Raw genomic sequence first — 248,259 nt, 5'->3', positions numbered from 1 at the left:
ACAGAATATCAATACAACAGTAGAAAGAAAAAGAAATACAACACAAAAAGTAAAACAATTTCACATGAATTTAATTTAATATGTATACATATTTACACTAGCACTCTCTTTGCTGTTCCTTACTGTCAAAGGTTACCTGCTAAGAGATTGCTTGCAGCAACAAGGCTGCCTTTGATTGCCTAAATTTTTTTTAATGTATATTTTGATGTTTGTGTGCAATAAAGTATTTCCTCAGCTAGATAATTTCGTCATGATCGGCATAGGTTCTTAATCGAAACCTTGATTATAATTTACTAATCGTGATGATACTTTCTGATACTTCAGAAAGAAAGTCAAAACATAATATCATAGTGGTTTAAAGAGACTTGTTTATCAAAAGTTTATACACTGAATTATTTACTGTTTGGCGTCTTATTTGGACAGCTTTGTTTACCATACAGTCTTACTAGACAAACATTACATTACATTATTTTAATTTACGACCATTGTGTAATGTGAACAACACGCGTGCAGAAGTTTTAATCAAACATGCCTACAAGATGTAAAGTATCATATAACTTTGCAATATAATCCATTAGTTTTAAAAATAAATAAATAAGTCAACTACTTCAATACACACATCGCCATCTAGCCCCAAAGTAAGGGTACCTTGTGATATGGGAACTAAGATATTTTTTTTTATGGATACAATATACATAAATACGTATCACATACAGATAAATATCCAGACACTGAAAAACCTTAATTTTCATCACACAAACATTTTCCAGTTATGGGAATCGAACCCACGGCCTTGGCTTCAGAAAGCAGGTTCGTCGACCACTGCGCCATTTGGCAGTCAAAATATTTGTTTAAAACTAGATTAAGACTTTTTAGAAATAAACCCAGCGAATCACAGAACTGCCTCGTTAGACCACGTGTGTTACCACGGTGTGGTGGGTCTGTAATACCGTTTACTCTATAACGGATTGATTATAGGCTGAACAATATTATGACTTATTGCATTTGTAACATTACCAATCACTACAAAGTCTCCTTCCAGAATGAGAAAGGCTTAGGCCGTGGTCCACAAAGGTGTTCATTGGTGGACTTCACACGCCTTTAACAGCATTATGGAGAACTTTCTGGTATGCAGGTTTCCTCACGATTTTTACCTTCACAATTAAATCAATTAGTTATATTAAATTGCTTAAAAGTGATTTAAAATATCACTTGCTTCAACGGTTAAGGAAAAAGATTGAGTAAACCTGCATGCATTAGAGTTCTCCATAATGTTCTCAAAGGCGTGTTAAGCTCACCAATCCGCACTTGACCAGCGTGGTGGACTGAGCCCCAAACCTATCTCATTGTGGGAGTCCTATAGTGGAACGGTAATAGGTCGATATGCTATAGTGATGAAGCTTCGAAGAGTTAGAGTTGAGGCCGGGTATAGAACTCGTTCCCCCCGAAAGGCGAAGTCCTATCTACTAGGCTATCATAACTTAGCATGTAGCTATGTATCAAAAGCATAATGAAAGATGAATAGAAGAAGAGGTTATCAAATTATATTAAACTATTGCCGTGTGATGACGGATCGGTGATTAGAACTCACCACCCCTCCTCTGCCCACTGGAGTTGTACGAGGAAACTGAGGGAATATATATAACAGCGTCCTCCGTGCTAACACTACCATCTTCTGCAATCACGACCCATCTGCCCAGCGTTGAGTGTGGGCAAATATTGAGGAAATAATAAACTTATGCCCGTTTTAAATAAATAAGTGACGCCTAAATTAAGAAGATTCCGAGGTGTACCTCAACCGTTCACCATTAGTTATCACCTAAGAGTTGGTGAAACGTTTTTTTTTCAATAGACATCGCCTAATGCATTAGGCATTCGATTTAAGCGATGCCTTGGTTTAGTGAAAACAGACATTACACACACACTATTAAAATACTGAGTCATTTCCAATCCTTAAACATTATATACCTACAGATATCTAGAAATCGTGACATTTCCGTATATGGCGGATTTTCTCGCACTTAAATCTTGGAATTCAACCCAAGTTGTTTTTTTTCATTAGAGTCGATCGCTTCTTGCAATAAAGTATAATGTTGTATTGTAATATTTCAATGTTGTGTTCATGATTCAACGAACCGATAGTAAAATACCTAAGTTTATTTGTGATTTAATGTTTTAGCAACTGCAGGTTATTTCTTTACTTATATCTCACCTGATCAATTTCACTTCCAATTTATTCAGCATAATAACACATAATGTTACATTTATAATACAATATTTAAAATAAATCAAAATTTTATAATGTAACGTATGTACACCCAGATTGGGCGCAGCCATTTTTTTTTTATGAATTTTAATAACAGAATTTTATGAATTTTAATGACATATAAGTCGTATAGTAGGGAAACCTGCTCTATGAGGTAATTTTTTAATATTTTATTAAATTTATTGTCATTTTCAGTGTTCCTAATAAAATCTGATGTCAATGTCAAAGTCAAAGTTTAAATATTTCTTTACACAAATAGGCACATATATGGCACTTTTGATGCGTTAATTACATACAAAATGTTTGCATAGCATGGTACATAGATGGTTAGTGATGATCAGTCTAAGATGGTAGCGGGCTAACCTGTTAGCGTGTGACAATTATATTAAACCTCGACCGGTTTCTACGCGGCATTGTACCGGAGTGCTAATTCAGTCAGTGTCAGAAGGGTAACTAGCCGCGTCAATCACTCCGTCGAACCAGACCAGAGTCTATTCAGAAATTATTCCACTCTTCACTCACAAATTTTATTAAACTAATCTCGGCCACCACTCCTAGGCTAAGTAGATTGTATAATGAATTTAGTGCTAAAAGTGAGTGTATTGATTTGTTAAACGATACATTAGGAAAATTTAAAACTAAAATTATTAAAACGTTTGGCACTCCGCTAGAAGGTGACTCGTAATTTGATGATCAGGTACCCCAACTTTGTTTTCTAATTTCCTTAAATATTAAAATTGGTAATGTAAGTTTCTATTTCTGTTTAAATTTAATTATTAAGTACTTGACGGCCGATTGGCACAGTGGGCAGCAACCCTGCTTTCTGAGTCCAAGGCCGTGGGTTCGATTCCCACAACTGGAAAATGTTTGTGTGAAGAACATGAATCTTTTTCAGTGTCTGGGTGTTTATATGTATATTATAAGTATTTATGTATATTATTCATAAAAATATTCATCATTACCCGTAACACAAGCTACGCTTACTTTGGGACTAGATGGCGGTGTGTGTACTGTCGTAGTATATTTTTGTTTATTATTTATATATACATATCTTTTAATAATGCTTGTATAAAATTGAGTTATCGTACATACTAACCAGTGCATGCTGTGACTACCTATAAGTGAAATTATGTGTCATTAGTAACCTAAGGCTAGCTTTATTCATAACTATAATACATGTAATTTTGTTGGTAGTCCTAATAAAAATAAATAAAATAAATAAATAAATAAATTATAAATTCCCAAATTGCTCCTTCTGAGGATCGAATCCCAGAAAACATTCCACTTATGAGCTCACCATTGCGCCAGAGAGGTCGACATACTCCTTTTTCCAGAGTTATAATATGTCAGTTTATTATAATATGGATTATAACTTTTTTACAACGCATCGTACTGGATCGCTAAATCTTTGATTGTAGGTAACTAACCACGCCGAAGCTTACCACCAAGCCTGGCCAGAGAAAATACTCGCGCTGGGCATTGAACCCGAGACCTCCATCTTATAACGCCACAGCGATCGCCATTACACCGATACCGCCGATTACGCCAAGTCAAAGAAACTTAACTACTTGATATTATATGATCTTGATATGATCTTGAAACACATATTTTGTGTTATACTTTTTTACCATTCTATTTAATCTACACTCAATAAAAACTAATAAGTATTAGAAATTCGAAAGTGTGTTTGTTCGTTTGTCCTTGCTTTACGCTCTAACTAAGCTACGAATCAAGTTAATTTTTGGCATAGACTTAGCTGAAAGGACGGAGTTACCTACGATTATTTTTGTTCCAGGATAACAATAATATATACATAAGCAGTTATGCTCTGGAACAATCTGCCTGCTGAAATCCGTGGAAGTAGTTCCCTTCCGATATTTAAGAGTCGTCTGAAGGACTACTACCTCTCTTTGAGTGATGAGATTTGAAGTAGATTCTTTATATTCTTTTTTTTTTTAACTGTGTGTTAAAATCTACTTATATATATTATGTTTGTTATATATTTATATATATTATGTATATTTTCTATTTATATATCATGTAGGTATATTTTATATATTACGTATATTTATTTAAATTATATATGTATTTGTATCTTTACATTTTGGTATTTATGTATATCTATCAACACTCTTGGCACTATCCCGTTCTCTTGCTGTAAGTCCTATCTACAAAGGTTGCCTGTAAGAGATTGCTTGCAGCAATAAGGCCGCCTTTGCATGTCTACATTGTGTACTGTATACTCCTTACTGTTTGTTTTCCTGTATGTTATACGTGCAATAAAGTGTTTCTTCTTCTTCTTAATATATATAAACAAATTGCTAGGTACCTAGTTAGGTTTTTTTTAATTTATTGATACATTTAGTAAAGATTTTAAGCTAAGATTCTGCCCGTGACATACAACTTGACATTTCGTACCCTGCAGTCCTGTCGTGACTACGATCTATGCAACTGGATCGAAATATCTAAGACAAATCCCATAATATTATCGTGGTATGTACCCGTTGAACTATATTTAAGAGATGTTAATAAAATTAGATGCACAATTGACCTTACTTTTAATGTCTCGCCAAACGGGAAAGGCAGTTTTTTAATTAACAAATATTAGGTTTCTCCAATAAAAGCTTTTAATGGTGAATTTCAAGTCACAATGTCAATGAAACTTGCAGTTACGTCACGGCATCGCGTAGCTGTCACGTTACAATAGCTCTATACAAATTTTAGTGCACCCAAGTTTTATCTCACCGATGACTAATAACACCTCTTTTCTCTTACTCACGAACCGCGTTCGACCTTCAGTGAATATGTAACTTACGTAGGTACATCGATTACCTAGTCACATCTATTTATGACAACAGATTCACTTTTCAGTAGGCCTTCGGTGTTTTTTTAAATCATTAACGATTTGTTTCAGGCAAATAGGTTGGCCTTTAAACATACGCATACAACTCTATCAATACAAACGTATAAATTAAAATTGTCAGTTATTAATGAGAAATAGCAGCTTTTAAAAAGTGCACTACCTTTTTATTAGAAAAAAAACAAACATTTTTTTATCGGTCTTTCTAATTGTTCTATCTAATCTCGTTAACTTCTGGATCGATTTTAACGGGACTTTCACAATTAGTTAAAAAAAAATCAAAATGAAAAATTCATTTATTTCAAGTAGGCCTAATATAGCACTTTTAAAACATCAAGTCTGTCTGTTTGTAGTGACTCTACCAACGTTTCGGAAGGCAGATTGTACCGAGAATAAGCTTGCAAGAAACTCAGCAGTTGCTCTTTTCTAACATCACTAACACGCTTATCACGATTACACAGAGAGAAAGACAGTAAGTAACATAGGCAAATTTTTATTACGAAAATCTACCTCTAAAGCATTGAAATTTAGGTGTATGCAAATTCTAAATTTTAAAGTTACTATAAATAGGAAAGAGTTGCCCTGAAATCCATCCCTAAAAGGTCGAAACGGGCTTTAAAGATTGTATCAAAGCCCTATGTTTTTAAACTTGACAAAACCATCTATGTTTTTAATCATAAAAGACAGTGGTAAACCTGAGCTTATAACTTGTCAATGAATTAAATAGCACTCAGTTATTAGCCCAAAACGAATGTTTTGGAGAAAGCGCTAAATGAAAGTGCAAACAGTATGTAAAGTGTGTTACAGTATTTCAAATACATGCAAGTAATATTGCGAGACGATTGAGCAGTAATTATGGTGTCAATATTCATATTGCGCTAAACAAAATTGTTATATTGGTATCATCATAATCATTATATCAGCACACTACAGGGCACGGAATACTTCCCACAATTGGGATTAGGTCGTAGTCCACCATGCTGGATCAGTTCCACTAAAAAATTGGTGAACTCCACACGCCTTTGCGGCCATTATGGAGAACTCTCAGGCTGGTTTCCTAACGATGTTATCCTTCAACGTCGAAGCAAGTGATATTTCTTTTTAATTGCTTAAAACGCACATAACTTTGAAAAGCTAGAGGTTGGTGTTGGGATTCCAACTCGGCCCCGAACGTGATGACGAAGCCCTAACCTATCGGCTATCACCACTTTGTATAGATAAATATATGGCTCTTCTATAAAATGCTCTTAAAATCTCTGCGTAGAGTCGAATATACCCAGAAGGTAATAAACTTTCTCGATCACGTCATGCTGAAGTGGAACATCCCGTTAATGGAACCTGTTTACCTGCCATCTTGACTTTGCATCGGTGACTAATAAAGAACAACATACCACAGGTTATTTATTTATTCCACTACAAGTTAGCCCTTGACTCCAATCTGAACTGGTCAGTGATGAGATTATAACCGGGCTATTCTATTAGTGTTTAAGTTAATATTCATTTATTTATTTATACTCTATATTTGTACACCACTCAGAAAATATTGACAAAAAAAAAGAACAAACACATGAAGAATGAAGCAGGATACAAAAGGCTTATCGCTAAGTAGCGATCTCTGCCAGGCAACCTTAGGATTAGGAAAACTAAAAAGAAAACGAATAGGTGAATATTAAACCCTATCCAAATCGTTAACGCCTACAACGCTAAATAGTCGTTAATAGTCGTAAACATCTTATCGGTAGAGTGGTAAATAGCCTCGGCCGAAGCCTCCCAGGAAACTAAATTTGTTGTTGCTCTTTAAAAATACTTAAAAACAGCTTCACAACCGGTTTTTTGGTTTTCAGATAAAATACTAAGACTCCTGACTCCTCCCTCTTCATCATCAACATCGTCATATCGACCCATTACAGGGCATGGGACTTCTCCCACAATGAGAAGGGGTTAAGGTCGTAGTCCACCACGCTGGCCCAGTGCTGTGAAATATATCTAAAAACCTGACTGTACGTCGATAATATCACTAACCGATTTCAAATCAGTTTATCATTTTAAAAACGCCGTCGATGTTACCAAAAACCTACAAACAAAAATACCGATTTTTGCGTAAGCTATTCTAAATTAACATATTCATATAATCTGATAATATAACCTCGACGGCATGTTATCAAATATCCTAAGAAAGTATGAATATTCATTAAAATATAACATGCAACATTGATTTTGTTAAAATTGGTTAGTCACATCGAACAGTCATAAATATTATATACATAAACATGAGTGTTCGGTTAATCTTTATAATCTAAGACAAACACTCATGCCTTTATCATTTTTAAATTTTTATACAAAAAACAAATTCTATACTTTGAGGTAAGTCAAGACAATTTAAAGCTTTTGGACGCAAAATTGATGGAGTTTTATAAGTGTGTGTGTGTGTGTGTGTGTGTGTGTGTGTGGCATCGTATTTTCCGAACGGATGAACAGACTATGATTTTGCTTTGGGAACGTTAATATTTAGAGAGATTTCTTAGCATTGTTTTATGAAAATCGGTCAAGATGAGCACCGCAAGAAAACATATGGTGCAAAAATGTTAAAGTTCCTGAAAACCATCCTTGGGAATTTGATGATTTTCCAGGATCAAAAGTAGTCTAGGTTTAGTACTTAGGTCTCAATCCTTTCAACAAATAACTCTATGCAAAAAATAAAGACGAATGGTCGCTAAGCAAAGACAAACAAACAAACACAATTTCACATTTATAATATTAGTATGGATTATTTATTAATCCTACTATATATTTAGTAGTTTAGCACTTATATACTTATATATACACAACAATTAGATGATGAAGATTTCCTAACTATGTATTTAAAAAAAATTAAGCTTGTTTTTATCAAATCTCTACCTACCTTAAGATTTTTTTAAAACCACTTATTTGTTTTCACTAACCGCTGTTTATATATACACAACAAGATTTCCTAACTATGTATTAAAAAAAAAATTAAGCTTCTTTTTATCAAATCTGTACCTCAAAGACTTTTTTAAAACCGCTTATTTGTTTTCACCAACCGCTTTTTTTTGTCACTCGTGTGTAAGAAAAAGAACCTGTGTGCGAAAACTTAGAGCGTCCTTACACTCCACAAATTACCAGAATCCTTAGGATTCTGGTAATTTTGGACGTTCTTTGCATCATCATCGCCTTTTAACGTCGGACTGCCGGGCACAATTGGCCTTCTCTCTCATAGAAGAGATGGCTTTTTGGAGTAGAACCACCACGTTGCTCCGCTGCTGGTTTGTGAACATTAAAGATATTTATCACTTTGCAAGTATTTATACATGTAATGTGATAATGTGCTCGCCGAGGCACGGAGGGTCGAACACCACTTATTTAGTGGTGGGAAGACCCGTGCCCTTTAGTGGGCCGTTAATGGGTTGATATGATGATGATATATTTGAATGTGAATTTGTTTTCTTGTGACGCTTTCATGCCTTAACTACTCAAGTTGTCAGAGGTGCAGAAAAATAAAATATTGCAAACTAAACTACATGTTATAAATTCTAATATTCTATTTGTTTTGTGATAATTTAAATTTTAACAAATTGTTTTTTAAACTAATTCTTTGTTTACTTACTTAATTAAATAAGTTTGATAAAAATGTGTATTTGTATGTTTTTATATATTTTTTAAAATTTATTATTATCTAATAAAGAATCATCTAAATCGGTTCAAATTAAAGGGGATAGCATACTTATACAAAAAAAAAACGCTAAAGAGCGTAAATTTTTTTTTTTTTATGTTAAAAACGTACTTTTGCAGGGACCACACATCGTAGTCCCTTTCACCCAGAAAAAAAAATACTGTTCTCAAAAGATGGGAAAAGACCCAAGCGGATTAATAATATCTACTTTAACTGGAGCGAAGCTTCGGGTAAACGCTAGAAATACATAAATGAGTGAACCATAGGTTATTACTTGCTTGTTTAATTCTCTTAATTCTTTGAAAAGATAGTTCAAAGAATTAATACCTATACACGATTGCGTAGTGACCTAACAAACGTGACGTAGGATGGTAAGTTGTGGTAATAATGTATTATTGAGAAATTCCAATTAATTCCTTATTCACTTAAATTTCCGGATTTCCTACTTAGTTGAGTATGAATTCAATGATTGAATAAACTTTTTTTTTTATATATACTAGGACAATACACACATCGCCGTCTAGTCCAAAAGCAAGCGTAGCTTGTGTTACGGGTACTAAGATAACTGATGATCAATTTTTATGAATAATATAATATATAGATAAACACCCATACACTGAAAAACATTCATGTTCATCACACAAATATTGTCCAGTTGCGGGAATCGAATCCACGGCCTTGGACTCAGAAAGCAGGGTCGCTGCCCACTGCGCCAATCGGCCGTCGTTTTATTGTATACCACTAAAATTGTATACAACTTGGCGGCCCTGTCGCTTCGCAGCGATCTATTTCATGCAACCAATGGTATAAAAGACACAGCTATAGAATTATTCGAAAGCAAAAAAACTTCAAGTAAATAAATGCTATTATTATTATTGCACACACAAAAACAAAGTTAGCTAAAGTTAGCTTTGGCGACAGTAGCTGTTATAAGGAACGGGTTGGTGCGGCAATAAAAAAATTTACCTAAATAAAAATATTGCAAAGTAAACTAAAACATGTTATAAATTGTATTATGCTATTCGTTTTGGGATAATTTAAATTGTAACTAATTGTTATTTAAACTAATTCTTTGCTTACTTACTTTAATTAAATTAGCTTGATAAAAATGTGTAATTGTATGTATTTGTATTAATGAAAATGTATTATTTGTGTGTTTTCATTTTTAATAAAATATTTAATATTAAAAAAAGAATCATCCAAATCGGTTCAAATTAAAGGGTTATATAATAGCATGTTAATTTTTTTTTTTTTAGTAAATTAAAAACGTACTTTACCCCTTTACAAGAACCACATATCGTAGTCCCTCCAAGCCATCTACGACAAGTCCCATAAGGACATTTGTCTACTCTAAAAATTTGTCTCTTGCGTCTATGGAAATCCTTCGAGTCATTAAAAACATTCTTCCCTAACAAACCTCTCGTATCTGAGGTCATTAAACTACTTTCACTGGCAACGACACTTTCGATCGAACGGATCGCGTCGTTCGAAATCGATCGCGTTTCGATCGAGCAAATTAAGCACGTGATACAAACTAGATAGAACGCCTTCATATCGACTGCACGCGGATAACACTGTGTCACAACTGAGGTGAGGGCAGCAAAGCGTGGTAATTATATGCTGCATATATCGAGTATGATTCATTCGCTTACATCGTCCATACAGCCTTTCACACTTTTTTTTAAATTCCACTACCAGTTAGCCCTTGTCTGCAATCTCCTGATGAAGATGGTGGCGGGCTTACCTGTTAGGGAGTATAGTAACCCTAAATCTGATACTATGGAATATCGTAAGACAAGCCAATCAAAAACGTTTGTACAACCGAGCCGAAGGCGATTACTATATTCCATCTCCATATGAGTTAGAATATAAGATACTAAACTTAATCTTAGGTATATGTATCATAAAATATTTTCCTGATACTAATGGAATTCCACCTAAAGTTTAATTTTCAATTTGCAATAAAATTCTGGTTTATCTATTTATGTGTTTTTGCGCAAACGCTTAAAAAAACAGTCATTTTAGCGTAGAAATATCATAAATATTATATGTTAAAAGAATTGTAAAATAAATTGCACAACAGTTACAGTTATGTTTGAGTTAAACATTGTGTTAGTGGCTATTGTTACATGAAAAGTCACGTGTTTAAATTGGTAGGTCCAATTTCGAGAAAGAGGTAAACCACCGTATCCAGCTCAAATCGGGCAGCGTTCGGGAATCTTCGTGACATCTTTTCGTCCAAAATCCCTCAGTGCCTGAATACCAGTCTTCGAACAGTGAGTTTTGCCAGTGGATCAGAGTTGTCGTCGCAAACTATGGGCCTCATAAGGTGGCTTAGAGTCACTCAGCAAGCTCGCGATGGAAAGAGCTATGTTGGGAGTATCTTCACGTGATCAAAACAGAAATGAGGAGATCCGTAGAAGAACTAATGTTACCGACATAGCTCAACGAGTCACAAAGTTGAAGTGGAAATGGGCGGGCTCATAGCTCGGAGAACCGATGGACGTTGGGTTTCCTAGGTGTTCGAGTGGTGCACAGAGGACATCAAGCGAGTCGCGGGAGGCGCTGGATACAAGCGGTCCAGAATCGTGGAGATAGGAACGCCCTAAAAAAGACCTATGTCCAGCAGTGGACGTCAATCGGTTAATGTAATGATGATCTTGATGATACATTCAATCATTCATTACAATTAAAAAGTTATCAAAATTAAGCTTAATTTGCTAAACTCCGCGAAAAGCAGGAGAATCTGCGTGGTGTAATTTATAATTTCTTCAATCCTTATACTCCACACCAAACAGATCTTTACAATGAATAATTGTTAACTGACAATTATTCATCGTCTTAACAATTATTCATTGTAAAGTCAACATCTCCTGAGGATGCTCCGGTTTCGGAGCGAAACGTGCGTAGAGGGTATATTGCCGAAGATCTGTTTGGTGTGGAGTATAAGGATTGAAGAAATTATAAATTACACCACGCAGATTCTCCTGCTTTTCGCGGAGTATAGCAAATTAAGCTTAGTTTTGATAATATATCATGGATTTCCGCAAAATAACGCCTGCTTCTATCCAATAATTAAAAAGTTGTGCATTTCATTTCAGTTTGCATAAAAGAAACATTTTTAACGGTTTTTATTTCCGTACAACCTGTCATTTCATTATCAACCCATTAACAAATGGCACATATCTTCTCACAGAATGAAAGGGTTTATGCCCTAGTCCGATTTTGCCAAGTGTGGATCGGTGCACTTTACAACCATTTGAGAACATTAAGGAGAACTCTCAGGCATGCAGCACGTTTTCTCAAAATTCTTAGATAACCATCTAATTAATAAAAAAAAATCTATAAATTAAACTGGTACTTCTGTTAGTACAAACAACCTCAAGCGTTATAATTTTCGGTGTGTACAGTGTACAAAAGAAATATCACTTTCTTCAACGGTGTAAACGGAACATCGTGAGGAATCCTGCATGCCTGAGAGTTCTCCGTAATGATCCAAGGTGTGTACCAATCCTAACTGGGCCAGCTTGGTGGACTACGGCCTTAACCCCTTCTCATAGTGAAAGGAGTCATGCCCTGTAGTGTGCCAGTAATGGGTTCATACGATGATGATAATGACATGGAAAATATCCAGTGATGCGACACTTTTTAACATGTTTAGCAATCAGCTGAGATGTGCTCAAGTTGTCACTATACCTTCATTGCCGTCGTATTTTTTAAAGTTCTACTACTAGTCAACTATTAGTGTACATGACAGTTATGTTAAATCAAAAAGTTATGATGCTACGTGACGCTCAATCGCTTAGCGGCACGTCCTTGTCGGTAGGGCGGGAACGTCAGAAGCCTTCACCAGACAAAATGACAGACACCACCAGCCGATGAATGAGTCGACCTTCTCTGAGAGCAGGAGTCGCTCCCTATCGCTTAAGGCCCCAAATATTCAAGAAGCGTGTGAGTTGAATAAATATTATGAATATTAAAAATTGTGAAGAAATACCGAACATCTGGGTTATAACCATAACCAATTACCGGCTCAGAACATGTCTCCATGTGCCCTGTACTACCTCAATCAGAATGGTTTAACCACGATGAGCCCAGTGCGGATTGCTGGACTACACACCCCTGTGGGGGATGGGACGGGATCCCGTATGGGGATCTCTTAGGCATGCAGGTTTCCTAACGATGTTTTCCTTCACAGTTGAAGCAAGTGATATTTTGACTGCTTAAACTTAGAAAAGTTGGAGGTGCTGGGATTCGAACTCGGCCCCACGAAAGTAAGGCCAAAAACCTAAACTATCGCCGCTTCATATTGCGCTGGGTAAGCAACGGTAAATGGATGAATGACCGACTTTAGAGATTTATAGAAGACTAGCTGTTGCCCGCGACCTTGTTTGCGTTTGATTTTGTTTTTTGATGTGACATTCAATTTAGTTGTAGTTCTAAAAAAATTTAAAGTATTCAGTATCGCTAAGCCTTAAATGAGAGGTTTGCTGCTGTCCGCTGAGGAGTTAAGTACTCTATCTTCAACCACATTCAGATCTACACAAAGTTTGGGAAAAATAAATAACATATTATAACCTCTATGGTACAGAAATAATTATTTAAATCGGTTATAATTTGTCGGAGTTATGGTGTAAAATCGTCAAACACTTTCATACCCCAAAGGAACCGAGCTTAATGTCGGGATAAAAAGTGTCCTATATTACTTCTAACACTTCCAAGAATATGTGTACAAAGTTTCATGAGGATCGGTTAAGTAGTTTTTGCGTGAAAACGAAACAAACAAACTTACATTGACATTTATAATATTAGTAGGGCCTATCCCTTCGATAGGGATTTAGCATCTGTCATGTCAGTCCCAGCTACTTTCATAAACAAAGAATATTTAAGCCAAGGAGTGAAAATCGCACCTTTTGTTTACTCGTACGCAGACGGTTATTCCAAGAAACCTCCTACCGTATGCATATACCATTAAGTCTTAAATTAGTGTTTTAGTGTTTTACTGTTACCTGTTTAGGAGGTAAGTTCTCTTCATGCCATAATATTCATCCGATCTTCGTGGGAAAAATAGGTTTAACTTTTAACGAATATATGGCCTAAAATCGACATAAGTTTAATTCCTGTAAATCGGTTGTTCTAGATGAACGTTATCCCAAGTGTGTGTTGTGTTATATGGACTATAAATATCATAAACTGGCTGTTTCCCGCGACTTTGTCCTCTTATAAACTAAGTTACATCACTTATTTCAACCCTCTTATACCCTTTTTTCCATCAATTGGTAACTTAGGTACTTTCCCTCGGTCTCGTCTATTTTTGTAATTTTTATTAAAATCGGTTTCAGGGGTTAGGCATGAAAGGCTGAATTTGTTCGGACTTCCAAACGAACTTTCATCCCTTATTTCATCCGTGTGCACACAGGTAAAAATTTTGGAAACGATAGAACTAGTATTTATTTCTTTCTTAACAAGTTAACGGCCGATTGGCGCAGTGGGCAGCGACCCTGCTCACTGAGTCCAAGGCCGTGAGTTCGAGTGTCTGGGTGTTTATATGTATTTTATAAGTATTTATTGATATTATTCACAAAAAAAATATGCATCAGTCATCTTAGCACCCATAACACAAGTTACGCTTAATTTGGGGCTAGATGGCGATGTGTGTATTGTCGAAAAAACAAATTAACATGGTTTTATCTTCATCAATAACGAACTTCTTAATAACTTTCATCCCTTATTTTTACCCTTTGTACCCTTTTTTCGCGATAAAAAGTAATTATGTGCTCTTTCTATGTCTAGTCTATCTCTGCACGAATTACGGTAGCGGTTTAGGAGTTGAACCGTTATAGGCACACTTTTATTTGTTTCATAATTTCTAAGTAATTTGCAAATAGATAAACTAAAATAAAATAATATACCGTTTCGGTATCTATATCAATTGACATTTTCAAAATATTTTATATTCAGAAGTCGTTAAGTTTAAGTTTTTGTTCTACCAGACTAGATTTAGATATCTAATTTGCATTTGAAGGTTACATGTCCTATAAGTTACCGATAAGTTAGTTCTAAGTGAACTCACCTGGTGCAAGCAACACATATGACACTATATTGTGATATTCTCTTATAGCACGTTGTCCCGCAACCAAATGCGCTTAATCCAGTTCTTTTGATTCTACGCAAATCCTTGAAGTCACTTGAAAAAGTAGTTCCAACGAAACCATTGGAAATACTTAAAGTGCTTATACTATTCTCACTGGCAACACTTAGACTGGGGAATATCGATCGGACTAGATCGTTCGTTATCGATCGACCGTCGACCGAACAGATTACGAACGACACACTAAGTATAAATAATGCGTTCATATTGACTACTCTCGGAACGTACTGTCGAACGACTGAGATGAGGACACTCAAGATCCGTATATATTGATAATGTGTTGTGTGATTCATTGACGATGTTGAGTTTTTTATCCCTATAACTTTAAATCCACTTGGGATTTGTTTTTAAAAATGCTAACCTCTAAATTACCGATGACTTACCTATTTATGTATTTAGGTAAATTAAAAAAAAAATAATGCTAAGAGTATATTTTATCGATATATTCAATTGAGTTTAACTCAATAGGTTTTCTATCTAGATTTAATTCAGTGCATGGTCCTCACTCCAGAGACGGTCAATAATAATCGCGACTAATCGGATGCCTATTGATTTATGCGATATCTATATGTATTTTTGTATTTATTATTCTTAAAATTATTCGCAATCATCTTAGTACCCATCACACAAGCTACGCTTACTTTAAGGCTATATGACGATGTGTGTATTGTCGTAGTAGATTTATTTATTTATAACAAAAAAAAAATTGGTTGCCTGTAAAGTCGGTATACGGGCGAAAGTTTTACGTGACAACGACTTTGAGTGGTAAAATAATTTTAATGTGAATATTCATTCGTATAGTAGGAAGAAGGATGAAATAATAGTAACAATTTAAAACATTTATTTATACATAGTATTATATTTAAAACATTAATTTATACAAAGAATCTCGCACTGAATTTCATATTAACAAAATTTTATTTTTACCTTTACACATACATACGTATTTATATACAAATATACATACAATAACTTGCAATACATTTGCGTACAATGAAACAGCGTTTACTACAAAGGGACGCGTGCCTTTCACTTTTTATGTCTGTCTCTCTCGCTCTTAGGCGGGCGCGTGCCTCTCACTCGCTCTCATTGTGAGCGCATAACGTGAGCGGAGCGTAACGCAGTTTCTTGAAGTGTCACCCGGCAAACCAATTTATAAGACGTTGTCACGTCAAAAGATTGACCAATATTGGATATTGAATAGAAGCGGGCGTTACTTTTTTATATTATGATATATTATGAATATTAAGCTTAATTTGCTATACCTACTCCGTGAAAAGCAGGATAATCTGTATGGTGTAATTTATAATTTATTCAATCCTAATCCACACCAAACAGAACTTCAGCAATGTACCCTTTACGCACGTTTCGCATAGAACCGGAGCATCATCAGGAGATGTTGACTTAACAATGATTTGTTAAGAGTTTCAGCAACTTTTGGTGAACGGTTTATATATGTTTAGGAATCACCTTAGATTAGCCGTTACCTATTTAAGCATTGCCCTGTACGTCTATAGTAAAAACTAAATGCGTACCTGAGAGTTCTCCATAATAGGGTGGAATACGGTCTAGCCTCTTCTTATTGTGGGAGGAGACACGTGCCCTGTAGTGGGCCGGTATAGCGTCGATATGATGATGACCATAACGCCAAAAAATTAGAGGTGCGTCTCGGTGATTGAACTCCTTCCCCACTAAGGGAATCCGAAGCCTTAGCCACTAGGCTATTACAGCCCCCCACAAGGCTATCCTCCCCCCCTATTATATGGGGCTGGCCGGATAAAACTCTGTGAGTATGCATTAAAGAAGGTTGAGATCCTACAACAATATAGAATTGTATGAACTATTTGAATTTCGATTTTGACTGCACAGTAATCATAAACTGAGAATTGTAAGAACGAGTCTATTTGAATTTCGATTTTGACTGCACAGTAATCATAAACTGAGAATTGTAAGAACGAGTCTATTTGAATTTCGATTTTGACTGCACAGTAATCATGAACTGAGAATTGTAAGAACGAGTCTATTTGAATTTCGATTTTGACTGCACAGTAATCATAAACTGAGAATTGTAAGAACGAGTCTATTTGAATTTCGATTTTGACTGCACAGTAATTATAAACTGAGAATTGTAAGAACGAGTCTATTTGAATTTCGATTTTGACTGCACAGTAATCATCAACTGCAGGTTTTCCCACCTCCAATTATGGTATGTAGACCTCATTCTAAATATTATATTATAATGTGATCTAATTGCGGTAAAAATCGTGAGTCAAATGAATAAAACATAATTAAAATTTAAATATCAGTTAGGTACGTCTACTTTTTTTTGGGTGTATGATATAGAAAGGAATCGAGATATTTTATTATTTATTAAATTCTTTTTTGCACACACAAAAACAAAATACAAAGAGAAACAGATTAATAAAAAAAATATAATAAAAAAACTAGTTTAGGTGTGCATATTATTATTTAATTCTTTTTTGCACACACAAAAACAATATGTATTTTCTAAGTATTTATGTATATATTATAATTCATAAAAATATTCATCAGTCATCTTAGTACCCATAACACAAGCTACGCTTACTTTGGGGCTAGGTGGCGATGTGTGTATTGTCGTAGTATATTTATTTATTTATATATTTATTTAAAAACAAAATACAAAGAGAAACAGATTAATAAATAAAAAATAACAAAAAAACTAGTATAGGTGTGCAAAGGCGGTCTTAAAGGTGGAATCGAGGTATACGAAGTTGGAGGTGGGAAGACGAAATAAAAGCAATAGCATTGAAAACATGGACTAGGAAAGCTATAAACAGAATAAAGTAGAATGGAATGGAGGAGGACTCGTGCAAACTGACTAAGTTGTGTAGACTGGTGACTCTAAGACACCAACAACTTAGTCGTTAATATAAGTTAAGTTTAAGTTAATACTTTTTTATTCGGTTCGGAGAGTTTGTGTGATGTGCATGAATGTTTTTCAGTGTCTGGGTATTTATATGTATTTTCTAAGTATTTATGTATATAATTGATAAAAATATTCATCAGGCATCTCAGTACTCATACCACAAGCTACGCTTACTTGGGGATGGCGGTGTGTGTAGAAAAGTCCTATTATAGTATAAAGGACTACGTAATCGATAAAAAAGCTTGGGTGTAAATAGTTGCTCTTCTAATAATTTAAAATGACATTGTGAGATGGTGATAACAAAAAAAAACACCCGGCTAAGTTTGTTGTGGGCTTCTTCTTAGACCAGGACGCACTTGGAACCCTCGTAGCTTTAGTTTTAAGTTTACGAATGTGGTTCTCGCCATCACCTCACTACCGTGTAATTCTTATGTACGCATCAAAAGTGCCACCTATGGGCCTATTTGAATAAAGATATTTTCGACTTTGACTTTGACTTTGTGTATTGTCGTAGTATATTTATTTATTTATTAAGAGCACACAATAAATCAGAGAACCTAAGACATCTTAAATACTTACCAACTTATAAAGTACCTGCTTATTATAATGCATATGGCCAGCGTACCTTGGAATATATGCTGCCATCGCTTATAAATAGGCTTCCAGTTAATTTGTTTGATAATATTAAAAACACTAATAACATTAAATATGTAATTAAAGAATTTTGTTGTAAAATAACTTTATCGGTGAGAATTTATGGGGTTGGGATCTGGTACACAATGCACAAGTTGTAATCATAAACTTTGCTATGTTGTGTACTGACAACTGGTAGGGTTCTGATTGCAACTTAAAAAAAAAAAAAATTATAATATATATATATATAATATATATAGGTTATTTTAGGTTCCGTTAATGATTTTTTTTATATAAAAAATATCATTCCACCTTAGGCTGTATTATCGCTTATCATCAGGTGTGATTGAAGTCAAGGGCTCGTCTATAATTCATTTTACAAAATTTTTTATTTTTTTTTGTCTTTTATTTTTTATTTTTGAAATGCAATTTGAATAAATTTATACTGTAATTTTAATTTTTAATTCGATATTGTATGTTAAGTAATACTAATCGTTGTTTTTAATGTGGGCTTTGCCTGAAATAAAGAAATTATTATTATTATTATTATTATTATCATAAAAAAGGTGTACAAATAAAGAGGAATAATAAGCTTAGGATGATTATCTGATATATTGCAGTTAGGCGTTAACTTGTTGTCGAATACAAAAAAGTATTTGGTTGGAAATCTGGTTTACCTTCGGGTCATACACCCACTTATATATGGCGCCACATATTATACCAACTGATGTCATTCATATACAGTATTTGACTCAGTAGTCGTATTAATAGGAACGAGACACACTGAGCATGTCTTGCGCGCTTACAGTAGAATATAGAAAACGAAATAATGTGCTGCACCCACTGATAATACGATAATTAACAATATTGCATATTCCGTAACAAAAAAGTTTTGAGCAGGTTACCTTATTAAAATTTGGGTCGTGACTATCGACATTCTGTAAAAGCCAAATAAAACTTATCTAGCTTGTCCTTAAGCTCTGATTCCATACTTCTATAGCAAGCGCTCTCGTGAATTTAATAAAATAGGATTATAGAATTTGAGTAACATTCGGTTAATTTTGCTTGGACGCTATAGAGTTTCGATAATCGAAAATTACTACAATTGCGAGCGTTAAAATCTTTAACTTACTGTGTACGTTTTGTTTTATGTCACGAATTTTCTTAGAAGGTCGCAGTTCTGGTCTTTCCAACTCAAATTCATATTTAAAATTTATTAAGAAAAGAAGTATAGACTTCTACTAGTTCAGAAACCAGATTCTTCCGAGAAGAAGCTGGCAAGAAACTTAGCAGTTGCTCTTTTTCAGCATCAATAATCACTCATTTCACTATCATCTAAGAGATGAACGGAGCTGCATAAAGCCAAGCAAGATTTTATTAAGGAAATTAATCAATCGTAACCCCGTGTGATAAACTGGTTTTCACGCATTGTTTAAAGTTATACATTCGCCTAGTGACCTTGAATTCAATGCCCAATTACGCATGGTAATAAATGGACTGACAAAATTACAAATCAAGAAGTAGAATAGAATAGAATTGTTTTGTTCACTGTTACACATAGAAAGGCAGTTGACAAGGCCTAGAAAAGTAAGCCTAAGATCCTAAGGTTGCCTGGAAGAGATCGCTACAAAGCGATAAGGCCGCCTTTTGTATACTTCTTCTGTCTGTGTTTTCTTTTATTCTTTTTTTGTATTTTTATTTGTGTGCAAATAAAGAGTATAAATAAATAAATAAATAAATTATTTAAAACAGTATACCCACAGCCGGGAGTACAACTATAGTATAAAACAAGAAAAAAATAAAATAGTAAAAAAATCTTGTTAAATCAATGTCAGCAAATATATAAGTATAAGATTATTAATAATTAAACAAAAGTGAAACAATCAAAAAAAGAAAAAAGAGAAAATCATTGTACAGCTAAATAAATTGTTAAGCTAAATGTTATTAAAACTAAATAGATTCTTATTTTATTTTTCTTACTTTTAAATCTCATCATGATGACTAACAATAACAGTCTTCACGTCAACTGTCATAAAAAAATCATTTAAAGAGTTGTAGATCGAGGCTATCAAATCAACCAATTTTTCAATATTTTTTTTTTAATTTGAAGTTTGGGAGATATTTTATATTATCTGGCAGCTTGTTAAAAACTCGTATCGCCATGATGTATGTACTTTTGCGGTATATATTACAGGCTATGGGTGGCACATGCAGTGCATCCTTCTGACCTGTTGGTCGCGTACGTAATTCCGAGTTTTTTTTAAATAGATGGTTGTCTATCTTAACCAAGATTCCAGCAAGTATATACCCGTAAGAGTCAAAAACGTTTTCTCTATGAATACTGCGCAGCGTTTTTGTAATATAAATGTACTTTGCGCATTGACAGAGTTTCCCCAAAAGATAATTCCGTATAGCAAGATTGAATATATTACTGCTAAAAAGTTTCCTAAAGAAAAAAAAAAAGAGAAGTATTAACAAAGCTAGAAAAATCAGATGAGGTAGAATGATCAGTAACTTAGGCATGATGAATATATCAGGAACTTAAGGGGAAATAGATGGATGGATGGATATGACCAAAAATTATTTTAAAATATTAGATAAACTTTCAAATGGAACGCTGGGGACTTAAAAAGAGGTGAAAAATAAGGTCAGAGATGGAGACCACAGATAAAAGCATTGCTCTTAAGAAGAGAAGAATGACGTAAATTACGCACAGTGAGGCCTCGCAGGAGAAATCCTAATATTAGCACGAATTATGCGCGAGCCGCGAAACGAAATACGCCTCGTTACGTTAAGTGTGTTTTGGCCCTTAGTGTGTTATCACGGAGTAATTTGTTTGTAGTGAGTGAGTCACTGTGAATGTGATTTTAAACGATTCACATCCGTGGCGACTGGCGATTGATTGATAAGAGATATCTTTAGCACGCGCTACGGAAAACTTTATTCTAGATTACCTGTCCCCCGCTGTATCATCAAAAAAATAACTCAAAATTAATTTATTTCCGGTTCTACCACCGGTTCGGAAGGCAGATTCTACCGAGAAGAAGCCGCCAAGAAACTTAGCAGTTGCTCTTTTCCAACATTTTACAATTTAACAATCTTTGTTATATCTTGTTCCAAGCAACCTTGTCATTAAGAAATTCATCAATAGTATAGTACAGTCATTTGTTATAACCCATACATGTTATTATGGAGACTAATCACAAAAAAATGGCAAAAAACAGAAGAAGAAATGTGTTTGCATTTGAATAAACTGCAATCAAATTTGACGGCCGATTGGCGCAGTGGACAGCCTGCTTTCTGAGTCCAAGGTCGTGTGTTCGAATCTTACAATTTCAAAAGGTTTGTGTGATGGACATTAATGTTTTTCAGCGTCTGGGTGTTTAAGTATATAATTTATAAAAATATTCATCAGTCATCTTAGTACCCATAACACAAGCTACGCTTACTTTGGGGCTAGATGTGTATTGTCTTAGTATACATTAATTAATTTATTTAAAATGGTTAGAGCATCGGATTTAACAGCCCTTACTAATCGTATTTGTAGTCATTTCTGATATCCCACACTTACATGTTTGTATGGGATATCTGGAAGAGATCGCTATTTAGCGATAAGGCTGCCAAATTGTCCCTTCTAAGGTAGAAGGTTTGTGCTGTTGTTTTCTGAAATTTGTATCTCTGAAAATTTTCTCTGTGGTGTACAGATGTCATTCATTCATTCATATCAATCAATCAATTCTTTGATCAATAATTAATAATTAAAATAAAGTTTGTTACAGCCTTAAAATATATAATAGATGTTTAATAAAAATTTGTTCTAAAGTATTACATTTTATTATTAGGATATCAGAAATGACTCGTAGTTAAAACACAAAAATAATTTAAAAAAATACAATCATCAAAAATGATCGAAGAAAAATGGAATGTAACGTTCGATACAATAATATTGGGCACACTTCTCTTATCGCTTTTTATCGGACTAATAAGCAGAATGGTATTTATCGAGATGACACACGGCTAACGATCGCATTTCAAGTCTTGATTTCCGGCTATAATATTAAACAATTATTTAAATAGTGTAACATTTTGAAATGTCAGTGTTTAATTATGTGGTTTTCATAAAGATGAAAGTTTGTGACGCAAAGGAACCGAAACTATACAATAATAAGTATTACACTACACAACGTTACCATGATATATAGTCTTATCTATTGTCTACACTAATATATAACAGAATAATTAAAAACAACTTGTAAATAAAAAATAACTTGCATGAGATATTAATATTAAATATACAAAATGTTACAAATTACAATTTCTGCCTACAAGCAGAAATGGAATTTAATATATAGCTTATAAATCGGAGAGTCGTATCGATTTATTAATGCTTTCAGAATGCCGTTACTGCTTACCCACCTTCTTTTCATCAAAGATGCTATTCGTTTTCTTCTGACAGCAAAAAAGTCATCGGTAGGAGCTGTCGCGAACATTTCTGATGCACTACAATAACGTGGTAAACCCAACAGCATTCTGAAACCATCATTAGGTATACTGAACTCGTAGGGCGTTTAGCGATGCCTGAGTGTGTAGCCTACGATAAAAATATCCACAATTAACATTTTAACATTGTTCAGAAGCCTCTTTCCTCCTTCCCCGTTCTACCACAGAACAGCGAGACACCGTGAGCGGTGACATCCTTATGTGGTTGATATTCCATCATAACGCACGAAACGTTTTTTATCCACTTTCTGATATCGCTAAGATGTGGAACGCCGTCCCGGCAACTGTGTTTCCTGCCACGTATAATTTGGGTACCTTCAAGACTAGAGTGAATAGGCTACTACGAGCGTGCTCCAACCTAGACCTCATGCTTTCTCACGGGCATTATTGTTGTCACGCGCTGGCTTATAGTTAAAAAAAAAAGCCTCTTCAGATAAACAACTATTCTTGGTAAGTTCTTTATAACATAAGGTCTTTCTAAGGACTTTTTTATAAGGTCCTTTAAATTAACAGTTGCTCAAGATATTATTGGGCTTCAACTGTTTGAGGTGACCTTTTTAAAGCTTACGCTCGCAATGCAATTTCCTAAGCTTTGAATTATTCATTGGCTTCTTTTGCCGCCATATAGAGATATCCAGTCACTATCGGATAGTATTGAGATACTCCAGATTTCTTATTCTGAAATGTATAATTTGGCACAAACTTCAGATCATCAATAAAATGCGCAATGTTATTTAAGATATCCTAACCAAGAACTGCAATTATTTTGACGGCTGAGTGGCGCAGTGGGCAGCGACCCTGCTTTCTGAGTCCAAGGTTGTGGGTTCGATTCTCACAAATGGAAAAGGTTTGTGTGATGAACATGAATGTTTTTCTAGATGGCAGATGGCTAGATGGCAGATGGCTAGATGGCGATGTGTGTATGGTCGTAGTATATTTATTATAATTTACAGCTTGCTTTCCATTAAACTAATAAATAAATCTGGTTATTCTTTAAGAACTACTAAACGCTAGTTTTTTTTTCTCCCACTACAAGTTAGCCCAAAACTGCAATCTCGCCTGGTGATGCAGTCTAAGATGGTAGCGGGGTAACCTGTTAGGGAGTCATAATCGGTTTCAACGCGACATCGCACCGGAACACTAAATCGCTTAGCGGCACGTCGGTACGGTAGTAACTAGCCACGGCTACACTCTCCCACCAGACGAAATTGTATATATTATTTTTATAGATTTTTGCGCAAAGGATCACCCAGGCTTTTGAGCACGGCCGCTAGCATTCTTGGCAACGTTCCACGCAGGCTAGATTTATTTTTTACAGATTATATAGCTGAGTTATCTGGACAGACGTTTAAAATGTAGGTCAATGAGGTCAGCAAAGGTCCGACATCAAACCGGACTTTAATTAACTTGTTAATCCCCTTTGATCAAATAGACCCTCAGTAAATCGCACGGGGACACAAAAAACACTGCCTTCACCGGCTTATTTGATTAAAGTTGGCCTTTTAAAACAAAACAAATTAAGTTTTGGTTTGTAGATAAAGTAGGAAGTAGGAAATTAGGAATGAAAGTTATCAGGAAGCGGTGATAGCGCAGTGGTAAGCAGCTCGGCTTCACTTTCGGGAGCCGAGTTCGAATCCCAGCACGCACATCTAACTTTTCTGAGTTATGAGCATTTTAAATATTTAAAATATCACTTGCTTCAACGGTGAAGGAAAACATCGTGAGGAAACCTGCACGCATGATAGTTCTACATAATGTTCTCAAAGGTATGTGGAGTCCACTAATCCGCACTGGGCCAGCGTGGTGGAGTGCGGCCTTAACCCCTTCTCATTGTGGGAGGAGCCCCCGCCCTATAGTTTGCCGGTAATGGGTTGACATGCTGATGTTAATGTAAGTTATCAGTTACCTTTGATGGTTTATTTGCTAAAACAGATGTTCATTCAAATATCTTAGTCCAGTGTCATATCCACTAAAGCTATCTCTTCCAGAGAACGACGGAACGGGTTGGTGCAGCAATACAAATTTTAAGACAATTTATTTACTCGTATATACAGGATGGTTTTTCACATTCTATTAGGCGGGCAAACTGTGTGCTCTGTGATTAATAATTAAAATTGGTTAAAATAAAAATTAATTACGCACTCTATTTACTAATCATATAATATTTACTTATATTATAAACTTATTTATTTACTTACGTACATTATTTACTTATATTATTGACTTACATTATATAATTATTTATTTAGTTTCGTACATTATTTACTTGCATATATTAATTACTTATTTAAATTACTAGCTGTTGCCCGCGACTTCGTCTGCGGTTGATTTTATTTTGATGAAAAAAATTTAATGACGAAAGTTTATTGTTTAAATAAAATAAAATAATACTAGCCCGCTTCGCCGGGCTGGGTACGCTAGTATATTTATATATTTTTAATAAAATCCTTAGTCATATTGTGTAATACTATATACATAGTATATATATAAATATATACATACATATTCATATAAATATATAGATAATATGAAAAGGTTTTAAACGCTTCTTGAATATATTTAGAGATTGAGTCTGACGTATGTCAGCAGGTACGGAATTCCAGAGTCATGAGTCTAAAATGTATTATTTAATAAAAATTATTATTATTATTTATGATTCCGATACTAAATTGACAAAAAATAACCCGTATAACTTTATATAACTTTGTCCGTACTGGACATCCATACAAGTGATTAATAAAATATTATAGATAAAATGTTGGTTCAACTTAAATAAGAAAAATATGTAAGGGACGTTAGTTTGTACATCAGAAGTAAACAATGCCTTTGTCACCATTTTTATGTCCCTCGTATAAGTTATTGGTATCTAATGTTCGAATCGCCTAATGTTCGTTGTTCCGGAACATAATACATATGGAATTGGTGGCAATTCCGAGGTCAGGTTCCCACAGCGCTAGGCCGGCTATTTTCCCGGACCCGAAACCGAAATCGGTATCTACGTGATAACTAGCCATGACCAAAAACAACTCGGATTCTCCTGCTTTTCGCTCAAATTATGCTTAATTGAGAAATGAGAGACACAACAAAGAATACATTACATATACGTTTAATTTTGCAATATTTGTGGATATACAATATGTTTTTTTTTTCCACTGTCTGATTCTAGTCTAGTCTTTATAAAGACTCGCGGATATGTGACTGATGCAAAAATAGATGAAAACAATCCTTGATGCGGATTATATATCATGCTAAAATTTTTGCTCGATCGGTGCAGAACTTTTAGAATTTTTGAAGCGTACACAAACCAACATAACATTTTTATATATATAGACTAGCGGACCCTCGCGACTTCTTCTGCGTATGAGTCAATCAAAAAGCTAGAACAGATCTGATAGTAACATCATAATAATCGTTAAATCATCGCATAAGTTAAATCTTCTGTTAAAATAAAGAAATTCATTATTTAAAATATTGAACACAAGGTTACTCTTACTTAAATTTAAATATTACCGAATAACTGTGATTATAACATTACTTAAACTATATTATATTCATCCTTGTATACTGTATCCTGGGGAAAGGGCCTGGTGGCTTGAGATGCAGGTTCTACCTAGTTCAAGCATCAGTTACACCCCACACCCCACATTATAAATGTGTAACAAAATAGCCCGTTAGCAACATTATATTGTACTCATAATTATAAGTAATGTGGAGAAAAAAATAAATCATTCATTCATTCATTCATTCATCGTAGCTAGCTATGTACCCTTTAATATTTTACGTGGTATATATACTGAGTTAGTAAGTTGTCATTATTTTAGTTTATACATACACCCAATCATACATCCATACTCACAAACTTACGCATTTATAATTTAGTAGGATGATGATGATACATGCATTCGTTCGTTGTCCTGTATGCCTTGCGACTTGCTGTTATTTATGAAGAGTTATGTCCTTTATCTCGAAAAATATTTATCAGATCCTTATTAAAATAAGATGTTACATGCTTGATAGTATGCACTTTTAAATAAAATAAGAATGATTAAAATCGTTTCTAATTTCAATAAATCCTAACCGTATTCGGTCACAGCGACTGTTTCGGATTCCGACTGAGAGCGCCGCTGGTGGGCTCTTAGACGACTCGCATAACCTGATTTTGTGCTAAACGTGCGGCTGCGTTTGCTACACGTCAACACACCGGCAATGTAGTTATATGATACGGCCGCTGGTGGTCGGGCCTTTAGCTCATCGCGTTTAGCATCAAGCTCCTTATTGATAAATTTGGATTTTCATCCCGTTTCTTCGAGGAAATTTATTGTTTATCGTGATAAAAAGTATCCTATATGTTGATCCGGAATACCAGCTACCACTTTGCCAAATTTTATTTAAATCTGTTCATTAGTTTTTACGTGATGCCCGGACAGACAGACAGATAGACTAAAATTTAATAAAAATCTATTTTGGACTCAGTATCGATTATAAAGCATCCCCCGATCAGAATTTTCAAAATATATTGAATGTACATAAATCGTACAGGTACAGTTTTATTATAGGTATAGATTGTGGAATTCTGCTGTCTCTGTGACTGTTTTGAAGTCGTCGGAACACCGACCTATGGTTGCTGTTGGTGATGTATCATCATATCAACTTATTACCGGCCCACTACAAGGCAAGGGTCTCCTCCTACAATGAAAAGTGTTCAGGCCGTAGTCCACCAAGCTGGCCCATTGCGGATTGGTGGACTTCACATGCCTTTGGGAACATTATGGAGAACTCTCAGGCAAGCAGGTTTCCTCACGATGTTTTCCTTCACCGTTGAAGCTAGTTATATTAGTTATATTTTAATTATCAAAAAGTACTGTATTATTTTACTTCAGACAAGTGAATAAAAGAATAAAAAGAATTAATAGTGCTTAAAATAAATGAAGATCGAGATTCCATCCAAACAGCCTGGTAATTTGGAAACCTGCACTGAAAATAAGGTTGGTTTTCCATCAAGGATGTGTTACGAGGCTAAGCGATGCGAGAGACAAAAGCTTTATTTCGAACATGTCCTTGCTGCGAAACACTGTTTATAGAGGTTGGTTTTTCACATTCTATCAGGCGGGTCAACTGTGTTATTTATGAACACAAAAAAAAGACAATAACGAATCGAACGACTTAAAAAAATCATGTTAAAATTTCCCATTGTGACTCTTTCTTCATAACATTAAATATGACAATGACCAGTGTTCCGGACTTCTTGACGAATCTGAAAATCAAGGGATGGCTTACTACATAATAAATCCGTAAAAGCCTTTATATAAGCGGAACTTAAAAAAATAAACATGCAAAATTTTCTGATTATGATAAATTAAGTTTTGATAAATCCTTTCACATCAAAAGCTAATCCAAGCTATGGAAATAAAGCGATCTTATTCGTGGAGCGCAAACCTACTCGATTTTCATCATTCCGGAAATGACAATGGTCAATGTTCCGGACATTATGACAAAATCCGAAGGTCAGGGGGTCGGTTGCTACATTGTAATAAATAATAGTATTTTTAATAGCGAAACATAAAAACGATAAAGATTCTATATAAATTTAAGCTGTGTTTCTGTGTGGGCAAATTTAGTACAGGAGATTGACCCTAGACAACATCTAGGGTTCGGTTGAAGAATTCTCAGTACTAGCCCGGAGTTAGAAATTTAGTTGTGTCAACCCCCGTGCCTCGGAAACCAGATTAAGCCCAACTTTTATTAATAATTTTCTAAAACTATCTCTTCTTCGGGTCTGTCTGTGCCAACCAGGTAATTAGTAGAGTTGCATTAGTTATGAGGACGTAAAAAGTATGACCTTAAAATTTCAAATGGTTCAGCACGAATTTATGTGCAAAAAATTTGAAATATCATCATATTCGTTTCGAAATTTAGAAGCGGTGATATGCTAGTGATAAGGACTTCAGGGACCCTCCCGAGAGTGAGTCCCGTGATCAAGGTTCGAAATTGAATCCTTTTTAAGCAATCGAAAATCAGCCTATCTTTTTTTCTATCCCAGTCGTACCCGTGTAAAGAGCAAAACGGGGTCGTGGTCTCCTCCAAACGAGAAATGTAAACATTAAAATAAGCAAACCACCCCTAATCGTGCCGTTCATTCAGTACCGTTCCTACCCTCGTGGAGGGTGGACGTTAGCCTGCCTAAACTCGGGGAAAAAGTTTATCCGAAGGCATTCGTGAACTGTGACGAAAGTTTTTTGCTCAAAATGGGTAAGTATTTATTTACTTACATTATGTCATGGTATTATTAAAGCAATAATAATTATTGAAGCTAATGATATATATACATATATAATAATAAAAGTAAAACTAGTAAGTATAACTAGTTTTATTTTTTCAATTATTAAGTCCGTTTAAAAATCGTGTAATAAATATGCATCCAAATCTTATATCTTAAAACGAGCAATTCTTCCAATTACATATATTTATAATTGGAATCTCGGAATCAGCTCCAACGATTTTCATGAAATTTCGTATACAGGGGGTTTCGGGGGCGATAAATCGATCTAGCTAAGATTAATTTTTAGAAAATATCATTCTATTCGTGAATTTCGGTAATAACCGATTTGGTGCAGACGAAGTTGCACGAGTCAGATAGTTTATTTTTAATTGTTCCACAATACTTAGGGTTTATATAAACTGTTTCGTTTTGACGCATCGTTATGATTTAAACCTCTTTTTAGATCGATAAAAAAAATTATCAACTCCAATTACTTTTGAGGACATTTTAGGAATTTTGAAAATGAAAAGTTTTATAATGAATTTTCGAAGAAAAATTGTTATGGACCTATTTACTAGCTGTTGTCCGCGACTTGTTCCAATTTGAGGATTGAAGGATAAAAAAATTAAAATTTAGAGACTCAGACCTACCGAATATTCGAAAAAATTGAATTTATTATTTGACTTATTAGGGTTTATTTCCGTTGGGTATGTACTTATAGGATTCTTGTGGCGCAGTGGCGCAGTGGCTAGTGCTGAGATCTTATAAGAGGTTCCGAGTTCGATGTCCAATTTAGTGTTCCGATACGATACGATATCAATTAGAAACCAAATGTTTATCACAATTATCAATTGTTTGTATGTATTGTACCCCCATGTTTTATTACCCCTTTTCTAGCCTTGTATAGGATATTTTTAGGGTTACATACCAAAAGGGCGAGGGGAAAACGGGACCCTAAAAATAATAAACGTAAATTTTCATCTTCATCAACATGCACAGGTCTCCCACAGTGAGAAGTGGTTAAGGCCGTAGTCCACCACGCTGGTCTAATGCGGATTGGTGGACTTCACACACCTTTGAGAAAATTATGGAGAACTCGTGGACATGCAGGTTTCCACACGATGTTTTCATCTACCGTTGATGCAAGTGATATTTTAATTGCGTGCTGCGTTTCGAACACGCCATCCCAAAAGTGAAGTTGAAGTCATCCCCACTCGGCTATCACCGCTTCTTAAATATTCAACTTAAAAAACAATATTTCCTTCGAGTGTAGCGTCGAATAAAGAAACCGAACGCGTATTTCGAAGGAAACGTGTTGTTCAAACATACAAACAAACAAAAAAACTCTTCAGCTTTATAATATTATTAGAGAACAATAGATACGTGGTCCACTTGCGATACGCCTACACTTTTTCATCTCAACTACGCACAAAGTTATGAATATTTACGAGAGATTCACAATTTATTCACAGTTCGATTGGCGAAGTTTTTTTATCCCAAGCTATTCGGATTTCAAAAGCAATATTCGTTGATAAACTGTCATTAGAGTAGGTGCTAAATCTCCATATCAAAAGGAGGGTAAATTTTTTTTTTTTGTTGTATACTATTAAGACAGTGCTTGCATTCTACGTCCGTTTTATTACAATCCCGGATGAACAATTTGCCATCCTAAAAAGTAGCCTATGCTACTCGAAGTCCTTACAACTAACTCTTTGCCAAAAATCATGTTGATTGGTTACTCAGTTACACTAGGACAGACAAACCAACAAACAAACAGTATTTAGAATAAGTTTATAATATAAAGCATGGATTAACAGCCTTCGCAGATGGCCATCTTTTTGGTTAATGAAAAACCATCTCATACAAAAATGTGAAGACGTGCTATAAAATGCCGCCCTGTGTCCATAAATTTGAGGCGTAGGTGTTAAACCTTATGTGCCTGTAATTACAGCGGCAACCACGCCCTTCGGACCGGAACACAGTAATGCTGCTAGTAATGCGGCAGAAATAAACTTGGCTAGCTTTTTGTGACTGAGCTCATCTAGGGAAGAACTAAATACTTCCCTAGATGAGCTTAGTCTCAAAAAGCTCTACTTCATCAATCATCATCATCCACTGCTGGACATAGGATTGACGTCCACTGCTGGACATAGGATAGACGTCCACTGCTGGACATAGGATAGACGTCCACTGCTGGACATAGGATAGACGTCCACTGCTGGACATAGGATAGACGTCCACTGCTGGACATAGGATAGACGTCCACTGCTGGACATAGGATAGACGTCCACTGCTGGACATAGGATAGACGTCCACTGCTGGACATAGGATAGACGTCCACTGCTGGACATAGGATAGACGTCCACTGCTGGACATAGCTCTTTTGTAGGGAGTTCCAAATTCCACGGTTTTGTGCCGCTTGAATCCAGCGGCTACCAGCGACGCGCCTAATATCGTCCGTCCACCTCGTCGACCAACGCTGCGTTTACCAGTACGGGGCTGCCATTCCAGCACCTTGGGACCCCAACGTCCATCCCTCTTCCGAACTATGTGCCCGGCCCATAGCCACTTCAGCTTCGCGACTCGTTGAGCTATGTCGGTAACTCTGGTTCTCCTTCTCTCTCGGACTCCGAGCATAGCTCTCTCCATCGCCCGCTGAGTGACTCTGAGCCTTCTCATGAGGCCCATAGTTAGCGACCATGTTTCGGAGCCATAGGTCATCACTGGCAACACGCACTTTGGTCTTCAGGCACTGAAGGATTTTGGACGAAAATATGTCACGAAGCATCCCGAACGCTGCCCATCCGAGTTGGATTCGGCGGTTCACTTCCTTCTCGAAATTGGACCTACCTAACTGGATCGTGTGTCTTAGGTATACGTATTCGTCGACAATTTTGAGTGCAGTGCTCTCAACGATTACTGGTTGAAGCGAAACATGAGCATTAGACATAACCTTCGTCTTGCTCATGTTAATTTTTATGACATTTAACTATTCCTTAAGTATAGTTCAACGGGTACATAGCACGATAATATAATAAATATCAAAATATCGACAAATCCAAAATACTATCGTGGTGTGTGATGTTGATTATCCACAAAAATTTAGTTTAAAATCTTTATTTAACTATTCGTTTAACTGCCTCGTTAGTGTAGTAGTAAGCATTTTGTACTATGGATCACGAGGTCCTGGAATTTTATCCAAGCTATATAGAGTATTTTCTATAAATCAATTTTCGGTAGGCACCTGGAGTCAGGAAGGTGGTGGTGTCAACCCCCGTACCTCGGAGAGCACGTAAAGCCTTCAGTTCCGGTTATTATTACTTAATTGTGGTAATAGTCGTTAAAGTCCACCGATCCTCCATCCATTGGAGCAGAGTTGTGGTTCAACCATACAAACAAACAAACAAGATCTTCATCTTTATAATATTAGTATAGATACCTAGTCTACTTGTGATACTAACTCAACAACGCACAAAGCTATGAATATTTATGACAGATTTACAATTTATTGTCTGTTTATTGTGGTAAGTCGTTAAAGCCCACCAATCCACATTGGAGCAGAGTGGTGGGTGTATGCTCTAAGAGAGACGAGGGCAGTGCCCATCAGTGGGACATGAATAGGCTGTGTGATAAAACTATTCGGCTCTAAAACAAATAATTTAATCTATTGTAGAATATGCAAATAAATGACTTTCCCATGACACCCCACTCAAGTGGGGTGTCATGGGAAAGGTGGGGTGTCATGGGAAAGTCAAAATAAGGTTACTAGGTCAAACTAGTGACCCCCTCGCATGGCAATCAATTAACATAGAAATTATGAATAACAGTGAATTTCCCACCACTAGTTTTGAAAGATGTACGTTCTTGCGATATAAACCAACACTGTACCGGAAATAATAAAAAAATACTGGGAATCGAACCCGTTACCTACCACCCACAAAGATTTGAACTGTTATGGCAGGTATATATTATAGTAGCTTCTGCCCGCGATTTCGCCTGCATCGACTTCAGAGTCGGGTCTAAAGCTTCGCTCGTTAACAATTTTTTAATCCTACCACGGGAGCTATTTGAGAAAACGGTATAGACTGTACAAGTCCTTTTCCATAGCATAGGTGATATGCATACCAAATTTAAAAGCTGCCTGCCCGCGGCTTAGCTTGTAAACAATTTCCAATTTACATTTGGGATCTACTTAAGGAATCGGGATAAAACGCCTAAAAAATAGCCTACGTTGTTTTCTATGTCTAGGGCTACATGCATGCCAAATTTCATCAAAATCCGTTCAGCTGTTTTTGCGTGATTGAGTAACAAACATCCAAACATTCACATTTATAATATTACTAGCTGTCCCGGCGAATTTCGTACCGCGGATTTTTTTTTAATTAATGTTTTATTTTAATACTTCTTATTCTATTCCAGTCTAAGAGGAAAGTAGCAGTCCAAAAAATCAAATATCATAAAAATTGGTGCAGCCGTTCTTGAGTTAAATGGTGTAACTCATACAACTTTCTTTTATAAATATAAACTAGGACTAGGATGTATTGATCCAAAAATCGTTTTCACGAGACATCGTGCAGCAACGTGGTTATATCGCTCGGCGGCTTGTCGTTGACAGTGTAGGGTGGTAAATAGCCACGGCCGAGGCTTTCCGCCAGACAAGACCAGAGAAAATACGAAAATTATAAATTCCCAAATTTTCCTAGCTAGTAAACAAACCCGGGCCCTCCGATTTATAAAAACACAAGTCGCCCCTGCGCCATGTAGGTAGTCGCAATCACAATAAAGACAAACTTCGGAGGAACTGATGATACAGATGAAATGATTTTCTCAGTCTATCTATTATTATGATATTCATAGCTTACATTGTAAACACTTAGCTTTTAACCGAGTTTTCGCTAAGCAGACAAGACAACAGTTATATTCGGTTTCCACATACAAAACTGTTTTCTGTTTTATTTTGGAGCGCAGTTCCATTATGCCCTAGAACTTTACTGGTAGAAATCGTCACGTAAGAAAAAAGCGTTATGCGAGACGTTTGGTTCCGTCCGGCGTAGTTCGGGTTTTATCTTCAAGCGATTGCCACTGAACTTGTTTGCCTTTATTCGATAGTCGGTCTATAGTAGGGCACAGAACATCGTGACGGTGACAGTGAGTGTACCACGCACTGAGTTGGCACAAATCAAAAGCCTGCCGAGCCACACAAACAACCCCAATAAAAAGAATTACTTACTGGATTTTAAACAGCAATATAGCTTTTTGTGGCACAGTTCGTTCTGAGAAGTTCTACCGTCATGCTTCTTTCTTTCACGACGATTCATTGTTGCAATGCTGTGTTTAACAGTCATGGCTGCCGGTGTAATTACAGGCCCATGCTGCTTAACATCTACTCCTCGGTTGATTGGCACTCGGCGGCACGTTGCAAGACGTGCGAAATATTTCTCTGTTTATATGCAATGGTTATGCTATGTATTTATTATATAATTTTTATGTATTTTGAATATATAGTATCTTTAAATTTTATTGTATAAGTATGTAGAATTTTGTTATTATTTAGATATATCGAATATCCTAAGTAGTTATTATGAAGTATATTGTACCTTTATTTGACCTATACAACAATTAAATCATCTTACTCACATCCTGGGGTAGCTGGACGAGATCTCTTAAAGAGATAAGCTTTCCTTTGTACACTTCATGTATCTTATGTTCACAATCACAATGTATGGTACATAAATAATAAATAAATAAATAAATAATGGTTTTTCGCCTTCATGTAATCATCCGGTAGGCCATCGGCTTGGTCATATTGGATAGAAGCAGGCGTTAATTTTCGGAAATTCACTATATACCTATTATAAAAATGAAGCTTAATTTCATATACTTACTTCGCGAAAAGCAGGAGAATCTGTATGGTGTAATTTATCATTTCTTCAAACCTTAAACTCCAAACCAAATAGATCTTCGGCAATGTACCCTCTACCCACGTTTCGCTCCAAAACCGGAGCATCCTCAGATGTTGACTTTACAATGAATAATGGTTAAGTGATAGTTTTTTCGAAACCTGCGTAGAGGGTACATTGTCGAAGATCTGTTTGGTGTGGAGTATAAGGATTGAAGAAATTATAAATTACATCACACAGGTTCTCCTTCTTTTCGCGGAGTATAGCAAATTAAGCTTCATTTTCATAATATACATCGGCTTGGTCAGTAAATTATAACTATAAAAATGAAATACTCCGACTATCATCCAACTGTATTTCATTAATTTAAAATAAAATGTAATGAAATCAGAAAATCATTGTAAAGAATATTGTGTGTCTGTTTAGTCGAATTGAGGCTTAACAGATGTTATAGTCAAACGAAACGTGAGCAAATTTTAGAGGAGGGTTATTATAATAAAGCCCTCTCTGATATTAACATAAACAAACACGATATTATAACCTCCCACTCAACCGCGTCCTCGTCCTCCACACCATAATTACTTATGTTATAAGTGGGAAAATATGTTTGTTTGTCCTTCCACTCCCTATTCTTTGGTCCTTGAAAACATCAAAATTCCATGGGTGTTTTACAAGAATAGTCGTATTTTTACACCAACAATTTATTATTGATAAGACCGTCTTTGCAAGCTTTTTATTTTATATTCTCTATTCTAAGTTTCTTCTGTATATGTGTTAACTTTGTATATGTGTGTGTGCAATAAACAAACAAACCAACTATCGCCCTACCATCACGTCCTAGCAAAGCAACTGATTTACCGGGAGCAAAACCGCGGGGCGCAGCTAGTGGTGTTATAAAAATTGTAAATAACATACACTATTTATATCACAACAACTAATACAGTGAACATATACCTATTATTAATCTGACAAAGATGTCGCACTCTATGACACCACTAAACCGATTCTTATAGTAAGTAAGGAAAGCTATATTATTCAGACATAACATCATATATATATATATCATTATATATCATCATAGAATCAGTATCTACGCTAGTGCATTAGGAAATTCCTGTAAACTAGTCGTAAGTTGGAAATAAATAAATAAATAAATAAATAAATCTATATCTTATTTCAATAATATATCTCAGATTACGAGTATTTGTAAACCAAGTAGATAAAATAGCTAACGTGTTCCTTTATCCGCGTGCGCTTACTAAATACGACGGAAATATTTTTCAACAATAGTTGTCACAATAACGCATTTTATATTAATGTTTAAATTATGATCTGCAATCATCATTTTTAGGCAAAGAATATTAGCCTTTATACCAAAAGACTTTTAGAATAGAATAGAATAGAAAAACTTTATTGCAACACAACACAATAGGAAAAACACAAGGAAACCAGTAATAGTACTTAGTGCGAGTGTGCAAAGGCGGCCTTACGACTAAAAGTTATCTTTTAAAGGCAACCTGAGCTCTTTTTTTCACTAACAAACAGGGGGGTCATCTGCTTGGCCCTTCAACTATTGATTTAAACCAAAAAAAAAAAAAAAAAAAATCAAACCCAAACAAATTCTGACAAGTCGCTGACAACAGCTTGTACCTAGATTATAAGTAATTCTATAGAGTAACTTATAATTCGCTTTCAGCTAATGCCGCCTCGTCCGTAAAATGCAATGTAACATTACTTGATTCATAATCTACTGTTACGTGTAATTCTTGTTAGTAAAAATATTATATTCTATTTCACCATTATAATTCACTAGCTGTTGCCCGCGACTTCGTCCACGTTTGATTTTGTTTTTTGATGTGGCATTAAATTTTGTTGTAGTTCTAAACAAAATAAAAGTATTCAGTATCGCCAAGCCTTTGCTGCTGTCCGCTGAGGAGATCTGTCCTCTATCTCCAACCACATTCATCAGATCTAAACAAAGTTTTGGCAAAATTAAACACATATTATAATTTCTATAGTACAAAAATAATTATTTAAATCGGTTATAATTTGTCCGAGTTATGGTGTAAAATCGCCAAACACTTTCATCCCCTCTCCCAAAGGAACCGAGCTTAATGTCGGGATAAAAGTATGCTATATTACTTGTAACACTTCCAAGAATATGCGTACAAAGTTTCATGAGGATCGGTTCAGTAGTTTTTGCGTGAAAGCGTAACAAACAAACTTACATTGACATTTATAATATTAGTAGGGAGGGGTAGGGATAGGGATTAACTGCCCACTAAAGAGGTCTCGTCTCAGAATAAGAAGGGGTCAGGCCGTAGTTCACCATGCTGGCCAAGTGCGGATTGGTACCTTATATTTCATTGATACCTGTTTTATTCAATATCTAAAAATTGTCCCCAGCCTCTCCAAGGCAGCTGAAGTCAGCTGACAACGCAAGCTGCAGGTCAAGGTTCCGACGCTGGTGTCGCAGCCGTCGCTGCCAGCTCTGGAGGCTACTCCTCCTACCCTTTATCCCGATCCTGGCTCTGATCGTCCAGACCACCCTCTCTTTGAGGAACAGCCTCACCAATGGCGTGGAGGTCGCAGATGTGGAAGAACAGGTACCTTTTTGAATGACATCCTGAATTACGACTCTGCTAAATGTATTCTTTAGAAGAAACCAAGAGAGTCATTAAGGGACAAATTTAAAGATGTTAAAATAATGACGGTGCATAGTCAGTACATATTTGAAAATTTAATTTATGTCCATAAAATTATAACAAAATTTAAAAGAAATCGGACTGTAACAATATAAACATTACAAGCAATAATAAATTCGTTGTGCAGTTTACTAGGCTACATAAAATTGCTAATTCATTCAAGGGCAATTATAATAATAATAATAAAAAATCCTTTATTGCCATACACTATATAATTGTATATTATTTTATAACAAATAAATGAAATCTTTGAGATGTCTCTCAATAAGTTCAAAGTTTATATAAAACGTAAGCTTACAGAAAAATCCTATTATAACGTTAAGGATTACTTAAATGATAAAAAACCGTGGGTATGAATTGCTCTAACTTTATAGCTTAATATAAATTTACTGTGAGATGGTAATAACAAAAAAAAAATTTCCCGGCTAAGTTTGATGTGGGCTCTTTTTAGACCAGGGCGCGTTTGGAACCCTCGTAGCTTTAGGTTGGCGAACGAAGTTATCACCATCCCCTTACAATTATGTAAACATATTAGACGGCCGAGTGGCGCAGTGGGCAGCGACCCTGCTTTCTGAGTCCAAGGTGGGGTCGATTCCCACAACTAGAAAATGTTTGTGTGATGAACATGAATGTTCTTCAGTGTCTGGGTGTTTATCTGTATATTATAAGTATTTATGTGATTTATATTCATAAAAATATATTCATCAGCTATCTCAGTACCCATAACAGAAGCTACGCTTACTTTGGGGCTAGATGGCTATGTGTGTATTGCCGTAGTATATTTATTTAAAAGAAAAAAAAATAAATATATGTACGCTTCATAAGTGTCTATGATAGGCCTACATGAATAAAGAAATTTTGAATTTGAATTTGAAGTAGAGCTTTTTGAGACAGAGCTCGTCCGGGGAAGTACCGCCTTGCTTATTTCTGCCGCTCAGCAGCTTTGTTGCAATACTCGATTCCTGTCTGAAGTGCGTGGTTGCCGGTGTCAACACCTACGCCTGGAGTGGGCGGCATATTGCAGGATGTGTTTCTTGCGTCACTCTGTTTATAGGCCTTAGTTACCATCCGGTGAACCATCGGCGTGGTCCGTCATTTATTTCTATAAAAAAAAAACAAAAACCTCACGCTTCATTCTCGATTTTATTTACGCATAATGACGGCACCAGCTAAATAAATACTTCAGGGCAAATACGGGATATTATTGTATGCTATTCATTACGGGGTCGGCCATTTTTAACGCATTGTTTGGCCAAATTCACCATCATCTCGCAATAAAGCATCAAATTCGTATTTGAATTCAAATATTCTTTATTCATTTAGGCCTATCACAGGCACTTATGAAGCGTTCATACATATATGTTTACATATATATATATTGTGAGGAGATAACTATTTTTGCAAACATAAACTAAAAGCTAAGAGCTAAGAGAGTTCCAAACGCGCCCTGTAGTGCCAGGATGCGCACCACGAGAGTGTTATGTCTACCTATTATCTCGTCAATCTCTATAGAAAAAACACGACTAACGGATAGAGACAAATATCTCGTAGTGCGCATGCTATCCCTCCAGAGTCTAAGAATAGCCCACAACAAACTTGGCTTGGTTTTTTATGTTATCACCATTCACTTAATATTTCTCTCAGCATCAGCCAACGGGGCATCGAAAACAAAAGGAATGTTAATGGACTTTATTGTTCTTAGATTTAAAGAGCAAATAGTCTCATAACGTCAAAAATTGCGTCCATATACAACCTCCTCTCGTGAACGTCGGTCAAAAACTTATTGGGCGTGTACCTACTCGCTCGATTGCCGTAGGGTGCAATACGAGAGGGTAAATAGATTTCCTATATGAATGCTTGACTTCGAATTTTATTAAAGAACGCCGAAGGCCTGATCCAGTACATTTTGATTTCACAGCTGCGTCCTGAATCTATTTTAAGCTGTAAATTTTCTACAACTCCATTTTCGTAAGGTTTTTTTGGGGACGAAGTTCCTGCTGCTTGCGGTAAATGGCGAAACCGTCACGTAAGGAAAAAGCGTTATGTCCCTTCATGTCTGTCGGTTCCACCCGCTGCCGCTCGAAAATTATCGTCAAGTGTTGCTTAAATTGTGTGGTAATTAAATGTGACTTTATACCGATGATTAAAGTCAAGTACAGTTCTAGACGAGGGTCCCGCGAGGGTAATCGCAAAATATATTAATAATATATTTGTTTCAAGCGGTGATAGGTATATAGCCGGGTAAGAATTCGGCTTCCCTTTCAGGGAAACGGGGTTCGATCCAGAGCACACAACACTGACTATGCGGAGTTATGTGCGTTTTAATTTAAGCAATTAAAATGCACTTGCTTTAATGTTAAAGAAAACATCATGAGGAAACCTGTATGCGTTTGAGTTCACCATAATCCAGGGTGTAAAGTCTACTAATCCGCACTTGGCCAGCGTGGTGGACTACGGCCTAAACGCACCCTTCACTTGATGATGGTGATGGTGATGGTGATGATGATCATGATACTTATTTCTATATTATTTTGTATATTACTAAAACTGCCCGTTAGTCGTGAACAATGTATCCTGTTCCCTCTTTTTGTTATGAAAAGAAGAACGATAACATAATTAGCCATCATTAGTAACTTATCACCATCCAACTACAAGGTACGGGTCTCATTTCAGAACGAGAGAGGACTGCCCACGGTAAAGTGCGTATCTATAGAATTCACAGGTCTTTGGGTACAATAAGAGCTCTAAAACTTTCAGGTTTCCTCACAAAGTTATCCTACACCTTTAAAGCAAGTGATATTTTTTAATTTCCTAAAATTAAAAACGCACTCCGAAAAATGAGAGGTACGTGGTCGCCCTCAAAGAAGAAGCCGAAGCTCTAACGTCTATAAAGTGTTTTCTGCAAGACAGACAAACTAAAGGACAGACTGTCAAAATACAAATTCACTCAAGTAAACTCAAATAAATAACTGAAATTTCTACATCCTAGTGAACACGTGGCTTAACCAACTGTCATGGCTGCCTGCTCAATAAAATTGTAATTATTTGCTGTCAAGCGTCCGGAGGTTCGACGTCCATACGACTTGGCACCATCGGACTGCAGAGTAGCTATGTAACAGAGAAACAAAAAATCATGAATTTTCCAATTTCTGTAGTTTATACAATTTGCATGGATATTAAAGCCTGGCCGTTGAAATAATGCGTAAGTGACAAGTCGTGATCGAATGGATTGTCCATTTGATAATTTTGAAGTGGCGTTGAAATTTGATAAAAATATTTAATTACTTTACCCAGCTAAGTTTGCTGTGTTGGAAAGCTAGAAAACCCTTAGTTCTAAGTTTACGAATGTAGTTATCACCATCATCTCACATTCATGTAACTCTCCACATTAATTAATTACATTTGTTAATTTGACATTGACTTTACTAGGCGACGAAGTAGTATCTTCTACCTAAACATTTGCAGCTTTTTGTTTAAAAGCACAGTCATCCGAGCCCCTAAACCCGTTCCGACAAATATTCTCCTACATTTTTTAACAACTTAACTTAGATAAAATAACAAGGGATTTGATATGGCTTCTAGTCTGTCATCAAAAATGGATAACCAATTTAAAAACTCCTATCAAGTTGATTACCACGCCAACGCCTCTGGCGCCCGTATTAGTCTGTATTTGCCGTTGTCTGTGAAAAGTTTTTCTAATATAAATTGAACGAAATAAACCTTTGATAAAGTCCTGACTGCAAAAAGGAGGATCTTAATATTTCCAACAATAGGAAGGTGTAGTTCTTATTTTTATTTTAATCAACAAATATAAAAACGGCTAATGCACACTTGGCCAGCGCGGTGGACTACGGCCTAAACCTTTGTCAATCTGAGAGCAGACCCCAGCTGATGATGGTTTTATGATGACGATGATGATGATGAAATATAAGGCTTGGTCTTGACCGACTAAAAGACTAACAAACGGCTGAACATAGAAATAAGAAATTCGGAAGCACCTCAGTGGAAGCGGTAATAGCTCAGTAGAGCTCGACTTCACTTTCGGGGGGCCGAGTTCGAATCGCAGCATGCACCTCTAACGTTTTAAAGTTATGTGCGTTTAAAGTAATTTAAATATCACTTGCTTCAAGGGTGATGGAAAACATCGTGAGGAAACCTGCATGCCTGAGAGTTCTACATAATGTTCTCATAGGTATTTGGACTCCACCAATCCGCACTGGGCCAGCGTGGCCTAAACTGTGCATTCTGAGATGAGCCTCATAAATAAATAAATATACTACGACAATACACACATCGCCATCTAGCGCCAAAGTAAGTGTAATGAGATACAATTACACAGATAGCGTGTTCTTGAGACGTAATATTAAACTATTAAATAGATAAAGGATTGACCCTTTATCTATCTGTCTGTGGTTGCACATACGTTTGTCTATATTTGCCCTTCACGACCGTCTGTGCCCTTCACGTCTCGTAGCACAATGTTTAGGCCGTCGAACTTCGTAATTTATTAATTGAGATAATCGATATTATTTTACCTCACACGCACCGAATTATAAACAATTTATTAATACAGTAGTGTTTGCACTGTGACATTATGTTATAGAAATGAAAAATGCTTTATATTTTTCGCTAAGAGTAAAATAACAAATACTTACTCGTAACGTCTAATTGTGTATCTATCTTCCTTTCTGGCCGTAATTTTTTTATTCCACTTTAATTCTAGCTTTTGCCTGTAATCAGTGGCGTGCATAGAGGATATGCACAGGGTATTCAGATGATATAAATTGAAGAAAATCTCCAGAACGAGTTATAAATAAGGGTAGCTTATAACTCTTAAAATGCCTAGCCTTAAGTATTTTATAACGCGTACTGGAGATTTTCTTCATTTTATATCATCTGCATATCATCTATGAACGCCACTGGCTGGCTATTACATGCTGTAATCGCACCTGCCGCTATAAGAGATGATGCAGTCTAAGATGGTAACAGGCTTATCTGTTAGGGGCATGGCAGGTATATTAATCCCATACCCCTAATCGATTTTGCGGAACGCTAAATTTCTGGGCAGCACGTATTTGTCGGTAGGCTAGTAACTAGCGACGGCCGAAGCTTCCCACCACACAGTATTTTTTTTCTCGATAATCTCCAGTAATAATAATAATTAATAGTTTTAAATGACAATCTGAGATGGTGACAAAAAAAAAACAACCGGCTTAGTTGGTTGTGTGTCTTCTTAAACCAGGGCGTGTTTGGAACCCACGTAGCTTTAGTTTCAAGTTCATGAACTCACTTCTATGTCATATTTAAAATGTAATGTACGCATCAAAAGTGCCATCTATGTGCCTATTTGAATAAAGAAATATTTGATTTTGACTTTGACCAATACAGCTGATCATACATTATAAGTTATTACTGTAGAATCAGAATCTTGTTAATGATCGTTAATAACTAAGACTCGAGCTGTCTCGAGCTGTCTCGAGCTTCCATTTCGAGAGGACCGAGTTCGATCCACCTTAAACTTTTCGGGGTTACGTGCGTTTTAAGCAATTCAATATCAGTTGTTTCAACGCTGAAGGAAAGCATCGTGAGGAAACCTGCATGCCGGAATGTTCTCAAGGGTGTGTGAAGTCTACCAATCCGCACTTGACCAGCGTAGTAATCCCTTCCCATTCTGAGAGGAGACCCAGGCCCTGTAGTGTGACAATCATAGGATGATGAAGAGAAAAAGGTTCATCTTAACTATTCAGTAATACGTTTCCGACGAAACATTCTGGATTACCTAATTTCAAGTATAATTTAGAAGCACTTTTGAAACGTCATCATTTATATCTGTTTTGTGGTGACTCTACTTCAGGTTCTACCGAGAAGAACTCGACAAGAAACTCAGCAGTTGCTCTTTTCCAACATCAACATTTAGGTACCCACCACAGAATTAAGAACATACAGACACCGTGTACGAAACTTATATTGAAGCATCAAAAAGAGAAACCATTCTAAAGTGGAGTGGCACTTTAGAATGGTTTCTCGAACAAACGGTTTGTCACTTCATACCATTTAGCAGATGACAGTAATTATTTTACTTCTAATGTTCTAAGCGTTCACCATAAAATGGGAAAAATGGGAGAACGTTTGTGAGGCGAACTGTGTAGCAATATGGAAAACGCGGGTGCAAAGTGAAACGTGAGCGGGGCGTTTTCACTGTTTTTTTAATCCAAAGCACTGCGTACTATAGTGGCGGAATGAGGATTCTGTATCTAAAGATTTTAAACTAAGATTTTAGTGGTTAATCAACATTTCTTAAATATTGTTCAACTGGTACGGGTACAGAATCTTACTACCTACCTGGGTGGTTAGATTCTGCCTGTGACATCCAACTTGACTTGACATCTCGTACCTCCGCAGTCCCACCGTGACCATGATCCATGCAACTGGCTCGAAATATCAAGTTATCTATAATCCCATAATATTATCGTTGTATGTACCCGTTTAACTATCTTTAATAGAGGATTCTGTATGTTATTAATTCAAAGGTACGCACATACTTTGAAAAGTTAGAAGTGCGTGTGCTGATTTGAACTCTATCCCTCCATCTTCCCTCTATTACCTAGGGTAAAGAATAGAGGGTAAGAATTGTAATTTTAATTATATTTACAATTATTTTTTTTTGGGTATGCTTATGCGTATCTTTGTTTCAGGTCAGCCGAGCTACTGAACTGGGTAAACTAGTAACTAGGCTGCAGCAAGAGAGATCTGAAGTGGCATTCTTCATATTCACCAATGGAAGTACTCTGAGGTAGGTCCAAGGGTCGAGGTTTCATTTTTGTTGACATTATAATTGACGGAACTAGCAAAAACCCATCTGCACAGCTAGATAAATATATCCCCGGGGACAGGACAAAAATTAATCATCTCCTTAATCAAATCAACTCTCACATAGCTTTTTAAATTCTTTGTCAAATTAAGTTTACGTGACGCTTTGTCAATGCTATGTGCACTTGTAATTGACGTGTATATCAGTCCATGTTTTTGTGTGTGCTATGTTTAAAAACCTGTAATATGCATGTTGTTAGCGCTCTTAATAAATAAACTCTCGAAGCTCTGGCGCACAAGTGCAAATAATATCGATATAAGATATGTGTAATATGTATTAACGGGGATAAACTTCTCTAATTCCATGTTCTCGTGCTTTCTCAGGGGGACACGTTAATTATATCCCTTGTCAGAGGATATAAACGGGGGATATAATTTTTGTCTCCTGCCTGAGGTTTACTGATAGCCTTTAAACAGAACAAAACTTCGCACCGAATGCAAAGGAACACATACAAAGTATCGCCTTGTATCCATCAATCTGAGGCAAAGGTGTTAAGCCGTAGTGCCTGCCATTACATCGACAACAACGCTTTAAACTGAACAATACTTCGCACGGAATGCAAAGGAACACATACAAAGTATCGCCTTGTATCCATCAATCTGAGGCAAAGGTGTTAAGCCGTAGTGCCTGCCATTACATCGACAACAACGCTTTAAACAGAACAAAACTTCGCACGGAATGCAAAGGAACACATACAAAGTATCGCCTTGTATCTATCAATCTGAGGCAAAGGTGTTAAGCCGTAGTGCCTGTCATTACATCGACAACAACGCTTTGAACAGAACAAAACTTCGCACGGAATGCAAAGGAACACATACAAAGTATCGCCTTGTATCCATCAATCTGAGGCAAAGGTGTTAAGCCGTAGTGCCTGCCATTACATCGACAACAACGCTTTAAACAGAACAAAACTTCGCACGGAATGCAAAGGAACACATACAAAGTATCGCCTTGTATCCATCAATCTGAGGCAAAGGTGTTAAGGCGTAGTGCCTGCCATTACATCGACAACAACGCTTTAAACAGAACAATACTTCGCACGGAATGCAAAGGAACACATACAAAGTATCGCCTTGTATCTATCAATCTGAGGCAAAGGTGTTAAGGCGTAGTGCCTGATATTACATCGACAACAACGCTTTAAACAGAACAATACTTCGCACGGAATGCAAAGGAACACATACAAAGTATCGCCTTGTATCCATCAATCTGAGGCAAAGGTGTTAAGCCGTAGTGCCTGTCATTACATCGACAACAACGCTCTTCAGACGAATAAGCATAGCGGTAGTAATTTCACGTAAGATGTATCGTAAGCTCTAAGCTACTTACTACTAAAAAATATTGCAAAGTAAAGTTCATTCCTGAGTGGGTCTTAAAGCAACAGGATAATGTCAACAAAACTTCCATTAGTCGTTGTACCTAGTAAATCACTATTCAAGGTATATAAAGGTATCAATATTCATAAAAGAGATAAGTGCCAATCGGTTCTGCTGTAAAAAGATCAAATAAAAATGGTTATGCAACGCTTTTAGTGGAGCATATATCATCATCATACGCTGCCTTTTAATGTCCCGCCACTCATCAAATGCCTACTCTCTCATAGTAGAGACGGTTTTAGAGCACAGACCCACCAAGCTACGCCTATGCATGTTCGTGGGCTTCAATAACTTTTATCACAATAACCGAGACGACGGCTGAATGAACTATAGCACGTGGTTTGACATCGCTAATTCCTAACTCTGAACTGGTGCTGAAAATTTGTTAAAAAACCCAATTTTTGCTCAGTTGTGTACAATAAAAGTCTAGTCGTTCATTATTTCATTTATTCATTCAATGCCTAACATTTTTTTGGCCTGACCCGGGATCAGAACCCAAAACCTCGTGATCTGTAGTTCAACATGCTAACCACTAGACCGACGACGTCTAGTTATGGCAGAGTGGCAGAGTATACACCCAGTTACTTCATACAACTGGAGCTAATCCAGCGTGCATGTAGCGTCTGAGTGTGTGTATGTGTGTCTGTGTTTTCAGTATATGTTGCGTGTCACGGAATAAAGAAGCACATTTTTACTAATTTATATTTAATACATTCTGAAAGTATATTAAAAGTAAGGAAGTTACATATCCTAGATTGCGCTGATACGTTGGCGGCTTCTCACTTACCGATTGCGTACCAAAAAGCGCTCTGTTATTTGTAATGAATAGGTTTTTGCGATGCTTGCGTTTGAGACTTTGGGATATTAGTCTTCAGACAATAAACATCAACGTCTGGTGACCCAAGTCTAGCAATTTAAAGGAGCTTATATTTTTGTTGGTATTATTTATGTTAGTAAATTGTTTTTTTATATATATATATATATATATATATCTCAGATATATATACATAAAAGTATGGATATGGGTGAACAAGAGGAAAGCAGCACCAATTGAAATCTAACGTATAAATAATTCATGGATGTACACTTGGCGAGATTAAACAGTCTTGGAGCTAAGTCATTGGAGTTTATAAATATACATAATAGAAAATATTTTGACTCTACTAGAAATTGACATGAAAAAGTGAAATGTGCCAAAAGCGTGTAACATAAAAAATTACAAAAGTCATAAACAATTGAAGATGAAAACAATGGCATTTCGATTTTTGGCAATATTTCATAAACTATTATTATTTAAGAAATTTAAAATACACGCTTTTGGCACATTTTTCTGGGCGTCATTCCGGATCCAATGAGCTATCGCACATAATTTTAAAAGCAATATCTCTATTTTGTACCATTTTCAACTTGTCGACTAGACTATTAGTTAGGTCAAATAAACAGTAAAATGTGCCCTAAAAATTGTGCCCAACTTTGCAGGAATTGACATATATAACATGACAAAGATTTTTGAAGAAGGCGCCAATGCGTCGCCTAAGCGTAAGTGACCTAGAAAGAAACACGCTAGATTTGCACCTGATTAGTCTTACGGAACAAATACTATAAATACAAGTGCAGCCACGTATGAATTTATGTAACTCCTACATAGCGAGAAAAGTAATCGAGTTAAGTGCGAGAATCAGTACCTCGTGTATTATAATATGAAAAACGGAGGAAACTGGGTCAATAAACAACTTTCTTTGTAAACAGTATTGCTGATAAGGATGTTAGCTCTAATATTATTGTTAAGGATCTTTAGAAATACATTTTGAATATACGGTAATTCTTTAAAATAGATTTAAAACTAAATCGTTTGATGAACAAACTTATAATTCAAATTCAAAAATGTTTTATTAGACCTATCACAGGCACTTATGAAGCTGTCATGGTGATAACTTCACTTGTTAACTAAAACTTACTCAATAATATTTAGTAGTATTTAGTAGAGTATATGTAATTTAATATGTAATTTGACATGGAAAGAACATAAGCTACTTTTTATCCCAAATGTTTGTGTATTTCCCGCGCGAAAATTTAAAATTGTTTACGAGCTAAGCCTCGGATAGATAGCTTTGAAATTTTGTATGCATGTCACCCATGCTATGGAAAAGGACATGTACTTTCTATACCAATCTCTCAAAAAGTTCTCGTGGAAGGATTAAAAATTGTAAACTTGCCAAGCTTTAGACCCGATTCTAAAGTCCACGCAGACGAAGTCGCGGGCCGAAGCTAGTTTGCCAATAAAGTAGTTTTTAATTACTCTTAGATTGAGTAACTTGGCAACAGTTGAAGGCTTTCACCACTCAGAGCGGTCCGTTAACAAATATTTAATGAATACCTATACAACTGTTTTTAAATATAAAAACAGCTGTCTATCTACAATACTGTCTACCTTTACTTCTGTAAAGGTAGACAGTATTGTAGATGGGAAGATGCTGTTAAAAAGGTGGCAGGAACGATTCGGAAGAAAAAAGCAATGGATAGATCTCTGTGGAGATTCCTTACCTATTCTTTTTTATTAATCTTATTATATTTATTACACCTATTCTGGAGGGCAAGAAAATCAAAAAACCAGTGTCTAAAATAGAACAAAGTTTTATCAAAACGGGTTTTACTTTGATAGTAGGTAGATACTAAGTAAAAATAAAATGAAATGTAATTTATAACATTGTTAATAGGCTATTATTATTATTATTAAAATCATATAAATTAATAACTTGAAAAACTACCGTATAGTATTCTACTAGTCGAGCCGTTTTATTTGATACCAATATTGAGAAATACGTGAACCGCCCTTTGGTCAACAACCAAAATACGTAGACCGATTTTCATCAAACATAGAACACTCCCGACTAATTCCCCTTTAAAACCGATAAAAAAACAATCCGTTCATCTGTTCGGGCGAAATACGATATCACAGACAGAGTACAGACAGACAGACACACACACAAACACACACATACACAAATACAAACTCATAAAACCCCGTCGTTTTTTCGTCGGGGGTTAAATCATGTCTGTTGCATGGGAGCCCCCTTAAATATTAATTTTATCCTGTTTTATTGTATTTGTTGTTATAACCGCTACCGAAATACATCATCTGTGAAAATTTCAACTATCAACATTTCAAATATCATGAGATACAGCCTGGTGACAGACTGACATACAGACGGACGGACCGTGGAGTCCTAGTAATAGGGTCCCACTTTACTCTTTGGGTACGGAATCTCATAAAATTGGACAGTAGCATGGCAAAATAAAGCATTTATTGATCCAGGTCCAACTTAACCCAGCGGTTCGCGGGCACTGACAGCGCGGTCCAGCAGATGGGAGAGCTACCCCCGCTGACCTTCAAGAACCGCCCTGAACCCGTCGACGGACAGGTCTTCCTTGACGAGCTGGCTGATCTCAGGTAAAATATCGCTCTCATCAATAAGCAATGCGGCAGAGTTTTAACCCCGGCTCGCACCTCTAACTAACTTTTCTAAGTTATGTGCGAGACTATTAAATAACACTGAAGGAAAACATCGTGTGGAAACCTGCATGCCTGTAGGGCTAGCATAAGCAGGAGATAAAAATTATATCCCCCGATTATAACAAGGGATACAATTAACGTGCCCATCTGCTAAAGCACGGGAGTACAAAATAGGAGGAGTTTACCCCCATTTATTATATGATACATATTATTGGGATATTATTTCCACTTGTGCGCCAGTGCTGTGAGAGTTAAAAAAGCTGTGGGAGAAGATACATTTTTATCCATTCCCCGAGGATACAGTTGTCTCGCCCATGCTGAGAGTTGTCCATAATGTTCTTAAAGGCGTGTGAAGTCCACCAATCCGCACTACGCCAGCGTGGTGGACTACGGCCTAAAACTTTCTCAACCTGGGAGGAGACTTGTGTTCTGTAGTGGGCCACTTTTGTATTGATTCTGATAATGCAATGCATAATTTTTAAACTAGATTATAAGAATTACTCAGATCAATATCGATAGCCTATTAATGACCCACCGCTGGGCAAATACATCATCTCATTGAGGAGAGAGTTTTAGAGCATAACCCACCATGCTACTATAGTGCAGGATGACGGGACAAACTGAATCTTGCACACACCTTCCCCAAGGCCTAATTTTGCAAAGTCCATTTTTAATACGCGTCATAAAAGTCGTGTATAAAGTTGTGTAAATTGTATTATGAGACGGCCGATTGGCGCAGTTTGCAGCGACCTTGCTCTCTGAGTCCAAGGCCGTGGGTTCGATTCCTAAAACTGGAAAATGTTTGTACCCATAACACAAGCTACGCTTACTTTGGGGCTAGATGGCGATGTGTGCATTGTCGTAGTATATTAATTAATTTATTTATTATTATATCGTATTATCTATTTCGAGGGCATTTAATATTTATATACCATAGTATATCAGATAATAAAGTAGTAGGTAAGAATTGTAAGTCTGCTTCCATAGACTCTTTCATCACTTTCAGAACCGGTCGAAAGCAAGTATTTACAATTGATCAAAATATGATAAAATAAAGTCTAAAACTTTAAAAGTTATTAGGCTAATTTAACTAATGTCTAAGGTTTTATATAAGACAAGGTGTGAAAAGTAAAAGAAAATTTCCATGATTGCAACTATAAATCAGGGCAAAGCTCAAGTAAGTACGAAATATACGTCCACAATTTACACGCGGGTCGCCGCTAGAAAATTGCAAACGCTGAGAGAAAATGGTTTTTTTTACATAATATAAATGTTCCTAATAAAACTTTGTAAATTGAAAACGTGACAATTTACTCTTACAAAAATTCGCGTTCCATTTAGATGAGTAAAAAACACTTAAGTTCGCAAATAGCTTGGATTCTTATTGATAATATCGAAATGTTTTATAGTTATCATTGTATTTCGGAATAACTGCCACTTATTTAGCTCTTTTCTATGTTTTTTCCTTTTACGCCATTGGTTGCCTGGAAGAAATCGCTATGTAGCGATAAGGCCGCCAAATTGTACTCTCTTGCTATGTATTTATATCTCTGCAACTACTTTTTTTTCTTTGGTGTACAATAAAAGTGTATTCATTCATTCATTCATACGGTTATATAAAGCTTATACAAAGGAATAGATACAACACGCAAGGTTCAAATTGTATTTCTATTTGTCAGTCCGTTTTCTCAGGTAATTTACGCGAGCTTAAATAGCTCAGTTGATTTAATATAATCATAAACAACACCCTGCCGCAATGAAAACAAGTGATAAAAAATAAATAAACCAATACATAAAAATTATGCTGCACCTACAACTTTAAAAAACATTTAAAAATGCCTTGGAAACTGCAGGGCTATTCTGTATCTCAGTTGACACTAAATTCAGCTAGCCACGTTCAGAAAGTTGCCTTAAATAATGCCCAAACCATTCATATTAATTTCGTAATTGTATCTGCCAACCGTGTCAGAAACTTGGTTTCAAAATGCAAAATATGAATTTCATAATAAAAGATTGGTGTGTGGCAGTGGCACGCTAAATTTGGTGTCAACTGAGTTTCCCAGAGCTTAACGTGCACTTTAGGGCAAGGGAATGGCAATGCCAAATTCAAATCTTTATTTGCGTGATTGCAGGTTAACAAATTTGATCTTATAATAAAACATAAAAAGTTCCGTGCTACAATCTGCCATTCTATGGCATGCAAATTATAATAACACCTTTATTATAATATGAATTTTCCATTTTATACAAAATGTCTGAGTGTTATGGTATCAAAACTGTGAAATTAAATAACAATGTCAACTTAAAATTAAATAATACAAAGTAAACCAAAATATAAACCTAGAAACAATAATAAAAACCTTAAACCTTTAATTTTAGATATTCGTCTACTGAATAAAACTGACGAAGCATAAGCCATTCAATAATTATAATCTTAAATAAAGGCATAGGTATTTTAATTCAAATACATACTCGTACTTATTCCGAGCTGGTTCTGAGGATTTCAAAAGAGAAAAAAATGTTGTAGAAAATATTTATTTATTTATATTACTAATTTTGTATTTGTCAATAAAGAAAGTCTAAAGTTTAAGGTTAGATTATCTACCCGTGTGTACCCGCCATCCTTGTAAAGATTAGCAAGGAAAAAATACACTCGAGCTAAACCAAGATTAATTACGCCAAGTACTATCTCGCAGTTTGTTTGCATCCCCGATAGATTGAAAGTTATTGCGCTTGACGTAGATTATGTTAATCTACTTCGATTTAAATGAACCTTTGATGCATTATTAATAAACGTGGCATAACGCCGGAATAATTATACTGTGTTTTTTGTTTATGAATATGAAGGAACGGCCCTAAGATGTCCTAAAGCTTGAGGGTTCCATTTTTATTTGAATTTAATAAATAAATCAAATAAATCATTTCAGGTCAGGGACCCATATACAAAGACACTTAGAGAGATATAAAAGACACTCAGATTTAAAAAATAAATAAAAAAAAACCAAAATTAATTAAATATAAAAATTAAAATAAGAATAAATTAAATTACAATTAAGATTCAACTAAATTTCTCCTACTCCTAATTAGTCCTACTTTAATATTAATTTTATATTTTCTCGGTTGAAACAACGCAGTCGTAGTCCATCCATCAAAGTCTTGCTTTTAAACAAAGTTTTCATACTTTACGTCAAATTTATATGATGTACAATATTTTCCATTAATATAATTGATAATAATAATTTATCATCCATACAGTAATTGATTTAGTTGTTATTATGATGGAAACCAATATTAATCAGACGTTTAATCCAGCTTTGCAAATACATCGCGTTTTTATAAGATATTTAATGGGAAACAAATGAAGCCCTTTTTTCATCGCTTTTTAATTTATATTTAACTATACTACTATATAAACTAGCCGCGACTTCGTTCGCGATGAAATTTAGATTTGCAATTAAATTAAAAAACTAAAAAAATCCCGAGAATCTTTCATTATATTACCCTTAAAAGGGTATCCAACAACACGTAATAGTATTTATTTTTCCTTTATGAGTACCCTTCAAAAACACACATTTTTTTAAATCACTACAAATTAGGCCCTTGAATACAATCTTACCTTTTGGTTAATAATGATTGATCTAAGGTGGTAGCAGACCAACCTGTTAGAGGTACGGTAGTCGTATTAGACATACTGCAACGCTTTACCGCACGTCATCATCGGTAGGATGGTAACAGTGGCCGTACTTCCATAGAAGCCGAAAAGCTGGGCTTGCAGTAAAGAATTAGTTTGCATGTCTTATATTTCATCGTAGTGTTTTTCAAATATAAGTTCGTCATTTGACACAACAAGAACTGCCGTTTAGTGTTATTCGATAAGTATCTTGGCTTGCTAAAATTACCTTAGGAACGCCACTACGCCACAAATAAATAAATATAAATACGACAATACACACATCGCCGTCTAGCCCCAAAGTAAGCGTAGCTTGTGTTATGGTTACTAAGATAAGCTGTTGAATATTTGTATGAATTTAATACCCATAAATACTGATAATAAACAGATAAACACCTAGCCACTGAAAACAATAATGTTCATCACACAAACATTTTCCAGTTGTGGGAATCGAACCCACGGCCTAGGACTCAGAAAGCAAGGTCGCTGCCCACTGAGTCAACCGTCAAACCACTCACTGGATGGTAACTAGCCATAGCCGAAGCCTCCTAAAACCCGAAAATTAAAAAATATAAATTGCTTAATATGAATGTCGGGGATCGAACCTGGAACCATCACTTATAAAACCATAGCGCTTACCACTGCACCTGGGAGGTCAGTTCCGTTCTCCTTATTCTTAGATACCCTTAAAACAAGAAGGATTTCCACCCGTCATGAACTGTACCCTACAGTAACCCGTTAATGGGTTGTTAATGATACAGTAATTCATTCTCACTCATTTATAGAATTGTGCAGTTGACGTGTCCTTTAAATTGAAATTACAGCCTCAATAACAACTGAGCGTTTGCACAAAACGATATAGTATATCGAATAGTAAGATTTGCTGTAAGTAATCCGTTATAAATCAGAATTATAATGTCAGAATTATATTTAATGTTTTTTCCAAATATATTATGCATTAGCATTTGTGAAATAACTTACCGGAAACTAATATCTCAAAATTATATATTTGGTCTTACTTATTGTAAACATTGTAGGCAGAAGAATTGTATAGTTGGCAATTCATTTTGTAAGAACTATTTTTAAATCTGTTTTAGTATGTAACAATAATGTGTTTGTGTGAGTGGTTATGGGTGTGTGTGTGTGTGTGTGTGTGTGTGTGTGTATGTGTGCGCGTGTGTGCGCGTGTGTGTGCGTGTGTATGTGTGTGTGTGTGTATGTGCGTGTGTGTTTGTGTGTGTGTGTGGGGCTCCTTATTTCCCGACCGGATACACCGGTTTTTATTTTGTTTTTAATGTTCGAAAGGTGAATTAATTGGGAGTGCTCTTAACTATATGTTTATTTCGTTTGTTTTTGAACAATACACTTTGTACTTTCGCCGTAGGAAAAATACCAACTGCTTGTGCTAACCTTACAAGTTTGATTACAGTAAGACCTATATAGCCCCAAAGTATGCATAGCTTGAGTACTAAGTACTAAGATGACTGAATATCTTGATGAATAAAATACATAAATACTTATAAAATACAGACGAACACCCAGACACTAAAAACATGTTTATCACACAAACATTTTTCAGTATTGGAATCGAACCCACAGCCTTTGACTCAGAAAGCAGGGTCGCTGCCCACTGCGCCAATCGATCGTCTAATTTAAGTGGATTAAAATAAGCTCCTCGAATCTAGTCCAAGAATTACCAGATCGCTGGCTAAGAATCCTTTTCACTTCAAAACGGGAAATGCAGTTTCGTTCCCATGATAACTACGAAGTAGGTAAAAGCTGTATGAAATGTAAAACCTCATTAAAATGCTATGGTGTGGAGTGGTGTACTAACGACAATACAAACATTTGCGTGACCGCACCGGGTCGTTATCCAACAAGGGTTATCAGTAAAATTCCATTAACATGTTAATAGGAAATAGACATACCGTCTTTTTTCTATGTCATGTCATTTATTGTGTATTTAGGTTAAACGCATATCAAATTAGTTTTTGCTTTTCATTTGTACATAACTACAAATCCTACGTCCTTTATTCGTGGTCCTCATGTCTGAGGGTTGTGACCATCTCCATGACTTTCCTTTTAACGATGGTGGATGGTAACGATGGTGGTTTTGTTTATAATTTCATATTTGTTAGGTGAACAATAAAGTGTATTTTCATTTCATTTCATTTACGCCATCTCTTTCTATCTCCAGCTAGTTTGGGAGCATCGTAGCCGACCTCTTTCTCAACGATCTGCTTGACATTAAACATATGTTCCTTTAACGAATTCCGCCCGCTTAAAAACTATACTAACAAAATATGAAATCAATAGTTCGTACGGCAATGCGCTATAAATCCAAGAATTGAATAGAATTTAAGAAACAGTTAGGACTTCTATTATACTTTATACTGCCTGATATCAATCTGTCTCATATAAACGTGGAGTAAAGTTCGTTAAAGGTCAATCTACTGCCTATATAATAAAGTTGGCTAGAAATAATTTGAAATAAGATAAAAAAATTAATTCCGATTATAATACGCAGTCCATTTTTAAAGCGCTCATTGGCAATCTAGACCCTAGACTTAGGCCCTTCTTGGACCGATTTTAATAACTTGGGTGTCGTTGGCTTCCTCGTAACGACCAAGGTTCGTAGTTTTTTTTATTTACTACGACAATACACACATCGCTTTCTAGCCTCAAAGTAGCGTAGCTTGTGTTTTGGGTTCTTAGATGACTCATGAATATTTTTATGAATAATATTATAAATAACCTAACAGCCGTTAATTAGACTGCATTATCGCTTAACCTCAGAGTTAGTGGTGAGGGCAAATTCATCAGAAAAAAAGTCACCTTATTTAAGGTGAATAAGGATATATATCATGAACTTTTGCGCAATAAAGTCTATATTATGAAAATTAAGCTTAATTTGCTATACTCCGCGAAAACGAGGAGAATCTGTTTGGTGTGGAGTATAAGGATTGAAGAAATTGTAAATTACACCATACAGATTCTCCTGCTTTTCGCGGTGTATGGCAAATAAAGCTTAATTTTCATAATATAGACTTTATTGCGCAAAAGTTCATGATATATACTAAGGTGAATAAGGTGACTTTTTTCACGGATTTCCGCAATGTAACGCCTGCTTCTATCCAATACAATAAAGCCTATTTTTATTCAATTAATTAAGTTTTAAGTAGCTATAAAAAAATAATATAAACAAAAAGTGGTCCTAAGTGACATTTTCACTTCAACACATTGAAGTTCACGTGTGAATGTTTAATCTGAGTCACCTTTTAACTTATGAGAAGTGTGGATGAGTGAGTCTACACGTGCGGTCAAATATTAATAAGTAGATATTACAACCGCAAGCTCTTAAAACCCTTATTAAAACTTCAGAAAAAAATCTAATAAAGTTTCATTGTTTATTACGTTATTGTTCATTTGTCCACCAATCCGCACTGGTCCAGCGTGGTGGTCTACGGCTTGTACCGCTTCTCATTTATCAATCATTTATTGTAAGATGACGAAATGATTTTTTTATCCTTTATCTTATTTACAAAAGATATGTTATCTTTAAATTAGGTGAGATAATAGTAGCAGGCGTTAAGTGAGATGTGGGCGGGGCGTTTTCAGTATTTTTGGACACAATGCACTGCATGCAATAATGGTTGAATGAGGGATCTGTATGTTCTTAATTCAGAGTTATTGTACATAATTACACACACACCCACACACACACACACGTTAGAAACGTTGCAGACAACATAAAGTCAATTTGATAACCACGTAAAGTCGGTTATTTCATTTATTCATAAGACACACTACCAATTAATTGTAACTACATTCATAAAAAAAAAAATATATGAGTTAGAATTACAAATTCTGTCTAGTGCCATTACAATAATCAACTTTAGGTGTATACAGCATTATCGTTGTTATCTACGGTCGAAATTTAAAAAAAAAAACAACTAAATAAGTTTTTAACTGAAGATAATTAAAAATAATAATATAAATATGAATTAAGCTATTATAACAGATGAAAAGTTGCCGTTGAAAAGCTCAGAATATTATATATTCATCATCACGGCCGATTGGCGCAGTTTGCAGCGACCCTGCTTTTTGAGTCCAAGGCCATGGGTTCGATTCCCACAACTGGAAAATGTTTGTGTGATGCACACAAATGTTTATCAGTGTCTGAGTGTTTATATGTATATTCTAAGTATTTATGTATATAATTCATAAAAATGTTCATCAGTCATCTTAGTACCCATAACACAAGCTACGCTTACTTTGGGGCTAGATTGCGATGTGTGTATCGTCGTAGTATAGTATATTAAATCTATATAAAAAGATAATAGGGTAGGTATAGAAAGCAAGCCCAACTACTTATTATATCACCGAATGTAAACATAACATATCTATATCTTTTGTTAACAAGATAAATAAATAATTTCATCATCTCACAATAAATCTATATATATAAAAGAAAGTTGTGTTAGTTACACCATGTATAACTCAGGAACGGCTGGACCAATTTTTATGATATTTGATGTTATGGATTCCTCTTAGACCGGAATAGGAAAATAAGTATTAAAATATAACATTCATAAAAAAAATTATCCGCGGTACGAAGTTCGCCGGGACAATGACCACCACGCTCGACCATATTTATTTTATTTATTTATTACTAGCGTACCCAGCCCGCTAATAAACTAACATCATTAAATTTTTAATTAAATCTGTATTTGACAGTTCAAAAATAGGAGTGCTCCGATCGTCACCAAACTTTACAGGATTACTCGCCAGGTCAATCCGGAGATTCCCTGAAAGTTTCATTACAATCGGTCCAGCCGTTTCGGAGCTTATACGGAACATACCCACACACTGTCTCTTTTATATGTATAGACATAGTATCATAGCATTCTACTGCTAGACTAAATGTCTCTCCGAACAGCAGGGTTTACCCATAATCACCACGCTGGGCAGACTGGTTGATGGTAGAAGTAGCACAGCGGACGTTGCTTGCTTCCAGTTCTCCGTTATATTTCCTTAGTCGCCTCGTACGACACCTGCGGGATGTGGAGGTGTGCTGCTGCCCGTCTGCGCTTGTTTTTTTTTAATATTTGGGATGCTAAATCATAAAAAAAATTGGATGGAAAAAATGGATGAACACCCTTATCATTTCGAGTTTAAAAAAAATTATAACGACCGAATTTATACGAATACCGAAACGATAATTTTATGAATTAGATCAAAGCAAAGCACGTTTTAGCCCTATAATACCGACCGGCGAGTCACAAATGCCTATTTCAATTACTTTCTTACATAAAGATGTCACATTATTCTTGAGGAAGTAGGGAACGGGAATTGTTCCCGAAAACCTTTATTCTGCTTAAATATAGGGCAAGGTGCTACTGTATAAGTTTTCCCGTTTCATAACTGTAACTGTAACCAGGTTGAGCTTATCACTAGCTTCAACTGTGAAGGAAAACATCGTGAGGAAGCCTGCACGCCTGAGAGTTTCTATGATGTTCTCAAAGTTGTGTAATATTCACCAGTCTGCACAGGGCCAGCGTGGTGGAATACGGCCTTGACCCCTTCTCATTGTGGCAGGAGACCCGTGCCCAGTTGTGGGCAGGTAATAGGTTGATATGATGATGACTAGCTGTTTCCGTTTTACGGTTTTTGACTCATCCCGTGGAAGCCGCTTGATTTACTGGGATAAAAAATAGCCTATGCTACTCTCCAACTTCTCAAATAACTATATGCCAATATTTTTATAATTTTTATTAGTGTTGTTACCTACACTTTCCAACTGCAACGTTTCCTACTAGATGACGCTACAGTCGCTATAAGACGGATGTGAAAGGCATATACTAATTTCGGCATCGATGGTAGACGAGCCGTAGCTTAATTGGTGAAAGCGCTCAGGCGATTGCCCGAGAGTCGCAGGGTCAAATCCTGTCGTTTCCGAATTTTTTTTATTTCATTTTTTATATGCATTTTAAATTTATAAAATATATGCCAATAATCAAGTTGAGTAAGGCCGTGAAGTAAGGACAAACAAAAATCATTATCATCATCATCATGTCGACCTATTATAGGCCCACTACAGGACACGGGTCTCCTCCCACATTGAGAAGGGGTTAAGGCCTTCAAAGATCAGGTAAACAAAGATATTCTATATCTGAAAATTAAGCTTAATTTGCTATACTCAGCGAAGAGTAGTAGAAACTGTACGGTGTATTTTATAATTTCTTAATTATTTATATGTGTGGAATATAAATTACAAACACATATGCGGCAATGTATACATGTTTCGCTCTGAAACAGGAGCATCCTCAGGAGATGTTGAATTTACGATGAATAATTTATAAGATAAAATCTTGACAATTATTCATTGTAAATTCAATATTTCCTGAGGATGCTCCGGTGTCGAAGCGAAACGTGCGTAGAGAATACATTGCCGAAGATCAAGAGGAGTAAAAAGATTGAAGAAATTATAAATTACACTATACCTGTATCTCCTGCCTTTCGCAGAGTTTATCAAATTAAGCTTAATTTTCATGGTATATCATGTAATTCCTACAGTAACGCCTGCTGCTATCCGACAAACAAAGATATAAACAAACATACTTTTATATTTTCAATATTATCAGGACTAGAGTTACGATATGGCGGTGAACAGAAAGACTTTAAAAAAATTATAAATTTAATTATCAAAAATTAATTAAAAATTACAGAAATTATTTAAATGAATAAAATTATCAATTAATAGTTAACGCGTGTGTAGTTGACTTCAGACTGTCGTTCTTTTCCATTGTTCCCTGCGCGGTTCAATGTGCAAGCTGGCATTCCTCTCTGGCCTATTGTTCGTAAGGCTTGCTGCATCAGCGGGATGCCGTAGTTACGGCATGGTAACTCTAGTCAGTGGCGTGCGTAGAGGGTATGCACAGGGTATGCAGAGGATATGAAATGAAGAAAATCTCCCGTACAAGCTATAAAAAACTTATGGATAGGCATTGTAAGAGTAAAAAAAATCCTACCCTCAATTATTTATAACTCATACTGGAGATTTTATTCCATTTTATATCATCTGCATACCCTGTGCATACCCTCTATGCACGCCACTGACTCTAGTAAGGACTTATTATTAATTTTTGACGACCTCCCTGGCGCAGTGGTGAGCGCTGTGAATTTTAGTAGAGGGTCCGGGGTTCGATTCCCGGCAGGGTCAATTTGGGAATTTATAATTTCTGAATTTTCTCTTGTCTGCTCTGGTGGGATGCTTTGGCCATGGCTAGTTACCACCCTACCGACAAAGATGTGCCGCTAAGCGATTTAGTGTTCCGGTGCGTTGTCGCGTGGAATTTATGGTATGACTACCATACTCCCTAACAGGCTAGCCTGCTACCATCTTAGACTGCATTGCAAGGCCAAACTTGTAGCGGAATAAAAAAAAAATTAATGTCATTTTTTTCCACAGAGCTAAAATAAACCCTGGTACATCTATGACGGAGGCGGTGGAGTGGTACACCAATGCCAACGCTGCCTTGCTTACACACCTCACCAAGGAGATCAAAGACACCGACAGCAGTACTATATGGAGGTATGTTTTGATTTTTATTTGTGTGTGTGTGTGTGTGTGTGTGTGTGTGTGTGTGTGTTTGGGCTTAATGTATCTGGGTTTATTATTTTAAATATAATCATCGAACCAGCACAGAAAATCTATTTGTGTTTTTAATGAATTAGTCAGTCAGGACACACCCTTCGATATATCGGGACATTACTTTTATAAATAAGTTACAACCATTGTTGCGTTTCATACGCAAAGCCATCCACGGGGTTTTCCTGTACACTTAGTACACAATTTAGGTGATCACAATCACGGTATTAATAGAATAAAAATAGAAATTTATGGGGTAATATACTGGACTACTTTAACCCTAATCCTAACCTAAACCTGACTTTCATCATAACAACCCATTACCGGCCTACTACAGGGCACGGGTCTCCTCCCACAATAAGAAGGGGTTAAGTGCCGATCGGTGGACCAGTGCAGATTGGTGGACTCCACACACCTTTGAGAACATTATGTAGAACTCTCAGCAATGCAGGTTGCAGCTGTTCGGCTACGGAACTCTCTCCCCTTTCAAATTAGGCGCGCGCAGTCACTACCGATTTTCAAAAGACTCCTTAAAAAACATTTTATGCTACCGTAATTAGTTATTTTTTTGCTTCTGAGTCACTTTTCCTTGTGTTGTAAGCTTGTAATTTGTATGATATAATAATTGATATATATATTTATTTTAATTTGTTAACTGCTCTGCTCTTGTGTACAACCTAACCCTTAAGTCTGTGTTTTTTTTTTTCCTTTCCTTGATTGGGTTGCCTGGCAGAGATCTCTTTTTAGCAATAAGGCCGCCCATTGTACGGAGGACGGACGAAGTTGAAAAACAAGTTTAAAAGTTTAATTCGCCATTTTGTGGTAGCGCTCATTATGGACTTGAAGTTTGTCATACTGTTTAGCATTCTTCCATTCAAGCACTTTTATTTGTTATAGAAAATCGAAATCAAAAACAGTTCACCCATTCGGACGCTACGGGGCCACAGACAGACAAACGCACATACAAACGCACACTCACACAGACGGCCTCGAAAAACTTGTAACACCCCATCGTTTTTGCTTCAGGGGTTTAAAAATAGGATAGACCAACGTTAAGTGGTACCTAAAAAAGGGAATAAGATAGTTGATGAATAAATCAAGTTAGTGAGTTGTGAGAAAACATACAGTCGAATTGAGAACCCCCTACTATTTTAAGTCGGTTGAAAAGCAAGATCTAAGCATCTATCTTAAATTTCGTGTGAGAAAAAGGTGTCATTGGTAAATATTTTTATACCTTCTGAGTCATTATTTTATGATAAACATATACATTGCCAATTTACTATACTGTATTTATTACGATGAAAAATAAATCTCACTTATTCATTTATCCTTATTGAGTCGCGCAAATACCGGTCTCTCGGTTTCTCATTTTTTTTGTCAACCTATATTCCTCAAGAATAGTGTAGTATTTTTAATAGGTTCACTACATTCACATTTTTTTATATACGGGACGTGTAACAATCATATGTAAATTCAGGCGATACTGATGCTGGAATGGTGGCTTTTTTTTATTCATCTACACCCTCGACTGCAATCTCACTTAGTGACAAATTATGATGCCGTCTATTGCAGTCTATTGGATAAATAATTGCAAAGTATTCAATTAAGAAATATTTAACTTTGCAATATCTTTATTTATGGCCGATGATGACCATATATAAAGATATGAAGACGGCCGATTGGCGCAGTTTGCAGCGATTCCCACTACTGGAAAATGTTTGTGTGATGAGCATGAATGTTTTTCAGTGTCTGGGTGTTTATATGTATATTCTAAGTATTTATGGATATAATTCATGTAAATGTGTATTGTCGTAGTGTATATATATTTATATATAATAGATATACTACGACAATACATATACATATATATATATATATATATTTATTGTGTGCGTGTGTATGTCACTGAACTCCTACTAAAAGGTTGGACTGATTTGAATGCATTTTTTGGTATGCGTTTGAGTGGCACCCTGGATGGTTTAGATTCATAAATCCGCCCGACAGATGGCGCTGGGGTTCGCTCGTTATATATTATTTTCTGTGGTTATTTTATCACTAGTTTACTAATGCACTTAATTTAAATATGACCAAGAGATATTATATTAAATTGGAAAGATTAAATAGCCAATTTGAGACAAGGTACAAATACAACAGTAGGTACAGAGTACTGTACTTATAAGCCATGTCCTAATAAGGTGACATTACAGATTTTATTACACTTTTACGCTCATCGTAAAGAGATTGCTGCGTACCAGTACACTGTTTTATTGCCAATATCGACTACATATTAAATTCCACAAATATTTTTGTGATTTTAATGGAAATACGAAGGTACCAACCGCCGATAAGAACCGATAATGATATAATATTCGTCTGGTGGGAGGTTTCGGCCTTGGCTAGTTACCACACTATGTCGCGTAGAAAGCGATTCAGGGTATGGGTAAAATTACTAGTTAAAAAGCTAAGCTTAGCATTTGCTACCTATATTGATGGAGTGAGAAAATAAAACACGTAATTCGCTATTTTGTATCGAGGCGGCCATTTAGGCGTCCATCTTTTACTGAATTTAATCAAACTTTGCTAAGAACTTCATCGTCATTATCATTCGCAGCCTTTTAATGGCCCACTGGTGGGCACAGGCCTCGTCTCTCACAGGATAGACGGTTTTACACTCTAAAAAAAAAAATTGGTTATTTCTAACAAGATAGTGATTGTTTTGATCAAGCATCTTGATTCCATACGAGCCTAACAAGAACATAGATACATCAAATAAGATGATAATGATTGTTTATCATAATTCAATGGACTGGGCAACTGTATTGCTCCTATTATTGTTACTTAACTAAGGCATATTCTTAACTGATTCAATTTACGTACTTGTTTAAGCTAAATAATTAAAAATGATCTAATCATACAAAGAAGTAAATAATAATAGAAACAACGTATTTATTTGTTAGAATCAATGAACATACCTACATTGTTAGCTCAATCTATAATGAATTTGCTGCTATAACTAATCAGCTTTTGTTGTTATGTTTATTATCATAATTGTTATAATTTATATAACGTCAACTAAGAGAAAATCTCTCTTAGTTGGCTTTCTTTTTTTAGAGTGTAGAGCATAGACCCACCACGCTGTTCCAATGCGGGCACCTTTCGAACAAATAAAAACCAAATCATCAAAATTAGTTCAGCCATTTAGGAGCTACGATGCGACGGACACACACACGTCAGATATATATAACACCCCGTCGTTTTTTGTTAAAAAAAATAAAAAAATTCTTCGATTTAAACCTTTGCATCTGTTCAAGAAAGTGGCCTTGTTTATAGTTAAATGTAAATATGCACCAACTACTGCAATTATGGGATCAATACTAGTAGAACTACAATTAATCTTATTACAAAGAAAACGGAGTAATTTAATTAAATAGAGACCGTTGATCAAAGGAAGATAATCCACTTGTCGACCCATTTTATCCGTTACGTCATGTCATAGCAACATAACTACATCTTAGTATTAATCTAAGATTACTTTACAGCTGGTATGGATGTTTGACCGAAGCAGGTGATCGTACTGTAGGTACGCTTACTTTCGTTATTTAACAGAAATGTCATATAAAGAATAAATAAAAAAAAATTGCGAGCTAAATTGACACCAATATTGAGAAAGGTGTGAAAGAAAAAAATGTAGTTCGCCATTTTGTGGCGGCAGCCATCTTGGATTTAAAATTTTTCACAGTGTCTTCTACTAGTCTAGCCCTTTCATTTGATACCAATATTGTGGGAGTTGTGAACAAATATGTAATCCGCCATTTTGTGGCGGCGGCCATCTTGGACCGATTTTCGAAAAGCTTCCAAAAAGGTCAAACAAGGACATATGTATAGGTTTAGACCAGGGCGGGCTTCCTAGCTTTAATTTTAAGTTAACGAATGTTATCACCAGCACCTAACGTTAGTGGTAACATGTTAAATGTATAAACGCTTCATAAGTGCCTGTGATAAAGTCAACATGAATAAAAAAATATTTTGAACATAGTATTTCGGTTCCCCAAGCAATTTCAAAAATGTCCAAATACCAATATGTCCAATTTTCGCAGAGGCGTCGCATATAATGCGAATTAGTAACATACCACGTAGACCACAATTTTCAGGGCAACCTTAAAGAATTGTATTCTAAAATAACTTTATCAGTGAGAATGTTGCGTAGGGTACGGATCTGGTATGTCATCTATGTAAAAGTTGTAATCATAAACTTGCTATGTTGTCTTGCTTGTACTGACTACTGGTAGGATTGTAATTGCAACTTAAATAATAAAAAACTTAAAATTAATATCACTAATACATTGTCACATTAACTCTTTGCGGTTTGGGATGAGGTGAGTTACCTAGGTGTTGTTACATGTTTTACTCTTAAGTTGACCAATAAAAAAAAAGCAACCTCGAGGAGTGAAGCATTAACGTGATTTGTTTAGCCATAGCACAAAATAGATGCCAGTCAATCGTACAGTGACAGTCGTAGTGAAGTCAGTCGTACGTATGTACGTATGTGGTAGGTACTCGTATTTATGCACAATACGTCGAACAAGGCAAAGCTTAAATAAGTAACGCCTAATCTAAGGAGCACCTAAGGCGATTCCTAGGCCTGACTTTAACCTCGCGAACAGCTAAGCTACATTGCGAAGCTCGTATGTAAACGCATTGTGAAGCTAGGATGCAGTCATGACGTAACTCTTCAGCGAAACTGGGTCATATTATATCGTGTCGAGTTATATCACAGGTAACTTGAACATTCTAACGGGATATATGTACTTATTTCGGGCTTCTGACTTATGATTTTTTTTATCCCAATGCAAGTTATCCCTTATTGTAATTTCATGTTATGGTATATTATAACAAAGCCAAGGATAACATGGCTTACCTTTTAAGGGCATGTTATATTAAACCCTTATTGGTTTTAATGCCTGTTTTGACGGCCGATTGGCAGCGACCCTTTTTTCTGAGTCCAAAGCCGTGGGTTCGATTCCCACAACTGGAAAATGTTTGTGTGATGAGCGTGATTATTTTTCAGTGTCTGATGAACATTGTCACAGCTGTTTTTCATGGTCTTTTTATCATTATCATCATCATCATCATTGTGTGCATGTCGTAGTATATTAATTTATCTATCTAAAAAAATGCGCCACCGTACCAGGACGCAAATTCGCTAGGCGGCACGTGTTGTCCCCTCTAATTTATAACCTTGGTAAGTTCAGATTCCAGCATGACGCGTATAAAATGCTACCATATCCTCCGAACTGATCCATGTTTATTAACTTTGCTTACTGCTGGTTGGTTGAAATGCAAAAGGAACTCTAGTCCAGAACCGAATCCTCGGATCCTCGAAAATATCCTCGAAATAAGAAAAACACAAGATTTTTTTGGCACTTAGACTCCATGGCCCCAGGTCTCCACGGCATACGGTACAGATATGTAACTCTATATAAGAGAGGTCGTTTTCAGCGATCTCAGCTGAGGCCGACACTTGTAGGAAATTTCATAAATATACACTATTAAAAAGGACATAAAAATTTCGGCACAATAGCTTAGAAAACTTGAAGCGGTGATAGCGCATTGGGTAGGAGCCCGACTTCCAGTTCGAATCCCAGCAAGCACCTCTAACTTTTCTAAGTTACGTGCGTTTTAAGTAATTAAAATATCACTTGCTTCAACGGTGAAGAAAAACATCGTAAGAAAACCTGCACGCCTGAGAGTTCTCCATAATGTTCTCAAAGGTGTGTGGAGTCCACAAAACCGCACTAAGCCAGCGTGGTGGACTACGGCCTTAGCCCCTTTTCATTGTGGGAGAAGACCCGTGCTCTGTAGTGGGCCTGTAATGGGTTGATGTGAATATGATGATGAAATAGCTTGGCAAGTTGGCACTGGCAATCTATAATCTTATCTGAGTGGTAGCATGCCCTGCGAGGTGTTGCTCTGTTAATAGGAGTCAAAACTCTTCTAACTGAAGCTCGATGACGACGCGTTCTTGTGGACAAGTTAGTAATATTAGGATTCTAGGTCATGCTTACAAATGATGGTAAGCTTTAAAGCAGCGATTGCAATTCACCCACCGCAAGTAATTCCTGGAAACCATTTTACAGAGCACTGCCAAATCACTTTTAAGTATTTGGCAAATTTCCAAATCTACAAAGCGGCACCTGGCTTCCTATTCCCTGCAACCGTTAATTACTTTTTCGGATAACAAATGGATGTTATAAGCCACTTATCTCTCAGTTACATAAAACATGTATCCGTACATACGTACTATCAAAAATACAACGTCCCTATGCATCATCTTACTTATCTATAATATGCACATAACCACGCAATCGAAATTTGATGGCTGATCGGCGCTTTCTGAGTCCAAGGCTGTGGGCTCGATTCCCACGATTGGAATATGGTTGTGTATGAGCATGAATACTTTTCAGTGTCTGGGTTTTTATCTAAATATCTTTAGTACTTATGTATATTATTCATGAAAATATTCATCAGTCATCTTAGTACCCATAACACAAACTCCTCTTACTTTGGGGCTAGATGGCGTTGGGCGTAATAAAATTGTCGTAGTATATTAATCTATTTATTGATTTACTAGCTATTGCCCGCGACTTCGTCTGCGTTTGATTTTGTTTTTTTTTGTGGCATTAGGTAAATTTAGTAAAAAAATTAGAGTATTCAGTATCGCTAAGCCTTAAATGAGGGGTTTGCTGCTGTCCGCTGTGGAGTTCTGTCCTCTATCTCCAAATGCATTCATCTGATCTACACAAAGATTGAGCAAAATTAAACACATATAACAACCATAATTATTTAAATCGATTATAATTTGTCGGAGTTATGGTGTAAAATCGTCAAACACTTTCATCCCCTCTCCCAAATTAACCGGGCTTAATGTCGGGATAAAAAGTATCCTATATTACTTCAATCACTTTCAAAAATATGTGTACAAAGTTTCATGAGGATCGGTTAAGTAGTTTTTGCGTGAAAGCGTAACAAACAAACTTACATTGTCATTTATAATATTAGTAGGGATTACAAAGAAATTAAAAACAAAAACGCGTACACACTCGAATGGAATTATTACAGCAATTTAATCTATTGCTCTTTTTTTTCCTTGATAACTTAACTGTTGAAATGTGAAAATAAAAAAAAAACGCACAAATTCCTACAAGTTATGCTGTAACACGGTCTAAACAACTTATCTAATTTGGAGGGTTAACAGGAATTACCTAAAGCCCAGTTTATCCTCTTAAAAGCGTATTAATACGCTTTGACGTATGTGAGCACTCTTCGTTTTAAACATGTCGGCCGATTGGCGCAGTTTGCAGCGACCCTGCTTTCTGAGTCCAAGGCCGTGGGTTCGATTCCCACAACTGGAAAATGTTTGTGTGATGAGCGTGATTATTTTTCAGTGTCTGGGTGTTTATATGTATATTCTAAGTATTTATGTATATTATTCATAAAAATATTCATCAGTCGTCTTAGTACCCATAACACAAGCTACGCTTACTTTGGGGCTAGATGACGATGTGTGTATTGTCATAGTATATTTATTTATTTATTTATGTATATAAAAGAAAACCGGAATATTACTTCACATACTTTAGAGGCAAATGCTAAAACTTTCACTGATAAGTCTTAGAGTCTAAATAATAGTCTCTAAGACTTATCTGTGTAACCGAAACACTAATAGTTTTTGAGTTAACCACTGCCATAGTTTTTGCTGAAAGAAATAAGGTACAGCCCTAACATCACATGCAAAATTAAAATTAAGTGACTCCTGTCACTTAAGTATGAACCCGTCGCGGAGCGAACGTACTATGCGCGTGTCGGTCTTTCATCTTCAAAAGGATTGTCATACTTAAATAACCTAATTGCAACCCAAAGAAACAATAAAAAAAACAAAGTCATAGTGTTAGGGCTCAAAGGCGGCTTTATCACTTAAAGTGATATATTAAATGCAACCTAAGCGTAAAAAGCTATCAGTTAAACGGACAGTGGACGATTTTTGTTTTAATTCGAGATACAAGATAATAGCGAACTAAATCTTTATTTGCGTGATTGCAGGTTAAAAATTTTGATCTTATAATAAAACATAACAAGTTCCGTGCTACAATCTGCCATTCTACACACCTTAATTATAAAATTATTTTATACAAAATTTAAATGAGACCAATATCTTAATCGGTTTGAAATATTCACGACGTCGCACCGGAACGCCTCCTAGCTGACAAGACCAAAAAATAAGAAATTTATAATTCCCGACTTTTAACACAACTGCGTCAGAGAGGTTGACAAAACCTAAGTGCAATAAACGTCCTGTGGTACAAAATATGATGCTATCTTTAGTCATGCCATCAAGGAATGGTTTCTTGATCCCGAGTGACTGACTCATAGACGGCCCGCAAATTAATTCGAACACCGTATCATGACTCAATACATTTAGTTTAACTATTCCGGGACTCGCATATCGCCTGATCCAGTGAATGATGATAGTTAGTCACACATTTCCACTCTTATTACATTAGATAACTGGTTTGTCTTCATTTATTTATACTCTTTGTTTGTACTCTCTCTCTACGTCGTGTTCCTCATTGCTGAGGGTCGTGACCCCAACTTTTTGGACGATTTTGTGCCATTTGACTCGGCTTTGAGCAACGTTTAAAGCCGTATGCACTTTGGTGTCGAGAGCAGTGCGGATTTGATCCGACCAACGAATCGGGCTACGTCCTCGAGGTCTCTTTTCTTCCACTTTGCCAGTGACTACTATCTTTTCAAGATTGTCTCCATCTATTCTGGCTTCTTCTCTTTGTTTGTACACCACATCAGAAAAACAATAAAAATAACACTTAAAGAATGTAGGATATAAAAGGCAGCCTTATCGCTCAGTAGCGATCTCTAGCAGGCAACCTTAGGATTAGGAAAATGAAAAAAAAAAAACGGAAAGGTGGGTGAAATTTATGATTGATTTATGGCGATGATTTTATATGAGTAGTAATGGTCTACTGGGTAACTTCGGTTTCTCTTTTGGGGTCTGAATTCTATTCATGGCACGCATCATAGCGATGCGTGCCACGGAAGCGGCGATAGCCTTGTGGGTGAGACCTCGGCTTACCTTTCGTGGAGACCGAGTTCGAGCCGATTTACCCGGCTAAGTTTGTTGTGTTCTCTTTTTAGACCAGGACGCGTTTGGAACCCACGTAGCTTTAGGTTTAAGTTGGCGAACGAAGTTATCACCATCCCCTTACAATTATGTAAACATATATGTATGAACGCTTCATAAGTGCCTGTGATAGGCCAACATGAATAAAGAAATTTTGAATTTCAATTTGAATTTGAACCCCGGTACGCACCAGTAAGTTTTCGGAGTTATGTGCGTTTTTAATATCTCATTCTCATAGTGGGAGGAGACCCCTGCCCTGTACTGGGCCGGTAATGAGTTGATATGGTGATGAAATATCCTGTTAACATTATAAATACGAAATTTGTAAGGATGGATGGATGTTTGTTACTCTTTCACGCAAAAACTACTGAACCAATTTGACTGAATTTTAGAATGGAGATAGATAATACCCTGGATTAACATATAGGCTGCTTTTTATCCCGGGAAAATGTACGGTTCCCGCAGGATTGGGATTGAGTAAGCTTTTATAATATGATTCTTAAGGTAATTTTGGACCTACCAATGCATAAGTTTAATGAATGTGTTAACACACATTTATTACAGCGAGGTTATTATACAATTGATGAATTTCTTAATGACAAGGTTGCTTGGAAGCATCCGGCTACGCTTTCATCTCTCACAAGATAGAAAAATGAATTTTAAGACAGTAATATGATTAATGTTTTTTCTGCAGGTACCTCGTCGGATTCAAGAACTTACTCCGGAGCATCGAATGCAAGGGTATAGCTTCGGTTCTCGGTATCAACTACTTCGCACGAGGTTATCTTCAACCAAGAGCACATGAGAAGTAAATAATTTAGAATTAAAAAAAAAACAGTGTGTGCTTAAGACCGCGCGGCAGAATTGAAAACAATAACTGTGTCTCTTATAATCTTATATGTTTATACATTTTTTTCAATATATAATTTGACGACCTCCCTGGCGCAACGGTTAACGCTGTGAATTTAAGCACGAGGTCCCGGGTTCGATTCCCGGCAGGGCAATTTGGGAATTTATAAATTTTCTGTGGTCTGGTCTGGTGGGAGGGTTTAGCCGTGGCTAGTTACCGCCCTACCGACAAAGACGTGCCATTAAGCAGTTTAGTGTTCCGGTGCGATGTCGCTTAGAAAACAATAAGGTGTATGACTCCCTCCCTAACTGTTAGCCCGATACCATCTTACTGCATCATCACATACCACCAGGTGAAATTGCAGTCATGTAGTGGATAAAAAAAAATATTAGCACGGTAAACCGCTAACTACACACACTAACCTCACAATGTAAATAAATTCATTAGTCAAACAGTTATTATTACGTACCTAAAATAATTATGGGTTCAATATAACCCTACCCCTTACTGATTAGCCCTAAGGTTACTATGTTAGACTGCATCATCGCTTTGGCAAACCACACGAGGAGAAAGAATGGAATAGAATAGAAAAACTTTAGTGCAACACAACACAATAAGAAAAACACAAGGAAAACAGCAAAAGTACTTAGTGCTAGGGTACAAAGGCGGCCTTATCACTAAAAGAGAGTGAGAAAGATGCACAGGTTTATTTTTTTATAGGTACATAAGCCACATGGTGCTCGGCAGAGATCTGCTCGACAACACACTGAACCTGGTCCCCTCGCTCATTCCTCTGCACATGGACATAAAGGAGGACAGCCCCGAATACCAAGAGCTGGAGAAAAAGTGAGTAAGATCTTTTTTCTCCCCTTCAGCGTTTCAGCCAGCAGCTATCATCATCATTATAAAGCAATTACTGGCCTACTACAGAAAACGGGCACCGAATTAAAAAGAAACAGTATCCTCATGCAGCCATTATTGCATGCAATGCATTGTGTCCAAAAACAGAGAAAATTCCCGTGCACGTCACAGTACACACCCGCGTAATGTTGCTAGGTCACAAACTTGGTCCACTTTCCCCCATTTTTATGATAAACGTACAGAAAATTACGGGTATAATAAACTCTACTGCTAAATGGAGTGAATTATTTAACTGCCTGTTCAAGAAGCATTACCAAAGTGGAGTGATTTTTGATGCTTCAATTTCGATTTTTGATGTCGTGTACACTGTTTCTACATGGATGTAGTCCACCAAGCTAACCGGATTGGTAGACTTCGCATGCCTTTGAGAACGTCATGGAGAACCCTTATGCGTGGAGATTTCGTCATGATGTTTTTCCTTCATCTCAGAAGCTAGCAATACTTAAATGGCTTTAATAGATAGACAAAGTTTACATCGGGCGTTGAAATGGTCTCAATTCAAAAAGAGCAAGTAAAATAGCATTTTTAATGAAGAAACACCTTGAATACTATTTGCAATATCTAGCTTTTAGTTGCGAAGATATATAATAATAATAAAAATATAATAAAAATTATTATTATTATTATATATCTATTATTATAACCACACTAAATAAATAAAGTACAACATTTAGTATGTATAAGAGGACAGAAAAAAAGAAAATGCTGATAATGCTGAACCATACTGTAATTATAATTTCGCAGAAAACCAACACATAAACATTGTAAATCACCTATTATTTATAACTGAAAATCATATAAAAAGTAAGGCTTAGGTCATATTTAGGCTTATGTCAAAGTTTATTAAAAAGTAAATAATACCAAATCTCAGAAAGACACATTATTTAATACATATATATATATACACACCGACAATACATACATCGCCATCTAGCCCCAAAGTAAGCGTAGCTTGTGTTATGAGTACTAAGATGACTGATGAATATTTTTATAAATAATATACATAAATACTTATCATATAAATATTAACACCCAGACACTGAAAAACATTCATGTTCATCACACAAACATTTTCCAGTCGTGGGAATCGAACCCACAGCCTTAGACTCAGAAAGCAGGGTCGCTGTCCACTGCGCCAATCGGCCGTCAAAATGAAAAGTAAAGATGACGATATCGACGTCTACTTTTTTCCTAAAAACAGGTATTTTATTGAGACCTTTAAAATGTGGGCCCGCTTTTATTCGCGGAACTACTGCTAGACTAACCTAATAGTATGAAAGCAATATCACAAACCAGAAAGTTAAAAAGACTAATGATAGTCCGATTATAATATGGTCACATAAAAGAGCAAGTTTTAAATATATAGGAAGCCTGATTACAGCAGATGAAAAATTTATACCAGGCAAAAAATCCAGAATAGCAATAGCTTAGCAAACTCTTCATACTAAAAAAACAAATGTGCATGCGCATCCATAATGTGCATGAGCATCAAAAACTGCTCATCACATCATACATCTGGAGCATAGCTTTATATGCATGCGAGACTTGGATACAGAGAGAAATTGAACTGCTGGAAGCATTGGCGCTGAAAGGAGAGAATAAGTTGGACTGAGAAAATTGGAAAGAAAGAAGTAGTAAAAGGCAAGTTCGAGTAAAGCGGACCTTTTGGGGTTATTTCATCTCACTGCACATGTCATCGCTCCGAGTCTTATTCAAATAACCTTAAGATCATAATGTTTGGGAAAACAAACACATTAATTCAAGGCACGCGAAAATAGGAGCAGTGGAATATACGAATGGACTGTTGATAACGGAATTGAATTCGTGAGCAACATTATTGGAGGTACGCCGAAAAAGGAAATTGTGATTCCGGGATTGTGTTTACCGTTAAGGAATATAAATGGTTTAACTTCCATTCAGTAAATCAAATCGATGCGGCATAGAAAGGCAGAAGTTAGTGTAGTTTTTTAAGGGTCCGCATTAAAATATTTCTATCTTGATCACAAGCCTCGTCTCTGCACGGGTATACGGGAATACGGGAATACGGTGTGGCCTAAGCCACCAGGCTATCACCGGATCATGGAATTCTGCAAAGTGACGCCTAATGTTACTTTGCGGAATTCCATGATATTTAGAAAAAGAACATTAAGCTTAATTTGCTGTATTTAATTCATGAAAAGCAGGAGAATTAGTCTATATACTAGAGAGGTCTGTTTAGTGATGAAATAATTAATTGCACCGTACAGATTTATTTCAAATTAAACACAATGTTCTTTTATTTAAATTGTCTGTCGATTTGACGTGTATTGCTTTTTTTATGAGATGAAACATTGCACTTTTAGTCATAAATACTTTTGAATACGATACTTATTTAAATCATTGTTTTATTCAAATAGAAAGTCATATTTGTATTTTTTGTTTTAAATGACCAAAACGATTTACAGAAATCAGCAAATAGTGGATAATAAACAGCAGGCAGGCAGCGTTAGCGAGGCGATAGAGTATTTCGACCAAACAGCCACGCTGCTCGGCAAGCTAAGAGCAGTCCAGAAACAACTAAGGGAATACATAAGGTAAATATAATATACATTACAATTATTTTATTAAATCCTTCGCTCAGTATCAATGAAAAGTTCGAACAAAATGCAGCAAAATTTGGTTTTGGCAGGCACTTTTAGTATCGTAATAAAAAAATATAAATATAAGTAAGTACATAACTAGTTTAAAAGTAAGCGTGGCTTGAGTTATGGCTACTGACAGTCAACTCACTATGAATATCTTTATGAATAATATATACATATAATGTACATATAAACACCCAGACACTTACAACCATTCATGTTCCAGTTCCAGTTGTGGGAATCGAACCCTCGGCCCTGGAATCAGAAAGCAGGGTCGATGCGCCGATAAATGTGAAAAACGAAATGATGATGTCCTTTACGAGAAATTTGTGAACTCATATTATGTTCTAAACAAGGTTAAAAGTCAAAGTCTTTATCCACACCTAACATATAAGATTTGCAGTCTATCAAAGCAGTCCAGTCACGTATCGAATAAAATTCCAAACTGTTAACTTTATCGCAAATGAAGTCTCAAATGGAAGTTCGAAGTGGAAAATTCAAAAGATTAGCTATCTACTTAAGTTTAAATTCTATCTCTTCTTGAAACTTCTTTAATTTTGTCTGTATTTATCTTTACTAGCTGTTGCCCGCCACTTCGTCCGCGTTTTTTTTTTGTTTTTAAAGCATGCCGTGGGAACGGTTTATTTGGAAGATGTACGGCATTTTAATTAATGTGTAGTTCTACAGATATTTTTTAGTTCTTATGGTTAAAATAAGATCAGTTTTTAAGTTTATCTTTAAAGAATAACTTCTTTTGTTCAAGTCAAGTCAAGTCAAATATTTCTTTATTCAAATAGGCACATAGATTTTTTTTTAACACTATCATTAAAGAATAAAATAATAATAATAAACCTAATGCGATAGTGTAGGTTTTTATAAAAATAATCTTAACATTCTTATGCTATATCCTATGCTATTTAATTATCTATTCTCGTAACAAATAACCCACATTGTGATCCTTGTGAATACTCAGAGCGCAACAATACAAATCTTGGCATGGCTTGGATTTTTATGCGTACATTATATTATGTAAACAATTATGAATATTATTTATGACCCCAGAACCTTGTGATACTTAGTCGGTTAGCCTAACAAATAAGGCAGTTAAGAACGATGATGACGATTTTAAAATGTCCCATTTCCATAGGGAGGGCGTTAACCACAGTTTAAAGGAGGCGCGTCGCAGCGAAGCAGTTTGCGCAGGAATCCTTATCCTGGTTTGTGTGGTGTCGCCCATCATCATAGCTCTCGTGCGGAACGCCGTCAACACTATACAGGTAAGAAAGAAATTATTAACATAGCCCTTGTGAGGAACGCCGTCAACACTATACAGGTAAGAAAGAAAGTTTTAACTACTAGCAGTCATCATAGCCCTTGTCAGGAACGCCGTCAACACTATACAGGTAAGAAAGAAAGTATTAACTACTAGCAGTCATCTGCGCTGTGTACGGTCTTTTACAGATAAAAAGTGGCCTGTGTTAATCTCCGTCTTATCAACTAACTCTAAGGCAAAAAGGTAGTTAATTATTTGCGTAGTCAGCGCGCGGTGAAAAGACAAAGAAACACACTATATTATATAATACTAGCTATTTCCCGCGACTTCGTCTGCCTTTGTTTTTTCAGACACATTTACATTAAATTTAGGTGGTAGGTACTGAAATTTTTAAGTTGTGTATTCTTATAAAAAAAAATCTATTCGCATAAACAATACCTGAAAAGAACTGTCTGTCCAATCTCAGCTCCTCCTGTCACTTACAAAAAATAGTAATCGTTATAGGACGAATCGAAATCGCATTGTTAGTTGATTTATATGCTAAAAGGTTAACGAAGAACATTTCTAACATTTTTTATATAGTCCTTGTGTAAAATCGTCAAACTTTTTCATCACCCCTCCCAAAGGAACTGAGCTTAGTTTTGGGATAAAAAGTGTTCTATATTACTTATATTACCTCCAAGAATATATTTCCAAAGTTTCATGATGATCGGTTCAGTAGTTTTTGCGTGAAAGTGTAACAAACAAACTCACATTCACATTTACAAATTTATAAATTTATATAATATTAGTAGGGATAGGGATAAGGATAAGAATAGGGATAGGGATAGGTATGAGCAAGTTACGAGTGGCTGAGCCCCGAGCTGCTTGCGGTGAATAAATTATTTGGTTTTTGGTTAAAACTGAGAGAAAGGGAGCTATTCGGTGTAAAAATACGAGTTTTCATGTAAACCTTCCTTAGGAGGGCCTTTAGTGGCCTAATTTACCTACTCTCCACCCTTCCTACTAACATCGTACAGGATGTTAGTCGGTGTTCAATTAAGGATTATGACCGCACTTCGATCGTACTCAGACTGAGCTAAAATTGAAACGTCAACAAAAAGTCTTTACATTTAACTATCGGCCTACCCTTATGCTAAATGCTAATGCTTAAAAATGTTTTCGTAGTACTAAGGTGTAATGTAAATATACTTACCTTTTAGAATAATTAACCATGCAAAACTGAGGTGGATTAACTTTTACATTAAAAAGTTGTGATGTATATTATGTGAAAAAATAAATACAATAACTCCATGCCAAAAGTCGTTTACACGCACTCATTTACACGTTGCATAATAATTATTTAAGTATGATATTACGTATACGTATACGATAAATAGTATCCTTACTACATAAACACTTTTTGCATACATACATTTTGGCCCAGATATGCTTGCCAAATTCACAATTAAGTCAATGATGTTGGCAAAAACGGGTTAAGTAAGATTTAGACCCAATGTTAGATTTATTCCTACTCACCACAACCCCCTCGGTTATCTTTCGAGGCTCTGAGATCAGCTTTCTACCATTTGCTAGATGTTCTAATATCTTAATTCCCCTCATCTATGAGAATAATTTTGCGGCTGATGATAACATAAAATAACTTAAACCCAGCGGATAAAACCACGTGCAAAAATTTATTTCGGTAAAAGGTACAACTACAATTATTAATCACTAAGCTAAACTATGTCTAATTTTACTAATTCGATTTAATGAATGAATAGGCACTTTGACCCAAATTAATTGGATCGGTGAACCTGATCCGTCGGTACGAATCCCATTATACGAATAAATAAAGTGAGTTGGAATATTAGTTAGCTAAAAACAGTTCACAGCTCAATCTAATAGGTAAAGTACGTACATCTATATGCCCACTAAAACAAATTATGTATTTTTTTAATAAAACTTCTTAGGCGCGACTAGGGAGTAACTCGGATTTTTATAAGACGTAAGCGTTACTTACGTCACACGACTGTGTAGTTTCCACTTTTTAAAAATAATAATTAGGATAGGTCGTAAGTATATGTCACTACTGTACTGTATGAAAAACATTCATGTTCATGTTTGACGATGCTGCCTATTCTCGTTTTATTCCCTAAGTCATAAGTCACGCGCGAGGGGATGAGGGGAAGTGACCGGTGTATTCTTTCCTGCCTTCACCCCAACCCCCTACCATTTTGGGTAGCAGAAAAGTAATTGAAACGCTATTTATTTATTTATTTATTAGCTTTTCAAGGGAAACAAACAGTACTATTACACGTAAAAGTAATGCCGTATTTTTATATCACATAAACCAATGAAGTTTCCACAACTTAGTTATACATATACGATAACGTTAAGCACAATTGCTAAGGAATAAGTACCTACCAAGCGAAAATTATACAAAAAAAAAAAAATTAAAACAAAAAGAAAAACAAAAACTTTAAAGGTTATATACATATTTTGCCATAGTATATTTCCCAAAAGTGCCAATTTTGACATGAAAATGTCCGTCCGACAATATTTGCTGTTGAAAGCATTGCACGCACGAGATAAAAAGTTTTTTGCCGAATACTTGTGCGACAAAAAATATTTTAATCTGAAATCTCGCGATGCTTGGCAATACCACGGTGATTGCGCCGATTGTAAATAATCATATGTTATTTACAGACTATGGTATTACTTATTATAATAAATGTCAAGGTTACCGCAATGTATATTAGCACAGGAAAATATTTATAATATTTGACAAAGCAATATTATATCTTACCATAATTATATTACCTACCTAACATACCGAGATTGTTACTTGGTAGACCAAGTATATTTTTTTTTTTATTTCAATGTAAGTTAAGTCTTTTCAATATAAGTTAAATAAATATAAATATACTACGATAATACACACATCGCCATCTAGCCCCAAAGTAAGCGAACCTTGTGTTACTAGAATAACTGATAAATATGTTTATGAATATAAACATATATATATTTTTGTACATATCTTATATTTTTGTGCATATCTTTAATATGTTATGTTTAGTATATACTATGTTTTATGTTTTTTTTTTTATTTATTTTTTATGTTAATTTAGTTTTAAGTCCTAATATTTAATTTTGTTTGTTGTACCACCTACTTATTTCTTATAACATTTTCTTGTATGCCTTTGGTTGCCTGGAAGAGATCGCTATTTAGCGATAAGGCCGCCAAATTGTACGTTCTACCTTATTGTGCTGTTGTATTTGTATCTCTGTAAATTTTCTCTGTGGTGTACAATAAAAGTGTATTCATTCATTCATTCATTCATTCAATATAAAGTCTAAGATGATAGGCGAGCTAACCTGCTAGCATCGGAACACTAAATCGCTTAGCGGCACGTCTTTGTCCGTAGGGTGGTAACTAGCCTTCCCCGGACGTCTAACAAAGCCTACAAGAGGGACATGCTAAGAGGGGGGAGTCCCGCATAACCTCTGTTCTACCCAAGGGTCGGAGGTAGCAATAAAGCTTTTCCACCACGCCAAAAAAAAGAAAAAAACTAGCCACGGCCAAAGCCCCCCACCAGAATCCACAAACTCCTTAAATTCACAGCGCTCACCGTTGCGCAAGGTCAGGTATCAAAAAAAATAATCTTTGGAATTTTATTTTATTTAGAGCTCATCTTCCTTTTGGTTGTTCATAAGATTATCCTGCATGTGTAATTGTATGACGCAACAATGAGAAAAACCCTAAACGTAAGACATGTAATATTATCCAATTTTCCGGATGCCTAGTGAATCAACATCGACGACTTTTTTATTTATTTATCAACTAGCTGACCCGCGCAACTTCTTCTGCACCAAATCGTTTTAATATCTTAAAAAAATCTTGAAACTAATTGCAGCGCTACCTACCAGGTCCAGTTTAATTTCCAAAGTACGTTATTCGCGGCCCGTCGTCGGCGTACGTGTTATTCTATACCCGTCGCAACTTCTAAGCGATAAGTTCAATAAGCATAATTCAAAAATGAATTTGCAAGTATATAATCAAACTTATATTTATATTATTTTATTCCTTTCGCATTTATAATATTAGTAGGAAGGTACGCATTTGATCGTTGTTCCATATGCCTTGCGAATTGCTGTTATCTGTGAAGAGTTATGTCCTTTATCTCTGACAATATTCATCAGGTCTCCATTAAAATTAGATAATACATGCTTGTTAGTAATACACGCTTTTCAATAAAAAAAGAATTATTAAAATCGGTTCAAATTAAACGGCGCTATGAAGTAAAATTGATAAATTTGGATTTTCATACCGTTTCGTGGAGGAAACTTATTATTTATCGGGATAACAAGTACCCCTATATGTTGAACCGGAATACCAGCTACTACTATGCCAAATTCTATTTAAGGTCGGTCGAAGGACATTGTCTGGTGTGTAGGCTTCGGCCGTGGCTATTTACCACCGACAAAGACGTGCCGCTAAGCGATTTAGCGTTCAACAAAAAATTTCGCGTATATACCGATTAAGGATATGGATTTAATATGACTGTCATAACAGGTTATCCCAATACCATCTTGGACTTCATTATCACTTACCAGTTAGGACTGCCGTCGAGGGCGAACTTGTCGTGGAAGAAAAAAAAATGATAAAATAAAATTCTAAAGATTCTTTTCTTTTGACGACCTCCCAGGCGCAACGGTGAGTGCTGTGAATTCAGGTAGAAGGCTTCGGCCGTGTCTAGTTACCACCCTACGGGCAAAGACGTGCCGCTAAGCGATTTAGCGTTTAGGTACGATGTCGCGTAGATACCGATTAAGGATATGGATTTAATATAACTTCGATAACAGGTTATCCCAATAGACTTCATCAGTTAGACTTCATCATCACTTACCAGGTAGCAGTGGCGTGCACTTCATACATGCACAAAAGCAATGCATACCATAATTTTTTTGTGTAACCCTTAAAGGGGAAGGATTTTTCAATTTTATGCCGTATTCCTTCTTTATGCATACCCTGTTCAAAAAGCACCTGTGGACGCCACTGCCAGGTATAACTGCCGTCAAGGAGGAGTAATGGAATAAAAAAAATGATTGAACGATGGCGTAAAAATCATCTGGCTATCGAAGCTAAGCAAGCCCTTAGCATTAAAAAATGTACCCGCGAGTTTTAATAACGTTAAAAAGTAAACGGTAAGCTTATAATAGTACTAAATGTATAGACACCGTAGCGATACCAGTGGCTTCGAAATGAATACCAAAACAATGAATCATTACAAAGAATGGTTCAACGTCAGTCAGGTCAAGTGCTCTGTTATGGAGCAACGTTATCATGACGCGGTGGTTACGTCACAGAGTCATTGATCCGACGGCCTTGACTCCTACGTTTCATTCCATTCATTAAACGTACGTAAAATATTTGACTAAATAAACCTTCCATATAAATATTGTTAATGCGACTTGCGTCTGTTTGTTTGTTTATAAGTTTACCTTTGTTAACCTCATATTATAGGTATACTAGCTGTTGCCCGCGACTTCGTCTGCGTTTGATTTTGTTTTTAAAGTATTCAGAATCGCTAAGCTTTAAATGAGTATAGTAGTATATATATATAACATGTGACTGCCAATTAATTATAGACAAATAATTTGCAATAAAATAAAATTGTGACTATAATTAAAGATCTAAGCTATCCTATCTCTTAAGTTGGACCAGGCCGCTCACGGTGAGCCAATTTAATTTTAAATTGGTTAAGTAGTTTAGGAGTCCATCGCGGACAAACATCGTGACAAGAGATTTATATATATTAAGATATGTTTGTACAATTTTGTAATTTTTTAATAGTGTTTTTACCTATAATTGAAGGAAAAATCCAATTTTCTAAATTTAAAAAAAAATTGATTAACAAAATTGATATTTCTGGTACATACTTATAAATTCAAAATATTGCTACTAAATAAATTCAAAATAGAAAACTCTTCATTCATGTAGGCCTATCATAGGCCCTTAAGTCAAAAGTCAAAGAAAAATTTTTCTTTTTCTTTATTTTTTCATCATTCTTTGTAGGCACATAGGTGGCACTTATAATTCAAATTCAAAAATTCAAATTAAATTCATTTATTTCAAGTAGGACTACTTTATAAGCACTTTTGAAACGTCAAGTATGTGTATTTGTAGTGACTCTACCAATATTTCATGTAAAATATGACTAAGAAGTAAGTTGATGGCGATAACTAAAGCTACAAGGGCTCCAAACGCACCCTGATCTAAGAAGAAGCCCACGACAAACTTAGCCGGTTGTTTTTTTTTTTTGTTATCACCATCTCACATTGTCATTTAAAACTTATGAAGCTTACATAAATAGGTATACATAATATTGTGAAGGAATGGTGATAACTAAGTTCGCCAACTTAAACCTAAAGCTCAGCTACTACGCTAAGCTGCTAAAAGAAGAATAGAAGGACTTTTTCTGGCAGGGTGTTTTGCTGCCAAGTAGCATTGTTTGACGGCCGACTGGCGCAGTGGGCAGCGACCCTGCTTTCTGAGTCCACAGTGGGTTCGATACCCACAACTGGAAAATAATTATGTGTTGAACATGAATGTTGAGTTTAAACAATATATTAAAACACATTTAATAAATCGTGGTTACTACACGATTGATGAATTCCTAAACGACAAGGCTGCTTGGAAGCAGGCCACTCCGCTCTAATCTCTCACAAAACAGAAAAATTCTAAAGATTGTTAAAGTTTAAAATGATGTTGGAAAAGAGCAATCTGCTGAGTTTCTTGCCGGCTCTTCTCAGTGGAATCTGCTTTCCGAACCGGTGGTAGAGTCACTACAAACAGACTTGACGTTTCATAAGTGCTTTTTAATTAGGCCTACCTGAAATAAATGAATTTTGAATTTTGAATTTGAATTTAAAATTTAAAATTTGAATTTAGTGTATATTATTCATAGAAATATTCATCAGTCATCTAGTAACCATAACACAAGCTACGCTTACTGTGGGGCTAGATGGCGATGTGTGTATTGACATAGTATATATATTTTTTTTTTATTGCTGTGTTCTAGTCTAAAGGGCGTGGTTGCCAGTGTAATGGCATTTGAGAATCCTGAAGGTGTTATTAACGGCAAAACGACTTTGTTTTTCAAAGACTAATACATCAATAATTTTGTCTTCTGTAGTCTGACGTCCTTCCTGTCGCAGTGGTGAAGGTGGTGGAGGTCCCGCGTTCGATCTAGGGCAAGGACATTTATGGAATTTTTAAACTTTCTCTGGTCAGGTCTGGGAGAAGCTTCGGCCATGGCTAGTCATCACCGTAACGTCGAAAACGTGCCGCGAAGCCATTGAAGCTTCCAGTACGATACAATTTTCAAAATTAAAAAAAAAATTGATTAACAAAATTGATATTTCTGGTACATACTTATAAATTCAAAATATTGCTACTAAATAAATTCAAAATAGAAAATTCTTCATTCATGTAGGTTTATCATAGGCCCTTAAGTAAAAAGTCAAAGTAAAATATTTCTTTTTCTTTATTTTTCATCATTCTTTGTAGGCACATAGGTGGCACTTATAATTCAAATTCAAATTCATTTATTTCAAGTAGGACTACTTAAAGTCAAAGTCAAAAATATCTTTATTCAAGTAGGCCCATAGGTGGCACTTTTGATGCGTACATAAGAATTACACGGTAGTGAGATGATGGCGATAACCACATTCGTAAACTTAAAACTAAAGCTAACGTCGAAAACGTGCCGCGAAGCCATTGAAGCTTCCAGTACGATGCCAAGTAAAAACTTTTCATGCATGTGAGCTTTATAAATAAATAATAAATAATAAATAAATATACTACGACAATACACACATCGCCATCCAGCCCCAAAGTAAGCGTTAGCTTGAGTTATGGGTACTGAGATGACTGATTAATATTTTTATTATCTAATAATATACATAAATACTTATAATATACATATAAACACCCAGAAACTGAAAAACATTCATGCTCATCACACAAACATTTTCCAGTAGTGGGAATCGAACCCACGGCCTTTGACTTAGAAAGCAGGGTCGCTGCCCACTGCGCCAATCGGCCGTCAAAGCTTTATATATCTGCCATACCTCTTACAGCTTCAACAGCTACTAACCTAGACTTCATCGTCACTTACCATTGGGTGGAATTTCAGTCACGGGCGTGGACATTCTCATTCGGAAAGACAAACCCGCGCCCTGTAGTGGGTTTACAATGATGATGATTGATTATTATAACAACGTTGTACAGTAATTTACCAAAACCTTTTTACCTATCTCAGGACAAATTCAAATTCAAATTCATTTTTTTCAAGTAGGCCTACTTTATAAGCACTTTTGAAACGTCAAGTATGTATGTTTGTAGTGACTCTACCACCGGTTCGGAAAGCAGATTCTACCGAGAAGAGCCGGCAAGAAACTCAGTAGTTGCTCTTTTCCAACATCAACATTTAAATTGTTGAATAACTCTTTTTAGTATGAATGAATGAGGGAACACACATTTATAGCACACCACCGAAATAAAAAAAAAAATGGCAGAAAACAAGAGAGCATAGAGCAAGTTAGATTAGAGGGTACAATTTAAAATTTGTAAATTACTATGTATTACAAATACTGTATAAAACCCCAATCAAGTCAAATAGAAATAGAAACAGTATTTATAATATTTGCTTGAATATGTTTATAAAATGTAATTCATGAATCTATTAACTTTTCTAGTTTCAAAATATTATACCATTTCGGCAAATATACATATAATTATTTACATTAATCCTGATAATTAGTAAAAAATCCCAAAACTAACGTAAAATATCCCGTCCCCTACTTAGTACCCCAACGAGCGTTGTATATAACAACGAAATCCTCTATTATTTCAGGTTTACGCCCGCAACTTGTCCGAGAAAGCGACAGAGTTAGAGTACGAGAAGGAGTTGAGTGACTCGCTACTCTACCAAATGCTGCCAGCCAGTGTTGCTAAGCAACTGAAGCAAACCCAACAGGTATCTCAATTCGTATTTTAAAACCCCCCACACAAAAACGACAGGGAATTTAGAAGCGTGTGTTTGCGTGTGTGTGTGTGGTAAGTGTGTATGTTTGTCTGTTGTGATAAAATAACAAAATTATGTGTTTTCATCATCCTCCATCCTATTTTTACACAACAAGATATTTTTTGGCAAAATAAACTACACATAAGTTAAATTTGTGTCATATATTTTTGCAATCTGTAAATGCAAGGCAAATGGTGACAATTTTCTCCTCTATAGTAGAACAGGGCAGATACGTAAAATCGCAAACTTAACGTATAATTGCTTTCCGAATTTTGAATGAATACCGTTGTTTTGGCGTGGACGGCAAAATGCTCATATCGCGCCAACTCTAGTGTTAAGAATCTTTCATATCGTTTAGGTACAGTGCAGCACGCGCTATACTTTGTTTTTTTATGTGAAACATTTGTAGGTACCGGCGGAGTTCTTCGCATCCGTGACCGTGTACTTCAGTGACATAGTGGGGTTTACTGCAATCGCGGCCGTTTCCACGCCCTACCAGGTAAAACCGATGAATTACCCACCTATTATGAAATTTTGTGAAATTGTGATACACCTTAGTTCTTGCGGCTTATGATTACTTTAATCCATATGGGTCATCATTATCCTTATTGAAATTCTAAATTCATTTATTTCAAGTAGAATTAATTTGAGCACTTCAAGTCTGTCTATTTGTTTACTTTACCACCGTTTTAGAACGAAGAGTGTACCGAGAAGAGGCCGGCAGGAAACTCAGTCAGCAGTTGCGTTTTTTCAAACATGATCATATTACATAACTTTTACCTCGCTGTTCAAAGAGATTCTTATAAAATACTGTGACGACCTTTTTGGCATAGCGATGGGCGCTGTGGTTTTATTAGCGGAGATTCCGGGTTCGATTCTCAGCAAGGGCAATTTGGGAATTGATAATTTCTTTATGTTCTCTGGGCTAGCCCTGTGGGAGGCATTTGTTAGATACCACCCTTCCTTCGACAGAGGTTTTCCGCCAAGCGAGTTAAAATATATACAACGTGTAACGGAATTACAAAATACTGTTGAAGGATGCATAAGTAAATTTCATTATTTATTTTTCCATACCAACTGATTTAAAACACTGTCAGCGTTTACTTATGACAACCCTATTGAAGATAAAGGACCAACACGTGCATAGTACCTACGCTACGCGACGCGTACTTACTACGAAGTCACTTTATGTTTTGCATGTGATGTTAGAGCTGTATCTGATTTCCTTCAGTAAAAACAATGGCAATGGTTTACTCAAAAACTGTTACCGTTTCGGTTTCACAGATAAGTTTCAGATACACTAAATAATGTACATCTAAAGCCTCTGAAGTATTATTTCGGTTTTCATTTACACGTTGTATATGCTTTTATTCAATACCTCACAATGCATCATTAAAAAACCAGTAACTTCATGCTTCGCTGTAGTGGGGTAAAGAAGAGTAAAGTACAGCTTAGACCCACAACGTTGCACCAAAGCTGAATGGCGCAACGAAAATTCATATATCCAGATATAATTGTATATGTGTCTAGATATAATATATTTTACCACAAATGTAGAAAAAAGTATAAAAAACAAACAAAGGTAGAAAAAGGTAAAAATCAACTATAATAAATTAATTAGAAATAGATATTTATTTAATTTATTAATATAGCTTAGGTATTATAAAAAAAACAGGTATTTCACACATATAACACTGAATTTACTACACAATAATTAGGTTGTCTACATTCTTCAAACATTAGTGTAATAAAATATGAGTGAGTAATAATTACGTAAATGTAGGTGTATAAACCACAAAAAATTAAACACTATTCTATAGTCTTGTGTCTAAAAGTACTTTTGCGGTTTGCATTTTCATAAGGCATAGGTAAAAGTACACGGGTTGGTTGATATTATCATCCTGTCAAACAAAGTATGTCCACTGCTTGTCTGTAGATATAATCTTGGGTTACAAATTTTTTCTGCTAACAGTGTTGTTTGACTTAGCTACGGATGCATAAACGAGCTGATCATAATAAGTAACCTTTTTTGTGGCCTGTTTAACCGGCCAAAGCTGAAACCATCAAGCCACAAGTCTAGAATTCCCAAATTGCAATTGCAAACCGTAGACCTCCCACATACGAACAGACGAACAAACAGACGAACGATTGGCACTGTGGAGAGAGCGCTTTCCGAGTCCAAGTATATGGGCTCAATTCCCACAACTGGAGATTCGTGTAATGAACATGAATGTTTTTCAGTGTCTGGGGGTTGGTCTGTACCTATATTTATATAGGTATATTATTCATAAAAATATTCAAAAGTCATTTTAGTACCCATAATACAAGCTACGCTTAAATTAGGGCTAGATGGCCATGTATTGTATATTTATTCATTACTAGCAGTCCCTCGGGACTTTGTCCGCTTATCAGTCAACCTTCAATTAATATTGACATATGCTGGCGGACTTTTTTTAGAACTTTAAAAGGGATTATTTTTTCATAGACAATTTTATCGAAACTTAGTTGTTTACGCAGCATCCGCAGCGGAAGCCCTCAAACGGAAAAAAACCCCGATTTTAAAACATTCTTCAATGATGCTATGCTCCTATTAAATAGATTAAATATAGGTCTACAGCTATCCTCGATAAATGGGCTACCCGACACTGAAATAGTTTTTCAAATCTCCAGGTCTATTCTATGTTTGTTTTTGGTATTCTGTCCAGGTGATAAGCTTCCTGAACTCCGTGTACAAGCTTTTCGACGAGAGGATCGAATGCTACGACGTTTACAAGATCGAAACCATCGGGGACTCGTATATGGTTGCTTCAGGACTTCCCGTCAGAAATGGTAATAGCTTTTGCGGGACATTACACCACGGTTTCCTCACCTGGTGACAAAAGAGCTGACTCATTTTTTGCGCCTGGCTGGTCAACGAGGAAATGCAGCCAGCATTGTTGTCATCATTTCACTTTGGCATGACCTATACAGTTGTAAGTTTAGTTATAAGTTTTACTGTATATACAGGAACATATTATATTTATATTACATTAAACAAATTGGCAAAGCCACGAAAATCCGGCTTGTTAGAGCGCTTGTGTTCCCCATATTCCTCTATGCTTCGGAGACGTGGACCCTGCGGGAGAGTGAGAAAAAGAAGATAGACGTTCTTGAGATGTGGTGCTAAGAATACCTTGGAATGTATTCCGGACCAATAAGGCCATTCTTGAAGAACTCGGAATCACGCAACGTCTATCCTCCATAGTATTCTCACGTTCTTTGGTCACGTATCCAGAAGAGACAACGACTCCATTGAACGTCTGGTTGTCCAAGGAAGAATCGAGGGCACCAGATCACGCGGAAGATTGCCCATGAGATGGGCTGACCCTTCATGAGTGTGCTAGAAAGGCAGCTGACAGAGAGGAGTGGCGACGAATAGTTAAGCGTGCCACAACCCTTAAATGACGACCACGACCGCTCTGACAAGAGCGAACCGACTGAGAAGAAACAAATTGGCAGAAGTTAAGGCTATTAAACTACCACGGGAAATGACGAAGGATTTTAGATGAAGTAGGAAGCAGAAAACGTATACTTGATGTGACTTTTATAATTAGGGATAGAACTTAGCACAAAAACCAGGCTTTTTTATTACCGCGGAAATACTCTTGCGCGGGGTCTACCGCGGAATGACCGAAGACCTCACAAATAGTACGCTAATAAATAACATGGCATTCATAGTTACGTAGCTAACTGAGCAGAAACTGTGGTTATTTTGTCACCGAGCGAAAAAATGAACCGATTCTGGAAGACCTCACAGATAGTAAGCTAATACATTACTTGAATTGCATAGTTGCATAGAGAACTTGGCAAAAGCTGAGGCTATTTTAATGCCACGTGAAAGACCGACCGATTTTCAAAGATCACACAGATAGTAAGCTAATATTTTTCTTTATTTACATAGTTAGGTAGAGCACATAGCGGAAACTAAGGCTATTTTGTTACGGCGGGAAAGATTGAACCGATTCTCGAAGATCACACAGATAATAAGCTAATTAATTTCTTGACTTGCATAGCTAATCAGAGAACTTAGCAGAAACTGAGACTTAGTATAAAATGAGACTTAGCAGAAACTGAGGCAATTTTTTTTACCGGAAGGGATCTTGATGACGTGGGAGCTTGTAATAAATAAGGCAACGTGATTGCAGGCAACAAGCATGCCACAGAGATAGCGAGCATGGCCCTGGAGCTGCTGGAAGCTACATCTATGTGTCGACTGCCGCACCGCCCCGATCAGGTACTTAGGTAATATTCCGCTCAGTGTCTACGCTTCTCAGCTATTTTTTTTTTATCAGCATTGCTAGCTTGGGCAGGACAATTATATCCGCGGGGAAAGGATATAAATTTATCTTCTCCCACAGCTATATCAATTCGCAAAGCACTGGCGCACAAATGGAAATAATATCAAAATAATATTAATTTGACGGCCGAGTGGCGCCGTGACTTATAAAATTGATAATTCCTCCAAGTGTAGGTAAAAACACTAATAAAAATTATAAAAATATAAAAAAAATGTGTCATCTCTTGTTTTAAACGTGTCTCCTTGTAATATGGACCTTTGAAAAGGTAGATCGAAACTGCAACGTTTCCTACTAGATGACGCTACAGTCGCTATAAGGCTGATGTGAAAGGCATATACTAATTTCGGCATCGATGGTAGACGAGCCGTAGCTTAATTGGTGAAAGCGCTCAGGCCGCGATTGCCCGAGAGTCGCAGGTTCAAATCCTGTCGGTTCCGAAAAATTTTATATGCATTTTAAATTTATATGCGTATTATATTCAAAAAAAAAAATTATCATCAGCTATCTCACACACATAACACAAGCTACGCTTACTTTGGGGATATAATTTTTTTCTCCTGCCTGTGCTAGCCCTGCTGACGATGGTGTTATCATAAACCCATTCATGAATAATGTGCTTGCACCACTGCGTTAGAGAGTTCGTCAGCTTCCATATTGTGTAATTTATTAAAACCATATATTATAAAAAACAGTATTAAAAAAAATACTTTTTAGGTATCAATACCTACTTTCCGATAATTGGCAAATTGCTATGATTCTTATATAAGTTTTCAACTAGTTTTTTGACTTTAACTATATAACTATAATGGGAGCGGATTTTATATTATGTTCATTGGTTTTGTTACGAGTATATCCAGAAATAACTAAGCCTTATAACAAAAATATTCGCTTAATCTACTAGTTTTAAGCCTTGCTTTTATCGCTAGTTGTAGCTTCCTAAACGATTTTGTTGCAATATTATTTGCTAGTTTTTTGCGATTTTATGATTTCAAAGACAAGTGAGCGGTCTGACGGCAAGACCCCAATGACTTCTGTTAGTAAGTTGTACTAAGATAGAATGATTTGAAATAAGGTCAGTGTATTATAGTTGTACTAGCCTTACAACTTTAACCTTATTAATTATTATGTACGACTAAAAATTGTAATCGTTGTAAAAATAGTTGGAAATAAAGGATTTATTATTGTTATTATCCTTACAACTATATCTTAGTTCCTTATGTTTATGAGATAACATTTGGCATAGTAAAACAAACTGTAGTTTATGTGGCACTTAATGCAAAACTATTTTGCATGTATTTTTTCATTAATAACAGTCTTCTTAGATCTTCCGTCTTTTATATTCCACATTTGTTTTTATTATACAGTTCCGTCAGTTCGTACACGGGGGCGGCTCGTGTCAGAAAGACGCTAAAACGCTTGATATTAGCTGTCATTACCCTTTGTACAACATTTGCCATCAAAATACTTTAACATCACAGTAAAGTAGACCTTATTCTAATTTCGTTAAAGTTTATTTGCCTACAATTCTTCAGCTAGCACTTTTGGCAGAACGTTTGTAAGATGATAATCTGAATTACAAGATTTACGACTCTTGAACTAGTGAAATTAGGTCCATTTTACTTTGACGGTATGGAATTTGATATTCGAACACGACTACTAATGCGAGACATTAATTTATCGTCGTTCTGACAGACAGAAGTTCTCAATCAAAATTCCTCAGGCAGAATAATTGAAATATCAAATCTAAGACTTCCAATTACTTAAATCTAATAATAATCCTACTATCCTACTAATATTATAAATGTGAAAGTGTGGAAAAATATTTGTTACTCAATCACGTCGCAAGGATTGAACCGAATTGCCTGAAATTTGTTAAAGATATATTGTAGTGTGGAACAGTACATAGGCCCCCTTTTTATTCCGGGATATAAGAGAGTTCCCGCGGGAATAAAACATTTCAATCCACGCGAACGTAGTCGGGAGTATCAGCTAGTAATATATATATGTCGGAGGAAGTAGTCGGAACAGAGTTGATTGTTTATTAATTTACGCGAGATGTCTGTTGTTAACTAAAAACACTTTGTTAAATATTAATTTTGTTTTATTTATTACATTACAATATTAGGTTTAAAATTCATTGATTAATTTAAAGCTACTAAATTGTGTCAAAGTTATCGTTCAATCAGAGTTGAGGGTAGGCCTAGGGCGGGGTCGACGCGCCATAATGTCGCGTGGCAGACGAGGTGGTTTGTGCAACATGCATTTTTGAATCGAGTTGGATCATTGCGGGTTCTTTACTAATTTTTAGAATAGTGGAGTGACGTTGGTGTCGCGATCCGCTGCTCTGTTTAGAAGTTCAATTTCATATAGTGCAATATTGTAACTGCAGAATTAAATTGTATGAACATTGGATAGAAGCACGCGTTCATCCATGATATATTATGAAAATTAAGCTTAATTTGCTTTGCTGTTATACCTTAAGGGGGTAGTGGTAAGAAAGGTATAAAAGGCGACACATTTTGCTGATTTTTCACTCAACAATTATTATTAACATCTCCTGAGGATGCTCCGGTTTCGGAGCGTAACGTGTATGAAGTCCCATTGCCGAAGATCTGTTTGGTGTGGAGTTATAGGTGAATTCTTGACTTTATTGAAGTGACTGACTGGATTGAAATTATAAGTTACACCATACAGATTCTTCAGAAGCAAATTAAGCTAAATTATCACAATACGGTGAACACTGTTTAGTGCTTGTATTTAACCCTAATGACGCCCACTAGAACCGTGAACCATAACGGCGATATCGACAAAATTCATTTACTCAAGTAGGCCTAATATAAGCACTTTTGAAACGTCTAGTCTGTCTGTGTGTAGTGACTCTACCACCGGTTCGGGAGGCAGATTCTACCGAGAAGAAGCCGGCAAGAAACTCAGCAGTTGCTCTTTTCCATTCACAATTTACATTTTACATTTCAAAATTCATTTTTCTATCTTGTGAGAGATGAAAGCGGAGCCGGATGCTTCCAAGCAACCTTGTCATTAAGAAATTCATCAATTGTATAATAACCTCGCTGTAATAAATGTGTTTTAACACATTCTGTAAACTTATGCATTGGTAAGTCCAAAATAACCTTAGGAATCATAGTATAAAAGCGTATACTCAGTCCCACAAATGACTTCTGCACCTTTCGCAGACCATATGCAGATGTCACTAATTTATGACCATTTCTTGTAAGTCGACTGTTTATATCCATGTTTATAAAGACTTGTCTTACAAATACTATATTGTTATAAATCACACAAGAATCCCTTATCTCCGACATATATATTTTTTTAAGCTTTTGCCTTGTTAAGCTTCAGTACTCTCACTGTCATAGAGTTAGCTTTACTGAAATAAACTAAACTTAATGATGCCCTTTTAGGCCTTATGTATGAGAAGCGGTATCCACACCGGCCCATGCGTAGCTGGCATTGTGGGCACGAAAATGCCGCGCTACTGTCTGTTTGGGGACACAATCAACACGGCCAGTCGGATGGAGAGCACCGGCGAACGTAAGCATTATCCAGCACGGCTAGCATGGGCAGGAGACAATTATATGCCCAGGGAAAGGATATAAATTTATCTTCTCCCACAGCTTGAAGGCCGATTGGCGCAGTGGGCAGCGACCCTGCTTTCTGAGTCCAAGGCCGTGGATTCGATTCCCACAACTGGACAATATTTGTGTGATGAACATGAATGTTTTTCAGTGTCTGGCTGTTTATCTATATATATTATAAGTATTTATGTATATTATTCATAAAAAATATTCATCAGTTTTCTTAGTACCCATAACACAAGTTACGCTTACTTTGGGACTAGATGGCGATGTGTGTATTGTCGTAGTATATTTATTTATTTATTTATTATTTAGCTTCATCAACTCTCAGAACAATATATGTGTATTAATAAACGGGGGTAAACTTCTCCTAATCCATGTTCCAGTGATGCAGGTGAGAACGTTAATTATATCCCTTGCCAGGGAATCGGGGATATAATTTTTATCTCCCGCCCGTGCTAGCCCTGCACAGTGCCAAGTGAGAGATTCTCTACCCACGTTTACTTATTCGAACGCGTGGAAGTTAACTAAGAACGATATATGTTATCGAATGACATGACATAGGGCAAGCTGATGTTACTGATGCCCAGAGTTACTTACTCTAACATAAATAAATTACACTGCTATACATATAAACCATCAACATAATTTAGTAAATAGATATAATTCAACTTAACATAATATGTAAGGAACAAAATATTTTTAGTTATAATCTTATAACTATACAAATATATTTATTGGTATAGTTATAAGACAACGGAAGTGGTGATTCAGAGGACGAGTTCGAATGCAAGCACGCACCTCAAACTTTCTGAGTTATGTGCGTTTTAATCAGTCGAAGTGAAGTCCACCAATCCGTACTGGGCCGTTAATGGGTTGATATCACGATGATGATGATAGGACCTTAGAGGATTTGTAAATATATAATTTGTAATACAAACTTATAATATCAGTAATAAAGGCGTTAGATTTGATTTGATGTTGTCGAAAAAGCGTCCTCTAGTGGCAATAATAGGAAACTGAACTGTCAAAAGATGGCGCTCTCTCGATATAATTTCCATACAAATCGCAGTAAACTTTAACGCGATCGAATAAGTAAAGTACTGAGGTAGACATCTATCACTTAGCATATCTACATTAGTTTTAGTAAATAAGTGTGTAAGGTTTTTCAAACCTTAGTTCTTCGAAGATTGAGTGTTGTATTTCAATACTATCAATTTCAATTTCAGAACCTTTTGCATTTGGAGCTTTCGCTTTCAGGCAATCGCGCCAAGCGCTTCACGACTTAGCTACGTTAGCTTGATAAAAAGACTAACAAAGAGGGCATATATTCATTTCAATTAGAATCAGAGCCGTAGCTAAGTCGTTATCTCTGAGGTATAACGTACCAAACGAAAAAATCATCATCAAAAAAATTATTAAAAAAAACATATAGATACTCTTTTTGAGAACCTTCTCCTTTTTTTTACATTCGGTTGAAACTACCGTACCAGTGATGATGCAGCCTAAAATGTTAGCGGGCTAAACTGCCAGGGATGCGGCAGTTATATTAAACTCCTACCCCTAATCGGTTGTTTATTTTTTTTTTGAAGCAAAATAACGAAGAAGTAATTTCAGCTATGAAGATACAAATATCGGAGGACGTCAAGCGAGCTCTCGACAAAACTGGCAATTTCGTCACCACGCCGCGAGGAGTTGTCGATGTGAAGGTGAGCTTTCGCTAGACATTACACACTTTGAAGACGTTTTCAACATCTTTCAGGCATTCAGGTTACCTCGTGATGTTTTCCTTACCGTACCATGCAAAGCAAAGATAACTTTAATTGCTCAAACTCACTTAAATAAATAAAATATACTACGACAATAAATGTATCAAAAAAAGAATACTCATAATAGAAAAGAAAAGGTTAGATTCTAAAAATGGATCGAAGAGAAGAAGAAGATTCGAATTCGGATCTTCAGGTGCTGGAGTGGCGACTCAGCGCTGGCGTAGTATTGTTAGACCCAGACAAGGTGGACAGACGACATCAAACTAGTCGCAGAGAGTCGATACAAGCGGTAAAAAATCGTAGCGAGTGGAAATCTTTACAAAAGTCCTATATCCATCAGTGGATATCCCTATGTGATGATTATGAGAAAGTAAAATAATTTATAATGATTTAAACAATTAAATTTTGGACTTAAAAAAAATCTTTGATAAATAATAGGTATACATGAATATTCTAGTGATACCGATTAAAACATGGTACTTTTTTCTTATTTTACATTGTGATAATAAAGTTATTTTTTAATCTTTTGCAATATACGCGGAGATTTGTTTTCTGTCGTACAACAGCGGCTCAATTAACCTGTCGAATTTCTACTATACATCAGCAAAAAAAAGTAAAATAATCCATTAAAATATGTACCTAAAGAAACATCATATATCGAGTGTCATTGGCGCGTTGCGATGGTTGTTTCAATTCAATTAATTGCGGTGGTTAAATGAAGCATAAGAAAAATTCGAAAAGGTACTCTATTATATCAGCTGCTTCCCAATTTCTGAATGCAATAGGGGTAGTTAACTTCTTTCTTTTGAATACTGCTTAGAATTACTGTAGATAAGATATATTAAAGGCTGCTTTGTTACTCTGTGACATCATACCCTGTAATTTTACTGATGACTCACAAGTATTTTCTAACACGATTGGGATTTAGTTGGATAAAAAAAAAATTAATCGCAAGCACGCTGTAGACTAATAGAGTATGGCGCGTGCGGCATTCTCGACCTATGCGAGCCTGGTGTGAAAACCCATCGCACGCGCCAGCGTCACTTAAGATCAGACATGATCAGTTTCGATTTCATAATGCCACGTACTAACCGGTTTTTTTTGCAATTGTTGTTTGTGTAAGGTTTTCTAATTTTTCATGTCAAAATCATAATAAAATAATTCTTTATATAAGTAGGCACATATATTGCACTTTTGATGTGTTTATAACGTACAAAATATGAACATAGAAGTAAGTAGTGATGTCGATAACTACATTCGTAAACCTATAACAAAAGCTTCAATTGAAGCGACATACATTCTAGGAAACGTCAAATTCATCATAAATTAAATTTTATAGCTTTCTTTCAGAGTCTCTTAAGTTAAACTACACTTTGTGGAAATATCAGTGTGAATAAGAAGTAGGTATCAAAAAATTTAACAGTCAAAACTCTCAATAATAGCTCCTTCGTGTACAACGTGTAATAAAATGACGAAGTAATATTGACGGATGCATATTTCATTATGAATCTCCCTGTTAAATATTAGGTAAATCTTAGAAGCATATTTATGCTTCCATACAAAAGAATTCAAAACATTCTAAGTGTTTATTTATGGCAAACCTATTGAAGATAAAAGATCGACACGTGCATAGTACCTACGCTACGCGACGCGTAACGTGCGTGTGTGCGTGATGTCAGAGCTGTATCTTATTTAAATTTAAGTAAAAACTATGGCACCGAAAACCTAAGAGCTTTACTTAAAAAGTCTTAGGTAAGTTTTCACAGATAAGTCTCAGAGACTGTGACAGAGGTACATTATGTAATGTGCCTTTGAAGTATTATTTCGGTTTTCATTTACACGTTGTATACCTACCTGGTATTTTTTTATTTTATTCCAAATCTTTACTAACTTACTAAGAAAACTTTGCGATCACCAACCGTGCCCAGCGTGGTGATTATGGACAAACCTGGGAGGCGCAATTAGTCTTACTGCTGTTATGTATTTATAGTATTTCTACTTTATCTCAAACTAACCGTTTAGTCTAAAATATGGTCAGGAACATTGATTTAATATGTTAATCAAAATAACATATCGTTGTTTAAACCTCATTTTGGAATATCCTAAGGTTTGCGGATAAATTAACTCCGGGGTTATCCCTGGTAATCGGTTTCACAGCACGTGCGATACACGTGTATAATGTGCTTATTACAAACCTACCTGACGGCGAGGCAACCGACCCTGCTTGCCGGAAACTAATCAAACCGGCTTTTTAAACGAAACGAGTTTTTATCTGTTGGTAGCGTAAACGTTATTTGTATATTACAGTGTATTTACAAACAATATTATCAGTCTCAAGGTTAGTCTCATTTTGGTACCTAAAACGTAAAGGTAAACGTTTGGCTTCGGCCGCGGCTAGTTACCTGAGTGGTACTGATAGGGACGTGCCAAGCGATTTAGTGTTCCGGCACTATGTCGCGTAGAAAACGATTCATCATACCAACATTACCACTTCAGGGCACGGGTCTCTTCCCACAATGAGAAAGGGCTAATTGCAAGTCCACCCAGCTGAGGATTGTATGGAGTGTACGGAGTAAAAATGATGGACTCCATACATTTTTATCCTAAATAATACTCACTCACTAAAAAATCCTCACTAAATCACTCACTAAATAATACTCATGTTAGTCATTAATAACAAAATATTTCACATAGCTAATTAATATTACTAATTAAGTTAAAGCATCCGGTTGTGACGTCATATATGGCGGGTCTATCACTTTTCATTCGCTAAAACAGTATAAAACATACCCAAAGTAGCAACATCTTCCCTATAAGATTGTGCGCTGTGAAAACTATTGAGTATACACAAAAAATATGTATTACATAATTTTTATACTCATTATTACCAACAAAAAAAGTTCACGAGGGAATATATCTTAATATCGTAGGTAAATCGCAATAACAGCTTTTATTATATCGTCGCTAGAAACATAACATGGTTACATTAGTATCACAGCATTAATTCATATTCAAATAAATAGTTTTATCATCAAATTTACCAATAGGTAAATTTGATGATAAAACAATTTTAAATAATTTTAAATTTTTTAAAAAAATTTAATTCTTTATAAATATATAAAGAATTAAATTATTCCAATCGGACATTTAATGTAGAAATTATCGCGAGTTCAAAACATTTAAGGGCTAGGTACACCTAAAATTTAAAATATGATTTAAAAACAAAAGAAAAAGCTAGTTTATTAATAACTCGGAATTAAATACTTAGTGCATTTTCGAAATTCCCATTAAAAATGATTTCACCATAATATAGGATGTTATTCATACAGCTTCCTTCCTTTTGAATAAGTTTACTAAAAATAGCTTATTACTGAGGTAAAGGTATGCCTCGATTCCGTGAAAACCCAAGCGTGTTAGAAACTAGGACGTGTCTCAGTTATTCAGATCTGATCTTGACCTAGGTGACGTAGTTGTATATTAATTCTTCGGAGCGCCCACCTGAGTCAATGGCCAGAAGAAGAGGCCTCTCTTGAAAATTGCATTAAGATATAGGTAATTATATACCATTAATAAGTTTTATTGACGACAATAATAATTGTAGCATCATGCAAATTTAAAAAAACAAGATAGAAAAAACACTTAAATAATTAAAATATACGTGGCATCCTTGTGAGCATGGTCTGACATAGTGCTTGTATACTCTTTGGAAAAGCTAACGAAAAATAACAAAGATAATACAAACACGTCCTTTCATTTGAACACACACCATACACACATAGCACACATAAAGCATTTTTGATCATTAAATGCCCTCTTGTCATGAATTCACTACCATTTTGTAAGGGGTCATGCGTCATCGAAAAAGAATCGCAGAGCAAACCATTTATATTATATATATTAATAATTCATATTTTACAATAAAATATAATTACAGTTCATTGCATAATCTGCAAATACACCTTCTATTAAGAGTTCTCTATGCCTATCTTAAAATATAAATAAAAGATATGTGACGAATTCAAAAGAGAATTAAACTTATTTAATTTGTAAACTTGCGTAACAACAGGGAAATCTGCTAAACTTATTTATCTTATTTGCCATGCAGAATACGGTCCCGTAGTTATACTGATATTGCTTGATTTCGCTCTTAATCGCCGCCCCACTCTCATCTCTCACAAGATAGAAAATTGTAAAATATTGTTGAAAAAGAGCAAACTGCTGAGTTTCTTGCCGGCTCTTCTCAGTAGAATCTGCCTTCCGAACCGGTTGTAGAGTCACTACAAACAGACTGACTTGACGGTTCATTAGTTAAAAACCAGGCCTACTTGATACATATGAATTTTAAATTTGTTTGATAGGTTTATAAAAAACACTTTTTTTTTCCGAACCGATGTTCAGTAGTATCATTACAATCAGATTGATTTGACGTTTCAAAGGTGCATCTAAACTACCTACTAGAAATAAATGTTACTTAAAAAAAAAAAAAAAAAAATTTGTGATCTAAGTTATAAGTCGACTATTCATCATCTTCATCATTACGAAATGTTGCTTTTCCCAATACAGGGCCGTTAACATACTTTATACACATATAAATTGGCGTATTACAACACAACTAGCATATATTAAAATAATCGAAGGGCAACCGTGAAATACGTATTATTGTGTACCTCAGGTTGTCATCCGGAACTTAGTCATCAGTTTCAATGATGCATTCCGAAAGAAGTTGCACAAGCTACAATCATAAATACCCCAATCTCTATAGGTATGCCTGTCATATTTGGGGAGTTACCTCAACTTCTTACCTACGAACAGATCGTAGCCTGATACCGTTTTATTCGCTTACAAATCAGTTAAAAACTTAAGTTCTGAGCTAACCAAAAATACAACCGAATAACCTCCAATTTATCACCAACACGTGAGTCCTGGTTATAATAATATAAGGGATTCTCAAATAAAAATTACGCCATCATCAACTCATCGCTCCACGATCTTATGATATAACCTTATGCAATTTAATAACTTGCGTTTACTAAATTAATATGACTCATCAAAGAAATTTAAACGTTAACATCCTCATAATAATTCTTAGACCATTATCACAAGGATAAGGTTATGAGTTATGGCTCCGAAACGTGGTCGCCAACTATGGGTCTCATAAAATGGCTCAGGGTCACTTAGCGGGCGATGGAGAGAGCTATGCTTGGAGTATCTCTACGTCATCAAATCAGGAATGAGGAGATCCGTAAAAGAACCAGAAGTACGTACATGACTCAACGCGAAGTTAATTTCTGCTTTCATCATCGTCATCATCATTACCGGTCCAGTACAGGGCATGGGTCTCCTGCCACAATGAGAAGGGTTTAAGGTGTAGTCTTCCACGCCTGTACGGATTGGTGGACTCACACGCCTTTAATAACACGATGGAGAACTCTCCGGCATGCAGGTTTCCTCATGAGGCTTTCTTTATATGCTTAAAACGCCCAAAGTCGGCCCCTCGAAAGTGAAGCCGAAGTCTTAAACACTAGCCTATCACCACTTCTACTTTATATACCCCTTCAATTATTCATTCATTTTATTATAGTTTAGTTTTTATAATAATCAGATTTAATACATTTACAATAACAAAATAAGTTAAGTGTTGGGTAGTGCTTAGGAGTCTTAAAACTCTATCCTCTCTTCTAAGTTATAATATAAAAAATATAAGAAATAATTACAGCTGTTAACAATTTTAACTCTGTCTCATGCTCTCTTCTAAAAAACCATAAGAAATAGTTACCTACAGCTGTTAAAAGGATGTATACTTGCAGTGCGACTTTGAAACATATTATTTTATAGCAATTTTTAAAATTACCCCTCTCTCAGTACTCTTACCCACATTTAAACATTTATGCAAAGTAGGTAGTTGTAGACTGGTTTTTGTATTACTATGTATGTTTCAATAGAATACAACCTTTTAAATCTTTGCGTTTTCATATTTTTGCTCACTACTTAGTAATAAGGCTGCCTTTTATGTCCTAAGACTTAGTCTTTTTTTTCTTAACATTCGTTGTATCACACACAAAGAGTATTACATAAAGATCTTCACATAAAGAGTATAAATAAATAAATAAACCGTTTTTAATTCAGACTGAAGCAGCACTATCTTTCTTCCTTGTCTTCGTCGTCGTTGTGTCACTGTGTTATAAGTTAGAAATCCCGGCAAATATGAAATATATAAAATGTCCCATTATACGAATTTATTTCCAATTTTTTTTCTGGCGGGTTGCGACCATACCCACAACGTGCCGCCAAGATATTTTGCGTTCCAGTACAATGTCTTGTAGAAACTATAACGTTTTTAAATGACAATGTGAGATGGTGATAACAAAAAAAAAATAAAAACCGGCTAAGTTTGTCGTGGGCTTCTTCTTAGACCAGGGCGCGTTTGGAACCCTTGTAGCTTTAGTTTTAAGTTGAAGAATTTATTAATCGCCATCAACTCACTCCTATGTCATATTTTACTTGTAATGTACGCATCAAAAGTGCCATCTATGTGCCTAAAAGAAATATTTGACTTTGACTTTGACTATAAAGGGGCAGTGGCGTGCACTTCATGCAAGAAAGCACTACCTACCCTAAAATTAATATATAGCTCGCATATAAGGAGGGTTTTTGCCATTTTGTGCAGAATGAGCACACCACTACGGACACTTCATGTGGCATCTTTTAACTTTTAAATATCTAGCGTATTTTATCATTTTCTCTTTCGTTTCCAGGGTAAAGGTGAAATGACAACGTACTGGCTGGAAGGTAGGACCGGCCCTTCCCCTGTGAGGCCAACTAGCTCATCATTGGACTGCACGCCTAGTTTCCTCGCGCGAATTCACTCACAACGCCGAACTTCCCCGAGATACCAACCAGAGGCGAACAAGAATTGAGTCAATAATATAAAGTCTAAGTCTTACTTGTCTTAATAATGTAAACAATATTTCTGTTACTTATTAGTTTAAATTTTTTTTTTCAAATTGTTAAAAAAGTACCTGCGTAATAATAAATACGCTTTGTTTTAATTTAAAACATACTTAAAAAGTAATTATAATATTGTTTCCATTTCATGAAAAGTAAGAAAAAAAAGAATAGACTTTCATCGGAATATATTTGTCTTAATAATGTAAACAATATTTCTGTTACTTTTGAGTTAAAAAAATTATTTTACAAATTGTTAAAAAAGTATCTGTATAATAATAAACACGCTTTGTTTTAATTTAAAACTCACTTAAAAACTAATAATAATATTGTTTGCATTTTATGAAAAGTAAGAAAAAATAGAATAGACGTTTATCGGTATATACGTTTTTTTTCGTTTGGTAGAAATACATTGATAGCTAAGCTTAATTACACGATCTGCGAAGGACAGACAAATTAGTACAGTGCAGTTTCAATATTTTTTATTTCTTGTAGTATAAACAGACGTTTAATCTATACTTATATTATAAAGTGGAAAGATTTTTTTGTTCTTTTGGATGTACCCAACAGTCTCCGAAAGTACAAGGCCGATTTAAATAATTTTCAAAAAAATTAGATGTCGTGAAGTAAATACAATAATGTAACCCAAAATAGCAAGACTTCCCCATAAGTTTCATTATTTAAATTTGGTTTGCGCTGAGAAAACTTGATTGATGTTAAAATAAAATGTATGGACTACATACATGATTAAAGCATTTATTCCCTGACACGGTTTCTTCGGGATTTGTAAAAAACCTTAATTAAAGCGGACGAAGTCGCGGGCATCATCTAAGTGACAATGTAATGGAATTGTAATTGAATAAATAAGTAGTTAAATAATAATCTCATGGGAAAGCACCGGTATCAGAATGAAATGTACACAGAGTGCGTATATTAAATTATCTTTGTGTTATTGCTTTTGACCAAATTAAAAAAATATATATAAAACGATACAGATACGTCCGAAATTACAATAAACTTAATATTTATTGTATATATTTAAGAACTTTAATAATGCCTGCTTTTAACCAAAGTTCGAAATTAAAGTGATACATTTACGAATTATTCCAAATATTTTCCTCCATCTATGACATCTCTACATTTTTGTAGGAACAGCCAACCTATTGTAATGTGTATAAGACTTACATGAACGCGACATTTTTTTTTTTAATATTATTTATTTACTATCAAAGGTTCCAACCAATATTACTATTATTTATAAGTTTTATTAACTTATGGAATTACAAAAGCTTTAAGTAGTACTACTACTTACGAGCTTTCGTGACAGAGCTCGTCGAAGGAAACACTACCAAGTGCAATGCTACAAAAAAAAACATAAGAAATAATCACAGCTGATAGATATTTTGCAATGAGCCTTTGCAACTTAGCTTTTTAAAAATGGCCTCTTTCTCTTGCTCATATTTAAGCATTTATGCAAAATATATTAGATTTTTTTTTTAATATTTATTATTAGTATTGTTTTTTGTGTGTAGTCTGGTTTATGTATTAGTATGTACGTTTCAATAGCTATTTGATTTCTTTTTAGTTTTCCCAATCTTAAGCTTGCCGACTAGATAAGGCTGCCTTTTGTTTCCTACAACTTAAAGAGTATAAACAAATAAATACTTTCTAATTCAGATTGAAACAGCACTATCTTTCTTTCTTGTTTTAACTTATTTATGAGTCATATTTACTTATGGAATAACATATGCTTGTAGCGGTTTTGATAGCTTTCTGTGACAGAGCTTGTCACCGCCATGTTTATTCGGTGTAAAGGGCGCGGTTGCCGCTCTTATTACACGAAGCAGCGTGGTGGGCTTATGTTCCAAAACCCGTCTCTCCTATGAGAGGCAAGGACTGTACCCAACAGTGGGGCGTTAATAGGCTAAGGATGATGATCCTTGAGAAGCATCTTCCTATTTTTTTTTTTTTTTTTTTCACTTCAATGTAGCCCTTGACTGCAATCTCACCTGTTGATAAGTAACAACAAGATGGTAACGGGCTAATTTTTAGGGGTATGGCAGCTTAATTAAACCAATACCCCGTTATTACGACATCGTACCGGCACGCTAAATCGCTTAGTGGCACGTCTTTGTCCTTAGAATGCTAAATGGCCACAACTGACCACACCAGACAAAATTCAGAAATTATAAATTTCCTAATTGCCCTGCTGGGCATTGAACTTGGGACCTCCTTCTTAAATCAACAGTGCTCACCGCTGCGCTAGCGACATCATCAAAAAGTCTATACCAAAAAAAAGATTGCAAATGACTTAACAGATTACGTTTGCGTCAAACAAAAAGAGATTTAGTACAGAGCAGTGAAAAGCATAAAATATATAAATATATATAAATATATATAAATAACAAAACTGTTTCATAGAAATATTTTGTAAAAAGTAAAATTATTTTGTTACTTTCTTTAAACCAAAAATGGTGACAATTATCAAGTTTTTTTTATTTAAACTAATTATTTTAAGTTATTTAATAAATAATTTATATTGTAACAAATTATATTACTGTTAAGGTAGGATAAAATAAGGATATAAAATTGTACGTCATAAAGAAAATGCTTGAACACAAAAAAAAAATATAACAATGAATTAGTGTGAAATTTTGTAATAATAGATAACAATAAATAATTGATGACTCAATAGTTATTTTTTTTCACACTTACTCCCACACAAAAGTATTCTGTGTTAGTTATTTATCCAAATACGTAATTATTTAGGGTTGTTAAAATTAAACTTATAATTTTTAACTAGTATTACTACATACAAAAATGTATGTTATTTTCATTCACATATATCTTACTAGGCACACTACAACGTACGGGTCTGTTCTCACAATGAGAAGGGGTTAGGTCCTGTATGCCTGAGAGTTCTTCGTAACGTTCTTAAAGACATGTAAAGTTCACCAAAATCAGTGCGGTGGAATACGGTCCCTAAAACCTAGAGTAAACCCTTCTCATTCTAAGAGACGATCCGTGTCCTGTAGTGGGCCGCTAGTACTTACTCACTATACAATTGATGAATTTCTTAACGACAAGGTTGCTTGGAAGCATCCGGCTCCATCTCTTACAATCCGCTTTCATCTCTCACAAGATAGAAAAATGTATGTTAAAATGTAAAATGTAAATTGTTGATGTTGGAAAAGAGCAACTGCTGAGTTCTTGCCGGCTTCTTCTCGGTAGAATCTGCCTTCCGAACCGGTGGTAGAGTCACTACAGACTGACAGACTTGACGTTTCAAAAGTGCTTATATTAGGCCTACTTGAAATAAATAAATTTTGATTTTTTTTTTTAAAGTAGGTTGTTAATTTAAAATTAAAAAAAAATTCAAAATTAACAATTCATTAATTTCAAGTGGGCTATTTTATAAGAACTTTTGAAATGTCAAGTATGTATGTTTGTATCGACTCTAACTCTAATGATGATGACTACTTAACTCACCTACTATAATCATCGAGAACTAGCTAAAGTTATTACCATACAAGGATCTAATACAAGAATCTACCTCACCAGTGCCCCCAAAAAAATGGAAATGCCGCACCGAAAGAATTATTCATCCAACGAAATAAAAGTGTCTCTACACTTTACAAACTCATCAGTTGTCCACACGCATGCGCATAATGTGGTCGTTTTTCCTTATAAATGTCCTGTGCTTTTGGCTCATATACCACTGTGATCATGTCGAATGTAGATCACTCGGAACGGTCGAAAACACTTCGGTCGAACGCATTGGTCGATCGATCGGTGTTAAGTTAAATGTGCTCAGTGACAGAATTGTGACGAGAAAAAAACGTCAAGTTTTTAAAAGTTTCAACAAAATATGTAAAGATGGCATGAAGTTTTTTCACGTGATGTGCATTACTGAGGATGAGTAAGTATTGAAACTTATTTATTTAGAAATAAGTAATAATAATCTCTTAGATAAATAACTAATTAAAAATATAACATAATTTAAAAAGAAAGTGGACTGTAACAATTTAAATATGTGAGGTAAAAATAAACTTGTAGGCCAGTTTACTAGGCTATATAAAATTAGAAATTCTTTGAGATGTCTAAAACTTCTTTGAGAATTTTATATAAAACATAAGTTTTTGGAAAAATCTTATTAGAATATTAAGGTTCACATGAATGATAATAAAACCTGGATATGAATTGCTCTAACTTGATAGTTAAAATTTAATTTGACTGCGAGATGGTGATAACAAAAAAAAACCGTGGCTAATCCGTGTGCTCCTCTCAGACCAGGGCGTGTTTGGAACCCTCGTCGATTTAGTTAACGAATGTTGTTATCATCATCACCTCCCAATAATGGTAATAATATTTGTATGAACGCTTCATAAGCGCCTGTAATAGGTCTACATGGAACACCTTTTTTGAATTTGAATTTGACTTTGATAATAACAAAATAGAAAATTAAAGCCTATTTATTCTGTAAGAAAAGGATTTTTATATTTACACCCTTTTATTAATTAATTATTTTTATTTGTACCACGCGAAAAACCCCGGAGCCGCGTTGAATAAAAAAATACACAGGGTAATTTAATGTGATGTCTGTTTATTTTTACCCCTAAAAAAGAAAAACCGGGCCGCCATGTGTCTATGGTAGTGTCTGTGGCATCAAATTTCCTGAACGGATGAGCCGATTTTATTTTTCTTTTTTTGTGTTAAAAGTTACTAGTTGTTTGTACCTACTCAGGAACATTTTAAGAACATTAAATGAAATTCGATTTAAGACGACTGCCGCCATTAAATTGCAAATATTTTTTTTTTCACGATTTCCTCATCATGGGTATCAAATAATAGGGCTTGATTTGTAGAATAATGTACACTATATTGAATATGGGAGTTTTTTTTTTTTATTTTAATTTATATATTATTAAAAGTATTTGAAGATTGAAATTAATAATCGAACCATAAAAATGAAGGTTGCAATAAACTTTTGGTTCACAAACTAGGTACTATTTGTTGTCAATGAAATAAATACAATATTTTTTCAATACTTTAAAGCAAGCGAACGACATGAAATTTCTAATTTCAGTACAATGAAAGCTGTATATGAAAGTTTCAAATTGTTGTCCTTTTCATTGTAACTGACCATGGCCCAAGTCAAGACTGAACCTTACAAAATTTTGGAAACTATAGATTCCCATGCTGGGAAATCAAACCTGAGACGTACTTATAGACACACAGCACCACGGAGGTCGCCAAAATAACTAAAGAAAATTATGTATCACTAGCGGACCCCTGCACCATCTGTCGGGCTGATTTGTGAATCTAAACCATCCAGGGTGCCACCCAAACGCATACCAAAAAATTCATTCAAATCGGTCAGGTTCAGTGGCATACACACACACACATTAAATATATATATAAATATATATATATATATATAAAGATAAAAGTTGTTACAATAATTTATCGAACTCTTTTTTCGCAAAAGAAGTTTCATGAGACATGTATTAAAGACCAAAATAATATCGTGAAATGCAGCTTTTGATGTTTAAAAATATCATAATACTTTGCTAATCATTTGACTGGTCACCTCCGGTACTTTGGAGAGTACGTGAAGTTGGAAGAAGTTGACCACAGTAACGAGAGAATAATCAATACCTCTCGCCAGCCTATAAGCGTCCCACTCCTGGGCGTATGCCTCGCCTCTCATAGGAGAGAAGTTTTTAGAACATTGAGCCACCACACTGATTCAATGCGGGTTGGTGGGCTTTAACGACTATTACTACTATACTTTATAATACTCGTAATAATTAGGACCGGCGGCTTTTCGTGCTCTCCGAGACACGGGGGCTGACACAGCTACCTTCCTAAATCCGGATGTTGAAAATGAATATAATTTTTCCGAGCCCGGGAACCCAGGACATCTTAATCCGTAGTTGAACATGCTACCACAAGACCCACGAGGCGGTCAACCTACAATATAACAGCTACGAATCATTGTATTTCTTTGATAGAGGAGTCCTGCGGTCAGCAGTGGGAAGTTCGACTGATCATAATGATAACGTGTACTTGATAAGTTTTATCTTTTACAGATTTCGAAAGGTCCACTCAAGGCACATACATCCTGGCAAACAAAAACGGCACCACGGTTAAAACCAACTCACCATTCCTATTCATACAATGAGAAGACTGAACTATAATTAAAATAGATAAATAATTAGAAATAGACGTCGAATACGAATATAAGAAGAGCAAACTCAATACAGCATGAAAGTTCCTTTGGAATCATAAAAATATAGAAAACAGCTGATTCTCTTTAAAATAAAGCACAAGATATATTTTGTGATGACAAATGACACCTTAGTACACTGCCCACGAATTTACGAGTGTCAGTAATAAAGGGACGGGAATAAAGCAGACTGTAATGCGAAATGTCATGAGTTTCAAGGCATGTTGAAATACCATCATTCCCGTTTCCATAAAAATCTTCAACCATAGTTGGAGGGAAAAATATTGGTGTGCACCGCTCATATTTAAAAGAAAACAAAATAATATATAATAAAGCTATAAAATGAACAACTTATTAAGATCTCGACGTTGGATAAGAAAGGTGTTCAAGGGAAGAGCGCTATTAATAAAACTCCATCAAACAAGACCGAGCTACATCGAGAAGCTGGCATCGTCGACACAAAAGGCCTACATTAGAAAAACTTTGCCCGGCAAGAAGTAGATATACTCGTATAGTATCATTAGCTGCTTATTCAATGAGGATGTGACATCTCTTTACAATCTAAAAGTCTGCAAGATGATCCTACTTCAACAACATTCACAACTTTATACGAGAGTAACTTCCAACTGAATATAACCGGCATATATAGTATAAACTTTATAACATTTATAATGGACTTCAAATTCAAATTCTTTATTAGAAAAAAATATGGTAGGTACATACTTACATATAGATGTTATCATTTTATGTTGACGTCCAAATATTGAGGTAAATTAAAAAGCATAATATTAATTTAAAGGCATTTAACTAATATATAAAAATCAGAGAAAGATTTTATGATAAGATCAGTTAAGATCAGTTAAGATCAGTTGGTGAAACGTGTTTTTTCTCGTTTTCATCGCCTTAATCATTAGGCTTTGATTCAACATTTTGCCAATAGTTTACGTACGCTACGGCACGACACCCAATTGTATTTAATTTATTTAAATGGTACATCATACAAATACGCTTACTAGAATATACATTAAAGGTTAAAAAAACAAATTTGCAAAGAAAACGATCACCTATGCGGATTTTAACTTATAATCTTCAATATTATGATTTAGTTTTCTTTTTTTTTAAATACATTTGATTTGATTTTCACATACATATCACTGGTTTGGGGGAGAGGACTTTTGACCTGCCCCCCTGACCCCCTTAATAAAAGCGTATCGTCAAATTAGCAGTAAGAAGGTATAGGTTCTACATTAGGAATAAGAGGTTCATTTGAATACCGAATCTCAGTTGTAGACTTACTCTGTGACATCTTTGGAATCGATGGTTATATACGATGGATGGATACTGAAGTTTACACAGTGATTTATTTTAAACTTACGTATAAAGTGAAGGTTCTTGGGTCTTTTTATGATATTTTTCCCCCCTCGGGAATCGTTTTTAATGCAAATTAGTTTATTATTATTTAAGGATAGTTAAAGTATTTAGGATGAAAATGCAAATAATTGAATCTGTAAATTTGTTGAAACACACTCAAAATATGATTCGTTTACAAAATAAAAGGGTGAAATACCAATTATTAGTGATGAATTTTTGAGTTGAGTGTGAGTGTTAGTTGATGAGTTTTTATTTATAAGAAGTTTTTTTTCTAATAATATATATTTTTTAATTACAGAGGATGAATAAAAAAAAGACGTGTTTTTACTTATGTGCACGCGTTAGAAGTTATACTTTGAAATATAATAAAAATTTTATCTGTATAACGAAAATAATATCTATATAAAGTTTGTAGAAAAAACGACACTAACAATAGAAGGTATCGTTTGAAATATTGAAAGTCAACTGTCAACAACTAAAATGGTGACTATAGCTAACTTCATGGTGTCGGTTTTTTGTGACGGTGTGCGCGCGCATCTTAAAAATTTATTCTCACCATTTTTCCCTAACGCGCCAAAAGAAGTATAACTTCAAAAATTATTAAATTCACTAATTTGCATTTTAAATTTCCAATAGACTCAGTAGTCAGTTATAAATATGCAATATATTTATATTATATTAATAACATTATTTTATTGTTTTGAGTTTGTCGATTTATACAATTTTATATTTTTTGTTACTAACTTAGACTAGCCCTACCATTGAATGAAACATAACTTGATTGGCATGTTAACTTAAGCACAGTAATATTTTTATTCATACATTACAAAACTTGCCAGCCAGGGTTTATCGTTTCTTGCCTATTCATACGCTTACTTTATGTGTTATTTATTTGTCGACTGTAAATTATTACTTATATTTTTAGCAATGATTGTGATGCCTAACAGAGTGTTCACCATCGCTTTATAATTATATAATCGCTAGTATTGTTTTAAAATATACGATTTAAAGTATAGGGTTGGCCGACCAAAGCACATGTCAAAAACCTACTGCTAGATCATGGATTAAATCATATATGTTACTGTACTGCACTGCACTATACGAAAAGAACCCGTGAAAACCAGTAATGTGTCATTTGACGTTTAAACGACTAAAACATCATTATCAAAATAATATTGCTTTATGCGATAATAGTAAACTCAGATTACGCTGTACGGATAGTTTAACTCATGTCCTGAGCCAGTTACTGTGAATGAATTTATTAAATGCATTGCATGCAATTATTTATAATATAATTAATCGATAGGTGTTTTTAGCCGTACTTAGTTTTTATGTGTCCAAACGCTTATTTTTATTTTAAATAACACGTATTACATTGTCAACAATATTGTTATTTTAACGGAAAAATATAAATATTGTATTCTGCTTAGGCAGCGATTCAATATTTTTTTTGACGAAATTTAGACTGGAATTTAGAAGAAAGAGGTGCCGTAAACAGAAAGAAAAAGAGAGAAAAAACTTTAGTGCTTCTGCTTTCTTCTATCGTAAGATTGAAATCGGTGTACATAAATAATAAAATCCATATATATGTAAGATATTCTCAGAATTACACGTAGGTATACCTACATTTTATTGGAAGCGGTGATAGCCCAGTCGGTAGGACTTCGACTAGACTTTCGGGAAGCCGAGTTCAAATCCCAGCACGCACCTCTAACTTTTAAGTTACGTGCGTTTTAAGCAATTAGAAATATCACTTGCATCAAAGGCGAAAGGAAACATCGTGACGAAACCTGTATGCCTGAGAGTTCTCCATAATGTTCTCAAAGGTGTGTGGAGTCCACCGAATCGCCCTGGACCAGCTTGGTGGACTTCGGCCTTAATCCTTTCTCATTTTGGGAGACCCGTGCCCTGTAGTTGGCCGGTAACGATTTGATATGACGATAATTTTATTCAGTGAGATTAGAATAAGAGACCCAATACCTAAATTATATTATTTATTTAAGCATAAATGTTAATTATTTAATAGATTTTAATACTCTTTTTTATTTATTGTACAATAAAGTTTATATCCGAAATGAAACGGAAAAACTCTGTTTTTTTTTCAATTATTAATGATATCTTTGAACAGCACTTTGTAATATTTATGATCAAGTATTTGATTGCTGGGAAAAAACACTATGGTTTTATTTCAATGCAATAAATTGTAGAGCAGAACTAGTTTTTATTACACAAGTTAGTCTGAGCAATTAGTTATAATACATATATGACTGTTCAAAGAAATAAACAAGCATATTATTTTGGTTTATTCACACTTTGTAAGCTAAATATGTATGTATGTTTGTCTATGTTTATGACTATGAATGTTTGTCCATTTTTATTTAAAAAAAAATTCTTTTGCTGGAAATACAAACTTAGATCTCGAATCTCTCAGTGAAAAAAATAAATAAATAGGTATACTTACAGTATCTTCGCAATATATTTAAAATAGTAATCTTTGTAAAACAGAACCTTACTCTTTATAAAAAAAGTGGATATAACCATCGACTTACTAGAAACGGACATAAATTTGTGATATCAGCATATGGTCTTAGAAAATTGCAGAAAACCTTTGTGGAGCTGAGTAATGCTATTATAACATATACCGAAGGTAATATCAGATTTACCTTTACATTAGTTTAAAGAATGTATAAAAATATATTATATAAATCGGGGTTACTCTATACTATTTATTAATTTCTTAATGACAAGGTTGCCTGGAAGCAAGCCGCTCCGCTTTCATCTCACACAATATAGAACAATGATTGTTAAATTGTAAAACGATGTTGGAAAAAAGCCACTGAGTTTCTTGCCGGTTTCTTCTCGGTATAATCTGCCTTCCGAACCTTCGGTAGTCACTACAAACAGAAATATTTGACGTTTCAAGTGCTTATTAGGCCTACTTGAAATAAATTAATTTTGAATTTGGTTAGAACTTGGGACCTCCCACTTAAAAGGACACAGCGCTCCACACTGCGCCGTGTAGGTCGACGAACAGATATTCAATATTGCTTCGCTATATCGTTTTAAGCTGTATAATAAATAAGATATTCTAACGCACTCGTCCCTTTATTACCGACACCTTTGCAATAGGTATTAGCATACAGTCATTTATAATATTAAACGCCACACTATTAGCTGGTTACCGTAGAAGGAAAATAATCAAGTGGTAACATCGGTATATACCTTATAGTAGGTATTACATATAAAGCATGTAATTTTATACAGTGATAGAGATACGTAGTATAGGAAAACGGCGTAGTACCCAGGTAGATTTGTAATTCATGGTTCATGGTTCGATACCCTGGGGGGGCTATTTGGGAATTTATAATTTCCGAATTTTCTTTCGTCTGGGTTTTAGCTGCTAGTTACCACCATACCGACAAAGACGTGTAGCTAAGCGATTTAGCGTGTCAGTACGATGCAGCGTAGAAACCGATTGTGGTGCCATACCTACCCCAAACAGGTTAGCCTGTTAATATCTTAGACTGCATCTTCGGGTGAGATTGCAGTCAAGGGCGAAACTTGTAGTGGAATAAAAAAAAGATGCGGTGTCGTGGGACACCAGATAGAAATGAACTTCCTTATTGCATGAATATTAATTTTATGTTCTTGTTGAATTAAAAAGAATATAAAATTCTAACTCGTCTATAAATATATGAATGAATGAATGGATGCACTTTTATTGTACACCCAAGAAAAGAGTAGTTACAGAGATATCTCTGTATATGAGGGATATTTATGTGAATGCACTCTATGTGTGTCTCTACAAATCGCTACATAGCGATTTCTTCCAGGCGACCAAAGACGCAAAAGGAAAAACATGGAAATAGGTGGTGGTGCCATAAATGAGAAATAAACATTACACAAATATATAGCTAGAATATAGATATATATTTGTGTATGATTTGATAAGATATAGAAATACATTAAATAACATTACCCATAATTAATATAAAAATACTTCAAGTAATTTTTTAAATTATGATTTTAATAAATTTTTCGTGGAATTACTTCACGAAATAAATCATTATAGAACGCTAATGTGTGTGTATGTATACCTATACTTAATGAATAGTCATCATGCGCTTAATGTACTAATACTGAGCAGATGGTTCAACTTTTGACCACCAGACGCTGTAATTATCGAGCGATATAATAAGAATAGCAAACTCATCACGTAAACTGATTGTCAACGTAAGCTATGTATTTAAAAAATACCTTCTATTGTTTTCCTCGCGGCCTCTTTCGCCGTGATCTCTGAATACCACGAGATAAAACGGTGAGTGGGCGGCGGGTAAAGACCAGTGGAGATAGATGCCAAGTAAACTGAGGTTGTATTAATGTTCTTTGTCCAAGTGTCTAAACGGAGCTCTTCACTCAGCGACTCCATTAAACCTGTGTGTAATAACATATGTCAACATGCGCTTAATGTACCAATACTGAGCAGATGGTACCACTTATGACCACCAGCCGCTGTAATTATCAAACTATATAATAATAGTAAACTCATCACGTGGACTATACATAAAACACTGTATAGCGAACACACGTAGTTTTTTTTTAGTAGTAGTAAAGTTTTTTGTGATAGAGCTCATCCGGAGAAGTAGGTACTATCGCCATGCTTATTTCTGTCGCTAAACAGCATTGTTGCAATGCTCTGTTCCGGTCTGAAGGGCGTGGTTGCATAGGGCACATTGGGCTTGACACCTAAGCCTCAAATTGATGGACACAAGGTTACAGGACGCGCTGGTTGCATGCTGTGACGTGTGCGCTGTTTATAGGCGTTGGTTTTCCACAGGCATTGGCGTGCACTGGGTTTCTTACCAGGGTGTACATACAGCAGGAAAATTGCATACAACGGTACAAATCCACCTCTTATACGAGTTTAATATAATAATTTTGGGGTAGGCAGTGCTTTTGTACATGTATGAAGTGCACGCCACTGCCATCAGGTGGTCCATCTGCTCGGTCTGTCAATTATTACTATATTAAAGCTTGCAAAACTAGTATTTTCAACCACGTTTTTTAACCACGTATTTTCGTTACAAACTAGTTTTGCCAGCTAGGGTACCCCTACGTATCGTTCCATAAAAAAAGGTATATAACCACGTAAATATGCAAAACAGACATACATTATGTAATGTTAAACAGTCTTAGAGATATATAGTATAGGGCAACGTCATAATACCTATGTAGGTACATAAGACACGTAAATATGCAAAGCAGACATACATTACGTCGCTGAATAAATACATATAAAGAGAGATATTATATAGTGTAATGAGACAACGTGGGCATGCCCGTTCGCGCACTTGAGGGATTTTCTCACTGTGTTGGGGTTTCTCGTAGTTAACAGTTACTAAACTATTACGTCACAAAAACACGTGTCTTTATGCAGTCTTACAACGTTGGGCTAGGTAATGTGTTGAACATTATACGGGCTGAGCCACGTGGCTTTTTTTTGAAGTTATACCTTTTTTTGGCGCGCTAGCCAAAAATGATGGGAGTAAATTTTAACGATGCGCGCGCACACTGTCACAAGAAACTGACCACTTAAAGTTAGCTATAAGTTTTGACAGTACTCTGTCACTTGTCAAAGTGATTTAATTGGTTCACTTGTACAAAAATAAATCAATATTAACATAATTAGTGCCCATTAAAATTATTTTTTATATATAGCGTATATTAACGTATTTGCTTTTATAGACTGATTTCAAAGATAATTTTGGACCTGCCAATGCTTACTTAACACACATTTATCAAATCGTGGTTACATTAATAGAAAATGTATTGTATACATATATTTTTTCATTGTAAACTGTAAAGTGATGTCGTAAAAGAGCAATCTGCTGAGTTTCTTGTCGGTTCTTTTCGGTGGAATCTGCCTTTCGAACCGGTGGTAGAGTCACTTAAAACAGACTGACTTTACGTTTCAAAAGTACTTATAAACTGGACCTACTTGAAATAAATGAATTTTGAATTTTTTTTGAAAGTATTAACTGTATATGTATAAGTAGGCTTAGAGAAAAATCCTTATATATGTTTAATTATAATAATATTAAGGATTACTTAAACGATAAAAAAAGTTGGGTGTGAATATTTGCTCCAGTTTCATAGCTAAATATTAATAGACTGCGAGATGGTGATAACAAAAAGTACCCGGTTAAGTTTGTTGTAGGCTCATCTTAGACAAGGGCGCGTTTGGAACCCTCTTAGCTCTTAGCTTTAGGTTTAAGTTGTCGAACGAAGTTATCACCATTACAGAATTATGTAAACATATATGCATGAATGCTTCATAAGTGCCTGTGATAAGTCTATATGAATAAAGAATATTTAAATTTGAATTTCCATATATTATTTGATTGTTCCCATAATGTCACAAAACAAAATATAAGTTCATCACTCAATCTCAGACATTAGCTTCATTAAATAAGATCTTGTAAAAACTCATTTACTGTATAACAGCACTTATCAAACAATATTTTAAATATTCAAGCTTTAAATTGATTAATATTTAAGCGTTTGAAATTTTTAATATACTCTGCAGTTAGATTTGTGTCGGCGGACTTCTGCTGGCGGAGATGCGCATGAGTTGGAAAGCGTTCCTATGACCTCGTCATTAGACGAGGAGTTGAAACATACGTACGTATCCATGAGCGAATTCAAAATTCAAATTCATTAATTTGCTTAAAACATGACAAAATATTACACATGTTTAGTTGCAGTCTACGACACACCTACAAATCTTATAGCCCTATGAGTAAAAAAAGGTAATACTTTACTGTTTCTGAATTGTATTCTGTAGGAACTTGAAAATTCATAGATTTCAAAAATAGATTAGAACCGGCTAAGTTTTTTTTTTTTTGGAACGTTTGGAACCCTCGTAGCTTTAGTTTTAGGTTGACGAATTTAGTTATCGCCATCAACTCACTTCTATGTCATATTTTACATGTACCTAATGTACGCATCAAAAGTGCCATCTATGTATATTTGAATAAAGAAATATTTTACTTTGACTTTGAGATAGTAGAAGAAGGGAAGTGAAGAAGAAGTAAAAAAGAAGTGTTTAATGAATTAATTCTATTTAATTACATATTAATCAACATGACTTACGAACTATACAATGAATTATGAGCAAATTTATTTAATTAGCATTTCTAGAATGTTCTGGTCGTAGTCTTGGAGACGATGCCGTGGACTCTCCGCTTGAGTGGTGCCCACTTTACCCAAGAGCCAGAATGTCTCCATTGGTCCTTTACCCTGGAAATAAAATTAAAAGTTCAAACCTCGCCAGACACCATCTTCGAAACAGAAACTATAATGCATGGACAACTTTTACTGCATATTATTAAGGAAACTTATTTATTTTATTTTATTGCACGACTCATGATGCGAAGCATCAGAGAGTGCTTTACGATCGAAAAATTTTTTTCGCCTCATTTCGGCGGCTATTTCTATAGCCTTGGTAGTTCACGGAATCAAGATATTTTGCATACTATTGTTGAGATAATTTAATGGAGATTAATTCCATACTTCTAAAAAATTGATTTACTGAAATAGAATTGGAAAAAAACACTAAAATAGGTCAAAAAATTTTCCTGTCCGTCATGTGTGAAATCCGAAAACACTCTAACTTGTGAAAAAATCCATTATTTGAGTTATTTTTTTTAATTTTAATCGACGATTGTAGGTCACTGAATGCGAATGATTAATTAATTCAGTGTAGTTTAATTGCAATTAATAAAAAACGAAAACTGCAAGACTGTATATCTATATATATCCATGTAAAATTAACATGGATGGTGATATATCTATATCTATAGACATCTATAGATATCTATATCTATAGGCATCACTTTCCTAGTACAGCTGTTTTAAATTTTTTTATTTTTTTTTTATTTTGCACGACTCATGTGTTTTTTTTCATTATTTATTGACAAATAATTGGATAGCTATTTTATTAATAGAATACTTAAACTATTCGGGTAACAAATAACCCACATTGCGATTTATGTTACAGTAATTTTATAAAGTAGGTTAATAATTAAACTTTGGATAACTATAATTTGTTGTATTCTAGATATTTTATGAAGATGATTAGATATTAGATAGAAGCACGCGTTACTTTGCGGAAATCCATGATAAGACTTAACAATTATTCATTGTAAAGTCAACATCTCCTGCAGGGCTAGCACGGGATGCTCCGGTTTCGGAGCGAAACGTGCGTAGAGGGTACATTGCCGAAGATCTAAAGAAATTATTAATTACACCATACAGATTCTTTCCGCTTTTTGCGGATTATAGCAAATTAAGCTTAATTTTCATAATACAATGATTAGCATTTTAATAAATGTGCTGATAATTAAAATTATATTTGTTTCACAGCCAACGTTAATGACATTGTGCCGGTGGGTGTTTTGATATTAATACGGTTGCATTTTCGACACACTTCAGTCTTTTGTTACGCTTTAGACAATGCCTCACGTTGTCTTAGTTATCACTAATTTAACAAAAGAAATGTGACAGAATTTAACAGAAAAATTCATCATCGTATAATTTTTAAGTACGACGACAAGCTCAGCACGGCTAGCACGGGCAGAAAATAATTATCTTCCCGGGGAAAGAATAAATACTTATCTTCTCCCACAGCTTCATCAACTTTCAGAGCACTGGCGTACCAGTGGAAATAATAGCCAAATAACATATATATAACAATAAACGGGGGTAAACGTCTCCTATTCCATGTTCCCGTGCTTTAGCAGGTTAATTATATCCCTTGTTAGGGATGTAATACAATAATAATAAATTTATTTATTCATTCATAGTGGTGAAAACATTACAAATACCAATTTAACATAATTTATCTAAGATACAGTTTTCTTTTTCAAATGATGCAAAATATAATAAATTAATTTAAAATGGTTGAACCAAAAACTAAGCTAAAATCTTGCGATTTTGTGGTATAGCTTTTGGATCTCTTCCTGATAGAAGGTATCCGTTATTGCACATAATAATTTATAACTAAGTGTTACAGTTTCAAATAATATAATTGATGAAAATTGCAAACTATTATATTTATTGAATAAATTCATTTTTTTTTTTTTTTGTTTGAGTTAAGAGAATTGAGATATAATATATAGATTATTTAATAAGTGTGGCGAATTGGGTGTGTATAGGTGTGGGTGTATGTGTATGGGTGTTTGTGAGTGTGTGTGTGTGTGTCTGTGCATGTGTGTGTTTTGCGTGCGTGTGTAAGGATAGTTATAATATAGTTTTGGTCTCCTACCTGTGCTACGAATAGCTCTGCTGGAAAAGAAGAAACAACAAAAAACGTGTTTATCAAAGTCATCGTGAAGGCAAGATTTGATTAGCCGAAGCACAGCCGAAGTTTTTAGTTTTGAAAATAGGAAGTAGTTGAGATTTTTGTGACAGCTCATCTGTCACTTTTGCTTACAAAAATATATATAAAACAAAATACAAAAGTGACGTTTGAGTCTAAAGATTGCAAGATTTACGGCTGTCGCAAACCGTCAAGAAAGTTCTACCGCCATACTTATATCTGCCGCCTACCAACATTACTTTGCTCTGGCCTGAAGGACGTGGTTACCAGTGTGATTCCAGGCCCATAAGGCTTAGCACCCACGAGTCAGGTCGATGGATACAGGCCGGCACTTTGTACAACGTGTTCTTTGCATCAATGCATGCATGCGAAGTGACTAAATAAATAAATATACTACGAAAATACACACATCGCCATCTAGCCCCAAAGTAAGCGTAGCTTGTGTTATTGGTACTAAAATGATTGATGAATATTTCTATGAATAATATACATAAATACTTATAACATAAACACCCAGACACTGAAAAACATTCATATAAATATTTTCCAGTTGTGGGAATCGAACCACCTTGCTTTCTGAGTCCAAGGCCTTGAAAGCAGGGTCGCTGCGCACTGCGCCAGTCGGCCGTCAAGTGTTACTGATAATAGAGCGTTCAAAGAGCAGCGGCCCCGAAATGGAACTGGGCGGGGCACATATGTCGAAGGGAGGACGGGCGGTGGAGCCGAGTGATTCTGGATTGGCAACCGCGCACTGAACACAAGTATCGGCCGATCACCAGCTCGATGGAGGGTTGATTTTGTAAAGCCAGTAGGGAAGAACTGGATGCAGCTTACCAGCAATAGACCGAGATGGCGTGAATATGAAGAGGCCTTAGTCCAGCAGTGGACCGAGATAGGCTGGTGATGATGGCGATGACTGACAATAGGCGATAGTTGTCCAACCATTACAGAGCCATCTGCCCTGTCCAACAATCACGACTATGAAAACATGCATTCCCACCCCCACCTTACTCTTCATCACCTGCGCCCCGGGTTCTATGTGTTTAGTGCGTAATTCAAATTCAAATTCAAAATTTCTTTATTCATGTAGGCCTATCACAGGCACTTATGAAGCGTTCATACATACATGTTTACTTAATTGTAAGGGGATGGCGATAACTTCGTTCGCCAACTTAAACCTAAAGCTACGAGGGTTTCAAACGCGCCCTGGTCTAAGAAGAGACCACAACAAACTTAGCCGGGTAATTTTTTTTTGTTATCACCATCTCACAGAAAATTTATATAGCTATGAAGCTAGAGCAATTCACACTCAATCTTTTTTATCCTTTAAGTAATCCTTAATATTATAATAGGACTTTTCTGTAAGCTTACGTTTTATATAAACATTGAACTTATTGAGAGACATCTCTAAGATTTAATGTGGTAATTTGTTATAAAATAATATACAATTGCCCTTCAACGAATTTGCAATTTTGTGTAGCCTAGTAAATTGCACAACGAGTTTATTTTTGGTTCTAATATTTATATTGTTGCAGTCCATTTTCTTTTTAAATTTTGTTATATTTTTATGGACATAAATTAAATTTTCATATATATGTACTGACTATGCACCGTCATTATTTTAACTTCATTAAATTGATCCCTTAATGACGCTCTTGGGTCCATTTTATATATCGCACGAACGGCCCTTTTCTGCAGGACGAAAATAGAATCTATATCAGCAGCATTACCCCATAATCAAATGCCGTAGGGCATAATGCTGTGAAAATAACTAACATACACAAGTTTAACATGATAGCAAATGACGTATCTTTTTTACCGCGTATGCTGGAGAACCAAGTCTGTTCGATAAATTATTTGTCCGTTATAACGTAAGTTAAGGCTCACCGGGACATCAACGATGCCTCTTGACTCCACAATGTATTTGCCCATCGTGTCCAGGGATTCTTTCGTTGTCTGCGATATGTGTATTCTCATCGCTGCAACAAAAAAAGCTTATATTTTACCGTTATCTGTAAAAACCGCTGGGAGCAAGAATAACCAATAGTACATAAAAATGTGTCTGCTCTTACTCAAATAATTACATTCTCGTAGATGTGGTTATATCTAGGCATCACTTATAAAAATGGGGTTATTGTCTATAAACGGGATAGTATTTGAGCCGTCATAAGCTGCGGTGGAAAGGTAGATTCACTCGTGCAGCCAAACGAATGTTGTCAGTGGAGCAGCACCCAAAATTTTCTCCAAAACCTTTAAATATTTTGAAAAATCGCCGTAACACAATTGTACGTCACTGTAAGAGGTTTCATTGCCATTTGTCTCGTCTAATAATACAGCTCTTTATTAAGACGTTAATACAAACTAAAAATATCGTGACTAACGTGTATACTCGCCTTCAGTGGCGTGCACTTCATACATGCACAAAAGCACTGCATACCCTAATTTTTTTATATAACTCGTATTGTAGGGGATTTTTTTCATTTTATGCCATCCACCTGCTTTATGCATACCCTGGTCGAAAACCCTGTGCACGCCACTGCTCGCCTTAAATTTTGATAAATATTAGGTATTGTAATGCTAAAGAAAAAATAAAGAACATCCGTTATCTTTAAAAGAAGCTTATATTTTACCGTACTCGAATTATTACTAAGACACCGGCTATCTTTCTCTATCTATATCTATATCTCATGAACCGTAAAAGCAAGAAAATTAAAATTTTCATAGGATATGCACATGCCTCTTGCCACTATAACGGTTAAAAAATAAAATGGCACCCCATGTCTCTATCTTGTAGTAGCCTCATTTCGGCGGTTGCACATCGACTCTTTAGGACCTTTTGTACCACGGCCTAAGCCTCTCACAGGACGAGACTACAGCAAATTCAGAAATAATCAGTTCCCAAACTATTCTTGCCGGGAATCGAACCTGGCATCTAAAGCAAATAGCACTCACAAAAACAGGAAAGCCATCGAAATTACAGAAAAAAAAATTGCATCCATTCAGAAGCAATGTTTCTATTCGCCATTGGTTGCCTGAAAGAATCGCTATGTCGCGATAAGGCAGCAAAATTGTATACGCTGTTTTGTTATTCTTTTGCGCTTTATGTACTTTATGAGTTGTGCAATAAAAGTATATTCATTGATTCAAGTAATAACGACCCTGAAAATGTCAACTAATAAATCGCTAAGTTTTTGTTTGCAATTTTAGTGGCAGCATATGAGCTTAGCTTCGAATTTACTTATGTTATGTTACCAAATAAACTATGAATCCTTGCACTTCGTACGAGCATAAAAGCAATGCTTATCCTATGTGTTCCCTGCGATTTTACCCGGCTATCTATGGGGTAAAACGCAATTTAATATTTGAAACATAGACATAAACTCCCCTCTCGTAACAGTGCGGAGCGCTTTGTTTGAAATCTTTAAATAACTCTCTAATATCACTCGCAGATAATGTAGCTTTTATATAAGAAAAACAGAAATATAATTTTGATAAAGTTAAAACTCGTTTTATTCTCACCTTCCCCCGTACTCTCCATACGACTGGCTGTATTGATGGTGTCTCCAAACAGACAGTATCGAGGCATGGTGGCGCCGACAACGCCGGCGACACATGGGCCCGTGTTAATACCGGCACGTATACGGAGCGGCTCGTCCGGCCGGTGCGGCACGCAAGCGTCTTGTACGCTGCGCATCAGTGACAGTGCCATGTCTGCTATTTCAGACGCATGGCGATTGCCTGCAAAAAAACACAAAGTTGATCTATTGGCGCAAGACATACCGTCACGAAAAACGGCGTGACGCTCTTTTTTCATTCTGCCAACCCATTCTGAGATAATATGTAATATTTAAATATTTTTAATTGGATTCATATATTATGCTTGATTCCCAAGGAAGGTTGGTTTGAGACAGGCGGTCGGTCATAAAATATATGCCATAATCAAAACAATATCGTTCTCTTACTGTATGTTCTCTTGTCTACAAAGATTGCCTCTAAGAGATTGCTTGTAGCAATAAGGTCGCTTTTGTATGTCTACTATGTATTTTACTGTAATATTCTTACTATTTCTTTTCCTTTATGTTAGGCGTGCAATAAAGTGATTTTTTTACGATAAGTCTTTAGGTGTGCAGTAGCAACTATCATAATAATAGCAAAACAATAGACAACCTAGCACAAGCGATAGCCCGTGGTTAGAGCTGTAGCCTTCCTTTCAGGAGAACCAAGTTCGAACCCAGCACGCACATCTAAGTTTTCGGAGTTACGAGGGTTTTTAATTTAAGGAGTTAGAATATCACTTGCTTTAACCATGATAAACCCTGCACGCCTGAAAGTTTTCCATAATGTCTCCAAGGTGTGTGAATAATATAAGAGTTCACGTCCGGATGCCGCCAGAAATCGGGGCCCTTGTCGTCTTCCGGATAAGACGCTGTGTTTGCTGGGCGTGTGTGTGTTGTTGGGCCAGATTGTCGGTAGTTATTTTATCGTCAGGGTCGTCAAGGACATTCTTCGGACGTCGCGGCCTATGCCCGACGTCGGGGACGGGGTTATAAGTGGACGCCTCGGCTACTAGGGGTTGGGGTGTCGGACTGCGTTTTCAAAGTAGGTCTTTGATAATAATTTTCCTGAGTTGTACGCAACGGGCACCCGCTTTTATATCACTTATATCTCGAACCTTCTTTACTCGGAAATCGTAAGCAAAAGGAATTATTAAGAAACGTTTCGAATTATATCTTTTCTCGAATGACCACGATTTTAAACTTTATGTTTCTAGTAATAAGGTTAGTTGCAACAGTGCCTTAAAAAAAATCTTACCATTTCTCTGAGGTAGTCCCGAAACCACCATGTAGGCGTCACCGATCGTTTCAACCTTGTAAACGTTGTACTGCATTATTTTATCATCGAACATACTGGAAACGGTAAACAATGGACATTACTAATGTATCTATTAAATAGCAGACCCGGCTACGATTTGCTGTGGTTTTCTTGGTATAGCCAATTCTTAGGTACTATTGGGATTAAGGCAGTGACTGGTAAAAAATCGTGAATAGTTCAAAATATTCCAATTATAAATTGTGATATAAACTATCTCTTAAGTAGGAAGAAAACGCATTAAAACAAGTTTCAACGGTTCAGTTGTTTTGGAGTTTATCCCTAGCAAAAACTGTGGCACTAGAAGTTTCTACAATACCTATAAAAAATTATCACTGAATGTGTTGCTAAGCGCAAATCTCGAGAGCAACTGAACCGATTTAGCAAATCTTTTTTTTTCAATAATTTAAACCTGAACATCATCATCATCATATCAACCCATTCCCGGCCCACAGCAGGTAACGGGTCTCCTCCCACAATGAGAACGGGTTAAAGCCGCCGTCCACTGGCCCATTGCGGATTGGTGGTTCACAACTCATGTGCCTGCCTAATACAACCTGATCGCCTTAAAGGCTAGAGTTTGTAGTCGTTTTCTAGATAAGCTCACCCCAATCTTATCATTGCTTTCCATTAGGGATGATAGACTTCAATCACACGGCTATTAAGAATAATTAGTTTATTACTGCCAGCAAAACAGTCATTTATGGACGTAAGTTTAATTCCGATTTCATACTTGTACATGCACTTACTTACTTGTACGTGGACCTTATTACAGCGATATAATATAATAAATATACTACGACAATACACACATCGCCACCTAGCCCCAAAGTAAGCGTAGCTTGTGTTATGGTTACTAAGATGACTGATGAATATTTTTATGAATTATATATACATAAATACTTAGAAAATACATATAAACACCCAGACACTGAAAAACACTTAATGCTCATCACACAAACATTTTCCAGTTGTGGGAATCGAACCCACGGCCTTGGACTCAGAAAGCAGGGTCGCTGCCCACTGCGCCAGTCGGCCGTCTCTCGAAGAAGGCTGTCAAAATAATGCTCTAATATCTAAGCAAGAAATAGTACCTGTACAGCATGTTGAGCATATTGATGATCTCCATGGGGGTACTATTAGCAGCTATATTTGTGAAGCCGACGATGTCACTGAAGTATATGGTAACAGCGTCGAAGGCTTCAGCGGGTACTGTCCGCTGTGCTCTGAGGCGTCTCAGCACTGGCATGGGCAGCATACGACACAGAAGTAGGTCACTCTTCTGCTTCTCTGCTATTAGCTGTTGGGTGCTGTGCTCGATTGATTCTGTAAATATCTGAAAATCATTATTCTTTTACTAAATTGTGTTTATGATTTGGCTAACTTTCTACATTTTTATAAATAGTATAAATAAATATACTACGACGATACACACATCGCCCCAAAGTAAGCGTAAATTGTGTTATGGATTTGTACTAAGGGCTAGTACTAAGATTAATGACGAATATTTCTATGATTCATCATCATCATCACATCAACCGATAGACGTCCACTGCTGGACATAGATCTTTTGTAGGGAGTTCCAAGTTCCACGGTTCTGAGCCTTGGATCCAGCGGCTACCTGCGACGCGCTTAATGTCGTCTGTTCCACCTCGTTGGGGGCCGAGCAACGCTGCGCTTACCAGTTCGGGGCTGCCATTTTTTATGAATAACATACATAAATACTTATAATATTTACATATGAAAACCCAGACACTGAAAAACATCCATGGTCATCACACAAACATTTTCCAGTTGTGGGAATCGAACCCACAACACGACCCTGCTTTAAGCAGCAGGGTCGATGCCCACTGCGCCAATCGGCCGTCAATCTATATGTTTTATCTTTATTTTTTACACAAATAATTGTAGAACCAAGCAGACGGCTTACGGTAGCCCATCGACCACCAGATGTTGGGTGGAAAACCAACTTAGCAATTGTTCTTCGTGAAGACAACATCTCCTGAGGATGCTCCGAAGTCGGAGCGAAAAGTGCGTAGAATGCATTGCGAAGATCTGTTGCGTTGTTGGTGTAATTGGCACATGAGGCTTAACACTTACGCCTCTGCGAAGGGTTGCTCTGATTATAGGCAATGAGTATCCAGTCAGGTTCATACGTCAATCATTACAATAAAAAAAATTAAAAGAAAACTTGTTGTCAAAGTCAAAAAGAACCTGTATTCTACGTAATAAGACTTAATTATGTTGTAACAATATTAATGGGGAAAATACCTAAATTTACACACACTAAGGGATTGGTAATGATTGACTCATGTTATTAGCGCAATGTAAACTGACATAGAATAAAGTAAATCCAAGTAATTCCCTTTGAGAGTGAGTAATGTCTTACGCATATTAAAAATTCATGAATGACGATCCTTTGGTTATTTAAATAAAGCAATGAGGTTTTGTAAATTAAATTACTTAAGGTATATCGAGGTATGTGTACCTATATTTATGTATGATTGTTTTTCAGTGTCTGGGTGTTTATCTTTATATTATAAGTATTTATATGTGTTATATTCATAAAAATATTTAACAGCTATCTTAGTACCCATAACACAAGCTGCGCTTACTTTGGGGCTAGATGGCGATGTGTGTATTTATTTATTTATGTTACAGGGAATGGGGAAAAATTCACAATTTTTTTACGAATCCGTTATGTATCGCGATGATCGTATAAACTATAATTTTAGTAACTTCACGTTGTTGTAATGGGTCCGAAGGAAGGCCTTCGGACCCACGACACTCGTAACACAAGTTACCATAGTGCGAGTGTATAAGCATTCCTTTGTGCACAAATTAATAGTATCACTGTGTCTAGTCCATAAGGAGATTCCTGCTGTACACATTTTTCTATATGAAATTAATAAATTGTATTTATTATCATAATAAACACTATAGTTCCCCGAGACCTTGTTCGCGTATAATATCGGATAGCTTTCCTTTAAATTCCTTCTGCAATTTTACTAATTATCTCCGACGAACTTTTTGCTTTCAACTTATTACTTACATTCTCTGAACTAGAAGAGTTTAGACCATAGTCTAACCACGCTGGAAAAGTACGGATTGGTAGACTTCCCACGACATTGGGAATGTAATGGAAAACTCTCAGGTATGCAGGTTTCCTCACTTTGATATTCCTTCACCGTTATAATTATAACTGTACAGACCACATGCTGTTCTACCTCGTTTATTACATTTTTATAAGAATCTGAACTCTCCGTTACTTTCTACTAACTCTATGCCAAAAATCAAGTTCATTGGTTGCGTAGTTTGCAAACAAAAAACAAATTATACAACACACTTTGGCTTTTATAATATTACTGAGGATTATTAATAGTATAATATTTATTTTTGTTACTGGCGAACCTGCACCTACATATTTATTAATGGATACTTCTAATAGTAGCTACGAGACAGAATCATTAATTATTACTTACATTATTTTTTATTAATGTTGTAAGAATAGATCATCGCTGTAGGTATCTTATGAATAGGTAAATAAATATTAAATGTTTTAAACTTTTAAAATTATTAAATATTTTTCACAGTTAGTGTTAATTCATTGATTAAAACGCTGAAAAGTTCGAGGTGCCGGGGATCAAACTCGGACAGCCAGAAAATAGAGCCGAGTTAGGTTTACCTGATGAAAGATCAAAAGTCCGGAGAAAATTCCTGATTACCCTTGAAAAATGACTCACTATTTCTCTTGTTTGCAAATTTTCTTAAACGCATAGAAAAAAAAAAGTCGCAATATTATCAATGGACCGACCGTTGAGGTCGTCGAATGAAAGAAACGAACTTACGGTGTCTTTATTTCGTGCTGTACTTTTAATTCAATACAATTTTAATAGTTAAACATGACAGTCATTTTGCAAATCAGTAATTGAAGGAAAAAACTTTTAAGTTAAGCTGTATTTTATTTAAAATTCTATAAATTCTGAGATTTCATGAGATTTGCGAAATGCAGAGGCAACCTGAGTTTTCATGAGTTTACGAGAAGAGTCCAAAAATCCGGAAATCAAATATGGTAACCTTTTACCCACTACGCTGTCTCCGCATCAGGTAGTTGAAACAATACACAGGTGTAGTGGAAACAATTCATTAAAAATAAATAAATAAAACTATACTACGACAATACACACATCGCCATCTAGCCCCAAAGAAGCCTAGCTTGTGTTATGGGTACTAAGATAGGTAATAAATATTTTTATGAATATATTACAAAACATTCATATTCATCACACAAACATTTTCCAGTTGTGTGAATCGAACCCACGGCCTTGGACTCAGACAGCAGGCTCGCTGCCCACTCTAGCTACCCATCACTACACAAGCCTATCTCTATGGGCGGGGGGGCGTTGTGTTGGGGCGGTTGGTAGACGTCTGACTAACTGACCTGCAGTGTATACATTGTGTGCCGCAATAGCAGCATCAGCACGGGTGAAGCCAACAACACCACGCATAAAATCACCACTCCTATGCCCAGAGTCCGACGAGCAGCCCACACTTCCAAACTTGCAGATTCTCTGGAACATTCAAATTCAAATTCAAAAATGTTTTATTCATGCAGACCTTATTACAGGCACTTACGAAGCGTTAATACATTTAACATGTTACACTAATGTTGGTGATGGTGATAACTGTATTCATTAACTTCAAACTAAAGCTAGGAGGGTTCCAAACACGCCTTGGTCTAAGAAAAGCCCACAACAAACTTAGCCAGGTTTTTTTTTGTTATCACCATCTCACAGACTAGTTAATGTTGAGCTATGAAGTTAGAGAAATTCATACACCAGCTTTTTTATCATACTTGTAATCCTTAATATTATAATAGGATTTTTCTATAAGCTTACGTTTTATATAAACTTTAAAGTTAATGAGAGACATTTCAAGGATTTCATCTGGTAATTTGTTATAAAAAGATATACAATTACCCTTAAATTAATTACTTATTTTATGCAGCCTAGTAAACTGCACTACAAGTTTATTTTACTTTACAGTATTAAGTTATAGGCAAACGCAATTAGTAATATACCTAGGATTTTACATGGACCGATATCTTTCTCGAAAGGATCACTTAAAGAATAAGCGCGACGAACTAAAAAATCGCTTAAGTACTGTTCTTTCTGAGTTAGCTTGAGACAGTCTATCTTGTCGCTTGGCAACAAAATACTGGGTATTGCATTCTGATTTCTACTGACTCTATGGTATTCAGGTATGATATACTGCTAGGAAATCTAAAATTCTGTCAAATTCAAATTCAAAATTCATTTATTTCAAGTAGGCCTAGTACAAGCACTTTGAAAGGTCAAGTCTGTCTGTTTGCAGTGACTTTACCACCGGTTCAGAAGGCAGATTCTACCGAGAAGAAGACCAACAAACGCAGCGGTTGCTCGTTTCCAACATCGTTTTTCAATTTAACAATCATTGTTCTATCTTGTGTGAGATGAAAGCGGAGCGTTATTTTTATTTTTATCAACATATTAAGCTTTGGTATGATAATAATTAGAAAAAAAAAAAGTCCAGTTCCGTCCGATATAAAACACTACATGGTTTATGTAGTGTTTTTTGTTCAGTACAGACATAGAGTCAGCGTAGCATTGTAATAATTTTTCTTGTTAAATCCATAAAACAATAAAAATCTCACCTGACAATATGCCATAGATGTGTTTGCACGTCCTTTAATTTCTCCAAAAAGCAGTTCGTATCTCTTATGTAATTTATAGATACTTCCGTCGATTTGTTAGTGTTGATTTCACTTGCGTTTAAAAACATTAAATCGGACGCTTTGTAACTGGAATTCAACAGTAAAGTTGCTTGTTTATTTCACATAGTAATGTATATTATATACAGAGTATAGGTTATTTATCTATGTATCTAATGTATTTATTTAAAAAAAATGTACAACCAGCAACCTAATCTCCTCTTCTTTTTTTTAATTCCAAGGTTATAAATAAATAAATATACTACGACAATACACACATCGCCATCTAGCCCCCAAGAGTATTATGGCTACTAAGTCGACTGATGAATATTTTTTAATGAATAATATTCATAAATACTTATTATATACATATAAACACTGAAAAACAGCCATGTTTATCAGACAAACATTTTCCAGTTGTGGGAATCGAACCCACGGCCTTGGACTCAGAAAGCAGGATCGCTGCCCACTGCGCCAATCGTTCGTCATCGGTCGGTTGCCTGGCAGAGATCGCTATTAAGCGATAAGGCCGCCTCTTGTATTCTTCTTCTTGCTTCATGTTTCTGTTTTTATTTTATATCGATATAAGTATGTGAATGTTGTGGTATACGAATAAAGAGTTAAATAAATAAATAAAAGGGTAAACAAGTCCATTACTTATTGCCAATGAATTCTGCTACGTTACTTAATCATGTTTGAGCATTGGATGTATTTTGTATTTGTATGTAATGGATAAACTCAAAAACCATTGAACCGATTTAAATAAACCTCACCTATAGAAAACATAAAATATGCAAATAACATTAATATTTTGTTTCATTTATAATAAGATTCAATCTGAGCTGATGTTATTTGTGAAAAAAGCCAGTGTAATAAGCGCTAATTTGCTGCTTTATCCAAGTTGATAAAAATGAAAACATAATTAATTTAATTAACTATTTTATTTATTAATAATTTTACTTCATTTTGTTCATTTAACGACAATACTATGCACAACAAATTCACTACACTATTATTCATAAAAATATTCATCAGTCATCTTAGTACCTATAACACAAGCTATGCTTACTTTGGGGCTAGATGTTACTTTGGGGATATATTTATTTATTTATGTACGCGAGCTATGATGAAACGCTCGACCGTAACAATAGGAAGATCTTCCTCCGAGCGGATGATCGTGCTCGGGGACCGAGGTCCGAACATTCATTTTTGGTAGTTGTATGTTCTTAGTGAACACTTCGCTAGCGCGATGCAGGATTTTTGTGGCGCCATCTAGTTTTTGTAATGTGGAGACCGCTACATTTATTTAAATACAGAAAACTTACAAGTCATAGATCTCTCTCAATACGGATACATCCGCGACTCCCTCCACCTCCAGGTACTGAAGAGTGGACTGCATGTGTTCAAGCACTGACCCCATGTGCTGCTGGAGAGGTGACAGAACTTGGAAGTTCGAATCCACCGACTTCACCAACGCTATCGTCACCGACATCTCATCCATGGTTTTCACTAGCTCATAGCATGCGAGGAATTTTCTGCAAATAATATTCATCATCAACATATCATCCCATAACATGGTATGAGTCTCCTCTCACAATATAAAGGGTTTAGGACGTAGTCCACCATCCTGGCCCAGTGTGGAATGGTGGACTCCATACCCCTTTGAGAACATCATGGAGAACTATCAGGCATGCAGTTTTCCTCCACCGTTGAAGCAAGTGATATTTCAATTGCATAAAACGCACATAGCATAGAAAAGTTAAAGGTGAGTGCTGGGTTTCGAACTCGGCCTCCCAAAAGTGTAGCTGAAGTCCTAACCACTAGGCTGTCACCACCAGCATTGTGTAGTAAATATTAAAAAAGCTTAAACGATTAAAAAGCTTGGGTGTGAATTGCTCTAGCTTCATAGCTTAATATAAATAAACTGTGAGATCGTGATAACAAAAAAAAATTACCCGTCTAAGTTTGTTGTGGGCTCTTCTTAGACCAGGGCGCGTTTGGAACCCTCGTAGCTTTAGGTTTAAGTTGGCGAACGAAGTTGTCACCATCCCCTTACAATTATGTAAACATATATGTATGAACGCTTCATAAGTGCCTGTGATAGGCCTACATGAATAAAGAAATTTTGAATAATAGAGAATTATAATAAGTCGATACAGAAAGCAGTAAGAAGTCCTTGAAGCGGAGCGCAGCTCCTCAATCCGAAGCCCTGGCCGCCGGTTGCTTGGTTACTAATAGGCCCCGCAAGCGGATGAGTGGATTTCTTTCATAAATGTTGTAATAGAGTTCTGAGAAAGTTTAATTGCAGAGTTTTGAGTATTTCAATCATTTATTCTTACTAACCTCATGGTCTGGGCCTACCATATAATCTGGACAATCACTCTCACAGGCTTATAATAAAGTTGACGTCTGATAATGTTGTCTAGTGGGAGGCTTTTGTTGTAGATAGTTACCACCCAAACACAACCACTACAAAGACGTGCGGCCAAACGATTTAGTGTTCCGGCACTATGTCCCGTAGAAACCGATGTTTTGGTTTCAATGTTTCAATCTAATACAATACCACCACAGAGATTAGCTAGCTATCATCTTAGATATTATCACTATTGGGTGAGGCTGTCACCGCTTAGTTGTAGTACATTACTTTAGTTCATTGTCAGTGCAGTCAATTTTCTGTGCTACTCAGTGTCATCTTAATCATTTAGGTTGGTACATAAAAGCTAGCTAGCATGCATCAATAGTTTTGGCGCGCTTCGACAGAGTCGTGACATGGTCTACTGACTTGATTGCGCACATTAATTAGTTGGGACAGTTAAGTTGGGATAGTTAAATTTATATAAGAAGTTAAATTCAGAGTTCGAATAAATCGAGTAAAATCTAAAGGTGTTCTTATTGCACGATACCTGATTTGTCCACACGATGACAGACGGATCATGTTAAAATCCGCCCGATCCTACACATATATATGATTTGTGTTGATGTTTTTTTTTCTTATTTTAGTGAATCGGTCTTTTAACTTACCTCCACAGTGGCGATTTGGTAGACTTAACATTCTTCATCATGTAATTGAGTAGCATAGAATTGATCTGTTGATAGATGGATATCCTCTTCAACGAGTCTTGTTTATTTGTTCTGTAAAATAACATAATTGCCATTTTAACCACCCATTACTAGCCCATTACGGGGCACAGACTCTTCCCAGACTAAGAGAAATAAAGATAGGAAGGTCCTATATACAACGTGTAACGAAATTACGAAATACTGTTGCAGGATGCATAAGTATATTCCATAAGGATAGATGGATAGATAAAGTCTATATTGCACTAATTAAAAGCGAAAACAAGATCAAAACAATAAAAATATATATATAAGATGCGCAAAGGCGGTCTTATCGCTTTAAGCGATCTCCTCCAGACATCCCTTTATGGTAGAAAATTAGGTAAGGGAAAACGGGATAGTGCAACCGGTGATACAATAAAGTTAAATACATATAATTATAATATATACATACGTATAAATATATAACATATTTATACAAAAGAACATACATACACTATATCATATTAGATAAATAACATTATTTTATGAAGGAATATAAAAATTGTATGTAAAACATCGAGAGGAAACCCGCACGCCTGAGAGTTCTACATAATGTTCTCAAAGGTGTGTGGAGTCCACCAATCTGCACCGGGCCAGCGTGGTGGACTATGGCCTTAATCCCTTCTCATTGTGGGAGGAGACCCGTGTTCTCTAGTGGGCCGGTAATGGGTTGGTGAAATGATGATGATATTTAAAGAAAACCAAGAATGCAAATGTTTTTACAATATGTAACAAACAATAAAAAACATGACTTGGTTAAGTTTAATTTACTTCTATCATATTTACGTCAAAAAAATAATGCTAAGCGTCGATAAGCTCTTTATGTTTTAGAAAATCAGGGCCCTGGTGAACAAAGCTACATAAACCACGTTAAAAAAGTAATCAGAAAATCGATATTTCATACAAGTTGCTAGTGATTTTATTAATCATAAATCACAGAATTAAAAATACGCAGAAACCGTGTACACGACTATATTGAAGCATCAAAAACCACTCCACTTAAGAAATGTTTCCCGAACAGGCGGTTAGTCAGTCCATTCCATTTAGCAGTTGACAGTAATTATTTTACCTCTAACGTTCTAAACGTTTACCATTAAATGGGAGCAATGGGAAAAGATTCCGCGGATGTGAAGTTAGAGGTGCGCAGAGCGTTTTCACTGCTTTTGGGCGCAATGCACTGCATACAATAATGGCTGAATGAGGGTTCTGTATGTGCTTAATTCTCTGCCATAAACATGCAAATTACCAGGTTAATTACCAGGTTACGTAGTCTATATACAAGCTTATATTTTTCTATATACAAGCTTAGCTTTTGAGAAAAAAAATATCTGCACTTCGTGTGCACGAGCACTGCGTCTCCACTTTGTATATCGTATTACTTTGAACAATAAAAGTCCATTAACGGCCTTCAAAAAATAACAACTCTAATAATAATGTGTAAATTAATACATTTGACATTTTCCAAAGACTGTTTATACTGTATTTTTTCTAACTTTTATGTAAATATTTTAGTGTAAAGTAAAGTATTTTAAGCGATTGACATAATCCAAATAAAGTCAAAGTCAAAGTCAAAAATATCTTTATTCAAGTAGGCCCACAGGTGGCACTTTTGATGCGTACATAAGAACCACACGGTAGTGAGATGATGGCGATAACCACATTCGTAAACTTAAAACTAAAGCTACGAGGGTTCCAAACGCGTCCTGGTCTAAGAAGAAGCCCACAACAAACTTAGCCGGGTGTTTTTTTTTTTTTGTTATCACCATCTCACAATGTCATTTTAAATTATTAGAAGATTACCTAAACAATGTATAAGCCTTAAATTAAGAAACAAAACTGCACTACGTGTTAATAACTTACAATGTATGCAAAACTTCCTCCCGAAAATCGCTGCATGTAATTTGAAAACATATTTTCATAACTTGTGTTTACGCTGTATTGCTTTAAAAATAAAACCACTGCGTAAATCCAACGGCTTAGCATCGTAACAAAGGTGTACAAAATATGATGTCATGCAACGAACATTATGTTAAATTTGCGATAATATGAGAAAACCAGACAGATTTGTTATGTAATTTATAAATTTTGTCTTTTTTTTTTGGAACGAAGTTCCACACAGGGCTTGCGATAGAAGTCGTCACGTGACCCATACCAAAAAGGCATTAAATGTCCATACAATTCAATGTTTACCTTATTCTAATGTCATGGAGTATTAGGTACATACAATACACAATCAGTAACAAATATTTGTTTTTTATTATTATACTAGCTGATACCCGACTTCGTTGGCGTGGATTAAGTTTTTTTTATTCCCGCGGGAATTTCAAAGCTGTCTGCCCTTGGTTCAGGTCGTAAGCAATTCTCAATTTTCCCTCGGGAACTGTTTAAGGAATCGGGATAAAAGGTAGTTTATGTTCTTTTCCATGACAAAAGCTACATGCATGCCAAATTTCATCCAAATTTGTTTAGCCTTTTTTGCGTGATTGAGTAACAAACATCCACACTTTTACATTTATAATATTACTAGCTGTTGCCCGCGACTTCGTCTGCGTTTGTTTTTGTTTTTCGAAAGACATATGGCATTCAATTTAGGTGTAATTCTACTGAAATTTTAAGTTGTGTATTCTTATATAAAAAAGTAAGTAAGTAATTATTTAAATATCGTGATCCTGCCCTGCCTGCCCAAGGCTGGGGGTTCTATTTCTACAACCGGAAATGTTTGTGTGATGTATGGATGTATTTCAATCTCTGCGTGTTTATCTGTATATAATAAGTATTTATGTATATTATTAATAAATATAAATCAGTCATCTTAGTTCCCATAACACAAGCTTACTTTGGGGTTAGATGTTTGTACTGTCGTAATATATTTTATTTATTTAACTGACGCTGTCGGACATACATAAATTATTAAAGTTGGGTTATTTATGAGAATATAAACAATACTTAGGTGAATTCATAAAATTCAATTGGACTCCCAGCGCAAAATAATTAAAATACTAGGTAAGTAAACAACATAATGCGATGAGTTTATAAATTTCATATTTAAAAACTATAGGTATAATATAGACACCTTTATATATTAACAGCACATATTTGTCCGGTTGTCGCGGGCATAAGCAACTTAATCTATACGTTCGTAACAGACCGTGGACTACTACCCAATGTTATGATGTCAAAGTAAAGTCGAAAATTCGCCTCGCAAAAGTTATTTCATAATATTTGTGAAATGACTCATTTATTTAGGCTGTGTCGATAGGTACATAGACAACGCTAAATAAAACACTTTCCTATGTGGGCGTGAGTGGGTTGTAAAGCCACTTGTACATGAAAATAAACGACTTATATATCAGTCGCAACTATTCAAGTTTCACAGCGTCAGTAATAAAAGTGTCCCTCTATTATAATAAAGCTTCATTATCGATAAGTGTCCCACTGTTGGGCAAAGACTTCCTCTTTTATAGGAGCAAGGTGATTTTCGGCGACCTCTCTGTGCCAACAGTGAACGCTGTAAATTTAATCCCGGGTTCGATCCGATTTAGATGTTTCTCTGGTCTGGTCTAGTGGGAGGCTTCGGCCGTGGCTAGTTACCACCCTACCGACAAAAACTTACCGCTAAGCGATTTAGTGTTCCGGTGCGATGTCGCGTAAAAACCGATTAGGGGTATGGCTTTAATACAACTACCATACTCCCTGATATGTTACAGGGGAGATTGCAGTCAAGGGCTAAGTTGTAGTGGGATAAAGAACCCATCACCTATAAACAGAGCATCTTCCGCAGGGTTTTTGAGGCAGACGTCATGCAAAGTTCCGCCCTGTGTCCACCAATCTGAGGCGTAGGTATAAACCTTCAAGAGCCTGTAAATACACCGGCAACTACGCCTTCAGACCAGACCACAACGATGCTGCTTAGCGGCAGAATTAAACATGGCCGTAATACTTCCCCGTACAAGCTCTGTGTGTACTAGTCTTTAAAATAATCTACTCCTGTAATGTCCCTCGGCTTTACGTATAACTATCACAATAATTGAGACCGACGCAAAGGGTTAATATTTGATCCCAGACTGTATTGAAACCCAAATTTTTAAGCTTCGGACCGGTGACTCACCCAATAGCCAATTTCTGTCCCAAAGTGACCACAAGCCCAAACAAACACAACCACAACCCAAAGTTTCTGTGCCAATTTCTGTTCCTGTCGGGAAGTGACTTGGCAGCATTCGTCTCCGTTTTGTCTCTCACAGGATAGAATTATGTTAAATTGGAAATTATTGATGTTAGAAAAGCAACAGCTGAGTTTCTTGCCGGCTTCTTATCCGTAGCATCTATTTCACAAACAGTTAGTAGAGTCACTACAAACAGACAGACTTGACGTTTCAAAATTGCTTACAGACTAAGCCTACTTGAAATAAATGCATTGTGTTTTTTTTTGCATGTGTTGAATTTTGAATTTTGTGTAAATATTGAATTTTTGAATTTATTGGATTTTTAATTTCATTTTCAAACTTGGCTGGAGCTCAGTAACTGACCAGTGGTATGACTGATTTCTTCAGGCTTTGTGTATAAGCAAGTTTAAGTTACGGGCATCCACAAATAAAAATAAAGTACTCACTATAATGACATTTTCAGTGGATCTGGCACGGGGGATTGGTCGTCGGCCAGCCACCGGTTCGTCACGACAAATATTTGCTCCAGCGTAGCCCTGGAATTGAAGTAAGCCCGAATACATTTATTGATAGTTGCACAAATAAACTATTACTTTTGGGTCGGCGCTTAACGGCGAAATGTATGACAGAGGGTGTTAAGTTACGGGACTAGGACCTGGTTAATGTCCAATGCATAAGTTTAAAGAATGTGTTAAAACACATTAATTACAGCGAGGTTGCTATACAATTAATGAATTTCTTAATGACAAGGTTGCTTGGAAGCATCCGGCTCCGCTTTCATCTCTCACAAGATAGAAAAAATTATGTTAAAATGTAAAATGTAAATTGTTGATGTTGGAAAAGAGCAACTGCTGAGTTACTTGCCGGCTTCTTCTCGGTATAAACTCCCTTTCGAACAGGTGGTAGAATCACTTCAAAAAGACAGGCTTGACGTTTTAAAACTGCTTATATTAGGCCTACTTGAAATAAATGAATTTTGAATTTGAATGATATGTTGTTCAATATTAAAAATTTCTAAAATTGTATTACAATATCATAAAATTATATTTTTTTTTAATATAATAATAATAAAATAATAAACATAAGGTTTTCTGTTTTCTATGTCTAATACAAATAAAGAGGGTCAAAAATAAACAGAATCTTGTTTTAAATTGCGTTTCATGAAACTTTTCAAATACGTCAACAGGAGTATAAAATACTAAAACCTTTAAGTTATTACTGTTCCTGTAGTCAAAAATGCCTGTATAGTTTTACAGATTGTTTTTCTGTATTTTTGTATAATTAATGTAGATTTTTGTATAATGGATATTTTAACATAAATATTCACTATACAAAAATCATCATGAATTATACAAAAATACAAATAAACAATCTGTAACAACCGAATTCAAGATGAATGAAAAGACTAATAAAAATTTATTGAACTAAAAGTTACATTCTTCATATCAACCACAACCCTAAAAATTACCCTGAAATTGTTTGACAAAATCTAAATCCCGTTTTCACTAAACGCTTTAATCGGATGCTCTTCATTAAGGTGATTCCTACAGAAAAAAAAACGTTTGGCGAACTCTTATGTTAAACTCTTATGCTATCGAGAACCGACTGGCGCAGTGGGCAGCGACCCTGCTTTTTGGCTCCAAGGCCGTGGGTTCGATTCCCACAACTGGAAAATGGTTGTGTGATGAACATGAATGTTTTTCAGTGTCTGGGTTTTTATCTATATATTATAAGTATTTATGTATATTATTCATAAAAATATTCTTCAGTCTTAGTACCCATTCCCCAAGCTACGCTTACTTTGGGGCTAGATGGCGATGTGTGTATTGTCGTAGTATATTTATTTATTTATTTATAACCATAGACAATTATTATAATTTTTATTAGTGTTTTTACCTACACTTGGAGGAATTATCAATTTTATAAATTTAATTTGCCAGAGAGTAAGTTAAAAACAGTAAGTTAAAGTGTAATTATATTATAAACATTTGCCTCGAAAGTTTGCGAAGACACTATGCAAACTAATTAATGAGATCGTTTACTATTTTCTGTCCTACATAATATTATCATTCGCGAGCTACAGTGACAACGCTAATAGAGTTAATTACAACCTCGTTAATTAGTAGCAGGGAGATCTGGAGAATTTTCTTACCCGTTTATAAAAGCTTTTGTATTAAACTTCATCTCGGAATTTTCTGTTTATAAAATAATATATTTGCTAATAAACTGCATTCAAATCTTTTGTTTGCATAAAACATTCTAGGTATACATGTTTGCCCCGGGCGTCTAACAAAGCCAGCAAGAGGGAAATGCCGTGGTAGTTTTTAGTTTGGCTATACCACTTTAGAGGGGGGAGTCCTACATAACCTCCGTCCTGCCCTAGGGTTGGAGGTAGCAATAAGGCTTTTCCACCACGCCAAAAAAAAACAAAAAAAAAGGTATACATGTTTATTAAAATTCTGTAACATGCATATCTTTATTTACACAAATTAATTTATACAATCACCGGGAATCGAACTCTTACTTAAGTCACAGCGCTCACCATTGCGCCAGGGCGATCGTCAAAAACCCTAGGAAATCTTTTTACCGGTTAGATAAAGGCATTTCAAAACTGTTACGCAATAAATCTATAACGTCATAAAGCTGTACACATTTCCATCGCGAAAGGAAGCGGAGAACTTCCCCTTTTAAAAAGTTTTAACGATCTATAAAACTTTTTTATCATACAATTAATTTAGTTCCTTTATCGGCGTCGGTGCTTCTTGTGAATTTTCCAGAAACAGCACTCCAGTAGCCGCCCAGCAATGCATCTTATACAAGCACTTTTGAAACGTCAGGTCTGTCCGTTTCTAGTGTACTCTACCATCAGTTTCTACCGAGAATTGCTCTTTTCCAACATCAACTTTTTACACGCTCAATATTAGCTTCACCTGTATGTTTGTAACCGATTCCTTGGACTTGATTTTGACCCTTTCCAAACTGTCTGATTTCGTTCATACTTTGTAGTTATATTGTGAACCGATGACAATACACCGATTTCATAAGATTATTCCATTTTTCAATTTGCAAAATAAGATTTTTGTTGATTAACAATTTTCATCTATAGTCGGTAAGGCAGGAATGATGTTAATTTTCAAACCATTATCTTAAGCCGATTTCTCTAATATTAACAAATTTGATGGTTTACGGTTCGCCGATTAATTTTGCTAAAATCTCGCTTTTATAAATAAACTAAACTAAATTTAACTTTTCGTGGAATATACCGTATATAACTAAGGTTAATTTTCATAATAAACTAAAACTAAAACGTATTATGGATATTTATACCTAGCATGGTATTTAGTTAAGTTTACAATCATTATTCTGCCCTGCGAACCCAAAAGTCAAAGTCATTAAACATAACTTGCTTCAATAAAGGGCGGCATTGGTTAACTAGTAAATACTTCTTCAATATTATATAAGTGATGAGTTTAGAAACTACAAAATAACATTAACCTGGCTAAGTTTGTTGTGTACCAGCACAGTATGGGCAGGAGACAATTATCTTCCCGAGGAAAGAATAAAAAATTACCTTCTCCCACAGCTTTATCAACTCTCAGAGCACTGGCGCACAAGTGGAAATAATATCCAAATAATGAATGTGTAATAAGGGGTAAACTTCTATTCCATATTCCTGTGCTTTAGTTTGTGGACACGTTTAGTGTATCCCTTGTCAAGGGATATAATTGGGGGATATAATTTTTATCTCCTGCCCGTGCTAGCCCTGCAGGGCGCGTTTGGAACCCTCTTAGCTTTAGTTTTAAGTTAACGAATGCAGTTATCACCATCACTAACATTATTGTAACATGTTAAATGTATGAGGGGAGGGTGTGATAAGGTCTACATGAATAAAAAAAAAATTGAATTTGAATTTATATTAATTACTTCCTGGTGATAAAAAAAAGTTTTCGGTAAAAAGGTAGACTGCTACCTTGACATAAATCGATCAGTCAATCTACAGTGAAATTTCTGACCTCGCGGGAGATGTCAAATTGCACATGTGTGCGCGTAAACTCAGGTGCACTCTCTACTACCTCACTCTCATTGTCCCATGAAGAAATCCGAAAAGATCGGCAAGACATACGCCGCCGGACCGACCGCCTAACGTGCTCTCCAAGGCATGGATACAAAGCTCACAACATAGGTCCGTAAATGCGTTACATATATGTTATAAAAGCATTTTATTTATTACATTTTGGGTGTGAACAGTTATACGGCTTATATTTATTAAATAAAAAAATAAACAAATATACTACGACAATACACACATCGCCATCTAGCCCCAATTTAAGCGTAGCTTGTGTTATGGGTACTAAGATGACTGGTGAATATTTTTTATTAATAATATACATAAATACTTAGAATATACATATAAACACCCAGACACTGAAAAACATTCATGCTCATCACACAAACATTTTCCAGTTGTGGGAATCGAACCCATGGCGTTGGACTCGAAAGCAGGGTCGCTGCAAACTGCGCCAATCGGCCGTCAAATACTAATGTTAGCTAAATACTAATGTTAGTTTGTAATTATTATTCTGTGTTTTCTAATTGGAAGTATATGTATGTACAGGCAGACACACACAAACACTCGCAAACACATATAATACACACAAACACACAAACTAAACACATGCACACACACACAGACACACAAACAAACACACACACATGTATAGCAACCCGTCGTTTTCGCGTCGGGGTCAAGAAACACCAAAAAAGCACGTTTCTTGTGTGTGGTTTAATTTTTAACATTTTTTTATTCCGTGCTCTAACAATGCAATGCCTTTACGCTTCTCAGTAAAGCTGTCTGAAAGCAGTTAATGATTCAGCACCTTTATGGGCAGCAGTAGCGGTTTTATGAGCGAAACCGAAACGTGAATAAATTTAACGAAGCTTCTCAAGTGTATCTGAATGGGGTGTTATTTAAACGAGATAAAGTTGAAAAAAAAATATTTGATGAAGCCACAGTAAAATATGGCAACGAAATGAGTGTAAAAGTGAAATATTGGTGGCTTCAAAACTAAGAGTTTTTCCATGCTCATTATTTAATCTTTGATGCAACAGGTCTTCTAATTTATCTTTGCATCGTTTGAGTCCATACAGGACTGAAGTGTTTCGATTTTCGATATTCGGATGGACACTTGCCGCTAACCACCTGAGGGGTTGCTACGGCGTCACCGTGGGAGTGGGGCGAGCGCCAAAGCTCGCCATGAGAAGAGCCCCAGGGCTCGACGTCATCGGGGGGAGAGTGGGAGACGTCGACCCGAGGGTGCCTCCTGCGAGGGCACGGACCTCGGCTCGGTTCGACGTTAATCTGAGTGTTAGTGGACTTTTGGACTAATCATTGTTTAGTCCCAACGCCCTCGTGATCGTGGTAAGGATCCACGTCCGGATGGATCATAAATCGGGGCCTTGAAGTGTTTCGATAATGCAGTCGTATTTATATACAAATACCCACCAACTCAATATCATGAACATTAGTTGTTAATCAAATATGTAATATAATAATTTTAATTGTTTCTTGAAAACTATCTAACTAAACTTTTTTAGCGTATTCGTAAATATCGTTATCAATTTATTAAATGTGGAAAATATGAATTGATAGTTATCAAAAGTTTAATAGTTAAAAGTTAAAAAGTTTCAACTCTTTCTTGTTATAAAGGATATTTCTACTAACTTAATGGTCTAATCTAGTGACTTTGGATTTCATCTCAACTCTGGTTCCGAAACATAATATGAATTATAATAATTGAAATAAGTTAATCGAATAGGATCTAACCTACATTCAGGTAGTAAAGATACACTTGAAGGCCTTAAAAATAAATGCGGCATAACGTGGCAATAGTTTTGGAGTGTTTCGTCACACTTTGACTGATCCTCATCATCATCACATCAACCCATTACCAGCCTCCTAAAGATAATAGATAAAATAGATAAATATATCAAGACAATACAAACATCGCCACCTAGCCCCAAACTAAGCGTAGCTTGTGTTATCGGTACTAAGATGACTGATGAATATTTTTTTTTATGAATAATATACATAAATACTTAGAATATGTACACCCAGACACTGAAAAACATTCATGCTCATCACACAAATATTTTCCAGTAGTGGGAATCGAAACCACGGCCTTGGGCTCAGAAAGTAGGGTCGCTGCAAACTGCGCCAATCGGCCGTCAAAGAGTTATTTTGGGTATCCTCCCAAAATAAGAAGGGGTTAAGGCCATAGTCCACCGCGCTGGCCTATTGCGGATTGGTCAACTACGCACACCTTTGAGAACATTATGTAGAACTCTCAGGCATGCAGGTTTCCTCACGATGTTTTCCTTCACCGTTGAAGCAAGTGATATTTGATTACTTAAAACGCACATAACTTAGTAAAGTTTGAGGTGCGTGCTAGGATTAGAACTCGGGCCCCGAAAGAGAAGTCAAGCTCCTGCCCAATGCGCTATCACCGCTTTGACTGATGGCACCTTCAAAATTTCAAAGCGATAGAAAACACTGCGTAACTATTTCAACGTTTTCTTATTTTTTTTTTTGCTTCGCCGTAAAACTAAACAATCTCAATATATTGTGCAGTTAAACGTAAAGGATCTACCTTTACGTATAACTGCGTCCAATTACTCGTTATATCTGTATCAGAAAAAGTGTATATTGGAATATGGGCTCATGAAGTTAATTTAATATCATTAAAGAAAACCTCAATTTTTTTTTATAGTTTTCTCGGCTTCTGCCAATTTGATCTATGCTTTATTTGTAAAAAAGTAATTGTTGTACAATTAATGATTGAGAAAAATTATGTTGATTTAAATGTTTATAAAATGAATGGGATCATTTTTAATCTATATTATATCTACATAGAAATATCAATTTTTGAATAACCAGCTCTTACACAGCCTGAGCTTTTCTTTGTATTCCTTATCTTATTCTTTCGGCTAAACCAAACATAGCGTACCTTGGAATATATGCTGCCATGAATAAGCTTCCAGTTAATTTGTTTGATAAGATGGACATATTGTATAATTTATTAATAAATATAACAAACCAAGTTTAATATACATATTTCTATACCAACAGTTTATATTTCATGTTTAAAATAATTGTTTTATAAATATAACCTGAAATAAACTATTTAAAACTAAATAAAATCTAAAACGTCCTCGAAACCACCGCAGCGAGGCACAGTTCCTAAGATGCTGGCAGCATTGCCCCTATGGATGGCCAAACTAATTCGTTGGCCAAGGTAACTACCCGCTCTAGGATCACCGGTAGACTCTATAACCCTTTTCGATAATTCTTTGATAAGGGCTCTTGCTTCCGGACCCCACGGTCCCAAAGTCTCTACTCCAAAAGGCCCAAGATAAGATTAAAAACACTAATAACATTAAATATGTAAGGGCTACCGTAAAGAATTTTGTTTTAAAATAACTTTATCAGGGAGAATGTCGCGTGGGGTAGGGATCTGGTATGTCATCTATGTACAAGTTGTAATCATAAACTTGTTATCTAACTGTTTTGCACTGGCTACTGGTAGGGTTGTGATTGCAACTTAAATAATAAAAAAAAATTGTTTTCAAAATGAATATCATTAATCATTAATCTATACCTTGTCACATTAACTCTGTGTGGTTTGAGATGAGGTGAGTGACCTAGTTTTCGTTAATTGTTTTACTCTTAAGTTGACCAACAAAAATAAAAATAAAAAAATAAACGGCTAAACCAATGCAACAAGACTGTTACGGTATGGTTGAGGACTGTACAGAGTTTGAAATATGTATGCTAAGTACTATTTAAGATGCTTGGATGCATGCATGCATCTATAAAGTGTTATGGACTAAGACACCGGAAGGTATCTTTCCATCGTTCGACTATTACTGTCATATTTATGTCAAAATAACCACTAAATATAATAAAAATTGTTTCTTTAAACTTTTTTTTAATTAAATAATAATTATTAGCGTAAACAATCCTAATCAATGAATGAATAAACTTTTATTGTACACAGAAAATTCACAAAATACAAATATAATGGAGCGTAAAGGAAGACGTTACAATTTGGTGACTTATTGCTATATAGCGATCTCTTCCAGGCAACCAAAGGTGAAGAATAAAATATCTTGTTATGAAAAGTTTAGTTATTTACCCACTTAATAAAATGACTGTAACAAAAGAGCGAAAATTGGGTAACGAGCTTGATTGAGATAAAGTTTTACTCAATAACTGTACGTGGATGAAGTAAAATGTATTTTACAGTAATAACACCTCAATGTTTGTATTTACTCGGTAGTATTCACGAGACGATAAAAAAAATTCTTAAGTCATTCGCTAAATGGTATTTGATAGAACTCAAATTTTCTACGTAAGTAGAAAAGGAAAACAATTTGTTAGCAAGATTCCGTAAAAAGGCGAAAAGTTTTCCTCCGAACCTCACGGGAGGCTCATAAAATATTTTATTTTGTCTAGTATTTATTATTCGTAAACGTAATCTTTAAGAGCCTTAGGTCCCGAGGGTATATTTTTTCTTTGTTGAAGTGATATTTACTTTGAACTTCACTGAGCCGTTAGGGACTTTCGGACGAAATACGATTAGTACCAAACCCATACAAAGAGTAACGAGCGAGCGAAACAATTAGCGAGCAGGCGAGCCAATATGATAATCATACTGATATATCACAGCTAGGCACAGGCTCTGTTTCTTATAGGTGAGAAGAACACAGCATAACAAACCCACCATGCTGCATCATTGCGGATTAGCGGTCATAATCGAGGCATGGGGTTTCGTTTGGAGTGGTACTGTGGGATAAACCAATAGGTATATACCTAACAAAGTTGCCCCTAATCCTACTAATCGTAACCACTAGATTAACAAGGCCGAGTTGATGATGATAAATTTACTGATTAACTATCCGGCTAATTTTTTTATGATAAGCGAAGCGGTTTACGGTCGGGAAGGACTTCGGCTTCACTTTCGGGTTTCTAGTTCGAATCCCACATCTAACTTTTGTACGTTATGTGCGTTTTAAGTAATGAAAATATCACTTGCTTCAACGGTCAAATGCCTGAGAGTTCTCCATAATGTTCTTGAAGGTATGTAAAGTCTCCAATCAGCACTGGGCCAGCGTGGTGGACTACGGCCTTAACCCCTTCTCGTTGCGGGAGGAGACCCGTGCCCTGTAGTGGGCCGGTAATGGGTTGATATGATGAAGATGATGATGGAGTAAATACTTAAAATATCACTTGCTTCATCGGTTAAGGAAAAGCATCGTCAGGAAACCTGCATGCTTGAGAGTTCTCCATAATGTTCTCAAAGGTATGTGGAGTCCATCAATCTACACTGGGCATGGTGGACTCTGTCTAAACCCTACTCATTTTAGGAGGGGGTTCGTGCTCTGTTGTGCGCCGGTAATGTATTGATATGATGATGACGATGACAGGAATCACCTTAGCAGTGGCGTGCACTTCATGCATGCACAAAAGCACTGCATACCCAAATTATTTTATATAACCCGTATTAGAGGGGAATTTTTCCATTTTATGGCATGTGCCTGCTTTATGCATACCCTGGAAACCCTGTGCACGCCACTGCACCTTAGTGCTGCGTATCGCCTGCTAACGTTTATTTTCACAGTTGCCATTTTCAATCCAAACTCACTTAGCAAGATAAAATAATACAACACGATTGTTTTTAAAGTGGATACTTCGCTGACAATACCGAAAGCACTTAAAACAGAAAACAAGAATTCGCTTTTACAATAATAAATTTCGGTATACTTTTTAGCTGACTTCGAAAAAGCTCCCGTGTTTACTCTCGTTGTGTATCTATTCGTCCTTAATACAAGGTCATTCAGAAAGGTGATATTACAAAAAGTGTCATGACCATCTTATAATAGTCCACTGCTGCATGGCTAGCATGGGCAGAAGACAATTATATCCAGTGGCGTGCACCTCATACATGCACAAAAGCACTGCATACACAAATTATTTTATACTAGCTGTTGCGAGTGACTTTGTCTGCGTTTGATTTTGTTTTTTGATGTGGCATTCAATTTAGCTTTAGATCTAAAAAAAATTAAAGTATAGTATCGCTAAGCCTTAAATGAGGGGTTTGCTGCTGGCCGCTGAGGAGTTCTGTCCTCTATCTCCAACCACAGTTTGGGCAAAATTAAACACATATTATAACCTGTATAGTACAAAAATAATAATTTAAATCGGTTATAATTTGTCGGAGTTAAAGTGTAAAATCGTCAAACACTCATCCCCTCTCCCAAAGGAACCTAGCTTAATGTCGCGATTAAAAGTATTCTATATTACTTCCAACACTTCCAAGAATATGTGTACAAAGTTTCACGTCGATCGGTTTAGTAGTTTTTGCGTGAAAGCGTAACAAACAAACTTACATTCACATTTATAATATTAGTAGCGATAGGGATAGGGAAAAGTATAGGAGGGGGAAATTTCCATTTTATTCCATTTTAATGCTTTATGCATACGCTGGTCAAAAACCCTGTGCACGCCACTGTTTATCTCCCCAGGGAAAGGATAAAAATGTATCTTCTCCCACAGCTTTATCAATTCTCAGAGCACTGGCCCACAAGTGGGAATAACATCCAAATAATAATGCGTAATAATAACGGGGTAAACTTCTCATATTCCTTGTTCCCGTGATTTAGCAGGTGGACACGTTAATTATATTCCTTGTCAGGGGATATAATCCGGGGATATGGTTTTTGTCTCCTAACTGTTCTAGTTCTGGACTAAAGGCCTCTCCCAAGGGAAGGAATTGCCCATAATCACCACGCTAGGACGGACGGGTTGGTTATCCCAGTAGATGGTAGAAGTAGCACAGAGTACGCTTTTGTGCGCTGCCCGTTCTCCCTTAGTCACCTCGTACGACACTGACGGGAAGAGGAAAGGTGGTGACAACTATGTTCTGATCTGACGTCACAACACTACAAAAAGTATCACGGATAATCAATTTAGATAGTTGAATGAGCGCTTAGCATTAAAGAAAGTTTAAAAATATATTTAACTAGGAAACTAGGAAAAGAATGGGGGAGGCCTTTGCCAACGTTGGGCAAACAGACTAAGTTGTCGGTGTCTTTAGACTCACCAGAGTCGTTAATATTAGTGTAAATAGTAAAAAAACAAACCGTGTCTGAATAAAGGCTTTAATATTATTATATATTTAACTAGCGGACCCCAGCTCCATCTGTGGGGCTGATTAGTGAATCTAAACCATCAAGAATGCCACCCAAACGCATACCAAAATATTAATTCAAATCAGTCCAGCCGTTTACGAGGAGTTCAGTGACATACGCACGCACACAAGAAATATATATATAAAGATATGTCAGTAGAGGCAGTGATTGATCGATATTAAGTGACATATCGCACTTTAGTAATATTATCGAACGAAACTCTTGACTCCCCTAATCGAAGGTGGGCAGCAAATATGAAATTTTACACACCTTCTAACTCTGTTCAATAAACAACGTTACGTACTAAACTAAATATAAGTTCCAAAATTGAATGATTACATCTCGCTTGTGTTTGCGTTACGATATGTACTTGTGAACCCACGTACTTCATTAACAACTTTATGGCTTACGTAATAAGACTCTTAATTGAATGATTCGCTTCGCTTGTGTAATACGGTACGATACGCTGCCATTGATTAAACTTTATTAGTTTTCGTCACAGTGAAGTTATTTTAGGAATCATTTCAGTGGAAGAAAATTGAAATTCTATTCCATACCTTTGGCATGTTATGTAACTCCTGCGTTTATTTTGAACACGCCGTGGCTCGCGACTTCGTTCGCTTGGTAATTTTTATGTGTACGCCTATTTCATTCTCCACACCTGACCTATAATACCATTATTTCTTAAATGTAGTTCAACTGGTTCGAAATATCGACAAATCTAAAAATAGTATCGTGGTATGTACCCGTTGAACAATATTTAAGAAACGTTGATTAACCACGAAAATCTAAGTTTAAAATCCATTATGCACAAAAACAAGTCGATCTCTTGCTCTATGAATAACAAAGGACCATTCATTTTTCCGAAAAACTAGACTATGATCTGTGTTTTTCATTCAGATTGGTTCAGCCGTCCTGGCGTAGTGTATCACGAACAAACATCCATCCGAACTCTCGCATTTATAAACTTTACATAGTGTAAAACAAAGCTTCTATACAACGTGTAAATGAAAACCGAAATAATATTTTAGAAGTACATTATTTCTGAGACTCTGTGAGACCGAAACGCTAATAGTTTTTGAGTAAATCATTGCCATAGTTTTACTGAAAGGAATCAGATACTGCCACATGCAAAAGTAGAATCAAGTGACTCCTGTCACTTTAATAGGTACGCGTCGCGTTGCGTAGATACTATGCGCGTGTCTATCTTTTATCTTCAATAGGGTTGTCATAAGTAAACAGTGAGACGTTACACGTTGTAGATCTTTATAACTACACAATAGATTTGAATACAGTTTTCATTAATAGATAGAGTTATTCAAGAGGAAGTATAAATATATAGTAAACAAATATACCTATTTTAAAAGAGAAAAACCACGAAATTCAAAGATTTGTAATGTAAACTTATTATACTGCCATACTCCTAACATGCTAGAATACTATCTACGCCAACTTTAGTGGAATAAAAAAAAATGTAAGACTACAATTTATAAAGAAAAATAGCGCGCGTGGGGAGGCTACGCTTTACAACAGAATGGCTGAGAGCGTTTGAATAACACCTTCCAGTGACTTCGAAATTGCGATTGTGCATAACGCCAATACTGCAGCCTTAGTACAAGTGTTGCTTGCTTGCAATTGAAGAATCATTTTCGAGTATATATTCTGTATTGTCAAAGTAAAATGGACCTAATGTCACTCGGATTAGAGTCGCGTACTATGTACTTCTGATTTTTCTTTCACAAACGTTTTGTCAAAAACCCGAGATAAAGAATTGCAGGAAATTTTGAGCAGTAACCTAGTCCAAATAAGATCCATTTTACTCCGATGCTCAAGTATTCTATACTCAAAAAAACTCCTCGCTTGCGAGCAATCTAATCTTGCACTATGGCTACTATGGCCCATTTAACTATCGAAAAAACCTTTGAATTTTAGAAAATTTTCAAATAAAATTCAGCGACGATATGTTTTTTTAGCTATAATTTATTTCTAAATCCACTTAGTCAAATAAGCAATTATCGAATAATGATTAATTCCGCAGTACCTGAAGACCAAAGTCTTCAAACGGTGCGTGTTGCCAGTGATGACCTATGGTATCAGAAATGAGGAGATCTGTAGAAGAACCAGAATTACCGGCATAGTTCAACGAGTCGCGAACCTGAAGTGGCAATGGGCAGGGAACAGAACTCTCAGAAAGGATGGATGGGTTTGGGGTCCCAAAGTGCTGGAATGGTAGCCTGGTAAACGCACCGTTGGTTGATCCCTAACAAGGTGACATCAAACGCGTCGCAGGTACAATGGACGCAAGCGGCACAAAACCGTGGAATTTGGAAACCCTACAAAAGACCTATGTCCAGCAGTGCACGTCTATGGGTTGGTATGAAGATGATAAATTTTATCACTTGCAGTTTAATACTTTTAAATTAAACAATAAATGTCAACACTGTTATCATTTTATATTAGTGGTAACGTCCAATGTTATAAAAGAGTTAACTAGCCAAACAAGAACAGCCCAACCGTTACAAGATCAAAGAGAAACCGTTGAAAATATCATTTTCTAAATTGACTTAACGGTAAAAACACTTAGCGGGAATGCAATTTTCTATTTCCATTTGTGAATTTTTACATTTATTTTAAGTAAAGAAAACGCAAGAATAACGAATTTCCAACGGAGAAGCTTTGTTGAATCAAAATAATTGGGTAACGTTCTCTGAAGTTTTAGAAGCCACCCTTCTATATTGTGTTGAGTTAAGGATATATTTTATTTTCTGAAAATTTTCCTATCTAATAAAAGTCGCCTTTGCTCTTTTTTGTGTTAGTTTAGCTAGTTTTGTTCTATAGTATTTATTGTCAACATTTTTAATATTATTTTAAATATAATTTGAGTATTTGTTTCTTTTTAATTTATTCTAAATGTATGTTTTTGTTCGCGGTGCTAGATTCGTCAAGTTTATGTCACAGCCTGATGGATCTTACAGCTTATTCTCTCATGTCTCTCTTAATCGTTTTTTCTCCTTCTAACTGACAACATAGTATTCGCAAGTTGTGGCAGTTTGTAAGTCGGTCTACAATATTACATTTATATGTTTTTTCATTTTTTGTTTAGTTTTTAAGAGTTGTTGTTGTAACCTGTTGATTGTCCCTTAAATAATAAATAAATAAAGTCCTATTTTAGTATTAACAACTAGATGGTGATAACTAAAAAAAAACAGCTAAGTTTGTGGTGGGCTTCTTCTTAGACCAGGGTGCGTTTGGAACCCTCGTAGTTTTAAGTTGACGAATTTATTATGCATGCATTTAATATTACGTATCTACTAATTAATCAATCAATCAAAATTTTTTATTTATTGCACACTAGAACAAAATAGAATTAAATAAAAAATAACATAGGTACAAGTGATTTCAATTGATTGAAGATCTACAACATTTTTATAGAAATTATTTATGCAACTTTGTTACCACATACGTCGTAGAGTATATAGCCTTGTTCTCATGCCCACTCTGTGTGATCCAAGGGAAACAATTTAATTCGATTCTGTTGGATTCTGTGAATCTCCAAGTACCAGACTTTGCCATTTCCCGGCGACTTTATTTGCATTGCTGTATTGTAGGACAGGGCTAGCCAAACAGGCCCTATAGGCGTACACTTACTTCGAGATAATTTGGTGCTAGAGGTCTATCATACCGAACCGATTTAGCTAGCAAAAATATTAAATTAATGTTACAAAGAAAAAAAATTGTGTGAAGTAAAACTTCTTTTTCCGCGACTAAGAAGTAACTCAGATCTTTTTTCTGACGGAAGTAACGCTTACGTCAGACGTCTGTGTAGTTTCGGCTATTTAATAATATTAATATGGATTGGTCGTAACGTAACGTAACTTCTTGACTTATACGCTAGCTAGCCTAATTAAACATTTGACAAATACTGTGCCTGATATTAAATGGAAATTTCCATTTAATATCATTTTAAGAAATGTGTTAATAATTCTTATTGAATTAACAAATACTTTTCAAGATATAATCAATATTAAATTTCATCCACAGCCAATATTCAAGACATTGTGAAAATGCACCCCTATTTATTTCAAAACATCCACCATCTATACTTATATTAATACAAATACAGGTGGATACAAAGATACCCCATGCAGTGACGAGCGTACAGGTTATGCACAGGGTCAGTGGCGTGCACTTCATACGTGCACAAAAGCACTGCATACCCTAAAATTGAAATATATCTCGTATAGCAGGAGGATTTTTGCCGTTTTATGCAATTTTCCTGCTGTATGCATACCCTGGTATGAAACCAAGTGCACGCCACTTCACAGGGTATGCACTAAGCGGGCAGGCAATGTACAGTGAAAAAAAAATCTCCAGTAGGATTAATAAAAAAACATTGTAAGAGTCAGATAACTCTTACTGGAAATTTTCTTCATTTTTTATCATCTGCATACCCTGTGCATACCCTCTATACACTCCACTGACCCCATGGTGTCACGCCTTGGGCTATTGCAAAGAATAGAAAATAAGAGAGTTTTTTCCAAACTTTGATCATACGAGCTATTTTTCTCTAACGCAACTAATACGATGTTGACTGTTCGGGAACCTCAGGGATCTTGAGACTCTATACAGCATTGCAATACAAACTTTTCAAAGCTCCCGAATCTAATTATAAATTTATGTAAACAACTTACTTATTCAGGATATCTGTGGACACAGGTTCTGAGAATAAATACCGGGAAACGTAGACGCGCTCATCTTCAATGGCGAGGACCATTTCCCCCAGGGACAGCGTTCTGTTTACCTGGAACAAATGTTAAAGGTTCTTGAGTTGAGCTCACTAGCCCCCAGTTTATATATGAATGAATACCCTTTTATTGTACACCACAGAGAAAATTTACAAACATACATATACAACAGCACAATAAGGTAGAGGCACAATAAGGTAGAACGTACAACGTGCAACGTGCCTTATCGCTATATGGCGATCTCTTCCAGGCAACCAAAGGCAAACGAGAAAATGCTATACGAAATTAGTAGCTGGTACAACACGCATTGGTGAAATATTAGGATTTAAACTTAATTAACATATATATGTTCAAATTTAATTTTTTATTCCACTAGAAGTTAGCTCTGGACCAGTGGCGGTACTACCATACAAGCCGAAAAGCCGGGCTTGCGTTACAATAAATATCATAACCGTAGTGTTTTTCAAAGATTTGTTGATATGGTTTGTCATTTAGCACAACAAGAATGGTGACTTAGAGATCATGACGAGTTAAATTTCTCCTTTAGGTAACTGGGCTTGCTCAAATTCAAAACCCTAGGAACGCCACTGCTCTGGACTGCAATCTCACCTGGTGGTAAGTGATGGTAGCGAGCTAACCTGTTAGGGAGTATGGTAATCGGTTTCTACGCGAAATTGCACCGGAACACAAAATAGCTTAGCGGCACGTCTTTGTCGGTAAGATTGTAACTAGCCATGGCCAAAACCTCCCACCAGACAAATCAGAGAAAATTCATAAAATTAGAAATTCCCAAATTGCTCGGCCGGGAATCGAATACCTTCTGGTTAAAATTTACAGCGCTCACCGTTGCGCCAAGGAGGTCGTCAAAACTTAGCGCGAATTATAATTCATCATCAACATTAACAGCTTATAAGCCACTGGAATAAAGGTCTCGTCCAACAACAGGGATCGCCCATTATAAGGCCTCTCCCAACAGAGGGTTGTTGATCGCAGTAGATGGTAGTAGAAGCAGAGAGCACGCTTCTCCCGAACTGAAACATTCCTATAGTGGCCTCGTATAATACCCGCGTAAACATGAGGGATTGTCAACATCTCCGTATTCTTAAGTGCCGTCACCACAACACGTCACCACACTTGATGGGCTATTAGACACTATAAATGGGCTTGATGTTTTAAATCTCGTTCGGGTTCTATGAAAATAAACACAGGTAACAAAAGCTATAATCTAATGACCGTGATATTTTATCTCCATTACGCAGACTGCCAAAGCGTCTCGGGCTCTTTTGTCTTGCGATATTAATGATATACCACTTATTGATTCTGTATCCAGAAATAAAATAATCTACCATTTTTAGGATAACATAAATATTTTTATCTTTTGTGTTAAAGATTAAGTGCTGAATTGGTATGCCAAAATGAGGCCCAAATAACATTCCTAAGCTATAATTAAATCTATGAACTTCTGCGCAATGTAATAAATACGTTATACAAGATTTAGTACGATTTATTCTATTTAGTAGCAATTGTAATACTGGGAAAAAAATCACTAGTTCAACAGGTGTAGAAAGGTTGTACAAGTGAGGTGAGTCTAAATTTTTTAGTAAGGTTTTCTTAAAATTTTTGGATGAAATAAAATATACGTACTATGATATTAAGACATAAATAATTATTTTCGTTACAACTTATAATTTTTATAAAAAAAATTAAAAAAGTGCACAGAGTGGTTTCGTTTCATTTTAATTTAGTTTACGATGTTGTGAAATCGGATCCGATTATTTCATGAACCTACAAAAAATGTGACAAAAAGTAGAGCAGCGCCCGCTGTGCATATTTGGACTTTAATTAGAAAAAATATGTAATACTTCAACAACCAAAATCTTTTTGTAATAATTATCTAACTGCATAATTTTTACATTATAATTTTAATTATATTTTGAAATCTGTTCATTAATTAAATAAGAATTATTGTTATTTCTATTTCCAGTTGATAAAACACAGTCAATAAATGTAGTAAAAATAAAAATTTTACTAACATGCAAATCGCATATCTACATAAAATTCGGCTTGTCCATTGCCAAAATTCGTTCTAAAAATATCCAACGGATTCTTAGTCACGTGATTTGGCAGCAGCACGACGTTCCTCAATTCTGATCTAGTCACATCAAAATACCCAATAATATTAGAAATTGGGTATCTGCAAGGTTCTTGTTGGTCTGGAAATTGTAGGGTATTGGATTTTTCGGTCAAACAATTCTCATTTCCTGTCCGTTGATTTAGGGAAATTGTTGTAGACCTGGGGTTGGTCTACAACAATTTCCCTAAAGCTGTGCTTCTGAGATTATTGTAAGCGTCACGGCCGCAGCTGCATATTATTGATGGTAAGCCTACTTAGCCAGTATCAGTTGATATAGCAACGTCCCGCGTCGCTTATACTAACGTTAGGATATTTCGAAATACACCGAATTAGTAGCTACTTTATTTATTGAAACAACAATATAACATATTTTGTAGGTTATTCGCACCCTTGTCGACAATTCAGGACCTATTTTGCGGCAATGATTTATTTGTCAGCACTGTTGTTTATGTAGGGCACCTATCCCACTGGCGTCAGGCGAGCGTTAGCGTTTCTTCAACGCCTGCGCAGCGTTGTAACGACGTTAACGTTGCGCATCAGCTGAACGCAACGTCACCGTCTCGCACATGTTACAATTTCACAATGTAACATGTGCGCGACAATGTTTCAATTTGGTTTCAGTTATGAACATAAACATGAGATAATACCTAATTATTGCTTAGCCTTCCGCCCTAGTATCAGTTGATATCGCCAACGCACTGCGACACTCACACTCACGGCAGAATGTTTCTGAATACACCGAATTAATAGTTATTTAAATTTCACACGCTATATTATGTTTGTGCACCAATTCTTTCTTTTTAATATCTGTAATTTTTATTCATAAAAATACTCTTGGAATCATTGACTATATTAAATGGAACGTCGTGTCAGGAAAAAAAGTAAGTTTTGTAAATAAATTGTAGCTGTCTACAGAATTTTTATAACATCTGAATTGGACGAGCGATATCCAATTTTCTTTGATCATAAACTTTGAAATTTGACAAAAACTGGCTTATCCTAAATTATATATCACTGCATAATAGGATGGTAATTTGAACATTCGACGATTCGAATAAATAATCGATTTTCGAACATTTCGGAGCTTCTTTGTTCAACGCATTATTTTGACTTCATCAAATAAATTCCCGGCTTGGCCGATCTTATCATTCGTTAGCGTTTAAAAATAACGAGCGAACCTCCAAACTATAACATCTAAAATATTAAAATTGGTCCCACAAACTTCATAGAGTAGGTACATTTTGATACTAGTGGGTTATGAATATGATATTAATTAACGTTATAATATTAATAGTAATGTTATGCCATTATGTTTATATAATACTTTTTTTTTTTTTTTACTTTTTTTTTTTTTTAATTTCTGACGTGCGAGTAAAACATGCAGTGTGAGTGCGATTATGTTATGTGTACGTGCGTGTGTGTGTGTGTGTGTGTGTGTGCGAGTGTGCGCGCGTGCGTGTGTATGGTGAGAACGTGATTGCGTGCGCGCGTGTGTGTATATGCGTGAGGCTGATTATTACTTATGTAATAAACCTTATTGTTTAATAAATTTAATGACTTACTTTATCAGTTGCAAAAGGAGTTCAGTTTTTTCATATGTTAGTGATTGTAACCATTGAGTAATTTTTGTTTTACAATCGTAAGACTTTAATTGGTATATATTAAGTGCTTTATTAATTCGGTTATATATAAGAGACTGGATTGTTTTTTAAATTGTTTATTAGCAAATTGATTGATTGATGCTGTATGTTTTAATTGCTTAAAACGCACATAACCGAGAAAAGTTAGCGGTTGGGATTCGGTTGAGAGGCTTGGATTAGAACTCAGCGTCTAGAGTTAAGCCGAAGTCCTAACCAGGAGGCTATCACCGCTTAAGTTTTAAGTTAACCATATTACTTCATCATCATTGTAATCAACCTTTTACCGGCCCAGTACAGGTCAAGGAACTCCTCTCAGAATGAGAACGGTTGTAGGTTGATGATAAGTGCGCATTCGAGAAGTTAGGAGAAATTTCTAAAAAGCATGCACATGATATCGGTGTATTTCGTTGGTCGTAAGCAACCTCCGGGGAATTCCCGCGCGCTTTGTATCAACCGAATAATTTACTTCACCCGCGGCGAACCGAGCAGCTATCGAAGAGCGAAAATGCACTTTCAATAATGAGGCTGGAAACCACGCCTGAAGGGTATGCACGCATAATAAATCAATTCATCAATCATACTGGCTAAGTGTGTCACCTGGCTAAGTTTGTCACCCGGCTAAGTTTGTTTTGGGCTTCTTCTTAGACCATCCTGGCGTTCGGAACCCTCGTAGCTTTAGTTTTAAGTTTACAAATATGGTTATCGCCATGATCTCACTACAATGTACACATTTCTCATGTAATGTACGCCTCATAGTTGGCACGTATGATACTTGAATAAAGATATTTTTGACTTTGACTTTATAATAGTCCAATGCTGGACTTAAGCTATCTCCCAACGGGAATGTTTGTCAAAGTCAAAGTCAAAGTCAAATATTTCTATATTCATATAGGCACATACGAGGCTCGTATATTTCACTTTTGATGCGTATATTACATGTAAAATATAACATAGAAGTGAATTGATGGCGATAACTAAATTCGTCAACTTAAAACTAAAGCTACGAGGGTTCCAAACGCGCCCTGGTCTAAGAAGAAGCCCACAACAAACTTAGCCGGTTGTTTTTTTTGTTATCACCATCTCACATTGTCACTTAAAACTGTTATTATTAGTTTGTCAATAATCAACACGCTCTGTCTGCCGGGTTGTTGACCGCAGTAAATTGTAGTAGTAGCACAGAATACGCTACTGCCCGTTCTCCTTTATAAACCCTTAGTCGCCTCGTACGACATCCGCGGGAAGAGTTGAGGTAGTGACTATTGTATTCTGATCAAAACCACACGGGAAGTGAATAAATAAATAATAAAATCAAAAAGCGCAAGGCAAATGAAAGGCTGAATAAACAATCCTATTTTTTTTTTAATTCACCGTAAAGTACGCCATATTGATTTGTTGATATTGTGCATTCAGGATGCGAGTAATTTCAAGATAGCATGCCAGTGATATCCACTGTTAAATTTCGTCAGTGTTCACTCGCTTGCAGGAAATACTTTCATTAGTCAATATACCCGCAACGATGAATTGTCCAAGTTAAAAAACAATGATAAAGTATAATAACCACGCAAAACAGCTTGCAAGGACAAAACTATACATTACTAGGTAAATACCCTGGAAGCCTAGGCTGGAAGAGATCACTTTTAGTGATAAGGCCGCCTTTTGCACATAATTATGTTTAAGTAAGTGTTCTTGTGTGTGTTTCCTATATTAGAAATGATCATCATCATCATCATCATGCCGACCCATTACTTAAGCAAATAAAAACTATTATTATATTATCATAGAAGTAAACCTCGATAGTCGATAGGGAGTGCGAGAAATTTAAAAAAGGCGTACATTACATGAGATATGTGGGAAATAACAATGCAGTAAAAAAGGCCCCTGAAAATTATAAATGACTGGGTCATGGCACGTGAAAATGCCGAAAACTAAGTATTCGTTCAAAAGTAAAACATATTTTAAATACTGAATTAGGGTTGCAAGAAATTAAAAAAAAAAACTTGTCTCTGATATAGTCTTTAGTCAGTAACGAATGCCAGAGTTATCGATCTCTGAAAATGCGCCACAATATGAGGGAAATAACCATGTAGTAAAAAACGCCACTAAAATGTATAAATTTCTGGGCCATGGCACGTGAAAATGCCGAAAACTAAGTATTCGTTCGTAAAAGTAAACCGTATTCTGAAGCACACAGCGACTAAATTTGGGTTGCAAGAAATTTCAAACAAACTTACCTCTGATATAGTCTATAGTCAATAATGAATTGCCCGAGTTATCGACCTCTGCGTCCCAATATGTGGGAAAAAACAATGCAGTAAAATAGCCACAAAAAGTATAAATGCCTGGCGTTCAAAAGTAAACCATGTTCATTAGCGGTCAGCGACCGAATTTGAGTTGCAAGAAATTTAAAAAAACTGCCCTCTAATATTAACTTTTGAATTTCGTTCGTCGTAACCCGCCTCCGGGTTATACAGGCGCGCTTTATATTAACCTGTGAAATTCACTTGACAATAATGAATGGCCATGGCAAGTTATCGACCACCGAAAATGCGCCTCAGTATGTAGGAAAAAAAAATGCCGTATAAATTGGTTGTCTGTTAAGTCGGCTTGACTGACGATAGTTGAACGTGACAACGTCGTAAGAAAATAAAATTCAAAATTCAAAATTCAAAATTCAAAAATTTGTTTGATAGATATTATCGTTGCTATAAACAATTGACACCACATTCACTTTTCACTGCACTTCATCCATGCCGAAAACATGTAAATGTATTATTGTATAGAAGCTGTCCACACGGACGCATCGCACAGTCAAGTAGGAGAGAGACAGATGTCAAACGCGGAGGCCGACTGTGCCTCTTTGTCGCTCGTTCCGCGCTCTCGCTTGCACTTCAAGCCTTGAATGAAACGCCTCAGAGCGAGGTAACGCCGCATACGTCATGTTTTTTCATGCGTGCAGCCGGCTCCATCGAATTATAAGACGTTACGTCAAAAATGCCACTGAAAAGTGTAAAAAGCCAAGTATACTAGGGAATAAGTATACGTTGCAATACTTCTAGTTATTCTGTGAGGTTACTGCGCTAATACCGCCTATAAACAGAAAAGCACTTTGCGGGGTATGGAAGGAACACGTCCTGGTGCGATCAAACTCTGGCGTAGGTGTTAAACCACATCTTACTCTAATTACACACCTCAGCGGAACTTAGCAATGCTGCTAGGAAGCCGATTTTTTCATATCAACCCGTTAACTGGCCCTCTAAAGGGCACGGGTCTCCTACCACAATGTGAAGGGGTTTAGGCCGTAGTCCACCACGCTGGCTCTGTACGGATGGGTGGAGTTTACACAACTTTGAGAACATTATGGAGAAATCTCAGGCATGCAGGTTTACTCACGATGTTTTCCCCCACCGTTGAAGCAAGTGATATTTTTAATTGAATAAAACGCGCGTCACTTAGAAAAGTTAGAGGTGCGTGTGATTCGATCTGGAAAAGCAGCGGTTTAAAAATAGAACAACGAACAAATTGTTCAGCTTTATATACCATATATTTTTACGTAACAGTTTTGTTCAGAACCCAGGAATCCCTTTGGGAGTCCAATGTTCCAAGATATCTATGCCAGCTTGAAGTTTTAAAGACTTAAAGCAGCCCGTATTAATTAAGCAGAGGTGTACCGTACCTATTCTTAACCATGTTTCTCGAAACTTTGCCCTGCAATTGCTTAAGGTGAGAAAAGTTTTCTAATTATCACAAGCAGGGAAAATGTATTATATTTCTGCTAATTTGCTGTCAAAACATAAAAGATTAAGTGATTCACTTAAATTTAAAAACGGAATAGAAATTTAAATATCCACCTTTTAGTTAAGTAGCTTCACGGGTTTGTATAATCTGTATATTTAGAAGAATTTGCTTAAATTTGGCATACTGACTATGGCTATTCTTTTTGACGACCTATAGCTATATATAGCTAGCGATAGCTTTCCGGTGCGATGTCGCGTACAAACCGATTAGCGGTATGAGTTTACTATAACTGCCATACCCCAAATAAATAAAAACGCCATATCACACATATATACAATTTTTAATACTCTACAATTTTCTACAAACTCTAAATTTTTTTCTTAATATCTTTATATTGTCACAGTTATACATATATTTTTGTCATAATATTTTCTGATTAGTTTGGTCATTTGATTTTTTTTTCTCTAATGTAATTTAGGTATTTTTATTGTTATTATTATAATAACTTATTATTGATATATTATTGTTATTATTAAATAACATACCCCAAATAATGGAACAAAACAAAACAATTGAACTAATAGTGCGCGCGTAAAAGTATTTATTTTAATATAAATACAACCATGCTTGGTATTCAAGACTGATGCACGAAATACACACGTGTATACTTCGTCTGTCAAATGCTCTGCACTTTCTGTACATCCACAGTGTATATTGATGCATTAATTCATACTAATACTCGTAATATAAATGCCAAAGTATTTTTCTTCGTCCTTACTTTTCACTCCACCAAGCAACCAACCGACCTGATTTTTGGCAAAGAGTTAGTTTTAAGGACGTAGAGCTAGTAGAGTAGAACATAGGCTACTAAATAGGTGATAAAAAGGAAGCTAATGTGCTATTCCAGGTTATAATAGCAGAAGGCAGGGTTTGGTTTTGAGATCAGATTGTTCTGTAAATAAATCTATGTAAACATAAAACAAGAAACTATAGATATCAAATGCTAGGCCAAATATTCCCAAGGCGAAATATAGCTTCGAATAATACTGTAATAAATAAATATATATAAATATATACGACACTACACACACCGCCATCTAGTCCCAAAGTAAGCGTAGCTTGTGCTACGGGTACTAAGATGACTAATGAATATTTTTATGATCATGTTCATCACACAATTTTCCAGTTGTGGGAATCGAACCCACGGCCTTGGACTCAGGAAGCAGGGTCGCTGCCCACTGCGCCAATCGGCCGTCAATAATAAGTACATAAATAGCGCGCGATAGCCTAGGGGTTAGGACTTCGGCTTCACTTTCGGGGGGCCGAGTTCGAATCCCTGTGCACACCTCTAACTTTTTTAAGTTAGTAAAATATCACTTGCTTCAACGGCGAAGGAAAGCATCGTGGAAAACTGCATGCCTGAGAGTTTTTCATAACTTTCTCAAAGGCGTGTTAAGTCTATAAAATTTACACTTGGCCATCGTGGTGGACTGCGGCCAAAACCCTTTTCATGATGAGAAGAGACTCGTGTCCTGTCGTGGGCCGGTAATTAAAGTACATAAAACATTAACCAGTGTTAATCTTAACATTATGTGCAAAAAAACAATGAGCAATACGAAGTGTGCGTTTGTAGCTGTACATGCATCCAAGTTGGTTTCGCTTTTTAACGCAATTAAATATTTCTTTTTTTTGTATTGTAGGCCAATACACATATCGCTATCTAGCCCCTCAGTAAGCGTAGCTTGTATTACGGGTACTAAGATGACTGATGATTTTTTTTTTTATTAATAATTTAAATAAATACTTTTTATATAGGTATAACACCGAGACACTGAAAAACATTTATGTGCATCACACAAAAATTTTATTTATTTATTTATTCATAAGATTAGAATTAGAAATTCTGTCTAGTGCCATTACAATAATCAATTATAGGTGTCATCTCCGGTCACATTATAAAAAAACAAAAACTAATTTAAGTAATTAGCTAAAAACTATTAAAAAAAGTAAAGTAAAACATGAATTAAGCTATTTTATATTAAAGTGTTGGATTCAGAAAGCAAGGTCGCTGCCCACTGCGCCAATGGATCTTAAATCTGTAGTCCGTCTACGATTGCATAATCGAGTTACATGTAAAATTCCGGTCAACTCTCACAATTAAAAGAAAAAAGCATGCAGGTTTCCTCGTGAGGTTTTTATGACCGTTAAAGCAAGTTATATCTTAATTGCTTAAATTAAAAACGCAACAGCTGGGATTCGACTCGTAACTCCAAAAGTGAAACCGGAGTCCTAACCACTAGGGTATCACGCACTATTTATGTACTTATTATTACAGTTTTAATCAATTTCAAACTACTAGGCTATCATAGCTTCACATCCTACTAATATTTTAAATGTGAAAGTTTGGATGTTTGTTACTCAATCATGCAAAAACTGCTTCACAGATTTGGATGAAATTTGGCATGAATTGTAGCCTTTAACATAGAAAAAGAACAAAAGATTTCTTTATCTCGATTCTTTAAGGAGTTCCCGAGGTTAAATATAAAATTGTTTACAAGCTAAACCGCGGGAAGACAGCTTTGAAATTTTGTATTGATGTCACCTGTGTTATAGAAAAGGTCTTACCGATGTACTTTCTATACCGATCTCTCAAATAGTTCCCGTCGTAGGATTAAAAATCTTTTAAAAAGCTTTAGACCCAATTCTGAAGTCCACGCGGACAAAGTCGCGGGCAGAAGCTAGTATACTCATAATTTTTGATTGAAGGTTTATAATCACACATTTTCAGAATATAGATAATTCAATATGGGGAAAATTGTATTTCAAAGCTACGGTTTACTTTCGAACCATTGATTTAATATTTAACATCTGTTTGGAACACTCAAACGGTAACGTATTTCTGACAATTGACTGAAAGACACAACCACTTGTATTTGTAAGTTACTAAGTTTAACCTCAGTTTACAAAATATCGTCTTATTTTTCGACGACCTCCCTGGCACATCGGTGAACGCTGTGTTTTAAGGTAGAAGGATTGGATCCCCGACTCTGATCTGGTCTGGTGGGGGGCTTTGGCCGAGGCTAGTTACCACGCTACCGACAAAGACACACCGCTAAGCGATTAAGCGTTTCGGTACGATGTCGCGCAGAAATCGATTAGGAATCTGAGTTTAATAAAACTGCCATATCCCTAGCAGCTTAGTAACCTATACCTAAAATACGTCTCTATAAACAGAACTTCGATAAGAACAACCGACTTACTGGTCATGGTCATAAACTAGTGACTACCTGCATATCGTCGGCAAAGTCTGCAAGATTGAATATAATACGCTTTTGTGCTTTTATAGTGATAAACGACTTAGACACCGGGAGGTATCTTTTCATCGTTCGAGTCCATGTAGGACTGCGGTGCATCGATAGTGCAGTCGTATTTATATCAAAATACCCACCAACTCATCATGAACATAAATATCTGGCAAATATGAAATTATAGTTACCAAAAGTTTAATTATTTACCCACTGTATAAATTTACTGTAACAATAGTAGGTATGTGGTTATTTTAGACCCTTTTTTTTGGCGTGCTGGAAAATCTTTATGGCTACCTCCGACCCTTGGGCAGGACGGAGGTTATCTAGGACTCCCCCCTTTAAAGGGGGTGTATCCAAAATAAAAACCACCACGGCATGTCCATCTTGTTGGCTTTGTTAGACGCCCGGGGAACCTGTTGTCTACTCTCGGACGTCTGCAAACCACCCCAACCGATTGTTGGGGCTCCCGCGTTAGCGAGGAGGGGATCAGGACAGCTTGAACCCCCCTCAGATCGTAGAGAGGCTTTTATAGTGACGGGACTATCCCAATAGCTACCCGCCTCCTCCCAAGAGAAGCTGGCGAGCGGCAAATTGCCGTCGTCTTCTTCCCACTCGTCTACGCCAGAGCGGAAGAGCGTCTGGAGGCTCTTCACGCACCCGCTCAGCAGCCTCATTCTGCGAAATTACGTCCTCGCAGAAGTCAGGTAATTTTGGACGTACTTATGCATAAATTTAGACAATATTGTAACAAAATTTATACGTAGTAGATAGGCTGGTTTTTCAATCTTTACTTAGATAATCTCACTCAAGATTGAATTTGCAAGATTAGCTATGGCAACAAGCTCAAGCTTATCCAAAATTTATTTCTAAGTTGTAGATTATTTGGTGATTGGAAATTCAACCGTCAAAGATTTTTTTAATTGTCTATCGAATCTCAGCTTAAAAATATCTCTATAAGATGACTCTATATCCTTATTTAATTAATGCCAGAAATAATTTGAAAAAGGAACAAGAAACAAAAGACGTGCACAACGGCCACTTATCTCTGAAGGAATTCTTTCAGGAGCCCTCGAATGTGAGAAAAAGGAACAGGTGAATGCTGAGTGGATTTAAAGTGGAGTATGAATTGAAAATAATAATATGTTTTCTTACTGATATTATGCATGCGAACAAAGAAACCAGTTAACTTGATTTTTGGTATAGAGTTGCTTGAAAGCACGGAGAGCAACAAAGGAAATTTTTTTAAGAAAAAAAAAGGTTACAAGCGGATTTAAAATGTTGTTCATCGACTTCAAGAGAATTGGAAATGGGTATATATTCCAAGCACCCACGATGAGTATTTTAATGCTAAACTAATGTACAATGGCTTTGAACTTTGACGTTAACATTTATTTATAGCAACCATTATAAAAGAGAAAATTTCTTTTATGTATTTTTCCTACAGATTTCAACTTACAAGATGTGTCTTCTTATATGTATAAGATCTTTCCTCTTGCAAAAAAAACCCACCCAGTTTATCTATCACAAACAGTAAAAGAATGTTGAAATATTTCACATAGTATCTATGTTTTTCTTTTGGAGCTTTAACAACAATACACAAAAGAAAATACCGAAATCTGGTCTCATAAAATGTGCAATTATTTTGATAGAAAATTTAAAATACTGAATGTTGTCCTTTGACATTATGTTGTGTGATTACGTTAACAATGCGTTTCGTTAACATCAAATCAACCCATCACTGTCCACTGTAGGGCACGGGTCTCCTCCCATAATGAGAAGGGGTTAAGGCCGTGGTCCACCACGCTGACCCAGTGCGGATTGGTGGACTCCACACCTTTGAGAACATTTTGGAAAACTTTCAGGCATGCAGGTTTCCTCACGATGTTTTCCTTCACCGTTGAAGCATGTGATAGTTTAATCACTTTAAACGCACATAACTTAGTCTAGCAAAGTCAGAGGTGCGTGCTGGGATTAGAACTGGGCCCCCCGAAAGTAAAGTCGAGCTTCTACCAACTGGGCTATCGCCGCTTCATCGCGGTTGGTTTGCTTCATTTAAAAATGCAAACCCGTCTATATATATGACCTCTTACTTTTTCATATCGGTTGAACATTAAAAATTCAAGAGGAATTCAAACTGGAAATGTATTGCTTTTGAAATAATGCAATGAAAAATTACAATTATTTAAAACCATCGACTATTTGCGTTCGCAAAAGCTAAGCGCGAAGCTGAATTTTTATGTTCAAATTTCTTGTCGTTCAAGATAGTGAATTTAAAAGATTGTAAACTGTAAAATGATGTTGAAAAAGAGCAATCTGCTTAGTTTCTTGCCGGCTCTTCTCGGTGGGATCTGCCTTCCGGACCGGTGGTAGAGTAACTACAAACAGACTGGCTTGACATTTCAAAAGTGCTTATAAACTGGGCCTACTTGAAATAAATGAATTTTTCGAATTTAGAATGTGTAGAATATGGATTAATATCCGTAAGAGGTACTTTTCATCAAGCACGTTTTACTCGTAAGTCGCGTCACATAAGGTATTTCTCATTCAGCTGTGTTCTCGTAGATAGGCTAGACTGGCGTAAGGACGTTTTTAGAATAATTTAATTCTCTTGATGCTGTTACACGGATCTTGTGTGAATCAGCTTTATAACTGAAAAACAGAACTGCTCCTCCTTTTGTTTGCAAGTAGATATATGCAAGAATCGCTTTTGCACGAATATTGACCGTTTGGACCTGTATAAATTTTATGGATGATTTGAATATTGATTATAAATAAGTAATCTATCAAGTACATACTAATAAAACAATATTAAGATGCAGACCTATAATTGATACATAATTTGAAGCGGTAACAGCGCATTGGGTAGGAGCTCGACATAACTTTCAGGGGGCCGAGTTCAAATCCCAGCACGCACCTCTAACTTTTCTAACTTATGTGCAATTTAAGTAATAAAAAATCACTTGCTTTAACGGTGAAGGAAAACATCGTGAGGAATCCTGCATGCCTGAGAGTCCTACATAATGTTCTCAAAAGCGTGTAGAGTCCACCAATCCGCACTGGGCTAGCGTGGTGGACTACGCCCTTAATCTCTTCTCATTGTGATAGGAGACCCCTGCTCTGCAGTGGCTTGATGTAACGAATATGCAAACCAAAGTGTATATTTACCCAAAGCATATCGTATCAGCTGCAGGAAGTTTAAACAGCCTATAGCTGACCACTGTGGTACTAAAGGCCACTTTGAATGGAAGGGTTTGTCCATAGTCGATTGTTTTAATTTAGGAATATGTTTTACGACCAACCGCCTGCCTGACTTCAACCCCTCTTGGGAATGTTTTTGGTGGTAAAATGACAACCACTTTTCGATTCAAAGGGTAGTACCGTTTTAGTCGCAAATTCAGTCAGTCTCCCTGAGCATCCGAATTATATATTATGCCAGACCAAATATTTATATTATTGTAAATATCTTTGCCCAAACTAACGTAGCTTTAGTAGGCTAAATACAAAAATAAAAATACCACGCAAATAATGACATTGCCAACAAACAATATTTACTTTGTGAAGGTTTGTTATCTGTTCTCGTACAACTTTCTGTGGTAGGAAAATATATTTAATTCATACCTAAACACTTTTTAAAAGTCAGGCAAAACGGCAGCGTCCACCTGCATTAAAAGCGGCTTCGGGTTGCACTCAGCGAACGACCGATCACGCACGAGTACAAGCCTTGTGATTGGTCGCACGAAGGACTCGAACTTGAAAGTACGCTTGTTAGACACTGGAATGTAACCCCCGTTTAAGTGTCTTCTCTTTAGCTTGTAGCTTGATACTCCACACAGATCTTGTATTCAGTTTTTATGACTAACCAAGCTCCTTTTACTCCCAAGTTTTTATGAGAAAAGCTTATTTATGTGAGCAATATCTTACGCAGTGTCTCGTGTTGTTATTCAGTGGCTTAAGGATCATTCAGATAAGGAAACAACTGTTTTTTAAAACACGAACTTATGATAAAATTCAATTATGAGACTATCAATATCATAAGTATAGAAAAGAGAACACATATCGACTCATCAACGAGACTAAGGTTATAGCTTTAAAATATGAGAATAATATATAAATTGCTGCGTGAAAAGAATAACGCATGGGCAACGTGTGTTCAACTACTGGCACCAAAATATTGCTGTGTCATGACCTAAAGCCCTTATCAGCTTTCAGAAGAGGTGGTAGAGTCACTACAAAAAGACATACTTGGTGTTTCAAAATAAATTAATTTTTAATTTTGCCCGGTAAGCAATTCTTTAATGTAAATCAACATAGTCGATGTTGAGTCGTTAAGACACTGAAACAAATGAGATTCCAAACCTAACTTTCCTAACATATCACGTATAGGAGTTTTCTGCTTCTATTCCATCTTCCATCATCAGCACATCAGATTAGACTAATCATCTTTTACAATCAAAAGTGTATTTATTGGATTATTAGATTTGAAACAGGCGTTACTTGGCGGAATTCCATGATGTAGTATGAAAAGCTTAATTTGCTTTCTTCAATCTTTATACTCTAAACCAAACAGATCTTCGGCAATGACCTCTTTACAGTAATTGTTACTTAACGATATGAATTGTAAAGTCAACATCTCCTGAGGATACACCGGTGTCGGAGCGAAACGTGCATAGAGAGTACATTGCCGAAGGAATAATATACGAGTACCTTTTTTCAGTCTGAAAAACTTCAGAGATGTAACTGTGTCTTTGTTTTTTGAACCTCATTTTTGAATACTCCGCCTCTCATTATTCTTATATAAAGAATAAATAATATAGATTATATTAATATATCTATTACGAAGCAACAAAAACCCAATCGGGTTCATCCGTACACCGGCTTCATCCTCATGAGAACCTAAGCATTTTAAATGCTACACACAAAATATCATACATGAGTGAGTATAGCAATTAAAAATTAATTGCGTTGCATATAAGGCGTTAATTATTGAACGAATGCATAATACTTATGCATATAATACTGTACGATTGATAAAAATGTATCAGTCTTTGAAAAATTATGAGCAAAGCAGTAAAACAAAATATGTAAAAGTTTTAAGGATTATAAATATTAGTTCTATCGAATTGAATATGTAAATTTGGAGATTATATTTGAGGCTAAGTTCATAGAATCACAATCCTTAAAATACGCTTCCGAAGTTGAATTGAATTTGGAATAAAGGGCGGATGGAATCAAAAGTTCGGAGAACTGAATACCTTGAATTTTATACTTGGTATTTTTTTAATCGTCGAGAAACGACAGCCTCTTAATCTATCATCTATCTGACAATATCTTAGCAGTATTAAAAGAAAATGAACACACAACATCTTTCCTGCATTTAGAATTTGCGTCGGTGCTGGAGACTACATATTCTCCAGCACCGACGCAATGTCGCCTGTTTATCGGTTTTTTACCGGATATACTTCGGTGAGTGTGCTCAGGAACTTCACGATCTTGTTCCTCCTTCCCCGTTCTACCACAGAACAGCGAGACACCGTGAGCGGTGGCATCCTTATGTGGTTTATATTCCACCAACACGCACGAAACGTTTTTTATCCACGTTTCTGATGCGTGCCGCTAAGATGTGGAACGCCCTCCCGGCAACTGTGTTTCCTGCCACGTATAATTTGAGTACCTTCAAGGCTAGAGTGATTAGGCTTTTTCTAGGCAAGCGTGCTCCAACCTAGACCTCATCATTGCTTTCTAACGGGCATGATTGTCGTCAAACGCTGGCCTATCGTTAATAAAAAATTAAAAAAAATTTGAAAGCCTGTTATCAAATTAGGTACCTACTCGAATATTTTTCTCTACTCTATGATACGATGTAATTGACTTAATTTATACCGCAGCCGCACCGCGCTGCTTACAATCTATTTAGAATGCTTCTTACACACGAAACTATTAATATAATTTTCTTATTATTTTTGTTTATTATTTTGTAGAATGTTAATGTTGGAAAACAGCAACTGTTAGTTTTCTTGTTGGCTTCTTCTCAGTAAAATATGCTTTTCGAACCAGCGGTTAAGTCGGTCACTAAAGTAAATACATCACATAATAAATTTGCCTACATGATAAAAAATAATCTTGGATTAAAATGTTTTATTTTAATTCGATGGGCCCCTAAACGGACCAACAATACTGTTCAATAACTTCATAGCTTAATATTAATTTACAGTGAGATGGTGATAACAAAAAAAATACCCGGCTAAGTTTGTTGTGGGCTCTTCTTAGACCAGGCGTACATGAATAAAGAATGTATGAATTTGTTAGAAGGGTATCAGCACCAGTTTACACTATACAATAATGTTATATTATTACATCAAATTATGTTAATGGATCGTTGAGGTAAATAACTACGACTATTATTAGTTAACTATTGTGTACCAGTTTTATATTAGTTATTAGTTTCACAAGGTCAAGCTACACTGTAACTCTATGATCATAAAGTTGTTATTATGTAGTAAACATTACTACGCCCGGAAATATGGGTGTCCAATCCGTGAATCAAAGATGTAATATAAAATTATATTGTCGGGTCGTGACAGGAAGAGCATGGTGGGTGTATGCTCTATAACCCTGAGTCTAGCGGCTAGCAGTGGGTGATTAGGCTGTGGGATGTAAGGCTAACCACTACTTTCTATATTCATACAAATTTAATATTCATACAAATAAATGAGTAGCTTTAGTGTCCCGGCAAATGATCAAAGTGGCACAGTTTTGTTTTTTTTTATTCGACAAGAAGTTAGCCCTTGACTGCAATCTCCCCTGGTGGTAAGTGATGATGCAGTCTAAGATTAGTAGCGGGCTAACCTGTTAGGGAGTACCTATAAGTTATATTAAACCCATACTCCTAGTCGGTTTCTGCGCGACATCGTACCGGAACGCTAAATCGCTTAGCAACACGTCTTTGTAGTTAGGTTGGTAACTAGCCACGGCCGAGGCCTTCCACAAGACCAGACCAGGGAAAATTCAGAAATTATAAATTCCCAAATTGCCCCTACCGGAAGTCGATCCCGGGACCTCCCACTTAACTTCACAGCGCTGTGACGTTGCGCCAGGGAGGTCGTCAAAACCCATGAATAAAAAGGCCTAGAACTAGTATAGTAAAAGACGACACATGATCCTACTATCCTACTATCCTGCTAATATTATAAATGTGAAAATGTACTGAACGCATTTGGAAAAAGACATAGGCTTACTTTTATCCCGGGAAATAAGAAAGTTTCCGCGGGAACAAAAAAACCTTAATCTACGCGAGCGAGAAGTTGCAGGTATCGGTTAGTAATCATAGAACTATTACCATTTATTATCACAATACCTTATATCAGAATGATACTTTACATTATTTACTCTATCTCCAATCACGTTTATCGAATTCAAATACAATTTGGACAAAACTTAGTATATAGTATAGTATGTATAACGTATCCAGTACAAAAATAATTATTTAAATCAGTTAACGTTTGTCGGCGTTATGGTGTAAAATTGTCAAACACTTTCGTCCTTCTGCCAAAGGAACTGAGCTGGATGTCGGGATTGAAAGTTTCCTGTGAACTAAAATCGTACAAAATTTCATTTGAATACATTTAATAGTTCCATGCGCGACCATCATAAAGACAAACAGACATGAATGAAAAGAACACAGTTTTGGGTTCACTATCGGTTATAGAATGCCCCCCAAAAAAATGTTGTTAAATATCTTCAAAAAGAATTTGACCTGTTCCAGATTTTAAAAAATTAAGAATTATAGAAAGCCATCCAACAAATTTTTTTTAAATATATTCAAACAGAATTTGACCTGTCCAGTTTTATTAAAAGTGAAGTATTAGAATTGTCTGAGAATTTAAGTAGAAGCAAACTCAAATATACATCAAAACATCCTTCATTATCATTATCATCATCATGTCAACCCTATAACGGTCCACTACAGGGCACGGGTTTCCCACAATGAGAAGGGTCTAAAGCCATGGTCCACCACGCTGGCCCAGTGTGGATCGGTGGACTGCGCACTGACACAACTTTGAGAACATTATGGAGAGTCTCATGCAAGCAGGTTACCTCATAATGTTCTCCTGCACCGTTGAAGCAGGTGATATTATAATTGCTTAAAACGAGAATAACAGAAGAGTTAAGTGTGAAGTGAAGTCGAAGTCCTACCCACTGGGCTATCACCGCACCACAAAACATCCATAAGATAAGGTAATGTTAGAATTACAACAAGAAAACTTGTTACCGCAAATTAAACTATTAACTACGAATAGAAACCAAAAGCTGTCGCGGTTGAATTTTTAAACTTTCAGAATGATCGGTTAAAGCTCATGATGATCGAGTATCGACAGTAATGCCAATGTGCTAACATTAAATTATCTATTTTTGTTTATTTGTATATGCTAATCTCTGAAACTACTTGTCAGATTTTAAAATGTTTGTTAGCATTTCTAAAGAAATTACGGATATGGGTCTAATGTCACTGCTATACCTCTAACAGCTACCTCGGTACCACCTGAGACTCTAGCATCAATAACAACTACACTAACTAGAGAGACAGTTAAGGACTAACTTTTTGTGGAAAAAAAAAACTGGTGAAATAAACTCACCTCGTTGTCCAGAAACATTGAAGAGTCGAAGGTCTGCGAAAGCTGAGCCATGATGGAGCAGTTCTGCAGGATGAGAGCTGCGTGCGGCACAAAGCACAGCACGACCATTTGCAGCAGAAATAGACGCCGGCCGCGTCTGGGGAAAACAAAAAGTTTATTCTAGAATAAAACATTGAATCGGGACTGATTTTAAAAGTCCTAAATATTTTAACTTTTGTCTTTTGACTTGCGTTCGTGTTTATTTTCGGCAAAAAGAGTTTTCACCTTGGCTCCCACTTTCCGGTCCGATTAATGACCATATTGAGCTCTTGGGTGTCAGCATCTCAACCAATCTCAATTTTGGCAAATGCATCGAGTCTATGGTCAATGTGACTACTAAAAAACTTGGTATGCCTAATAAGGTTAGGCTGTACTTCAGGCCAACTCCTCGCACTGTACCAGGTTCAATTCTGAACAAGCATGGAGTACCTGTATAGTCTGTGGAGTTGCTTTGCCAAGTACCAGCATGACGCTTTAGACTCGATGGATCGCCGCTCCAGGTAAACTATAGGCGACATCGATCGACAACACAGATGAAACTACACAGTTTACGTTTGCAGTGCTGCCCGTTTATCGGTTTTTTACAGGATATTTTTCTTCTTGATAGATAAATGAAATATCATTGCACTACTTAAAAATTCGGCATCAAGTCTTACAACCTAATATTATTTTCTACAAAATAACTGGTCATTGGAAGCTAAAAAGCATTTTATATCAAAACAAATTTCAAATCAAAATGTACTTTTCTATCGTAATTCCAAAACTTAAACTGCGGGAAACTACCTCTCCGTGCTGGGACTAGGTTATATGCGCGCCTGCTGCTTTCCTTGGATATAGTAGCCGTTACTTGGGCTCCCTCTCCAGAATCACACCCTGATTCCCCATTACCCGTCACAACCCTGATAAGGAAATAAGGCAGATTATTATGAAAATTAAGCTTAATTTGTACTCCACGAAAAGCGCGAGAATCTGTATGGTGTAGTTTATAATTTCTTTCATCTTTATACTCCACATCAAACTTCCTTCTTTCCTTTCCTTGTTTTTTTTCCTATTGTGTCGTATAGCAATAAAGTTGATCTATTCTATTCTACCAAACATTGTTAAGTCTTAACAATTATTCATTGTAAAGTCAACATCCAGTGAGGATGCTCCAGTTTCGGAGCGAACGTGAGTAGAGGGTACATTGCCGAAGATCTGTTTGTTGTGCAGTATAAGGATTGAATAAATTATAGATAACACCATACAGTTTCTTTTGCTTTTCATGGAGTAGTAGTAGCCTAAGGCGTAGATGTCTAATAACAGCTTCAGATGAGGTTGGTGCTAAGCATTCTTTAGCGGCCAGCAATAATAATGGCGGTAGCAAGCTCTGTCACGTCTACCAATACCCAAACTACTAAAACTCAGTCGGATCGAAAAAAGGACTTTAGTAAGCATGTGTTACAGTAAATTTGTAAAGTGTGTAAATAATTAAACTTTAGATAAATAAAAATTCATATTTGCCAGATATTTAATTAAATTGCCAGATATTTAAAAACCGATGTTCATGACATTGAGTTGGTGGATATTTTGATATTAATACGACTGCTTTTTCGATACACTTCAGTGCTACATCAACTCGAACGATGCAATGGCGCCAGCCGGTGTCTTAGTCGTTATCACATGATACAAACACCATACAGATTCTCCTGCTTTTCGCGGAGTATAGCAAATTAAGTTTAATTTTCAAAATATATCATGTACTACCGCAAAGTAACGCCTGCTTCTATCCAATGAAAGGCAGATATTTCAAAGTTGCGCCGCAGTTAAGGGACCATTTGTTCGGCAAAAGTTATCCAGATTCATAAAGTAATTTAACTTTAGGTTCATGTTATTAATATTACAGGAAACATGTAACGGTGTCTTTTACTAACGAAGTTTGAAGGCCACAACAATAATCCTTAACAAACAAACTTAAGTTATACTGTCCCAAACAAAAGGGATTTGTTTTCTCACTCTGAGGCGGTCGAATAATTTAACCAAACAAATATGCGTATGTTTTCTTTCGAGGTAAATACGTACACCTCGATACAAAGTGTGGCCAGTAAGTCAGTTACGCATTTCATATATTAGGATGGGGAAAAAGTTTCTTCGCATTTTTTAAGAAAATTCAAAACAATTTTTAATTTAGTTTATTTACATTTAACTAAAGTATGTAGGTACCATTTTGTTTGATAACTTTTTGACATCTTGTAGGTACATAATCCCATTGCTATAGAAATTTAGAGGCTTCTGATCAAAAACCCGCGACAAGTAATTTTGGCAGTCCTCTCGTGATGTTAACCTGACACTGCTTAAAGAACTCTGAAGAAACCGAAACTGCTGCAAATCTAAAGGTGCAAGGTCAGGACTATACGGCGGATGCATTAACACCTCCCAGCCAAACTCTCTTAATTTTTGCTGAGTGGCTAAAGATTTGTGAGATCTAGCGTTATCATGATGAAAAACCACAACCCGTCTGTTGATTAATTCCAGCCGCTTTCTCTCAACTTCTTGCTTTAATCTCATCAGTTGTTCGACATGGACTCTGAACTCCATCGACTCTGAACTCTACGTTCAGAATCGATGGTCCTACCTGGTGGTAACAGGTTATAATGAATAATGCCGTTCCAACCCCACCACACACACAGCATCACCATGTTGGGAGTTAACCCGGGTTTCGCCACAGTCTGTGAAGCCTGACCGGACTTACACAACGACCTTTTTCGAACGTTATTGTCGTACATGATCCACTTCTCATCATTAGTTATCAGCTTCTTCAAAAATGGTTCCGTTTAATTACGTCGTAATAAAGAATCACAAATGAGTACACGGTTCATTAGGTTTCTGTCAGTAAGCTCGTGAGTTTTTTGATTAAGTATAATTTATTTGATAAAAAGCAATTGAAATCTATGAATAATTAAAGAAGTATATGGTCTTTGACTATATACTTCTTTATAGTCTTTGACCTGAAAATACCTTAATAATGTTCACCCTATAATTTAAATTAATAACGGTCGAATGTCGACTAGCGAGCGACCACTAGCAGGTATACATAAACACTTATAATTTATATAAATTGTTTCTTTTAATTAATAATTTTTGATCGAAGGTTGGTCGTTTTTTTTTTTATTTTAATGTGTGGACAAAGCAGATCAACGCTCAGGGAAAACCATCGTCCATAAGAAAAGAACACTTCGCAGGGCATCCAAGGAACACGTCCTAAAAAGTGCCGTCCTGTGTCTACTAACCTAAGGCGAAGGTGTCTAATAACAGCTTCAAATGAGGTTGCTGCTAAGCATCCATACACACATACACAAACGCACATGTACGAGCACACACACACATAATGAATTGAATGTTTATAATGTAAACATCTAAATATGTATTCGCTCTGTTTTTTCTCTAATATCGATTCACATATGGGAAGACACTGACCTTCAAGACACGGGATATCCTAATTTCGGGGTCCAGGGTCATTTTAGAAAAAACATTGTACTTTTAAGCAAATTAAAACTATTATTATTATTATTTAGCGGCTATGTAGCAGCTCTGTCCCGACTGATATGGTTATCAGTCGGGACAGAGCTGCTACACTACTAAAACTCAGTCGGATCGAAGGACGGTAGTAAGCATGTGTTACAGTAAATTTGTAAAGTGGGTAAACAATTAAACTTTAGATAACTATAAATTCATATTTGCCAGATATTTATTTAAATTGCCATTTTTTTTTTGTTTGTGAACAATAACATAACTTCTGATGATCACTATTAAAGTATGAAACTGCGTAACAGTAAAAATTGTTATTAATTTAAAAAACAATGTTCATGACATTGAGATGGTGGGTATTTTGACATAAATACAACTGCTTTTTCGATACACTTCAGTGCTACATGGACTCGAAAGATGCAAAGATGGCTGCCGGTGTCTTTGCATCAATTAGTCGTTATCACATGATAATATGGTATTGCCAATTAAACAAACACCTTTTCATTTTAGGTATAACCGATAGTCCTCTGTGCAGAGCATCCATGGAGGCAGACGAAACCCTGACACACGTATTGCTCCGATTTAGAGGAGTAGCAGAGCAACGCGCAGCATACCTTGGCTCCCCAGCTAAATTGCCTGAAGCACTGGGCAATCTGGGCGGCCTTCTAAGCTTCTGGAGTGAGCTCGGCTGTCTGGAGTGACCCAGCGGGGAGCCGTACCAGTGGCACTACGTACAACGGAAGGCTCCGGCCGATCAAGTACAAAGACAAGATCAGGAGAAAGAAGGAGAAAAAGGAGAAGCTCTGTTACAAAAACCTCTACTAGAAAAAAACTACTACAAGAAAAAAACTAAAACTACGTCTTCTTGTTCCTGAGCGAACGAAGACTCACTTTAACTAACTAAGGTAACATAATTATGGCTATAATTGAATTAGTCACTCCTCTAAATACACTCATTACTATGTATGTAAACATTTCACAGTTATGTTCACAGGAGGTAAAACATGGATATACACCAACTTGGTAAAAGTATGTTTTATAGACCCAAGGGTCTGCTTAGTCCCGGAAATTTCAGTGGTAAAATAAATTGCTTGATGGTAAGACTTTTAGGGGTTCTCATTTCTAGAATTCTGTATCTAAAATACCTTTTTTTATTATAGACGACTCTTGCTTATAATAAGGTTCGTTTGTGCTTGCAAGTTGTGGATAGATTAAAAGAAAATACGTATGCACTTTGTCAAGGTTTAATTGCAACTGGTTATTAGTATTTCACATTATTTAATTGGGATGGCTATGCTTGTGTGCGCTGTGTATGTATAATAGGAGAATGTTTGTATGCTTGTTAGCTGGAAGTATGAAAGAAGACGTGTAAGTTTTTACATATTTAGTACATAGTTATTTAACTCAACAACAACAAAACCTGCTTAGCGGCCGAAATAAAAAAGTGGATGTGGAATTTTTGTCCTAACACAGTTTCTGGTTTTACAATAAATAGTTACCTAATTAAAAATATATTTGACATAACGCGAATACTCATGAGAAATAAATAAATAAATAAATAAATAATAAATATTCTACGACAAATCGCCATCAAGCCCCAAACTAAGCGTAGCTTTTCCGTACCCAAAATGCCTTTTTTAATTATAGACAACAAACCTGGTTATCGACCGAAAAATTCATGTTGTGGAATTTTTGTCCTAACACAGTTTCTAGTTTTACAATAAATAGTTACCTAATTTAAAATATATTTGACATTACGCGAATACTCATAAGAAATAAATAAATAAATAAGAAATTAATAGTTTTTGTTGTGCGAAGGAGATAATTAAAAATTGTTTTAAAGAATATAATCGACATAAATAATTATGATAACCAGATAAACACCCAGACACTGAAAAACAGTTTGTTCAAATACAAAACAACTGAACAATATCCCAGAGGTATTTGGACAAAATGTTTTTAGTGTCTGGGTGTTTATCTATATATCATAATTATTTAGCTATTCAGGAAGCAAAGTCGCTGACCACTGCGCCAATCGGCCGCCAAAATCCGAGAAGTTGTTGTAGAATGTTTGTATTTTGATATGAATATCGTCGCAGTAAGCCTTCAACGCACGAGTCTCCTCTCGGAATGAGAAAGGTTAAGGCCATAGTCGAGCACGCTGGCCGATCGGGATTGTTAGTCTTCACACGCCTTTGAGAACGCGAAGGCATTCAGGATTCCTTTAAAACGCACATATCTCCAAAATTAAGAGACGGGGATCGAACTCCGTACACCCAAAAGGGAAGTAGAAATCTTAACCACTAGTCGCAATATATAAGTCTCAGAGACAGTACAGAATGTACCTCTAAAGACATTGAAGTAAGATTTCGGTGCGTCAAAGTCAAAGCCAAAGTCAAATATTTCTTTATTCAAATAGGCACTTTTAATGCGTACATTACATTTAAAATATGACATAGAAGTGAGTTGATGGCGATAACTAAATTCGTCAACTTAAAACTAAAGCTACGAGGGTTCCAAACGCGCCCTGGTCTAAGAAGAAGCCCACAACAAACTCAGCCTGTTGTTATTTTTTTTCTTGTTAACACCATCTCACATTGTCATTTAAAACTATTAAAGAAGCAACCTGGTTAGACTAATACATCTAGCCCTATTACTGCTATACGGATGTGAGGCTCCGACTATAAAAGAAAACCTCAGGAAACGTATTAAAGCTTTTGAGACTGAGACCTAAACGGATGTTGGCTTGTTAACCCATAATTTTCCGCGGAACCAATGCGGTTTGAGGGTAAATTCGGCTCAGATTAAGAACAAAATTCAGAACCAGTTGTCTGAACTACCAACTGTGGTATGTAGGGTCCCGGCATATATACTGAAAAACAGACAAAAAGCCTCCGACTTTAAATACAGTATTCTACTAGTTAAGCCCATTTATTTGATACCTGCTTTGAGGGAGTTATGAAAAAATTAATGTTATTCGCTATTTTATGGTGGCGGCCATCTTGGATTTAAAATTTATCAACACGTTAAGTATTCCAAGAGTCAAGCCTTTTCATTTGATATGCATATTGAGAGAGTTGTGACAAATTACGACATCCGCCATTTCGTAGCGAATGCCACTGGAGACCGATTGGAGATCTACAGGCATACATACCTGACGTTTCAAAAGTTCTCATTAAGTAGGCCTACTTGACATAAGTGAATTTTGAATTTTGAATTTGGATTATCATTACTATATCGAAGAACACTCCCGATTAATTGACATTTCCAACAAAAAAAACTAAATCAAAATCGTTCGCACACACACACACCCACACACACACCCACACACATACGCAAAACCTATAACAACCCGTCGTTTTTCGTCTGGGTTTTTTAACGAAACTCACTTACTCACCAATCATTGCGGTTGAAATACGTGATTATATTAAATCTACCTTCGTGGATTAAAAGCTGAATCCCGATATCTGGAGATCAAAACCTCGATCTGATTATCCGAAATAGAGAGCTGAAGTTATTTTAAAATTAAATTGACTGGAATGAGAATCCTTTCTACAGTGAGCTTTTTGAAAGGGGTTCACTAGCTGCCGGAATAAAGGAATAACGCTCCATCGGGCACAAGTCGGGATTATCCTCAGACGGGTCACTCCCAATAGTTTTGTGTCCCGACGGGGAAGAACCCACTCCAGTGTATTCTATTTTTAAATCTAAGCTCTCTGTAGCGCGCAATGACAAGCAATAGCTAAGTATCTAAACTTATAGCTCTATATTTTTTTTTCCTTATGCCCGAATTGCATTGAAAACTAAAAAAAGTTATTAGTATTGGTGGAACTAGAAAAAAGTAAAACAGAGAATACCAAATTTATGGATGGATATAACTTGGAAAATCAAATACAATCTTTTATCCCCTTTTCCCCGTTCGGGGTGGAATTTTCAAAATCTGTTTAAAACGTTGTTTATTTTTAATTGAAAGCCAAAATAAAATTGTTTGTATACTAGAAAATATATTTTAAAATGCATTTAAACCAATCCTCGTTTCACTTTTACTTTTAAAACTGCGAAAAACGTGTTTCTTATTTTCCAGCCCAAAGTCCAAATACGAAGTTTCATGAACACAATTTGAAAAATTATAGATTTCCATACAAACATAATTACCCTGTTCTTTATGTAAAAGAACAAAAAACTAAGAATTGACGTCAGCTTTCAAACAGAAAAAAAAGCATTATAATCAGTCCATTTGTCTATGAGCCTCAATACCATAGACAAAAACATCACTAAACACATTAAAACCACTATAGAGTCAAACGGTAAAAATATGTTCATTTAATACAGGCACGGTCACAATCAAAAATTCCATTATCGTGCCTTCAATAAACCCAAAGATAAGACTAGAGAAATATTATATCTGAAATTGAAACGACACTTATATTTACGAAGAAAATAATTAAGTTTATTCTATTAAAGATTGACCTAAGAATGTTTTAAGTTCACTGTATATGATAAGTTGTCTAAACGACTTAGAATCAAACCTCAACTATTTTTATGATCAACAAACTTGAAAGTTTTCGTTAAGAGCGTCAGATGACCGGATTCGATTACAAAACATTGCAAACTAAATCGCGACCTTAAACGCCACGCGGTAGCTTTGAGCGTCGCAGAATGAGAAATTTAGGCTGATGTACATCGCGCTAGCCAAGTGCAAATTGTAGTTGATAAATGTATCAGTCGCTACCATTTCCATTTCTCAAAAAGCTAAATGTTTAAGAAAATCTTTCTTTCTAACTGACTCACTCTAACTAACCAATAATAATAGGAATGATGACTTATTTTGAAAGACTATGATGTTCGGAAGTATAATATTATATCCATAAAATATCTTATTTTTGCAGAAATTAAATTAATTAATTTTGTTGATATACATTACTACATTGCAAATTATATTTAAAAAATATATTCCCACGGAAACGCTCGCTTGTTGTCATTGCCGCACTCGTGACTTTAAAGGCAAATTAGAACTTTAGTAATTCCTTGTTCCACAGCTAAAGATTGTTAATTTTGTATTGATAACAAAAAACTTAGCTACTGAGTTGTTTGAAATCAATACTTGATATAAAATTTAAAGTTAATATGTTTACCGATTTGGCACTAACTACGAAAGTTTCACACCGCAAATCTAGAACCGAGCTGGCTAGACCGTAAACTTCAAGGTAGTAAATATTACTACGCTTGTAAATACTAGACATGAATTCACTGGATTTCCGACAGAGCAAATATTGTGAAAACGACATTACAACTTTTAGTAACTGCCAACTTGGTTAAGTTAAAGCTTTGTTTACACAATTCTCTTGGGATGATTAATTTATACACTTACTAGCTGTTGCCCGTGACTTTGACCGCGATGAAATTTTGATTTGCCCTGAAATTGGAAGAAATCCCGCATACGACTATCTTACGGCTGAACCTAAAAATCAGAAGCAAGGTTGCAATCAGACAGAAATATATACTCTTAAGTTAATACTATTATCTACATCTGATTAATAAAAGCAAAGTTGAAAAAAAAACTGTTAATTGAGTCCTAGAATCAGAATATTAGTACTACGTGACTTAGGCGGATGCCCGCGACATCGACGTAGAATTCTTGATAGAATTTCCTACAAACAGATATTATTAATTTATTGATTGTTATAATATTTGTTACATTTTAAGTTTTTCCGCTATTCTAAACAATATACTCCGACCCGCCGCCTTGGTTGCCCTTGGTTGGCCCCACTCACGTGGCGTGATTTTAACCCTTTTCGTAACTGTTCCTTGCACCTTGGTGTTTTATTGTGAGTACATACGAGTGAAATATCGCCGTGGTTTAAAATCATAAGCATCATTATCAAGAATTAGACAATCAAATGTTTTTTTTTTTTTTTTAAATCGGTCTGTTATCTCGCAAATTTAGCGCGTTATGACAAACTTTCATTCCCAATTTAACCACTTACGGGTAGAATTTTCACTAAACGTAGCAGCACTTCGCACAAATTTTTGGTTTTCAAATTGTTTCTTATTTTTTTATAGTAGCAGTACTTTTGTTTATTTTTTTTTTGTTTAGGCAGCTTTAATTGTTATTTGTACATTTTAACCAGGAGATATATACCTCAATAATTAATCGTACCAATCGGTAATTTTGTAGTAAGTGATGTGCACAAATTAAAGTGGCTCGGCACACTGAATAAAAACATAATATTCATCACATCAGCCCTTTACTGGCCCACTATAGACCACGGGTCTCCTCCTACAATCGAAAGGGGTAAAGGCCGTGGTCCACCACGCTGGCTTTGAGGACATTATATAGAACTCTCAGGCATGCAGGTTTCACGTTGTTTTCTTTTACCGTCTAAGCAAGTGATATTTTAATGACTTAAAACGCACATACCTTAGAAAAGTTTGAGGTGCGTGTTGGGATACGAACTCGGCCCCTCGAATGTGAAGTCGAGCTCCTACCCAATGCGCTATCACCGCATAATGTATGCCTTTATTTTAATATGTACTACGAACAGGCTGTGTTCCTTTAATTAATTAATAAATAAATCTTAGGCGTAGGTAATAATCCTAAGTTTAGCCTAAGTTAAGTTAAGCTTCAATACTTTCCCAGAAAAGATCTGTCTCAAAAAGAGTGACTTTTGAGACAGACACTACTAATCTCAGAATCAGAAATTATACTCCGACGAAGTTATTGGCTATATTCAACTGTATTTGATAGATTTATCTCTGACAATAGGCTGTCATATGCCATATTCACACTTGTGCATCATAATTGCACTCGGATTTGTTAGTGCTTATGACAAGAGTCAGACGTGCCATTTGTCATTTCTAACGGTTTACACAACTTTGATCATCGATCAAATTCTCTAATTAGCCAATAATCGTTGATCATTCCGAAATCATATCGTAGCATTGCGTTGCATATCATTTAGAATTTAGTGTCGGCGCCATTTACAATCATAGTGAAATGTCAAGTAAGGAAATAATCAATGTCAATGTCAGTAAACTTTGCGTCATCTGTCAAAGTAACTTGTCACACGAAATAATGGAATGTTGAAGTATAAATTAGTTTATTTGAATAATTTATTTATTTATTTTATTTATACACTTTATTTGTAAACCACAAATAGTAAAAAAAAAACAATGGACACAACAAAAATAAACTTAAAAGTAGGATACAAAGGGCGGCCTTATCGCTTAGTAGCGATCTCTTCCAGGCAACCTTAGGATTAGGAAAACCAAGGGAAACCGATTGGTCGGGTGTATTATTATTATTATATTCATACTTACGAACAATTACACACTAATACTTATCAAGATTACACACATAAAATATTAATAATAATAAATATAAAAAATAATAAACTAATATATACTAAAACATAAATAAATAAATAAATAAATATACTACGACAATACACACATCGCCACCTAGCCCCAAAGTAAGCGTAGCTTGTGTTATGGGTACTAAGATGACTGATGAATATTTTAATGAATTATATATACATAAATACTTAGAAAATACATATAAACACCCAGACACTGAAAAACACTTAATGCTCATCACACAAACATTTTCCAGTTGTGGGAATCGAACCCACGGCCTTGGACTCAGAAAGCAGGGTCGCAGAAACTGCGCCAGTCGGCCGTCATATATAGTAGTATGAGTTTTATTTTATATGTGTAATCTGGTTTATGTATTAGTCGTACGTATGTTTTAAACTCTCTGATATTGCTATAGTTTTATAATATATATGTGATAGCAGATTAAGGCTTTTTTATTTTTGTTAACGCCGCCTTTTGTATCACACTACTTTATGTTTTTGCTTTTCCTTTTGAAGTGCATATAGTGAAGGCAGCCGTGAAAACCTGAATGCAACTGACCAGCCGTAGATAAATGTAGGGGTGCTAACGAGGAGGCCTTAGTCCAGCAGAGGTCATTAATTGTCTGACGATGATGACCTTGATACTGCAAACCTCTCAACTAATTTGACAGATCTAAAAGTAGTGTCATCCCTATTTTTGATACAAAATACAGCACTTTTTTAAACCTGACGATTTAATTTAGAGAGTTATGTACGACAGAATTGTTAAAACTGTTCGCTGTATGAATAAATATAGGTATCTCTTATTAATTATTTATGGCCGCTTTCGTATGATTTGCGCATGCGTTGCTGGTGGTATTTTAGTTCAAGTAAATTTGTGAATTTAGGAAGATTGTGAATTACTTATTTTATGTAGTCTAGTATATTACACTGCAAGTTTATTTTTACTTGTAAAAATAATCATAATACCTAGTGGCGTTTTTGACCAGGGTATGCATAAGTAAGGAAGATGGCATAAAATTGAAAAATCCTTCCCCTTTATGAGTTATACAAAAAATTTTAGGGTATGCGTTGCTTTTGCGCATGTATGAAGTGCACGCCACTGATAATACCGCAATAGTCTCTACGATAAAAAACTGGAATTTTGAGCATACACCTCCGAAGTTTTTATTTTATCCTTCCATTCATCCATGCTTTTTAATGGTAATTTCTTTACTACTATTTATTTTAGCGGTGCAGCGGTTCACTTGCGTTAACTGTGAAGGAACCTGCATGCCTGATAATTCTCCATTATGTTATCAAAGGTGTGTGGAGTCCACCAATCCGCACTGGGCCAGCGTGGTGGACTACGGCCAGAACCCTTTCTCATGTAGGATGAGACCCGTGCCCTGTATTGGATCGGTAATGGGTTGGTATGATGATCATGATGATTTATTTATCTACTAATTTACTTGCTAACTGCAGGCACACCCACGCAATACTCCTCGGCACTTTCAAAAGGAAAGATAAAATCAACAGATAAATAGAGATGAAGTTCAAGCGCACGAGTAATAATACGCGCTGCTAACTACGACTAATTGTATCAGAAGCGGGATCAAAAGTGTTAAGTCAAGTTTCTGATACAATTATAGACCTAACTTTTGAGCTGTCAGCAAAGTTTGCATATTTATAGTGACGGAGTAAGCTTGTTTAAATTATGCGGGGCCCATAAATATCTCACCCGTCTCCCGTCATGCAATTTGCAGGCGAATATTCCATTGTTCTAAATCAACGACGAATTTGGGGATATTATCCAGTAGTTTCTACTAATATCAAATTTTCTCCGTAATAGCACTAAAATGCAATGTGATCAGACAAATCTTTCCGGTGTAATCTATTTTGCTTTCAAATTTTGTTTTCTCCTGAGGATTCTCCGTTACTGAGCTAAACCTGCTTAAAGAATGTGTATCAGGAGATCTGAGTGGTATATTTACAAAATAAATAATAGGGAATCCCCAAAAATCCCCCAGTGCCTGAACAGTGCGAGTTGCCAGTGATGACTTACGGATTTGAGACATGGTCGCTAACTATGGGCCTCATAAGAAGGCTCAAAGTCACTCAGCGGGCGATAGAGAGGGCTACGTTAGGAGTATCTCTACGTGATGAAATAAGAAATGAGGAGATGTTCACCACACAAACATTGTCCAGTTGTGGGAATCGAACCCACGGCCTTGGCTCAGAAAGCAGGGTCGCTGCCCACTCCGCCAATCGCCCGTCAATTGAAGAAATGAGGAGATCCGTAGAAGAACTAGAGTTACCGACATAGCGGAGCGAGTCGCGAAGCTGAAGTGGCAATGGGCAGGGCACATAGCTCGGTGAACCGATGGACATTGGGGTCTTAATGTGCTGGAATGGCGACCCCGCACCGGTAAACGAGAAGACATATGTCCAGCAGTGGACGTCAAGGTTGAGGTGATGATGATGAAATAATAGGAACTATATATATATATAGGATAGCTTAGTAATTAGGTCGCAACGTCACTTCCGTTAGGAATTGGCGTCTTTTTAAGCCATTAAAATATCACTTGCTCCAACGGTGAAGAAAAACACCGCGTGGAAACCTGCATACCTCACACCAGTTTTCACTTTTCTGAGTTATGTGCGTTTTTAATTTAAATATTATTTGTTTTTACGGTGAAGGTACCTGCATGCTTGAGAATTCTCCATTATGTTTTCAAAGGTGTGTGGGGTCCACCAATCCACGCTTGGCCAGCGTGGTGGACTACAGCCTAATCGCTTCTCATTCTGGAAGATACCCGTTTCTTGTAAGGCCGATGAGGGGTTTATAAGGATGACCTTAATATAAATACCTCTGTTTGTTTAATACTAGCTGTCCTGGCGGACTTCTTAAGACACATCATTTTTTTTTTTGTTGAATGTTATACTTATTATCTTATTCTTGTCTACGAGGAATCCAAAAAATCAAATATCATAAAAATTGGTCCAGCCGTTCTTGAGTTATAAATGGTGTAACTAACACAACTTTCTGTTATAATATATATATAGATTGGTATCATAAAATAATATCTTATATCTTTAAACGAGCAATTCTTGTATATATATATAAATATACAAGAATTGCTCGTTTAAAGATATAAGATCGGAATCGGCTCCAACGATTTTCATGAAATTTAGTATACAGGGGGTTTCGGGGGCGATAAATCGATCTAGCTAGGATTCATTTTTAGAAAATGTCATTTTATTTGTGTTTTCTGGTAATAACCTATTTGGTGCAACGAAGTTGCACGGGTCAGCTAGTGATTTTTTATTAATCGTAAGCTTATCCGTACTAAAATTATATTTTTAGTGCCTATATAATAATTTTAATGTATTTATTTTTCAGCCGCTCTGATTCTGAAACACCCACGTTCCAAAGGGTAAACTGGCAGATAATGATGTTGAGCGTTAATTAGTCTACCTTTTATACAATTTTATAATTAACAAATTGGTGGATAAACCTTATATAAATAGGATAAGTATCAAGATAGGCAGGAATTTTCTTGTTAATTTTTAATTAGTTATTTGAGAGGGTCCAGCAGATAAAAAATGAAAATAAAAGGAGAAATATAAACTTGTTACCTGACTAAAGCACTAGTTTTTTCGTTTGATACAGTAGGGGAGAGGATGGTATTTAAACCAAAAACTCGTTAAATTGGACCAGCCTCATATCTCGAAAAGTACAGTTTTAATTGTTTTTAAGGCTACATCGAACGATACGCATCTAAATTCATTGCATACCTGTGAAATAGAGCAATTTTTTTTTACTGCAAATCTAAAACAGTCACTTTTCTGAATTCACGTGAATTTTCACGTGACTCGTGAATGAATGAATGAATACACTTTTATTACACATCGAACAAAAAATTACAGAACACTAATCTGAATAACAACACAACAGTAGAATTGGGCTGCATTAACGCTACAAAGCGATCTCTTCCAGGCAAACAATGGCGTAGAAAACCCCAAATACAGAAAAGAGATAGGTATAGGCATAAATACAATATATAATATGTATATTACTATAATTAATTATTCCTTTTTTTGTATATATGCTCCTATTTTTTAATATATATAAATATATTATACATTGTATCACATACAAATAATATATGCTTAATCTATAAACTAATAATATATACTTTTTGAACTGTACCACCACCACACATAAACATAAGTGTAAAATTTAATACGAAGTATACAATTTGGCGGCCTTATAGGCCTTATTGCGATGCAATCAATCTTCAAGGCCACCGATGGCGTAAAACACATGAGTGGAGGGCTCATTAATCCACAGAACAACTACTCAAGTTTTACACTTAGTAAAGTTTTTTTTTTCTTTATGTTTATAGACGAGCGCTTGACTGCAAACACACCTGATGGTAAGCGATGATGCAGCCTTAGGTGGAGCACGCTTGCCTATTCACTGTTGATTTGAAGGTATAGGAACTGGGCAAAATGGAAGCTGGCAGAGCATTCCAGATCCTAGCGGAAAATAAAAAACCCTAACTCTTCCACACCACAGATTCACTCTGCAAATCGGTCTATGTAAATTTTGACGGGCCCACGAACACACAAACGCAATTAAGCGTCGCCGCCCGCAAAATTGTTTATGGTCCCCGCATAGATTTACAAATGCAAATAAACCTTTCCTAGTTTACCGCATTCTATTACTGCATTGAAGGTAGTGTGCCCCAGTTAATAAGCTTTATTTATGGTCCATTCCGAGGCATAGTAGTGAATACTTTAGTATGTTATACTACGGATCAGTTCTCATCGGAAACTGTTCGGTATTAGGTTTTAGGTTAAGTCAATGCTTTCCGCATAGATTTCCAAATAGTTGGATAATCCAAAAGTGCACGCCTCATAATCTCATTCATTACAATAAAATTGATATTATTTGCAAATAATAATTAAACTACATCTAACTATACCGTGAAAAGTAATAGGCTGCTTCATTCTATTCCTCAAAATACTGAAGTCTATAAAAAACTATCAACTCGATAAGTGAAGTATTTCGCTCGTTATCGTGACCACAAGGTACGGGATCCGCACATACAGACACGCGGACGTCCAAGACAGAACTTTTTTAAACATTTTTTTAATTAGTTTAAATAATAAAAATATCATGAGTGTTAAAAATAGTGTTTTTTCTCAACATTTGTCTATTTATATTCACTTATAAAAGCAATAAAGAATAAAAAACGTGACATTTTAAGTTGGAGAATCACTCGGTGTGCTTAAACTGACTGTAATACCCACCTCAACGCTTCGCTTATGAGGCGTGCAATAAACCTTTCCTAGTTTACCGACTCCCATAACTGCATTGAGGGTAGTAAGACCTAGTTAATAACCTTTATTAATGGTCTAATCCGTGGTATAGTAGTGAATACCTTAATATGTTATACTACGGATCATTTCTCGGAAATTGTTCGATATTAGGTTTTTGGGTTATGTTTATACGTTCTGCATTGATTTCCAAATGGACAAAACCAGTTGCCACACTCGTGGCAGCGGTGGGGCCTTAACCAGACGGCTGTAGTCAAAGCTATGGTTAACATCGACAGGTGTAGGTAACTAACAATAAATCTGACGAAACAAGCCGCTTAGTTGCAAGAAAAACAATTGTAAACAAACAGAAAACCTTTCTGAGACTGCGAGAAAAGGAAATTGAAACGGAAAACGGCCCGTAGCATACAAAATACTCATTATTTATGCTCAACATACCGTCTGTATTCTGTTTGGCTAACAAAAGAATTCCGGGAAACTTAACACTACAGTAAAGAGCAAACTTTTTCGTAAAGAACTAGAAACTGCAATTCACTTTTTTACGGTGCACCGTCCCGTTGTTGCAGTGTATTATTCTCTCTTAATAATGTCAGTGAGATCAGAGATCTCTTGAAATAAGGGCCTTCTCGTACATCGCAGTTTATACGCGCAGTGACAAACGCGCGTTTTATCACCGTAGATGTTCAAATCGTATATGACTGCCGGGACTAGTGGTTAGCATGTTTCGTATACATCTGTATTCTTACAGATAACGAACTGACGATATTTGGGTCGGTACGTAATTAAATAAGCCTCTGTGTTAATAATGTCAGTGATATCAGAGATCTCTTGAAATAAGGCCCTTTTCACACAGCGCAGTTTATACGCGCAGATGACAAACGATTCACAAACACGCGTTGTAGCACCGTATGTTTAAATCGTATATGCCTGCCGAGAGTAGAGATAAGAATGTTTTGTATACATCTGTATTCATACATATAACGAAGTGGTGAGATTTAGGTCGGGCCATAATTAAATAAGCCTTTGTGTTAAGAATTTTTAAGCCCGCTGTCGCGAATTTGGCGTTTATTATACACGTGCCTCGAAGAGCACGTTATGCCGTTTCGATGCTCTTTATTCTTATGAGAGAGGAGGCTTTTGCCCAGCAGTGGGATACTGAAATAAGGAAGGAAGATGAGGAAGATGTCCAAAAATTTGTAAAGTATCTAATAACTGATAGACCTTCGCGGAACATGCAAGGAAAACGTCCTACAAAGTTCGACGGCCTAGTGGCGCAGTGGGCAGCGACCCTGCTTTCCAAGGTCGTGGGTTCGATTCCCACAACTGGAAAATGTTTATGTGATGAACATGAATGTTTTTCAGAGTCTGGGTGTTTATCTGTATATTATAGGTATTTCATCACATCAACCGATAGACGTCCACTGCTGGACATAGGTCTTCTGTAGGGAGTTCCAAATTCCACGGTTCTGAGCCGCTTGGATCCAGTGGCTACCTACGACGCGCTTAATGTCGTCTGTCCACCTCGTTGGGGGTCGACCAACGCTGCGCTTACCAGTTCGGGGCTGCCATTCCAGCGCCTTGGGACCCCAACGTCCATCCTTTCTCCGAACTATGTGTCCGGCCGATTGCCACTTCATGTATAAGTATTTATGTGTATTATATTCATAAAAAATATTCATCAGCTATCTCAATACCCATAACACAAGCTACACTTACTTTGGGGCTAGATCGCGATGTGTGTATTGTCGTAGTATATTTATTTGTTATATATTTACAAAGTGCCACCCCTGGTCATCAACCTGAGGCGTATGTGTGAAGGATCTCATGTGCCTGTAGTAACACCGGCAACCAAGTTCTTCAGATCAGAATGTTGATGTTGAATTTATTAGGTATTTATTGGTGTAAATAAATTCCTAACCGAAACTAGGAACTTATAAATGCTTACCAGTTGTCTCAAATTGCTGGTTTCCGCTATCGATAACCGCAACGCGACCCCCTTCCCCACCCTCTGTAGTGGTTTACCCTCTCCGCATCGACATGTCCACACTCCAAACGTTAGTTTTCAACCCGGGTTATTTCATAGTTTAAACAATAGAACTCAGATTAAGGAATAGTAAACAGCTGTTAGCTTCGAGTTGGGGTGTTATAAATTTGGAAGTCATTTATTTATTTATTTAATAATTTAATTCAATTAATACGGTTAACACCAATTACACTAATTACGAGAGCAAAAAAAGAAAAAGAAAAATAATAACAAAAACAAAAAACTTAATTATAACAATTCAATTAACTTTAAAATAGTTTAACCTACAAGTAATTGACGACCTATTGGCGCAGTGTGCAGCGACCCTGCTTTCTGCGTCAAATGCCGTAGGTTCGATTCCCACAACTGGAAAATGTTTGTGTGTTTAAGAGGAATGTTTTTCAGTATCGGGGTGTTTTTATGTATTATTGATATTCCGGTTTCGGAGCGCTTCATTTTTGAATTTTAATTTTGTTTTTGAATTTGGTGTCGCGTACACACCGATTAGGGGTATGACTACCATAATCCCTAATAGGTTAGGCCCGCTACCATCTTAGAGATAGCAGTTGAGGGCTAATCTGTAGTAGAATTTAAAACCGTAATAAAAGCAGCAACGGATAGTTTAAAACATGCATAAACAAACGAAGCCATTTCGTTCATTTTATAGCAATGATTGTAGTGAAATAAAGCCGGTTTCTATTTTTTTTTTTATGATACTCTTTATCTGTACACCACTCAGAAAAACCATACGACAAAGAACAAACACTTCCAGAATGAAGCAGGATACAACCTTAGGATTAGGAACAATAAAAAGACAAACGAAAAGCTATTCAATAGCTAATTTAATTATTATTTTGCGCGGCAATTTAAACTGTTAAATAACCCACTCGTATTTATTTTATGGCAATCGAAATGTCCAGCACACCGCTTACACATACAATATCACGCGGGAATAACGTTAATTAATTGTACAAATTGGAATTCATAACGCGTAATGCGACAAAATGACATTAGCTGGGTCCACATCACGCGAGTGACGTGCACAATGCACAGCTGCTGGACTGGATTCCGACAACCTACTTAGCGCAGAGTTAGGGCTGTGGTTTCAAGTGGCAGGTCTTGGGTTCGTATGCCGGCCGGGCAATTTGGGAATTTACAATTTAAAACCTGACAGAGAAAGTCTGGTTCGGTGGGAGGCTACGGCCGTGGCTTAGTTACCAACATACTTACAAAGACGTGCCACCAAGCGATGTAGCATTATTGTACGATGTCGTGTAGAAAACGATTAGTGGTTAGCCCGTTAGCATCTTAGACTGATCCACTGACCATCTCTTACCAACAGGTGAGATTTCAGTCAAAGGCTAACTTGCAGTGAAATAAAAAAAACATCCTCTGCCTATTAATATGCGCCTGACGAACACTGGCATCTTCTCACATACGAGAGAGATATCTAAAATCCAAAAAGCAAAAGAAGAAGAACATATATCGAACTTAAAGACCCTCTACGCAACCTCTATGCTGCTCAAAACGAGCCGACTAATAAAATATATGGTCACCTGGTAATGATAGTAACCAGAGGATTAATTCTTCAAACCAGGGAGATAAACAAGGCCAACTTTGGACAATAAGTATTCAGAATTTTCCAATAAAGTCACTATTTGAAAAAACTAAGTGCAAATCAATCGATGCAGCTCCCTAATAAACCTAAAAGGCCTACTCATTCAAATCGTTTCCTCTCAACCAAATTTGAATCGGCAATTTGAGACACCAAACTCGTAAGTGCTTGCATGAAACTAATTAGTTCAACAACAAATTTACTATTAAGTTCAGCTTCGTGTTTCCAGTGCACCAAGCTAAAAGAAATTTCCTGTAGAGTTTACTCGCTTGATGTGGAACCTTCTATTCCGTATTGGTATTTACCGATAAACAATAATTTAACACAGCGAAATGTCATTCGTGCTGAAAATGTTTATTGTTCTGTAATATATTTCGAGTAAATATTAATTTAGTATAACTGTTAACACTTGTTACGTATAACTTATTTGTATAATACGAAACCAACTTGCATACGATTAATTTTCATGAAACATGACTGCAAAATGAAAAACTAGTATCATTTATGTTAAATTAATATTTATTTAATTTATAAAGCATTAATAAAGTGCTTGACATAGACATAATAGGGTATAGTCTTCCTAAATTAAATAAAAACCTAAAGGACCACTTCCTATCGCAATACTGTGGTATTGTTTAAGCTGAGTATTCTTTTTTCCTTTCCCATTTTTTGTAATAGTTTAGCTTGTTTTGTTCTTTAGTATATATTGTCAGCATTTAACATTTTTTTACAGTACTGGAAGTTTGCTCCAGATAAGGTGTATTTGAATAAAATTAAAACAATTACATAAAATGTGAAGTTCAGTTGTTTCTTAATTTGAAAATATTTCTTTTTAAATTAAATGACGTATAAACCAGCCTTATATGATACTGATATCAAACCTTTCTTTTGTCTTCCGCTAAATATATATAATTTAAGTATTTGTTTTTTTTTTGTAATTAATTCTAAAATGTATGTTTCTGTTCGCGGCACTAGATCCGGCTAGTGTATGTCATAGCTTTATGGATCTTACAGCTCATACTCTCTATGTCTCTCTCTCTAATCGTTTTTCTCTTTCTAACTGGAATTCTAGTTTCTTATTCGCAAGTTGTGGCAGTCTCTAAGTGGGTCTAGAATATTACATTATTATGTTTTTTCATTTTTTGTTTAGTTTTATAAAAGTTATTGTAACCTGTTGATTGTCCATTAAATAAATAAATAAATAAATAAATACAGAAGTCTATCAAACAGAAGTGAAGGTCTTAAGACTCATGTGCCTGTCATTACACTAGCACCCACGACCTTCAGACTGGAATACAGCATTGCAACAATTATGCTTAGCGACAGAAATAAACATTAATAATGACATAGTTATAGAGTAAATGAATGAATGAATGAATGAATATACTGTTATTGCACACCACAACGGCCTTATCGCTATCGCCTAATTGTATACGTTGTAATCTTTTTTCTGTATCTAAGGCAGTGGGTTCGATTTCCATTAGTGGAAAATGTTTGTGTGATTAACATAATTGTTTTTCAGTTTCTGGGTGTTATCTGTATGTTATAAGTAGTTATGTGTATTATATTCATTAAAATATTCATCAGCCATCTTAGTACCTATATAACAAGCTGCACTTACTTTGGGGCAAGATGGCGATGTCTGTATTGTCTTAGTATATCTATCATGTATATCTATAGCGATTCCTTCCAGGCAACCAATGGCGAAGAAAACAAATACAGAAAATATGTAGGTGGTGCATATTTAGGTACATTTACCCGTAGAGAAATAAATAGATAGATATATAAAACAATACTTGTAACTAAATAAAAAAAGAAACTACCAATATAAATATAATATATAAAAATGCTATTTTCTTAAATATATATAATAAATAACAAAGTAAATAAGTATAGTAGTATAGCATACTTTCAAATACGCGTTAGCGCAGCTGTTTTTAGTTAAAAATAGTTTCAACCATCATTTAATAAAATAAAAAAGGCCTTTACTTCTAAAACGTGTTATAAATATTTCAATACTTACATAAAAATTTTTAAACATTTACGTTTAAGTCGGGTCTACGGCGTAGGCCTCCCACAAGCCTTGTGTGCTGTCATGGCCATACCTTTGATGGAAAATATCTCGCCAGGTTTCATTATTAGGCATCCAATATTTATCCTTATCAGAAAGTTATTTATAATCAAGTCCATCTCATGTAAAACTTGCCTTCTCTACGCGTTATTTGTAATATATTTTGAATATAGAAAGTTAACAGAAAAAACATTTTAACTGCCAACTTGCTGTCCAAATGAAGTACATCTTCATACAAGATGACATCAAGAACGCGCAAGAGGAAACGAAGTTGCGAATTTCCCGACCGAGTTTTATTAAATTTAGTTTCTTGAACGCGGTTTCCTAAAGAACTGCACAAGTATTTTTAAAGCGCGATTTTCGCCACCCGGAATTCAAATTCCGGGGAAAGAGAGCAAACTTTCGAGCGAAAAAAGTAAAACGAAATTTTTCGAACCCACTAAAGAATGTAAGCTGCAAATGAACACGAAGTAAAGTTTTTTCTATGGTGGAATTCTCAGGACCAGCCCGGAATTAGGGAGTTTTCGCTTACCACGCATGTGCCTTTGCCGTGATGGTGACAGATAGGAATAAAGCTCTCACCGACCCCCGTCTTTCTACGGGTGTCGTACGAAGCGACTAAGGAAACGTACTCTGTGCTATAACTATCATCTTCTGCCCCAGCGTGGTGATTATGTGCAAACCCTTCCAAAGGGAGAGGCCTTTAAACTTGCAGTGGACTGTGATAGGCTTCTGATGATGATGATGATGATGACTCTAATGCGGGTTGACGATTCCGTATCATCACTAAGTATTAGTAGATCAACACCTACATAATCAGAGATTTATGTATAATAATTATAAAGCTAAAGAGTTTGTTTTTTGTTTTCCTGAAATCTGTAATCTCTGAAACTACAAAATTGTTTATTTTAATCGAATAGTCTAATTGTAAAGAGGATTGTAGGATATTTAACATCGAGCTTAGGACCCATAAGTGTCGAGCAAGAAAATAACAATATCAGTCAGACGCCTAACTAATCCAAATAGCACAAGCGGGCGGGCGTAAAAGAGTGGATGATAGATTGTAAGGGAAAATATTATTAACAGGTGTTAGTGCCAAAGACTAGGCACTATGGCTAAAATTACTCTTCGAGGAATAAGGGAAATTGAAGAACTAAATTCGATCACGCACTTATTGACCTGGATCACTACTTAACGATACTTACCATTCTTCAAACCTTAGAGAAAATGAATACAGAACTATGCAACGTTTGATCTCTGTAACTTCAATTTATTTAATTTGCATTTTCAGGTAATTTGCAGGTTATTTAACATCGCGCTAACCCTTAGGTGACTAGCAACAAAAGGAAATATATAAAAACGCCTAAACAATGTAAATAGCACGAGCGGGCGGGCGTAAAATAGTGGATAAAAGATTATACGGGAAACGATTATTATTACCGGGTGCTAATGACAATAGCCAGGTACGATCACCCATCCACTTATTACCTTGGATCACATTCCTCAAACCGTGAATACGAGAAGACTCTAAGAGAAAATTAATACAAAAATATGCAACGTTTCCCCCGTTTATTATTATTAATGCAAACATTAGCGTTCGTTCGGTATTGTTTTATAATTTGCCCGAAGTTCGTACCACACCCTCATAGCCAAAAATGGTTATGATTTTAATATATGAACTGAAACCGAGAGAGAATAATATTTTGGAATCCACTCGCTTGTGTATTGTGATACATTGTTGGCGTATCCATTGTATTTTCTACCTGCCATGCTTAAAATAGCTGTCCAAACACAAAAATGTTGGTGGACGGTGTTCGGTCGCCGATTTCGCGTTGTGGCATTTGGAAAGCTGATAAACATTACTTTCTTCAATTTATCATCAACTAATATTATATACTAATATTATATATAACTTTGGAATTTTAAAAATCCCACAGAAACAATTTATTTTCCCGGGATAAAATGTATCCTATGGCCGCCTGCAGGGTGCAGACTATTTATACATGGATACGGATAAAGAAGTCTGAGCAGATTTGTTTTTTTTTTTTTATTTACGCGAGATGTCGGTTGTTAACTAAACACATCTTTGTTAAATCTTAATTTTATTAAATTGTATTTATTACATTATAAAATTTGGTTTAAAACCAATTTATTAATTTAAAGTTACTAAATTGTGTCAAAATTATCGTCCAATCAGAGTTGAGGGTAGGCCTAGAGCGATATCGATTCGCCATCTTGACTGTCGTGTGGCTAACATGGAGTTATATTGTTCTGTGGGCTGACAAGCTGGCTTGTGTAACATGCATTTTTTGAATCGAGGTGGATCATTACTAGTTCTTTACTAATTTTTAGAATAGTGGAGTGAATTAGGAGTCGCGAACCCGCTGTTCTGTTTAGTAGCTCAATTCCATACAGTAACAGAATATTGTAACTGCAGAATTAAATTGTAGGAATCGGTATACATTGTTTCGATGATTTAATCCTAATGACCAATTTCTCACATTTCCCACTTTCACATTAATAATTTTATTATGGATATGTTGAAATCTGTCCCGAATCCCGAACCTGAAGTTGGCAAAGCAAAAATATCAGAAACCACTTTAACGTAAATGAAAATAATAAAATAAATTCCATATTTAGCACATCTTTATGATCCTTTAATAATACTAATATTTGTGAATTATTAAATAATGAAGCGATGATAGCCCAGTGTGTAGGAGCTCTACTTTACTTTCGGGGGGGCCGAGTTCGAATCCCAGCACGCACTTCTAACTTTTCTAAGTTATGTGCGTTTAAGTAATTAAAATATGACTTGCTTCAACGGTGCAGGAAAACATCGTGAGAAAACCTGCATGCCTGAGAGTTCTCCATAATGTTCTCAAAGGTGTGTGGAGTACACCAATTGTAGGAGGAGACCCGTGTGGTAATAGGTTGATATGTTGATGATGATTACGAAACGATTCCAAAACAAAAGGAATCTTTTTTGAAGTTATACTTCTTTTGGCGCGTTAGGAAAAAATTATGAGAGTAAATTTTTTCGATACGCGCGCACGCCGTCACAAAAAATCGACACCCTGAAGTTAACTTTAAGGTTTGACAGTGTACACTTTCAATTGCCAAAGTCTGCGGGCTCACTCTGGTGATTTAATTGTTTCAATTGTCCAAAACTCTCAAATTTTAATGTTCAGTGAAACTTGGTTGCCCGATTATGTGTCTATTAATATTCCAAATTTAATTATGTTTATTATGTCCATTTCCTTACCGTCTAGATAATGCGTTATAATAAAACTTTATATGTATTAAATACCCATTTTCAATTGTTAGTGTCGTTTTTTTCTGCAAACATAAATAAATGTATGTACTATCAAGTGGGGTAGGACTTCGACTTCACTTTAGGGGGGCCGAGTTCGTATCCCAGCGCGCACCTCTAACTTTTACAAGTGCATTTTAAGTAATTAAAATATCACTAGCTTCAACGGTGGAGGAAAACATCGTTAGGAAACCTGCATGCCTGAGAGTTCTCCATAATGTTCTCAAAGGTGTGTGGAGTCCACCAACCCGTACTGGGCCAGCTTGATGGGCTACGGCCGCAGCCTCTTCTCATTGTGGGAGGAGACCCGTGCCGTTGGTTGGCTGATATGTTGATGAATATAATTCCTGAACCTTTTTTTATATACATATTTTTTTTCCTTTATATGTAAAGAACGCAACCTTTGGTGCGTATATCTGACTAGTAAAAGGCGGTTCTTATTTAATAAAAACACTACCCTAGTAAAGGAAAAACAATATCGCATTCCCTTTCATTTCCAATTTTGACATACCCCAAATATTTACCAACATACAATGCTTCATCTTGCGATATAGACGTAAGTATTACCCTCGGGCCTCCATATTCCCTGCCTCTAAAAGCGTCACATTCGGAAAATAAACCCTAGACTTCGTAATTCGTAGTCGCTACTGGTTTAGTTCTGTAGGTCTGGTCTTTGACCTTGGCTAGTTACCACCCTACCAATAAAGACGTGCCGCTAAGCGATTTAGTGTTGCGGTGCGATGTCGCGTTAACACCTATTAGGGGTATGACTAGGTACCATACTCCCTTACAGGTTAGCCCGCGCCTTTTTTAGACTGCATCATCACTTACAACCAGGGGAGATTGCAGTCAAGGGCTAACTTGTAGTGGAATAAAAAAAAACCAGGAGAATCTGTGGGGTGTAATTTAGAATTTCTTCAATTCTTATACTCCACACCAAACAGATCTTCGGCAATGTACCATCTGCGCACGTTTCGCTCAGAAACCTGAGCATCCTTAGGAAATATCCTTACAATAAATAATTGTTGTGTAATGAATAGCTGTTACTTAACACAGGTACAGATATAAATCCCAGAACTACGTTGAGCAAGCTAAACGCGAGCCCAATGAGGTCGTTGTATGAAAGGGTAACAATGGAATGTGATTTAGCTTGCGCATTATATTGGAGTACCATTCAAGATGTTGAAAGCTACTGTTTATTTACGGATGGAAAACGTTTACGTTTACTTTAATGTTAGTATTGCATACGAGTTTTGGCAAGGTATTACAAGGTATTTTTGTTTACAGCAACAACATGTTCTTAGCGAGGGAATTGTTCAAGTGAAACGTCTTTAGAGTCGTTGTGTTTTGAAACTTGATTAAATGAAAATGCGTATATAAAGAAACAAACACATAAATGTTTAGGAGAGAATGAGATATACATTCCACTCTTTATTCACTTTTTGAAGTTAACAAGAAAGCTGAATATATGTTAAACAATGTGTCATAGAATTACGAAATAATATTGATGTATGCATAAGTATATTTCATAACGAATCATCCTAAAAATATTAAATCGAAAAAAGCATATACCTACCTACGCTACGCGTCGTATCTTATAAAGTGACATGTGTCACATGGTTTTTATTTTGCATGTGATGTTAGTTCTGTATCGGATTTCTTTCAGTAAAATCAGTGGTTTACTTAAAAACTACTACGTTTTCGGTTTCACAGATAAGTCTAAGAGACAGTACATAATGTACCTCTAAAGCCTGTGGCGTATTATTTCGGTTTCCATTTACACGTTGTATATGTAATTTAATATTTTACATTCAAATATGAAATATTTTTTAAGCTTGGTAAAATGAAATGAACGTGACATTTATGGAATAAATTTCAAATTCTAATTCAAATATTCGTCAAATATTCTCTCCCCTGCCGGGAATCGAATCTGTGTTCTCCAGCTTAAAACCACAACGCTGATGAACGCGGATGTTGACGAAATGTCTGTACCATGCCCTCAGTTAAAAAGTCTTATCTTTGCACCCGGCCGACTGAAAGCACGAAGGTACTAAAATAGGTTGATCTTGGAATACAGGAGTGATAGGTAGTGTCTTCCTTATTAATATTACTTAATATTAACAAATGAAACCCCATCACATTACTCGAGCACAAGGGCATAATAAATTTCAATTAGCCATAATGGCTAACAACCTCCGGTATGAGATGGCACTAGAAGAACAAAATAATATAACTGCATGGAACAAAACAATAACCAAATTTGACGGCCGATTGGCGCAGTTTGCAGCGTTCCTGCTTTCTGAGCCCAAGGCCGTGGGTTCGATTCCCACTACTGGAAAATGTTTATGTCATGAGCGTGAGCATTTTTCAGTGTCTGGGTGTTTCTATGCATATTCTAAGTATTTATATATATTAGTCATAAAAATATTCATCAGTCATCTTAGTTTCCATAAAACAAGCTAAAGCTTTGGTGCTAGATGGCGGTGTTTGTATTGTCGTAAACAAAAAATAATATACATATAATACGTTACCAAGGGTGACCAATTTCACGGGTGATTTCTGGCACTGACGCGTCTTATGTAATGTTATGTCAATATACCGAGGTTGTTTGTCGTATGCCTGTTTAGAGTAGTACGCGGCAGCGTCTTGAGCTCGTGTTTTGAGACCTGCTGCTGCCATTAGGTTCCTTTGATTCACTAGTGTGTAGCTAGTGCCATAATCGTCATCATCATATCAATCATTGAGGATGTTATATGTTATCTATATAGGTATTTATGCTATATATTTTATCTTATATCTTTAAACGAGCAATTCTTGTATATACATTTATATATAATTGGAATCTCGGAATCGGCTCCAACAATTTTCATGAAATTTAGTATACAGGGGGTTTCGGGGGCGATAAATCGATATAGCTAGGATTCATTTTTAGAAAATGGCATTTTATTCGTGTTTTATCGATAAATATGTACGTGTATCTAATGGTATATATATAGATATAATTAGAGTCTCAGAATCGGCTCCAATGATTTTCATGAACTTTAGTATACAGGGGGTTTCGGGGGCGATAAATTGATCAAGCCCGGATTCATTTATATTGGACATACGACTTTTTTTTTAAGTCGACTCATTCGCGGACGAAGTCTGCGCGGTCCGCTAGTAATAGTAAAGTAACTAGTTTGTATTTATATGTAATATATTTATATATATGTTATAATTATATTTATATATATATATTTTATTTATATATTTGTATAATTTTAAATCTTATTTATTGCACCACCTACCTCTTTTCTATGTTTTTTCCTTTTACGCCATTGGTTGCCTGGAAGAAATCGCTATGTTGCGATAAGGCCACCAAATTGTACTGATATGTATTTATATCTCTGTAACTACTTTTTTTTCTTTGGTGTACAATAAAAGTGTATTCATTCATTCATTCATTCATTCAACCCATTACCGGCCCACTACAGGGCACGGGTCTCCTCCCATACTGAGAAGGGATTAAGGCCGTGGTCCACCACGCTGGCCCAGTGCAGATTGGTGCGAACTGGGCAATGTTTATGAGATGAAAATAAATGTTTTTCGGTGTCTGGGTGTTTATCGATCTATATATATATAAATGTTATGTTGGTTTGTTTACGCTTCAAGCAGCTTATCGAGCTGAAATTTTAGCATGATACGCATCAAGGATTGTTTTTATCTATTTTTCTCAACCAATCAATCACAATGTGCCACAGCGAAGCGTGGCAGGGTACAGCTAGTATATTATAAGTATTTAAGTAGGTATATTATTTAGTCGGCCGATTGGTGCATATTAGATGTATTTCTTTTTAACTTGGAACTACTAGTACGATTGAAGAAATCTTTGCTTTAGGAAGCTGATTTGTTGAGGTAGTTAGCGTATGTATTAGTACACTGTCCCGTAGTCCCTAGTCCCCTAGTCCCTCTACGGGACAGTGTACTAATACATACGTTAATACATACGTTAATTATCGTTTCACGCATGTGAAACCGAAAGGCTCAAGAATATTAATACTCTGCGGTTTTGCGTTTCATAGCGATCGCTGTTGCTCGATCACTATGAACAGACTCTAAATTCCCGGTCTAAAAATAGCGTGGAAAATAAATAATATCAACCAATTGAGTCTCAGAACTTTACCGCATTTTCCGATCCAATAACTGTTCAGACGTCAACCTAACGTGTAAGTTCTAAAGTTAACATTTTTCAGTATCGGAAGCATATTCGAATTTCCGCATATAGTTGGAGAATTGGAATTTCAAATTCAGGTTAAATGAAAATTCAATTCTTAAGGCAACTGAAAGTCATTTATAAAATATTTGTGTGCGTACTTATGTACAAGCTTAAGACGTTTTCTTCCGGCTTTTTTCCATAGTATCTGCCTTCCAAACCATTATAGATTCACTAACAAACAGATAGACTTGACGTATCTAAAGATCTTCTACTTAGTTCTGAGACCTTCTGGTAAAAACTGAATTTTGAATTTAATTCGGCCGCATAATATGCAGTTTAACATTCGAAAAACTCACTCTAATTACACGCCAACATAAGTAACGCATCAACAAATTTTTTCAAACATATTTTATGATGGAACTGACAATGGCGCAATTTTTTCTCTGTCAATTACGGTAGGTAGTGCTTACATGGCTGTATGAAATTATCGCTACATTTGTCTTGCAATTTATCATAAAAAATAATATTTAAAAAAAAAATATAATAATAATATAATCTGTTGTATATGTTAATAGAATTTATTACGTTTTATACATAAGCTAGTAAAACATCACAAAACTTTTCAAATCGAATTTATAAATCCTTTGGTACTATATTTTTAGGTGAAGTAAAAAGAAACATCAAAGTAGACCTTCGTTTTAATATTTTTTGTAGCAGCGAAAAGCAAGGTGTCTCGCAAAACTGAGTACCTACTGAAACATCAGTCTTTTGTTCCCTAAGTCTAACTGCTCTATCCTACAGACTCATGCCATCCGTGCCTTTTAAAATATAGGCGTATTAAAATTCAAAAACCAAAACTACTACTTTTTTTGACATAAATGCATTACGAGTATATAAAAAAAGGTTCTTCTCGGTTCTACTAATCGAGATTCCCTCGATGACTAGCAGGGTAGCAGCAGCTGACCGAGGCCGGTTGCTGGGCACACTGCGTAAACTCAACTCCCCTGCGGTCACGTGACCGATATAAATAGAGTGATTTATTTATTTTTAAATAGTATATTTTAGGTTATATTTAAATAAATAAAATAAAATACTTGTTTTATATGAAAAAATCAAAATGCATTTATTTTAAGTAGACCTACTTTGTAAGCACTTCTGAAACGCAAAGGCAGTCTGTTTGCTGTGACTTAACCACTAGTTCGGAAGGCATATTCTACCGAGAAGACCGGGAAGAAACTCAGTACATTGCTCTTTTTCAACATCATTTTACAGTCTACAATCTTTCGTATTTTTTATCTTGTGAGAGATGATAACTGTCTAGCCTGCTTGGTATTATAACAACGATTTATTAAATGTGTGTTCAGCAGACACACAGTCAGTGTTTAGACATGCATTAACAACAATAACAATAATAAATAAACAAATATACTACGATATTACAGACATCGCCACCTAGCCCCAAAGTAAGCGTAGCTTGTGTTATGGGTATTAAGATAGCTGATGAATATCTCTATGAATATAACACACAAAGATACTTATAAATATACAGATAAACACCCAGACACTGGAAATCATTCATGTTCATCACACAAAAATTTTCCAGTCCGAACCCACGGCCACGACTCAGAAAGCAGGTTAGCTGCCCACTTCGCCAGTCGGCCGTCGCCAGTAGGTACAAAATGACTTTTATAAAAGCATAGACTCAATCCCAAAAATGACTTCTGCACTTTTTGCAAACGATATGCATATGTCACTAACTTATGTCCACTTCGAGTAAGGCGGTTGTTTATATCCCGTTTTCATTTAGAGTAACTGTAGAGTCTTCATCAAAATATGAACCAATGTACTCAAGGTTACCAATAATTTAAATTCCCTTAACTGCAGACACAGTAAAAGTGTAAACTGACGATGCAATCTCAGAGGCCCAACCAGTTTCTACGCCGCGTGGTACTGGAACGCAAAATTCAGGGCGGCACCTGTTTATTGGTGGAGTGGTCCCTAGCCACAGTCAGACTAAAACAATTTCTGATAACTGACATTCCTGAACCAATGCACCTTGCAATTTTATTTATTATTATGGACACGATGCTGATATCAGGTTGAGGTCATTATGATCGTAGTAAATATTTCTAACCACTAAACTAGCAGCACAGCTAACTGGCCTTTAACTAGTCGAATTCACAGCCGATAATTCCTGTGAGTTTCAGTCATGGTAAATATTTCAATATCACGTGTGACGTCATTTCAAACACTCAAATGCCAAATGAGACGTGACTCGGCTACGGTAGTACGGACGAGGCCTATTAAAATGTAGATGAGATCATCTACTACGGTCTACGTACAAGCTACGCGTGAATCATAGTGATGACGTCATTGGACACGCGTAGCCTGTTCGGAGCCTGCTCGAATATGCTATCCTCGTAGCTCAACGTTAACCTCAAGGTATACGTTGGCGTTGCTGTTAACAATGCTGCCCTAGTATAATATTCGCACGCTCGTGCAACACTATAACTTTGAAGTAAAATGGACATAAAAAACTTGTATTGGAGTACCAAATTGCGTACAACTGATTTTATTTTTCGAATCTTCCGCCAACGGCGCTTACTGTACAAGTGTAGGTGAATTTGAACTTGGAAAACAAGGCTGATATGTTCCATTTTATTTCGCGGATAACGGTAATCGAAAATAACTACAACTGCGGTTAGTACCACTAACTTGTTGATTATGATCCTTAAAGCCCGTTTAACCTTGTGGAGCGGCGTTTATGGCTTAAGCAATTAAATCCTGTCAGCAATAGCATAAAACTATGCCCAGTTCTGAGACAAAGATAAATTTCGACAGTTTAAATCCCTCTCATTATTTGGCACTGGCCCCTAAGATGCGGGATTTCCTAGTTTAGGGGTCAGGATTCCAAAGATTTATTGTACTGAGTTTGTCTAATAAATATTTTTTATTTCTATTTTTAAAAACACGCAAGACTATGCGCTTGGTGTAGACCTGGCTAATTCTAAGGAAGGCGGATTTTAATATCCACATATTTCACGAGGAAAATAAATAAACCGGAAAAATACTTCCTTGCAACATAATAAATTCTCCTTATAGCCATTATAGCTTAAGGCTCGGGTGATGTTGGCCTAAGTATACTTTTAAAAATAATTTCACGAGTAAAAATGAAATTACCATAAATAACTCTTGCAGTCATACTTAAGACTAATATACAGTTTATCCACCGTTCTGACGATTTGAACTGTGTTACATTCCTTGAAACGCGCAACTATAGCGGAATTTAATGTATCACTAACGCCATCTGTTAGCAGCAATTCTGTCCGAATTAGGTTACTTCCTATGCTTAAGTAAGACCTTCCTAAAATTCTGCAGTATAGTACTTTAGAAGTCTTGTATAAAATTAGAAAAAAAATTATTTTAAAAGGGTTAAATGTGTGTTACAAGTTTAAATCCTTAGATATTATCAGCTACGCACAGCGGCTAAAACATTGACGTTTTCTATCCCAATAAATATTATATCCCAATAAATACTACGATGACTGCTCCTTCAAAATTCTATTACTGAATATCGAGACGCCATCCTTATGTGGTAAACATCCAATTATCTCGACCAGGGAGGACGAGTTGATTGAATGTTGTGTTGATGAGTGCTGTGATCTTATAAATGGGAGGTTTGATCCCGGGCAGGGACAGTTTGGGATTTTGTAATTTCAGAATTTTTTCTAGTCTCTATTTTTTCACTGCAGCTGGTGGCTAGTGACATAAAATATTTCATCCAATTAAACTAAGTTAAGTATTTTTATATACTTTTATAAAGAGATTGTTACATTACTTATATTCATGTTATAAATAAATAAATAAATATACTGAGACAATACACACATCGTCATCTAGCCCCAAAGAAAGCGTAACTTGTGTTATGGGTACTATGATGACTGATGACTATTTTTATGAATAACATACACAAATACTTATAATATACAGATAAACTCCCATACACTCAAAAACATTCCTGTTCATCACACAATTTTCAGTTTTGGGAATCGAACCCACGACCTTGGACTCAGAAAGCAGGGTTGCTCTGTGCCAGTCGGCCGTCCAAGTTGATTTTATACTCTTTCATTCTCCTATTATAGATAATATTATAGACAATAGGAAGAAGAAAAATAAAAGGATGTACTCACACAGAAGCGGGATTGATGTGGAAGCATCCGACCTTCACCGACACCAGCTGTGGGGGATTCCGATCAGAAGGCGTGGTGCAATGCGACCAATTGTCCACTTTCAGCGCGTGTGACGTCATCGTTGTACTGTCAAAGAAAACAAATTATATACTGATATATTCTTGCGAAGTCGCTATATATCTTCGACGATTACGATAGGCAGTCACATGTAGGGCAGGATAAGACTGGGGTGTGTTTGAGATGCCAGATAATGAAATAGCGACCGCCATTTCTGTGTTCATTTAAAATAGTTTTTTTTATTTCACTTTTATTTTCTGCTAACAGATGGCGTAAGTGGTACTCGCAAGTCGCAACGTAATCATTAAGACAAACTAAAATTGATGAATAATATGTTAACCAAATTTTTAAAGAAACTAATAGATATTCCCGGATAATTTTAAGCACGTATTTTGTTAGTAGGCTTATACTATTACTAGCCGTAGCCCGCGACTTCATCCGAAATGTTTCCTTTTTTTTTAAACTCTCGCAAAAACCGTTACTTTTTCCGGGATATAAAGAATTCCATGTCCATCTCCAGGGTAAGCGCTATATTATTCCAAATTTCAAGATCGACGCAGTGAGCCGAACGTAGGTAACAAACAAACAAATAAACAGACATATTTATGTTTTTGTAATATTGGCATGGTTGGTTATATTGTATTATATGTAAAGAGTTGATGGGTAGAATAAAAAAGTGATGACGAATGGTGGCGATGATTTCAGCCTCCGTTTGGGTACCGAGTTTGATTCCGGCACGCGGCTTTACCTTTTCGGGGTTAAGTATGTGCGTTCTAAAATGTCTCTTACTTTCACGGTAAAGGATAAAATTGTGAGCAAACTGCAAGCCTGCGAGTTTTCCATAATGTTCTTTTTGTTTTCCATAAAGAGACTACAATTCAGCACTTGGCTTATCAAGGTATTTCAGTTAAAATGTCACAGTTTTGACGTTACGTACATCTCCTGAGGATGCTCCGGTTTTGGAGTAAAACGTGCGTAGAGGGTACATTGCCGAAGATCTGCTGGGTGTGGAATATAAAGATTGAAGAAATTATAAATAACACCATTCAGATTCTCTGACTTTTCGCGGAGTATAGCACTTAACCTTTATTTTCATCATATATCACGGAATTCCGCAAAGTAACGTCTGCGTCTATCTAACATTTAATTTGATAAAGTTTAGGAGGACCGAAGTTACTAAGGTAGCCCAAGCCATCAGAAAGTAATGCGGGCCATGCTTGTCGATGGCCGTTGGACCAGAAAATCCTTTAGTCCTCGATCAAGCAAAAGTATCTCCAGCACGATTGACCGAAGACATAAAAAGAGTGACGAGGATTGGGCGGATGGGAAAGGCTAAGGACTGGGTGTGGTGGCGGTTCATGGGACATTCGATAAATTATATAATTAAATGAATTCTGTATCTTATATATTAAATGTAACATTAATATAAGCCCCCGACTTTCAATATTGTGTAAATTATTCTACTAGTCAAGTCCTTTCATTTGATATCCATATCCAACGAGTTATAAAAAACAAATTTTAGTCCGCCATTTTGTGGTAGTTGCCACCTTGAACTGATTTTCATCAAATAGTTAAGAACACTTTCGACTAATTCACCTTTCAAACAAAAAAAACTAAATCAAAATTGGTTCATAAGTTCGGGAGCTACGATGCCACAGACACACACTTATAAACACGACTCGGCACTTTAATTGAAGTCGCGTTCTGATGTGATTTTGTGATCCCGGTTCATATTTTTTTAGTATGCTACAAAAAGTTTTGAATTTAAAATTATAAAATAAGTATTGTGAAATATTTATTACTTGTTTGTACATTATGCGGGGGTAAGCAGCCAAGATTTAAACACATTAAACTATTTGTTTTAATCCACACCGAAGTTTCTGGCCACCGTCCAAAAACAAAACAAGCGAGTGCCAAACTTAGGACTATTAATGAATATAAGTTTTGCGTGTGGTTGAATTTTTACCAATTAATTAACCCTGTAAATTAACTAATAAGGTTTAAATTGAATTGGTTAAATTGTTGTTTAATGAGTTGAATTATTCAAATAAAAGTTATGTATTAAAATAAATGTGCCTAACATATATTTTTAGTTTATTTATTTCACTACAAGTTAGCCCTTACTGCAATCTCACCTGGCTAGCATGGGCAGGAGACATTTATATTCCCGGGGAAAGATTAAAAATTTGACGGCCGAATGGCGCAGTGGGCAGCGACCCTGCTTTCTGAGTCCTTGGCCGTGGGTTCGATTCCCACAACTGGAAAATGTTTGTGTGATGAACATGATTGTTTTTTAGTTTCTGGGTGTTTATCTGTATATTATAAGTATTTATGTGTATTATATTCATAAAAATATTCAACAGCTATCTTAGTACCCATAACACAAGCTACGCTTACTTTGGGGCTAGATGGCGGTGTGTGTATTGTCGTAGTATAATTATTTATTTTAAAAATGTATAGCTCCCGCAGCTTTATCAACTCTCAGAGCACTAGTGCACAAGTGGAAATAATATCCAAATAACAAATATGTAATAACGAACGGGGGTAAACTTCTTCTTTTCCACGTTCCCGTGCTTTATCAGGTGTATCCCTTGTTAAGGCATATAATCGGGGGATATAATGTATGTCTCCTGCCAGTGCTAGCCCTGCTGGTGGTAAGAGATGATGCAGTCTAAAATGGTAGTAGGCTTACCTGTTGATATGACACCTCAATCGGTATCAAGCGGACTTGACCAGAACGCCAATGTGCCCGTAATTACACTGGTAACCAGGCCTTTTATTCTGGAACACAGCTATGTTGCTTTACTTCAGACATAATGATGGTGGAAGTACTGCCCAGGACGAGCTTTGCCACAATAAGCTCTAGTATTTGGTACTATAAACTGTTATAAATTTAACGCTCGTTTACCACACGATATTTTTCAGTATGTTTTTCAGGGAACAGGTTAATAAACTCACTTCAGTTTACTACCTTGTTTTCCTCTCCTTAAATATGGGAAGTTGTGATAAACAGGTCGATAAAGTATAGTATCACTATAGTACACTATATTAATATCATGTCTTTTATAATGTTTAATGTCATCTTTCATTAATTTGTCTTAAAGTTATCCATAAATTATGTTGTTCTATCTAGATAGTGTAAGTGTATGAACGCTTAAATTAATAAAGATTATATATATATATATATATATATCGCTATATGTATGTATATAAATGAATAGGTATTTAATTTAATTTTATGTATAATTAGTTTGAAAAGTGTATGTTATTTATTTCATCACTAGTTATTTACCTTTTGCACTATCCCGTTTTCCCTAACTTCATTCTACCATAAAGGGTTGTCAAAAATCTACTACTATCTTGGAAAGAGCACCAAATCATTATTTAGAGCAGCGGTGTCCAAAATAGAGATAGCCCAAATGATTGCCAAACTTCGTAAGGAGACGGCACCCTAAGAAGAAGATAAAAAATTTGAATAAAACTAAAACTATCGTAAAGTGTAAACTGCCATGTACCTATCCAGAGATTTAGTAGGAGGCATAATATTATTTCGCGCACTTTGCCGCTCATTAAAAATATCGGACGGATTTCATTCCGTTTTATTTCCACTCCATCAATCGAAATACTCATTATTAAAAATAAAAAATATTGCTGCAACAAAAGGCACGTTTTCGTAACAACGCACATATTTACTTTAAGCTACGTAAACGTAGCAATATTTAGTTAGTATAAAATGGTTCTACATGATTCGAATACCATTACGATTTTATTGTATATAACATACTAAAACTCTTTTTGTAAATCCCTGTGAGAATCGTTTGTTTTCATGTGATAAAAAGTAGCCTTGGTACTCCACTCCTTCCTCTAAACTAACTCTATGCCAAAAATCATGTTTGTAGCTCCGTTTGTGCGTCACAGACAATCAAACACACTTTCGCATTTATAATATTGGTTGAGATAATATATAATTAATATATAAAAATTAAAATAATAAAATAATAAAATTTAGTAAATAAAAAGTTTAAATCTTGCCACTAAATGCTGGAACGACATCCAACCACCTTTTAGAAATGCCAAACGAAAGTTTTGCTTTAAAAAATTATATCGCTGTTATCTACTGAACATTCTGAAATCTAATGTGGTATCACTATCTTACAATAACTACTAAAAACTAAAAATTATGATGTGACAAACATAGTTTTTCATAAGTATTTAAATAAAAATGAATTTTCATCTCCTATCCATTATGAAGTTTTCTTTCGTTTTTATATGTGATTTCATAACAAGACTTCCCTCAACTCAAGAGGTATTCACAGAATACCAGCGTTGTGACTTGTGAGTTCATTAGTATTCGGAACATTAAGCTTTTATATATATATATTTTGAATTAAGAACATTTTTATTAGCACGACACATGACACACGACTTAAACTATTAATAATTAAGTATAAAATTTTAAGTTATTTCGTATGTAAGTCTGTTTGTGTTGTTCTGGTAAATAAACTAATTCTATTGTATTCTTTTCTAATTGGTGTACCCTATGCGCTAATTAACAAAACAATTCATTGAATGTAACTATAATTTACTAGCTTTTACTTAGCTAGCCTGCAAGTTGGTCCGCTTTTGTTTTTGTTTTTAAAGCATATTTTAATTTGTAGATTTTTTCAAAAAATAATCAGGTGTAGTTTGAAAAAAGATTTCTCATTTAGTTCGTGATAGTTCCGCTTTCTTTTGACGAAGACATGGTTTAAATAATTCCAGTGCTTTCGGAGCCACAGACAGAAAATTCACAAAATACAAATATAATAGAGCTTTAAGGTATAAGGTACAAAGGCGTAGAAAAAAATACTATAGAAGCTTGGTAGATGATACGACATATGTTTATTTTTATGATATTCAAAGGAGCAATAGCGCCAGCATTGTGGGTACCATGCCAATAAGTGAACAGTTAGACGGCTTATATTTTTTTTAATATTAATGTTTGTAATTATTGTTATGTGTTTTCTAACTGGAATGAAGGCCTACTTGAAATAAACATTCAATGATTTAATCAAAAAAAATATATGTGATATTATTTAGGTAAAAACGAACAAACAAAAATATCTTTTAGAGATGTTTTTACGAGTCCAAAGGCAAGTTCAATTTTCACAATTGGAAAACGTTTATGTGATGAACATGTATGTTTTTAGTATATATATATTTTTCATAAATATTCATCGGTTACCTTAGCGCTATAACACAAGCTACGATTACTTTGGGGCTAGGTGGCTATATTTGCCACAAAAAGCGCACTTTGCCCCATATGTGCATATGTGTATTGTCGTAATTAATTTATTCATTTATTTTACTTTGACCTCTTTGATTATAAGATTTTTTAAAGATTGTAGCGAGCAAACCTAATAGGTAGGTAAAGTAATCATATTAAACAGTTAGCCCTAATTGTTTTCTACCCGACATGGTATCAAAATTCAAAATTCAAAATTTCTTTCTTCATGTACGCCTATCACAGGGACTTAGGAAGCGTTCATACATTTATGTTTACATAATTGTAAGGTGATGTGAGAGCACAAAGATCCTGGAGGTTCGAAGTGCACCCGCTGAAGCGGGCCTCATTACAAGATAGATAGAAGGTGATGGTGACAACTTCGTTCGCCAACTTAAACCTAAAGCTACGAGGGTTCCAAACGCGCCCTGGTCTAAGAAGAGTCCACAACAAACTTAGCCGGGTAAATTTTTTTTGTTATCACCATCTCACAGTCTATTTATATTAACCCATTTACGCCCGCTGTCCCCACTTGGGGCCGTTTATCTAAGTACCCACATATTATAATTTTTTTAAACTATCTTGGATTTTGGATACTTAATCGTAGTGTCAAAGAGTGTGGCTTTGTAATAATAAACATAGTTTTGTCAATAACTGAATAAAGTTGTTATAATTGACGGTTTTATCTTCATCATTGAGCTACTGAGTGACAGACTCAAGGTAAGTCATACTTTTTTATATTTATAGTGATATTATTTAGTTTTTTCCAGAATTATTCAATTGCCTATAGTTGTCACTAGAAAATAATGCTATTGCATTAGGTATTTTGTAAGATTTGACTATAAGGGAAGATACTTTAGTGTGGTGTCCCCAAATGGGTCCAATGGGCTTATTGATTATATTATTTTATTTATTTTTTACAGTTTTAGTTTCACCGTTAACAATGAAGAAGCGATCATTTGATTTTGCAAATGACTATCGGGGCCTCGAGGAAGCAATAAAAGATATTTTTAATGAAGAGTTCGTTCTGAACACGAAGTTATATGCTGCACCATGACTACAACCATGACTTTCAGATAACCGTTGATGACTCCAAAATTTGTATTGGCATTCTACTACTGACTGGATACTACTCACTTCCACAATAGTGATTGTACTGGTAGAGAATGTAGATGAAGACTGTTACTTTTCCATTGTTTCAAAAGCAATGTCAAAAGATTCCTGCATTTTTGCGACAGTGAAGCTGCTGCGGGATCTACCGATAAGATATTCAAAGTACTTGCTGATGTGCTGATCAAGAAATTCTTTCAGTGGGGTGTAGTCCATGAGCATCTACCGATAGACGAGTCAATGGTGAAATATTTTGGACTTCACCCAGCCAAGCAGTTCATAAGAGACAAGCCAGTTCTATTTGGATATTAGACTGAATGATTGCAAGTGCAGATGGTTATTGCTATGCTATCGATATATTCTGTGGGAAATCAGTAGGAGAGACCAGTAGGAGCCTTTGGGATCAAAAGTTGAGAAAGTGAATGAAAAAGTAACTCCGAGCCGAATTTGACCGATTCGTTACAGCAAATCGAGTTTTGTTCGTGTGATGGCTTGACAACAGTGTTACAAACTACGACTAAGTTTACCCTCTGGGCTTAGGCAAACAGGTGGAAGTAAGGCTCGGCATATCCTGTTCGTGGAAGACAAAATGGACCAAGCTCTAGTTTCGTCGAAGTATGGCCCGCTATTATTTGAGGGGTGTAGGCACCAAAAGACCCGATAGAAGACGGCGTAAATCTTCAGTGGTGCCAGGTATGAATCTAGATGGAGCTGGACACTTCCCTCACAAGCAACCAAGCCAGCTTCGTTGCGTAGTATGCCACACGAAAGCACTTTGGCACTGTAAAAAATGCATCAAGACATTGTGCATCGGAAAAGGTGGTTTCGAAAAATATCATGCATAAGCCCAATGGCCCCAGTTGAGGACGGTGTTTTTTTAAATATATAGAAGTTTTTTTTTTTAGGTTTTTTGCTGTAAAATGTCTAACTAGCCTCCAATAGTTCGTTTAATAAAGTTTTTTTCAAAAAATTGCTGCTGGTTTGTATTTGGGTCCAAATGGGTTAAGCTATGAAGCTAGAGCAATTCACACCCAAGTTTTATTTTGATTTAAGTAATCCTTAATACTATAATAGGATTTTTCTCGAAACGCTGCATCACTGTACGGCACGTCTTTATCAGTAGGAAGGTAAATAACCACTTTTGTTTCTATTGTTACTTAGCGTAAGTATCATTTATGATATGCGGTGATAGCTTATTGGGCAGGAGCTCGACTTAATCGAAGAATCCCAGCACGCACCTCTAACTTTTCTAAGTTATGTGCGTTTTAAATACTTAAAATATCACTTGCCTAAACGGTGAAGGAAAACAACATGAGGATGCATGCCTGAGAGTTCTACATATGTTCTCAAAGGTGTCTGGAGTCCACCAATCCATACTGGGCCAGCGTGGTGGACTACGGCCTTAACCCCTTTTCATGTGAGATGACATGTGCTCTGGAGTGGGTCGGTAATGAGATGATGTGATGATGATGATGACGATATATGTATCATTATTTGAAACCACAATAAGTATGTATAAAAGCTCATTCTCGTATACCTAAATAAATTAAACATGGCTAATGCAAAGGAATCACACGAGTGCGGTAATATAAATTTCCTAAGCATGTTAATTTTCATTTGAAGTGTCGGTCAGACCAGCAATATTGCACAATATTACATGCATTGTGCGTAATTTTCATAAAATATTTTCAAACTACATTCTGTACTGCACCACAAAAAGTTCTATAAATAGTCCAGTTTTATAGAAAGCCTCGTAAATATACGGAAATAGACAAAATGGTTGGCGTAGTTTGGCAGCCATAACTGTAAACGATTAGGGGCTGTTCACACGCGAGCGGTTTACGTATCTTTACTATAGTTTTACTTTAATCTTTAATCAGTGCATTGTTTTTTTTTTAATTCAAATGTCGTCTGTACTGCCTTTGTTTACGCTAAAACTAAATTATGATTATAAATGCGCTTCTAAAATAGCTTTAGAATCTTTTGTTTTAAAGGCGGGTTGATGCTAAAGCACTTAGCACAGAAATTTTGCATCTGCTGGCACTACTGGATTACTCTGCATAATTTTATACATTAGAATGTTATTTATCAAAAAGATAATACAAAAACACCCAGTTACGTAATAATTCCCTTTACGCTCGGACAACATAATTTAGACCTGGCACTAAAAGCTTACGTGGAAAATTTGCACTAACACTAGATACAAAATATAACTATAGGTTGTATACAACAATACAGAGTATAACAAATTAAATAAGTTCAAAGTTTGTTACATATGTCAGGTATACATGTCACTATTTTAGAACATATTAAAAAAAAAAACATTTTTGTCATCATATTCCAACACACAAAAATGTTTAAAAGTTATAGGGAAATTAAAATTGTTTATTTTAAATTATACAAGCGCACATATTACACTTTTGCAGTGTGGAAGGTTATTAATTACATTTGGTGTGGTCATTGCATCCTTCCGCTTAGCATTTTTAACCCCCGAGGCAAAAATTACGGGGTGTTATAAGTGTGACGTAGCGGTTTGTGTGTGTGTTTTCTGTGGCATCGTATTTCTCGAACGTATGAACCGATTTTAAGTTTGTTTTTTTCTTTGAAAGGTAATTTAGTCGGGAGATCTCTTAGCTAAGTTTGATGAAAATCTGTCCAAGATGGCCGCAGCCACAAAATGGCGGATTACATATTTTTTCACATTTTACCCAAATTGGGTATGAAATGAAATGGCTCTTCTTGTATAGGAGTACGACTCACTTTCGGGGAGCCGAGTTCGAATCCCAGCTCGCCACCTCTAACTTTTTTAAGTTATGTGCGTTTTAAGTAATAAAAAAAATCACTTGCTTCAACGGTGAAGGAAAACATCGTGAGGAAACCTGCATGCCTGAGAGTTCTCCATAATGTTCTCAAAGGTGTGTGGAGTCCACCAATCCGCACTGGGCTAGCTTGGTGGACCACAGCCTTAGCCCCTTCTCATTATGGGAGCAAACCCGTTCCCTATAGTGGGCCGGTAATGAGTTGATATCATGGTATACTATATTGAAAAATAAAAGCTGGAGGTGTTTTCAATTTTAAATTTCTATGTATTCAGTATCACGTCAGTACGTAAGGAGATTTTTTTATCGTCTAACATCTGGAGCGATCTGAGTATCTCCTGGAAATATTTAAAATGTGTTTTGTTAACTGCACTAGTGATAACATCTCAAAACATTTAAGCAGCAAGTTAGCAGTCTTGAAACATTAATTACGTATAGTTATATCAATGGCGGTGAAAGAAACCACTCATCAATACGTGTTTGCCATCTAGTTGATTGCTGCATCAATCAAAAAAAAAAGCTAAAGATGCAGCAATCCCTAAGTACAAGAAGTATGAAACCACACATATAACTTGTAGTCCCGTATGATGTAGAACACGTCGTTTAGAATCACTGTAACAACAATAGGTAAATATCGCAGCCGCATTGTATCGCTCACACTCGTCATAGGATGTTTCCTTATGCATTGCATTATAAATAAATAAAATAAATAAATAAATATACTACGACAATACACAAATCGCCTTCTAGCCCCAAAGTAAGCGTAGCTTGTGTTATGGGTACCAAGACGACTGATGAATAGTTTTATGAATAATATACATAAATACTTAGAATATACGTATAAACACCCAGACACTGAAAAACATTCATGCTCATCACACAAACATTTTTCAGTAGTGGGAATCGAACCCACGGCCTTGGGCTCAGAAAGCAGGGTCGCTGCAAACTGCGCCAATCGGCCGTCAAAATTTGTTTGTTTGGTGTGTTTAATTGACTGACCAAGTAGATGACCTACCTGAAGGTTACTGAAAAGCCTTCGTCTATAAACAGAGCAATATGCAAGGCACACGTATTGCAACAATGCTGCGGCACAAATAAGTATGGCGGTGTATTGGATAGAAGCAGGCGTTACTTTGCGGAAATCCATAATATATTATGAAAATTAAGCTTAATTTGCTATACTCCGCGAACAGCACTAGAATCTGCATGGTGTAATTTATAATTACTTCAATCAGTATACTCCACACCAAACAGATCCTCGGCAATGTACCCTCTACGCACGTTTCGCTCCAAAACTGGAGCATCCTCAGAAGATGTTGACTTTACAATGAATAATTGTTCGCGGAGTATAGCAAATTAAGCTTAATTTTCATAAGCATGGCGGAAAGACTTTCCCGGACGAGCTCTATCCCAAAAATCTCCACTACTACTCATGTAATAAGATAAAACAATGATTTTAACTGAAAACTTATCAACGACCTAGTACATCATAACGGTCGAATCGTAACGGCCTTCCTATAAACGTTATCGATGCATGTATAAAAATGTCCTTACTATTGGCAGTGTACCTACGTTATTTATTGCTTGTGACAGCTTAAAGAATCTATATTTTTTTAATCGACTGCAACAGAAGGAATGTATTCCTGTTTTATTTGCATTTGTTTCTGTGCTACAGAAATTGTTCTACGTCCTTGGAATTATAAACTATGGATTTTTAGCTATTTATTGTTTAATATAGTGGAGATGATAATGTGGTATGATCAAGTTCAATGATCTTGAAAGTATCTCAGCAAAATTCAAAACTAGGTAATTTCAAGTAGGCTCAGTTTAAAAGAACTTTTGAAACGTCAAGTCAGTCGGTTTGTAGTGACTCTATCACCGGTTCGGACGGCAGATTCCACCGAGAAAAGCTGCCAAGATACTCAGCACATTGCTCTTTTTCAACATGTTTTATATCTTGTGTTTAGTAGTTTTTGAAAAGATGTTTACCTTATTACGCTAAAGTAATATTACTTCTAACGCGTGTACATAAGTACACTCACTTTTTTTTTATGTTTTAAGTTAACCAATTTTTGAACAATTTTGTAACTACCCTGTTGCTTTTCAAATGAAATAAAATAGAAATAGAAAGAAAAGAAAAGAAAATCCATTTACTACCAGGAGGGCCATCGGCTTGTTCCATTTATTATTACCGTAAAATATAAATACGTATAAATACACTATCTCAAATTACCGGATACGTTCGACTTTAGTTATGCACAGAAATAGTTTAAACGAATCCCAATTGTATCCCATAACGGTAGCTTTTGCAAAAGGCTGAAACCAATATTACGGTATTTTTATTTGAAAAATAAAATTTGTTAATCTACGTCACCGCTAATCAAAATCCAAATCCAAATTCTTGGCATCCTTACAAATTATTATTAGTATAGATAATTTTATAATTGCGAAATTGTGTTTGTTTTGTCCTTTCTTCGTGCCCTAACTTAGCAACTAATGTGCTTGATTTTTGGCATAAAGTTATTAAAAAGGACTAAGATTAACATAGGCTACTTTAAATCCCGGGAAAACCCACGGAACGGCTAGTATAGCAAATTAAGATTAATTTTCATAAAAATCTGACAGTTTTAAGGTCCTTAGCAAAATCACAGTGCCCATCGATCCAGCCGCTAAATAATTCGTAACCTCACTCCGAAGTTGATAACAATTCGTCCGACTTGCCGATACATTAATCGAAATCCGATACCGGTTACGAAAAACAGCGAACTTGTAAAAAATATTTTATTTCAAATGGCCGTGTTCAGATATTTACAAATAAATTCATTGGAACGTTACTCTCCAAACGTGGAATTTGTAAAATAAAATTCGTGTAAAAAAAAGCTATGCTGGCTTAGCCTCACAAAGGACCTTTTCACAGGACCGTCCAAAAAAAGAGTTTTTATGTTTTGCGAGCTAGCGCAAAAATAAATAGTCTTTTAAGTAACATGCAGATCCTTGCGATGGAGTTTTAAGATTCCTTGATTTGAACCTTGAGGTCACTTTCAAACATTTTCAAATTTTAATTTACTGAGTGAGCGGCCCACTACAGGACACTCCTCCTCTACTACTCCTTCCACAATGAGAAGGAGTTAAGGCGGTAGTCGACCACGCTGGCCCTGTGTGCATTCCAAACAGCTTTGAACATTGCGAAGAACTTTCAGGCATGCAGTTTTCCTCACAAGTAAGTAATATTTAAATTGCTAAAAACGCAAATAACTTAGAAAAGGTAGAGGTGCTTGCTAGTATTTGAACTCGTGAAAGTGAATTCGAAGTCCTACCCAGTAGTACAGAGCATTAGTTATATTTTAAGACCAAAATACACATACCTTGTAAAGCACGTCCATGCACCTATATATAACTAGATAAATAACCTACTACTCCCTAACATAGATATGATATAATATGCATTCCAAAATATGTCCACCTAATTAATGGTTATCTTTATACAATTTAATAGGAATCTCTTAAAAACGCGATGATCATTTTACTTAAGTTTTCTTACACCGGACTGTTTCGTGACGTTCCGGGTTCGAGTCCGAGCAGGGGCAATTTAGGTAATTTTAATTCATCGACACTTCTCCAGGCAGCTTTACAAGCAAAGATGGCAGGATTAGATATTCCAAAACGAGTAGAATAAGCTACTTTACTTTAACATCGTAGAATGTCCGAAATCGACTTGACGATTTTAAGCGCATAGCCTGCGCTAGTTACCACCCTACCGTCCCACAGGTAGGCACAGACCTTCCCAATCACAGGAGAGAGGATTTAAGAGCCTAGACCCAATAAAGCTTTCGCGTGTTGAACTTTAACGATTGTTATCTCATTTTTGTGACAAAAACCGGGGCTGACCAAGGAGGACTGACTGACTGAGGACTTGATTTTCTAGATCCGGGATACCTACCTACAGAATTTATAAGAGTAAAATACCAATACTTAACAAAATTTGGCCAGACCTGGAAATCGAACCTCCATGATCTGCACTAGAACATGTCCCAACCCCTGGACCGACGAGAAAAAAAAAATGGCCCATTCAAACTAAAGCCTTTAAAAATCTTTTCATTAATTTATTTTTAATTGCCCAAACAGTCAAAACATTGAAAGGGAGTTTTTTCTGTATCCACGGGCCCTAACCACGTGTAAGGAATTATTTAATAAATAATAAATATACTACGACAATACACACACAGCCATCTAGCCCCAAAGTAAGCGTAGCTTGTGTTATGGGTACTAAGACGACTGATGAATATTTTTTATGAATAATAATATACATAAATACTTAGAATATACAAATAAACACCCAGACACTGACAAACATTCATGCTCATCACACAAACATTTTCCAGTAGTGGGAATCGAACCCACGGCCCTGGGCTCAGAAAGCAGGGTTGCTGCAAACTGCGCCAATCGGCTGTCTAATAATTTTATGTTTATGTAGGCAGATATTTAAAAGGAAATGTATTTATGTTAATTATATACCGTCGGGGGTTTAGACCACGTGGTTTCCCGGTTTTCCTGCGGAAAAAAAACACTTTCCCAGAATAAATTCATCCATTATGTAAATCAAGGCATATCTGTGTACCTTCATACTAATCCTTTAACGTGTGAATATGCGATTCAGTAACAAAAATCCACTCATTTTCACAATATTTCACATCTTGAGACAATAAAATAAAATGTTTTATATACGTATACATACGTTTATGATTTTAAGATCCTATCTTAATATAATAAATGGGAAAGTGTGTTTGTTTGTCCTTCCTACATTCTCTTACTAACCAAACAACAACATAGGCTGATATAGGCAAATTTTAATAACTTTAAACTCCCGACGCGAGAACGACGGGGTGTTATGATGCGTGTGTGCGTGTATGTGTGAGTTTGTGTATGTGTGGGTGTGTTTGAGTGAGCGTGTGTGTATTTGTGTGGGTGTGAGCGTGTTTGGGTATGGGGTGTGTGTGTGTGTGTGTGTGTGGGTGGGTGTGTGCGCGTGTGTGGGTGGGTGTGTGTGTGCGTGTGTGCCATCATCTGTGACCGGTGAATTAGTCAGGAGTGCATCAATCATATGATGGAAATCCGCCCCAAAATGATTAAATATTTTTCACCAACTCCCACAATATCACAATATGGGTATCATATTTTTATTAGTTATATTATGTAGTAGATACTATATTGTACCTTTATTTGACCTTATCCTCAATAAAATCATCTTACTCACATCCTTGGGTAGCTGGAACAGATCTCTTATAAGCTTTCCTTGTTAGATTTCACATTCAAATTATACATAAATAATAATTAATAAATATGAAACGAAACTGCTTAACTAGTACAATACTATACATTACGACAATTTTCAAATTCAAGCTAATTATATTTTTTACCAACTCCCTCAATGTATAAAACGAAAGGGCTTGACTAGTAGAATATTGAAAGTTGCCGTTTTTTTTTAAATTTTTGATGTGTATATTTGTCGCAAGAAAACAAACGGTCCCCAATTGTAAAAACCGTAATAAAAGCGCACAAAACATGCGGGCAATAGGTATTATGAATAAAAATCGATCTTATAATAATAAGTCCTTCAACGGATATATATTTTTCCGGCATAAATAGGATGTTACGACCTTCTCAGGCATACTAACTATCATTATTGTCGGCCCACTACAGGCTGCTTTCAGAATGAAAAGGGTATAGACCGTAGTCTACCACGATGGCCAAGTACGGATTGGTTGACTACGCACGCCCACAAAACATAATGGACGCAGGCTTCCTCACAATGTATGTGAATGATCGGCACCTTTAAGAAACAAGTGAAGGATCATTTTGGTGGAATGTGTCCGAAGCGAATTAGAAAGACTCTCGTTCAGGGCTCACTTTAACCTTGATTTGCGGGAACTGGGGATATGTAACACTGTTTTGGCGCATCCATTATCTAAGGAGTCCAGAAAACATTATGACATATATAAAGTGTCCATTAAGCGTAGGCAGTAATGAATATCCTTTAAGTAGCTCCGATGAAGGTGGCATGCTCAGAATTGAACAAACCCTCCATAAAAAAAATTAAGAAAAAAAAAAATGATCACTGTATTTTACCTTGTTTATTTCGTATTCTATATAGTTTTAAGGCCGCCAAATTGTACGTTCTACCTTATTGTGCTGTTGTATTTGTATCAATGTAAATTTTCTCTGTGTTGTATAATAAAAGTGTATTCATTCATTCATTCATCCATTCAAGTGATATATAATTGCATAAAGGATCCGGAGGATCGAATTCAGTCCTCAGAATGGGAAGCCGAAGCCTTGCCAGCTAGGCTATCACCGCTTCAGCTGAACAAAATATTCATCAAAACACATCGCGTGGAAACCATGGTAATGATTCGATTTCACCCGTCAATCTTACGTTTGGTTGAAATGCAGGCACATATTTTGGTTCGCAAAACTCTTTAGAAACATTTTTTCATTTTTATGACAAATTTTCAATCCAACGTAAACTTTTTCCTTTGATGTCGGTTGCCAAGACTCACGAGTTCATTATGCTTTCACTGTTAAAAAGTTATGGGATCTGCAGTAAAGCCAAACTCAGCTGCCCCTTTGTACTGCGTATAATAGCCCATGAGGCCTGTCCCAAATTTAAGGTATATATATATGGTTTGACAATATTGTATATATTTTATTGTTAATTATTATCAGTATCTATATATTTTGTTGTAAGTTTATTATATGTATATATTATATTTGTATATATAGGTATATATCCAATATCCATGTTTATTTAAATGCACCACCTACCTCTCTTCTTGAGCTGTGTTTAACGGCTTTGGTTGCCTGGAAGAGATCGCTATGTAGCGATAAGGCCGCCAAATTGTATACTTTTTGTTAAATTTTTATTCATAATTTGACTATATGTTTATGTGGTGTACAATAAAAGTGTATTCATTCATTCATTCATTCATTATATAACTCTAGGTTTCTGAACTGGCTTGTTTGTCTAATGGTTAGTATGTTTACCTATGGATGGGGTTCAAATCTGGGGTCGAGCCAAAACCTGTTATGTCTTAGGTTTTTCTGCTAGAGAATTCTAAGTTAGGAAATTGCCGCTGTTGTCAACTATGTCTCCGAGAACACGTTATGCCGTCCTGTTTACTACCACTCACTTGTGATAATAGCCGTTAAAGCCCACCAATCTACATTGGAGTAGTGTTGTGAGTCTATGCTCTAAATCCCCTTAAAGCCCTTTACACTCTCTAAACCCTGTCTCCAGCAGTGTAACGTTAATTAGCTAAGGGCGTGAACTTGTATAAAAGTGAATGACAAACAACTCTACCTTTAAGCCCCGACTCTACAAATATCAACAACATAGGGAAAAGTATAGCTTGAGCGTTTTTTGACTGTCGCTCAAACTAATATGGACTTAAGGCATTTTCATAACATATTATTATTTAAAAAAAAAAAAAAATAAGAGCATAATATTAAGGATTACTTAAACGATGCTGGGGTGTGAATTGCGCTTACTTCATAGCTTAAAATTAATTTACTGTGGGGTGGTGATATTCAAAAAACCCGGCATTTTTTTTGTGGGCTCTTCTTAGACCAGGGCGCGTTTGGAAGGGGTGCCAGGTCGGGTAACCTCCACGTGTGCCTGTATGCTGCGAGTCCCTTTTGATTCGTCCGAAGGGAAGAGCAGCATTCGGGCCGGTGCACCCTGGTAACATCGGTTAACAATTTCTCTTATGATATGCGATATTGTTAGCCGATGGCTAATAACCCGACGGGGAGGGGAGGTTTCTTTGCACGCCATTCTGGTAAGCAGCGGGCTTTGCGAAGTGAACATTGGGGATGGTGGGTCCAAGAGACCGGAGACCCATATATATTTTTTGGGCTCCATTGATGTTAGCGGACATGCCAAATGCGAGGAAGACAGCCTCGTTAAAAAATTACCGAAGTGGGTGGGAACGCCCAAAGACCCAATCCTAAGGTCTGACGCTCGCTAATGGGATGAATGGCTGTTGGGAGTTCAGTCGATAGAGCGTTTGGGGGGGACAACGGGGAAAACAAAAACAAAAAATATGAAATTGCGATCGTGTCAAAAATCTACCCGGGAGGGTCCCCTTAGGGGGGAATCCCTTGGTGTTCCGGATAGCCGGTGCATCGGCCCCAGCGTATACGGGGGGGCCAACCGTCGCATGGGAGAGTTGGAGATTGTGGGGGGATCAGAGAATGGTATTGTGCAGGGGGGAGTGGGAGTGGTTGAGTTTGGGTTAGGGACAGATGAGATAGAAGAAATGAGTGTGGAAGTGTCTGTAAGGAGTACAGAAGTGGATAAGGCGATGTCAGACAGCAGCTTAATGTCTGAGAATAGACCCAGATCGGGATCTGAGTCCTCTGCAAACGCATCTGGCCGTCTATGGCAGGGGCAAGGTGCAAAGAGACCACGCCTCGAAGATGATTTGTTGTCTTCTGAGGAGGAGAGGCCTGGTACGCTAGTGCCCGCTAGAATAAAAGATCGTCGACCAACAGTAGAGGAATATGTTGGACTGGTTAAAAGCAAGGAGACCCTCAAAAGAGAAGAAAGAGCGGAGCTGCGTAGGCAGGCTGAGGACAAGCTCTTGAGGGAATCAGTTGTTGCAAAATTCAGGCGCGAGATTCGTAAAAAGAAGGATTCAGTTAGGTCACAGGCGAAAACTATGACTGCGGCCCAAATTCAGAAACAAGTACTAGAGGACGTGGCCCTTATAACGAAAGTGGCTAAAACGTCCACCAACTTAAAAGGGACCTTTGTGCGTGATTTAAAAGATGCTGTAGCCTCCATTACGGATGCTATAGAAGTTCTTGGTTCGCGCACCATTTCGGAAGAGACGCGGCAGCTGCAGAACGACAATTCTCGACTGCAGGCTGAAATGGCCAGCCTCCGTTCGGAGATGGCCCAACTGAGAGAAGATATGGAGAGGGTTCGGTCGCAAGGTTCCGTGCACACCTTCTCACATAATAATAATATGACTGAGGAGCTGCCCCCTGTTCCGCAGCCTCAGCAAAAATTGAAAGTCCGACGTGCTAACGCTACGTTGACTGCGTCTTCAAATGAGGAACTCTGTCGTTCGGTGATGGTCCAGGTTGGAGAAATGGTTAATGCCCGCCTGGCCTCCTTTGAAGACCGACTCCTCCCGGAGAAAAGCCTGAGGCCCCCGCTTGCAGCGGATAAGAAGAGGCCAAGGAAAACTAAGTCTACTGTCGATGCTACCATCCGCGAGAATGTTCCGGGTCCCAATAAGCCTACCCAGGAGAAGAATAATGTAAGAGAGTCACGACCGGCCCCCACTTGTTTACCTAGCGAAGGACAATGGGAAAAAGTTAGTAATAGGAAAAAAAAAGGGAGGAATAAAAAGAGGAACCGAGACTTGATAGGGAAAACAACATTGTTGAGATCCCAAGAGCAGCCGCAGCAGCAAGGACGCCCGCAGCTCAGACCTCAAGAGAAGTTGGAACGCAAGCTCCGTCCTCCACGATCAGCAGCCGTGGTCCTCACGCTGCAGCCAGGGGCTGAGGAGAAGGGCGTTACGTATGCCACAGTGCTCAATGAGGCCAAGAAAAGAATTGTCCTTCCTGACCTTGGCATAACTGCTTTGCGGTTCAAAAGAGCTGCGGCGGGAGGACGAATTTTGGAAGTGCCAGGAGCTTCCAGTTCTGATAAGGCAGACTCTCTTGCTCAAAAGCTGAAGGAAATAATGAGCGATGATGTTGTCCGAGTTTCCAGACCCATTAAATCTGTAGAAATGCGTGTGTCTGGTCTGGATGACTCTGTTTCTGGCGAAGAGTGGTGGCTGCTATAGCGCAGCTTGGCGGTTGTCCAGCTGAGCAGGTGCGGGCTGGTGATATCAGAAGCGATAACACAGGTCTTGGGACATTGTGGATTCGTTGCCCAATTGCAGCTGCCAAAAAGGTAGCTGAGGGTGGAAGGCTCTTAGTAGGCTGGACTTGTGCTGAAACAAGTTAAGGTGCTCGATGTGCGGCCACAGTTGTGTTACCGTTGTTGGCAAAGAGGACACATGAAATCACAATGCACCAACGATGTCGATCGTAGCAAAACCTGTTACCGATGCGGACAGGAGGGGCACAAGGCGAGAGGATGCTCTGCTGCACCGCACTGCAGCGTGTGCGCGGCAAGTGGAAAAATGGCTGATCACAGAGTGGGCAGTAGTACCTGTGGCCAGTCTAACTCTGGAAGAAGTAAAAAACAGTTGCAGAAAGGCAAGGCTGCCACTGACCCCCGGGTCTCTTCGCAGTCTGTCCACCCGCCCTCAAATACACGAGCCCGGGATGAGGAAGCATCAATGTCCGAGGGTTAATAAGTATGGCCCTCAACTTTCTCCAGGTGAATATAAACCATTGCGCCAGAGCTCAGGACCTTCTGTTTCAGAGTATGGCGGAATGGTTGATACACGTGACAGTGGTTGCCGAACCTTATTATGTCCCAACGGGAGATGATTGGATAGGTGACCGAAATGGGCTGGTAGCCATCACAACCAGGTCTGCGGTGGGCTCCCCGGCTTTTAAACAAGTAGTTAAGGGCCGAGGGTATGTTTCGGCGTTTGTCGGAGGTATCCTTGTAGTTGGGGTGTACTTTTCGCCAAATCGTACGCTCTCCGAGTTTGAGCAATTTTTGGTTGAAATTGGAGCTCTTATCGGTCGTTGTCGCCCAAATCGGGTGCTTGTCGCTGGCGACTTCAACGCCAAATCTCTGGCATGGGGATCCCCAGTTACCGATGTGCGAGGTGAGGAATTGGAAGAATGGGCGGTACAGATGGGTTTAATTGTGATCAATCGAGGTTCAGTCCAAACATGCGTGCGGCAACAGGGTGGCTCCATTGTGGATATAACGTTTGCTAATGCTGCTCTGGCGTGTTATGTCCAGGGCTGGCAGGTCATGGAGAATGTGGAAACACTTTCGGATCATCGATACATTAGATTTAAAGTCTCCACAACCCTAGCTGCAACAAACAGTTCAAGTCAGCCCTGGAGGGGCTTTGGCCCTCGTTGGTCGCTAAAAAGATTGGACCGGGATGCTTTGATTGAGGCAGCTCTGGTTCAGGTGTGGGTTTCAGTTTATGAAAATACAGTAGGGTTGGAGCAGGAAACCGAATGGCTTCGTTCTGCTATGACGCATATTTGTGATGCTGCTATGCCTCGCATTGGTCCTCAGCCACTGAAAACCGCAGTTTACTGGTGGTCACAAGAACTTCAACAGCTACGTAGATCTTGCGTAACTGCAAGACGTCAGTACGCCAGGTGTCGGCGACGACGAATACGAAACGAAGTGGAGGAAAAGCGCCTGTATGCAGTGTACCGATCCGCTATTAAGACACTCCAGGGGGCAATTAGGACGGCCAAGGATCTAGCGGAGACAGAGATGTTGTCTAGCCTGAATGCTGATCCTTGGGGTCGGCCATATAAAATGGTAAGACAAAAACTCCATCCTAGGGTACCACCACTAACTGAATGCCTTCAGCCCCAGCAGCTGGAATTGGTGGTGAAAACTTTGTTTCCGAGTAGGGTTGGGATAGAACCACCACCTATGGCCCCACTCACCAGTGAAAACGATGAATCCAATACAGGTATGGCTGATATCACCGAGGGAGAGCTGAGAGCGGCGGTTATCCGCTTACGCTCCAAAAAGGCTGCACCTGGCCCTGACGGTATACCTGGTCTCGCCTGGGTTTTGGCCCTAGGACCACTGGAGCCTTGGGTGAGAGCGTTATTCAGCGCTTGTCTTAGGCAAGGTCATTTTCCGCGCAGTTGGAAGGCAGGAAAACTTGTCTTGCTACGGAAGGAGGGACGGCCGGCTGACTCACCGTCAGCGTACCGGCCAATCGTTCTGCTAGATGAAGTTAGCAAACTCTTTGAACGGGTTATTTCAGCTCGTATCATCAAGCAACTAGAGCAGGTTGGACCTGATCTTAGTGAGCACCAGTTTGGTTTCCGACGGGGTAGATCCACCATCGACGCTATTGATCGGGTGCGAACTCTGGTGGATGTCGCAGTTTCCCAGGGCGAGGTTGTCTTGGCGGTCTCACTCGACATCGCTAATGCCTTTAACACACTACCCTGGGGCTGCATTAAGGAAGCGTTCAGGTACCATGTAATGCCAGGATACCTACAGCGAATTGTGGAAGCCTACCTTTCAAACAGAGCCGTTTGCTATCCAGCTGGCGGCCGGTTGGTGCAGAAAAACATGTCGTGCGGTGTTCCACAGGGATCGGTCCTTGGACCGCTTCTGTGGAACATTGGGTACGACTGGGTGTTGCGCGGAGTTAACCTGCAAGGTGTTGAAGTGACGTGTTATGCCCTTGTTACTGCTCGCGGTAAAAATTTTAGGGAGGCGCGGGTGCTGGCCACTGCTGGAGTTGCTCAAGTCGTTGCACGGATTCGGCGGCTAGGTCTGGAGGTTGCTCTTAATAAATCCGAGGCTCTGTGTTTTCACGGGCCAAGGAAAGCACCTCCGGCTGGCTCGGATCTCGTGGTGGGAGGTGTTTCCATCGCTGTAGAGTCGACGATGAAGTACCTGGGACTCGTCCTCGACAGTCGATGGAAGTTCGATAAGCACTTCCAGTGCCTTGCCCCCAAGGTAATAAGAGCCGCTGGGGCGCTATGCCGACTTCTCCCTAATACGAGTGGGCCAAACGCTGGCTGTCGTCGCCTTTATACAGGGGTAGTGCGGTCAATGGCCTTGTATGGGGCGCCCATCTGGGTAGACTCCCTGACTGCCCGTAATCGAGCTCTGCTGCGGAGGCCGCAGCGGGTTATGGCAGCTAGGGAAGCGAGAGCGTATCGCACCATCTCCTGCGAGGCAGCCTGCGCAATGGCCGGGACACCTCCATGGGACCTAGATGCTGAAGTTCTGGCATACGTATACCAGCGTAGAGTAGCTGTCCGGATACGAGGGGAACACCCTTCATTAGAAAGGATCGCAATGTGGCGGCGAACAGCACAGGCAGAGCTATTCCGCCAGTGGCAAGGAAGGCTTGAGGCACCCAGCGCGGGCCAACGAACTATTGAGGCCATCCGGCCTGTTCTCCAGCAGTGGGTGAAAAGGAAGCACGGAACACTCACTTTCCATCTTGCACAGGTCCTTTCAGGGCACGGTTGCTTCGGAAGGTACTTGTTCAAGGTGGCTGGTAGAGAGCCTACTGAGGTGTGTCATGAGTGTGGCTGTGCCACAGATACAGCACAGCATACATTGGCTGACTGCCCCAAATGGGCGGAGTCACGCAAGGCACTCGTAGCTACGGTTGGGCAGGACCTTTCTCTACCAGCCGTGGTTAGGGCCATGGTAGGAAGTGACAGGTCGTGGGAAGCAGTGGTCTCCTTCTGTGAGGATGTGATGGTGCAGAAGGAGTTGGCCGAGCGGTTGAGAGAGGACGATGTAGACTCTAATCCGCTCCGCCGCAGAAGAGTCGGGCGTAGACAGTTGGCGCACAACCGACGTCTGCCCCCTTGAGAAGGACCTCCGGGTGATAGATACGGGGATTCTGTCGCCCGTCGGAGTTTGGTCCTCGAGTTGAAAGGCATACCCCGTGTTCCTGGTTTGCCTTCGGTGGTGTTCAGCAGTATCTGAAGTTGTTACAGGGAAGTGCCTGCCTCAGTAGGCACCGGTGACTGGGTTGTGGTTGTGTGCGAAAGCGTTCCCATGACCCAGTTACCAGGCGATGAGTTGGAACACCGTGGGGTTTTAGTCACGAAAAAAAAAAAAAAAAAAAAAAAAAAAAAAAGGGCGCGTTTGGAACCCTCCTAGCTTTAGGCTTAAGTTAGCGAGCGAAGCTATCCCCATCCTCTTACAATCATGCGAACATATATGTATGAACGATTCATAAGTGCCTGGAATAGGCAGGCACTTATGAACCGGCAGGAATAAAGAATTTTAATTTGAAATAGTAAATTTTCTGATGCAAATGCATGTGTGTTCATAAATTGTGTGATTTTCTACAATTACAAATAGGTAATGTAAATTTTCACAACATTTTATTTGGTAGGAATTCATTATAACCGTAGAAAGCCTTTCACGACCAGCCAAGTTTTCAATTTTTTCTTAAATAGCTCGTGTTACATTCCAGAAAAGTTCTAGATTTTAGGAAACTACAAGCTTTCACCTACTTTTGCTACCGTGGAATTTGGGTCAAGCTTTACGAGTGTCTAGGGTTCTTTGAAAGAGACAATCCAAAAATGTATGGAGTGTTGGCCCTAGGCTACGAGCCAAATCTAGATTAATTCACTCAACGTAAAATGTATAAAGTACGGCCGTTGAATTTTTGTGGTCCTGACAGGTCGTGATCGAATGAACGATGTAGGTTTGAAGTGGATTTGAATCGACGATACAAAATCAATAGTTTATAACAGAAAATAAATAGCAGGTATTAATTAAAACTGTAAAAAAGCATTATAGGAATAAGCGGTGATAACCGAACCCGACTTCGACTTCACTTTCGGAGGAGCGAGTTCGAATCCCGGCTTTTCTAATTTATGCGCTTTTTAAGAAATTAAAATATCTCTTGCTTCAACGGTGAAGAAGAACATAGTGAGGAAACCTGCATGCCTCAGAGTTCTCTATAATGTTCTCAAAGGAGTGTGAAGTCCACCAATTCGCACTGGACTTAGCCCGTTCTCATTGTGGGAGGAGACCGTAGTAGGCCGGCAATGGATTGGGAGCACTGAAGCTGATATACAAGGATGCTTAGTTTAGCTTCAGAAGCGTGTAGTTAAATAATTAATAAAGGTGTCAAGGATGCCCTATCCTATAATATAAACCAAATATAAATTTGGAGATTTTTAAAAATAATAATCATATGATTTAATGCATAAATACACGTAGACAATCAGGTGTTACAATTTGGTTTTTATTTATTTAAACAGTGTATAACCGTTAGCTTGGCGGGCATGGTTAAAAATATTCAATTGCATTCATAAGATAACTTACAATGAAAGATTACTACATAACATTATTATAATTAATAATTATTTTATTTAATTATTTTAATAATAATTATGTATACTTGCAAAATTTATAAACGCCTACCCGAAATCATGAGTCTTCTTCGTCGTCGTCGTTAGACGAATACAAAAGCACACCGACATCTGTAGGGGTTTTGGCGGCTCCTTCAGCACGGAGGACACCCATGGGCGTCACCACACTGTGCCAAGAACCTCGAAAGAACTACGACGATGCATAATCTGCCAGCTTGGGGCAACAAGGGCTACTGGCTCCCGCGGGTGCTCTTGTGGCCGGTGGTGAAGCCGCCGTATGAGGTGTTCTCAATTCATCAATGAGAGCGTTACGCCTGCGTACTACAGCGACGTAGGGGGGAACTGTAGTATCAAGTTTTATTATTTTCCAGCTACTAATTTTTACCTAAGGGCCTCATAAGATGGCTCAGAGTCACTCAACGGGAGATAGAGAGAGCTATGCTAGGAGTATCTCTACGTGATCAACTCGGAAATGAGGAGATCCGTGGAAGAACTTGTTACCGACATAGCTATATATAGAGTCGCGAAGCTGAAGTGGCAATGGGTGGGGCTCATAACTCGGTAAAACCGATGATGATGATTATTTTCTGTGATTATTTATTTTCCCTTCTAACAAATGATTATCATTAAAAACTGTACGATTATATCAATTCCTAAATATTGTTCTTATTCTATTATGCGCGTAATTTAAGGAAATAACAAAACCATTTGCTTAAATTCATCCTGCTCTGTTAAAAGGGCTTCTGGAAGAAATGTCTTTAGAGATAATTTTTCGTTACTCACATACTATAATTTTATGTTTATTTTTATATTTGGTACTAAATAAATAAGTATATGACCCGTTTTGAAAATTAACTCGTAGTAGAAGAAAACGTGTGAATTAGAACTTTTTTTATCTCATCGTAAAAGCAGGATGCCCGCGACTTCGTCCACGTTGGATTTCTGATTTCAAATGAGTGAGAAGTGTTTTTGTCGCGTCGTCTAAAACACTTCTCACTCATTAGAAATCAGAATGAGTTAGCAGTGTTTTTGCCCTGCCCTGCCACCCTCAGCCTATCTGAACTCTATGTCAACAAGCAAGCGAGAGGTTATGCATTTCGCTACCCGATATGGTGGCGTTTGTACACTATCAAAAGTGAAGTGAAAAGAAGAAACTTGGAAAATAAACTTGTATACAAAGGCGGCCTAATCGCTTAGAAGCGATCTCAGTCGGGTAACTTTAGACTACAAACAGTCACCTTTCTATAGTTATCCTATTTGGGTAGGCTGGATCAGTTTATTTGGTCACTTAAACGCACCACAATCTGTTGATTTGCACTTTCGATGCCAATTAGGCAAAGCACGAAAATGTTTGTCCTTCTTTTACGCAGCAACGAGGCAATACATCGGATTTATTTGTTATATTAGGGTACCTCTAGTTTAGGAGCAAAAAAAGCAAGTCATCGGATTGATGTGTTCAATTATGGTAACCTTAAGTTTAAGACTTATAATCATCATAACTACAGAGCACGGGTCTCCTCCCACAATGAGAAGGGGTTAAGGCCCAAGTCCACAACGCTGGCGCAGTGCGGATTTGTGGACTCCACATACCTTTAATAACATTATGGGGGACTCTCAGGCATGCTGGTTTCCTCACGATGTTTAACTTCACTGTCGAAGCAAGTGTTATTCTCTAAAAACGCACATAACTTAAGAAATTTATAGTTAGTGCGTTCTGGGATTCCAACTCGCCGCCAAAGTAAAGTTAAGGTCCTACCCACTGGGCACCGCTTCAACATCGTTTAAGATTCAACTAGGCTATTATTTATCGCAGAAATATACAGATGAAAGGACGGACAAAAGCAAGTAAAGAAAAAAACTCTTGAAATTTAATGCCTGAAGTAGGGTAAAGGTAAATCATACTTCAAAAGGACCCAGCCGTTGGAGACTATAAAACATAACAATACAAAGTTTATGTACCCCTTCCCCCTTTTGTTTCCCCTGACTTATCGAACCTGTCCGGAACCGTACGCAAGAGGTATTTTATATTGTCATTGTACGGCAACCGACATAGTTAGGAACGTAATGGAAGATAATTAGAGATAACGATGATAAACAACACAGACGCAATATTACGCAATATGACGTAGTACGCTGAATTTCTAATCTCCCCTCCCCCCTTTTCTTTCCCTTTTGCCGCGGTATATGGGAAAGAAAGCACGTATGTTGCGCAAATGGTAACTTAATTTAACACGTAAATTGTAGAATAAATATAATAAACACATATTATTAATCAGTTCAATATTTTATAAACCACGGGTCAACTCAATAAAGTTAAGGCCGTAGTCCACCAAGCTGGCACAGTGCGGATTGGCGGACTCCACACACCTTTGAGAACATTATGGAGAACTCTCAGGCAAGCAGGTTTCCTCGCGATGTTTTCCTTCACCGTCGAATCTAGTGATATTTTAAGGGCTTAAAACGCACATAACTTAGAAAGGTTGGGATTCAAACTCGGACCCTCGAAAGTGAAGTCGAAGTCCTGCCCACTGGGCTATAACAGCTTAAACTTTTCGCTTTTTCTTGTTTACTTTATAATTGTAAGTATACAGGTGTTGTACAGTCAATTTAAATTGTGCAATTTACAATCAGCTACACAATGGCATGCAATGGTTTACATTAATGCCCGGCTATACCTTTATTAAGCCGATCTTGATAAAATATGGCTCGCATTTTATCCTGGAGATTGGCTTAGGATTAAATTCATCTGCATTTACGTTTATCAATAATGGTAACCCACGGTGGGTTACCGTTATAATTTTTGTCTCCTGCCTATGCTAGCCCTGCTGAGAAGATTAAGAAATTATGAGAAATATTCTGATTGCCCCAAACGATGATCGAACCAGATACCTCCCACATTGCTCACCTGCGCTAGGGAGGTCATCAAGAAAGTTAACATTAATGAGGTAGTTTTTTCGTTCATTTCCCAACCCTCCGGCTGTCTCTAACGTAAGTAGCATAAATAACTTTGAAATAAGCTTGAAGCTTATTGGAATTTATCCTCTTATAGAGAAAGGGTAAATCAAATTCCAAGTGGACGAAGAACCCTTCAAGAGCTTGTGGGCGATTTGGAGGAGATACTTGATAGAAAGGGAAGGTTCGTTATTCTCTCTTCAGACTCTCAGCTCGCACTGTACCCCGAAGCTTCTGAAATAATTAGGACTTGCGAGGACCCAGCAAACAAAGAAGACGTCATAACAAAGAAGATGTGGTGTGTGAAAGTATGATATTGCGCATGCATTTTGCAATAGCTACAAAGATTTTCCCATATAAGTTCTTGACATGACCGATCTTGATACCAGTATGCAACGTTGCAATATGTAATTATATTTTTTTGCAATTTTTTATGCCTTTCAGCAATCCTGGAATCAATAATTAAATTTTATATTATTATTTAATTTTTTATATCAATATCAATATGAATAAGTTGTTAAAAAAAATAAAACAACCAAAATACTCAGTTAAGCCTTTAGAGGTCATTGATTGCCCTCCGGCGCCCGGTTCGTCTCCTGTGAGAGGGGAGTGTTGATGTCCTTTCTCTGTCTCGCTCTGCCGCCTCCTTTGCGGACATAACCTCCTCGCAAAAAGAGGCACGTACAACACACAACAGTATTCCACGCTGACTCGCTCTGTACTATAGTTTGAAATATAGTTGGAAGCGAAAGGTTAGCATGTAGTTATTTGCATGTATGTATTTTAATATTTGTACCACCAGCAGTCTATTCTCCTCTTTTTTTTCCTAATTCTAAGGTTGCCTGGCAGAGATCGCTATTAAGCGATAAGGCCGCCTTTTGTATTACTACTTCTTTCGATGTTTCTGTTTTTGTTATATTTTAAATGTTGTGGTATACAAATAAAGAGTTTAAATAAATAAATAAATAAAGGTCACCAGCTGCCGTATTTTCGAGGTGACAGCGCTGCTCTGCCCAAGCTGGACACACCTCCAAGGTGTGCTGCGCCGTGTCCTCGAGGCAGTCATCGCAATGGTGGCAACCGGGTGATTGCTCCCGACCTATGCGACATAATACTTACCAGAGCAACCGTGTCAGGTTAGTATCTGCGTCAGCCGGAATGATAGGGCACCAAGGTGGCGCCCTAGCCAATCTCATAATAATATATAAGAATATTTTGTTTAAACTACCTGCTTTTTTATCCACTTAAGATTTTGGTCAATGGCTATATTATTTAAATAAGATTATGAGTTAATATTAAAGTATATTTATAGTACCTACCTACCTACTACCGATTCTAAAATTTAAACGTATTTATAGTAGTAGATATATCAATAGGTAATTTATTTTAATTATTACAGCTTATATACTAGCTGTTGCCCGCGACTTCGTCTGCGTTTATTTACGTTTTTCGAAAGACATATGGCATTCAATTTAGGTGTAATTCTACTGAAATTTTTAAGTTGTGTATTCTTATATGAAAAGTAAGTAAGTAATTATTTTAATCGGCGTTATGTCGAACCCCCTCCCAAAAGAACTGAGCTTAGTTTCGGGATAAAAGCATTCTATATTACTTTAAATACCTTCAGGAATATGTACATAGTTTCATGATGATCGGTTCAGTAGTTTTTGCGTGAAAGCGTAACAAACAAACTTACATTCACATTTATTATATTAGTAGGGATTAATATCGAGGTTAATAGTAAGTAGGTAGGTGCCAATATTGTTAATTAATTTCTTTAGAGGATACATATTGTCGACGGCACGGTGGTGTACGAAAAAAATTCGTAAGAATTTATGAGTACACCATAATAGTATTAAAGCAACTTGTGAATTTTGGTTAGTGAATTAATTAATAATAATAATAATAAAAAAGGACAAGATTTACAGTTAAATAATAGTATATTGTGCAACTAGTGCGACAAGTTGCACGAGAGAAGCGAGTGCGGTCACTCGCTTGAGTGGGTAATCGATGTCGCACTTGTTGCACATACTATTTTGTATTACTCATGCGGGGAAAGTATCTTGACGCTCGCTGTTGGGGTTGAAAAAGAACCGTTTGCCCATTTTAAAATTTGAAAAAAAAAAATTATTTAAAACAAATTATTCTTGTCACACTCAAATTTTAAAATGGGCAAACGGTTCTTTTTCAACCGCAACAGCGAGCGTCAAGATACTACTTTCCCCGCATGAGTGATACAAAAAAACTTATGTACTATTATTAATATTTACCACCAGCGCTTAGACTAGTAGTCGACGTCCACTATTACGAGGCTGTTGTAATATAATAAGACCTTTGTGAAGCTTGGACAATGGCTCTCTAATTGTATGCGGGCACCCTTCTACCCTTTGAGATTAATATCATTTTGATATCGTGACTTTAAACTATGGCAACTGCCACAATTTGAAACATAAGGTGGGTAAGTAACCTCACAAAATAATTAAATATGTAGAGACCGTTAGAGACTAAATTGCTTGGCAGGTAAAGCCACATATTAATTAGAATACATATTAAATCGCCGGTAGAAACTAAAGTTGTTTACATTTGCATCGCAGTGTTAATTCTTATTGAAATAAATCGATTTATCATCAAGGCTATTTATTTCGTTGTAAAATACTTTGATTCAATCTCTTCGGATATTTAATTTAAGAATTACTGTGAGATAAAAAAAATAGTTTAATTAGGAAGTTGTTACAGACACTGACGGACAAATATAGTACTTGCACTTCTAACCGAGTAATTTCGAAGATTACGCTCGTTCAATTAAGTTTTTACCGCTCATTTGCCGCGTTAAGCTATAAGGTTGTGGCTCAGAAGTAAAAGGGGGACGGAAGTATAAAAGAAGACTGAAATATAAATCTTTGATTGAGGTTATTCATGGGGTGGGAAGAAAAATCCTCTATAGCGAAAACAACATCTTTGTAGAAGGAAGTTTCCTTTTTATGTTTCTCAATTTTTTTTCACGCCTGTGAAAATTTAATAACGTAAATTTTTCCGCTATTTAGTTGAATTGGTCGTAAGTATATTTCATATACTTCACGCTTCTTGACTTACACGCCAGCTAGTGGCAAATATCATTCTATTGACATGTGCTGATCTAACCTTCAATTTTCTACTCTCAATTATTCTATTTAAGAAATGAAAATATTTTTATATGTGAAAGTGATATTAATGAATTTTAAACTGAATATAAAGTTCAATAAAATTTTACTCTTTCATCAATAAATGATAAAAGTTTTACTTCAGTCGCGCGTAAAAATTACACACACTAACTTTTTTTTTTAAATATACAACGACAATATCCACATCGCCATCTAGCCCTAAAGTAAGCGTACCTTGTGTGATGAGTACTAAGATAGCTGGTGAATATTTTTATTAATATACTAAACATAAATGCTTATAATATATAAATAAACACCCAGGCAGCGAAAAACATTCATGTTCATAACACAACTCTTTTTCCAGTTGTGGGGATCGAATCCACGGACTTGGACGCGGAAAGCAGGGTCGCTACCCACTGCGCCATTCGGCTGTCTACTTAACTACGAGTAGCTCTTGCCCGCATTTGTTACGGTTTTTGTACAAATCTGAAACGAACCTATTGTTTTCCTGGGATAAAAAGTAGCCTATGATACTCTCCGTCTTTTCAACTAACTCTATACAAAAAATCAAGTCAATTGGTTTCTTAGTTTGTGCGTAAAGTAAAAATAAACAGACAAACATATTTTCGCATTTATAATATTAGTATCGATTTTAAATCATCAATTAATTTAACCTAATGCTTATCATTATGAAATTGAAACTTAGTGGTACAAATACATAAAATATTCGAAACCTCAGATAACTGACTTAACAACAAATATATATATATACTAATACGCGAAGCAAAACCTTTGAACCCGTTTATTCGGACGCAGGCTTATGAAATTTTTCACACCTTTACTTTATATATAGAAGAAGTGCAGAGTTCTATTTTTTGTTTTAATTATGCATAAAAATACATAAAATCAGTAAAAAAAACACTACACCGATATGGTGGTGTCACCATGTATTTGACACATACACGCGTATATACTCTTATTCAATACTGACGTACTAAATAAATGGTCTTTAAAGATGAGCGACTATAGAATCAGAAGAGAAAAATAAAGTGCATCAGAAAAGTGTAGTCGCAAGGACATAGGATTTATTAGGTAACAGTGGCCGTTTTCAGGACTTGTAGACATTATGCAACGTGTAACGGAATTAAAAAATACTGTTGAAGAGTGCAAAAGTATATTTCATAAGGAATCACCCTTTTTTTTTTTTTTTTTTTGTCGTGGTGGAAAAGCTTTATGGCTACCTCTGTCCTTTTGGGCAGGACAGTGTGGGACTCGTTTACCCGAACTAAAAACCACCACGGCATGTCCCTCTCGTTGGCTTTATTGGACATCCGGGGAACCCGTTGTACACTTCCCAGACGTCTACCAACAACCCCAACTGATTGCCAGGGCTATTACGCTAAGGAGGAGGTGATCAGGACAGCTTGACCCCCCCTCAGACAGCAGGGAGACTCGTATAGGGACGGGTAGCTAGCACAATAACTACCCGCCGCCTCCCAGGGCAAGCAGACGTGCGGCATATTCCCGCCGTCTCCTTCCCCCCCGTCTACGCCGGAGCGGATGTGCGTTTACACCTTCTTCACGCATCCGCTCCGCGAGATAACTTCTTCGCAAAAGTCAACCACGGCTTCCCAAGACCTCTCGCTGCTCAGCATGGCGAATACAACGCTGGACAGCGAGAGGTCCCCGCCTATTTCCGCTATCAGAGTGTGACGTTGAGGATCCCACCTGCGACACTCCTCGAGATAAGGAATCACCCTGAAAAATATTAAATGAAAAGAAGCATATTTATCTTTCCATACAAACTAATTCAAAACATTCTAAGTGTTTACTTATGACAACCCTATTAAAGATAAAAGACCGACACGTGCACAGTACCTACGCTACGCGAATAAAGAGACAGGAGTCACTTGATTTTACTTTTGCATGTGATGTTAGAGCTGTATCTGATTTCCGTCAGTAAAAACTGTGGTTAAGGTTTACTCAAAAGCTATTAGCGTTTCGGTTTCACAGATAAGTCTCAGAGATAGTAAACACTAAAGCCTCTGAACTATTATTTCGGTTTATATTTAAACGTTGCATAAGTCAAGTTTTTATTCGAAGTCATTATATAATTTGTAGCCGTCATTAATTATTTCAGTAAATCATATTTAAGATACATCCAATTTACATTGATATTCGCTGGTTAAAATACTATCCTTTGGAATAATACTCGTTCTCATCTAAAACTCTGTTCTTAAGTAAATTATCATTTCGCTGAAAGTCTAGCCAGAAAAGGTTTGCGGTTGTTCTTTGCATAAGTTCAGGAAAATGCTGCTAGAAAATTTTATTTTTAGAGTACACTTTAAAAAAATATTTAACTTACTCTACCGTAACACAGAATTGTTTTCGTAAGACTTGTTATTCCGAAATAACAAATGGTTAACTTTTGAACCTAACCCGTACAAAGTTGCATTATTAATACACCTAGTAGATTAGAAAATTCCCCAAGTAAAACCTTAATTATAAAAAACATCGTAGATTTATTACGACAGTACACACCTCGCCATCTAGCCCCAAAGTAAGCGTAGCTTGTGTAATGGGTACTAAGATAACCGATGAATAATTTATAAATAATAAACATAAATACTTATATAACACAAATAAACACCTAGACACTGATAAACCTTCATGTTCGTCACACAGTGGGAATCGAAACCACGGCCTTGGACTCCGAAAGCAGGGTCACAGCCCACTGCGCAAATCGCCAAATAAAACTCGTAGCATTGCGTTTTATGTTAAAGAATGTATGTAGTCATCATCCGCAAGGCCACTCTCTGATGGGCTCAGTCACAGAAAGATGATGGTGATAACTACATTCGTCAACTTTAAACTAAAGTATCGCGATCTATGAACTGAATGCTAGGGTTCAAAGGCGGCCTTATCACGTGATCTTTTAAAGGCAGTCTGAGTGTAAATACATTGTATAGATGTGTATAAAGCGGCGTTTAAAGCACGCACATAGGAGGTTTCATTCTATCATTATAACTGGTAACTGTGCGGTTTTATTTATGTCTTGCAATGATGTCTTGATATTAATATAACCATATAATTACTACTGCGGAGGTCAATTATTTAATTCAAAAATAGAAACTTATAATACAAAATTTCTATGCATCGTGCGACACAAAGCCTTTTGTTGAGTAACAAGCAGCTTAGGAAATACTTTTCTTTAGTAAAATTATATTTAACATAATGAGGGCTGCCATTCTTGTATACATAGTAGATCGCGCTAGTGTAGATGTGATATGATACTAATACCATGTATATGCGTACATATTTATTCTCGCGTAAAAAATTATTGTATGTTGAAGTATTTTAATATTTTTTGTGTTGTTATGTCTACGCCATAAAGAGACACGACAGGATCACTTTAGCATGCTAACAGGGCAAGCAATGTCACTTGCTTTAACGGTGAAGAAATACAGCATGAAGTAATTTGCATGTATCTCTGCTCTCCATAATATTCTCAAGTTCTCAATCTTACTTCTAAGATATATTATTAAAACATACAATAGTTAATTCATATTCAATACTGATCAAAACAACCTCTCTTTATTCAAAGAAATCTATTTACGGGCACTCGACACGTTCCTCTTTGTCCCATTCTTCTGATTGGGTGTGACCGTAGACGGGTATGTAGTCACGAGAGTTTTTAAAGGTAATGTCTCAACCGCAAAAAAGTGGTCATGTCAGGTGGCTTTCGCCGACTCCTACCTCTACCGACAAAGCTGGTCGCCAAGTGTTTTCTTGTGCCTGTACCCCTTTCCGGTTGAACCTGCCGGGGGTCAAACCCGAGTCATTCCACATACACTACCCGCTTACAGCTCTCTCACCACTGAGCCAACGAGATCGTCTAAATAGATGCTGGATAAGGAGACGGTATAATAAGGGTCGTACCTCCAATCGAACTAGAAACTGGAGATGTGAGAATTACGTCATTAAATCGGCCAAACACATTTTTACGTATACGGACCTTTTCTATTCCTCATTTACATGAATGACCTTCCTTATCTAGCTGATGACAATCACGGGATAGCATTGTTTGCTGATGATACATCATTGGTGTTTAAAATTAAACGACGTGAAAAATCTTGACGATGTAAACATATGTCTCGCAAAAGTAGTACAATGATTTGAGGCTAATAACTTAGCTCTTAACGGAAAAAAAACGAAGAGTATTAAATTCACATTACCGAATGTTAAATAAGTCAAAACCATTGTACAACTTAATGATGAGGAGTTGGATTCGGTGGATACGACAATCTTTTTAGGAATAACGTTAGATGCTAAGCTTCAATGGGTCCCACATATAAATAATTTAGCGAACAGACTTAGTTCTGCAGCATACGCGGTAAAAAAGATTCGTCATATGACAAATATAGAAACTGCTAGGCTTGCGTATTTTAGTTATTTTCACAGCATTATATCCTATGGCATTTTATTATGGGGTAATGCTGCTAATATAGATTCTATTTTCGTCCTGCAGAAAAGGGCTGTTCGTGCGATATATAAAATGAGCCCAAGAGAGTCATTAAGGGATAAATTTAAAGAAGTTAAAATAATGACATAGTCAGTACATATATGAAAATTTCATTTATCCATAAAAATCTATCAAAATTTAAAAAAAAAATGGACTGTAACAATATAAATATTAGAAGCAAAAATAAACTCGTTGTGCAGTTTACTAGGCTACACAAAATTGCAAATTCATTCAAGGGCAATTGTATATTATTTTATAACAAATTACCAAATGAAATCTTTGAGATGTCTCTCAATAAGTTCAAAGTTTATATAAAACGTAAGCTTACAGAAAAATCCCATTATTTAGATTATATTAAGGATTACTTAAACGATAAAAAAGCTTGGGTGTTAATTGTTCTAGCTTCATAGCTTAATATAAATTTACTGGAAGATGGTGATAACAAAAAAAAAAGACCCGGCTAAGTTTGTTGTGGGCTCTTCTTAGACCAGGGCGCGTTTGGAACCCTCGTAGCTTTAGATTTAAGTTGGCGAACGAAGTTATCACCATCCCCTTACAATTAAGTAAACATGTATGTATGAACGCTTCATAAGTGCCTGTGATAGGCCTACATGACTAAAGAAATTTTGAATTTATAAATGGTACATACATAAAAGCACACACACTCTAACAACTATAAACGCAAAACTTATTCACAGTATCTGATCCAAACTGGGTGAAAAATACAGCTTACGCCGTTTATTACAAAACTAATTTAGAACCGCATAAAATGTGCTGGAACTTTGTTAGTTTTAACTTCAAATGCAAATGCTGCTCACACAGTCAAACAACATCATATACGATTTAGCAAAGTTGACTCGAGTTAGTACAAGTGATATAAAAAAAAAAGTTGTATATGAAGATTTGAATTTAATAACCTTACTGTATTTTCTGTAGAGGTTTTAGTTATAAATTCAAAGTAAAAAACATCTTTATAATAACATTTGGTGGCGTACAACACACACACTATCATGTACATAAAAAATATGCACAAGATAGTGTGTGTCCATATTCGTAAACTTAAAACTAAAGCCACAACAATCTTAGCCGGGTGGTATTTTTGTTGTCATCTTCACGGATTGTCGTTTATTAAAGAAGCTACCAGGGTAGAGCAAGAATTAAAACCCAAGGTTTTTTTTAGTTTACTTTCTTTATACTATAAAAGGACTTTTCTATCAGCTTACGTTTAATACAAATGTGCGAACCGAGAACCTGTGGCTAGCTCGATTTTGGTTTATTAATGTGAGCACTTGACATTTCAAACTGTTAAGCAAATAACTCAGTCGGAAATTGCTACTTTTCTGAATGACAGGAACGTAAATTGTTGGCTCTGCTTGTATCAACACAAAAAGTACAGAACAATAAAGTAAAACAATGAAGCATTTACGAATTGTATAAAAACATAGATTGGATAAGAGCAACTGCTTAATTTCTTGAAGGATGAATCTGCCTTCCGCACCGACTTACAACTTTATAGTTCCTTTTGAAAGTTAATTTCAAAAGCAACTATAAAGTTGGGCTTAATGAAATAAGTTAACTTAGTTTTTGTTAAGTTAAGGTGTTTAACCGAAGCTACGATTTCTGGTCATGAGAAGTTCGACCTTTATTTTTATATATTTTTTACTTGGTTACTTTTTTTTATATATAATAAATTAGCGCTGGACCACAATCTCACCTGCCTTAAGATCCCACGCACTTGCCCAGAAGATGTCTATTCACTTTTGTTACTATACACAGGTTATACTTCACCAATTATGAATAAAAATAAAAATAATAGGACCATCACCATAGGGCGAGGCCATTGACAAACATGGTGAAGCGCTAGCCGTTTCCCTTGACGTGTCAAAGGCTTTTGACCGGGTCTGGCACGAAGGCCTTTTAAATAGGTTACCTAGCTACGGGATACCCACTAGTCTCATCAACTGGATATCTGATTTCCTGAGTGGTCGATCTTTTCGAGTTGTCTTAGATGGCTCCTCGTCAGATCAAATGGCAATCAATGCCGGTGTCCCTCAGGGGTCTGTTCTCTCCGCTACACTTTTTCTGCTTCACATTAATGATCTGTTGAAACCCGGTATCTTTGGGTACGCAGATGATAGCACTGTAACGGAGAGATATATGCCCGGTCCCCGTGCTAGTGGTGCTGAAATTTTAGGACACAGAGAGGCTTTGGTGGAACGCATTAATCTGACCTTAAATGAGGTGTCTGATTGGGGAGACACCAATTTGGTCAAATTTAATGCTACCAAAACGCAAGCGTGTTTATTTACTACCAAACGGAGTCCATTTCCCCTGACTCCGACTTTCCGAGGTATATCTTTGCCTATTACCGACAGTTTAGAGCTTCTAGGTGTCAATATTTCATCCAACCTCAACTTTGGACAATACATCGAATCCAGGGCAAAAACAGCTGGCAAGAAACTTGGCATCCTCAATAAGGTCAAGCGGTACTTCACGCCTGAACAGCTTCTTACCTTGTACCAAGCTCAAGTTCGATCGTGCATGGAGTACTGTTCCCATTTATGGGATGGCTCTGCCAAGTATCAGCTTGATGCCCTGGATTCGGTTGATCGCCGTGCTAGAAGGCTCATCGGTGACCTAGCCAATAAAAAACTTAAGAGTTTGGAACATCGTCGCAAGGTTGCCTGCCTTTCGGTATTCTATAGGATATATTTCGGAGAGTGTGCTCAAGAACTATTTGATCTAGTTCCCCCCTCGCCTTTTTACCATCGAACCGCGAGGCACCGGAAGGATCTGCATCCCTACGTGGTCGATATACCGCGGACGCGTACGAAGCGCTTCGCATCTTCGTTTCTAATTCGCACCGCTAGGATCTGGAATGCTCTTCCAGCTTCCATTTTCCCCAGTTCTTACAACATTAGTACCTTCAAATCAAGAGTGAATAGGCATCTTCTAGGCAAGCGCGCTCCACCTTAGGCTGCATCATCGCTTACCATCAGGTGTGATTGCAGTCAAGCGCTCGTCTATAAATATAAAAAAAAAAAAAAAAAAAAAAAAAAAATCACATCGCCTAGCCCCAAAGTAAGCGTAGCCTGTGTTATGTGTACTCAGATAGCTGGTGAATATTAATGAATAATATTTGTTTCATCTAGCAAGCTATGGGCACCGGGAATGACGTCACATGGATTTAATAAAGCAGATTGGCTGCTTCTCATGTCTGCCCATATCGCGGTAGCAATTTTAGCCAATCAGGTATTAAGCATTATCGTCGTGATTCTTTTACCGACCCACTACAGGAATCGGCAGGGTGATTACGTATCTCGCGACAGGTTGGCGACAGGCGTAAACTTGCAATCACTGTTGTCAAACGTCACTTTTCGATACAATAAATAAACAAAATGCCGGTCCCTCTCAGAATGAGAAGATTAGTTACTTACTTTCTTAACTTTTCTTTATTATTTTAAATTCACAATTCAGTTCAAGTATTATAAGCACTTATGAAACGAAATTTAAATATGAGTAAGTTGTAATAAGAGTTTTGAACGCCGTTGCCTACAAAGTCTATGTATCTCGCTCTAGATTTTGTATTATGGGTAGCGGGGAAAAGGGAAGCGGAAACGACAATCCCGATCTTTGCGGTGCGTATTAGAAATGAGGACGCAGCGCGACTCGTACGTATTCATAGGATATGTGTGTATATCATGTAAAGAAAACGCTCACTGAGCGAAAAAACCGCTCTGCAGTTTTTCCCGTTACTTACTAGCCCATGACTGCAATATTACCTGATAGTAAGAGATGATAAAAAGCGGTGATAGCGCATTGGGTAGGCTTATCTCCACTTTTGGGGGTAATGAGCGTTGTAAGTAATTAAAAACATCACTGGCTTCGACTTCGAAAACTGCATCCCTGAGAGATCTACATAATGTTGTCAAAGGTGTGTGGAATCCACCAATCCGCAATGGGCCAGCGTGGTGGACTACGGCCTTAACCCCTTCGTGGAAGGAGACCCGTAAAGTGTAGTGGGCCGGAAATGGGTTGATGTGATGAAGAGATACAGTCTAACGTCCATTTTCAATATTCAATCTATCTGTAATCCCTATCCCTACTAATATTATAAATGTCAATGTAACTTTGTTTGTTACGCTTTCACGCAAAAACTCCTTCACCGATCCTCATGAAACTTTGTACTCATATTCTTGGAAGTGTTAGAAGTAATATAATTTTAATTTAATTTTTTATTTATAAATAAATAAATAAATATACTACGACAATACACATATCGCCACCTAGCCCCAAAGTAAGCGTAGCTTGTGTTATGGGTACTAAGATGACTGATGAATATTTTTATGAATAATATACATAATTACTTTAGAATATATATATAAACACCCAGACACTGAAAAACATTCATGCTCATCACACAAACATTTTTCAGTTGTGGGAATCGAACCCACGGCCTTGGACTCAGAAAGCAGGGTCGGTGCAAACTGCGCCAATCGGCCGTCAAATATATAGGATACTTTATATCCCGACATTAAGCTCGGTTCCTTTGGGAGAGGGGAAGAAAGTGTTTGACGATTTTACACCATAACTCCTACAAATTATAACCGATTTTAGTAATTTTTTTTGTGCTATTAAGGTTATAATAGAGGACAGAACTCCTCAGCGGACAGCAGCAAACCCCTCATTTAAAGGCGATACTGAAAACTTTATTTTTTTTAAAACTACTACTAAATTTAATGCCACATCAAAAAACAAAATCAAACGCAGACGAAGTCGCGGGCAACAGTTAGTACACTAATAATTTTCTTAGCAAAGTTGTTATTTGTTACAAATTGTACGGATATTATTAGACAATAACAACTTTGCTAGGTACCTAATACATCTGCAGATTAAGGATAGATTGAATATTGAAAATGGACGTAAGATGACAGCCGGATACCCGGTTATAGCATTTAATAGGTCTGATTAATTAAGGTTTATTTTTATAATTGGCTTCTACGCGGCATCGTTCCGTGACGCTTTTAGGCACGACTATGAAGGGTAGAGGTAAGGAGAGTCATCTTATATGGGAGAAAAGTTGAAAAAGTGTCCAGTTGTATGCGCTAAATAACAGTTCAAAAGCCTCCACAATGGCGCTGGTGGATGCACAGGGTATGGTATGAATGTAGCAATCGTAGATGAATTGAAGTATGCCGAGTTAAAAAATTTAATGTCATTATCGACTAAAGTAGATAATTATTGAGAATTTCAAAAACTTACGTTGTACAAAATATTGTGGTAAATATAACCTTACTTCCTTGTTTAGTTTTCAAGCCTACTCTAACAATATTTATATTTGGCGCTTCTTTTAAGAGTTACCTTGATGCAAATGTGGCGCCATCCTAATTTAATACATTTTGACGACACTTTTTCATATACACAGATGATCCTCCTTACCTCTACCCTCCATAGGCACGACTTTCCAAAAGTCCAAAACCACGCCAGATAAAATCCGAAAATTATAAATTCCCATACTGCGACTGGGCCAGTATGGGAATTTATAATTTTCGGATTTTATCTGGCGTGGTTGGATCGAACCTGAGAAACTCCACACATATGACCTCAGCGCTCATCAAGGGAAGGTCATTAACGCATTGTGGTCACTGTTAAGCGCCCACATCGCGAAATTCGTGTTGCGACTATTTTGCGATTCGACCACAACGCGGTGTGGCAACGAAATAAACCATTAACGCGCTCTGAGGACCACAAAGGATTTTACTATGGAAATGTGGATTATGAACTCAACTATAACAAATAAATAATATATAGTCAGTGAATTGCACTGCATACATGCGCAAAAGCTTCGCCTACCCTAACATTTTATTATATATTATATATTTATTATAGGTAGATTAACTCCATTTCTATTGTCTGTGTGTCGATTACGATATACGATTTTTCAATTTTATGGCATCTTCCTTCTTTAAGAAGAAGAAGAAACACTTTATTGCACGTATAACATACAGGAAAAGAAACAGTAAGGAGTACACAATGTAGACATTCTTTATGCATACCCTGGTCAAAATATTCTGTGCACGCCACTGATTATAGTTGAGGGCATAGCAAACAACCGGTTTAAGCGTATGGACAGACGGGCTAGCCAGTCCGTACTATCCATACTAATATCATTAATGCGAAATTGTGTTTGTTTGTTTGTCCTTATTTTACGCCCTGCCTAAGCTACTTAGTTGATTTGCATAGAGTTAGTTGAAAAGGCGGAGAGTCTGCATAGGATACTTTTTATTCCGGGAAAATAAACGGTTGAGAACCGGAGATTCCATAAAATCTTTAAAAAAAGCTGACGAAGACACGGTCATTAGCTAGTTAATCTATATATAGCTATAAAGTTCAACTCAAAAGTAGCGGTATGTACCAATTTATTGAAATAAGAAGTTGCGACAAAGGGATGAAGTCCCACGAAAGATTTCCTTGTTTACAATTTGGGTATAGAACCCTAAAAATAAATCCACGTTGGTAATTGGCGCTTTGAAGGGGTGATCAAAGCCGCTTTTCATGGGCTTATTTGTTTTGGAAGCCATGTCAAAAATATATTCATCTCAAGATGAATAACTTTTCATTTATTTTTTAATTGCTTTTACCTACACTGGGGGGAAGTATCAACCATTATTTCATTTAACACGTGTCAAATTATTGTACAATCAATAATAATGTCGAGTAGTCGGCAAAGAACCAGAAAAATATACTATCGCAGGTGATGATTTGAAGGACTATCAAAGTCGTTATATTATATGAATATTCTTGTCAATAGTGATGTGGAAAACAACGCTATCCCAAAATCTGTAAATTTTGTATAATTTATCCATACTAAAATTATAAATGAAAAAGTGAGTCTGTTTGTTTGTTACCTATATTTGGCGCTATATCGTTAAACCGATCTTGATAAAATACGGCCCATATGAATTTTGCATCCTGATGCAATTCGATGGACATTCGGTATTTATCCCGAAAAACTGCTGGTAAAAGTTACCCTCGCGTAACTTTATTTCAAAACTAGAGTTTTTTTTAATATATCTAAGTATATAATACCTATCCTTTTAATTAATGTGTATTAATGTTGATAAAATATCAGTATTATTTTTATTAAATTCAAATAAATATCATTCACAAATTAAGAATATTAAGTAATATCAGTTAATTATAAAAATATATGTACGAATAACATGCCATAGTAAAATTATTTTCTTTACAACACAGTATGTAAGTTTGGGGCGAACTCCTAGTTAATAAAACGAATAAGGTCAATAGCCCAATTTGAAATAACAAACACGTTGGTCTCCTTGAGAAAATGCTAAGTTGACTTTGTATAGCTATCATTAGGGGACGTCACACTTAGAACTTTACAAAAAACTGACGACCCGGCTCAACATTGCAAAACCTTAACCTCATTCATGAATAAAGAAACTAGGGTAACAAGAAAAGAAGTCAACACACTTACTTAATTACATATTAGGTATCCTCCTGAAAAACTATTCACTGAACTTGAGTTTAATTTTAAACACAGGATAATTTTACTTTTTTAATTTCTTATAACTACGCATTGTTACTTAAAAATTATTTGGATTTAAAAAACCATGTTAAATATCGTGTGCACAATTTTTGAACGTTCGATGCAATGATTCGATTTTCGAATTCATTTCCATAGACAACGATTGGTTCGTGGAACGCGCGCCTGATACAAAGGTCCCGGCAAAACTGCCGAGCCGGCTAACATAGCGCAGCCTCCAAGCTCCCAGGCTGCGTGAGATGAGATGGACCCGCGTAGGTACTTACCTCTCGCCCAAACGGAATTTGGTAGCAGGTTGTATTTGTACGAACCGTGTGATGTA

At 36.4% G+C, this 248,259-nt stretch overlaps 2 protein-coding genes across 3 annotated transcripts; one reads left to right on the top strand and one right to left on the bottom strand.

Annotated features, from left to right (window-relative positions):
- The first annotated feature begins 60,446 nt into the window (after positions 1 to 60,446).
- On the top strand, positions 60,447 to 101,548 carry LOC120628849 (atrial natriuretic peptide receptor 1). Its single transcript, XM_039897488.1, has 13 exons — positions 60,447 to 60,472; positions 60,776 to 60,898; positions 70,846 to 70,959; positions 71,722 to 71,847; positions 74,367 to 74,495; positions 75,691 to 75,820; positions 84,717 to 84,839; positions 85,297 to 85,386; positions 87,593 to 87,716; positions 89,072 to 89,160; positions 92,647 to 92,776; positions 94,438 to 94,529; positions 101,345 to 101,548. The coding sequence occupies exons 2-13, from the start codon at positions 60,801 to 60,803 to the stop codon at positions 101,504 to 101,506; spliced, it is 1,407 nt and encodes a 468-aa protein (XP_039753422.1). The 5' UTR covers positions 60,447 to 60,472; positions 60,776 to 60,800; the 3' UTR covers positions 101,507 to 101,548.
- Positions 101,549 to 116,313: 14,765 nt separating this feature from the next.
- On the bottom strand, positions 116,314 to 247,902 carry LOC120628847 (receptor-type guanylate cyclase gcy-4-like). Of its 2 annotated transcripts, XM_039897485.1 has the most exons (15): positions 247,869 to 247,902; positions 205,463 to 205,588; positions 171,836 to 171,971; positions 152,332 to 152,441; positions 136,840 to 136,929; positions 134,091 to 134,120; positions 132,153 to 132,263; positions 130,457 to 130,666; positions 129,075 to 129,221; positions 127,824 to 127,953; positions 124,477 to 124,718; positions 123,326 to 123,420; positions 122,033 to 122,251; positions 120,401 to 120,492; positions 116,314 to 116,433 (listed from the first exon to the last, which is right to left on the bottom strand). In XM_039897485.1, exons 2-15 carry the CDS (start codon positions 205,579 to 205,581, stop codon positions 116,314 to 116,316), a joined length of 1,851 nt encoding a protein of 616 aa, XP_039753419.1. In that variant the 5' UTR covers positions 205,582 to 205,588; positions 247,869 to 247,902. The 2 variants fall into 2 exon arrangements, with proteins under 2 accessions (XP_039753419.1, XP_039753420.1); XM_039897486.1 differs by lacking the exons at positions 171,836 to 171,971; positions 205,463 to 205,588; positions 247,869 to 247,902 and adding an exon at positions 154,908 to 154,934.
- Between the last annotated feature and the right edge of the window lie 357 nt (positions 247,903 to 248,259).

Source organism: Pararge aegeria, chromosome 13 (genome assembly GCF_905163445.1).
Source record: "Pararge aegeria chromosome 13, ilParAegt1.1, whole genome shotgun sequence".
In the NCBI taxonomy this organism is placed as follows: domain Eukaryota; kingdom Metazoa; phylum Arthropoda; class Insecta; order Lepidoptera; family Nymphalidae; genus Pararge; species Pararge aegeria.
The sequence above is the reverse complement of the archived record's forward strand: the minus strand, read 5'-3'. Positions and strand labels throughout refer to the sequence as shown.

Excerpts from the sequence above, each read along its gene's own strand:
- LOC120628849 (XM_039897488.1), top strand. The coding sequence starts at position 60,801 with ATGACGGAGGCGGTGGAGTGGTACACCAATGCCAACGCTGCCTTGCTT. Across the intron at positions 60,899-70,845 it reads GACAGCAGTACTATATGGAG|GTACCTCGTCGGATTCAAGA; the intron begins GTATGTTTTGAT and ends TTTTTTCTGCAG. Across the intron at positions 70,960-71,721 it reads CAACCAAGAGCACATGAGAA|GTACATAAGCCACATGGTGC; the intron begins GTAAATAATTTA and ends ATTTTTTTATAG.
- LOC120628847 (XM_039897485.1), bottom strand. The coding sequence starts at position 205,581 with ATGACGTCACACGCGCTGAAAGTGGACAATTGGTCGCATTGCACCACG. Across the intron at positions 124,719-127,823 it reads ACACAATGTATACACTGCAG|ATATTTACAGAATCAATCGA; the intron begins GTCAGTTAGTCA and ends AATGATTTTCAG. Across the intron at positions 122,252-123,325 it reads GGGACTACCTCAGAGAAATG|GCAATCGCCATGCGTCTGAA; the intron begins GTAAGATTTTTT and ends GTTTTTTTGCAG.